The 288,358-nt window shown below is 40.9% G+C and overlaps 5 protein-coding genes across 19 annotated transcripts; 2 read left to right on the top strand and 3 right to left on the bottom strand.

Moving 5' to 3' along the window:
- Positions 1-83,102: 83,102 nt before the first annotated feature.
- Positions 83,103-94,645, bottom strand: SMIM19 (small integral membrane protein 19). 9 transcript variants are annotated; one of them, XM_087418589.1, is made up of 6 exons: positions 94,533-94,610; positions 93,291-93,373; positions 92,752-92,873; positions 90,699-90,836; positions 89,090-89,168; positions 83,103-84,986 (listed from the first exon to the last, which is right to left on the bottom strand). In XM_087418589.1, exons 4-6 carry the CDS (start codon positions 90,830-90,832, stop codon positions 84,861-84,863), a joined length of 339 nt encoding a protein of 112 aa, XP_087274715.1. In that variant the 5' UTR covers positions 90,833-90,836; positions 92,752-92,873; positions 93,291-93,373; positions 94,533-94,610; the 3' UTR covers positions 83,103-84,860. The 9 variants fall into 9 exon arrangements, with proteins under 9 accessions (XP_087274715.1, XP_087274717.1, XP_087274718.1 ...); XM_087418591.1 differs by lacking the exon at positions 93,291-93,373 and having other exon boundaries at positions 94,533-94,645; XM_087418592.1 differs by lacking the exon at positions 93,291-93,373 and having other exon boundaries at positions 92,752-92,870; positions 94,533-94,618.
- On the top strand, positions 94,590-201,873 carry SLC20A2 (solute carrier family 20 member 2). Of its 3 annotated transcripts, XM_087418586.1 has the most exons (12): positions 94,817-99,195; positions 100,584-100,741; positions 153,229-153,779; positions 158,171-158,311; positions 159,643-159,728; positions 162,503-162,599; positions 171,884-172,000; positions 176,856-177,059; positions 178,120-178,711; positions 189,926-190,111; positions 191,255-191,339; positions 200,364-201,873. In XM_087418586.1, exons 3-12 carry the CDS (start codon positions 153,491-153,493, stop codon positions 200,526-200,528), a joined length of 1,962 nt encoding a protein of 653 aa, XP_087274712.1. In that variant the 5' UTR covers positions 94,817-99,195; positions 100,584-100,741; positions 153,229-153,490; the 3' UTR covers positions 200,529-201,873. The 3 variants fall into 3 exon arrangements, with proteins under 3 accessions (XP_087274713.1, XP_087274712.1, XP_004441266.1); XM_087418587.1 differs by lacking the exons at positions 94,817-99,195; positions 100,584-100,741 and adding an exon at positions 94,590-94,694; XM_004441209.3 differs by lacking the exons at positions 94,817-99,195; positions 100,584-100,741 and adding an exon at positions 130,100-130,323.
- A 9,788-nt stretch (positions 201,874-211,661) lies between these two features.
- Positions 211,662-223,754, bottom strand: VDAC3 (voltage dependent anion channel 3). 2 transcript variants are annotated; one of them, XM_087418584.1, is made up of 9 exons: positions 223,621-223,754; positions 221,225-221,293; positions 220,381-220,430; positions 217,527-217,679; positions 216,626-216,678; positions 215,209-215,436; positions 213,551-213,701; positions 212,647-212,708; positions 211,662-212,187 (listed from the first exon to the last, which is right to left on the bottom strand). In XM_087418584.1, the coding sequence occupies exons 2-9, from the start codon at positions 221,289-221,291 to the stop codon at positions 212,109-212,111; spliced, it is 843 nt and encodes a 280-aa protein (XP_087274710.1). In that variant the 5' UTR covers positions 221,292-221,293; positions 223,621-223,754; the 3' UTR covers positions 211,662-212,108. The 2 variants fall into 2 exon arrangements, with proteins under 2 accessions (XP_087274710.1, XP_004441264.1); XM_004441207.3 differs by having other exon boundaries at positions 212,651-212,708; positions 223,621-223,753.
- Positions 223,755-236,924: 13,170 nt separating this feature from the next.
- On the top strand, positions 236,925-240,255 carry DKK4 (dickkopf Wnt signaling pathway inhibitor 4). The gene is made up of 4 exons (XM_087418667.1): positions 236,925-237,084; positions 238,144-238,294; positions 238,769-238,912; positions 239,760-240,255. The coding sequence occupies exons 1-4, from the start codon at positions 236,974-236,976 to the stop codon at positions 240,008-240,010; spliced, it is 657 nt and encodes a 218-aa protein (XP_087274793.1). The 5' UTR covers positions 236,925-236,973; the 3' UTR covers positions 240,011-240,255.
- A 1,402-nt stretch (positions 240,256-241,657) lies between these two features.
- On the bottom strand, positions 241,658-271,915 carry POLB (DNA polymerase beta). 4 transcript variants are annotated; one of them, XM_087418581.1, is made up of 14 exons: positions 271,688-271,915; positions 271,291-271,348; positions 268,929-268,995; positions 258,768-258,842; positions 258,101-258,177; positions 256,356-256,405; positions 254,387-254,438; positions 252,547-252,601; positions 252,377-252,449; positions 249,506-249,576; positions 248,744-248,830; positions 243,589-243,653; positions 242,937-243,076; positions 241,658-241,900 (listed from the first exon to the last, which is right to left on the bottom strand). In XM_087418581.1, exons 1-14 carry the CDS (start codon positions 271,746-271,748, stop codon positions 241,806-241,808), a joined length of 1,026 nt encoding a protein of 341 aa, XP_087274707.1. In that variant the 5' UTR covers positions 271,749-271,915; the 3' UTR covers positions 241,658-241,805. The 4 variants fall into 4 exon arrangements, with proteins under 4 accessions (XP_087274707.1, XP_004441260.1, XP_087274708.1 ...); XM_004441203.3 differs by having other exon boundaries at positions 258,101-258,159; XM_087418582.1 differs by lacking the exon at positions 271,688-271,915 and adding an exon at positions 261,983-262,065.
- Positions 271,916-288,358: the final 16,443 nt, after the last annotated feature.

Raw genomic sequence — 288,358 nt, 5'->3', positions numbered from 1 at the left:
CAACAAAGAATTATCCTGCCCAAAATTTCAGTGTGCTGAGGTTAAGTCCTGATGCTAATCCAACATATGGTAGGAGTCCAGTTCTCTGAAGGGTTAAGGATAGATGTGGGATAAAGTGGAAAGACTGCTCTAGATGTTGTAGGATGGCAAAGAGAAGGCACCCATGGACCTTCCTTCTTCAGCCTGAGGCCTAAGGACATCAGTGGCATTTAAATGAGGGTGGAAAAAGATGTCTTCAAAAACACTCCTGTTCTAACAAACTAGAGAGACATAGCAACAGCCTTGGACCAAACAATTCCCTTCAACAGTTCCAGGCTGAGCCTCCACCAGCCTGGAAAAACATCCCAGCTACCCTGCACCCCTTCTCTGGGTGGAAGGGCCTTGACCTGCCCTAGTCCCAGGCTGGCGAGGCTGGCTCTCAAAGAGAAACCCACTCTTCTCTGGTGGAAATGCTTGACAGTTTGATTTTTACGTTAAGCCTTGGTGAAATACCCCAATAATCATATATTTTGTGTGTTTTAAACTAACTTGACTCTAATTGTTAATGTTGCCAATTCCCATGAAAAGAAAATGTGAGATTATAAACCAGGTTTTATCACTGGAAAATTTCACCATGGGACACGAATCATCAGAACAGGACATATTTCAACAAGGAACAACACTGAGAAAAATACCACTTAGATATAATTATATTTCATCAAAGACAAAATAGAATTGGAGAGGAGGAGATGAGAGAGGCTTGTTCGGGGCCGGCCCCGTGGCTTGGTGGTTAAGTGTGCGCGCTCCGATGCTGGTGGCCCGGGTTCGGATCCTGGGTGCGCACCGAGGCACCACTTCTCCGTCCATCCTGAGGCCGAGTCCCACATACAGCAACTAGAAGGATGTGCAGCTATGACATACGACTATCTACTGGGGCTTTGGAGGGAAAAAATAAATAAATAAAATCTAAAAAAAAAAAAAAAAGAGAGAGAGGCTTGTTCTAATCATGAAGCCCAGAGGAGGACTGACCACAGAGAAAACATGCGTTTAGGAATGACATGTAAACTGTTTTATTGTGGACGTAATGTCCCATCCATCCATCCATCCATCCATCCATCCATCCATCCATCTGTTTATCCATTCATTCTGATTTTCTACTCTGTTCAGGAGAGGCATGGTGCTAAAGGCTCAAAGAATAAAACAATGGCCAGGATAATGAGTCCCCGCCCTCAAGGAATTTATGACTGCCCAGGAAGCCAGCTATGTGCTTGCCCTGAGAACTTCTATTTTCCTGTGTGGGAGTTCCAATCTCATGCTGTCATGTTCCTGATCCATAAATTGAGCCAAATTTCCCTCATTCATGTAGTGATTGGGGTAGATGGGAAATAAAAGGCTGAGAAATTCTATTTCAACTGGAATGTTAGATGTAGATCTATTTTGTGCTCCAGGGGGCACCATTACATAGAATACACTTAGATCTGTGACTCCTGGTGGTGTATAAGAACATGGCTTTTCTTGTGTCAGATATTCGGGGATCAGAGGATTTTAGAGAAATCTGCTGTCTTTTGGGATTCAGGAGGCAAGGTTCTTTGAGATTTTTTTTTTTATTAAAGTACAATATACATCAAGGGAAGTGTACAAATCTTAAATATACAACTTAATGAATTTTTGCATAGCTGTACGTTCAGGTAACCACCACCCAGATGAAGATATAGAATATCTCCAACCCCCTAGAAGGTTCCGCTACCCAGCACTGTTCCCAGACTATACCCCCTCCCATGACCATTATTCTGACTTTATCATAAGTTGGTTTTACCTGTCTTGAACTTCACAAAAATGGAACAATATAGTACGTACTCTTTTTTCTGTCTGCTCCTTTGACCCGTGCTTATGCCTGCGTGTCATCCGTATCTATGCACTCAGCAGCCCAATCTCTTTATTGCTACATAGCCTTCTATTGAAGGGACACGCTCCAATTTATTTATCCATTCTCTCAGTGATGGACATTTGGGTTATTTGCAATTTGAAGATTTTATGACTAAAGCTGCTATGAACGTTCTTGTCCATGGCTTGTGGTGGACGTGTGTGCTTATTGCTCTTGCTGTACATCTAGGAGTAGAATCTGATAGTATTTGTAGATTCTAAAAATGTTCCTAGATAAAATACACTAGTTTTATCTTTGAATGTGTGTACAGATATTTACTAAAGAGAGATCTGTCTGCAGCCCACAAAATATTTTTCACTGTGACTGGCCCCAGCCTGGAGAAGACACACTGTTCTAAAATCACACAGTGAACAACATTGACACTTAGGGCTGCGTCGTGAACAGAGGAGATGATGATGGGAGTTGGGTGTACTTTGCCCCCTAAAGTTAATTGGTTAAAATTAATTGGTTAGAAAAGAATACGTGTGTGTATGTATGGAGTTGGCTCTGGAAAGAACCTGTTTCTTTTGAGAATTACAGCTGAGTGCCTGTGGGACCACATGGTCAGAACCTTGGGGGCCCGCTGATCTATTATCCTGGAAAACACGAAGACGTTGTGAAGGTGGAACCTCAGGCTTGATGGCTGACTGGGCGAGCAGCATGAGGGAGAAGGTGGATAACCCTGAGGTTTCCCACCTGGATGAGAAGGAGAATGTTATACTATTAAGAGAAATGAGACGATCAAGAGAGAGTAGAGCAGCATCATGAATTGACTCACGCCTATGGCGATGTGTAAAGAAAATGTAATCTCTCTCTTTCTCTGTAACCAATCTGAATTTTCACCTTCCAAATTTTGCCTAAATTTACACCTTCTGGGTAACAGGAATGTACACTTAAACTTGAAGCTTGCCAAAGGGTGGCATCTCAGTCTCTCTTGGATGATTTGATCTCTTGAGCAAACGCTCAGTTTCCACCGCCTAGCCCCAGCTGCCTTTTCTCTAAGAGGTATCCAGGTATGGGCCGGCCCTTGGAATTGGCTGGAATGCCAGGGGTCTTGAAAATCCCTTGGAGGTATAGTTATAAAGTTTATAATCATATAAACTATAAAAAGAATGAGTTGTTTATTTAATAGAACATAAAAGCAAGAATAAATAGCCGGGAAGCCCCTGAAAAACAACAATAGAGGTAAGGGAAATAGGAAAATATTATAAAACTTCTATAACTAAATCAGTGTGGTATTGGCACATAAATAGATACACAGACCAAGGAACAGACTGGAAAATCTAGACAAAGATCCAATTGCATATGGAAACTTAGTCTATAAAAAGGAGGCATCTCAAATCATCGGGGGAAAGATAGACGTTTTAATAGCTTTTAGGATACCTGGACAGCCGTATGGAAAAAGGTGAAATTCGATCCATCTTCACATGGTACACTGAGATAAATTCCAAAAGTATCAGAGACTTAAATGTGAAAAGTTAAGCCCTACAACCACTAGAAGAAAACATGGGTGAATTCCTCTGTAAATTAAGCAACGAGAAAACTTTCCTAAGGTTTAAAATCCAGAAGCAATGAGAGAAAAGATTAATAAATCTGATTACATAAAAAAATTTGCATGGCAAAAAATACCATTAGCAAAGTATGACAAACTGGGAAAAAATATTATAGACAAAGGGTTTTTTATCCCTAATACATAAATATCTTCTAAATTACAGAAGAAAAAGGCCACAAATCTATAGAAACATGGACTAGAGCTATGAACAGACAAGTCACAGAAAATGAAATGCAAATGGCTGTTAACGATGTGAAAAGATTCTCAACATTGCCTATAATAAGAAAAATACCAATTAAAACTCATTGCAAGGGCCAGCCCGTGGTTTAGCGGTTAAGTACGCGCGCTCCACTACTGGCGGCCCGGGTCCAGATCCCGGGCGCACACCGACGGACCGCTTCTCCGGCCATGCTGAGGCGGTGTCCCACATACAGCAACTAGAAGGATGTGCAACTATGACATACAACTATCTACTGGGGCTTTGGGGGGAAAAAAAAAAAGGAGGAGGATTGGCAATGGATGTTAGCTCAGGGCTGATCTTCCTCACAAATAAATAAATAAATAAATAAAATAAAACTCATTGCAATACCTAGCAGACTGATAAAAGCCAAGATGTTTGACAACAAATTCTGTTGGCCCAGCCTGGGGGAAATGGGCATTCTTATACAGTGCTGGTGGGAATGCAAAATGGTATAATTCCTCTGGAGGGGAATTTGGCAATATGTAGCAATTACACATGCATTTATTCACTGAACTGGCTTTCCTGCTTTTAGGTATCTCTCCCAAAGAGTGTATGGCAAAAATATGAAAAGATGCATGCATAAAGCTATTCTTGCATACTACTTAACAAAAGAATGGCAAAAAATCAACTGTCAACCAATAGGGGTCTGGTTGAATTACTTACAGTTACAAAATGGAGAGGTATTCAACTGAAAAAAAGGAAAAAGAAATATATCTATGTGCTACTACTGCATAGTTATTTCCGGATTATATAAATAAGTGGAAAATGCAAGTGGAGAAATGTTAATATACCATTTATATGATAGAAAGGAGGGATGTGAACATACATATACATACATCCACACACATATATATTTTTCTATGAATATATCTAAACTTTTTTTTTTTTTTGCTGAGGAAGATTGGCCCCAAGCTAACATCTGTTACCAATCTTCCTTTATTTTGTATGTGGGTCACTGCCACAGCATGGCTTGACGAGTGGTGTAGGTCTGTACCCGGGAACTGAACCCAGGCCACCGAAGCGGAGCACACAGAACTTAACCACTAGGCCACGGGGCTGGCCCTAAACTTGTATTTTTTGAATGGAAAAATAAACCATGAAAAGGGGGAAAAGGTTACTGACAGGGAGAAAAAAGGGAATAGGGTTGAGAGAATAAGTATAGAAGCTGGACTTCTCTCACTGTACCTTGTCTGGTAGATTTGATTTTGAAATCAGGTAAATATTTTGTACAATTATTTTAAAAAATTAAATTTAAAAGGAAAAAAGAAATCCCTAAAAACTGAAAACAAATGAATCTAACTGTGTGTTGAGCTGGTGGCACAATGCACGGAGGTGAGATATTTCAAGGGGCTTTAATTCACAGTAATTTGACTATGTATTTGTATCAGATAGATGCTACGGACAAAGAGAAGTACCAAAAAGAAAAAAAAAAACCTGTTTTAGGCAATCATATTGTTGATGACACTGTTGGTATTATGATTTTGAGATTGTTGTACATGGATTGTGAGATGACGCAAACCAGTAATTACAGTGGTGTCATTGAGAACCAGGATTTGGGCTTGGGAAAGAGGAGTTATAGACGGAAGACTGATAAAAAACAATGTAGTCCTGGATTTAATGTGGATGTATCAATATAAATTCATCATGTATTTTATCTTTTTAAAAAGTATTTCTTAATTCTATCCATTGAAAAGACCTAGAAACAGTGATCATTCCCCTAAGATCGAGCACTCCCATCACCCAAGTGGTGGTATTTAAATACCATTTCCAACTAAAAGGAACCAGGGGGACAATTCATTTATCCAGACTTTCCTAATCAAATTGTACCTCATCATAAGCAGATAGTTGATAAGGGGAAGTTTCTCTTTAAAGAAGTAGTCTAGCTAATGAAAGAAGACGGATTGATAGAAGATCACAATTTTGCGACACCTGATTAATGGTTCTCAGCAGTGACCACCAACAGCTGCTAACATCACCAGAACAGAGTGCCTCCTTGCCAAAAAGTCCAACCTGAATCTGAACAAGCCGTGGATTTAACCACCAACTTACAGGAAATACAGAGCACAGAGGAACATGTCAAAGCACCCTTTAGAGGTATGATGAGCACAACCAGAAACTCCAGGTTTCTTCAACAAATACACCACAAGGGAAAAAAGGTGATGAGGGAGAATCGATAGAGTTTTAAAAATAGGAAACATATCAACCAATTAAGGTATGGACCTTAATTGGATCATGATTCATACAAACTGTAAAACATTAAGGACAATCAGGAAAATTTGAATACTGGTTGGATATTTAATGATTTTTTTGGAGGTGGTAGTAAGTGGGGTATAGATGAAACACGATTGATCACAGGTTGATAACTGTTGAAGCTGGGTGATGAGTACACGAGGAATCTTACACTCTTCTGTCTACTTTTGCATACGTTTGGAATTTCCCATAATAAACTATTGTTTTTGAAAGCCCACTCTGGATATCAAAAGCTGAATAGTACCCTCCTCCTCTTTGCATTCCTGCTACAACAATCCTAACTCTCTTGGAGGCAAAGGAATGGTCAGAAACCACACACATGGGATTGTAGAGAAAAGCAACTGACACATTTCCAAAAATATCATCTCCATTTCAGAGGACTTATTTTTGGTGGAAGATGATAAGTTCCACTTTACATGTGTTGAATTTGCGATTCCCAGTTTCAACAGGAGTTGAAAATGCAAGACTTCAGAAGGGAAGATATATCACGGCTGAAGCTGTGGAAATGGCTGACATCACCAGTAGAAAAAGTATAGGCAGAAAAGAAAAAGATGAGGACGTGGGATAGAGCCTCTTCCTTCCTTCCTCTACTCACTCATTCAAAAATATATGTGATAAGTACTCATAAGATCTCAGAACCTGGGGATGAAAAGGTGAAAGGTGGGGTTTACTCAGAAAGAAAGGCACTTAAACAAAGATATGAAAGCGTTAAGTTCTATAATCAAGGTACACAAGAGATACAGTGGATACACAGAAGACCTTTTAAGTTTGCCTGAAGAAATCAGAGAAATGCTCATGTTTAGGAGGCCAGAGAAAAAAGGGAAGCTGAGACCACTAGTTATGTCTCAGTTCTGGCTAATGAAACTATTGTAGGACTTCCATGAAGGTGTTTTTCTACCTGCTAAAGGGAAAGTCCTTTTCTGCCCACTTCCTTCCTTGCTGCTTCCTGCTTTTGAATGCAGTGTGAGGTGCAACTGCAGCCATCTTGTGACTAGTAGCCAACAAGCATGAGGACAAAAGTCAACATACTGAGAGTGTTCAAAAGTGCCTGGGTCCTTGATGACATTGCTGAACTGCTAAACAAGTCCTCAACAGCCTACCTCTGGACTTGTTCAGTAAACAATAAATGTTCTTGTACTGAAGACACTGTTAAGTTGAATACTCTATTACTTGGAATGAGATGAACTCCCAATTGATGTAGTGTCTCTTCCTTACCAAACCATGAATTACTTGGAGAAGCAATATAGCATAATGGATCCGACAGACCTGTGTTGATGTTAACGAGACTAGTAATGACAGCAGTGAAAGATTGGTGTGGGCAGAAGCCAGACTCTAAAGGAGTGAGTAGGTGGTAAATGTTAGCTTCTAGGATACCCCCTACCCACTGAGAAAGAGTATAAATAGGGGTCAGGGTCAAAGCCACACACGAGTGGAGTCGGAAGGTCAGGGTTAAGGGAGTGTTCTTGTCCTCTGGGTGTTCCCAGTCCCCTCTCCTGCTACACAGATGATGCCTCACTGCAGACCGGGGCTGCCTCCTGCTGACAGCAGCACAGGCACTGTTTGTCGAGAACAGGAGAGAAGGAATGGCATCCTGAGAGAGTAGCAGGATCATGGGAAGACTTGAGCATGTTTGCGCACTGAAGGGAGGGAGAAACTGAAGATGGAAGACAAGGAGATAATTGTTGGAGCAAGATGGAGGTGTTAGGAAGGATCAAAAGAAGTAGAGAGGAGGAGGTATTTCTTCTTGTGAAAAAAGGCAAAGAGAAGAGAATATACAGAGAAATGTTGACGCGAAGGAAATACAAGAATTTCCTAGCCGACTCAATCTCAGAAAGTAGTGTTGTAGTTTTGGAGAGATTAAACAGACTGGTCTCCAGTGGCCTCACAAACAGCATCTCCCTGTGGGCTCCTCAAGGTCAAGGGTGCAGACTTCAGCCCTCTGTTTTTAGAAATCAATTTGTCAGTGTGACCAGAATTGATGAGGCTGAGAGCGACTGTCGTACATCAATGTAGGAGGTCACTCCCCAGACTTAAGTTCTGTTTCTAGAGGTTGGGAAGCCACTCAACCTTTCTAGGCTTCAGTTTCCCTATTTTCAAATGATTTAGAAAGCGATACTTATCTCAAAAGGCTGCTATTATAATCAAACTGATAATTTGTGTAATACATTGAGCACAGTGCTCAATAAAATGTTAACTATTATAATTTATTTGTTCAACAGAATGAACAACTGCTGTGCACCAGGCACTGTGCTGGGTGTGAGGATATACACCATCAGATAAAACTAACATGGGATACTCGTCTTCATGAAGCTCTTGTTAGTGCTGCCAAGGGCATAATGAATGCAGTGGGTGGAAGTTCCCAGCTGAGGAACTCCAGGGATTTCTCTCCAGGGAATGCATGATTGTGGAGGCTTAGTAAAACACATCTATTGTACAAAGCTAAAATCATACTTTGTTTGTTTCAAGAATCATAACTACCGAGTGATAGATCAATGCGGTCAGCTCTACAAAACAAGATCAGAGCGTTGCTTGGTAAATGTGGAATCAGGGTAAATAGTGTCACCCAAAATTCATGTCTGCCCAGAACCTCAGAATGTGACCTTATTTGGAAACAGAGTCTTTGCAGATGTCATTAGTTAAAGTGAGGTCATACTGGATTGGATGGGCCCTAAATCCAGTACCTGTGTCTTTATACGAAGAGGAGAGGTTGCACACAGAGACAGAAGTGAAACAGACACAGAGAGAAGGCCATGTGAAGACGGGGGCAGAGATGGGTGTGACGCGGCCACAAGCCAAGGAGCGCGAGGAGCCACCAGAAGCTAGAAGAGGCAAGGAAGGATTCTCTGCTAGAGGCTTCAGGGGAAGCACAGCTCTGCCAACACTGTAATTTTGGACTTCTAGCCTTCAGAACCGTGAGAGAATAAATTTCTGTTGGTTTTAGCCCCCTTGTTTCTGATAGTTTGTTACAGCAGCATCAGGAAAACTAATACATGGGCAGGGCAAATCTGCTCAGTGCGACTGGCCTGTGGCTCCTGTTCTGGGAGCCCATCTAGTCGGCTTCAGGACGGGCTTCTACCCCCAAAGACACATACTGCTCCTGTTGGCTGATCGTGGCACCTTCTCCCTGCACAGAGCTGGGGCCTCACCCCCCTTTTTGTGGACTTCAGGCTGACCCATTCCTCCTGCTAACTCTCTCTTTCTTTCTTCAGTACAATTAACGTGCTTTCACTAAATCTCCACAGACATATATTCCCAGAATAGACTGTCTCTAGAGTGTCTCAGATGGGAACTTGCACCCATTGCATTTAGATTCTTCTTTATTTCACTCAGAACTGGGGAGTGTCCTGCCCGTATCCTTGTGTACTGGCCACAGGTGGTAGAAGCATACAATGGATGCTCTTCAGAAGAGGAAGGGTCCTGGAGAGGGAGTGGCTGTGGCGGTCAGGACAGGGTGACTGGAGAGTAAGGAGGCTGCCATCCCTCTTTCTTGCCTCTACTAGATGAACGTTGGTCAAGAGACTTAGCCAAACTCTTGTGGGAGGACAGTAACTCCATAAGTATCAATTCTTCACCTTTTGATCCCTCTTCCCACATTCTGTGTCATTTGGATTTAAAAATAAATTGTGTTCCAGAAATGTTGGGGCCACCTAACAATGATCTTCTCAGAATTACTTTAGCCTCCAGAAGTTTTTAATTTCGTCTTGTTGATAAGCTTGCAAAAGGCCTGTTTATAAGAATAGGAACTTGGCCTTCTATTTGTGAGACAACAGCAAGTGATCAAGTAAACACAAGGACAGCGTATTTGCACATGGCAGGACAGCAATAACTAGCTGAAGGCAGCATCAGCTCTCTCCTTCCCTGGCTGCTCCATCCTGTCAGAGCACACGCCTGCTGCCAACGCTGTTCTTGGCAAGAGCTGTGTACCTTGATGGACAGCTCTCCTCCTGGTCAACCCGGGGTTGGAGTGATTCGTGTTTGTGTTGGTCTGCCTTCTTTAGGTTCCAGCCACAGGGGTCAAAGACTACAGATATAAATATTTGTAGTCCCAGGACAGTGCTTTGCCCACAGCAAGCACTCAGTAAATGCCTTATGTTGAATGAGAGCTAATTCCATTGTACTTATTTTTTGGTATTTAGCTCTTAACACCACTACATTAAAACCTTTTGTTAACTGCTGACACATGGGATGTGCTCAAACCAGACTTGGTTTTCTCTCCCATTGTCCTTTTGAATGTCTTCATTGAAGGTAATTGTCCCCCACCTTGGATGGAAGATTGAGCAGACCTCTGACTTCTCTGCTCACTCTTAGATAACGGACAGCTCTGTGTCACTGCAGGTTCTCGGGAAGGAGAATGCTCAGCCGAACATATGAATCAAAAGCTTCAGCCTTCCCTCAGCGTTAAGACCCCTTCTTTCACTCCCAGCTCCAGGCTAAAGTAGATGGCAGGCTGCTTTTAGGGGAGGATGTGTGGTCTGCGATTTCGGTTACCGTCAGGGAAGAGAAGCAGGGGTGGAGGGGAGGTCAGGCTGTAGGGCTGTCCTTGGCGGGTCATGGCTTAGCTGGGTGCAGACCTGCGCTGCCGCAGGAGGGGGAGGCCAGGCAGCTGGAGCGAGGGGACAGAGCCGCTTGCTGCTGTGATCCGTCTGGCCTTGAGAAGGAAGCCCTCTGTCTTGCAGCATGTAATTCGGCTGAATCACAGTGCCAGGGCCACCCTGCTCCACCCCCGAAGCAGAGCAGATGGTGGCAGGGAGAGCAGCAGGGAGAGCCCCCTCCTCTCCCCTCCTGACTCCACCAGGTCGGCACAGAGTGCCGTCAGGACGCCCTCACTCCAGAGGCCGGGCAGGGGGAGGGGGAGAGGCACTCAGCTCGAGCACAAAATCTAAGGGGCCCCCAAAAACTCAGCAGTCAAATTAAATAATCTTTGAATGCAATATTTTAAAAAACCAAAATTAATGGAAAAAATCCACCATGAACAAAACGTTTTGCCTCAGGCTCCAATGTGGTTAGCAGAGCTTTTACTGATCTTGTCTTTATATAAAATTTTGATATTTTGCTCATCATGGATTTTTGTCATTAATTTTGGGCTTCAGAATTATTGCATTAAAATATTATTCATCTTGAATTGCATTCAAGTATACACGTAACCACACACACACAGCTTTTAAAGGAGACTAGTTAGCAAGAATGTTCTGATGTCAGTCAGTTCCTGGTTTCGATATTGTACTATACCTACATAAGATGTCCACACTGGGGGAAGTTGGGTATACCGTTGTTGCAACTTCCTGTGAGTTTATAATTATTTAAAAATTAAAAATTTTGAAAATAACTATTTGTATAAATGACTGAATTTTTTGGCACCCAGTTTAGTTTTGAGCCCAAGGTAAGTGCCTCACTTGCCTCCCCCAGTCCTGGCCCTGCTTGCTCGGCCAGGGCTACTGCTCAGATGATGGGGAACATCAACCAAAAATCTCATCTCACACAGTGAACCTGCAGAAGCTTTAGCTTTCCCTTCGGGCTGGCTGTAAAGACTGTGGCCCACCAACACGTCCACCTGACCAGACAGCCCTGCTAATTCTGTCCCCGAGCACACTCTCCTTCTCCCCCACCTGTGCCCTTGTCTTTCAATAAACATCCTACAATGTTCAATATGCAATGTTCGATCATGAGCAACATAAGTTTTTCTTTTTTGTTCTTTGACCAGTCCAGTTCAAGTTTAGTCAAGATTGCTCCTGGTGTAAACAAATCATGTCACATCCCATTTTTGATTTTAGTTATAAGTCAGGGCCTATAATTTAAACAAGTGCCCAAGTGATTCCAATGGGCCAGCTCAAGTAAAGAAACTTCTAAATCAGTATCACCTGGGAACTTGTTAAAAATGCCAGTTCTCAGGCTCCATCCCAGACCTACTGAATCAGAAACCCTAAGAGTGGCCAGCACCATGTGTGAAATGACACAGATGATTCTGAGGCATGCTGGAGTCTGAGGAGCACTGCTCTTCCTGGTGGGATACGTGGACCCACCCAGAGATTTCATGGACCTGAGTCAGGTCCTGGTACATTGAGAAAGTCCCTCAGGTAATTCCAGCGAGTACGGGATGTACAGCTGCTGGTCTAGGTTTGATGGGCTGCAGCTCTATTCCTCGTTCTCCAGCATTGTTTTTCTCTGCGGGCTTCAGAGAAAGCAAAGATCTTCCTGTAGCAATAGTCTAATGAGTTCAGAGGAAATAAACACTTTCATGACATTGCCGAAGCTTCCAGCGAGGCTCTTTGATTTTTATGGATTTTAGTTTGCATATTCTTTTTCTGTCTCTTCTGAGCTCCCACAGGATGACTAAAACCTCAAAAATGTAAAGAACAGTTGTTCCTAACCTGGTCTGGAAGAGGTATAATTCACATTGATATAATTCACATCTACTGGGAATAAAATGCTTAAGTAATTTTCTCATTAAATTTAGAAACATTAAGACGTATTCTGAGAAACCAGTGTTAAAAAGGAGATGACAGGCGCAAAATGGAGTCACTTTTGTGTTAGGCCCAGCAAACCAAGACTTAATACCTAATCAATGAGAGTTTCAACCTTCCCAGGAATGTGACCTTTGACCGGCCAACCTGGGATTTCTTGGTCAGCACTACAAGGTTGTCCCCTGATAGATCCCTTCCATTCCCCTTTGGAGGGCAACCTTGCCTAAAACAATGCATGCTTTGCTAATAATTTCCTTTTTTCTGCTCCTCCTCTACTTTTAAAAACTTCTCCTTTTCTGCCACTCAGTGGAGCTCCTTTCTATTTGCTAGACAGGATGCGGCCCGATTCATGAATTGTTCAATAAAGCCGATTTGATCCTTTAAATTACTCAGTTGAATGTTTTTGTTGTTTAACACCAGTCACCCACTTCACTGTCAGTCACACGTCTAGTGACAGTTAAACACTCTGTCAAACACTCTGACCTTTCTGAATCTGGCCTAACATCAATTATTTTAACATTTCCTTATCCAGTAACATAACCCTATACAATGTGAAGGTGGCTGCCAGACAGCTTCCCTCTTCCAGCAATATTATACCAAAACTTTTACATGTGTTCATTACTTACAGTTTGAAAGTTTTTAATACAAACTATAGAAACATTATATAGTCACTAAACACAATTTTATGCAATGCAAACAGTATAAAAGTATAAATAGTAGTAAATGATAATCCTCCACAGAATTCCGCTTCCCAAAGGTAACCAATTCTAGCGTGGTGTGTGTCCTTCTGGGCCATTTCCCATTCATTCATTCATTCATTCATTAATATCCGATGTTTATCCATCACCTATACTGTCTCAAGCTGAGTGCAGGGGAAACGACTGTGACGAGACAAACACGGTTCTTTACCTCATGGATCTTACATAAATATACATACAAACTCTCATACACAATTGGTTGAATTACTAATAAAGTAACTCCCATCTCGCTTTCTTTTCCTGCTGTGGATTCACCAAGGAGGGGTAAAGGAGGAAGGAAGGACAGATTTTGCCGCCCTCTCCCCCACTTTTCCACTCCACTGCCCCAGCCCACCCTTGCCAGCTTTGGTTTCAGACCCAATAGGTAGATTAAGGAGGACTGTCCCGGAGAAGGGTCCAAGGACTGGAGGAGCTCACAGCAGCCTGGCTGGGGGAGGGGGAAAGTGAGAAGGGAGATCCTCACCCTCAACCCTCAGAGGAGGGAGGGGTTTGGGGGCCCTGGAAGGCCCAGTGACCAAGCCCTCCCATGCGCAGCGCTCCAGGGGAGCCTGATTTCAAGCTGGCTGAGGAGGCAGAGTACGAGGTGTGTCCATCTGGGGGCCTGGTGCAAGGTCCTCCTGCCCCAGCCGGGGATCCAAGCCGGCAACCTTTGAAATGGACCACTAGAGGCTGGGCACTGGACACCCAGCTGGGACCAGGTGGATGCAAGGACAGAGCTACTTCCTCAAGTCCTCTGGGCTGATAATCACTGCAGGACTCTTGCGTGGCCCCGAGTAAAAACTGACTGCACGTCCCATCGCTCTAGTCTGTGGAGACCAGGAGCCGGATGTAATTTGATTTAGGAAAATAAAACCTAACATTTCCTGAATCCAAGTGATGTGCAGCAAATTTATTTATTTATTTATTTTTATTTTTAATTTTTTTTAAATTTTTTGTTTATTGCAGTAACATTGGTTTATAACATTGTAAAAATTTCAGGTGTACATCATTATACTTCTATTTCTGCATAGATTACATCATGTTCACCACCAAAATACTAATTACAACCCATCACCACACACATGTACCAAATTATCCCTTTCACCCTCCTCCCTCCCCCCTTCCCCTCTGGTAACCACCAACCCAATCTCTGTCCCTATGTGTTTGTTTATTGTTGTTATTATCTACTACTTAATGAAGGAAATAATACGGTATTTGACCTTCTCCCTCTGACTTATTTCACTTTGCATTATATCCTCAATGTCCATCCATGATGTCACAAATGGCTGGAATTCATCGTTTCTTATGGCTGAGTAGTATTCCATTGTGTATATATACCACAGCTTCTTTATCCATTCGTCCCTTGATGGGCACTTAGGTTGCTTCAAAGTCTTGGCTATTGTGAATAACGCTGCAATGAACACATGGGTGCATGTACCTTTACAAATTGGTGTTTTCAAGTTCTTTGGATAAATACCCAGCAGTGGGATAGCTGGATCATATGGTAGTTCTATCCTTGATTTTTTGAGGAATCTCCATACTGTTTTCCATAGTGGCTGCACCAGTTTGCACTCCCACCAGCAGTGTATGAGAGTTCCCTTCTCTCCACATCCTCTCCAACACATGTTGTTTCCTGTCTTGTTAATTATAGCCATTCTGACGGGCATCAGGTGATATCTCATTGTAGTTTTGATTTGCATTTCCCTGATAGTTAGTGATTTTGAACATCTTTTCATGTGTCTGTTGGCCATCTGTATATCTTCTTTGGAGAAATGTCTGTTCAGGTCTTTTGCCCATTTTTGAATTGGGTTGGTAGTTTTTTTGTTGGTAAGATGCATGAGTTCTTTATATATTTTGGAGATTAAGCCCTTATCAGAAGTATGGTTTGCAAATATCTTTTCCCAATTGTTAGGTTGTCTTTTCGTTTTGTTGATGGTTTCCTTTGCTGTGCAGAAGCTTTTTAGTTTGATGTAGTCCCATTTGTTTATTTTTTCTATTGTTTCTCTTGCCCGGTCAGACGTGGTGTTTGAAAGGATGTTGCTAAGACTGATGTCGAAGAGCGTACTGCCTATGTTTTCTTCTAGAAGTTTCACAGTTTCAGGTCTTACATTCAAGTCTTTAATCCATTTGGAGTTAATTTTTGTGTATGGTGTAAGGTAAGGGTCTACTTTCATTTTTTTGCATATGGCTATCCAGTTTTCCCAACACCATTTGTTGAAGAGACTTTCTTTTCCCCATTGTATGTTCTTGGCTCCTTTGTCAAAGATTAGCTGTCCATAGATATGTGGGTTTATTTCTGGGCTTTCAATTCTATTCCATTGATCTGTGTGTCTGTTTTTGTGCCAGTACCATGCTGTTTTGGTTACTACAGCTTTGTAGTATATTTTGAAATCAGGGAGTGTGATACCTCCAGCTTTGTTCTTTTTTCTCAGGATTCCTTTAGCTATTCGGGGTCTTTTGTTGTTCCATATAAATTTTAGGATTCTTTGTTCTATTTCTGTGAAAAATGTTGTTGGAACTTTGATAGGGATTGCATTGAATCTATAGATGGCTTTAGGAAGTATGGACATCTTAACTATGTTAATTCTGCCAATCCAAGAGCACGGAATATCTTTCCATTTTTTTGTGTCTTCTTCAATTTCTTTCAGAAATGTTTTATAGTTTTCGGTGTACAGATCTTTCACCTCTTTGGTTAAGTTTATTCCTAGGTATTTTATTCTTTTTGTTGCAATTGTAAATGGGGTGGTATTCTTAATTTCTCTTTCTGCTACTTCGTTGTTAGTGTACAGAAATGCAACTGATTTTTGTATGTTGATTTTGTATCCTGCAACTTGACCATATTCGTTTATTACTTCTAAAAGTTTTCTGGTGGATTCTTTAGGGTTTTCTATATATAAAATCATGTCATCTGCAAATAGTGACAGTTTCACTTCTTCCTTTCCAATTTGGGTCCCTTTTATTTCTTTCTCTTGCCTGATTGCTCTGGCTAGGACTTCCAGTACTATGTTAAATAGGAGTGGTGACAGTGGGCGTCCTTGTCTGGTTCCTGTTCTTAGAGGGATGGCTTTCAGTTTTTCACCATTGAGGATGATATTAGCTGTGGGTTTCTCATATATGGTCTTTATTATGTTGAGGTACTTTCCTTCTATACCCATTTTATTCAGAGTTTTTATCATAAATGGATGCTGTATCTTGTCAAATGCTTTCTCTGCATCTATTGAGATGATCATGTGATTTTTATTCTTCATTTTATTAATGTGGTGTATTACGTTGATTGATTTGCGAATGTTAAACCATCCCTGCATCCCTGGAATAAATCCCACTTGATCATGGTGTATAATCTTTTTAAGGTATTGTTGTATGTGATTTGCTAGTATTTTATTGAGGATATTTGCATCAATGTTCATCAGTGATATTGGCCTGTAATTTTCTTTTTTTGTGTTTCCTTGTCTGGTTTTGGTATCAGGGTAATGTCAGCTTCGTAGAATGAGTTAGGGAGCTTCCCCCCCTCCTCAATTTTTTTGGAAGAGTTTGAGAAGGATAGGTATTAAGTCTTCTTTGAATGTTTGGTAGAATTCACCAGGGAATCCGTCTGGTCCTGGACTTTTATTTTGGGGGAGGTTTGTGATTACTGTTTCGATCTCCTTACTGGTGATTGGTCTATTCAAATTCTCTACTTCTTCTTGATCCAGTTTTGGAAGGTTGTATGATTCTAAGAATTTATCCATTTCTTCCAGATTGTCAAATTGGTTGGCATATAGCTTTTCATAGTATTCTCTTATAATCTTTTGTATTTCTGAGGTGTCTGTTGTAACCTCTCCTCTTTCATTTCTGATTTTACTTATTTGTGCCTTCTCTTTTTTTCTTGGTGAGTCTAGCTAAAGGTTTGTCAATTTTGTTGATCTTTTCAAAGAACAAGCTCTTGGTTTTATTAATTTTTTCTATTGTTTTTTTGGTCTCTATTTCATTTATTTCTGCTCTGATTTTTATTATTTCCCTTCTTCTACTGATTTTGGGCTTTGTTTGTTCTTCTTTTTCCAGTTCCTTCAGGTGCATTGTTAGATTGTTTATTTGAGATTTTTCTTGTTTGTTGAGATAGGCCTGTATCGCTATAAACTTCCCTCTTAGAACTGCTTTTGCTGTATCCCATAAATTCTGGCATGTCGTATTTTCATTTTCATTTGTCTCCAGGTATTTTTTGATTTCTTCTTTGATTTCTTCGTTAACCCAGTCGTTGTTCAGTAGCATTTTGTTTAATCTCCACGTATTTGTGGCTTTTCTGATTTTCTTCCTATAGTTAATTTCTAGTTTCATACCATTGTGGTCAGAAAAGATGCTTGGTATTATTTCAATCTTCTTAAATTTATGGAGACTTGTTTTGTGGCCTAATATGTGATCAATCCTGGAGAATGTTCCATGTGCCTTTGAAAAGAACGTGTATTCTTCGGTTTTTGGATGGAATGCTCTGTATATATCTACTAGGTCCATCTGTTGTAGTGTGTCGTTTAAGGCCAATGTTTCCTTATTGATCTTCTGTTTGGATGATCTATCCGTTGGTGTAAGTGGAGTGTTAAAGTCCCCTACTATTATTGTGTTACTGTCTATTTCTGTTTTTATGTCTGTTAATAATTGCTTTATATATTTAGGTGCACCTACATTGGGTGTGTAGATATTTACAAGTGTTATATCATCTTGTTGGATTGTTCCCTTGATCATTATGTAATGCCCTTCTTTGTCTCTTTTTACAGTTTTTGTTTTAAAGTCTATTTTGTCTGATATGAGTACTGCTACCCCAGCTTTCTTTTCATTGCCATTTGTGTGGAGTATCTTTTTCCATCCCTTCACTTTCAGTTTGTGAGTGTCTTTAGGTCTGAAGTGTGTCTCTTGTATGCAGCATATATATGGGTCTTGTTTTTTTATCCAGTCAGCCACCCTATGCCTTTTAATTGGAGCATTTAGTCCATTGACGTTTAAAGTAGCTATTGATAAGTATGTACTTACTGCCATTTTTTAACTTTTTTTTTTCTCAGTGTTTTAGTAGTCCTTCTCTGTTCCTTTCTTCTTCTATACAGAATTGATGGTCACTTTAGTTTGACCTCTGTCTGAAAGCTGTACTCTTTAACTCCCCTCCTCCCTCATGTTTTTGATATCATATCTAACCTCTTTGTTGTGCATTTGTATCCATTACGTTCTAATCATGGAAATAGATAATTTTTCCTATTTGTGGTCTTCTCTTTTCCCCTTAAATCAGTCCCTTTAACATTTCTTGTAGCACTGGTTTCTTGGTGACAAACTCCTTTAATTTTTGCTTATCTGGGAAAATTTTGATCTCTCCTTCCATTTTGAATGATAACCTTGCTGGGTAGAGTATTCTTGGCTGTAAGTTTTTTCCTTTTAGCACTTTAAATATATCGTGCCATTCTCTTCTAGCCTGTAAGGTTTCTGCTGAGAAGTCAGCTGATAGCCTTATGGGGTTTCCTTTGTATGTAACTTGACATTCTCTTGCGGCTTTTAGGATTCTCTCTTTATCTTTAATTCTGGACATTTTTATTATGATGTGTCTTGGTGTGGGCCTCTTTGGGTTTATCTTGTTTGGGGATCTCTGTGCTTCCTGTACCTGGATGTCTGTTTCCTTCCTTAGCTTAGGGAAGTTTTCATCTATTATTTCTCGAAATAGATTCTCTGACCCCTTTTCTCGCTCTTCTCCTTCCGGGACACCTATAACATGGGATGTGAAGCAAATTTATACCCATTACACACACACCACACACACACATACACACTCATGCTCCTCAAATTCCTTAGTTTCATTTATTAACTACCAATTCTGCATTATCATTCTCTTTACAGTACAGAGAATAAAACTGGACCAGAAGCCTCCTTCTTGCCAATGACAGGGCTTGTCTCAGATTTCGTTGGAACTGTGCGGCCCTCAGTAAGAATGCTGAGTGGTTTACGCGAGAATGAACAGATCTTATGCCCTTTACAAAGCTTTGGCTGCCTGGGCAATATTTACAGCTGCGTGAGGCAGCTTGGTGTGGTCAGATGGCTTCCTGAAGAAGTGAATTTCCACAGAGCACTCCCAGGGGGCCTTTGGGGGTCAAAGGGTCACTGAGGGGGAGGGGAGGGACTGGGAATCCCTTCCTCAATTAGAGCAGCTCTGCTTTAAACAAACAAAACAAAACAAACAAAAACCAACCAATGTTATTGAGGTATAATTTACACACAATAAATTGTACCCATTTTAAGTGTGAAGTTCAATGAGTTTTGACAAATACGTACATCACCACCACAATCAACATACAGACCCATTTCCATTACCCCCAAAATGGACCAAAGTTCCCTCAGCCACTTTGCTGCAAGCATTCTGGCCCCTGCCCCAGGCAACCACTGATTTGCTTTCTGTCACCATAGATTGGTTCTGCCTTTTCTAAATTTCCGTGTAGGTGGAATTGTACACCATGTATTCTTTTGTATCTGCCTTCTTTCACGCAGCATAATTACTGTGAGATTCATCCATGGTCTGTGTCTATTAGTGCTTCATTCCTTTTTATTGCTCAGTTGGAGTCTATTGTGTGGCTGGACCAGTTTGCTTATTCATTCACCTGCTGATGATCATTTGGTGTGTTTCCAGGTTTTGTTAATTGTGAATAAAGCAAAGCAGCTCAGCTCTTATATGTTTTATATATTCAGGTTTGTGTATCATTTCAGTTGAAAAAAGCATTTGGCTTCTAAAAAAAGAAAGAAAAAAGGAAGGAAGAAAAGGGAAGGGGGGGGAAGGGAGGAGGGAGTATAGAGGAGGATGGAAGTGGGGGGGGGGGAAGGAAGGAAGGAGGGAAGGAACCCACTGGTAACATAGAAAAAGCTTAGTCTTTGGAGCCAGAGACAGAGCCGGCTCTGCTTCTAGTTTTGTCAGCCTGAGTAAGTGACTACACTTTTTATTGTGTCAGTTCTCTTATTGTAAAATGAGAACACTACCACCAGGTTATTGAGAGGAACAAATTCAATGAGATCACGTAAGTTAAGTGCATAGCTATGCTCAAAAGCGTTCTTTGTTTCCCACCTCCCCGCCTGGGGGAGAGCAGGGCCAGCTGGAATAGCCTCTGGCCTGTTTAGCTCAGCAGAGCAGATGTGCGTGAGTAATTCCCCACCCGTGTCACTCGGAGGCCGTCTGTGAGTTTAGATTGGGCCCAAGTGCACATTGTCTGATTCAAATTGTATTCCGTGGACTTTTGGTCATTTCTAATCATGCTCTAAATAACTCTTTTTGAATTGATTAACTATTCAAAACCCTAACATATCCTGGGTTATCTTTAGCTTTGTAGGGGATGTTGGAGAAAATGAAGAGAATTTGAGTTTGCTGTTTGGTTAGAATGGAAAGTTCCTACCAGCTAATTGCTAGGAAGTTTCTAGAGAAGCAGGCTCACCGGGCACTGGGGCAGAGTTGCTGAGCTTCACGGTCCGGCAGACTGCTCTGGGAAAGGCAGCAGTGTTGCGTAAGCGCTGAGCCACAGATTCTACAGACCTGTATCGTCAAACCTCACCCTGTGGGAGCCAGAGAAAAAGAGTTGCTGGAACATGTAGTTACTTGAAAAGTAATCACCTGAAGCACCTGGAGAAACAGAAGAGCTTAGGAAGGTCACGTCAAATCTAATGAGGAGAGAGACCTAGGCCAAGAGCGAGAAGATGGGAGTCTTGTGATGGTTCTGCCTCTAGTTCTTGCAAATCCCTTTGGCGGTTTGGTTTCTTCATCTGTAGTGAAGGGGTTGGGCTAAGGTTGAAACTGGCAAACAGTTAGCCATTGATGATTAGGCAGCTAGTAACTATGGGGGATCAGAATTGGCCCCCACCCCTACTAACCAACCAAAGGAGTTTGGGATGGGAGGCCTGCCCCCAGAACAGGCCATTATCATAGACCTCTCCGGTATCTGGGTGGATCTGTGCTAAATCCATTCTTAGTTCTGGTTACCCTCTATAAGAGACGTTTACACTTGTAAAGGAAATCTCCACCTGTAAATGTATCTTCTTCCCTGTACCAGGAAGAAGGGGGGGATGGCCTTACCTAGAAACTTATCAGAACAGAAGGTGAGGACTTAAATCTGTGTGATAAATTTATCAATTGTTAACTGTGCTGTTTAGGCAATATGCTATCTGACTCCCACTAGGTGCCTATAGGGAACATCCCCCTGGAGCTGGGGTCACCATGGTAATGGGTGTTTGAGCTATTTTTTTCAGGAACTGAACCCGTTGTCCACCTCCGGCCAGATTGAGACCACCAACCCATCAACTGGGCCCATGCAGACATGTGTCCGATAAGCAACCTTTTGATGGGGAGAGGTTGGAACTCCACCCTCAAGTCATGCTAATGCCTCCATTCTGTGAACATGTGTCCTGTGAAGAGGCATGAAGCCTGACTACGCTTGTGCAGATCATCAATTACCTCATCTCTCCTCACCTCCAATCATTTCAGACCACCTTGCCCCTTACCCCCTAAATATCCCTGAGTCCTTATTTTCAGGAAAGCGGATTTGAGATTCATTCTCCCGTTTCCTCACTTGGCTGCCTTGTGATTAAACCCCCTCTCTGCTGCAATCTTGTCATCTCTGTGTTTGGCGTTCTGGGCAGCGGGCAAAAATGGACCTAGTGCGGTAACAAGGTCACTTCCAGCTCTGACATCCTAACATTTTGTGATCCTGATTAATCCATGGATGCTAGGTGCTGGGAACTTGGCTACCCAATCAAGTTTTGATGCTCGTTCAGCCCCATATGAAGTAACTCTTACAGAAGTACAAGCTGGGAGGATTTATGAGGCAAAAAGACGAAAGTAATGCAGCTGGGGGTGGGCAGTGAGGGGACTCGCTAGTCCAGTTTTTGGCCTGCCGTGTTTCAGGTAAAGGTATGACATTACCATGTACATTCTTGGAGGCAACTGGAGTACAAACCTGGAGTTTAGATGCTGGGGAAGTAGAGTGGGGATCATTGGTAAATCAGTTTCAACAGGTATTTGTTGAGCCCCTAGTGGTGCAAGCATTCATCCATGTAATCAACAAGCGTTTATTTAGCATCTATTATGTCAAGTATCACACTATGTACTGTGGAAAAATCAAAATGAAAGGAGACACAGACTTGTTTTCATGAATTTGTAATACAAGTAGTATTTGGATAAGACAACAAGAGTTATGCTACAGGATAAAATAAGATGAATTGTATAAGAGAAATACAGTGATCTGAGCTTAGTCTTATCATAGGACTTACCTGGCTGTGCTGGGCAGGACAGGTGGAGTTTGAGACAAGAGCCAGGTGAACTTCCACGTCTAAGTTCTAAGATAGGATGAGCCCAGAGGGAGTAAAGACTGAGGCAGAGACGAGGGAGAGAATGAAGGTCTGGGATTGATCTTCAGAGACATTCAGAGTGCCAGGGCCAAGGTGGAAGGCAAAGCAGCTAGAAGCTGGAGAAGTCCAATTAACCATTCTCAGGCCCAGAAACAAACAATTGAGGTGAGAGGCAGATGGGAACCTTTGTGCTCTGCAAATCCTAAATTTCACATGCCCCATCAAATTCAGCAGAACATGGAGCTACAGTCCAGTGGAAAGAGCTGTGGATTCAGGGATCTGGCTCATCTCTAAGACCTCAGTTTATCATCTGTAAAATGGAGAGTTTATTAGGAAGATCAATAAGTTAAAGTATATAAACATAGTATGTGCTTAATTTCTACCAGCTGAGCCAGAATTATAACAGTCTTCACCAATGCATAGAGTCTGTTCTACACAAAATCAAGTCATGTTTTCAACGACATCATCAGGCTATCAAAACACAGTGAGCCTGCCCTCCCCCCAGATAGTTGCACCATACTGAAATGTCACCAAGAAAGCAGCCAGGTGGTTGGAATCTAAAAGAAGAGAATATTTTGATTTAGAACCCAAGTGAATTTTATTGTGAAACCAGGAGTTTAGGCTTCCTGACCTTCCCCATCTTTTATCCTCCTACTTTACATTCCCAGTGCTATTTTTCCCATTCCACAAAACATCGTGCCCTTTCAACAGTCTCCTTGCCATGACATGGTGAGAAAAGGGAGAGATGCGGTCATGATGAGCTGATGTTTGCGAAGAGCTTTGCAAGTCGGCTGGAACACGCTACACAAACACAGGATATTGCTTCTAAGCTGCTGCTTAAAGAAGGGAGAGACACGGAGGAGCCATCTCCTAGAGTCCTGGGGCAGCCGCAAGAGGCAGGTCGAGGAAACAGGAAATGACCAGCAACTTCTCAGAGCTCTGGAGAGAGCAGAGCAGGGGGGTGCTGAGCCATCTCGGTGAAGGAGGCTGCCCACATTTTCCAGAGGGTAGTGGAGGAAAGCAAAGCCTCCTTGGCAATTCAGTTATAAAGATGAAGACATTTTTGCAAACAAATCATTGGTTAGAGGCTTGCAGGAGGTGAGCAGGGAGCCTAGCAGTGCATGCTCTCCTGCTGGGACTCCTGTGTCTGCAAACTTCCTGAAGAGAATTTCTGACTCCACCTTGACAGGCAGCTTAGGGAGAGCCAGACCTTCCATCTCCGTGCCCACACTGATTTAGACACGGAAGGTCACGAGCCACTGCCAGAACCAGACTCTGCTGCCTTTGCTGTGCAAAGCGAAAGGCCAGGCAAGGGGTCACCTCCCAGGACCCTGACTCGAGTGCAAACTAAAGCAGCGCAGCCCCTTCATGTTGTTAACCGCTCTCTTGGGGCAGGGGAAAGACCCGCCTCCTCATAAACCCACCCCTGCCCCCCAGGTTATGTGTCCTATGCCTCCATAGCCCTCTATTGGTAGAAGTTTGAGGTTTAGAAATAGGAAAAAAAAAAGAGATTTATCTAAATTAAGGACTGCCAATGAAGTCTTCTCTTTCACCAGCTCTTGTGGGAGTTACTTTTGAAAAAGATTCAAAATGGATTTCCTCCAATTCCACCAACACTTCTAAGTATCTACTGCATGTAAAACACCACGCCAAGCATCATGAGGGACACAGAAAGATGATTTCGGTGAACTTCTAACCTAGTAAAGGAGACAATAAATCACACGCATGAGGCAGACAGCAGTCATACAAGAACATGGAGGCTACAAAGGGACTTTTCCTCCTAGAGGATTAGGAGAGGGAGTTTGACACATGTTGGTATTGACATGACCCTTAGAGGAAGGGTAGGACCTCAGCAAGTGACCATGGGTGTGGGAGAGGCATTCCATCTGGAGCCAAGATCCAAGGAGGGGAAACGAAGGAATCGTGACTATTAGGTGTGGCTGGAGCAGTCCTCAGGTGAAGGGTGTGGAGGGAGGTAAGAAAGAACGAGAGCTTTGGCTAACAGGCTGAGGAGTTTGGACTTAGTTCTCTGTGAAAGAAGGAGAGTTGAATGTTTTTTAAAATGGGAGCAGTACTATTAGAATGGAGTCAGCACGGAGCAGGGAGGCCAGCTAGGAGGCTGCTACAAGAGTCCAGGAGAGAGGAGATGAGGCCCTGAACCATGGGGACGGAATTCCTAGGGTTCCTAAGCATTTCTCATTCTTCCCAGGTGGCTCTCAGGGAGCCCAAAGTATTAAGGTGGAGATTCAACAGCTCTATCCATACCAAGAATACTGGGCCCAAGCACCATCCAAGGGACACAACGTATGTGGTGACTGTGACAGCTGTCACCCATACACATTCCTCTGGATTTGTGCTACAACCTGGGTCTGCAGTCTCAACCCATTCTACTAGATGCTTCAGTGAAAGGGGAGAGAAAGACCAGAAAATGAAGCCAGACCAGTGTGGGGTAGGGTAAGTCATCAACACACCACAAGCCCAGCTGAATGGTGATGTGGGATGAGCCTTTTAGATTTAATGAACGTTTATCACGTACTGTGCGAGTTATTTCCTATTTGCCAACCGCATCTCAGATCTGCCCTGTTCTGTGCCTTGGGGCTAATGATCTACAAAATGTATCACCGGCTCACTTGCTCTCTGGTTTAGAGTTGGGCTTGACCTCCTTCTAAGGAACTGGACCTCAGACACTATCCCTTAATGGTTCCCTTAACCCTGCCCACCCCTCTGTGCATAGTCCCATCACCCGTTGTCTTCTGGAAACAGTAAGTTCTTGTCAGTGTGCCGTATGTTTCCTGCCAGGACCCCGACAGAGGTACTAGCAATTCTCTATGTGTACTGTTAATCCTCATGACATCCCTAGGAAGTATTATTTCCATTTTGTGGGTAAGGAAAATGAGGCACAGAGAGGCTAAGAGACTTGCCGTGGCAGAAACAGTAATGCTCATTGGTTATAAGGCCCCCTCCGTTCCCATCCCAGTGCCCAGCAATAGGAAAGGCGGTGAAGTTCTGGCCTTGGGCTGCTGGAAGCGGCACTGTAGGGCACTCAGGAGAGGGGTGGGCTCTCAGGCACCCTCTTCCTCTGCTAGGGAGACTGGGAGACTTCACGTTGGGAGGGACGAGACGGGCACAGCAGGTACTGCCTAGCCACTGCAGACAAGACAGCTTCCTGGAACCCACGGCCAACCTTGCATGAGTGAAAAACAAACTTTTACATGTCAAGCCCAGAGATGTGTTACTTTATGACCCATTCTAAGCGTTATGCTTTTCTAAGGTCACTTAACTAGTAAAGGGCAGGACCAGGATATAAGCAGGAAACAGGACAGCTCAATATCCTGTGCTATGGATGAGGAATTAACTAGAAGGAAGAAAAAAACACCCAGTGCTAGGTCAGGTGAAACCAGAGCTCGAGGCATCTTCTCTTGCTCACTTTTTCCACAGCTGTTCTGCCCTTACTCACACTACCACCATAAGATTAGGAGCTTACATTTCTCAAGCGCTGAACGTGTGCCAAGAAATGTGTGAAAGGATTTGCCTTATCTTATTCAGTCCTCACATGAGATATGCACTATTATTATCCATGTTTTCATTTGAGGGAGCTGAGCTCAGAGAGGTTAAGTAATTTTCTAAGTTCACATAGATGGTAAGTGTCAGCCCTGGGATTTTAACTTACACTGTGTGACATCAAAGCCCAACTATTACTTTCTACTGCCTCCCAAGACTATTGCCAAGCCAAAAGAGGGAAGGTGTGAAAATGGCAAATACACACACAGACACAAACACACATACGTTGAATCACTCAGGATTGAAAGGAGCAGATCCAATGAACCGTGAATGTTGAACACATTCCTCCACAGCCCTGAGACAGCATCTAAGCCAATGCTCTCACAGCCTAGATACAGAAGTTTTCCTTCAGATAACTTAGCGCTCTTCAAAAGAACCCCATTGCTGCTCCTACACTTGAAGCAGTTTCTGTTTTGCAAGGTCAGTGGGCCAGGTTTGGGGAACTAGCTGTTTAAGAATATGCGTGCTGTGGAAATTGGGAGGTGTGCTCACTAGGCTAGCTATCTATGCCCAGGCAACCACAGGGTCTTAGTTGTAGTGGGACAGTCAATGGCAATTGCAGTGCCACCATGCACATCATTCTTCTAGGTGACAACTAAATTTGGCTGAGTAGGTCTGACTTGGTTAGCATCCAGTATCGAGGTTCCTATTCCCCACATACAGTGACATTAAACATACCAGAGGTTTCTGAGCCACCCAACACAATTCATTCTCTTACTTAGCAATATCCTTTTTCCTGTATGATCTTGCATATTTCTTAACCAGTCTTCCCTTTGGCTTGTATAATTACATTAATGCTAGAAAGAAATGCATGTTAGGGAGACAAGGTATATAATTTAAATGAAATGATATGAGATGAAGTTGCCTAACTAGAGTGCAGCCTAGTTTAGGTGTTCCCCTGTCACCATGTCTGGGTTTGTAGCCCAATCCAAGATGTAAGCAACCTTCAGATGTCTAGGCACATTGACTTCTAGGCTTTTTTTTTTTTTTTTTTTTGGTTATGGTAATATTTCTTTTTCTATGAAAGATATTTTTCTAAGGGAAAAGTGATTTTGAATATGGGAGGAAAATTCCTTTTCTAGCAATATGATGGGGTAAATATCTATGAAAACAATGCTAAATAACACAACTAAAAATATTGGATGTGGTAATTTTAAAAGCTGGGGTTTTTTTGTATATACGTGACTGTGCTTTCAAGAAAGCAGGGGAAATTCTCAGCAATCAAAAATGAAGAGAGACCAGAAAACCACAGTGGTATTCTGATTCTGGCAGCTTCTATTCAGAGACACCCATGAAGGAGTTTACCAACCTCAGTTTCCAAGAGCAGTGGGTTTTAATAGCCTCATGGAATAAGGAGACAAGGCTGTGGGTCCATACAGTTCGGGAAGTTGGAAATAAGACCCCTCACATATATAGCCACCCTTAGTGTAAAGGTGAATCTGAAAAACTCTGCACACCAGCAAAGACATGACAAAGAAACTTATCTGCTTAGACCTTGACTCTAGATGTGGGAAAAAATCGCCTGAAAATGTATAACCTTGGCCTTCCCTCACATGGGTTTGGGGAATGAATTTAAATCACCTGGGCTGTCCAGAAATCCCAGAGCTGAGAACTTGAACCTAGAGCCATGTTGGGTAGAGGGCACCTGGCAGAATTCAAGGTAAAACCTTTTTGGATGTTTGCACACTCAACCAAAGCTTCCCAAGAATCCACAAACATGGCCTGATAAGTAGGACTTGAGCTCACAACCCCCATCACAAATCACATAAGTGAACAAGCTACCATGAGCAAGAGTCACAGAAACAGCACTGGCAGAGTGACATCCCCCAAGGACATCAGATATTGGAATTATCCCCTATAGATTCTAAAATGAGCATTTTTACAAGACTTCAAGAAATAAAAGAGGGAATCAAAACAGAAGTAAGATACTATCAAAAAGACCAGGCAGATTTGAAAAAAGTAACATAGCACTTCTAAAAATAAAATAAAATAAAAATAATGATGGAACAGCTAATATCATCCTCAATGGTGAAAAACTGAAAGCTATCCCTCTAAGAACAGGAACCAGACAAGGATGCCCACTGTCACCACTCCTATTTAACATAGTACTGGAAGTCCTAGCCAGAGCAATCAGGCAGGAAAAAGAAATAAAAGGGATCCAAATTGGAAAAGAAGAAGTGAAGCTGTCACTATTTGCAGATGACATGATTTTATATATAGAAAACCCTAAAGAATCCACCAGAAAACTTTTAGAAGTAATAAACGAATATGGTCAAGTTGCAGGATACAAAATCAACATACAAAAATCAGTTGCATTTCTATACACTAACAACGAAGTAGCAGAAAGAGAAATTAAGAATACCACCCCATTTACAATTGCAACAAAAAGAATAAAATACCTAGGAATAAACTTAACCAAAGAGGTGAAAGAGCTGTACACGGAAAACTATAAAACATTTCTGAAAGAAATTGAAGAAGACACAAAGAAATGGAAAGATATTCCGTGCTCTTGGATTGGAAGAATTAACATAGTTAAGATGTCCATACTTCCTAAAGCAATCTATAGATTCAGTGCAATCCCTATCAAAGTTCCAACAACATTTTTCATAGAAATAGAACAAAGAATCCTAAAATTTATATGGAACAACAAAAGACCCCAAATAGCTAAAGGAATCCTGAGAAAAAAGAACAAAGCTGGAGGTATCACACTCCCTGATTTCAAAATATACTACAAAGCTGTAGTAACCAAAACAGCATGGTACTGGCACAAAAATAGACACACAGATCAATGGAATAGAATCGAAAGCCCAGAAATAAACCCACACATCTATGGACAGCTAATCTTTGACAAAGGAGCCAAGAACATACAATGGAGAAAAGAAAGTCTCTTCAACAAATGGTGTTGGGAAAACTGGACAGCCACATGCAAAAAAGTGAAAGTAGACCCTTACCTTACACCATACACAAAAATTAACTCCAAATGGATTAAAGACTTGAATGTAAGACCTGAAACTATGAAAATTCTAGAAGAAAACATAGGCAGTACACTCTTCGACATCGCTCTTAGCAACATATTTTCAAGCACCACATCTGCCCGGGCAAGAGAAACAATAGAAAAAATAAACAAATGGGACTACATCAAACTAAAAAGCTTCTGCACAGCAAAGGAAACCATCAACAGAACGAAAAGACAACCTAACAATTGGGAAAAGATATTTGCAAACCATACATCTGATAAGGGCTTAATCTCCAAAATATATAAAGAACTCATGCATCTCAACAACAAAAAAACTACCAACCCAATTAAAAAATGGGCAAAAGACCTGAACAGACATTTCTCCAAAGAAGATATACAGATGGCTAACAGACACATGAAAAGATGTTCAAAATCATTAACTATCAGGGAAATGCAAATCAAAACTACAATGAGATATCACCTCACACCCGTCAGAATGGCTATAATTAACAAGACAGGAAACAACACGTGTTGGAGAGGATGTGGGGAGAAGGGAACTCTCATACACTGCTGGTGGGAGTGCAAACTGGTGCAGCCACTATGGAAAACAGTATGGAGATTCCTCAAAAAATCAAGGATAGAACTACCATATGATCCAGCTATTCCACTGCTGGGTATTTATCCAAAGAACTTGAAAACACCAATGCGTAAAGATACATGCACCCCTGTGTTCATTGCAGCATTATTCACAATAGCCAAGACTTGGAAGCAACCTAAGTGCCCATCAAGGGACGAATGGATAAAGAAGCTGTGGTATAGATACACAATGGAATACTACTCAGCCATAAGAAACGATGAAATCCAGCCATTTGTGACAAGATGGATGGACATTGAGGGTATTATGCAAAGTGAAATAAGTCGGAGGGAGAAGGTCAAATACCGTATTATTTCCTTCATTAAGTAGTAGATAATAACAACAATAAACAAACACATAGAGACAGAGATTGGATTGGTGGTTACCAGAGGGGAAGGGGTAGGGTGGAGGGCAAAAGGAATAATTCGGCACATGTGTGTGGTGATGGGTTGTAATTAGTATTTGGGTGGTGAACATGATGTAATCTATGCAGAAATAGAAGTATAATGATGTACACCTGAAATTTATACAATGTTATAAACCAATGTTACTGCAATAAACAAACAAACAAACAAAAAAATAATGATGGAAATTAAAACTCAGTGGGTAGGTTAAAAGGCAGATTAGGCACGGCTGAAAGACTTGGAAGAGACAATCATTTCCTGGACCTAGAAAATTCAGTTTTCCATCTTTGCGTCTGTTCAGACCGTAAGCATCCCACTTGCTCCGTCTCCTCTTGGAGCTGGGGTACCGGAGCCGCGCTGTGTGTCACGGGGGACAAAAGGGACATGCAACCCTTATGTCGAGTAGGACAGAAAGAATCAATCCCAGCCCTAGAGTTTCCACTGGCTAGTACAAATTCTACTCAATGTCTATAGATTGCAGCAGAGTGAAGAAGGAAGTGTCAGACTTCTAAATGAAGAGTTTCCTTTTGTAAAGCTACTTAGAAGGAAGCTTTCCAGAAGCCATCCACACAATTTTCTACTTAGACAGGAGATGATATTTATCCTCAAACTGCACAAAATCATTCTGGTACATCTTTTGGAATTTACCTTATTAATAAATAAACATCTGAAACTTGATGTGTGCAACTGTTTAATGCTGAAATCTGCTCAAGCATATGAGTGTGTGAAATTTTAAATAAGACTTTACTGCACTTTAATAGAATACTTAATTTTGTTGTAAACATAAGAGACAAGAAGAATTATGAACAGAAAAATACTCAAAGATCTTACCCAAAATGCAGCAGAGACAAAGAAATGAAAAATGTGAAGAGAAAGAAAGAGACATGATGATGAACAGAATGAGAAAATTTAAAGCATAGTGAATTGGAATTCCATAAAAAAAAAAAGAATTATCAAACATTAAAAAGGAAGAAATTTTCCAGAGTTGACGAGAGATACAAATCCTCAGGTTTAGGAATTAAATGAATCCCAAGCTAAATAACAGGAAATAAACCCCAAGCCACATCATTGTGAAACTGCAGATCACCACAAGACAAAGAGAAGATCTTAGAAACAGCCAGGGAGAAAAGACAGTTTATGTATGAAGGAATAACATTTATACTGTCAGCAGACTTCTTATTTGCAATAATGGGGCAGAGGAACAATATTTTTTAAGTGTGAAAAAATAACTGTCGACCCAGATAAGCTAGACATCCTTTCATTCAAAAACAAGGGCAAAAAAGATATTTTCAGTTAGAAAAAAAAAGCAATTTTACCCTAACTCAAATTAAAGCATTCCAAGTCCTTGGAGTTAATACTCTGGAGAAGCATAATGTGAGACTGCTCACCGTCCCCCAGCATGTGTCCTCGCCTTCTTTCCAGTATCAGAATCCCCCACCTCACACTTTAACTGGGCACATGGGCACCCACCTGGAGACTACCTTTTCCATCGCCCGACTGGAGCAGGTTAAGGAGAGAATAGGAAGTGACTACAGACGAACCATCAAGAAGAAATAGCAGACAACAGCTGGAGGCCTGGAGTCAAGGGACAGTTTTGATTTTTTTAAAGGTGAGAGATATGAGAGCATGTTTGTTTGTTTATGTACATGCTCCAATAGAGGCAGAGAATATGATGCTGCAAAATAGAGAGGGGCAACTGCAAGAGTGAAAATTTTGAGAAGACAAGAAGGATCAGAGCACATGTGGCAGGAGGAGTTGGCCTTAGATAGAGCAGGGACACAGCCAGTTATATAACCAGGCAATGGTTTCCCGGCATCAATGTCATCTCATTATATTTTAATAATTCAGTTAAACACCCTGATTTTTAATTTCTCTTCCTAAAAGGAGCAGTTCTGTACCCTTTCAGAGTAGATATCACAGATCTGTTGATGGGACTTGGAATTCCCACTTGAAAGGTGGTGACTCTAGTTGAAGATGTAAATCAGAGAGATCCCATGCATCAGGCAAATGCTGAAGGATAGGATTTGATGGTAATCCCCAAAACTGTATGTTAAAGCATTTAAGCAAACAAATCTGGGTTCATTGCTCATTATTTTTTCTTGCTTTTCTATGATGTAGAAGTGAGAGTGGGTTCTCTGGAGGTCACACAAAGGACTCAGGGAAGCAGGGGGTTGAGGAGGTAATAGCACAGAGAGGTGGCTGAAGATTCCTCATGTGTGGGACCCCAGGAAACACAGGGTCTAACAGAGCCAAATGTATGTTCACCTAGAGCTGATAGAATGAGGCGAGGGGTGGGGTGAGAGGGAATTATTGCAGTACTATAATTTAGGAAGAGTTTTCTGGAACTCCAGTGCTAGTGAGATTAAGCAGTTATGGCCTAGTGGCAAGTTCATGGGAAAGAGCCAGAGGGAAAACTAACTTGTATTTGACATGAAACACATACTCTGTGGGTATTCATCAGAGTAAATTATATGCAGTGGGGACGTTTAAAAGCACTTCCTTTTTCTCCCTTAATGAATACGTACTGTTGGATCACATTGGACTGCCCTCTTGGTTTTTAGTAAACAATCAACAACTTCTGATGCCTATAATCTAGTGTTTAACTGTCTCTACTTATGATTAAATTGAGGATGAATACACATTACCATAATCCTTAAGAATTGCAAAATATTTCCCACCAACACTTAGTTCCTTGCTCCCACAATGCAGGATCCCAGCCAGGCTGGCGGGCAATGCCGTGGGAGAGCCTGTGCTTGGGAAGAAGGTTTGACCTTTTGGGGAGCCTGGAAGACCATGTGAACCAGCCCAGCTGCCCAGAGTCAAATGGAAGCGCCGAGCTGCCTGGGAAGGTGCAGGGGTGCTGAGCGGGAAATTCCCAGGATGGGCATTACTCCACCTTGCTCTGCCTCCCTGAGAACACAGGATGTTGGCTGCTAACAGTCAGCATCTATGAAGTGCTAAGTCTCCAGGGGGATCTGGAGGAACCATGACTTGAAGGAGAAGCCTGCAAACGGGAGGTGATCAGGCCAGAGGGGAGTGCAGAGGTGCAGCCTAGCCTGTGGCCTGCCTCCCTTTCCTACCGAGCCCACCTTGACACTTTCCTCCGGCCATTCTTGTGATAAGGATGCAGAACACATGAAGGTGAGGGGCTCCGTTTACAAGATGAAAAGAGCCAGACAGTTCTATGAGGTCTTTTCAATGAGGGGGAGGGAGGACTACCATATGCTCAGGCTCATCTTCCCAGCAAACCTGGGAGGCAGGTAAAGCAGGTGCAATTATCCACACTTTAGAAAAGGGACTAGAGAGGTGAAGTGACTTACTGAAGGTCAGTGGCAAAGCAAGGATCAGGTTCCAAGTCTTCTGACTCTTAGTCAAGGATTCATTCCATCAAGACTTAGAATTATAAGCATCTTAATTAGCACATGTGATTTAATGAATATTTGAAGGCAGGGATCTGACATTAACTGCTATCCCCTTGATTTATGCTTTGGTGAGCCCAGTATTCAAGAATGACTGTCTAATACAACCAGTTATAGAAAAGAGTCATTTTAATGCCCGTATCTTGACTAGTTTAGTCTTAAAGCTCTAACCCAGTGGTTTCTGAAAGCATTTCCCATTCGGTGTTTACAGACTTGGAAAGTGGGTAGGGGTCCTGAAAATTTTATATATTCTGCTGATGCAAGAGTATCTGACAGCAACCGGTGTTACCAGTACCATCACAAATGTAGGAGCATTATACGTTATAACCACGAAAATCCCCCGTTGTTGCAGTCCTCAGTCTTACCGTAAGCAGACATGAGTAATAACTCGAACATCAGCTTGGAAAGATAAGAATGGGATGAAGAGCAGAAAGGAGGGGGAGATACCACAAATCCTTTTCCCATCAGTTGGTTCTGCTACCACTTCTCCCTGTCCACATACACGTTTGGCTTCCATTTCAGCTAGAAATTCGGAAAGAAGGCAAAAAGAGCAAAGCCCCAGCCACTTCCCATGGGACTGCGAAAGAACTCCAGGAAAGTGTTCCTCGGTCAACTGCCCACCTTAGCCAGGTAGGAAGGAAAGGAGCCTTCCAAGTTTTGGTGGCGCAAACCTCTTCCCCCTTTTGCAATACCATCTCCTCCTACCCAGTCTGAAGTTCCTATCAGAGTTACTAAAATATGGTACGGTTGCCAGGGGAAGAGGGATGTGCAGTGAAAAGGAATGATTAAGAGTAAACTTGATAGGGACAGAGTCTGCTCATTAGCTAATTATCTCCTTTGAAGGTGGACATCAATCAGATAAGGTTTTAATGAAATTCTGCTATAGACTCAGTGGTGAGGTGGGCACTGAGGGGCCACAGAAACCCCTGGAAGAGCCTGCAATCCAGTTGGGGATATGACTATGGTTACAGGCACCTTCAATGGATAAGACCAAACCATATATAACTAAGCACTAGGTTGTACAGTAGAAACCACAAAAACTATGGAATTATAGAGAAAGGGATCGAAGAGTGCTTCCCAGTATCCTGGAAAGGCTTCATGGAAACGTTTCCAAGATGAAGAGGGAAAGTGGCCACTAAAGTGTCATATCCTCCACTAGACTGGAGGGCAGGAACCAATGTGACAATAGACAGTTCACTGGGAGTAGGTGGGATATTACACAGTTGATGACAGCATGATTTTGTCCAGGATCAACCTTGCCTACCTCTACCTAAATCAGTTAGGACACTGGAATATGGCAGTTTGGACAAATTTGCCTAGGTGAATCCTGAACAGGTAAGTACCCTAAACTTTTTACCTTAACCACACACAAATACACGTACACACACACACAAGTTCAAACTCTCTTTGGTGTCCAGTGATGGTGATCTTTCCTAGTGTCTGCAGAAGACACAGGTGTGTTTGCTTATCTGTTCTGTATGGAACCGCTGTCCCTGAGCCGTGGGCCCGTTGGTCAATTAGGATGCAAAGGTGAAGGGCTAAAGCTCTAGGCGGGATTCTCCACTTCAGCACTGACATTTGGTGCCAGGTAATTCTCTGCTGTGGGGGCTGTCCTGTGCATTGTAGGATGGTTAGCAGCATCCCTGGCTTCTGCCTACCACATGCTAGTAGCACCCCTCTCCCCCACCCCCCAGTCAGAACAACCAAAAGTGTCTCTAGCGTTGCCAAATGTTTCCCACTGCTCTAGAGAATGGGAATGCACAGCAGGGTGTCACAGTAGGGTGTCCACAGCACATGTGTCTGTCTCTTTCTCATCATTCATCCCTTTTTAATCCCTGGGCAAAGCCACTTTGTTTCAGCTGATGACATTTCTTGAAATCTGAAGGGAATTTAGGGTTGACCTAAGTCAAGGCTCTCCTTTAGAGATTAAGAGCTAGAAGGGAACCCAGTTTGTAGGACCAGTAAATCAAGATTACAATCCCATTTCTTGAGTCCTTCCCGATCTTTATTACAATGTCTTTCATATCTCGCTATTGTTTACCATGTTGCAAGTAGTAGAGCTTTGAGCTCACCTCCCCATAAGGAGTGCCCAACAGGCCCCTTGTTGGGGATGGGTATATCATATTGTAGATATCTGTTTTGCAAATAGTTCCCTGAGATCCAGAAAAGTGAATTTAGATCATTTATTCATTCATTCAGTAAACGTTTTTAAGGGCTTTTGTTGAATACTGAGGATACAAAGGCTCTGCTCATTATGGAGCTCACAGATGAGTGCATGAGACATAAAGTGACCATTATAAAACAAGGACACACATGAACTAGTAGAGGCATATTGTGGGTGCTAAGGTTTTGCAGAGGGGCCACACCCAACCCCACAAGGGAAGGTGAGGACCACATCCAGGAAGAGTGAACCCCTGAACTACATCTGAGAGCATGAGTTAGCAGTTAGCCAGACAAAGTAAGGAAGTGAGGCTGACAGGGCGTTTAGGTATAAGAGGAAGCACGAAAGAAGCGTGGGCCTAGAAACAATGCAGTAAGTGCATAGAACACCAACACTCTGGTGTGAGTCGAATGTAAGAGTGGAGGAGAGGTAAAACCAGACCCAAAGGCCTTCGCGGCTGTCCTGAAGAACTTGAATTTATTCCTGTGGGCAATGAGGAGCCACTGGAGGATGGAGTCGAGGAGCACAAGTTCAAGGCAGGAACACCACATTGGGATAGTGCATCAGTGTGGGAAGAGAGGATGTAACACAGCCGTGCTGAGGCCGGAGAAGAGGGGAGAGCCAACAAACATTTATGAGGATGTCAGGAAGAGTCAAGAATGGCTCTCAGGTGTCTAGTGGTGCCTTCCAACGAGACAACAAGTGCAGAAGAAGGAGCAGGCATGGGGCTGGGGAGCTGCTGAGCTCCATCTGGGACATGTTGAGGCTGAGGTGCCTGGGGGACTCCAGGTGGAGCTCTCCAATATATGTGTGTATGAGAAGGTGTGGGTTGGATATGAACCATGAAATATGAACAAGGAGTGGAATTGCCCAGGCAGCTTATAACGTTTGTTTCCCAATTGCCCAGACAGTTTACAGACTTGTATTTCCCACCACCAGACTCTCCCAAAGGCACCAGAATGCTATCTGGCACCCTGGCCCAAGATCCAGGATCCTTCTAATGAACTGTGAACCTAACATTTGTGGAAAGCATTGTGCAACTTCTAAGGTTTGTGGTCAGATGTGTTCATCCACAACTTAATCGTAAGTGTAGACTCTTAAGAACTAGATTACAGCTTACAGAAGTTGTGGGCTCTTTATTGAAAACCAAAGGATAGTTCACTTGGGCCATACATTTGCAGTTCTGTATGTCTGCAGTAGAGGGAATGAGGTTTTCTTTGAACAGCCCTCTCTGCATGTAATTTCCTCTGATGAATACCTATAGTGTCTGTGTTTCACATTAAACATAATGACTTTTCCCATGAACTTGACCCTCTTACTAAGCTAGAGACAATAGTACTTGCTCAAATCCTTCACAAATTCTTCTCAACTCCTTAGACATTTCATCCTTTTGGCAGTAATCACATCTTTCAGTCATTCTGCTATTTAACCCTGGAATCAGATTCCTGTCCCTTGGGGAAAATGATATTTGAATAACGAGCATTTCCTAAAACATTTTGCATTTTCTTTCATACTCCTATTTTCAAAGTGCTTTCATGTATAGTAATTGTTGCTTCTTTCCTTAAACTTTATATTATCTCTTTTTACTGATGAAAAATTAACGTGCAGGGCTGGAGGCAGAACTTAGAGCCTAGAAGGTGCCTTCAGGTGGGTCCAGGTATGGGCGTGGCCCCAGGTCATGGCCCCTGGCCCTGCCCAGCCTCAGGTGTTACTGACAAGAGAAGGATTTAGTAGTCGCTGCAGTACAAGAACAAAGCAATTTTTTTCCTGTTTAGGAATGAAATGCTTCATAGCAGAATGAAGTCTCAGCTCCTTCATGCTTGCTGGACTCTTTACTATGCCTGTGATGTGTTTGGGGTATGCAAGCTGGTATCTTCTCAAAGGCCAGCTTAATAGTGTTCTGGAAACACAGGTCTGTTCTGATATCCTGACCCATTTCTTACGGCAGAATATAACCCTGTGAGAATTGTAGGATTCTAAAGCCTACAGTTCAGTCAGTATGGTGCAGGGTCTGGGCAAGGAGACTGAGGCTCTAATCTGCATTCTCCACTAATTAGCCCAGTGATTTTCCCATAAGTCGTTTGTGCTCTCTGGGCCTCAATTTTCCTATCTATAAAATAAAGGGTTGAAGTAGATCAATGCTTCTCACCCTGCGGGGTATACACATATCCTTGGGAGCTGTGAGTTCTCTATGAGAATTTATTTTTTTCCCAACTTTCTAATTAAAAAAATTTCAAACCTACAGAGAAGTCGGAAGAATAAGACAAGAACATCCACACGTTCTTCACTTCGACTCACTAATTATTTGCCTTTTATCTTCTATTAGTTTTTCATGTTGATGAAGACTCATATGAACTTTTATCTGAATCTTCCAGCTTTCCCCCTTATAACCAAGGGCTGCTGCCCACCAGCAGAGCCTGGGTGTCTGTTCGTGTTTATCTTCCCTTCGGTGTCAGGCAGGACTGCTTTTATTTCAGTGGGATACCCAGAAAAGAAGTGAAGAGGTCTCAACAACGTTCACATCGAGTGAAGGCCGAAAGATATCATGACACCCCTTACAAATGAAGGCTATCCAGTAATTTTCACAAAGGAAAGAGAAAAAAACCTTCTCCAAAGAAGTCAAACAGAAAAAAACCTTCTCCAAAGAAGTCATTATCATATTCATATTACCAGTAGCAATTTAGGTTGAGCAAAACAACATCATCTGGCAAATTAAATTAATGTTATTAAGTTAAACTTTATTGGTTTGGCAGTAATGTTTTTATGGAATTTGTAAATCTGTGTTGTTATAGTTGTTCAAGAGCTATGAGCATAAGGAATTTATATCTATAATAATGTTTGTGCAGACATGAGTAGCACTACAATAAAAATAAAACTGGGGCATGCAAGAATATGTTGCTGGAAGGATGTACATTAACCGTGTTTATAAACAATGAGCTGGAACACTCAAGTTAGGAGCTGTGCCTCCAGGGGTGCCCTGGAAAGAAGAGAGGGAAGGAGAAGAAGGCAGGCAGTTGAAATAAGTGGGTTCCTTTACCCCATTTTGGTATATTGGAATTCTGTTTAAGATTTTGTTTGGAAAAAAGGAGCTTGAACACAACGGTTCTAGACTACTTGTAAGAAGCCTTTCAGCTTTAGCAACTAAAACCCATTTATTTTCACTGACAACGGAAAGTATTGGTAGCCGTGGACCCTCTCCCAGCCTCACTCCCTCTCCTTGACATCTGTCTTGAGTGTGCGTTACATGAGGTTTTGTGAGTGTACATGTGTATTAGCCAGGGTTCTCCAGAGAAACAGAACCAACAGAGAGAGAGATTTATTTCGAGGAATTGGCCCACACAATTGTAGAGGTACAAGTCCCAAATTTGCAGGATAGGCCAGCAGGCTGGAAACTCCGGATAGAGCCGGTGCTGCAGTTCAAGTCTGAAGGCTGTCTGCTGGCAGAATTCCTTCTTGCTCAAGGGAGGTCAGTCTCTGTCCCATTAAGACCTTCAAGCGATTGGATGAGGCCCACCCACATTATGAGGAGCAATCTACTTTACTCAAAGTCCACTGATTTAAATGTTAATCTCATCCCACAACACCTTCACAGAAACATCCAGAATAATGTTTGACCAAATATCTGGGCACCATGGCCCAGCCAAGTTCACACACAAAATTGACCATCACAACATGTATCAGCTGGTTTCACCTAGAAATAAGTTAGAATGGAGAAAAGAATTTCTTGTCAACGTCAAAATTCTTCTGAGTTCTTAGGTGCAGGCCAGGTAGAATGTTTACAAGAACAGCAATGCCCATTTCGGGAATGCCTCCAAGATGGCAGGGGCTGTATCTGTTTTGTTTACTATGGTGTCCTAGTATCTGAGCAGTGCCTGGTGTATACAATTTGTGCTCAATCTGTGTCTGTGGACTGCTGGAATGAGAAGGCATACCAGACCCTTTTGTAACATGTACTACAGCTGGGAGAAATAAGCTTTATCCAAATAACATTCTGTTAAGTCAGGAAGGAGGACTAATTACCTGGTTTTATTCATTCTTAGAAGCTGAATTTTGACAGGAGAAGTCACACCCTTCAACAGCACCCGGCCAGATTCTTTAGCGTGAGATTGTCTTCAAGTAACAGAAGTATTTGCTGAGAGTGAACTTACACTCTGAATCTAGTGAACTACATGTGCTTTCCTGTACACAACTCAGGTATTCCTATATGCAAGATAAAAAGACCACATCAGGAAGCTCTGCCACAGCCCTGCAGGCTCCCCGCGGAGCAAACGCTGGGAGCCTTGGTCATTAGGCGAGGAGCCCTGGTTCCCATGTGGTCTGGTTCTCAGCTTCCTGCATTGTCCATCAGCCGCTGATACAGCCCGAGTGCCTCCTTTACTGCCTGTCCTGGAACGGCTTCTCCTCCCTGCAGGTCAGCAGCACAGCAGGGGCTGTTGAACCTTCTTTGGGATGAGGGACTAACTTGCTGATTGAGAAGTGCAAGCTGAAAACGGTGCCCTCCCGTCACGCCACTTCTGTACTTACCTTGGACCTGGTCGGAGTTCAACACATTATAGTCTCATTCTGTGCCACGCTGTTAAATGTTTTTATTCTGCTCCTCAAATGACTCTGTACATGGAGTTCGGGCCCTCCAGTATCATCTCTCTATAAAGCACAGGGCCCCCGTCCAAACAGCTCTCCACATGGCTCCTCTCTCACAGCGCCTATGTATAAACAATTGCTCAACACCGGCTTTAAAAAGATTTTTTCCTATCAGAAAAGAAAAATATGCTCATTAGAAGATATGTGAGAAATACATAAAAGGAGAAAAAAGGTATCGCCACTAATATCCCCACTGGTAACAAATGAAGTACTGTATTAAGTTGAAAGATTCAGAAAAACAGAGTAATTAAATCACCTCACCAAATACCATGTTAATATTTCGTCATAAAAGGTTTGCAGAGACCTTTAATTTTATAAAAGAAATAGGAGATTGCAAATAACGTCCAGGTTGCCATTTTTCCTTCCGCACTCCTGCTCCCTCCTCTCGCCAGAGGTAACTACGATCAGGATCACGGGGCACGTGGGGAGGACGTAGGAGCGCCGGAGGAGCTAGGTAAGCACAGGAGCCCTAAACAGCCAGCCAGCAAGAAAGCCCAGCTTGGCGCAGCCTCGCCGCAGGCCGCTCAGCCCACGACTGCCCCAAAGGAGCTGAGGGACCTTGACGCTGGGCTTAGGGTGCCAGGCCCGAAGGCCAGGCTTTGAGTCAAAATGTGGGGGCCCCACAGACCTCATGCTCGTTTCTTTAGCATTGCTTATATTAGTTTCCCAGAGCTTGGGGAAAAGCCATCTGGGAAACAAAAGGGAGGTCTGGGTTGGGACTCGGAGCACCAGGGAGCCCCTGAGGCGGCTCGGCCCCTGGCGCAAGCGCAGCTCACATGGCGGCCTGGCTCCAGGACTCCGCCGGGCGCTGTCCGTGGGCGTGAATAGGCCCACATCAGAAGTCCAGGGCACAGGCGCGCGCCCCCAGCAGAAAGCGCCTCTCTGAGCAGAGGGTGAACCCCTGAGCATGCACGTCTCTTCACGCATCCGCAGCCCACTCAGAACCTCGTCCTTAACCCCCTTCACCTCCGGGTTCGCTCGGCGGGCGAGCGGCCACGCCTGGGAGCGGGGGCGCGCTCCCTCGTCAGCATCGAGGGGGAGGGGCGTTGCCCCTGGAAACCTGGGAGCCCCCGTCCCCTCCCGAGAGGGCGCGGACTGTGAGGGGATGTGAGGCCGCCGCACGCCTTGTCCGGCCCCCTTGTCTCGCCCCGCTTTGTGACACTTCCGCTTGTGAACCCGGGCGGAGTGGTGGCGGGGACGCTCGGCGCTCGGCCCGCGCTGAGCGTGCCGCTGAGGGGCCCAGCACAGCGTTTGCCAAATTCTTGGTGTTGTGAAAAAATCAAGTTCATTTTAGCTGGCGGCTGGTATGTTATTACCCCATGGGGAAGATGTCAAAGGCCACATTTCTTACTGTGGAATTATCCTCTAATCTAAATGTAAACCAATGCAGTGAAAAAGACACCTAAATTATCAGACTCTCAAAAGCTTAAGAAAATGTTTTATTCCAATCCGTGAGACCCACCTAGGATCGTGAGAGGAATAAAATGCACGTCTATCCTGCTGCCAATTAATTCCTTTACATTCTGGTCTTTTCAAGTGAAAAACTGAAATGTCAAATATATTGCTATTGAAATGTATCTTTTTCATGGATAACGCACTAAAGACTGCTTATATGACAAACAATTTTTATAATAATAGTTGGACAGCACTTGACTGCTTTCAAATCATATACACAGTCTCATTTGCTTGTTTTGATTTTCGGCTCTTGTTGCCTGCTTGTAAGTCTGTGCAGAAGTCGACTGCGTGGCGGCCTCCGTTTAATTTCCAACGTCCTGTGTTTTGTGGAGCTGGTCCAGGAGCTGCCCTTCTTTTCTGAAAGAAAGAAAGCTTTCTTTCACAGCTCTGAAGCACGACTTCCAGGGGCAGTGGATGGAGCCACGTGAAATTGCTGTTCCTGTAAGTCAGAAATGTTGAGTTACTGGTAACTTCATATAGCCCAACCTAGTATTTTGGTCTAAGCAAAGTTTGTGAGCAAAGATGCCATTCACTGCAAGTTCCTCTTGTCTGAATCCTCCTTTTCTGCGTTGTGAGAAGGTGGAAAAAGTTCCAAATGCTTTGAATGTATTATCTCCTTCAATCCTCACTATAACCTCATGAAGTTTAGTCCTCTTAGTAGCCACCTTTCACAAATGAGAAAACCAGGGATCAGCAGATTCAATAATTTGCCCTCTGGCCAGCTAGGATGTGACCGAACCCAGCTGTGGGCCTGGGCCATCTGGGTCTAAAGACTGTGCTTCTCACTCTGCTACACTGTCTTCTCACCCAAGGAAACCAGAGAATGGAGAGTCAGATGGAAGTGAGTGGAGGCAAGAAAAAGTGATTTGTATGAATGTCAGGAGGGTTTTAGATATTTTCAGCTGAAAGTAAAGGTAAACCCTCACTAAAATGGCATAAGCCATAATCAGCTACCTAATAAGAAATCTAGAGATCGGGTAGTGGCAGGGTTAGTTTTATAGAACAAAACAGTGTCATCAAGGGCCAGTTTGCCTCTATCTCTATGTTCTGCCGTCCTCCACATATTGGCTTGTTCACTAGGCTGGTTCTCCAAATGGCTGTAGTGGTTCCAGGCTTCATATGCCAACAACAAGACCCAGGTAGAAAGAGGGAATCAACCCTTTCTTATGTCCCATTTTAAGATTGAGGAAAACCTTCCCAGGCTCCTCAACAGATTTCTCATGGGTCAGAAATTGGTTTAAGCATGGTCTCACAACCTTATTTAAACCAATGACCTGGCAAAGGGAATGAGATCACCATGATCGGGTTAGACAAAACCAAGATTCCATGTTGGGGCTGGAAGGGCACTAGACTGCTCTGAAGGTTAATGCCATTCAGAGGAGGGGGAAACAAAAGTGGGGTTCTGTTAGCAGGGAAGAAGGTGGGAAATGGTTGCCACAGGTAAGTTCAGAGGTAGGCTATAGAAATGGAGCCCAAAGTTTGGAACTGGCCAGAGGTGGATCCAGAATGAGAGCTAGTGTGAATAAATGAGGAAAGCTTTGGCAATTCAAACAGCCTTGAATATTCATGAGTTGATTTTGTTGGCTTGGTAGGTATATGATAAGTGGTGTGCAGAGGAATAGATTAGCACAATAGTTCTCAGATGTTTGGTATGTATTTATTCACTTAAAAATAACAATAATAAACCCATTACCTGCTAACACAAATGACGTTCCTTAAACTGTATTTTAAACTATAGTTTCCAAAACAAAAGATAATTTAGTTAGAAGAGTAGCCTTGTTTTACATTTTTATGAATCTCTTTAATGTCTGAGCTAATAAAAGACAGCTCTCTTATCTTGCTTCTGCATTCAATCTGTTGTGATATGTTATTTTGGTTGAAGAGTATGAAGAAAATCCAGGCTTACACAGACAGATACTTGGGAAAGGGAGGAGTATTTTAAAAACTTTTTCAGATGATTGTGGATGTTCTTTGATATTACATCAAAACTCAACAAGAGATAGAATTTAATAGTTGCACTGTGGAATCAGAAACCATAATAGTGAACTATTCATATTTTAAAATCCATTGGTCTATTTGACACTTTGAATGGATATTTTACTCTTGGATGTTTCAATAACCTCACATATTTTGCATTTGAAAAATATTGGTTTACTGAGTTATGCAAACCTTCTAAATGTTGATGAACTATTACAATACAAAAGAATTCATTAACATCACCACCTATCCTATAAGGAAACTATTGGAAGCTGTCAAACTCATGGTAATTAATTCAAGTTTTATAGTATTCTAATTTTCCCCTGAAAGTTCAGTTTTATCATTGGCAACAAAAACTGTCAATTGTTTTCCTTAAAGGTTCACTTTGTTCATTTTCAATACGTCTGCCAAATACCCAAGTCTGAATAATCATAATTTGTCTGTCTGCTGTTCTTTCAAGTAAAAATGGTATTCCATGACAAAAGTAGCTTGTTTAGCCCACAACTGAAACAGTTGCGCAGGTGTTTTTCTTTGAGACAACCATCATACTTCAGGACGCAGCATAAGCGCTTCCCAGGTTGTCACACAGAAATATTAAAAAGATGTGTTTTCAAGGAGTTGAGTTTTAATGAAATTAACAAATTTTATAGCTTCAGCAAGGACATTCCAAAGTGAAACTGGTTTTTGTTTTGTTTTGTTTTTTAACTGCGTAGTGAAGAATACAAAGTCTGCTGGTACAATTTAAGGCCACTGCCTTGATTCTTGCTAAGGTGCCAGCAGTTTTACTCGCTTTGGCTTTTGTATCATCCATGCAATGTCAACAGACTTGTTCCGGGATAAACCATGAGATTCGAAAAAGTTACTCAACACTCTGTATTTCTTGCCAAGCAACAAGTTTGTTGTCAAAAAAGTTATTCAACTCTTTGTGTTTGTTGCCAGGTGTTCCCATAGAAGATCTTCGATAATTATTGGCTGGAGCTGATAAAGGATGAACACATGCAAAACAGCAAAGCGCAGCCACATCTATGATTTGTCGCGTTGGAAAGCAAAAGCACAATTTCCGCAGATGAGACATCAACTCAGTTATCATATTGGTAGCCAGATCTTTAATGCAACAAGTGACTGTGTCCTTGGAAAGTGGCTCTACCGTGACTTCCTTCACTGACCTTTCATCCAGCAGGCACTCACGTCAGTTCTATAGGCTTTGCAAGTCTTTCAACTACTGGGTGCACTTCTCCAACCAATGCAGTAAGATAACTTATTCTGTAAGGTACTTTGGAGGTTTTCTCATTTCTAGTATGAAAAACTGTAATAATTTTTAGCTTTTAAAAGTTCATCACATCTACATTTAAAATATTTAACTCCTTTTTCTTTAAACACTGAGTGACTGGTCTCCAAGTAATACCACAACTTAATTGACATCATAATACTTTCTTTTTTTAATTAATAAACTTTATTTTTAGAGCAGTTTTAAGTTCAGCAAAATTGAGCAGAAAGTACAGAGTTCCAGTATAGCCCCAGTACCCCAAATACACACAACCTCCCCACTATTTACATCTTGCACCACGGTGGTACATGCATTGCAATCAGTAAACCTACACTGACACATCATTATCACCCAAAGTCCACAGTTGGGTTCACTCTTGGTGTTGTATACTCTATGGGTTTGGACAAATGTATAATGACATGTATCCACTATTATAGAATCATTCAGAATAGTTTCACTGCCCTAAAAATCCTCTGTGCTCCAATTATTCATCCCTCTATCCCAATCCCACCCTGGCAACCACTAATCTTTTTACTATCTCCATAGTTTTGCCTTTTCCAGAATGTCATGTAGTTGGAATCATACAGTATGTAGGCTTTTCAGATTGATTTCTTTCACATAGTAATATGCATCTAAGTTTCCTGCATGTCTTTTCACGGCTTGATAGCTCGTTCCTTTTAGTACTGAATAATATTCCATTCTCAGGATGTATCACAGTTTATCTATCCATTCACCTACTAAAGGAGATCTTGGTTGCTTCCAAGTTTTGGCAATTATGAATAAAGCTGCTATAAACATCCGCATGCAGGTTTTTGTATGGATGTAAGTTTTCAATTCGTTGGATAAATACCGAGGAGAGCCACTGCTGGATTATGTGGTAGTAGTATGTTTAGTTTTGTAGGAAACTGCCAAACTGTCTTCCAAAGTGGCTGTACCATTTTGCATTTTCACCAGCAATGAATGAGAGTCCCTATTGCTCCATATCTCTGCCAGCATTTGGTGTTTTCAGTCTTTTTGATTTTGGCCATTCTAATAGGTGTATACTGGTATCTCATTGTTTTAATCTGCAATTCTTTAATGACATGTGATGTTGTGTTGAGCATCTTTTCATATGCTTACTTGCCATCTGTATGTTTTCTTTGATGAGGTGTATGTTCAGGTCTTTTGCCCATTTTTTAATCGGGTTGTTCATTTTCTTATTGTTGAGTTTTAAGAGTTCTTTGTATATTTTAGAGAACAAACCTTTATCAGATGTTTCTTTTACAAATATTTTCTCTCAGTTTGTGGCTTATGTTCTCATTCTCTTGACACTATCTTTCACAGAGCAGAAGTTTTTAACTTTAGTGAAGTCCAGCTTATCAATTATTTCTTTCATGGATTGTGCCTTTTATTGTGTATCTAAAAAGTCATCACCATACCCAAGGTCATCTAGGTTTTATCCTATGTTATCTACTAGGAGTTTTATAGTTTTATAATATACATTTAGGCCTATGATCCATTTTGAGTTAATTTTTGCAAAAGGTGTAAGATCTGGGTCTGGATTTTTTTTTTTTTTTTTTTTTTGCATGTGGATGTCCAGTATCATGTGTTGAGAACATTATCTTTTCTTCATTATATTGCCTTTGCTTTGATATCTTTCATCAGAGTTTTGTAGTTTTCATCATAGAGATCTTGTGTATATTTTGTTAGATTTGTACCTAAGTATTTCATTTTTGGGGTGCTAATGTAAATGGTATTGTGTTTTTGGTTTCAAATTCCACTTGTTCATTGCTGGTATGTAGGAAAGCAATTGACTTTTGTACATTAACCTTGTATCCTGCAACCTTGCTGTACCTGTAATTGCTTATTAGTTCCAGGAGTTTTTTGTTGTTGTTGATTCTTTCACATTTTCTACATAGATAATCTTGTTGTCTCCAAACACAGTTTTATTTCCTTATTCCCAATCTGTATACCTTTTATTTCTTTTTTTGTCTTATTGCATTAGCTAGGATTTCCAGTACAATGTTAAAAAGCAGTGGTGACAGAGGGTGTCTTTGCCTTGTTCCTGATCATAGTGGGAAAGCTTTGAGTTTCTCACCCTTAAGTATTATGTTAGCTATAGGTTTTTTGTAGATATTCTTTATCAAGTTGAGGAAGTTCCCCTCTATTCCTAGTTTACTTAGAGTTTTTATCATTAATGGGTATAGGATTTTATTAAATGCTTTTTCTGCACCTCTTGAGCCTTGAATACCTGGGATGAATCCCACTTAGTCATGGCATATAATTCTTTTCATACATTGTTGAATTTGATTTGCTAACGTTTTGTTGAGGATTTTTGCGTCTATGTTCATGAGAGATATTGGTCTATAGTTTTCTTTTTTCTAATTTGTATGTCTGGTTTTGGTTTTCAGATAATTCTAGACTCATAGAACGAGTTAGGAAGTATTCCCTCTGCTTCTATCCTCTGAAAGAGATTATAGAGAAATGGTATAATTTCTTCCATAAATGTTTGGTAGAATTTACCAGTGAACCCATCTAGGCCTGATGTTTTCTGTTTGGGAAGGTTATTAATTATTGATTCAATTTCTTAAATAGATATAGTCCATTCAGATTATCTGTTTCTTCTTGTGTGAGTTTTGGCAGATTGTGTCTTTCAAGGAATTGGTCCATTTCACCTAGGTTATCAAATTTGTGGGCATAGAGTTATTCATAGTATTCCTTTATTATCCTTTTAATGTCCATGAGATCTGTAGTGATGTTCTCTCTTTAATTTCCGGTATAGTAATTTGTGTCTTCTTTTTCTTGGTTAGCCTGGTTAGAGGCTTATCAATTTTATATACCTTTTCAAAGAACCAGCTTTAGGTTTCTTTGATGTTCTCTATTGATTTCGTTTTTTCAGTTTCATTGATTTCTGCTCTAATTTTTATCATTTCTTTTCTTCTGCTTACTTTGGATTTAATTTGCTCTTCTTTTTCGAGGTTCCTAAGGGAAAAGCTTAGATGATTGATTTTAGATTTTTCTTCTTTTGTATCATATGCATTCATATATTCTCTCTATTAATTTCCCTCAAGCACTGCTTTCACTTTACCTTACAAATTTTAATAAGTTGCATTTTCAGTTTCATTTAGTTCAAACTTTTTAAATTTCTCTTTAGATTTCTTCTTTGACCCATGTGTTATTTAGAAGTATGTTGTTTAATCTCCAAATATTTGGGATTTTCCAGCTATCTTTCTGTTATTGATTTCTAGTTTAATTCCATTGTGGTCTGAGAGCAGACATTGTATGATTTCTGTTCTTTCAAATGTGTTAAGGTATGTTTTATGGCCCAGAATGTGATCTATCTTGCTGAATGTTCCATGTGAGCTTGAGAAGGATATGTAATCTGCTGTTGTTTGATGAAGTAGTCTATAGATGTCGATTATATCCAGTTGATGGATGGTGCTGTGGAGTTCAGCTATGTTCTTACTGATTTTCTGCCTGCTATAGCTGTCCATTTCTGATAGAGGAGTGTTATATTATATATATAAGCATACATAAGCAAATACATTGGTATTATCATTTTGAAAAAAACTGTTATCTGTTAGATCAATTAAGAAAAATAAATTTTTTATTTTACCTTCACTTATTCGTTTTCTGATGCTCTCCCTTTCTTTATATAGATCTAAGTTTCTGACCTATATCATTTTCCTTCTCTGTTAAGAATTTCTTTTAACATTTCTTGCAAGGCAGGTCTACTGGCAACAGATTCCTCCAATTTTTGTTTATCTGAGAAAGTCTTTCTCTTTTTTTTTTTTTTTTTTTTTTATAATTTTATTTATTTATGTTTCCCCCAAAGCCCCAGTAGATAGTTGTATGTCATAGTTGCACATCCTTCTAGTTGCTGTATGTGGGACGCGGCCTCAGCATGGCCGGAGAAGCGGTGCGTCGGTGCGCGCCCGGGATCCGAACCCGGGCCGCCAGCAGCGGAGCGCGCGCACTTAACCGCTAAGCCACGGGGCCGGCCCAGTCTTTCTCTTTTGAAGGATAATTTCACAGGGGACGTTATTCTGGGTTGGTGGGGTTTTTTCTCTTGACACTTGAAATATTTCACTCCATTCTCTTCTTGCTTGCATGGTTTCTGAGAATAAGTCAGATGTAATTCTTATCTTTGTTCTTCTATAGGTAAGGATTTGTTCCCTCCATCTTCTTTCAAGATATTTTTCTTTATCTTTGATTTTCTGCAGTTTGAATATGATATGCATAGGTGTAGTTTTTTTGGCATTTATTATGCTTGGTGCTCTCAGAGCTTCTGGATCTTTGTTTTTGTGTCTGACATTAATTTGGAGTAATTCTCAGTTATTATTACTTCAAATATTGCTTCTGTCCCTTTCTCTCTTTCTTCTCCTTCTGGTATTCTCATTACACATGTTACATCTTTTGTAGTTGTCTCACAGTTCTTGGATATTTTGTTCTGGGTTTTTTTTTCAGTCTTTTTTCTCTTTGTTTTTCATTTTTGGGAGTTTCTATTGTAATATTCTCAGCCATAGAGATTGTTTCTACAGCTGTGTCTAGTCTACAAATGAGCCTATCAATGGCATTCTTCATTTGTGTTACAGTGTTTTTGATCTCTAACATTTTTGAGTATTTCTTAGAATTCCCATTCCTCTTTTTACGTGATTCATCCATTCTTGCATGTTGTCTGCTTTTTCCATTAAAGCCCCTAACATTTTAATCATAGTTTTTTAAAATTCCTGGCCTGATGGTTCCAGCCTTCTTGCCATATCTGACTCTGGTTCTGAAGCTTGTTCAGTCTCTTCAAAATGTGTTTTTTTGCTTTTTAGTATGCCTTATTTTATGTTGAAAGGTGGACATGATGTACTAAGTAAAAGGAAGTGTGGTAAACAGGCCTTTAGTAATGTAGTGGTCAAGTGTGGGGATAGGGGTAGTGTTCTCTAGTTCTATGATTAGGGCTCAGTCTTTTGAGCCTGTACTACTAGACTGTGAACTTCCCCAGTGTTTCTCAGTTCCCTTCCCCTTATTGGTGGGACAGGATGGCTAGAGGGGGCTAGAGTTGGATGTTTCTCTTCCCCCATGTAGAAAGCTAGAGGGGGCTGGAGTTCGGCATTTCCCTTCCCCAAAGTAAGTTAAACTCTGATAAAACCCCAGCAGGACGGGCTCTGGGTAAATTGTTTTTTTCTGAGGGCAGTCCTTGTTAAGAAGAACAGACTTCTCTGGGAATGTCAAAATGGTTACTTTTTCCCTCCCCTGCTGGATGTACAAGGGAATTTTTATCTCCAGTATTCACTGTGAAGACCTGGTAGAGCTCCTGGAGGAGAAACTCACAAAACTGCAGAGACTCCCCTATGATTGGGTCCCCCTGGAGGTTTACGTCTCAGATTGTCCCCTTTGGGCCTCCAGCACTTCTTCAGTTACAGCTCAGGTTTCCCTACCCTGGTACTGGTTCCCATGGAGTTTTCTGCTTGAGGATTTCAGGTCTGGTAACTCATCGTTGTCTCCGTCCACCTGTCTTTCCCTCTTTTTTTAGACAGCAGTTTGCCCGTGACTTCACTTCTCTGATGACAGATCTAAGAAGAGCTGTTAATTTTTCAGTGTGTTCAGCTTTTTACTTTTTGTTAGAATGGAGTGGTGACTTGTAAGCTCCTTAAATGCTGGACCAGAAACTGGAAGTCACCTATGATAATACTTTTAGAAATAATAATAAAGGAAATTATTAATAAGTATACAGCCAAGGAAAAGATAACATTTGCTATATTTTCATTTCTTATTCACAGTTTCACCATGTTTCTTCAAGGGTTCCTCCCTTCTGAGTCAGAGAAACATCTTTATACATACATAGTGAAGCTGTGGGCTGAGAAAGCTAATTCACCCTTAAAAATAAGAAAGTTATATTAGAAATAATTTTTTTATTTTAGAAGCAAATATCATTAAATTTTAAAATAGTAAGTTTTAAATAAAGTTTTAAATTTTAGAAAAGTTTTTAAAAATATGATTGCAAACCAAAACAACAAACTGTGCTTACTATATGAGTTTCTATGTAGGTTTGGGGCAAACTTCAGGACTTCAAAAAAACAATTTATTGGACAATAATGAGTTTAAAGAGAATATAGCAAGTAAAACTGAAGGTGTAAGAGCTCAGTAAAAGTACTGAGAACAAATTTAGTTAATCTCAGAAAATGCATATATTTATATCCTAAACCTACTTTCTTGGAAAATTCTAGAAAATATTCCTGAGCAAATGAAAGTACAAAAGGCAAATAATGTTTTTGTCTGTTTGTTTGTTTAGTTTTTTTTTTTTTTTTGGTAAGGGAGATTGGCCATGAGCTAACATCCATTGCCAATCTTCCTCTTTTTGCTGAGGAAGGTTGATCCTGAGCTAACATCCGTCCCTGTCTTCCTCTAATTTTTGTATATGGGATGCTGCCACAGCATGGCTTGATGAGTAACGCGTAGGTCTGCGCCTGGGATCTGAACCCACGAACCTCAGGCTGCCAGAGTAGAACGCATGAACTTTACTACACCACCAGGCCGGCCCCAATTATGTTTTAATATTATTATAAAAATAGTTTTAACCTTGCAAACTTCCTGAAAGGTTCTTATAATCTCACAGGGGTCCCAAGACCACATTTTGAGAACTGCTAGATTAGCAAAAAGGTCCAGAAATAGAAAAACAGAAGTCAAACACAGCCACTTGGCCTGACTTATCAATGAGTACATTTTGTGGTTGACCAAGTGTTTTCACTTGTTCTTGCAATGGAAAACAATGACTGTTGTAGAAGGTTCCTTTGAAATGTTGAGACATTTTAAGTTAAAGGAGGAAGGACAGTCTAAGTTAGAAGAGAGAACACCACTCTGGCATCCAAAGTCTTCGGTTTTAATTCATCACTTTGTAACTACTATCTCCATGGCCTTCGTCATCCATAAAATGAAAGCTTTGTGATTTTAAAAATCCCTTGCTATTCTAACCATTTCTAATTATTCAATGTGACGAAAGCATCGTGATTTTTATACTCTCAGTACTACAAAGTTGTGTCAGCTCATGAGAGGGTATGAAAATATGGCCTTAGTAATTTCTACAGACTTGCAGAATTACCCACACCAAGGGAGTCCTCAGAACAGATAACAGCACTGCTGGTCAGCATCCTGAGGGCTCAGTTTGGAGACTTGATGAGATCAAACTCCAATTTTAACCAAATATATCTCCAGTATTTGGCCTGCAGGAAAAAAGCAAAAACAAAAACTTTGATTTGACTAAAATACCAGCAGAGAGGGACAACATCTGTGACCTTGCTAAGGAATTTTGAAACTGAGTGGCTAAGAGAGAAATTTGCAAGTGAGTTGCAGTATTTAATTTACTTTTTTAAGACTGCCTAGGAAACTTACTGAGAACAACAAAAAAAAAGCAACAATAACTGATTTCCAGTAGTCCAGGTGTGGCCCACTTAAGAACCCAATAGAAAAAGAAAGTATTAATTATAGCCAATTAAAACATATAATGGAAGAAAACACATATTTCAATTGTCCCACAAAAGGATAAAATAGCTAGAAATAAACTTACTAATAAACATGAAGTTTCTACAAAGAAAATATTTTTCCAGTTTTATTGAGAAATAATTGACATATATCACCATGTAAGTTTAAGGTATACAGCATGATGGTTTGATTTATATATGTTGTGAAATATTAACCACAGTAGGTTTAGTTAATATCTATCATCTCATAAAGATGCAATAAATACAAAAAAAATTTTAATTTACTTTTGGACACAAAAGAAAAACTAATCAAGTGGAAAGTGTACTGTGTTCTTAGCTAGTAAGACTCAATACCAAAAGATATCAAGTCTCCCTAAGTTGATCTATAAATTTAATTTAATTCCAATAAAATTTTTAAATAGATTTTTAAATTAGAGAAGTTGAGTGTAAACTTTGTATAAAAAAATTATCAAGTAAGACTTGCCAGTAAAATTCTGAGAAAGAAGAGTAATTGAGGGGATTGGAGCAACCAGATATTTTTAAATATTATCAATTTAATAATAAAATAATGTTACACACAAATCAATAGAAAGGATGAGAAAGTCCAGAAATAGACCCAAATACGTAGAGAAATGTATAGTATGATGAAGATGACATTAAAATCAATGGGGGAAAAATAGAGTGTTAGATAAATGTTCTTAGAACTACTGGGTAAACACGTGGACAAATTCCAAAGGGGCTACATATTTAAATACAGAAAAGTGAGTTGTAAGAGCATACAAGCAGCCACAGCAGAATTTTTTCTAAGCTTAGAGTGGGTACAGCCTGCTGCTGCACTCCAAGGAGATGAGCCAGCAAATAAGCAACAACTCTTGTGAGTTACAAAAGCACCTGGTGATCCTGCCCCACCCTTCTAAGGTAAAAACAATACGGCCGCATCTTCACCTCTGCCCTCCAACCTCAAGTGACAAAAATGTCTCTTTGGCCCACCCTAACAGAAAACATACAGGGAAGGGAAATGTGAGGCCCGTGGTTCAGCCTAATCAAGTTGACACATTTCAATACCACCACCATGAAATGACACACAATCAAAGTTTTCTATTCCAGCATTGTTAGTAAAGCAAAATATTGTAAATAACCTATATAGCTTTCACAAAGGGTCTGGTTAAACAAATTATGGTAATCTATAAATTGAAATGCTATACAGTCAAAAAGAATGAAAAAGCTATTTACTGACCTGACACAATCTCTAAAATATTGTGTTGATTGAAAAAGGGAGTTGAAACCAGAGGGTTTTTAAAAAGAAAGACAGTATATATTTTTTTATAGTTGTCTTAATAGTTTATAACATTGTGAAATTTTGGTTGTACATTTTTGTTTGTCAATCACCATATACATGTCTCCCTTACCCCTTGTGCCCACCCTCCAACCCCCTAGCCCCTGGTAACCACTATACAGTTTCTGTCCGTGTGTTGGTTTATATTCCACATATGAGTGAGATCATGTGGTGTTTGTCTTTCTCTCTCTAGCTTATTTCACTTAACATAATACCCTCCAGGTTTGTCCATGTTGTTGCAAATGTGACGATTTTGTCTTTTTTATGGCTGAGTAGTATTCCATTGTATATATACCAAATCTGCTTGATCCAATCATAAGTTGAGGGACACTTGGGTTGCTTCCACTTCTTGGCCCTAGTGAATAATGCTGCAATGAACATAGGGGTGCATAAGCCTGTTTGGATTGTTGATTTCAGGTTCATTGGATAGATTCCCAGTAGTGGGATAGCTGGATCATAGGGAATTTCTATTTTTAATTTTTTGAGGAATCTCCATACTGTTTTTCATAGAGGCTGCACCAGTTTGCATTCCCACCAGCTGTGTCTGAAGGTTCCCGTTTTCTCCACATCCTCTCCAACATTTGTTGTTTTTTGTCCTGGTGATTATAGCCATTCTAACGCGTGTGAGGTGATATCTTAGTGTTGTTTTGATTTGCATTTCCCTGATAATTAGTGATGTTGAACATCTTTTCATATGCCTATTGGCCATCTGTTTATCTTCTTTGGAGAAGTGCCTGTTCATTTCCTCTGCCCATTTTTTAATTGGGTTGTTCATTTTTCTGTTGTTCAGTTGTGTGAGTTCTTTATATATTATGGAGATTACCCCCTTGGAAAGACAGTATATTCTTATTTGCTTGCATATGCATAAAATATTTCTGAAAGGATACACAAGAAAGTGTTGATATTCATTAATTCCAGGGAGGGAAAATAGTGGCTGAGGAACTGGGGTACCAAGAAAATATCCTTTCACATCTATTGAATTTTGAATCATATGAATTGACCTATTTTCAAATTAAATTTAGGAAACAAATGGAAACAATCCAAAGGGTGTATATTGAACATCCAATATATACCCAGCACAGTGCTAGATATTATCTAGACCACAAAGATAAATCAGATGTGGGATGTCTCCTGCCCTGAAGGGACTAGGAGTCTGCTCGGGTTTTTCTTCCTCTATGTTCCTTAAATGTCAGCATTCTGCACGGTTCTGGAGACCATTCCTCCTCTCATTCCTGGATAATCCCATACACACTAATAGATTTCACTATCATCTATATGCTGAATTGTCCCAAATGTATGTCTCTAACATTGTGGTCACCCCTCGGTTTTAGACAGGTGTATCTGTTTCTAGTTCATTTTGACAGAACAGTTCCCACAAGTACCAACATATCCAAAATCAAATCACTCATCTTCCACACTCCCAGAGATGGACCTGGAATCCCCAAACCTGATCTTCCTCTCAAATTTACTATCTTAATGGATTTTTCATACTGTGCTTTATCGTTATTTACTATTATTAAAACAGAAAAGTTAATGTTGACAAGTCTGTATTTTTTGTTTGCTCATTTTCTGCTTTTTGCTTGAATGCTAAGAAAGGCTTTTCCTACTCCTAAATCAGAAAAAAAACTTATCTATATTTTCTTCTATTTCTTTTATGGTTTAATTAAATCTTTTATCTTTCTGAAATTTGTTTTGGTGTGACGTAGGGATCTAAAGTCCCAACACTACTTACTGAAAAAAAAAAATTCATCTTTTCTCTTATTTGTTTGAATAAGTTTTCAGCTGATTCTCTGGGGTTTTCTTTCTTTGAGGAAGAATGGCCCTGAGCTAACATCTGTTGCCAATCTTTCTCTTTTTCTTTTTTCTCCCCAAAGCTTCAGGACATAGTTGTATATCCTAGTTGCAGCTCCTTCTAGTTCTTGTATGTGGGACACCACCTCAGCATGGCTTGATGAGTGGTAAGTAGGTCCATGCCCAGGATCCAAACCTTCGAACCCCAGGCCACCGAAGCAGAACACACAAACTTATCTGCTATGATGCGAGGCCGGCCCCTCTCTGGGGTTTTCCAGGTAGCTGATATAACTAGTAAAAATTTTACTCTTCTTTCCAATATTTATACCACTTATATTAGTCAGAATGTTTTGATTGCCCACAACAGAAATCCAACTTAAACTGTCTTAAGCAAGAAATGAAAGTACCAGAAGGGACAAAAGTTGCTTCCATCTTGGCTGAATTCAGGAATTCATACGATGCCTTGAACAATTTCTCTCTGTCCCTTGGCTCTGCTTCTTTCTGTGTGGTTCTCCTTCTCAGATAGGTACACTATACAGAGAGGCCAGATGCTAAGTCAACCTCCGGCTCTCACTTAACAGACTTTTTTTGTTCTGGTAACATAACTCCATGGAGCGTTAGTAGGCTGCCTGACAATGTTATTTTTAGTCACTTTATTTGCCAAAACCCAATACAGCGGTTATCATCTTGTCATGCTGGGCCAGGCAGTTCTGTGAATAACTTTACCAGTTAGCTAAACGTTGGAGTTGGACCACACCTTCTTGTCTAGTTTTGTTGACAGAAAGAGTAGGCTAAGCTCTGCTTCCCACTAAAACTTCTTAGTCTCAGATTATGGATAGGAAAAATGGACTAGGGAGGTTGCAGAAGGGGTCTTTCCTTTGCATAAACATCCTCTTATGCTGCTTTTCAACCCTATCATCCAAAGAGGTTTCCTCATGGAGACCTCCACATTTGTTCAGCAGCCGTGCATGGAGAGAAAAGCCCAGCCAGGCCTAGGCATTTGGGTTTTCTAGTGGTTCAGGTTCCCTACCATAGCCAATGCCCTCCCACACCCCGAACCGCGCCACCCCCCCCTTGCAATTGCCAGACTCCAACTCTTAGGGCTTAAACCTTAGCAATAGAAGTGGGAGCAAAGCACAGAATTTAGTTAATGCAATTTGGCATGATTATTAGGCTAGATCTCAGCATTTTCAAATATTTGGCTTTCTCTTTTTTGTTTCCAGCCAAGCCACCTTGGTGTGGAATCTGTCACTTTGCTGGTACATTTTACTCAAGTTTTGAGTCTGATTTAAGCCTTAACTTCAGACCCTTAACTTGAGGCCCAAGGGTCTCCTTTGCTGACTTAAGGTAGATTACCAGCTTCCCTTCGTGGGGTGAGGAAATCCTTAATAGCCCCCAATGCCACATTTTCCCTGAAGGTCTTTTACATATAAACCAACTCTCTGTATCAATTTCCACCTTTGTTAAAACCTTTATATTTGAAAGCCTAGTGGAGTGTTTGTGCCTACTGTACCACCTCAAAATTCTCCCATGGGCTTAGCTCTCTGCCCTTCCCCACCCCACTCCCAACTACACTCCATGTGAGGGTTTTCCCTCTCACTACCTCACTGGGTGTCTGAGTGGTCTTTGGTTTTACCGTTGTTGGAGGGAGTGGGGGTGAGGGAGCATTCCTAGAAGTTGTTACAGTGAAGCCAAACGGCAGCAGAGCAGACACTGGTACCAGGGCCCAGGCATCTCTCTCACCTGGTGGTCAACTGGTGAGGGTGTCTGTGGCAGAGAGAGTCAAGTTTCCACTCGTGTGAACACTGGGCAGTTGACTGGCACAGGCTCTGGGTGCAGGCAATTTGAATTTTCTAACCACATGGAAAATGAGAGACCATGGAAAAAAATAACAGCAAGATCAGATTGGGAGAGGACATTTACAGTATCTTAGACCAAACATGGTCTAATATCTAGAGTATACAAGGAAAGAAAAAAAAGACAGAAATCCAATTCAAAAAAGAGGGGGATGGCAAACCCAAACAACAACAACAGTAACAACAAAACAGGCAATTCAAGAAGCCCAAAAGGCCAATGAGTATGTGAAGATATGCGCAATCTCAGTAGTAATGATAGAAATGAGATAAAACAAGAATGTGTCTCTTTATCCTTGCTAGATTGGCATAAATAGAAAGCTGATAATGTTTCGAGTCAATGGAAGTGTAGTTTCTGCAATGGAAGTATGGATGGTGCAGCCATTCTAGAGAGCCAGCTGGTGGTACTTATTCAAATCAGGTAGTCTCTTAGCCTGTACCCAGCAGTCCCCTCTAGAAGAGCAGTTCTCACACTGGTCCACAGGGGGACGTGTAAAAAGGTGTTCATTGCAGCATTGGTTGTTATTGTGGGGATTTGGAGACAACGTGGGTGTCCATCACAGAGGGAATGGATAAGAAAAATGTAGTAGATGTACACTATAGGATACTCTGCAGCAGTGAGAAGCAATGAACCAGATGTGTATGCAGCATGGATGGACTTAAAAAAACGGATGTTAACAAAAATAGTAAGAAACAGAATGAAAATACAGAACAATACCTTTATGTAAATTAATAATACATGCACAATAGTGGTAATGGTTGCACAACATAGTGAACATACTAAAAACCACTGAATTGTACATGCTAAAAGGGTGAATTATATGACACGTGAATTATATCTCAATAAAAAAATATATGCATGGAAAACAACAGTAAATGTTTTCATAAGAACAAATAAAAGAACATTTAACATCTCAGACACATTAGAATGCTTGTCAAGGGAGGTTGGGAAAAGGGGAGTGAAAACGAGAGCGACAATACATGCAAGAATAAAGCTTGGTACAGGCCAACCATTACAAACACGGGTTGTTGGTCAGTGAGGACTCGAGCCAACAGCTCACGACACCCTACTTCCCACCCAGGTCCTTCTCGTGCCCACTCACCTGGCGCTTCCTGGAAAATGGCCCCATCAGCTTCTCTCCTAACCTCCTCTGCTGTTGAGCGCAAGCTCTCTTCCACACCAAAAAGCCCTATTCTCTTCTTTTCTTTCATAATAGCCCTTGATTCTAGATTAGGAAAAGCCCTGATTGCCAAGAAAAAATTGAGCAGCTTTCCTTTCTCATGGACACAGGGGGCTCATTATTTAGATATCACACTTCTCTGATCTCCACTGCCTGGAAGGGAGGGCAAACATTTACTTCTCTGGGGGAACTTGCTCTCCCCCACAGAGTGGGACAAACCACTGCTAACGGAAGAAGGGAAAACTGAGTTCAGTTTTACATCCAAACAGCATGAACCTTCATACCTTGAATAGGTAATAGAAATCTATTCAAACTAGCTTAAGCCAAGAAAAGGAGTTCCCTATAGCATATGGGAGTATCTCTTGGAGCTCAGAGGTTGAAATATAGTCAGACTTCAGTAAGAAAATAAAACAGGAAGCTGGAAGCTGGAAAGTTGCCAAAAGCCAGTAATTCAGTCTCCTGCCTCTCTCTCTCTGTCTCTGTCAACCTTCTTTTCCACGCACAAGGTAGAATATGGGTTCCCCTACAGTTGGAAGAGCCAACAGAGATCCCTATCATCACTGAACCTCAATTACCAATTCCTGGGCGAAAAAACTTAATTGGCTCAACTTGGGTCATGCTGATTTCGCTGTTGGGGATGTGGGACAGGTGTGGCGTGGGAGTGGAAAACAAGGTCACATACTGCAAACCCCCCTGGGAAAGAGAGGACAATCAATATATGCCATAATCTGGGCCATAAAACAAAGTTTAACAAATTTTTAAAAATTTAAATCATATTAAATATGTTCCTTGACCATAACAAAATAAAACGAAAGTCAGTAAAAGAAAGATACCTGAAAAATATCAAAATATTAAACAACACATACAACCCATGGGTCAAAGAGGAAGTCTAAAAGATAATTAGAAAATATTTCGAACTGAATGAAAATAAAAAGTCAACTTACCAGATTTGTAGAATGCACCTAAAGCATCTAAGGGGAAATTTATAGCACTCAATGCTTATATTAGAAAAGAAGAAAGGTCTCACACTATCTTGGTCAGTTTGGGCTGCTATAACAAATTACCATGACTGGGTGCCTTCAACAGCAAACATTTATTCCTCACCATTCTGGACGCTGGAAGCCTGAGATCAGGGTGCCAGCATGGTCAGGTTCTTAGCAACAACTCTCAGAGAGAGACTCCATGTCTCCTCCTTTTCTTATAAGGGCACTAATCCCATCATGAGGCCTCACCCTCATGACCTCATCTAACCCTAATCACCTCCCAAAAGCCCTACCTCCTAATACCATCACATTGGGGGTTAGAGTTTCAGCATATGAATGTGGGAGGGGACACAAACATTCAGTCCACAGTGCATGATAATGTAAACTTCCACCTGTCTTGACATGAGTACAGCCATGTTTGGCCACTCCATTGACCTACAGCCACCAGCACAAAAAGAAATATAAAAGCTGCTTTCTGCGTGGTGGGAACTGGCCCTTCTCCCATGGAGATAGTTGCAATGTGTAAAAGTTTCAAGGCCTTTCGGGCACTGCAGCCTGGGGCAGACTGGCCATCTGTGCCGGGCTGGAACAATAAGCAGGGTAAACAATGCACGTACACAACTACTGGGCTGGGAGGACAGCCGGGGCGGGGGCTCAGTGCACATACGCCACTGATAACCATTTGTGCTTGGGAACACTGAATGCTTGCTCTGTAAACTCTGTAACTGCTTATATAAACTGCTGGAGACTGAGCCGGTGTGAGAGTTCCACCTGTGGAAGGGAAGCCCTGCCCAGGACATGTGATCCTTGCCCAGCCGTGTCGATTGACAGGACTCTCCCGGCAGTGGGGCGTGGATGTTGTGAGTAATTGATTTATTGGGAAGTAATTTATCTGATGTGTTCTCTTTTCCATCAACCTGGTGTTTCTCTTTCCGGTTGATTTGTGTCATTTCCCTTCAGTCGATCTGGTGTTTCCCTTTCTGATTGATCTGATGTTTTTCCCTCTCGTTATATGACCTATTCGGATCTGCTGCTATCTCAGCCGATGTGGATGTTTTCTCTTTCCAGTCGAGCTGGTGTTTTTTCCCTCTTATTATTTGACCTATTTGGATCTGTTTGCGGACTATCGCCTTTACTATCCTCTATATGATAAAATATACTTTCAGTCCATTTGTTTGGAGTGGAAAGTTTCTTTTACGTCTTTACTTTCTCTAAATTCTGGGATGCTTTCTCAAGTTTGTGCTATCAGTTAGCTACTGCTATGTAACAAACCATCTGAAAATGTAATGGCTCGAAGCAATAACCAGGTATTATTTCTCAAGAGTCTACAGGTCAGGGAGGTGGTTTTGCCCATCTGAGCTGGACTCGGCTCATAGCTTGGCTTGCTCGTGTGTCTGTGGTCAGCTGGAGGGTTGACTACTGATTGGCTGTCTGGGGTATCTTTTGCTGGAGTGATTCGGTTCTGCTGCATGTGGTCACTCCTCCTCCTGCAGGCTAGCCCAGGCCTGATGTCATGACAGAAGCAGAGGAGCCGGTGAAGAGCTGCAATGCTCCAGCACTTCTTCACGCCTCCGTGTGGGTCAAGTTTGCTTCTGTCCCTTTGGCAAGTCATATGGCTGAGCCCAAAGTCAAAGTGGAGAGAGCTTCAAAATTACAGGGCAAGGGGCATGGATAGAGGGAGACTATAAATGATGGCATTAATGGGATCAGTCTACCACATTTTTCCTTCATGTTACTTCTTTGATTTTCTGCAGAATCAATTCTGGTCTATAGATTATATTTTGCTATTTTTTTTTTTTTTTCAGTTTCCACGTTGTCCTTTTTTTATTTTACCCACAACCCTTTATTTCATTCTGATGTCTTTTCATCTTACTCTGTTTATTCTTTGTGACTTTTCTGTTGTATTTCATGTTGACTATATCTTCTTGCATTCTATTAAGGACAGCACAGTTTCTGAAAGTTTCTTCTGGTTTTGGAGGTCTCCTCAAAGCCTTCAGTATGCTGTTCCCTTCTCTTTGTTGCGATGTATTTTTATAGGCCTCATTTGATTTCTTTTGAATGAATGATAAGACCATATTTTTCAATATATAGGGTACATGGGTTGCCTTTGGCCTCACTCTGTGTCTATTTGAGGGACAGTTAAAATCTCGTCACAGATCCCCCAGTGGAGAGGAGGTGGGTGAGTCCAGCTCCCAGCCCAAACCTGCGTTGCTAGCCAGTGCTTCTGCTCTGCTGAAATGACATAATCTCCTGTTCCCTCTGCCGAATTCTGTAATAGTCTAAACCAAGAAAATACAATGTGGGCATGTACAGCTTCCCGGATTCTTCCTTTCTGCTCCTGCCAGCGTTCTTTACTTGTGAGGAATATTCTGCACCACCTCCAGTTCACCTAGGAGTTCCTGTCACCTAACGTAGGTAGACAGAGGACAAAGGGGTGTGGGTGGGCTGGAGGTTGGGGTGGTGGCAACTGTGCTCTGGCATTCTCAAAAAACAACGACAGCAACAGTCCAGCTTGGTGGAGACTGCTCCCCCAGTTTTCCGGCCAGGCTCTAGTTGCATGGTGGCCATGCCCATGACCGTCTTGCACACAGTCTTGGCCCCAGCACTGGGACAGTATCTCACACAATACTTGAGCACTTAATGTTTCATGAGAATGAATGAATAAGTGGACCCTACACCTCTGAGCTGTGAGTAGGGTGTAGGTTTTAAAGCACTTTCCGCCATTATGAAGATATTCTCTGTTTTGTAAACTAAAGGTGGCATGCCTGAGATGAAAGTTGGGTCTGTGTTTTTTTGTTTTTTTTTTTTAATAATTTTATTTATTTATTTTTTCCCCCAAAGCCCCAGTAGATAGTTGTATGTCATAGCTGCACATCCTTCTAGTTGCTGTATGTGGGACGCCGCCTCAGCATGGCCGGAGAAGCAGTGCATTGGTGTGCACCGGGGATCTGAACCCGGGCTGCCAGCAGCGGAGCATGCGCACTTAACCGCTAAGCCACGGGGCTGGCCCTGTGTCCGTGTTTTCAACTTGCCTTCATTTGACTTATAATTAGGAATGAGTCCTCCCAGAATCTTATTTATTGTTGTCTATCAGTCTTAGTTTTTGGTGATTGTATGAACTTTTATATTTATGGATATTTTAATAAAAGCTTGGGAGAGACTGCATTTAAGAGCTGCTTGCTAAACATTATTTTAAACCAGATTTTGATAAGTAGAATTTTATTTTGAATAAGTAAAAGAATGCACATGATACAAAATAAAAAGGTAAAAAGGGGGGGCTGGCCTGGTGGCATGGTGGTTAAGTTCGTGCACTCCATTTTGGTGGCCTGGGTTCACAGGTTTGGATCCCAGGCGTGGACCTACAAACCACTTATCAAGCTCTGCTGTGGCAGGCGTCCCATATATAAAGTAGAGGAAGATGGGCACATATGTTAGCCCAGGGCCAATCTTCTTCAGCAAAAAAAAAAAAGAGGAGGATTGGCAACAAATATTAGCTCAGGGCTAATCTTCCTCACCAAAAAAAAAAAAGATTAAAAAAAGATAAAAATGATATGCCATGAAAAGTCACAGTCCTAGCCCAGTCCTCTAACTATCCCGTTTCCCTTCCCAGAGTCAACCACACCTGTGAAATGATTTTACATCTTCCCAGAAATATTCTATACATATATGAGCATTGTATACACATATATACACACACAAACGCACATACCAACCACTGCTTTCCTTTGTGATTGTTATCTCTTAACAAATCTAAGAGATATTTCCCTATATCACTACATAAAGAGACTTCTTTATCTTCCAGCCTTTCTACTCAGATCTTTAAGCATATTTTTAATGTTAATCAAATATAGTTATACCTAGTTTAAAAAATCAAATAGCATATAAGGATTATTACAAAAAACAATACCCCGCCTTGCCACTAATTCCTAATCTTCCTAGAGAAACCATGTTCAACTCTTTTAGTTATTTCTTCACATATTTCTATTTCTCATATTTCTAAATAGTATACAAAATATTAAAATTCTTGGGTTTTTTTTCTGTTTTAAACATTGTCCATTAACTTTTTACAACTCTCACATTTAGATGGCATTAAAGGGGGCCGGCCCCGTGGCTTAGTGGTTAAGTGCATGCGCTCCACTGCTGGTGGCCCAGGTTCGGATCCCGGGTGCGCACCGATGCACCACTTGTCCGGCCATGCTGAGGCCACGTCCCACATACAGCAACTAGAAGGATGTGCAGCTATGACATACAACTATCTACTGGGGCTTTGGGGGAAAAATAAATAAATAAAATTAGATAGCATTAAAGGAACTAGTGAATGAGATGGAGGAGGTCAGTAGAAGGAGAATCGAGAGAGTAATATTGGAAAAGCCAAGAGAAGTTTGAGTTTCAAGAAAGGGAGTAGGCAGTGGTGTCAGTGCTTTAAAGCTGGTAAGGACGGAAGGACCGAAGAGCATCCACTTCATTTGTATCCTTAGTTGTTGACTTGCACTACCAGCTTCAGGAGGGCTAGCGGATTGTTGTGAAACCAACAGAACTGTTTGAAAGTGGCGGAGGGTACTAATTCTGGGTTGTCTGGACAATGAGCCAGCTGGGATGGGGAGAGGGGAGGGTACAGGTGGGACCTGAGACAGAATGCCTGTGCCTTTGCTCAGCTTTCCATGGGACAGGTAGCTTCCTTTCCCTGGCAAGGGGAATTGCAATAGTATATGAGCCACAAAGTCTCCCTAGGCTGGGCCTCTGGAGTTCCCAGATAACTCCTTAAACAGCAGGCACCCAAATCCTTCAAACGAGACAGTTTTCCCTCATTAGCCCTCAAAAGGAAGACCGATGGAGGGAGAGGCCCTTAGCTGAGATGCAGACTCCACTGCACCTCTCTGTGGCATGATGGAAGGATCAGGAGACCCATGACTCATCTTCTCTTAATTAGCTGTGGCCTATGTAAGTTTTCCCAACGAAGCATATTTTTAAAATTTCTGCTATGTGATGTACCAGATATTATCCTGAGCTCTGGTACCTGACTGAAAAAGACCAGCGTGCACCCCGCCAGTGTGACGGGACTTTTGAGGAGGAAGGACGAGAAGTCAGATTTCAGGAGGTTGAGGAGGAGTTAGGGAGTAAGAAAGTAGTGAGAGGAAGCGAACACTAGTCATTCAAGAAGTTGTTGGATAGTAAGAGGAGAGAATGGGAACAACTGGAAGAGGAAGATCCTGGAGGACGCAAGAGAGAGTGAAATAAAAATACAGATTCATTTGTCAGATTGCCTCAATATCTAATGGGAAAAATGTTTCGTGTGCTTTTTTTAACAGTTCAAACCAAAACCCCAGCTCATTCAGGTTTAAGAACGGACTACACTGTCAGCCTCAGGAGAAAGGACCTGGACAACCTGGATCCTGAATGCAATTTGAAAAAGTTCTTTAAATCAGAAATCATAAGACGCGCACTCACAGCCAGCCTTAGAAACGCGGGCCATGCTGAGGCAACAAAGAAACTGCGGGAAAAAGAGGAGGAAGCTGTTAAGAGGAGGATGGTGGAAAAATTGAAATTCAGACAAGAGGTATTTCTTTTTTTTTAAACAGTGGTTCTGTTAGGACTGGCTGTTTTTTCTATCCATTAAAAAATTTGTGCGAATGAAAAAAAGAGACCTCATTAATATTAAACAGGGCAATATATTGTGTGCTTCCTTGAAGAAAATTAGAGATTGGGGCAAGACAGCTGTGCTGAGGCCATATTGACTTAGTCACAAAGAGGAAGTTCAAGACCCAAGACCTGGGGGTTCTAACGATACGTGGGCATGCGTATGTGGGGGTGCATACGGTGCTAGAAGCAGGCTGGAGACCACCTCAGAGCTAAATTAATGGGTTTATATAGGTCATTTTTCTAGAAATTCTGTAATCCACATTGAGAACTCTCTTTAGAAATTCATCTCATCACAGATATTGCCTTCTTTAAAACAGTCCCATAAATACTCAGCTTCATTCATTTCTTCTGACTCCGTGATGTGTAACCTTCCACTCTTCAGAGCTGTGGAGAAGAACCCTGCACTCTTCCTAGCGCTATTCCTGCTCGTAGGTAAATTTGCATCCTTCGTCTGAACATTGGACAATCAGGCTGAAAAATCATTTGAATGATGATATCATGTCATGAATAAGAGCTCCTTTTGCCTGGGCTGCAATTTTGGTTCTGCTCTTATGAGCTGTGCAGCATGGAATGGTTCATGTAACACCTCTAAGCCTTAGTGCCCTATCTAGAAAATGGGAATAATAATAGTTCTTACCTCAGTGCTCACCATGTCAAAATGGAAGCATGTGAAAAGTTTTAACATAATATGCAATGTGTTCTAGACTTTAATTAATTTAAACTAAAAAAAAAATTAGAATTTTTATCAGATGAAAAAAAAGAAATTGTAAAGGGATTAAATGAAAGCAAACAGTCCCTGCCCCACTCCTCTCTGCTTCCTCTCCTCCCACCACAGTCACCACTTTTAGTCTCATTCTATTTTCCTTTATTCTAGAAGTTAGCTCCATATCTGTAAATTATGTATTTACACCACCGTGTATTTATACCACTATCGATTTATCAAGTTGAAATGTTATGTATCTACTTCCCGCTATGTCAGCTAAGGACTCAGTCTCTGACCCATTGCAGCCCTTGCAGGACACTTAAACCTCCCTTTCTTGTTCCATTATAACGGGCTGTTTCCCCCATTTCCCATGTTGTGTTATGAATGTCAGCAGCCTGGCTCTTTCACTCCATCTCAACCTTTGTCAGCTGAGCCTTTGTTTTAAAATATCAAAGCCGGGGGGCCGGCCAGGTGGGATAGCAGTTAAGTTCCTTCGCTCCACTTCGGTGGCCCGGGGTTCGAAGGTTTGGATCCCGCTGGGCACAGACCTGCACACCCTTGTCAAGCCATGCTGTGGCAGCATCCCATATAAAGTAGAGGAAGAGGGGCATGGATATTAGCCCAGGGCCAGTCTTCCTCAGCAAAAAGAGGAGGATTGGCATAGGATGTTAGCTCAGGGCTGATCTTCCTAAATAAATAAATAAATAATAAAATAAAATATCAAAGCTGGTTACATTCATAGCCTGCTTTGCAACCATAATGAACTTTTCTGCTCTTTGTCTATAAGTTGATTCTAAATATTAAAAATGATTCACAGCATTCACATTATTATGTCTGTAGACATTGTTCACCGAATAGTCCAATAGCATCTATAAACACGATGCTTTCTCCTGAGCACTTGTGCCACTTGAATATGAATGGTCCTACATGAAATTCAAGTATGTTACATTCCAGTTTGTCTTATATTTGGAAAATGTCTTTCTTAGACTTTTTCTTTGGAGTTTCTAATCACTCTTTTGTTGGTGTTGTGAGAAGGAACATATGTGTTATCATATGTCTTCTTGACATTCTCACCACCGTCTTCCAGGCTTTTATTCACGTTATCCATTGCTTGGAAACTATTCCATTTTTCTTTTTGAAACTCCAGTTTTTTTCACCTTTAGACTGTGGGTTTTTTGTTTTGTTTTTTTTTGTGAGAAAGACCAGTCCTGAGCTAACATCCGATGACAATCCTCCTTTTTTTTGCTGAGGAAGACTGGCCCTGGGCTAACATCCGTGCCCATCTTCCTCCACTTTATATGGACGCCGCCACAGCATGGCCTGACAAGCACTGCGTCACTGCACGCTGGGGTCCGAACCAGAGAACCCCGGGCTGCCGCAGCAGAGCTCACGCACTTAACCGCTTGCGCCACCGGGCCGGCCCCCTAGACTGTGGATTTTTTAATACAGCTTTTTATTTTTCCTGGAGTTTCTGGTTACCTTCTTGGACCCAAAGCCTTTATTATACCTTCATTTATTTTTTCTGAGTGCACAATCATTCTGTTTGGTCTAAATAAATGATCATACTATTTTGCCCCCAGGGACCTCTCTTCCAGGGACCCAAGGTCTGATCTGGACCTGGTCGTTTTCTAGAACTGCTATGCAGCTGTAGCTACACACATCCTTCATTACTCCCTGCCTCGCATCCACTGTATCCTAGATCCTCCTCCTCATTTTACCAGAAAACCTTCCCAAGTGTTTCCAGTAAAGGGGTGGGTAGGAAGTAAATCTTCTGCGGACTTGCCCATCTGAAAGTGTCTTTATCCTGCCATCATTCTGGCAGAATGAGTGTCTCGGAGACTTCTTCCTTCCTGTTTTGCTCTCTGGAGGCTTTCAGAATTTTTTTTAATCTCTAGGGTTCTCAAATTTCACAGTGAAATTTATAAGTGAAAAGATAAGTGGCTCTTTTTACTTATCTTTCTGGATATCCTGTAGTCTCTTTCCCTACAACTTCTAGAACTGAAGTTATTTTTTGGATAAACTCGTCCTTTCTGTTTTCCTTGTTCTCTGTTTCTGGAATTCTTATGAGCTGTATGTTGGGCTTCCTAGATTAAATCTCCATGTCTCTTATTTTTAATTCAGTTTTCTGTATGTTTGCCATTTTTGTTTAATTTCTGAAAAATTCCTTTGATTTTATCTGCCTACCCTTCTGTTGAATTTATAATTTCAGTAATTTTTTCTTTCCCTTTTTTTAATTTCCAAGAGTTCTTTCTAATTTTCATACTATTTCTTTTCCACAGCATTCCGTCCTTGTTTCATGGATATGCTGTTTATTCATATCTCCGTGGTGGTACTAATTATATTATTTAAAGTGTTATCTTCTGTTTCATTCATTAGTTCCATCTCTTTTAGGGACAGTTTTTCCCTTTGTTTCCTTGTTCTTTCTCTTCTATTTTGCAGGTTTGACTCAAACGTCTGATGATTTTGGGTGTCTGTTTATATCTTAAAATGAGGAAATTCAAAGACTGACTGAGAGCACTGGGTCCAGAGGTGGGAGTTTTCATCTGGACGTGCTTTGCTGTGGACCAGGAAGTCAGGCTGGGCGGAGGCCATTGGGATGCAGAATGCTGAGAAGAGGAGGGTCTTACTTGGATCACCAACACCACACTGGTGACTTTAGTTCTCCCTGGAGAGTTCTTTTGATTTCTTTAGAAAAGATGTTTTTTCTTTGCTTAGGAGTTAAACGCCTGGCTACAAGATGCCCTGCATAGGGCAGTGGGGGAGAATTATGGGGGAAGATTGATTTTAATGTATAGATCTGTAACAAATCCCTGTGCTCAGTCCCACTTCGTTCAATGCCTACAGTACAGTTCCACTCGGTAATCTAGGCTTTTTAGAGTCTATTTCATCAGTCAAGTCCCTTCTATGCACTTTTTGTTTTAATGAAATTTGTTGAACTCCCTTGCTTGTTGATGACACCTCCTTTATTCTCTTTATTGTTGGGGTTTTCAAAATGTTGTTTATTAACATTTTAATGCAGAGTTTATAAATTTATGTACTCAGTCTGCCATCTGAGACTGAAAATCTTCCATTTCCTTTAGTCATCAAGAAATAATTCCATTGTTGCTTCTTGGAAAGGAACAGGAAGGGTGTTTTGGAGGCAATTTTGATGGCTAGAATGACTGGAGTGGAGGAAATTCATGGAAGATGAGAGTGTTTCCCTTCTCCTGGTCCCCAAAACGCCCTCTTCAGGGATCAGGACAGGCAGAACTATTGACTTTCCGTGGGCCACTTTAGATGTATTTGGTTTCTTTTCCCCCACATCTAAGTGGGCCTGAATTAACACTAATATTTTCTTTAATGAATGCCCTTTATATACCGTGTATAATACACACATCATTTTATTTAATCTTAGCCACCCTACAAATTAAATGTCATTATCTTTATTTATAGTTAAAAGGAGACTCAGTGAGGTTAAGTATTATATCCAAGCTCACATAGCTTATAAGAGGCAGATCTAGTATTTCAGCCCAGACTGTTTCCCATACCCTTCCACTTCCCACTGTAGTGGGAAAAAGCACATTAATATATAAGTATTCATCTCCTCTTTCCCTCCCTCTTCTCCTCCCCACACCCAAAGTCTGAGGTGTGTGGTATCATAGAAAATGTACTGGTTTAGGAGTCAGAAAGTCTGGATTTTAGTTTTGCCTCTGCCACCTTTGGTGATGTTGCCTTGGATCAATGGCTTTTCTGACTTTTCTGATCCTTGGTTTCCTCGTCTATATACAAAGTACAATAAAATCAGCTCTATCTCAACCACAGGTCACAGGAGGCTCACAGAAGAACATGTATATTAAAAGGCTCTGCAAATGATTGTGGCAACAGCTCACACCTGTGTAGTACTTTATAATTTGCAAAGTGCAATAACATTGTGAAATAGTTTCTGTTTTACAGATGAAAGCTGTGGCTGAGAGCGTTTTGATATAATGCAGCTCATACTTCGCAGAATCAGAACTGAAACCTAGCTCTTACTACCCCAAATTCCATTATATCCCTACTTGATAACGCTGCCACTGTATTCACCAGAGCATTTTTTAATTATTAAGTAATTAACAATAAAATTTCTTCATGGAGCTTAGTAATTTAAAATTCTATTCTTAGGGCCATCCCAGTGGCGTAATGGTTAAGTTTGTGTGCTCTGCTTTGGCTTCCCAGGGTTCGTGGGTTCAGATGCCAGGAGTGGACCTACATATCGCTCATCAAGCCATGCTGTGGTGGCATCCCACATACAAAATAGAGGAAGACTGGCAACAGATGTTAGCGCAGGGCCTTTTTTGTTTTTAAGATTCTAGCAAGTAACATAACATTACATGGTTCTTTGACTTTAGAATACATCACTGCCGAATGAGCATACGTCTTCCAACCTCATCCCTATGAAGTCCTATTGGTAAAGACATTCTCCCCAGAGAGTCCGTTTGTCTAGGTTGTGTCTAGGCCTCAGTGTCGTCTTCTCACGGATTAATAGAAAGCAAGCCATAAAGCCTACGACATGGGGCACAAAAGGAAACACAATACACTGGGGCTGAGAAAAAACAGAGAGAGGCAGAGGGAGAAAGCGGAGTTAGTTTAGGAAACTAGAAGCAAATGAGAAAAAGGACTTCACGTGTTCTCGGCATGGGCATCGCCCTGAGATGGGAAGATGTACAGGAAAGAGAAAAGGGTGCTAATTGCTATTCAGGTTACAGAAGCCAAAATGAACAGTCTTTGAGAGTAGACGTAATTAAATCTCTGCACATACGAAAGGAAAGCTAATGAGCACTTATTGACTGTCTAATTCATTGGGCTGGTGAACTTCATGCCTTTAAGATCACAAGTTCTCTGTGAATTTCATCACTGGGTAGACTCAGCGGGTGTCTGGGCCTGACTTTCCCACACTCCTCAGGGCAACCGGTGCTTTGCCCACTGGCTGAGGCAGCAGTGACATCATCTACTCACTGGACCAACCAATTAATTTCACAAGAGAAACTAGGTTCAGCTTAAAGGTTTACAATTCCATTGCACCTCCACCTAAAACAAACCCTAAATTCATCTAAATTATAAATCAGAATTTAGTTGGAAAAATGGTAAGTTATAGGAGTACAACCTCATTGTAAAAACCATAGAAAATATAAAACATACTTTGAAAAATCATCCATAATCCCACAGACTCAGAGTAGTTATATTCTTTAAAGAGTAATTTATGTATAACTAGGCTCTAAATTTTCATAATAGTCATATAAAAAAGAACTGTCTGAAACCACCAAAGGCTGCTAAGACTTCACATGCCAGACAGGATCAAAGGTCATGACTCTATTCTTAAATCTCTATGTACCTTTCTTTTTTTTTTAAGTAATGCTTTTAATATTTAGATTCCAGAATTCTAAACAATATTTTTTACAATAAAAAAATCATAAACAAGCTGCTGCATTGGAAAAAAGAAACCTATAAATGTTAAATAGGATATGCTTAATTCCAAACTCACTTCTGACCTTGTTAAATGTACTCTGCCATTCTTATATTCTTAAAAATGATATACTTAATTCCAGATTCGCTTCTGTTTTTATTAAACGTATTCTGCCATTCTTAGACACACAAGTAACGTCTGTCTGCATACTATTTTGCACTCTGCTTTACTCCCTGTATGTCATTTTATATATACATGCCCCTAACTCATCATCTAAGCTGCCATCTGCCCCTCACTCTGTGTTTAACTCCACACAGCCGTCTGTTTTGTTCTGGCCATGTCACTGGCCTACTTAGAATCTTCTCTTGGTTTTCCATTGTCTTTAGAATCAAAACCAAACTTGTGACACAGAAAACCCTCCTGAGCTGGCCTCTCCACTTTGTCCCCTTCCTTCTGCACTGGATGCAGAGTGTTAACACAGACTTTGATAAGCACTGCTAGAGTGCTCTGAGGATGGAGGCACTCACTGATCAATACTCCCATCCCAGATCCTACGCCCCACAGCCCCTGCCCACACTTGGCACTATCCCACTTGCTGATTTTGCTGGTCAACCTGGTGTAAAATGATTATGGATGAGTGCTGCACGATGCTTTTGGTTTTCTCCTCTGGTGATCGCTTGTTCACAAGGTTTGCTCATCTTCTGTTGGAGCACCCATCATTTTTTCTTACTGATTTGCATTAGATCCTTGTCAGTTTTAGATATTGCAAAAATCTTCTCTTGGACCTGTCAAGACTTTATCCGTAGTGTCCTTCACGGAAGAGAAATTCTCAACTCTGATGTAAGTAAATGAACACATTTTTTTCCCTGAGTGTGCTTTCTGAGTTTTAATATTCATTCTTCAAGGTTGTTCTACTATAATCTTCTCTGTGAAATTAGTCATCGCCTCCTCTAGGACCCTGAAAAACTTTATTCATACTTCTCTTATGTTATCCTCTTTTAAGAATTTCTTTAGGGCCGGCTCCGTGGCTTGGCGGTTAAGTGCGCGCGCTCTGATGCTGGCGGCCCGGGTTCGGATCCCGGGCTCGCCCCGGGGCACCACTTCTCCGTCCAACGTGAGGCCGAGTCCCACATACAGCAACTAGAAGGATGTGAACCTATGACATACAACTATCTACTGGGGCTTTGGGGGGAAAAACTGAATAAATAAAATCTTAAAAAAAAAAAAAAAAAAAAGAATTTCTTTAGATATTCTGTCTTATTTTCTGAAGTCTGACCTCCTCAAGGGTAGGAACCAGGCATTATTCATCCTTGAATCCCAAGCAGTCTGACTCATGGTAGGTCGGCGTTGGTGGAATGAGTGAGTGACTCACTTTGGTAGCCATGTCATTATCTATGTTGAATTCTAGTAAGTCACTTCCTCTCACTCCCACAATGCCTTAGCAGAGAACCTTCCGCTCCCACGGTGTCTTTTGCCCACAGTTATTTGGAATTGGGGCTCAGACAGAATGAGTCCTTTACCGCAGACACTCGCCCCAAGAGATCTGGAAGCGTAGGGCAGCAATTCCGGGGGACTATGCTGATCATGAAGGAGTGGGAGGTGGTCTACAGAGAAGAGGGCATGAGCCGGTGGCAGCAAGGGGAGAGAGACTGGGTTTTCCCTGTTCTTGACAGGTTTTCTGCTTCTGATCCCTCATGAAGCTTTGGGTGTCGTGAAACACCTCCATATTCCTTTACCTGGAGAAAGCTTGAGTAGGTTCCTCTTCCTTACCAGCAAAACATCCCGAAGATACCTATTCATATGTTTTCTACATAGTAACAAAATAATTGCAATTTTCACATTCTCCATTAGAAATAATAGTAATTTGTTCAATAAATACTTATTATAGCTAAGGCATATTTTCACTCTTTTAATAACCACACAAAAGTGGACTCACATTCAACTTGTCATCCACTGACCTCTTTTTAACCACCTACACTTTTTATTCTTTAGGTGGGTGCTACCATGCTTGCCTCGACTGAAATCATGAGAGTTCATTACAATTTGATTCGTCTTTTCGAAATACCAATGTTGATTATGGGCATTGTCAAGTGAACTCTCTTACTGTCTACTATGACATTAATCCTGCATTGTTTTTGCAGTTGTTGGCATTCAAAATGTTTCACATGAAAATGGAAAACTCAGATAGCAATTTGGTTCTTTCGTGGAAGGAAGGACACAATAAAGAGGGAGGAATCAAGATCACTCATCTATCTGTATGTTAATTGTATTTCATGTGTTTTAAAAACATAATAAAACCTCACTAAATCAATCCTCTATGGTTTCTCCTTCGCAATAGTTCATACAGTAAGTGTGTTGAATTTTTTTTATTTAAAAATTTTTTACTGTATAATGATACACAGACACCAAAACCCACACAAAACAAATATATAGCTTAATGAGTAATTATAAGGCAGACACATCCTTGCAATTACCACCCAGGTCAAGAAATAGCACTTTGCCACTCACCCCAGAAGCCACTCCAGGTACCCCATCACAATTACAACCCCCTTGAAGTTAACTTTTAATTATATAAATGACAAAAGGATTAGGCGGTAAACAATAGAGCAAATAACTTCAAAGAGAATGTTTACATATGTCAGACTAATTTTTAGCACTTAATTTAAAAATTCTTCCTTCAGTAGAAATTTATTATAATGTTGGAATAATCGCTACTCTATATAGTTTATTGTGTGCTCTTTATAGATAGATAGATGATGATAGATCACAGACATGTATATGATCTTAATATATTATCCTAGATAGATAGACAGACATAGACATAGTTTTAATATAGTCATGGGCTGCATAACGACATTTTGGTCAACAACAAACTGCATATACAATCGTGGTTCCATAAGATTAGTACCATATAGCCTAGGTGTGCAGTAGGCTATACCATCTAGGTTTGTGTAAGTGCACTCTATGATGTTCACACAATGACAAAATCGCCTAACAATGCATTTCTCAGAACTCATCCCCGTTAAGTAACACCTGACTGTGTATCCTCACTACTCCCCTGAAACGTGTTAATTTAACAAATGAGGAAGCCAAAGATCAAAGATAAAGAAATTTGCTCAAGGGACAAAGCTAGAATTGAAATCAAGCAGATCTGTCTAACACCCCTTTCCAGTATATCCTGCTATGATAATTCTAAGTGGTTCTTATTTGTTCATTAAAACAGATTTGCCACAATTTATCCATGTAGTCCTGTTACTGTATGCTATTGAAAGTAAGAAACTTCATTGTTTTTTAAATTATATAATACAAATATTTCATTCCTGAGAACGGTCTTTTTTCTTGATTCATCCTAGTAATCCTTTATTTTTAGCATAAATTGTATAGACTGGCTCAAAGCAAATATACAACAATAACAGCTCTTATGGAATACATATTCTGTCAGACACTACATTGAGCAGTTAACATTGGGAATTTCATTTAACCCTGAAAATAGTTCTCTATAGTCCATTTTATAGATGAGGGCACAGAGCACTGCTGGTAAGAAAAAGAGCTGGTGGTCTTCCTCAGCAAAAAGAGGAAGATTAGCACGGATGTTAGCTCAAGGCTGATTTTCCTCACAAAAAAAAAAAAAAGAAAGAAAAAGAGCTGGGATGTAAGCTCAGGTCTTTCTCTGGCCACAGCTCACATTGCTAGCCCCTCCAATGCATGCCCAGAGAACACGCCTCCTGACCTCTGTGCTCACTGTCAGTGACGGCACCTGAGCTGCAAGAGGCTTTTTTTTTTTTTAACTTTGATATTCTTGAGTCACCAAACTGAAACTGTAGCAAAAAGAGACACTAGACGAAGCCGAGGAACAAACCCCAAGTCCTACATGTGTTCCTAAGGCTATGCTCTTGGCTTTCTTTCTCTGATTTACAACGTGTCAGGATAAGTGCTTTGGAGGAAAAGCTAGACTTCATCCAATTGTCAACAGAAAGCCCGGGTGGCTGCAGTTTCTGTGGCTTAGAAAAAGGAAACACAGGAAAGGAGGTACTGAAACCTTCATGTCATACCTATTAATTACTGTGGATATTTTTTAAAATATCAAAGTGTTATGGCAGAATGGCAATGAAAGAATAACCTGTTCAATATGAACTAAAGTTATTTTGAATTAGTTTGTGCAGCAATTTACATAAACCTATCACTGTAAAATGGCTTGTCTTCTTTTGTTTTCAAAGTCATAACTTAAATGACAACCAAATATGTTAAGTGGCTTTGAGAACTCCCTACAATCTTTGCGTGCCCAGACTTGTCTGGTACAAAGTGTACAAAACAGACACGCGATTTATAAACTATGGGGTACTCAAATGAATACAAAGGAAAAAAAGAATCCTCTGTATTTGAGTGGGAGTGATACTTTAGAAATATTGTAAGGAAAACTTGCTTGCCAGCATTTGCTTGACTTTTCTTTGATCTCAAAGGGACTTGAACAAGGCTGATAAATTAGGCATGCTACATTATTCCCCAGCAATAACATCTGCGTTATTTTCTACTGGAAACAATGCTTGAACCTCCAAACCATTCTGTTTCTATTATGAGAACCATAGAAACAGAGAGTGGAAAGAATCTCCAGAGATAACATGTTTGATTTTTAGCATTGGGCCTCTCCCCTAATTTCTCTGTGCCCATATTTCCATCCAAGAAATGGAGATATTATCATTACTTGAAGGATGACACAGAAGACCGAAGGTTGTTACAATGTAGTCAAAGTGAGTGCTACCCAGCTGTGTGCTCACAGATGGCAGTTTTGTGTAGGGACTGGATCTGTGTACCTTGTAAGTTTTCATTAGCTAGCTGCTTCTGCCGGGACTGCAGCTGAAGGATACACAGTCTAGTGGCCTGGAGGCTGCCAGGACTTCATCCATGTCTAATTTTGCTCTTTCAAACTCTTAAATATATAAATTGGTTACACAGTAAAAGAATATTGAACAACGACCACATCACCAAGGGTCACTACATTGCCTTCCAAGGGGCTCAGGTGGTATATTATTTAGAATCTGACCATCCCTGGGGTAAAGGCTGTCTTATACCCATTTAACCGATAAACAAATTGAGGCCTAGTCAGGTTATGATATGTTCAAATTCAAACAGATGCAGCACAGATCGAAATCAGCTGGAACTTAGGTTTCAAATTCTGTGTTCTGTTAACAAACAAAACTGTTACCTAGTTCATTTTCTATCTTACTGGTGCTTTCAAAATTGTACTGAAACATACAGAAATGTAGTTGTCTTTGATTTTGTTAAATGTGACTTTATACAAACTAAATCAAATTCAAATTTTAACTTCTTAGGAAAAAGATGAGCTAGAGTCCTTTTTTTTTTTTTTTGGTGAGGAAGATTAGCCCTGAGGCACCATCTGTTGCCAATCCTCCTCTTTTTGCTGAGGAAGACTGGCCCTGCGCTAACATCCGTGCCCATCTTCCTCTACTTTATATGGGATGCGGCTACAGCACAGCTTGATAAGCAGTGTGTAAGTCTGCACCTGGGATCCAAACCTGCAAACCCCGGGCTGCCAAAGCAGAGTGTGCAAACTTAACCACTACGCCACCAGACCGGCCCCTGACCTACAGTCTTTTTTTGTGTGTGTGAGGACGACCAGCCCTGAGCTAACATCCAATGCCAATCCTCTTCTTTTTTGCTGAGGAAGACTGGCCCCAGGCTACCATCCATGCCATCTTCCTCTACTCCACATGGGACGCCGCCACAACATGGCTTAACAAGCGGTGCGTCGGAGCGCACCCAGGATCCGGGCCAGCGAACTCCGAGCCACCGCAGTGGAGCGCCCACACTTAACCGCTTGCGCCACTGGGCCGGCCCCTGAACTACCGTCTTTTGATGGGCCAAAAATGACATGTTATAATAGAGTTCGAAAGGAAAAAGATTATTTGGACCGTGAAGTGACTTCCCTGGATTCAGAATTGTTTCAAGCTAAATTTACTCTCAAACAGCTTGAAAAAGCAAATGTCAAGCTTCAGTCAAAACTGTCAGCTAGCGGAACAGTGTCTGTTTGTAATATGTTGGTTAATACATTCAGTTTAAATTTCTCCACAGCTATAATTAAGAACTAGCATTTCTAAAAATTTTATAATCCTTTTGAATCATACTAGATTTGCCAGTCTTTTTTTTTGTAAACAAAGAAAGGGTATATTTTACAAGTATTAAGTTAGCATAAGTAAGAATTATTTATTCTGTTTCACCATGGCAACGGGCCACAGGCCATTAAGAAAGGCACCTAAGAAAGAGCCAAAAACATCCAGAACCTTAAGTAAAGTTAGAATGCAACTAAATAAGCAAATTTTGAGTGATTAAGTTTCCAACCACTTTTATTCATTTATAATTTGTAGATAAATGATAGTCTGTCCTTGGAACTGGTGTTTCTAAACTCCAATCTCTAATCCTCTGCAGAAAACATCGCAGGTCCTGAAGGTGAAAAGAGAAAGCTAACTCTGATGATCAAAAGTCTCAAGGAAGAAAGGGAGCAACTCCTTTCCCAGAAAGATTTGCTGATAAAAGCCTTAACAGCCCAAAAAGGGTGCATAAAGTTAGTCTGCAATTAGCCAGGCCAGTGTCCCCTCCTGTGTTCTGGACTGTTGACATATTTCCTCAGTGGTCATTGGTTTCCAATCAACACTATCTTCTTCATTGATGTTTTCTGGTATACAAGGCAGTAACGGCACGCAGTAACGGCACCTTAGACTTTGCTTAAGAACTATAAATTGTGGAAGATGGTGACTTAAGTAACTTCAAAACGTGACACTGTGGTAATTTGCTAAATCTGAATACTGTATAACAATGGAGAAAGTAATTTGTAAAAACAATCACCTGTACCACGACTACTCTTTTAAAAAATGGAATTGGGGCCAGCCCCGTGTCTTAGCGGTTAAGTTTGTGCACTCTGCTACCGGTAGCCAGGGTTCGGATCCCGGGTGCACACCAACCCACCACTTGTCCAGCCGTGCTGAGGCGTGTCCCACATACAGGAACTAGCAGGATGTGCAACTATGACATACAACTATCTTTGGGGAGAAAAAGGGGAAAAAAAAAGGAGGAGGATTGGCAATAGATGTTAGCTCAGGGCCAGTCTTCCTCAGCAAAAAGAGGAGGATTGGCATGGATGTTAGCTCAGGGCTGATCTTCCTCACAAAAAAAAAAAAAAAAAAGGAATTGGCCCACTCAAGATCATCTGAATATCAACCCGTGAATTTGTAGATTACCTGTGACCCCTTCACAGCCCCAGGCCAGTTTCCCTCCCTTCGGAATTCAAATAGCTTTGCATTTGCTGACCATTATCATTAGGTGTAATGAGTTTAAGAAATTGCAAACCAATGAAAATAATACTGGCATAGCAAAACTAATTTGGAAAGACAAACGCAGAACAATAAAAAATTGGGGGCTTGCTTTTTTGGATTTTCCACGTGACCACTTTCATTGGTATGATGAATTGAGATTTAATTGCTAAAAATTTTTTGAAGAATAATTATATATTTAAAAAAATTGTAACACCTTAAAAATATATAGTATACTATGCTCTGGAATAATTTGAGGAAAAAAATCCATCCTCCTCTTTTTGCTTTTTGGAGGGTTTAAGTATGGTACAGGGCACGTGGCAAGGAGCTGAGGTGTCCTGCCAACAGCCAGAGGAGGGCGCCATCTTGGAAGCAGCTCCTCCAGCCTTCAGCTGAATGCAGCCCCAGCTGGTGGCTCACGTGCTCACTGTAACCTCTGGAGAGACCCGGAACCACCCAGCTACACTGCTCTTAAATTCTTCAACCGTGAGATAAATGTATGTTGTTTTAAGCTATTAAAAAACATAAATTGAATAAAATATGATGTGTTGTCGAGATTTAACTACTTTCACAAAGTATACTGGACTGCCACCAGGAGCTGCAAGAATGGTTGAGTCATTGTTGCTCCCTGTTGCACTGGGGAAAAAAATAAAAAGCTATTAGAATAGGGTTATTCCATAGGCCTGACTGCTTTCTGGGACAGCACAACACTGGATTCAACCTGATTTAATTAAGTGAATATCTGTTAAACACCTAGTATTTGAAAGATATTACAGTGGGTAAAGAAAAAACTTGACACCAAACTATATGTTCATCAGAAACTGCCTCTTTATATACCTGCTTCCGTGCCTCTCCCTGTTTGCCCCTGGAGACATTTCTTCCCATCTAATCTTCACATTTCTCAACATTGCGAAAGTTCAGGACTAGAAGACACATTCACATTGTTCACTTTTACTCATTTGTAAAATGGTAACCAAAAGATCATTATCTGTTATTGTCTATCATCCTATCTCACAGAGATAAGACAATAAAGCAGAATTGACTGTGCTGTGTTTTAACAGATACAAAACTGTAGAATCACTCTTTTTTTTAGGAGTTCCACTGCATTTAATAGTTTCAATGGGGAAGAGGTGAGCTTCTGATTGCTAATGTTTAAATTAAGATGATGGAGGAGGGCAGAATTGGAAGTGGTAGCCAAACAAATAGGTGGAGTTTAGTTAATTGCTTACATGATATGATTTCAGAGGCCATAAAGGCTCTCTTATCCCTAAAAATTACCACTACTCTGTAATGTCTGAAAACTTCATATCTTTCCAGTTGAAGGCTTTCTCTGTTAAAATGCAGAACAAACACCCTGTGAGAAATAACAATTTAACTGTTACCAGTCATTTATGCTTTTGTGGACGTGTTTTAGATTCTTTCTTGGAAGTAGATTTTGATAGAGAACAGAAGGATATTGGATACTGTGGGATGAAGTAGAGAAGAAAGAAGCATAATGTTGTTCAAGACACCTTCAGACACCCTGCCTGTTTTTCATTTTTGCCAATGATTGGTATGACAAAAAATAGAATCTGGTTTACTAAGAAATTGATTTACAAATATTTCTTCTATAACTTCAAAAAAATAATTTCAAGCTTATAGATATGTTATAATAGCACAAGAAACTCCTCTATACTCTATCCCCACTTGGTTAAAGCCTGTACTTGCTCTACCACTGTCTCTCCCCAACTGGTCATTCATTATGCCTAGAATTTGCTTAGATTTGAGTTTCCATCTGCTATCACTTCTCTTTTGCCCAAAGAACTTCCTTTAGTATTTCTTGTACAGCAGACGTGTTGCTGATAAAGCTTTTTAATTATCATATATCTGAAAGTATTTCATTTATCAAAACATGTTTGTAATAGCTACTTTAAAGTCCTTGTCCACTAACTCAACATCTGGGTCATCTAGGAGTCAGTATATATCGACTGTTTTTTCTCTTGACTGTGGACCACATTATCCCATTTCTTCTCTTGACTGTGGATCTCATTTTCCTGTTCTTCTCATTCTTGTAATTTTTGATTGTATATTGGACATTGTGGATGATATGGTATAGAGATTCTAGATTCTGTTATCTTCCTCTGAAAAGTGTTGGTTTTTGTTCTAGCAGACAATTAATTTGACAGGACTCAAACTGTATCTCCTATGGTGGGAAGCAGCCGAAAACTCTGCTTAGTACTTTCAGCCTTCTAGCTGTTTGTTTTCTGCCAGGCTCCTTAGAGTCTCTTGTGCAGATTCGTAATTCAGGGATCAGCCAAGGACTTGGCAGAATTTATATGCAGATTTTGATGTTCCCACTTCTGTGGTTTACTTCTTTCTGTGAGGTTCCTCCTCATTCTTCAGTCTCTCTAGAAGCCCGAAACTCTGTCCTAGTTCTCAAACCAATTTCACTGCAGTTTTCTCCTTGAGTTCTAGCTACTTTAGACTGGTGGATTGGGAAATAGCCTCAGGCAAAAACCATATAAACACAAATCTCAACCAGTGCAGTACCCTTCTTTCAAGGATCATCTTCCTTCTGGTTTGTCTGCTTGTGGTTACCTTCAAATAGTTGTTTTTTATGTTTTGTTCTGAACTCATAATCATTATTTGTAAGAGAGTCTGACACAATTACTCTTCCATTTCCAGAAGCAGAATCTACAAACACTTTTTAAAAACACAAAAAATAAAAACATCAATTCTATAGATTGTTATAAGTAAATTAATTAATTCAACAAGTTATTACCAAGCATTTACTTTGGGCTAGTTACTATGCTAATACTAGGTGCTAGAAAGCATTTCAGATATTAGAATTATATTAGAGGGCCGGCCCCGTGGCTTAGCGGTTAAGTGCTCGCGCTCCGCTGCTGGCGGCCCGGGTTTGGATCCTGGGCGCGCACCAACGCACTGCCTCTCCGGCCATGCTAAGGCCGCGTCCCACATACAGCAACTAGAGGGATGTGCAGCTATGACATACAGCTATCTACTGGAGCTTTGGGGAAAAAATGAATAAATAAATAAATAAATAAATAAAATTATATAGAATTATATTAGATTGTAGTCAACTTGAATGGGCCTGGTTTTTTAAACCTCAAAATAAATGTTATTTAGAGACACCTGCAATCCCGTCCAAAAAAAATCAATATAATAAACATACATTTACTTGTTCTGTCTTAAATACATTTATGTGGTGCATTTTTTCAAGAAATTCAGATTTCTGAAGCCGAAAGTATTTGCAGTTAGGTTTAACACCACCAACAGTTGGTTGCAGTTAAAAATCCTCAACTTGCTTTAGTTAGTTTGAAATTTGTCAAAATATTTTTTCATAAAAATCCCTGGGGTGGAGTCACTCTTTCATAACAGTGAGACCTGTCATTTCTGTATTTGGAAGAGAAAAAGGAAACTCTGCAACTAGAAACATCAATAATAAAAGAAGTGATAATACTTCTTTTAGTATTATCTCACCTTAGGTGACTTATCTCACCTTCCTACCTAGAATGTGGAATGTTACTCATCTCCATAAACAGCTTCAGCTTTTTACTATATCTAAATAAAATAAAGGTAGAGAATACACCAGTATAGAATCCAGTGCTCAATGCCACTCATTTATTTTGGGGCGAGAGGTCAAGGATAGGAGAAAGATGACCTGATGCTAGGGTTTACCACCTTAGTTCTCAGCTTAATTCCTCATCCTTACTCTTAAAACCTCATTCAAGGCCTGTCTCACCCATACACTTACAGGAGGCAGAAGAGGAACAAGAAGACAGGTGGGAAATTTTTCTTGCTTTATAGTTATGTGTAGATCTGGCTCTTACTTTATTAGGGAGTCAAGTGGGAAATAGATTAAGACTAAGCTCCAGTCCCTATTCTACGATGTCCACTATTTTGCATACAGGTGGGGGGTAAGCCAAATGCCCTTTTTATTTCCATTTAGTTTCCCAGCACCTATTCCTAGTCTAGTTCTGTAATTAGAATTGAACAGCCTATAGAAATTCACATATGGCCAGCACAGGGTATACACTCCCTGTTTGTTGAATTTACTTGCCATAGAGCCATTACTTGGCTCTATATAATATACTTGTGCCCCTTCTCTAATTATCTTTTCTAAGATACATTTAATCTTAATGTCTGAAATTATTTTGATTGTCACTATTTCATGTCTTATTTCTGCCTAATACTTAAAATAATTCTGACATTACAGCAATTTTACCATAAACTCTGTATCTCATTTTCTGGTGAATCATATAAATAACTCCACCTGAAACAGTGTGAGGTCAATAGCAAACACCTGTGCCCTTTGGAGGCACATTCTTCCCTTAGTGCAGCTGGCTGGCATCGTTAAACATCCAGTGATTTAACGCACTCATGCTGTGCACCAACAGAGGTGGACCAGTGCTTCCTGCTGAGTATCTTGTGCATTAAAGAAAAGAAATGAGGAAAAGGAGCACACCAGTGTTAGTTACCAGTTTATTAGTCATTCCAATTTTCTTCCAAAGAAAACAGTTCCATCGAATCCTTGGTGGATTTAGGGGCAGAAGGACAATCAGCTGGTGTGGCTTTGAAGCGTGGCTGCAGGGCTTCCCCCCCTTTCCCAGCTCAGCTGTTGCAGCAGAGGAAACTTCAAAGGCAGACTTGCTGTTGTTCCTGCCAGCGGGGGGTGTGATTCCCATCAGTTAGTTTCAGAGAAAAAGGGAGGAGGAATTCATCCTCTCTCACTTCCCAAGGTTTGATGCTCACCAAGGATCTACCAGTTTTCAGTTATGACTGTCTCTATCCAGTGGATGCAAATAAAAACAATCACAATTTCATCTGGATTTGTATCTATTTATGTACACTATTTTTACAAATCATCTGAGATAGCCAGTTTCTGTGATTTATCCACAGTGTGCCACACCACTGACACAAGCAGCCACTCCCGCTCCAGATTATACTCTCTGCTCAGGGAAATACAGAGTGGCTCTCCTAAGAGCAAACCAAGGCTTAAGAAGATTGTCCCCTTGCTGTTCTGCTGCCCTCAGCCCAGAATTGTAACTGTTTACAATCCTTTAGTCAGTTTTTCATTCTGTGTATAGGCGGTGCATTCAAGCTCAATTGTAAGTTAACAAAAAATTATTCCATTTGGTCAACAATTCACGTTTACAACATATACATTTTTGAATGATATAACTAAATTTCAAAAGTAAATGCAATTTCCCTGAATGATGTTATTTGGTCTAAACCGTTTCATTTAAAATTCATATTTTTTACTTCATAATTATAAAAGGAAAAGGAAATAATGCTTGAAATATTAACTCTAACTCTTAAAATTAAGAATAGCTTTAATTCAAAAACTAATTCTTGGACAGTGACATGGACAGTTAAACTTCCCTGCCACGACCTCCAACCAGCTTTTATTTAAATATGAAAAATTAGGTAAAAACATTTCATTGTACAATACAAAATGGTACAAGATACGAGAATCTTCAGGGAGACGACTTATACTAAAAAAGCATAAGTAACTAGATAGTTACATTCAACACTGATAGTCATACCGAAAAGCAAGTTGCTAACACTGTTATAGAGGTGCCTATTTATTCAGTAGCATGGCCCCAGTATGGCCTAAGGAAGACTCTTCTGTTAGAAATGAAACTGTGGAATTAAGAAAAAGGAAACAAACTCCTGGGAACACAATTAAGGGGAACAATTCCAGTCACAGAAAGCTTCCACAGTTAGGAGATGGGTACGCTTCCTGACGTGGAAGAGACAGTCTGCTGTGCAGGCGCTGAAGCAAGATAGCTGCCTCAGTTACGGAGTGGTGACAACAGCAACAAGAACACCAGTCAGTCCATCACCCATACTACATCTATCACAGAATACAACCTAAGGGGAAGTTATTCCAACGACTGGATTTTAATTTTTTAAGTGTGCAGAAATGTTGAAATCCAAGTGGCACAAGCTCCAGATTCTCCCTTCCAGAGACGTGTTTATATCCCTGACCACGGTATCCTGCAGAAATCCGCGTCTTCACAGGTAAAACCCCATGTCTGGTTACAGTCTGTCTTCCTAGGTATGTGCAGACAATTTGTGTTCAGCCTTTTTGAGCCATTTTTTATTTGTGTAACAAATGACATGGAGATGCAACAAAACACAAAAAAATTGGGAAAAAGTCACAAGTAAAATGATTTTATGGAGAGAGAAGTTTTAAAAAAATGCTGTTCATGATTTAGTGGAATTAGGAGCCTGCTCCCACAGTGTTGGACAACAACTGCTTACGTGGCTCTTCTTCCAAGCTTTCATTCCAAGGAGAGCTGCACACTGTCAGCTGGGCTCTGCGGCTGCTGACACTCATACTTCCTCGCTATTGGAAAACAAACAAACCAAAAACAGGAAAAAAGAGATAAAATTAATAAAATAGCAAAATAATTACTAGGTAACACCACTAAATCACAGTTAAGTCATGATTTTCAGTAAAGAATTAGCTTAGAATTAAACTTTTTTTCACTAGAGGAACTTATACTTCATGATTCTCTCAACAGTGCTTATATTCATTTTTATATGTTTATTATTATTTTTTGTATATCAGGATTATTCAGAGCTTTAAAATATAAAGTAGACATTATGCTATTAAAATTAAATTAATATTTTGTAATTTCCTTCTTTCTTATCTCCCATTTCCACCTTAAGTCAATAACAATGCTTTTGTCTACATCATAAGGAATGAGACTACATTTTAACTTATATGCCTAAGAGACTTATTATTGAACACTGTCATTAATATAAAGTAGAAGAAAAAACAGATATGCAATTCTGTATTTTTTGTACTTATGAGAAATGTTTATTGAAGAAGAATGGTCCTAACCTGAAACTACAGAAAGTACAGGGCTAAAATCCTTGTGAATGTTGTTCACTGCTTAGCTTTAAAACTTTCATTCTCTTCATTAAGTTTTTACTGGCCAAGAAAGAGATACTATTTTTTATGCTACTCAAGGTGAATCCAGATATTTGTGGCCTAAAGCTTATACAACTCTGAGGGTCTTCTTTAAGAAAAAGAATTTTGGGGGCCGGCCCGGTGGCGTAGTGGTTAAGTGCGCGTGCTCCAGTGCAGCGGCCCAGGGTTTGCAGGTTTGGACCCTGGGCATGCACCGATACACCGCTGGTCAAGCCATGCTGTGGCGGCATCCCACATAAAGGAGTGGAAGATGGGCACAGATGTTAGCCCAGGGCCAGTCTTCCTCAGCAAAAAGAGGAGGATTAGCATTGGACGTTAGCTCAGGGCTAATCTTCCTCACAAAAAAAAAAGAAAAAGAATTTTGTTTGAGATTTCCTCTTGAACTGTCAGACTTTGTCAGGACTAGACGTCACAAACACTAAGAATGATCCAATGTGATGGGATTCATTAAACGTGCAAATCCACACATATACTCACTGTTTATAAGAATAATGGCTTCCAAAGATGGCCACAACTTAATCCCCATAATCTGTGAATATGTTACCTTACAGGGCAAAAGGGACTTTGAAGGTGTGATTAAGGTAACGACCTTGAGATGGAGACATTACCCTAGATTACCTAGCCCAACCTAATCACATGGGCCCGTAAAATCAGAGAACCTTTCCTGGCTGAGTTTAGAGAGAGAGGGAGATATAAAAACGGAAGAAGGATCAGAAAGATGCAATGCTGCTGGCTTTGAAGATGGAGGAGTGGGCCCACAAACCAAGGAATGTGGGTGGCCTCTAAAAGCTGGAAAAGGCAAAGAAACAGAGTCTCCTCTGGAGGCTCCAGAAAGAAATGGAACCCTGCTGGCACCTTGATTTTAGCCCAGTGAGACTGCTGTAGGACTTGTAACCAACAAAACTGTAAGATAATACACTTGCGTTGTTTTAAGCCACTGAATTTGTGGTCATTTCTTACAGCAGCAATAGAAAACTAACACACCTCACAGACACAGGAATTCTGATAAATTTTTATTTTATGCAACTCCCATCAAAGAAGAAAAAATACTGTATACTGGATTTATAATTGTATATGCTATACTATTGAATATATTACCGATAGGAGATAACTTCTGTTTTGACCAGGTGTCAATGAAAACAATTCTTTACTTCTAATTTTCCATACAGAGCTTCCGGCTCTGTATCTTTTTTTTTTTTTAATACTTAACTTTTCTTAAGGAATTTTTTTGTGTGTGTGTGAGGAAGATTGGCCCTGAGCTAACACCTGTGCCAATCTTCCTCTAATTTATATGGGACACCACCACAGCATGGCTTCACGAGCGGCGTGTAGGTCCACACCTGGGATCCGAACCTGTGAACTCTGGGCCACTGAAGGAGACCACACAGACTTAACCACTATACCACTGGGCTGGCCCCTTAAGGATTTTTTTTTATTGTGGTAAAACATACATAAAATTTGCCATTTTAACCATTTTTAAGTGTACAGCTCAGGGGCATTAACTACAGTCACACTGTTGTGCAACCATCACCACCATCCATCCACAGAACTCTTTCGATCATCCCACATTGAACTCTCTACCCATTAAACAATAACTCCCCATTCTCTCCTCCCCTGGCCCCTGGCAAGCACCATTCTACTTCTATCTCTATGAATTTGCCTCATATAAGTGAAATCATACAATATTTGTTCTTTTGTGACTGGCTTATTTCACTTCATAATAAGAATTATGAAGCATAATGTCTTCAAGGTTCAGCCGTATTATAACATGTGTCAGAATCTCCTTCCTCTTAAGGAATGAATTACATTCTATTGTAGTTATACACCGAATTTTGTGTATCCATTCATCTGTCAAGGACACTGGGGTTGTTTCCACCTTTTGGCTATTGTGAATAATGCTGCTATGTTAAACTGTTTTATTTCTTATTTTGAACTGGTATCACACGCATATGGTACAAAATGCAAAAGGAACAGAAGAGGAAACAGTGAAGTGTCTCTTTCTCCTACCTCATCAGTCTTGCAGCTACCCACCCAGTTCCTTTCCCCAAAGAAACTGGTGACTGCTGTTACCAGTTCTTAGCATAAAATTCATGCTGAAGAACTTTTTAGAGGTTCTACTTGCATAAGATATATACGTACACATATTTTTTTCTACTTTTCACCTGAAATTCCACTCCACCCGAGACATGTACTAGTAACATCTTGCTGATCATTCTTTCTTGCTTCTTTCTATGCACACACACACACACACTTAGGTTTTTACTATAAACATCTTTCTTTAAAAAAGGTCCAGTCTTTTTTCCTTAAAGCTCACAATGTCCCTATCAAGATAATGAATGTCAATAATCTGAGGCCTATCTTTCCAAGCTTTCCTCCATGCTTGCATAATTACACAGAACATTTATATTACATGTAGATAATATAAGGGATGTTTTGGTCATCTGATTTTACAAGAGTGGCATCCTAGTATATCTTGCTTTTCTCACTTAATGATACACCATGGAAACCACATCTCATTCTTTTAAATGGTGGCATAAAAGGCAGTGGCTTAGATGTACAATTCATTCTGCCTCTGTACATTTTAAACTTTGCTTCTTCTCTACTACCTCATACTCCCAGCGTTCAGTATTACAGAACATACTACTATTGAGACATGAATTCTGGCCTGGCACACTGATGTCATATGCCATATTCCTGGAAGCCATTCCTATACTGCTTTGGCTTACAATAATATAATTATAATAGAAGTGACTGCAAACTCCATAAATACAAAATTCAAGCCCAAACTAAAAGTAGCTGCAACTTGATTTTCCCTTAGCCAGATTCCCAAATGCTCTTGGCCACTTCAATGCCACCACACGAGGGGAAGTGCAAAGGAGGGCAAATGTGAATAGCAAGAAATAGCAATTTTAACTGATTGTTAAAATATCTGAATTTTTTTTTTTTGGTGAGGAAGATTGGCCCTGAGCTAACATCTGTTGCCAATCTTCCTCTTTTTTTTTTTTGCTTGAGGAAGATTGTCCCTGAGCTAACATGTGTGCCAATCTTCCTCCACTTTGTATGTGGGACACCACCACAGCATGGCTTGATGAGTGGTGTGTAGGTCCGTGCCTGGGATTGAACCCATGAACCCTGGGCCGCCGAAGCAGAGCATGTGAACTCAACCACTACGCCACCAGGCCAGCCCCTAAAATATCTAATTTTTGCAAAATTTACAGAAATATGATCACTTAAACATGTTGCTAGGGCTCTTCTCAGGGTCTTGGAAGGGTTCTAGACAAGTAAAGGATCCTGAAGTATTAACTTCGTGCAAATCTGTCTTTGCTAATACTGTGTTGAGCATCTAAAAAAGGCACTAAGTTTTCATTATCAACTATTTCTGATAACCTTTTGCTAACTAGACTCAATTCCAAAAAATCTATTTTACACATGCTTATGTATATAGTTAAGCACAGAACATACTTACAAATGGAATACATTTCCAGTTGCTGTCTTAAACGAATTTTGCTTACTGTGTCATAAAAGTTGGGCTCTGAAAAAGTTTCCACTGTAGATGGCACACTGAATATCCTCATAATTTTCCTTTTATTCCTAAAACACAAAAGCAATGCAGAAGAGAGATTTGTATTAATATCTACAGGAGTATAATACTCTCATGATCATAGTAATCAGAAGCTACATTAAAAGGACTTAAATGACAGTAAGTCCATCTTCTATTTTGTCTCTGTGAGATGCTTCCTTGGCTCAAGTATTCTTTTTTTCACTAAAAAGTAGGAAGCTGTACATGTACAGCCACAGGGCTTTAAGGAAGCAAAGAAAGTAGCTGAATGCATCCACTTAATACAACAAAGTAACATACTTCCATTGTGTTTCCACTCTCTCTCCCACAAAAAGCCAAATATTGTATGGAAATACGCACAAACAAGAAAACATCTGATTTTTTCCCTCCCTCTCATGTTATCCAAATAAAGCTAAATTACTGGGTTAGAGAATAAACAGAATGTGAGTAGACCTTAATTTTAGAAAATAATGAATAAACATATTTCTTAAATACAATAGTATGGCCTTAGTGGGGCCATCTATTTAAATGAACAACAGTGTGTCTCTGCTGTTAAAGCAGCAGGGTGGGAGGAGGCGGCAGCTATTTTTAGAGGAAAGCTGTTACCTGAAGAGACCAGTGGTGATCTGTGGAGCCTTCTCCCTCCCACTCACCCCCTAGAGTCCAGGTGGCCCATGGGCCAGCTGCTCCAGGGGTCAAGCAGCCAGGAAGTGGGAGTCTGAGAGCAAGTGCCGGCTCTGAAGTACTCCCCTGGCCAAACATCAATAGTTTGGGTTACTCATTATTTTGATCTAACGCCTTTTTCACGTGGTAGAGGACAGCAGGAAGCACGAGGCTACATGCAGAAGCACCTCAGTCCAGCTAAATACTGCTTTTCTTCTTCAAAGCACCCCCCACTTTTTTTTTGTTTTTTACTGTACTTAAAGGAAAGGAGCCAGGGAGTGTGGAAAAGAACAGTTAAATTATGCTACAACATCTGGAATTACAGCAGGAAATATTTATTGAGGATTTACACTACATGGCGTACCAGGGACACAAAAGTTAAAGGTCCTTGTTCTCAAGGGACTGGAGTTTTTGTAGAACAGACAGACAAGTAATCAGATAACACTAATACTGTTCAATAAGTGCTATGATACAGTCAAGCACAAGAACCAGAAGGAAAAACTTGAAATGTGTGAAGAGAGAATTGTTGAACACATAGGAGTTAGTGTTTCTACATTTCAGGGACATGGGCCAAAAAATGTGCTCATCCAAGGATGACAGTGAACTCAGGCTGGATGATAAAATTGAGCTATATAAGAAATGACAGAATGGGAGGATCAAGCAGCTGGTCTGGGTGGGTGCTGAAAGTTGCACTTAAATCTCCATTTCTTAAAGCAACAGGGTTTTCAAAGTCAAACTTTGGTGTCCAGGGCTCAAGGACAGACCCAAGTAGACAGTGCTTTCATAGCAGAACAAAAATGCTGATGAAATTTTTGTGCATTTAATTCAGATAAAACAAATAACCTGCAAAACTTTTAAATGCCCAGTTTCTTATCTACTTTGAGATACTCAAAAATTACCTCTTGGCATACATGAAGAGACCAAAGCTAACCAGGATCACTACCAAGTAAACGTTGGTGGCTTCGTTCCAGGCCTCGTGAACGCTGTAATCGATAGAGCCGTCGTCACCCATCACTCCGTAACCTCCAGGCATGGGGCTGTAAGAGAGAAACAGTGCAGGACGACTTCTAGTTAGTGAAGGTACGACCATCTGGAGAAGGGCTGGGAACATATGGCCTGCTGGCCAACTCCAGCCTGAGGCCTGTTTCTGTACAGCCCAGGAGCCAAGAATGGTTTTACATTTCTAAATGGATACATTTTAAATGGTTATAAGGACCTACAAAATATGCTCGATTTTTGCTTCACAGTCTTCCAAGGCCTAAAATATTTACCATCCGGCCTCTTAAGAAAAAGTTTGCCAAACCCTGGTCTAGATAACTAAGGCATATATTTCCCCTTATTTTAGACTTTGAAACATTACATCTCCTACATAAAGGTTAAAATTTGGGATTAAAAATGTCATTACTAAAAGGATGTAGGTGGAAATGTCACTGCTGTTTCCACCCTGTAGCTCACCCAGAGGAAAGCAACCGAGTACTTTAAAACACGGACCAGACAACTGGCTGTGATGCTAAGAGAACAGTGCTGCTCTAGTAACAGTGGCTGAGAAAGGCTGCAGGAGCCATGACAATGCGTCCACAGGCCTCCCCACGCAACTGGATCTAGTTTTGGCCTCCTGGCCAAACTGGTTGAAAGAAGCTGAGATAAAAAGTTACTTTTTGCTATTTACACAGCTGTGACTTCTATTCAAGGAAATGCATTCCTTGGACATTCCCACAGAAAATAAGAGTGTTAATAGCAAGTGTATCAAATAGTAAGTAAGTAAAGAGAAATGGGTTTCTGATTTGTGTTTGAAAAGTTAATTGAATTTTTCCTTAAAGATACAGTTCTTCCCTTGGGTTGGACTTACAGGCAAGTTTAAGTAAAATGACCTAATATGTGAAAGAAATCCAGAAGCATTTAGACTTTCTAGAAAAAGAAGGAAAACTGCACAAATGATAGGTGATAACCGTGCTGTAGTTTCTAAGAATAAGACAGTCATTTTCTCATACCAAGAAAAAGAGTATCTGGAATGTCCAAGGAACTGTTTTGCAATTTTTTCTAGAGATCCTACAGCAATGAAGGCACTGCAAAAAGTCTTCCACTAAAGTATCCTGCATTCTGTCCCGTAAGCTTCCAAATGTTCTTTAATGTGGATTTGGCTCAGTAAGTTAGTAAGTGTGTATCAAGGGCAGAATCTGTTTTCTTTCTTAGCTTGCCTTCTTAGGGGTCTGCTCCTAAGCGAAGGGGGCATGTTTGCCCCTTTCTGACATGTGAAGTCTTTGTCACACGTTTGGGGACATATTGTATTCATGTACAATAAAGTGAGTATCGTGAATGGCCACTTAAACTCTAGACATTGAGGGCAAGAATAATTTCTCTAAAACATCTATTGGTATCTGATGAACATAAAGATTGGTCTTATAAAAATTAGCCAGGGAATAACAAAAACAGAACTTACTGTAAATTATAAAAACTTATAGATACAAGATCTAAATATTATTTAAATATTAAACCATACCCAATTCCTAGATATCAAAGACTGGCTATGGGTTTTTTTTTAAGAGAGTGGAAGGCACAGGGGAATTTGGCATATTCACAGTTTCAATTCTTATTCCTTAAAACTGAACTCCAGAGTTTCTCTGAATGTAACATTATAATTTATAGTAAGTAACCAGCCTACTTCAGAAATAGAAACTTTTGGAAAACCAGAGACTATAATTGTCTTTACGATTTATGGAATCTAAAATTTTGTTGGTGCCAAAATTAACAACAGTGACTGTGTTTTTGGCAAAAAGAGATGAGTTTAGATGTCTGATCTGAGATGCTGCAGAAAGTCCAGGCTGTAAGGGTGGTAGGTTTCAGGACTGAGAGTTATTAACAAATTGGGGAAGAACAGGGAACATATAGCAATGGCCACTAGAACATTCTGCAAATGCCCTGTATCTGAAAAATTATGAAAGTGTTTCCTACCTGTTTTCTAATGCCTGAATGGATCTGAGCCAAGTTAATTTCTTGCTTCAATTTTTCTCAAAAATTCTGTTCATGTGCCACTCAATAAAAGGCATATTCCCACAGAGCTTGTCTTCCTCCTGCTACAAATATGCCAGTCTTTAATTACATTTACAGAAGGATTTTGAATTACTGCTGACCCAGAATGGTAAAATTAGGATTTTGAATTACTGCTGACACAGAATGGTAAAATTTTAACATGAATTATACAACATATATTATACAACATCATTGGTATGCAATGACACTACTGTTCCACAGTTCCAGGGACATGCACCTGAGTTATTTTTAGCAGTGCAGTTGTGAAAGATTTGCACCCAGGGTAGGCCTTTTCTGCCCAGTCCTCCATCATGACCAATGGCAGGAATTTGTAAGACTGCCAGGAATAGGCAATGGCCTTGTCCAGAGTCGCAGTACAAGACCCATGGCCCACATGTGGCCTGAACTCTGACCGTCCCCACCCAGCATGCCACAGTCTAACCAAGTATCCACACACACACCTGCTGAGCAGTTACTGCAGACCACAACAGCCTTCCTCTTGAATCTAAAGCAACATGCTCTGGGGCATTACAACGGTTCATTCCTGCTAAGTGAATGTTCAAGATCACCAATGTAGCCAGCTGGCCATGTGCATGGATCATCATTCAGGGCTCTTTTGAGAAAACTGAACTTTTTTCACATATTTTCCCTGTACAGTAATGCTTGAACGATTTCAGTAAGGAAATGCTAGGACGAGCTGAATTAAGTCCCAGGTAAACATTAGTATGGAGAGAGAAAGTTGCCAAAATATGACAAGTAGGGCTTGGTTTTAGTTTGATAAACTTTTAGGTCTAGAACTAGGAGAACTTTTCCAGCGATCAAGTGACAGTAAGTTTTAAAGTTAGTTTGCTGATTTTGGGTTCTAGGTGGTTCTAAAATTGAGTATCACTTGTCATCATGCCTTGAATGTTATCATTTTTGTCTCTCACTTAGAGCTCTGTTATTTCGATACAAATTCAGATTAGAATCACATACACAGTTCCAAGAGTTCCTTACAACACAATCCCCTGCATAAATGTGATTTTTTCTCTCAGTCCTCTGAAACACTAAAGGTTTGGGTTTCTGAAGCAGAAGCGTACAAGGTAATAGTCCTTCACCCAACAGGAAGCAGACAATTAACATCTGCGGGGTTCTGTGCTGCGTAGTCCACATACTCATTTCAGTTTTCCAACCACCCTGCTGGGAGGCACCAAAGCTCCCTTTTAGCAAGTGGGACGGTGGTGCTGTAACTTGCCCAAAGTCACACAGGCCAGGGAGCGGAGGGTCAGGGCTGTCACCTGTACCCGCCGCTCAAACCTGAACTCTTCCAGCCCTGACCCGAATCTAGCGAGACCCGCTCCTCCCGGAAAGAAATCCAGTCGGGCGGGTAGAAAACAGAATCCTGTCCCAGGAAGCGGCCCGAAACTCGGCGCGCCCGCCGCCGCAGGCTGCGCGGTTCCGTCTCCACACGCCCAGCCCGGGCCCGCCCGCCTGACAGTGCACGCGCGGCTGCTTCAGCCTCTCGGCCCGCGGTTCTGGAGCGCGCAGCCTCACGCCCCCGGGCAAGAGCGAGGCCGGACAAGGAGCCTCACCGCGGGGGCCGGGGCCGGGCCCGGGCCCGGGGGCGCGGCCACCCCCCCTCCCCTCCCCCGCGAGTCCGGGGCGGGGCGGGGCGGGGCCGCTGACGCCGGGCCCGGGAGGCGCGGGGCCGCGGGTCCACTCACGCTGCTCGCTGCGGAGGCGGCGCGCGGCCGGCTGCTCGGCTCCGGGCTCTTTCCCCGGCGTCGGGGCCGCACGCGCGGGCACCGGTGAGCGACGGACCTGGACCACCTCTGCCTTCGTCACTTCCTGCCGGCCGTCGGCTTCCGGAGGGAACGAGGAGCCAGGTCTTTCCCCCCCACCCCCCTTTCAGTTCTGAACGGGAGAGACGCTGCGACGGCCCCGCTGCCGCCCCCGGGCGCGTGAGTGGAGCCGGGCTCCCTTCCCCTCCCCGCGGCGGGGCGCGTCCCCGCCGGCCCGCCCCCGGCGCCCGCCGGCCGCGCGGCCCTCCGGCAGCCCGGCCCCGCGCCGGCTTCCCGCGCGCTCCTGGGGGCGGGGGGCCCGCCGCGCCGGGCCGCGCACGCGGATGGAGCCGCCCGTGCTCGAGCGGGCGCGGAGTGGCGGGGATGCTCGTGCCCCGCGAGTGCCGTGCCTCCTCCCGGCCCGCTCGGCGCGCCCGGGGCGTGACTCTTGGCGTGGGAGGGGGAATGTGCAGCGTCCCACGAATCGAGATTAAGCTCGGAAACACGATTTTCTGAGTTATTGAGGGCATAGGGTTGCTCTTAATATTTGCTTTAATATTTAGTTAAGCGTATGTTCTCCAAACTGCCTTTCCATTTTCCTTATCGTAATAAATGATGCGTGGCTGAGACTGTGGAAGTGTTTTAAAAACTAGAGGTGCCCAGGATGCTGTAATATTGTCAGTTTAAGTGACTTTTGGGTATTTTTAAACAATTTTGTTTAGGGTCTTGAAAAATGTATTTTCTAGCAAGATACAGAGAATGAATTTATGTAGGATTTCAGCATCAGTGTTGCAGTAATCAGATTTCAGTGGTTGGTGCAGCCTTGCAAATAAATGGCTACTTATCCATGTGCTTGAGGGCTTAACTATTCCTTTTGAGCTAGTTCTCTAGGATCAGCTGACTGCTCATTATAGTTCACAGTAGCCCGTGTAGAGGTTGTATTCTTAATTGATAAGCAGAGATAAGAGCTAACATTTAACACTACCCCTTAGCAAGTTTTCTCCACTTGTTTGTGGATCATTCTGGTACAATTAAACTCACCTTTGTCTAGATGAAGAGCATTACTTGGTACAATAACATACTAGCTTTATTTCTACTATTAGTATATATTAGCTTATATATTATATATGCATAATCATATATAATTTTATAACCACTTAGTTTGACTCTAAAGTTGGAAAGTTACGAACAATAATAGTAGGCAATGTTGAATGCTGTTTGCCAGGCCTATGCCGAATGGTCTACATGCTTTATCTCATTTCATCTTCCCGGATAATTTCTTGCATAACCATAGATTGCTCAAAAATCTTTGAATACACGAGTTTGATTTGAATGTGTCCAAATGTGAAATATGTATATTAATTACTTCTGTTTCCCCTTTTGTGAAATAAGGGTGTTGGCAATATAAAATGACTCCTGGATTAAATTAATGCATTTTTCAAGTTGGAAGAGGGCTTTAAAATTGCATAGAACCACAGTTAGTCCCTTTATTTGGGTATTCAGTAGTTCCCAAAGCCCAGTGTCTCGTGTATCCAAGTTCCCATTACATGTCATTGTCACCCAGTGAACAGGCTATGCATGGACAGGGAGAAATGTAAATATTGGGAAAGCCTTAATGGCCATTTCTGAAAGATTCCCGTCTTTCCATATTTAGCTTCTAAGTGACATTCCTAATTAAGGGTAAACAAGTGACAATGAAACAGGAAGAGTAATCTTCCAATACCAAACCAAGGAAATAGAAAAACCGTGGGTTGCCTGTTACTTTGTTGATGAGTCAAACGTTCATGGGTATACAAACGTTAAGAATGTTAGATTATCTACGTTGTTGGGGTTCTACCTCATTTTTCAGTTTGCCTTTAAATATCTTACACATGTAATTCAGTTTCAAGTCCAGCACTTTGTGCATTAAGAAGTTAAGTTTTTAATTGGATTTAATTAAGTAGTTTTGACTTCCTTAATTGAAAAGTTTATTTTGACTGTGTTTCCAAGATACAATTGAATGATTTCTGTAGGTATAACAATGGTGAGAATGACAGTGGGATCTAACAGTTTTCATCTTGTGGGAGTAGAAGTAGTTGAAAGGACGGAAGGATGAGGGAAGTGCTTGGAAACGTGTCTTAGTTGTGATTAGAGCCTACTGGACTTCACCTGTTTTCAGATTCTAGTGGTCCATCGTTAGAGAGGAGGAGATGGAGAATGAATGCTTTGCCAATCAGCATTTTCCTTGACCTAAAGGCATTCTCTCTGGAGAGGGGATGAGTGGAGAGTTGACATCAATGGAAGGATGTAAGAACTAAAAAATGCACTTGTTTTCTTTGGAGTTAATCCTTCCACCCATCATGACTAACTGATTCTTGCCACCACTTGCATCTTGAGGCACTTTCCTAGGAGATATTTGATATGTACGGCAAGTCCTAGTAGATGAAGCAAGGAAGGGAAAGAAAGGGGAGGAGACAAAGCACAAAGGGTGTGCAGCACCGCAGTGATAGGCTTTCATTCAGGCAGGGTAGGCCCTGAGCCTCAGCGGCCTCTACTGTGAAAACCATTCCAATAATATTAACTGTGTGTCTGTGTAAATCTCTTGCATGTTATTTGGATCCAGAAATATGGAGCGTATCCCTTTAATATGCTGTAGAAACAATGGAACGTATTTAGAATACAGTCAAGTTATTGACTTTTTCATGACAGCCCTTTCTGTGTGCTTGTCATTGTTGGAAAACCAGAGTGACCGTAAAGCCAGCATTGGCTCCTGTTTGTAAGGCATTTAAGTGATGTCATGTTTCATTGGACTGGAAGACAAGCCCTTCTCATTCCTTACCGCAAAACTTGGCTCTCACGTGGAGTGCCCTTTAAGCCCCCAGAGTGCAGGGACCTTTTCTGTGTCACTCATTGCCATGTCCCCAGAGCCTCGAACAGAACCTGGCATATGGAAGGTGCTCAGTAAATATTTGTGGAGTGAACAAAAATACATTGGAATCCTCTTCTCTCTTCGTTCCACTAGTGGAGATCCCACTTACCTTTCCAGGCAGGGCCATTCCAGCCTTACCATCTCCACCGAGTCTGCAGCCCATGATAAGCCCCTTTGAACGTTACCTGTTTATACCACATGCTTTGGCATTTAATTTTTTTATGGCTTTATATTGTTACATAAGTGTTTCCTGTGTTTTGTTTCCCCACCCAAAATATAGGCTACTCGAGGGCAGGGAATATCGATGTTTGAGAACTTCCTTCTTCAGCTGGTATAATAAGATATACAGAGTAGGTTTAAATTTACCTATTGGGGGAATATTGGATATCATGGGGGAAACATAAGAGATACTCAAAATGTGGTCCCAATCCTCAAGTAGGTAGTATTTTAGTTGGGCAAACATTGTGTACACACGTGAAGCAGTATGAGGATTTGGAGCTAAAGAAGACAAAGTAATAGCAGCTAACATTTACGTGCTTAAAACGTGCCAGACGCTGTCCCAGGTGCCTTTACATGTTAATTTATTTGAATCTCACAACAATCCTTTGAAGTAGATACAATTAAAGTCCCATTTTTCAAATGAGGAAACTGAGGCACAGCAAGGTAATTAACTTACTTGCCCAAGATCACAACACAAGTAGTAAGTAGGGAGACAGGATATGAACCCAGGCAGTCTGGCTCTTGAGTCAGTGTGCTTTCTCTGGGGGGTTTTACTTTATGGAAGGCAGAAGAGAGATCTAAAAGTTGACACTACTTTCTCAGCTATAAAAGGTGCTCTTTTTCAAGTTTCAAAGTCGCATGAAAGATTGCAGTGACTCTGAGCATCAGAAAGAGTGGTGGGTTTTCTAGATAGAAGAGGTTGGTAATGAAATGGTTGAGGGCACACTGTATTTTGAAATGACTAAAGGTGAGGGGAGAAAAACTGAGTTTTGAATCTCAAAGCTGAGTGAGGATTATAACTCTTCGTAGGTATTGCATTCTAGGACAGTGATTCACCAGGACATGGGACAATGATTGTTTTAAGTTATTAATTTAGTGTCAAAAAACTTATTGTGAAATAAAATGATATCAAATGACACTTGATATCTTACTGCTTTTGTTTTTTAAGCACTTAACTAAATTTAAACCTCTAGTGGTAGTAATTCACTGGAATGTGTTACTGAAGGTTTCCTGTGCACTTCTATCCATTTGCTTTGTCCTTATGTGCAATCTTGATCCACTTTTTCAGCTTGTCTGGGGCAGTAGAGACCACTGTTGGGGCCAGGAGGCCTCTTCAAACCAAGTAATATTTCTTTGGTGGAAAAAACATGTAAAATTAAGCTGTTGATTTGGTGACAGACCTGGAGTGAAGTCATTTTGAAGTTGTGTGGCATTAGATGAGGGCCTACAAACAAAATCCAGCAAGAAGAAGAAAAACAATATTCTCTGAAAGCCCAGTTTTGCATCCCTTTGTCAGGAGCTGACAATATTATTTTCAGGGTGTTGGGCATCAACAGAGTCACTGAATCTCAGTGACTCCACAGTAGGGGTGTACATACATCACCACACCCACTGTCCAGGATCAGAGGAGGAAGTGCCCTTGAATGAAGCACGGGCCACAAGCCTGGTTAGCAGCCAGGGAGGACACACGCTCTGCAGGTAAAGTATCCTGTGCTACAGACCCTTTCTGCTGGGTAGGAGGTCATGTCGTTTGTCTTGGGGTAGCTTTATAATTTGAGTCGGTGAAGCAATGACATATGCTGCTGTAATTTTCACATCAGCACATGTTTTGGGATGGCCTGTCATAGAAGCAACTTGTAACTATGAATATTGTCCCACGGTTCTGCTCTATTTAAGCAGGTGAGGAAATGATTTGGAAAATTTGAGTTAACCTATATTGAAGTGTTTATCCAATTGGCATGTTAGCCTTAATCTTAATTTCAGGCTCTTCTCGCAATGGGAGGTTTTTAGGGAAAGACAAAATGATACATTGATTCGTTTGTTTTAAACCTATCAAGCTGGGATAATTTAATGAAATCTCTGCTGCTCCATTGGATGAATTTCAGGGTTGTTGAGCTGGATCCTGAACATGATCCACTGTGGTGGTTCTTTAAGTAGGAGTGTACATCAGAATGACCCAGAGTTTATTATAAAAGTAACAGATGTCTTAGCCTAACCCCAGAGATTCAGATTTTTTAGAGCTGGAGCTGGGCCTGGACATCTGCATTTTATAATTTTTTATTTATTTATTTTTCCCCCAAAGCCCCAGTAGATAGTTGTATGTCATAGTTGCACATCCTTCTAGTTGCTGTATGTGGGACGTGGCCTCAGCATGGTGGGAGAAGCTGTGCTTCGGTGCGCGCCCGGGATCCAAACCCGGGCCTCCAGCAGCAGAGCGCGCGCACTTAACCGCTAAGCCACGGGGCCGGCCCCATGGACATCTGCATTTTAAACCAGCCTCAAGTGATCCTAGTGCCCACCTCCCCCTGTGAGAAGAACCAGCCCAGTATTTTATAGATAAGAAAATTGGGGCAAAGTCAAATGACTTGCCTGCAGCTGGTTTAGTGATGCCAAGAAGATTTTAATCACCAGATAATATGTAGTTTCAGAATTTTATGGCTGGAAGAAATTTTCCGGGTCATCAATTCACTAGCTCATTTTACAGCTAAATATAAACCGTGCTTGTTTATACCATTTCCAAGTAAGATATGAATGCAGAGAAATAGTGTTTTCTCAAAGCCTGTCTTCTATCCTGGCCACAGTAAAGATCAAAACATCAATCACCAGAATTTCTTTACAATTTTAACTGATGTTTTTTGTTAATTTTAGGAATTGTCAATTATTTGCAGCATTTTTATTGTATACCCTGTGATGACCTTTTAAATTTTTTTTGAAAATATATTTAAAGCTGAAGTGAAAGATTAAAATTATTTGAATTATTTATTTTTCAGTCTTAGCTAAAATGTAATACTGTGTGAGAATTTGCACTGCTTTGTTAGAGTTTTGTGTTTTTAAAATCTGGTTGATTTTTAACTTTTTTTTTCAAGGCATCCTACCTTGGAAACAGCACAATTTGGCTTCCATGTCACCTTTGAGTATGAGAGAAGAATCCTAGTTTCAGCATGTCCTCAATAGAAACCAAAGAACCAGGTTCGTTCCTTCAAGAAGTCGCCTAAAGCCTGTGGAGCAGCAGCCATTTCCAGAAGTAAATAATGGGGCAGATTCCTGTGAATGGACTATATGGCAAAGTGACTCATTAAGATATTCATGGAAGGATGGTAAAAAGCTGAAGAAAAGGCACATTTCAAGAAGCAACCCAATGCCATTTAGGATTTTTGAGCAGCTGAAAGAAGATGGTTCTGAAAATACGAGAGCAAGACTCGAGCGTATTTCCTTACATGTTTCTTACATTATCTTTGTTAACGCGTCTGCTTTTGTGTATAATATTTGAGTTATTTTCCTCTACTGCAATAGCTGGTAATCTACTTATGATCAGGGTTTTATTCTCTGTGGATAGGGAAATAGTAGCTATAGTAGGAAAAATAGGAACAGTTCGTTGGGATGTCAGCCCCCAGAAACTGAATAGTTACTGACGATTTGGGATGTTGATGCATTGCTCCTTCATAGTGATGTGCTGCTGCTTGTCCGCTGTCTCTGCGACTTGAGATCCATCTTCCTTTATCTACTCTTAGCCTCTGTAAGTGCTTACTTTTTTCTTGCACAGTTTTTTGGACTGAAGATCTGATGACCATATTTTTTCAGTTTAAAGATAGAATTATGTCTTCATAAATAGACCTTTGGTATGGCTGCTCTTCTACCCTCGATCAAGAAGAGAATCATTTCTGTTCTCTTCCAGAGTTGCTCTTTACTATTTGTATGTTCTTGTTCAGTGTTTTGTTTTCCTCTACTGGTTCTAGATGGAAATGAAGGATGATGTCTGTGTTCTGTTTTCACTTGGCTAGGAAACCAGAAAAACATGGGTTGTAGAAGTTTATAGAAAATTTACAACATCTTTTAACCATTTTGATTTTAACCCTTCATCACACTTCTTTTTAGCAATATTGATTTCAGTGTTACCTTCTTACACTGCCCATTCCTTTTTGGGGGAGGCAATAAGAAGCAGAGATTTCTCCAAATGCTGATAAGTACAGAGAGAGAGAAGATGACAGAGAGAGAAAGCTTTTGTAATTAACAAATGAAGCAGTTGGTCATTAAGGTCATTAATATGTATGCACACATTGTCAGTATGAAAATTAGTTTGTGGGTTAGAGCTAAGATAATTAACATAAGTAAATTTTAGTATTTTCAGCTCTTTTTGTGACTCAGTGGACCTCATAATTTTTTCCTCTGTAAATTGAGGAAACTTTTGTTCTTATGAATTGAGTTTTGTGCAACAGAGACAAATATAAGCAAAAGAACAGATTTAAAATTTTAATTTAATCTAATAAAGTGAAATTCCAGAACCCATTTTTTAAAAAATTATTTCCTTCTCTGGTAGGCCTGTTTTATGTCCTCTTTTTTCCCTCTCTGCCCTATCTCCTAATCACCTGGTCTCACTTTTACATTTTTTTCTTATCTGTCCAGAATTTCTTGTTTGGTGTCTTTGTGTTTGGCCTACTTCCTGCCGTTTCTGTGATTCAGCCTCCCATTGAAGATGGTTTTTGTTCTCTTTGTCCTCTGTTTCCTGGGGCATGCCTCTTCCTAGTCCGCCACCTCATCTTTAGTTGTTCTCTCTTGGAATTCAGCTGCTGTCATAGCTCCTGCCTGTTTCAGCCCTCCCTTGTGTCCACTCCACTTCTTGTCCACTGCGTTCCACTATTGTCTCCGGCACTGGCGATCTCTTCTCTTCCACCACCTCGCTTTGCTTCTGTCTGAGCAGTTACTGATCGCTCATGTTTCATCCAGCTCTCATCCTGTCTCATCTCTAAATTTGGGTTTTTTTCTTCCTGTACTTTTTAGTCATTGTGCGTTTGCTCCGTGGGCTCTGTTTCTATTTTCCTTGTCCCTGGGTGGTAGGTATTACTAGATGGATTTGTTGTCAGTATTTGCATAGAACACAGATCCTTGCTGTGTATTTCCTGGGTAGCCAGGAGGAATCAATTATTATTAACTTCTCTTGGAACGTCGAGCTTCCTGTGTTTTTTGCTTCTAAGAATTAGATCGGTATTCTAGAAGACTAATATTACTTTAAAGAGAGGATAGACATATGATGCTGTCATTTTAACTCTTACTCAAGAGTTCATGACATTTGAATTCACTCCCTTATCTTGAAAGATTAAAGACATCCGAAGCAGCCTTGAGGATGAGGGTGGGTGGAAGAGAAAGGAAAATACTAGAAAAGGACTTATAGTCAATTTCTTTTTTTTAAAGTTTATTTATTTATTTATCCCCCCAAAGCCCCAGTAGATAGTTGTACGTCATAGTTGCACACCCTTCTAGTTGCTGTATGTGGAACTCGGCCTCAGCATGGCTGGAGAAGTGGTGCGTCCGTGCGCGCCTGGGATCCGAACCCAGGCCGCCAGCATCAGAGCGCGTGCACTTAACCGCTAAGCCACGGGGCCGGCCCCTTATAGTCAATTTCTAGAACTAGAAAGAAAACTGAAACCACAGACTACATGCTTTTTTTAATTTTTTTTGGTGAGGAAGATCAGCCCTGAGCTAACATGCATGCCAATCCTCCTCTTTTTGCTGAGGAAGACCAGCCCTGAGCTAACATCTATTGCCAGTCCTCCTCTTTTCCCCTTTTTCTCCCCAAAGCCCCAGTAGATAGTTGTATGTCATAGTTGCACATCCTTCTAGTTGCTGTATGTTGGACGCTGCCTCAGCATGGCTGGACAAGTGGTGCGTCGGTGTGCGCCCGGGATCCGAACCCGGGCCGCCAGCAGCGGAGTGCATGCACTCAACTGCTAAGCCACAGGGCTGGTCCCACAAACCACAGGCTTTAACATTTTTTAGGTAAAAGGTCTCCTAAAAGAATGAAAAGTATCAGTAATTCTGTTAACTAGTTTTAGTACTAAGTCACCTGTATTTTTACATTTCCCTTTAAGTTCCAAGACTTTTATTTAATGTTTAACAAAACAGAAACTTAATCTTGTAAATATTCATTTTATTTTGAGAGACTTGATGTCTCCTTAAATATTAATCTGTGATTTTGTAATTACACTGCAACATTCTCAACATGCCGTTTACAGCCGACCCTGTTAGTTTCTTGTGTGGGAGAGCACATACAGTCACTTCTTGCTTAGCGACGGGAATACGTTCTGAGAAATGTGTCATTAGGCAGTTTCATTATTGTGCAAACATCATAGAGTGTACTTACGCATACCTAGATGGCATAGCCTGCTGCACATCTAGGCCACAGGGTACTAATCTTATGGGACCACTGTCATATATTCGGTCCGTCGTTGACTGAAATGTCATTATGCGACGTGTGACTTGTATGGTCTTGCCCCTCTGGACTCTGTAGTGTTGTAACGAAAAGGTAGCTTTTTGGCAAAATTTTATTTTATACTGTTGATGATTTACATTGTCTTATATTTTTCTTTTATACGTGTATATACTGTGAATGTATTGTGACCCTGTAATTTAGTTTTCCATGATGTATGTGAACTACTGGAGGTAGAACTAATGTGAGTGCAGATGTAGCTTTATTAAACTTAAAAAAAGAAAAACCCTATATGTCACACAATGTAGTGTTTAAATAAGATTTTAAGGCTAACCCTACAAATTGAGGTTGATCTTATTGACTGTTCTTTCTGCCTGAGCCTTCCCTAATTGTGATGGTGGTGGTTGGGTGTCTTGAAGCTAAAGAAATGGCTAATGGTCCAGTTATGGTACTGTAATATTCACCACCCATGAACAACTAGTAGAAATAACATCAGAAGCACAGTTAAGCTACTAATGAGAAATTTATATAGATGTGCTATGTACAAGACTATTCTGGGATTACAGAGATGAACAAGGTCTGGTCCATTCTCTAGAAGCTCATAACTGAGTATGGAATATTGATAAGTGAATGATTGCAATACAGTGTGGCAAATGATAAAATATACATAGGTAGCAGCTATTATAGCAACAGACTAACTGGGAGAGTCAGAAAGTATAGGTCAGAAACCTAAAAACATCAGATATAATATGTATATAACTGATGTGTGTGCAGTTCTGACTATGAAGTAGTTGCTGGTCTGTCTTTGCTGTGTGTATTGGGCAAGTTACTTAAAGCACTCAGACTCGCTATCTTCACCTTGAATGGTGATAATTACCTAGTAATGTTATATGTATTAAATGAGATAATATATGTGAGGTCCCTTAATTATTGTTTAGAATTTGGAGAACTAAACAACTAGTAGAGAACATGGTTTAGAAATAATACTCTTATTATATAGATAATGTTGCTGCTCAAAATGCTTGGAATTCCTGTTTTAAATTTGCTTTTATAATTTTTAAGAAATCTAGCCTTATTAAAAACCTTATAGTCAGTCCCTTCTTTTTTAACCAAAAGAAGTTTATTTAGCTTGATCTGTTTGCCAGATGTAGTCATCGATGAAAATTGTCTCTTCCCATAAATCAAATCCATTCTCAGAGCATTTAAAATATACTACAATTAAGCATATTTTACAAAAATGTGCCATAAGCTTCTCAAGTGTTCAGCAAGAATGACAACATCATTGGAATAGGTCTCCGTAATGGCTGCTTTCAGGAGAGTTGGAGTAAGACTTATTGGATACCGAAGCTTTGGAGTATGGTTTAAAATCAGTCTTTGTATAGTTGTAATCTCAACACTGGGTTGTGTATACTAACCTGAATATAGTTCCTGGATTATATCTATGTTTTTGTTATTTTAAAAGGTTTAAATTAACTTCCTTTAACAGAACCTGGCTGAACAGTCTGCATTTTCTAATGTAATAGAAAAAGTTGGCACAGTGATTTAATATTATTTTGTTTATGGTTGATTAATTTCTTCCTAAATTAGCAGTTTTAAAAATATAGGTCTAGTCCTAGACCATATGATAAATCAGGTCAGGTAAACTTTTCACTTGAAACAAACTTTCACTGGATTGTTCAGCCTTGTTATAAAAGTCCACTAATTCATGGCATGATTAGACTTGTCTATTATGTTATGATTTTGTGTATTATAAGGGTTGTATTTGGGGTAATTAAAAAAAATCAGTTTTGAGATAGAATTACCAGCCCAGAATTTTGATAAAGATCAAAATATGTCTTGTCTAAAGCCTCTTTATTAAAGTTCATTATTTACAATCAAGAGATTTAAATAAGTTTAGTTTGTATTCAATGGCTGGTGTTAATTAATATTGACATTACGTTCACATATAGGGAAACTGTATTTCCGTAGAGAGGGAGATTCAGTGTATTAATATTCCAAAGCTTAATTTAAGCTGGTTATGATTAGAAAAGGGCTTCCACTCGTGTTGTCTGGAAGGTTCCCAGTAGTCCTGTGGGCATGTTAACTGCGTGTTTTAACTACTGTAATAAAATCCAGTTAGTGGGAGGCCAGCTCGGTGGCACAAGCGGTTAAGTGCTTGTGCTCCGCTGTGGCAGCCTGGGGTTCGCGGGTTCGGATCCCGGGCACGCACCGTTGCACTGCTTGGTAAGCCATGCTGTGGCGGCGTCCCATATAAAGTAGAGGAAGATGGGCACGGATGTTAGTCCAGGGCTAGTCTTCCTCAGCAAAAAAAAAAAAAGGAGGATTGGGCATGGATGTTAGCTCAGGGCTGGTCCTCCTCCTCAAAAAAAAAAACAAAAACAGCAGAGATGTTTGGGGAGTTGGTGCAGGTGAGGTAGAATGAGCTGAGGTACTGGGTTTTGTCTTTCGCTGCTCCGTTATATTCTTTGAGAAACTAAATTTTTTTCTGATAGTGTTTTATTTTTTCTTGGATTTTTGTTTATTGTTGTTACTGATAACAATAACAGTTATCATTATGGGGCCTCGGTAGGGCCAGGCTCTTGACAAACGTTGAACTCTATGCTATTGCTTATGTAATTTTCTAATAAAATTTGATGTTATGGAATATATTTTATATAATATATATTCATATGTAGTATACAATGTGTTTATGTTGATAAATAAGTAAATAAACGCTAGAGCAGTTCTGCAGATCAATAGGTTGTTGTATTACATTGTTCCCACTATAAAAATGAGGAAATTGAGGGAGGTTATTGAACTGCCTGAGATCACACGGACAGTAAATAGTGAAACCAGGATTTTAGCTAGGTCTGATCACTTTTCTAAACTGCCTTTTAAAATATTTTCCCTTGAAAAAGTAAAATTTAGCTGTTTTATAAATGCATATTATTTTGAGCTAAGGAATACTCTGTTAATCCTATGCTGTACACCTGGTTTTTTCCAAAATAAAATAACTTTGTTCCTGATTATAGAAGTAATGGGGCTCAGTGTTAAAAGTAATCAGTGCTTGGTGGAAAAACAAAACCAGATAATACACAGAAAAGTATAAAGGGGGTGGTAAAAATCACTAGTAATTCTACCATACAGAGGTTAACATTTTGATGTATAGTCTCCAGACTTTTTGGTGTAAATACATATATGTATACTTTTAAAACAAAGATAGGTTCACAACATGCCTGTTGTCTAGTAACTCTTCTTACTCATGTATTATGTATTGGCCATCACTCCACATCATTAAAAGTTTCTATCTTCATTTTAAATTTTCCTTTTCATTTTTTAGAAATAACCTTTTTACTTTGGAACGGTGTTGGGTTTATGGAGAAATTGCAGAGATAGTAGAGAGAGTTCCCAGTTTCCCCTGCCCTTTATATCTTACATTAGGTTGGTACGTTTGTCACAATTAATGACCCAATATTGATACATTATCAACTCAAGTCCATCCTTATTTGGATTTCCTTAGTATTTGCCTCATGTCTTTTTCTTTTCCAGGACCTCGTCCAGGATTCCACACTACATTTAGTCGCCATGTCTCCGTAGGTTCTTATTGGCCGAGACAGTTTCTCAGACTTTCCTTGTTTTTTATGACTTGACAATTGTGAGGAGTGCTGGTCAGATATTGTAGAATGCCTCTCGATTGGGATTTGTCTGATGTTTTCTCATAGTTAGACTGGGGTGATATGTTTTGGGGAGGGAGACCACGGAGGCAAAATGCCGTTTTCATCATATCATGTCAAGAGTGCATACTATCTGCATGACCTGTCACTCTTGGTGGTGCCCTTGGCATCCTGACTGAGGTAGGGTTTGTCAGGTGTCTCTACCGTAGTTACTCTTTTTTCTCCCCTTCCTTCTTGTGCTCTTGGGAAGGAAGGCAGCCCACACTGAAGGAGTGGGAAGTTACGTTCCACCTCCTAGAGGGCAGAGACAGAGTATCTGCATACGTTATTGGGGATTCTTCTGCACGGGAGATTTATCTGTCCTCCCCATTTATTTATTTGTTCAATCGTTCATTTATATCTGTGTAGACTAATGGTATTTATACTTTGGGTTATAATCCAGCACAACTTTATTGCTCTGATTGTTGTGGCTCTGACCGTTGGGAGCTCTTTCAGTTGGTTCCTGTGTCCCTTTGCTATACCCCATCATTGTGGGTTAATATCTTCATTTTTTACATAGCTGCGTGGTAGTCCATTATAAGAATATACTATAATATATTTAATGCCTTATTGATGGCAATTTAGGTATCAGATTTCTCACTGTTATAAACAATAATGTGATGAGCAGTCTCTAAAAATATATATTTATGAAAATATTGTTTGATAGTTCAGGAAAAATTGCTGTATTAAAAGGACTGCCCATCTTTACATTCTTTTGTGTGATATGTGAGTCTTTCTTAAACATATCTTCAGCAGGTTTCTGAGGAGTGAGCATTTTCACCTTTCCTAGGGAAGACAGTGGTGTGTTTATCACTGTAGCTGCCTCCCTTTTTCTTTTTTTCATGTGATCAGAGCTGATGGCAGGGGTAGCGCCAGTGGTCCTAAAGAGCTGCTTGGAAATCATTTCTTGTCTTGAGACACCTGTGCCTTCTCAGTATAGAATCAGTTACTGTAGACAATTAACAAGATGAATTTAAACTCAGTTCAGAAAAACAAAACAGCAGTCTCAAAGAGCAGAAACTTGAGACCTGGAAGAGACCATGGAAATCATATTCCATCCCTGCATTTTAGAAATAGGAAACTGTACTGTTGGGTGAGATGATTTGCCTGGGATTATGCAGTAAGTAGCAGAAGCATTCAACAATCTGGATTTCTGCATAAGTCTCAGAATTCCTTGGTACATGGGTATATTTTATATCCCATGCAAAGATATACAAAACTTCTTAAGTTGGAAAATTTCAAACATGTACCAAAGAAGACAAAGGAGTGTAATTAATCTCCATGTCCCTATCACCCCAGCTTTATCTGTTAATTTGTGGCCAGTCTTGTTTAAAACTCCCACCCACACGCCCACCACCATATTATTTCTAAGTGTATCCCAGATATTAAATCATTTCATCTGTAAATATTTCAATATACTCAAAAATAAAAACTTTTTTTCAAAACACAACCACAATACCATTATCACACCTTGAAGACCTTTCTATGCAAGGAAATTTAGTTATAAAAACTTTCCAAGTTTGTATTCACCATTGGTTAGAATCTGGCGTTACTGAAAATACACTGGGTATAATTCCCCCAGTGGTACCAGATTCCTTAGTATAAGCCCACAGGGATTATAGAGACATTCTAATGTGTATCTGTCCACCATACACAATGGCCTAGGTTATGGCTTTTGTCATACATAAATCTCATGTATTAGGATCTTACCCGGAAAAAATAAATCAACCTCTCGTGATTTCTTCAGAGGCAGAGAAATTCATAGAGTGTATGACAGAACCTCCTGACTGTATGTGTTTTTCGGCCCTTCTTAAGTCTTTATCAACGCAGGAGGAGGAAATTCCAAGGACATAGCAACAAGAATTCTTTTTCAGATTTTATCTTATTAACAGAAGCCACCGACGGGAATTTGGTGTATGGCCGTTCCACTCCAAATCTTCTGCAGAGAGATTTTTGAATGTCAAGTAAAATTCCTGCATGTTACTTCCTGAATTGGGAGTTTACAAAGCTTCTAAGAAAACCAACATGTTGATATCATTGCTGCATTTGCTTTTAGGAAGATAATTTAAGAGAAGAGAATACCTTTGATATCAGAGGTGATCCTAAGGGCAGAACCAATTGTAATTACTCTATTTTCCTCAAGCAGCACATTAAGTGGATTACTTGACTGTCTACAACTTAAAAGGGTGATTAATACTCTCAGTGTTTTAAATACTGTCTTTTCCTGGGGTTTCACTGGATCTTTAAAATTAAAATTAAAGGAGATGCTATTTCTCTAGAAAAACAGTCCTCTCTCAGAGGGTTTACAGCCCGAATAAGAAACTTTCAGTGTTTTAAATACTGTCTTTTCCTGGGGTTTCACTGGATCTTTAAAATTAAAATTAAAGGAGATGCTATTTCTCTAGAAAAACAGTCCTCTCTCAGAGGGTTTACAGCCCGAATAAGAAACTTACTTTTAAATACTCATTTACTTGCATTGAATTTATCCCAGAATTGTCTCTGTTTTTTGACATGCTGTTAAAATATGCGTTTGGAGATGGAGTGAAAAAGAAGGGCAGAAATTTTTCTTTTGCTTTTTCTAAGTCAGACTGAAACCAATCTTAACTGCATGATTCTATTTAAAATGATTTTATTGCAAATAAATATTCACCTTGCCAGCCCATATTGTTCATTATATGCATATTCATGTTTTATTCTAACCTCATTTGGACTTCTCTGCCTTGCATTTGCAGGATTGCAGCCTTTCCTTTTAGTTTCGTGAATGGGCTTTGTTCTAGTCAATCAGCTTCATTTTCCTCCCATTTTGAGAGCCCTATCTGTATTATTTCTGGATTTTGGCTCACTTTTACCTACTTATTTCCGTTCAGCAAACACCTTTTAAAGAGGAGAAATCAGTGTTACTTTTTTTCTCATTTCTAAGCAAAAGATGAAAGATTAATAAAAAACAACCACAGTGTCAAATACGTCTCTGGTCAGGTGTATTCAGTTCTCTTAGGCCAATGTGTGTGTGGATTTTAAGTTCTTAGAAGATATAGCATTGAGCTGGTGGGCTGTGATTTTCCTCTGTAGCATTTCACCCACTCTGCCTATTTTAAGCTACTTTAAAAACCCTTCTTGATAGAATAATCATAGTTTTTTCTTCAAATTCTCTTTGCTTTGAAGTTGTCTTTGCTTTGACATCTTGCTACTTGACAGCTGTGTGACTGTGATTGAATTTCTTATTTTCTGTCTTTCAGTTTCCTCATCTGAAAAGTGAGGATATTAATTAGCAGCCGCTCATTGGATTGTTTGTTGAGTCAGATAAGCTATAGTGCCTGGCACAGAATAAATGCTCCATAACTGCTCAAGCTATCTTTTTCTCTCCAGCCATCTATTACATCTTTCCCCTTTACTTGTTTATACTTCCACTTAGACTAAGAAAAATGGTTGACGTATCTTAAATAAGTGACCACCCTCACATTTTCCTCAAACTTTTTAAAAACTTTCTTTTTTGAAATGATTGCAGATTAATGGGAAATTGCAAAAATACAGAGAGGTCCCATGTATTCTTTACCCCAGTTTCCCCCAAAGGTAACTGTAGTACAAGATCAATACCAGAAAATTGACCCTGGTACACTCCCCAGAGCTCATTCAGATTTCTCCAGTTACGTACACCCGTGTGTGTGTGGCACACATAGTTCTGTGCAGTTTGATCATGTGTACATTTGTGTAACCACCACCACAATCTGGATACAGAACTGACCCATCGACCCAAAGCTTCCTCTTGCTACCCCTTCATAAAACTCCCCCAACCCTTGATAACCACTAATTTGTTCTCCAGCTTTATAATTTTGTCATTTTGAGAATATTATGTAAATGGAGTTATGCAGAAGCATCCATTTCTTTTGAGATTAACTTCTTTTACTCTGCATACTGTGTGAGATCCATTCAAGTTGTTGCCGGTAGAAAGGTTGTTCCTTTTTTTTTTTTTTTTTTTTTGTGAGGGAGATCAGCCCTGAGCTAACATCCGATGCCAATCCTCCTCTTTTTGCCAAGGAAGACTGTCCCTGGGCTAACATCCGTGCCCATCTTTCTCTACTTTATATGGGACGCCGCCACAGCATGGCTTGACAAACGGTGTGTCAGTCCGTGCCTGGAATCCGAACCTGCGAACCCCGGGCCAGCGCAGCAGAGCGTGCGCACTTAACCGCTACGACACCGGGCTGGCCCGGAAATTTTATTCCTTTTTATTGCTGAGTTCCATTCCGTGGTGTGGATGGACCACAGTTTGACCATTTGTCCATTGGCAGGACATGTGGTTGTTCCAGGTTTTGGCTATTACCGATAAAGCTGCTCTGAACATTTGTGAACAGGTGTTTTGTGTGGATCTAAGTTTTCATTTCACTAGGATAAATTCTTTGGAGTACAATTCCTGGATCAAAACTTTCTAATGGATCATTGTAGGTTTCTTTGAAAATACATGCTAATACCATCCACACCTGTAGATATATAAAGGCAATTATTTCTTAATGCCAGCCATTATACATAATATACATTGTCCTTTGTTTTAAAATATCTTTCTGTATAATTTGCAGCATGAGTCCAAAGTATAGAATCCTGTTGTCTTTTTTGTAATGTAATATAACATGTAATAAATATTTCATTTTGTTAATAAATCCCCTTTCATATTTCATTGACATTTTTCCTGAGGGGTATATTACTGTTCTCAGATAGTGAATTTGAATGGGGGAGATACTTCAAGTAATGGTTTTTCTTTTTATCATTCTTTGCAATGTAGTAGATGTTGAATTTTTTAAATACTTATAAAGATTAGCACAAAAAATGAGGAAGTCCATTAATTGATTAATGTCCAGGAACATTTCAAATAGTCAGTAGAGCAGTGTTGACACTTTTGTGTTCCAGCATAATGGTTGGGGTCCTAAGATGTTTTATAGAATCATTGTCTCCAAGGTTAAGAAGAAATAATAAGTCATTAAGGTGAAGCTACAAATACTCTTGATATGTGAAGGGCTCCTTCTTATGACAGCCATAAATTTAAGTCACTTTAAGTCTGACATCAAAGTCAACATAAGGACAATATAAATTATGGGTAGTGGATCCGTTTTGGCTTTCCCAAATATATCTACTAGCCTTAAAATAACTGATAAAGGAAAAGCTCTGTAAAAAATTGGAAGAAGGGAAGGAAAAGGATAAAATGTAAAAAGCAGTGGTTCTTAACTCTGACTGCCCATTTGAATAATCTAGATAGCTTTTTTTTTTGTGAGGAAGATCAGCCCTGAGCTAACATCCGTGCTAACCCTCCTCTTTTTTTTTTTTTTTTTTTTGCTGAGGAAGAACGGCTCTGAGCTAACATCTATTGCCAATCCTCCTCCCTTTTGTCCCCCAAAGCCCCAGTAGATAGCTGCACGTCGTAGTTGCACATCCTTCTAGTTGCTGTATGTGGGACACGGCCTCAGCATGGCCGGAGAAGCGGTGCATCGGTGCGTGCCCGGGATCCGAACCCGGGCCGCCAGCAGCGGAGCGCGCGCACTTAACCGCTAAGCCACGGGGCCGGTCCTCTAGATAGCTTTTAAAACGAAACAAGCACCCATGCCCAGGCCAGTTAAGTTAGAATCTCTGGGAGTGGCACCCAGGCGTTGGTCTTTTCTGAAATGCTTCCAGGTAATTCTAAATGATCAGCCAAGGTTGAGAATTACTGAACCAACAAGGAATGGCCTCTATGCTCATATTCCTTCACTGTAGAATTTGTTAGTATTTGCACTGCATGCATCCATCTCCTATGTAGTGGACTAATGTGGGTTCCCCATACTTTTTTTTTTTTTTTTTTAAAGATTTTATTTATTTATTTTTTCCCCCCAAAGCCCCAGTAGATAGTTGTGTGTCACAGCTGCACATCCTTCTAGTTGCTGTATGTGGGACGCGGCCTCAGCGTGGCCAGAGAAGCAGCGCGTCGGTGCGAGCCCGGGATCCGAACCCGGGTCGCCAGCAGTGGAGCGCGCTCACTTAACCACCAAGCCACGGGGCCGGCCCCCCCCATACTTTTTATTTATGGCTCTGTTGAGATGCATAGTCTCCTGAAGGGGGAAAAGTCACACTTGTGAATTGTGAACACATTTAAACTATAAAACACAGCTTTAATATGAATAATGGAAGAGTGCCTATGAAGTAAAATCAGTTTACCCCAAACAGTGAGAAACTCAGAATCATTGAAAAGTCCAAAAGGAAATTAGGTTTCATCCAGGACATACTATGGGTGGGAAACTTTTGGAGAAATTAGGCATTTAGAAAACCTGCATGGAGTGAGGAGTGAGAGATCTGAGTCTTTATTGATAGATCCTATTGTCAGCCTATTTAGTTTTTCTTTTCTTTTTTTATTTAAACTTTTACTTTGCAAAAGCAATATTTACTTGTAACAAGTGAAAGTATGCAAGGATGAATAAAGAAAAATCCCTCACCCACTTTCAGAGCCTGACGTAAATGCTTCCACACTTTTTTCTATTTTCATAAAAGTATGTTTAATGACATAAGGTTTGTCAGTTTTTTGTTGTTTAAATAAGGGCATACTTTATAGATTATTCTGAAGCTTGCTTTTCCTCCTTAATATATCATGGCTATTTCTCCAGGTCATTAGATGTAGATCTAACTCTTGTTTTCAAAAAATGAAAAATTTTCAAAATGCCATAATTTATTCAACCACTTCCCCATACGTGGACATTCAGGATTTTTTTTTTTTTTTTTTGCCGCAAGCAATGGTGCAACATATATCTTTGTTACCTTAGGTACTTGTGCTTTTGTTTCTAAAGTATTCTTACAATCCATGGTTTGGTTTTGGTCAGATTTCTTAGTTTCTCGATGCCTTGTCTGATAGTGAGAATTAGTGAGTTAATGTCAGTCGATTTCCAGTTAATTGGCCCCTTCTGGGTATCAAGTTGGGCATTGGATAGGAGAATCAGTTATTGTAGAAATGGATATTAATAAATCCTAGTGACCAGGACTGTTTTCTGTAGGTCCTAGAATCCGTCAGGTAAGGCACCTTAACAGGAGGATAACGGATGGGCTTCGTGGGGGTCCATGAACCATCTGATATTGATTACAGAATTGTGTACAAATGTACCTTTAATGGCTTTCTTCTGATTTTCAAAGGGGCTGTTGCCCCCTAAAATGGTTAAAAGTTGATAATATATGTGTCAGAGAGTAGTGCTTATCTGGAGAACCTGTAAAGTACTTTGAGTTCCCACTGGTAGCACATTTTTAATCACAACGTCCTCTTTCTGTAAATATCTGGATTGAAATGAATTTAATTTTCAGATGACGTAAGCCTAGGAGAGATAACTAATAGCAAAGATAGCGGACTCTAGATTCAGAATAATCTGAATAGGTTGTAATAATGTCCTAAAATCAGCAAGATGAAACACACTAAGGATAAACCATGTGCGGGGACTGAGGAAGCGTGGGGGTGGAGGACAAGGTCAGATGCACCTGTGATGAAAAAGAGGTAGGAGTTTATTTGACTGTAAGCTTACATGAGCCATCTCTGTGATGTGGCTGCTAAAAATATGACCTAGTTAGACCACGTTTGATGAACTGTGTTGATGTCCGTGAACCACATTTTAGGTGAGACATTAGCAAAGGCGAGAGACAAGGATAGTGATGGGCTGAGAAATGACATCACGTGAGGAACCACTCTAAAGGAGTTTGGTTGTTGGATCTGAGGGAGCGGGTATAAAGAACGATGGCAGCAACCCTGTAGATGAGGGAATAGGAAGACAAGAAGGGGTGTGGAGAACTTGTGCATTGTGCGACACATAGGTGCTCGGTAAGTGTTTGAAAGAATGAATGAGTGAAAATTACAGCCAAAGGATTTTAACTTGATCTAAACTCTGGTAAGAGCTGTCCAGTAATGGGGTGGCTGCCCTGGAAAGGAATGACTTCCAGTCAGTGGAGCCCTTCAATGAGCAGAACGATGGGTCACTGCGATAGGGGCTGTAGGAGTTCCTGCTCTGAGTGCAAGGTTGTACAGCAGGACTTAAAAACTCTTTTAATTGGAATTTTATATTTATTCTCTCAGGTACTTTAATTCTAAAATAGGAGAGAATTCTAGGATAATACTGTAGGCTCTTTAAAACTTTAAAAGTACTTTTGTAGGAGGAATGCTTTCGAGTCAAAGGCTACGTGAGGGTCTGTTATTTCAAAGGTGCTGAAACATTGAAATATAACAGGTTTTTATCTGAAACTGCGGTGCATGAGATATTCTGCTGTTAAACCTCAAGTAACTAGCCTAGACTTGTAGAGTGTGACTTAAGATTTTATTTTTGTTACATTAGAGAGGAGAAAGACTACATTCTTTTCAAGCTACAAAAAGAGAGTAAAAAGGAAATTTCACCACTTGCTGGCTTCTTGGTGGCCTAGGAAGCAGGCACACTATCTCCATTAGACTAACTGTTCTGAATTCTGACTCAGATAATAATAACACAGTATGGAATTCTTGTCATGCTTTATCATTTACAGAGGTTTGCACCCAAGCTTGCGTACTGACCTGTGAAAATATATCTTTAAGTTGGTTGAAACAAAATATCCCTGATTACCCTTCAAATAATTGAAACAATGTAAAAATCTCTTAGGTTATGGAAATGAATAAATATTGTCAAAATTTTTTTATATAAAGCTTTAAAAGACAAAAGCTGTATCTCTCACACTAACAGTCTTAGAACAGGTTGGGGGTTGCTGCCACTTATGCCTCCATGGTTTCCTCTCCTAACAGTGCCGGAGAGGTGTAGGTTAGGGGTTAGGAAGTTGGGCCCCTCTGCTGACTGCTGTGTGAGCCTGTCTCCTGTGTCTGCTTCCTCGCTGGGGGAGGGAAGATAATGGTAGCACTTACACCACTGTGAGACAGCACTCAGGCTAGTGCTGGGCGCATGGAGAGGACTCAGTAAACGTTCTAGTACTGTATCTTCTGCTCTCACCTCTTGAGCTCCTTTCTATTTTTTTCTGTTTTAACAGGTACTGTCATCTATATGTCTTGCACTATCTTTTTTTTTTAATTAATTAATTTATTTTTTCCCCCAAAGCCCATGTAGATAGTTGTATGTCATAGCTGCACATCCCTCTAGTTGCTGTATGTGGGACGTGGCCTCAGCATGGCCGGGGAAGCGGTGTGTCGGTGCGCGCCCATGATCGAACCCGGGCCGCCAGCAGCGGAGCGCGAGCACTTAACCGCTAAGCCACGGGGCCAGCCCTGTCTTGCACTATCTTGAACATGGCATGTCAAAGACTAATTTTTTTATATCCCCACCCCCACCCCGGCCTCCCCTCATCCGAAACCTACTCCTGCTCTATCCTCCTGTCTCCTCTTTTTAATAAATGGATATTGCTCACCAGAGGTGGTAGGGGAAGAGGTTAACGCCGCAAGTTCTGGAGTCATACTGTCTGGAATTAAATTCCTGTCTCACCACTTATCGCCATGTGATCTTGAACAAACTACTTAATATCTCTAAATCTGTTTCTTCAATTATGAAATAGATATGATAGCAATCTGTCTTATAGAATTGGGAAAATTCCGTGAGATAAATACATGTTAAGTGCTTAGTATGGTTCCTGACACTTAAGTAAGTGCACAACACATGCTTGTTATAACTCTCAAGCTAGAAATGGGGGGGTCATCCTTAATACCTCGTCTTTCCCCTCACCTGAAAGTCATCAGTGCTATTGATTCTACCTCAGAAGTCTCTCTCTTCTTATCACTGCCTTTAGTTTAGGGCTTCTTAACTGAATCCATTTCTCAAAGAGGTTCATGTCTGTACATTTTTTGACAGGATGTGCGTTTTTCCTAAGGAAAGCGTTTTTAGCCTTTATCATTGACTTTCACACAGGTCAATGACCCGTAAAATGTTAATAACTTGGCTTAGACGCATCTCTCACCTGCATTCAGTAGCCTATAAACTGACATTCCTCCCCCAGTCTCTGTGCCTCTAATCTACTCTTCACGCTGTTGCCCAGTTAACTTGTTTTTTAGAAAACATTTTTACATCGCCATCCTACTTATACAGTTGTGTTGCCTCCCTGTTGCCTACAGCAGTGGTTCTCACCCCCAACCACATTCTAGAATCGCATGGGAAGCCTTTTTAAAAATGCTGATGGGGGCCGGACCCCTGGTGTAGCGGTCAAGTGCGTGCGCTCCGCTGCTGGTGGCCCGGGTTGGGATCCCGGGCGCGCACCGATGCACCGCTTGTCAGGCCATACTGTGGCGGCGTCCCATGTAAAGTGGAGGAAGGTGGGCACAGATGTTACCTCAGGGCTGGTCTTCCTCAGCAGAAAGAGGAGGATTGGCATGGATGTTAGCTCAGGGCTGATAGTCCTCAAAAAAAAATGCTGGTGCTCAGGCCCCATCCTAGACCAATTAATTGGTACTAACAAATACCAGACATCAGTATTTTGTTTTAAAGCTTCCCAGGAGATTTTAACGTGTAGCCAGAGTCGAGAGCCTCGGGGCTACAGGGTAATGGACTAACTTGTTGGCACGGCACCTAAGGACCTCAGCGACCTAGTGCTCATCTAATCTCCTACCTCCTCTCCCATTCATGGCCCGTCACTCACACTCTGGACACAGACTTTTTGCTATTCCCAGAACATGCTGTGTTGTTTCCTGCCTCTGAGCTTTCGCCTGTACTGATTGCTCTGTCTGAAGTGCCTTTCACCCTTTTTATGCCTGGTCATTTCCATCGCAAAACCTTCCCCCAAGCCTCAAAGAGAATTGCAACCCTTACTTTTGTACAAACTTCTGTTATAGGCCTTACACTATATATAATTACTTGCGTATCTATCCCCACACTACACTGGACCCCTAGAAGGTAGGATCCTTTTCATTTCTGTAGTGCCTGGCACCAGGTTAAGAAGCTTCCTGAGAATCTGATGAATACGTAAATGAGAATGAACAAATCTCTGGGGAATCAGGAAGTCCATGGGGCTGGGCAATGTAAGTAAATATGGTACACTAGATGTGGGGAGGAGGGCTCTGCAAGTTTTATCCTCTACTGTTGCTTTTTCATACTTTTATGAAAACGAAAGATCAAAGTATATGAAGTTTCTCAACTGGGTCTAGGAAAGGCGAGACCAGCTTTGAAAATACCTCCAAACATTGTTGAACATTATTGAACATAATAGCATAGAGTCGTGTCATCTTCGTCTGCTGAGACCCTGCAGAGATTTCTGAATGAGAGGTGGAGCATCAGCCAGTGTGACGATGGCAGCTGTTTATTGTGCCCAGTGGATCATCCTAACTTAGTTACTGATTTAAAGATAGCCTTACAGGGCCGGCCCCGTGGCTTAGCGGTTAAGTGCGCGCGCTCCGCTGCTGGCGGCCAGGGTTCGGATCCCGGGCGCGCACCGACGCACCACTTCTCCCACTATGCTGAGGCCGCGTCCCACATACAGCAACTAGAAGGATGTGCAACTATGACATACAACTATCTACTGGGGCTTTGGGGGGAAAATAAATAAATAAATAAATAAATAAATAAAAAAAAAAAAATAAAATAAAGATAGCCTTACATGGACAGTTCTCCAGACCATATGTTTCTAATTCTGATCTCACCCCTGGCCTTTGTGTTTTAGCTGCTGCCTAGTCCTTTTCTTGGCTATTTTTAGTATTTTTTTTTCTCAGTATGTCTCAGAATTGTCCAGCACATTCTAAAGAATCATAACTCAAATGTGATTTACTCTTCCTGTTTCTTCAGTGCCCAGGATTTTTTTTTTTTTTTTGGTGAGGAAGATCGGCCCTGAGCGAACATCTGGCAATCCTCCTCTTTTTGCTGAGAAAGACTGGCCCTGGGCTAACATCCATGCCCATCTTCCTCCACTGTATATGAGACTCCGCCACAGCATGGCTTGCCAAGTGGTGCGTTGGTGCGTACCCGGGATCCGAACCGGCGAACCCCAGGCCACCGCAGCGGAGCGCACGCACTTAACCGCCTGTGCCACCGGGCCGGCCCCTGTGCCCAGGATTAATTTAAGTTAAGGGTGATTTTGAAAGAGACTCCTTTAGTACACGATCTCAGAAAGATTCTTCTGGATATTGTCTGGGGGAAGTTTTGAGTTGTTTATTTGCCCTTTATCTTAGTTATTTTTCCGAATGCTGACCTACCACTACACTCTCATGAGAAGGGAGGTTTATTGAACACTTGCACAAAAACAGCAAGGGCGAGTCTGCTGTTGTGATTTGGGTGTACGTCATTCTGTTATACTGTGTATGAACAACTAAAATACCCTTTGTCTCACTGGCTGCTTGTTATTTTATAATCTTATATCTTATAAGCTTGAATAAGACGGACAAGATTTTTCTTATTCAAAATCAAAATGTTAGTTGGAATTTATTAATATGCTCCCCTTTTACGCTTCCACTTTTTTTGAGGGGGGAGGAGATCAGCCCTGTGCTAACATCTGCTAATCCTCTTTTTTTGCTGAGGAAGACTGGCCCTGGCCTAACATCTGTGCCCATCTTCCTCCACTTTATATGGGACGCCGCCATAGCATGGCTTGCCAAGCGGTGCGTCAGTGCGCGCCCGGGATCCGAACTGGCAAGCCCCGGGCTGCCGCAGCGGAGCGCGTGTACCCAAAAGGTTACGCCACCAGGCTGGCCCCAACCCTTCCATCATCTTATTTAAAAAGTTTTTAAAAAAAGCCTTAAAGAAATCTGGATCTGTCAAGGGCTCCTCCTTTAAATGTGGTTTACATGGAAGGATCTCAATTTACAAAACTAAAAAGAATAATTTTTAGTCATTTTTTAAGAGTATTTTTTGGGCCGGCTCCGTGGCTTGGCGGTTAAGTGCGCGCGCTCTGATGCTGGCGGCCCGGGTTCGGATCCCGGGCGTGCCCCGAGGCACCACTTCTCCGTCCAGCGCGGGACCGAGTCCCACGTACAGCAACTGGAAGGATGTGAACCTATGACATACAGCTGTTTACTGGGGCTTTGGGGGGAAAAAAATGAATAAATAAAATCTTTAAAAAAAAAAAAAAAGAGTATTTTTTAAAACAGATCTGAGTTGAAGAACTGGGAAATGCACCCTCTCCTGGCTAGCGAAGAGACAGGAATATATTGTGAAGAAAAAGAAGAGACCAACTCTTAGGATGAAAACAGTAAAGTCTAAGTGGATAATTGTCGATTATGTCACAGTCTACAGTCAACCACAGATACCCCGGTGCTGTTTGTCCTCTTTTCTTCTTCTTGTGAGCCAGGAGTCTGTCAGGAGCTGGTCTCTGGTTTGTCTGAGAATGGCCTCTTGGATTATTATAATTACTGGGCGATTATAGTTCTTAGAGCTGAGTCATTAATCCTGGTTTTTTGTTTATCGCTGCTACCTTGAAAAACGAGCACTCATTGGGGCACTTTTTTAAATGAAATACTTAGCACTTAAGAGATACAATTGTGTACATTCATCATCAGGAGACTAGGCTGTGCCCCCCTGAAGAAACTAGGCACCTACTGGATTCTTGTAGCCAAGAGAAATTAGAATCGGTTATGGATATTTCATCTCTTCCTGTCCGAGGCTGATGTTGAACTGCTTACCCTAAAAATGACCACTTGTCAGTTAATCTCGGGGGGAACAGACCCCATCCATTTACAGCAAAACTGTTAAAGATTAGAGAATAAATTCTTGATTTCCCAATTCTTTCGGTAAATTGGTACCAAGTATTGTGTTCTACCACACACTTGGGCACCTACCCTTCAAACAAATCTTACAAGTACTTGGGGACTTGAGTGGAATAGCCATGAGAACATATTTGAAATTATTAATAGCAAAACTGGTGGCTCTGGGCTGTTATGAGGGTCCTTTCAGTCTTACCCTGCAAGCTCCCTGTCCCCCTGACATAAGATGGAGAGAGAACCTAAAAACCCAGGACCCAAAGTAGATTCTCTCACTACCATGTACAGGTGGTTCAACCAGGAATTCCCCTTCGTTGTTATTTTATATGGCTAGAAAATATGTATTTAAAAAAATCTGTCCAAGTACTGTTCTGAGTGCTCTATGTGCATTAACTCATTTTTGCAACATCCTAGGAGGTAGGTTCTTTTTTTTTTTTTTTTTTTGTTTATTTATTGTTCCCCCAAAGCCCCAGTAGACAGTTGTAGGTCATAGCTGCACATCCTCCTAGTTGCTGTATGTGGGACTCGGCCTCAGCATGGCCAGAGAAGCAGTGTGTCGGTGCACGCCCGGGATCTGAACCCCGGGCCGCCAGTAGCGGAGCGCGCACACCTAACCGCTAAGCCACGGGGCCGGCCCAGGAGGTAGGTTCTTATCCTCATTTTACAGATGGGCAGAGAGAATTCTGTTAAATAACTTGCCTGTGGTCGCAGAGCTGGGAAGCTTTGAATTGAATGATCCCAGCAGTATGGCTCTATTCAAGTACCCCCCTACAGGCCTCTTTTCCTCAGAAAGTCTTACATTTCAAGTTAGAAAGTAGGGTAGCCCTTTCAAACCTGTGGATTGAAATAACAAAAATTAATATTTGGTGCTAATGTACCAAAAGATTTTGGAAGTCAGTAGCTTGTTGCCTGATTCTTAATAGTTTTCATAGAAGTGCATGGAGTAAACTGAGAAGTAGGTATTTATGATTAGCAGTTCAGTACAACTCGGTAATTCAGATTCTGTCCACCACCGCAGAGTTGGCAGTAAGGTTTGATTTGTTATGGGTAAAATTTACCTTTGCGTTATCTGTGAAAAAGAGCTTTCTAAACAAATAAATATCACAAGATTGCAGGAAATCTTCACTTATTTCAACAGCAGAATATTTTCAAATACTCTTGGCAGTATATGTATATTTTTAGTATCATCTGTTAACTGTCTTTAATGCTTTCGTCTTAAAAACAGAGAAAACTCAGTCTAGCATTTTGTTAATATAGTCAAGTCATAAAACTGCATTTAAAACTATTTTCAGTGTGGATATATAACTACCTGGAGCCAAATTGGACTGGAATTAATAAAATTTTGTTAACCTACCTTTTGTGGCTTTAAATATAATGGTTTTTCTAAAATCTCAAATTACAATACCTTTAAGGTTTCTTGTTTTAGATTAGCCTGAATACTAATAAATTATAGGGGTTCAGATTGTACTTAACAAGCCTATGCTTATCTTTCCATTGAAAGTGTATTTATTACATAAATACTAGTGTTCCTGTGTTTGAATCTGGCAGCTGGGCTGTGTCTGTCTAGCAGTTTCAAGTGTAGCCTCTTATATCAGCAAATGCAGAATTGTTGCCCCAAGAGAAAGGAGGAAACCCCTAGTTTCAAAGTAGGGGAGGGACAGTCTCTGTTCTTTTAATTGAGTGAAGGCTAACGGTGGGGCAAATGAAAACATGACTGACCCTTGTGCTCTAGGGAAATTCTCTACGAACTCCAAAGGGAAAAAATTAAAAATATATTTATCACCTCCTGCATACCAGGTACTGTTCTTGGTGATATAGCTATATTTAGACATATCTATCTTGCATAAACGTGAGTTTATTTAACAAAATGTTTATGTTTTAAGCACCACTCACTGTTCTACATGCTTTATAAATATAAATTCATTTAATCTTCATAATATCTAGTGAAGTCTGTATATTCTTATCCCCATTTTAAATATGATGAAACCGAGGCACAGAGAGTAATTGCTCAAGGTCAACAACTACTAAATGATAAAGCTAGAATTTGAACCCAGGCAATCTTGCCGTAGACTCTACACTCTCATTGGATACTTTATAGCATAGACTTGGAGAAATTAAGGAACTTCATCAGTAGTCAAAACAGCTATTAATTGATAGAGCTAGATTCTGAATCCAGGCCGTTCCCTGACATATACTTTCCCTTTTTCTGTCTTTGCTTATGTCATTGGTCCTATATAACGTTCTTTCCACTCCTTTAGCTGTTGAAAGCTCATCAGCATGCAGAGGCTCAATTCAAATGTCACATCTTCCAAGATGCCTTTCTTGATTGACCCAAGTGGAAACCTTTTCTTTTTTCCTTAGATTCCTAATGGAATGAAATTTTACCCTTTGGGAAACTTACTGATTACTCTCGTCTATGGTAGAAAGTTTATATACATTGTCATGTTTCTTATCAGTTTATAAGCCTCGTAAAGGCAGAACTGTCGTTCACACTATTTTCTCTTCTAGTCATGGGCATCCTGCCGTTCATACAAATCTTGCAAATGCTTGGGAGTTTCATAATGGCGGGAACCAACTGTTTTTTTGTTTGTTTGTGGTGAGGAATAGTGGCCCTGAGCTAACATCTGTGACAGTCTTCCTCTATTTTGTATGTGGGTCATCGCCACAGCGTGGCTAGATGAGTGGTGTGGTTCTGAACCTGTGAACCCCAGGCCGCTGAAGCAGAGTGCCAGAACTTAACCACTACGCCACTGGGCTGGCCCTAGAAACCAACTGTTTAATAAATTCCACTACTAGGAATGTATAGCAAGGGTAAAATTTCCCAGTATTATTCTAAGATACTTTAAAAAATCAATGATGTTAAAATAAGTATTTAAACAACAGCAGTAATAATACTGCCTTTACATTCACAGTCCTGGTGTAAATTGTTATAAATGTAATGTAAATATAAAATAGCTGAATTAGCTATTTATCGAAATTTTAAAAAGAACTGTCTCTGAGAGTTTGTTACTACGTATATCTTTTTTTCTTAGCTTACAAAAAATGAATGCTAAAGAAAAAATGGCTTATTCTTTTTAGAGTTAGATTTCTCTGCTCATGTGTGTGTGTAAATTGGTACTCTGATCCATTTCTGAAGTATTAAGTCAGACTGAATAGCTGTGAACTATGCCGGTGTAATCACTGTGAAGGCTAGGATGGAGAAATTGTTTCTTTAGCATATGTAGTTGTAGCGTTAAAGGCCATATATATTTGTTACAAATTATAGGATGAAATAGAGCACTTACCATTTTAGCAATTTTATAATCAGACCGTATCACTGTTTCATTTTTGTTTAATTAATATCGTAGTTGATATGACAGATAAAGTAAATATAGTAATCAGAACTGTGAATTTTAAGAATAAGATACACGTCGATTAATCTTAAAAGGTTTCATTTGGAGATAAGTGGATGGAATATTATAGACTTTTTGAAGATATATATACATTCATGCATCGCTTAATGATGAGGATATGTTCTGAGAAACGTGCTATTGGGCGATTTTGTCATTGTGTGAACATCGTAGAGTGTACTTACACAAACCTAGATGGTATTGCCTACTACACACCTAGGCTGTATGATACATATCTTATGGGACCGTTGTTGTGAATGTGATCCCTCGTTGACCGACACCTCATTTTGTGGCACATGACTGTGTTAGTGAGCTTTTGCTGTATAATAAACCACCTAATACTCGTGGCTTAGAAAAGCAAACATTTATGTCTCACAATTCTGTAGGTCACCTAGGTGGTTCTTCTACTTTGAGCTAGCCTGGCTGGTGTCTGCAGTTGGCTGGCAGCTTGGCTGGGCCACATGATCAAGGATGGCCTCACTCACATGTCAGGCAGTCATCATGGTGGCTGGTGTAGAGGCCTCAGCAGCAGATGGCGCATCTTTGCTCCATGTAGTCTTCTCATCCTCAGTAGGCTAGCCAGGGCTTCTTCATGTGATGCTCTAAGGGTTCCAAGTGCAGCAAGAGAGGGCAAGCCCCGATGGGTCAGCACTTTTCACGTGTCTGGTTTGCTGTTGTCCTGCTGTCAACCCAGAGTCAATGTGGGAAGGGACTACCAAAGGGTATGGATACAGGGAAGCAGGAACAAATAGGGGGTCATTACTGCGACAATCTACCAAGATATGGAATTTGTATGTACTATTTTGTCAGTGTCCCTAAATTCTGATTCAACCTTAGGTTAGCAACATGAGGTGATATAATAGAGAAGAACTGAGCAGGCTGTCAAAGCTACAGAGTTTTCAAAGAGACAGTTTATAGACCCTGGGTTTCCCTGAAATACTTAACAATCATTTGAAACCCTGTTCAACTTTTAGTTTTTCAAACTTTGAGCTCTAAAAGTAGGGAGCCTTTAATCCTCACTCAGTAAATGTCCCAAATTGATCTTCAGCAAGCACTGCACTAAAGGGAGAAGGGGTGTGATCATAATGGCCACAGCTGTTTATGGAGAGCTCCTCTGTGCTGATGCCGCCCGCCACCTCGGGGTTCTGACGCTGCCCCTTGATGTTGGCAGTAACCGGATTTTACAGGTGAGGACGGGGACTCACAGGCTAGCTAAGTTGCCTGAGGTCATGTAGCTGGTAGTAGGGGCTACGCTTTGAACTCAGGTCTTTCTGACTCTACCGCTACAGTCCAAAGAAGAGTTTCCTCCCTAATGGGCTGATAATGTTTTTTTCCAGCATTGAAGGCCTTGAGTATTTTATGTCGTCCTCTGAAGAACCAGGAACCATGGTGAAACGTGAATTTGTTTTCTCTTTCTATGCGTTCCCTGCTCGACCACCTTCACTAGTTGGACCAAATAACCAGGTTTTAATCTGAAGATGATAAATAGCTCAGAATGGAAACTTTATTCCGGGTTCTCGATGTAATTTTTAAATATTTTGGAATAATTGATCGCTCCATGGTTTATCCATGCCTCTTCTAAAGTTCCAAAATAAAATTCAGAATCCTGAGATATCCCAAAACATATATTTAAAATTTCATTAGAAAATAACCTTCATTTAAAAAACAAGCTGTGCTCCCCTTATATGCTTCCGTATCTGTGTCTTCATCCTTCACAGAGTGTTGTATTTCCCCGGGGGGTCTGTCCCTCTCGTAAAATGTGAGCTCCCTGAATACAGGGCCCTGGTCTTTCCTCTCTGTATCCCCTGCACCTAGCCCCGGAACAGGAACATTCTAACTTTTGTTACATGATTTTATAACTGAATTCTATGCTTAGGGAGAAGTGCTTTTCTTCTCCCTCCTTTTGGTGTATTTGGCCTCATTTTAGTCCTTTCTTTCTCCTTTCTAAATCATTTTTCCTCCTCTTTCATTCTGTCTCAGTTCTTCAGCTTTCCATTTCTCCCCATATCTCATTAGTAATTTTTATATTCTTACATGTTGAAATAATAGTATCTTGGATATATTAAGTTAAATAAAATATTAAAATTAATTTTGCCGTTTATTTTTACTTCTTTACTGTGACTACTAGAAAATTTTAAATTACATATGTAGCTGCTCTAGAGGGTTGATATCCAGGTTAATTCATTAATGCGAGTTCATAAAAACAGTCTTTTTTTTGTTTTTGTTTAATTTCATGGATCTGTTGGACTAAAGAACCCTTCGATCACCACCCTCCACTTGCCTGTCCCTCCTCCCCACCATCACCACCCTCCACTTGCCTGTCCCTCCTCCCCACCATCACCACCCTCCACTTGCCTGTCCCTCCTCCCCACCATCACCACCCTCCACTTGCCTGTCCCTCCTCCCCACCATCACCACCCTCCACTTGCCTGTCCCTCCTCCCCACCATCACCACCCTCCACTTGCCTGTCCCTCCTCCCCACCATCACCACCCTCCACTTGCCTGTGCCTCCTCCCCACCATCACCACCCTCCACTTGCCTGTCCCTCCTCCCCACCATCACCACCCTCCACTTGCCTGTGCCTCCTCCCCACCATCACCACCCTCCACTTGCCTGTGCCTCCTCCCCACCATCACCACCCTCCACTTGCCTGTCCCTCCTCCCCACCATCACCACCCTCCACTTGCCTGTCCCTCCTCCCCACCATCACCACCCTCCACTTGCCTGTCCCTCCTCCCCACCATCACCACCCTCCACTTGCCTGTCCCTCCTCCCCACCATCACCACCCTCCACTTGCCTGTGCCTCCTCCCCACCATCACCACCCTCCACTTGCCTGTCCCTCCTCCCCACCATCACCACCCTCCACTTGCCTATCCCTCCTCCCCCACCATCAAAAATTCATGGCAACAAATGGGAAGAATTTACCTTGCTTTTAATGATGCACATAGATTTTTCTCTAAGTCTTAAGTATGCCTAGAACAGAAGTACAGTTGACTCTTAAATTATTTTCGCTAATAAAAATGAAGCAACAGAGTGACTAATGTAATTGGAGGATACACTATTTTCTTTGGAATGTTTTGGTTCTTGCATTTTGAAACAGGTATGGCTGCTGTTGAAAGAAACAGTGGAGTCATACTCAGCATATTTGACATATGAGGAACTGGAAAACTGCTCAGTGTCCCCTGCCTTCAGTATAATAGATGTAGGATCCACTATCTTGTTCCTCTCTGATGCAAAATCTGGTGCATAAATAAACTTGGCATATTTGCTTTTTCTTACTGTCTGGTTTAGGAAAGAAATAATGTTTTGGCTTAGAAACTCCTCTACTGAACTATGACATAATAGGATAAGGATAATTGTGTCAAAAATAGCCTCACAGTGTCTTCTTTTGGCATTAAGAATTGAAGAGTAAGTTTGCTGTGGATCAGAGGGAATTAATTACATTAATCAGAGGTCAGCTATCTTTGATAAGTGTGTAACTTCTTCCTTTTGGCTCTGAGTGGGATGCCCACCTCCAGTGACTGGGTTGGGGTGGTGGTGAGTGTGCGCCAGCTACCATCTTGTGGAGGTGGAGCAAGTGCTGGCTACAGCTGCCAGTTGGGCAGTGGGGGTGGAATCCCAGACTAGCAACCAGCAGTTTTTGTAAACAATCGGGGGGGCGGGGCAGGGGGAGGCATTGTGCTTGTGGTTACCAGCTCATGCCAATGAAAATCAACCCATTTGCCATTCTGGGTATGGGTGCCACGGGTGGACAATCTTCCTAAGGACATGATCATATCTTAAGGATCCATGGTTACAGGATACCTGCCTGCAATAGAGAGTCAAAGAGTAAATCCCTGAGTAAATTTGGGAGTTGAGTAGAATAAATCTCTTGAAGTCTAAATTGACAAACAACATTTTTAAATTAGGAAAACAAACAGCACTGAAAAGATCTATAGGATTATAGCTAAATGGTTAATATGGAAGGCATGTCATAGAGAGGGTTGGAGGGGATGGAGTAATTCAGTGTGGATTCAGAGAGAAGCCTTGGACAGGTCATTGAATTTCCCCGTTTACCCATCTGTTTAAAAAAAATGGAAAAACGATTAACTCCCAGAGATGTTTGGAGGTTTAATTGATTTTTTTTTCTTTTTTCACTGAGGAAGATTCTCCCTGAGCTAACATCTGTGCCAGTCTTCCTCTATTTTGTATGTGGGACACCGCCACAGCATGGCCGCCAATGAGTGGTGTAGGTCCGCGCGCAGGAACTGAACCTGGGCCGCCGAAGCAGAGCATGCTGAACTTAATCACTAGGCCATGGGGCTGGCCCTGATTGATGTTTTGATATCTTTCATAAAGCATCCAGTAAGAGCAAAAGATGTCATCAGAACTTAAACGTCTAGGGGCCAGCCCCGTGGCGCAAGCAGTTAAGTGCGCGTGCTCCACTGTGGCGGCCCGGGGTTCGCTGGTTCAGATCCCGGGTGCGCACCGATGCACTGCTTGTCAGGCCATGCTGTGGCAGGCGTCCCATGTGGAATGGAGGAAGATGGGCATGGATGTTAGCCCAGGGCCAGTCTTACTCAGCAAAAAGAGGAGGATTGGCAGATGTTAGCTCAGGGCCGATCTTCCTCCCCCCCCAAAAAAAAAGAACTTAAACGTCTAAAACAAACTAGTCTGAACCATCTTGAGTAGATATTAAGCAATTCTGTGTCTTTGATGTACATTGTATTTATTAAGGGAGTTTCTATTTTTTAAGCAAAGTTCCATGTTACTTGTAATTTTTTAAAAAATACCACCTGTATACTTGGGGTCTTTAACTTGAGCTTCAACATGCTTTATAGATGGTCAGTAACCTATAGAGGACCACTTACCAGTTCCAGCCAGCCAGGCAGTTAAATGCACTTCAAAATGCTTTTTGCCAAGGATGATGCCTTTTGCAAATATTTGAGATGTTCGTTCTCGGTTGTAATTTATTAGTGAACCTATGTCCTCATGGCAACTCTTTGGGAGGTGCAGAAGACAAAGCCAGAAAGCAAGTAAACAAAATTAGTTCATTATATATCAAGAAAAAAGCTTTCATTTAAGGCTACTTGTTGATAGACTTATTGGTATGTGTATTTGATGCCTATTTAGTTTCACATAGTCTCGCATCTACTCATACTGTTTAAATAATCTGATGGTGTCCTTTCACTTGGCTTTTCCTTGTGAAGAGCATACAGCACTGCCACCTTGTTGCCAAAGTTTTGTCTGATTTGAAAGCTTAAAAATCAAGTGAATGCCTGTTGTGAAAAAGAGCTTACTCTTTCTCTTTGTCAGTACTTGCAAAAACAACTTAAAAGAAGTTAGTATTATTGGACTGAAGTCAATAATTAGCATAATCATGATGCTATGTATTGTTCACAGAGCACGCCCCTTGGCCAGATTTCCCATTAAGAGGACACCGACGTTGTCCTAGTGAATAAATCCCCGCACACATGATGCATAGCAGCGAGTTCCTGCCTGCTGCGCCGGGGCAGTTAATTTTAGCCAGGATTTGTTCTATGAGTTGTAAAACTGTTTACCCAAGTAGAAGTTAGTAAGCTGAAATGTGACTTCTCGGCCTAGTGTGATGGGATATCTATTTTAGACTTCAGATTGTGTTTATGATCCGGAGAGCAGTCTTCTGAAGAATTGCTGCTCAGATTTCCTTTGAAAGTACTTGTAAGTACTGGGTGAACTTTTAAGATTTCTCTTTGTTCTTTTCTTCTTAAATCTTCCTAACATTGCCATCATAGTAATTTTTTATCTCTTAGGAAAACTGGAAACTTTGGAGTGGGTACTTTAGAGGATCCTAAGGATGGTGGCAAAAGGTTTTTCTTTAAATGTGTCTTACTGCAAGAAACCTGCCTTATTCAATTTTCCCAAGAGAAAGTATTTCATTCTTACTATTTTTGTCTTTGCAAAAGCAGTCTGTAGATTATTACTTATTTTATCTGTTAAAATATTTGATTAATGGAAATAGTTGTATCATTGAGCTTTATTTTCTATAGTAATCTAATTCTTATTAGAAAATAATGTTGAAAGCGGCTTCCTGTTATAACATACCCACCCTGAGCTACAAGTTTATGCTCCAGAAATAATGAGTGTCAAGTGTAATTTTGTAAAATGTATAGATGGACAGTTTTTATTTTTTTAAGGAGGATTTTGTTCTTCTAAAGAGGATTTTATTTTGCTTAAAAATAGACGCATGTACTCCTAAAGAGAAGCACTTAAAAAAATAAAATAAATTTAGGAGGAATGCTTTAGAAAGTAATTGAAAGCATCCTCTGGAAGATTGAGTTTGTTGTCAAAATTAACCAAAGGCCATGAAATTCTCTAATTTTAACTACTCTTAACAAGTCATTGCCAACTTAAATTTGGACTGAAGAAAACTAAGGATTTTAATATTGAACATTTTAAATTAAATCTGAATCACTCTGCTTAAAGTATTTTAATTCAGAGTACACTGACTTCATGCCAAACAACTTGCTATAACACACAACCAGGCAGGAATTTCTTTATCAATTAACGCATAAATTATATCCCCTCCAGAAATGTTGATTTTAATGAAACAGTTCTAATAGGTGGTGTAGTAGCTGCTTGCCAGGCATCCACATATCTATTCTCTCTATGAGCAAGGAGAGAAGCATGCCCTCAAGTGCCATTTTCCCATTTTGAAAAGCTTTATTTAAAGACTTCTTTGTTATTATGCATTGTCTGATTTTAAATCCAAATGACCTAAGGTGTCAACAATGAAAGGAAATGTTTCAGTGGTACATTTAGTAGGAAAAGAATGTAAGAAGGGAAAATAGAACTGAGTTCTTAGGCTATTTTTAGAAAGAAACTTTTTTTAAAACTTAAGTTTTTTATTGAGCAGAAGAGAAATTTGCAGTCCAGATTAACTGTAATTGTAACAGACAAGTCAGTAATGTTATCCTCAGTGGTAAAAGGGACTTTGTTTCAGTATGTGCTTTATAATATATACTTTTATCCAAAGAAAGTAACCTTTCTTATTCTTACTTTTAATTGTTCATAAGACACCATCAGAATCTCAGTGGAGTGTTTTTAAAGGTATAGTGTAGTTAGATATTAGATAGTTTTCAAGCTGTTATTCATAAATCAATTGTAGTTTAGTCTTGCAAAAAAGAAAAGCTGTTTAAAATGTATCCATTTTTCAATTTAACAGAAAGAAGTTTCCATAGGTGTTTTTATTACTAGGAAGCATGTGTTCCTTTAGGAGGAATTGCTAAAATGCTCATAAACACTTTCAGAGTGTTTCTTCTAATGATTTATGTGCTGTGAGAGAGTGATACAGGTGAATGAAAGAGGAGATCATTTTGATTATGTGTCAGTGTCGGAATTTCTCATGCTCGCTGGTGCCGTGGTTCTCTTCACTGCTTCTTGCCCTGTGTGCCTGATGAAGTGATACCGGTCATGGCTCCCTCCTGAGTAGAGGCTCTCTTGACTAGTCATGACCTTGGGCATGACAGATCACAATGAGCTCAGCTCAGAGTCGCACAGTGGGGGTCCAGATGCCGAGAAACATGGGCAGCTCTGTGGCCTGTAGCAATGTCCAGCAGCCCAGGGCTCCATCCACGTGCTGTGCACACCTGCACCTTCAATCGCCATCGCCTTTACCTGCAGGTAACTTTCTGCCTATCTGTCCTCCAGTCCCGTTGAAGCCACTCTCACTGGTGGCCCACCCTCTCATCTTAGTCTTCTACCTCTTACAGTAGTTAGAGACCCAGAGCTCCTGGCTGCACTAGATGTATTTTACTGTGACTTTACTCCTCGAGAATAGCCTTCTGCCCTGAAGCTTTGAGGGATTTTTCAGGGAAACAGAAAGGAATCTTTTCTCTGGGTCCTGTTCATCCACATGAGGTTTTTAATAGGTAACTTGTCTGCCTGGCTATATGGGAACTACATTATCCAACAGCTTACCTTTTGGTTTGGAGCTGAATGCAGGTGCTCGGTGATACATCCCTAGAATGTTCTCTTTCAAAAGGAAATGTTATGGGAATAGGCTTTGTTATATTGAGTTTCAACCATTTTATCTAAAATGAGCAGTGAGCAGAGGGACACCTTCAGCTTTGCCTGTTTCGTCCGCAAGTGTATGGTGATAGGATCCAACTCTCGGCAGGAATGTGGATTTCTCCGGGAAATACTGGGACTGCTGTTATTATCTAGCATGTGTTAAGCATCCCCAGAGCACATACGATGCACAAAGAAAGCATAGTTCCTACTCTCAAAGAACTCACGTGCTGAATTAGGCAGTACACAGAGACTGGGCCCCCAACATACACACTGAGTAAACTGGCAGAAAAAAGAATATGAACACAAAGAAAAGGAAAACAGGAAGGAGTGGGGTGGGTCGAGGGCAGCTCATGGGTTAGCTTTCAGTTCATTTGTGTCTTTTGCCAAATGGATTAGGAGAGACTGCAGTGCCACCAGGGTGCTGCTTCCCCCTCTCTTCTAGCAGCTGGGGAAGTGATGGAGATGAGTGCAAGACCGACCCCAGAAGCCTTATCCTTAATTCCACTTCTCTGTTACAGTTCCCCCACAAAGGGAAGGAGATTCGGTAGTTTCACCTGCACCTGGAACTACTATTATTCTCTACAGGAGGTAAACTTGGTATCTCATCAAGTCCAATAAATTTAAGAAGCATCTGTCTGCATATAATGATATTTGGATAGAAATCTGAATTTGGGTTCCAGATTTTCTCTCCCCTCCAAACTGATATGCAGTTGAACAAGTTGCTTAACCCTACACTCGTTTAGGATGTTGAGTCACTGTTAAATTAGTTAGAGAAGTCTTTGAGCTTCTCAGAAGAAAGGCCTTGGGAAGGTCAGCTAGGCATTACTGCAGCTCATAAAGGAGTCAGAAGAGCATGATTCACAAGGGAACTAATAAGGCAGGTTTGGGTATTGGAGATTAATAGGAGGATGCTGTATGAATTGTGAGTCATTTTTCCCTTTATACTCAACCTCATCCAGTCTGACTAAGGTTCTGGGGCTAGTTCATGGCTCCACAACTAAGAGAGACTTGGAGAGGGCTCAACAGAGAACCTCAAAAAATGATTAAAGGGTTGAAAAGTGATACCTATGATAAGATGTTAGGGAACTTCTATTATTTAGTCTGGAGGGAGAAAAAATGACGAGGACTCTTGAACTGTTATTTAAGTATATGTATGCCTCAGTACCAAGGAGTGATGACCAACTGGTATCTATTTCCATTGAGAATATAAGGGTTCAGTCCAGCAAGGGTTAGGTTAGAACCGTGGTCCTCACAGTGTGGTCTCGGTACCCTCAAGCATCAGCACCACCTGGGAACTTGTGAGAAATGCACATTCTCAGGCCCCACCTACGACCTATTGATTCAGAAACTGTGGAGGTGGGGTCCAGCAATCTATGTTTTAACAGGCCCCCCCAAAAGATTCTAATGCACATGAAAGTTTGAGGACCACTAGAGGAGATATAAAGAAGAAGGGTATTATAAAATGGAGAATTTGGATACTAGAAAAATGTAAACTTTTTTCCTGAAGTCATCTAAAAATAGGTTTATATTTGTTTGCGATGTTTGCAATATTCTCTCTGAAATCAGGAGATAAATGACCTCTCCAAGTCCCTTCCAGCCCTGACTTTGCTCTGGATTTCTTCTGTCCCTTAGGAAGATTAATAATTAACCAGGAAAATTTTGCAATTACTTTCCTGAACTCGGTAGTTAAGACAATGCCCGTTTACAAATGAGGATCAGATAGTAATGTTGATCAAATAGAATCAAGTAGTAATGTTGTGTTATCAGATATATCCTACTTTAATTCATCACAATGTTATTAAATAGACTCTCTCCTCCCCATGTGACTTTTTACAGCCACCTGAAGGGAAATTTGGGCAAGGTCAAAATGAGGAGGCCCTCGATGTTAGCCTGTGATCATTTCACAGACTGCTGGCTGGATCAGTTGCTCTCTTCACGAAGCCCATTTCAGAAGACAGGTGGCTGTAGGGAAAGTTCGACTCTACCCCATTTTCCCAACTCAGTCACTTTCACAGGAGGAGAAATCGGTCAGTGAGCTGTTGTACCACCTGCAGGAATGCCATTCCCCATCCCTGCCATGGGGAATTCCATCTGACATCCTGGCAGTAGGGGCAAAGTGGGAGGACCTACAGAGGACGCAAGTCCAGGATCCTGTGCTATCAGCTCAGTGGGTCTCCAGTCGAGGTGGAGGATGGTGACCTATTTCATCTTGACGTTTCTGTATCTGCAGCAAATAGGCAATGATACACATCATGGGCACTTAATAGAAATAAATGGTTAATTATCCAGTTGAAATGTCCAAGGTCACAGGTGTCCTGCCCTCTCCCACGCACTTAGTTAACTAGAGTCAGGAAGTTGGCAGTGCTTGCCCTTCCCAGTCCGAATAGTTACTGCTAAGAGTCCCTGTACTCACCCCTCTTTTTGCGCATAAAATAAATGCATCTTGATTTAGTTATGTCATTGCTTTTGTATATTTTTCCTTTGTGCCTTGGCTTGATGGAATTGTCTTGGGTTGAAAACACCAACTACTGAGGGTGTCTATTTGTTATACTTTGTACAGCGTTTAGTACAATAAAAGCTCTTTGTGATCTTAATGAAGAAAGGTTCTCTGAGGACGTGTGTTGCCATTGCTGCTTAAAAAGTGTCACACAAGCGGCACACTGCCATCTCCAGGGACGACATGCTCTCCTGTGGCCAGGGCGGTGTGGCCCTGTTATTTTAGCACTGAAAAATGTGGTAGATAGAATCCTTGGCTTTTCTAGTTGTGGTTAATTACAGATTTGCAGAGTGTTAAAAACTCCTTGAAGTGCGAAAAGATAAGGGAGGGCGGTTTGTCTCAGACTCTAGTTCTGCCTGGTCCTGGGAGCCAGAGGGATGAGGTGGCAAGTGCTTATACTGATGTTGTTACGCAGTCTTTGGACCTCGTTATGTTTGAAAAAACTGACCTCTCGGACATTAAGTGCATTAAACAGTGCAGACGCTGTTGTTTTCTATGTCTGTGTCTGTTTACAGAGTATGTGAGGCCCAGTGAGTGTGGTGGTTGCACACTGATAAGGTAGACGTGTCTCTCCATGCAGGGGCAGAGAGAGCTGATTTTTAACACCCTGAATTAGTCTCTGAGTGTAAAATATTTTCTTTAAAACCTGTGCACTCTCAATAACTATAAATCCAATAGGGAAAATTCCAAATGGCTGGTTGACCTGGTTCTTAACGATAGAAGGCAAAAGGCTATTTTCATTTCTATACAAAGAGAAATTACTAAATAGCCATTCTTTTTGGTATTTCACCCTGGCAAAAATAATTTTGTTTCTAAAATCAATCTTATGTCTAGCCACCTATGTATCATTAAAAATGAAAGTGGTTAAGTGGTTTGGGATAAACGTTGTCTCATTATAGTTGTTCAGTCAAAAAAATTAAACTTGAAGAGAAAGGAGGAAAAAAACTTTGCTTATTATTAGATTACACAAGAATAACTGACCTAATAATTCAGTAAAATATGCCCAGAAACAACCCAATAAAGTACTAGTTAAATAATTTATGGTGTTGCCTTATATAGAATGCAACACTGTACAGCCACTTAAAATGATGACATTAGATCTACAGTGAGTAAAACTAGCAGGTTACAAAATACAGATGTATGACCCCATTTTTTTTAATGGAAGGCATTTTTTTTAATGGCTTAATGGCTTGAATTCCTTTTTTAAAAGGAAGGCACATATATTTACATGAAAAAAGAATGCTATGTACCAAATGTAAACAATGGTTATCTCTAGGAGATGAGCTGACATGTGATGTTTTTCTCCTTACTTTTTGGTTTACCTGTATTTTAGATTTTTTTTTCTTCATTGAGCATACATTACTTATGCAATAATGAAAAACTTTCTTTTTAAAAAAAGAACTATTTTAATTCATTTTTATTTTGACTTTTATATTTTATTTAATTTGGCAGTGGCCTCTTAATGACTTACATAAGTAATGCTTACCCGAGCAGATAAAACTAGTACACCAAAATGTGCACAAAAACAATGGTTATTTTGCATTGGTGGGCTAGGAGCATTTTTCCTCATTTTGCTTTCTACTTTTCTGTATTTACCAAATATTTTATACAAGTGCATATTTTTAAAATGGAAAAATTTGACTTGATCTTGGCTCTTGGGAAGAGACCCACACAAACTGATATATGTAGCAGTTATTGGTAAAGGTTAATTCTGTTAATTCTGCAGTATAAAAGGTCATCAGCAAGGGTTTGCTTTCACTACTTACTGCTCTGGATGTTCAGTGAACTCTAATATGATCTCAAGTTGGCCAAGATCTCAGATTCAGTATTATTTGGAGATCAAAGGGAGCAAAGGGGAATCCAGCATATTTTTAAGTCATTAAAAAAATACTTCTGGTGTTAGGATTATCCATTTAAATTTTGTAAGGGACCGACCATCATTCTAGATCTTAGATGTCAAGTAGTGAATGATGGAACCATATGCCGTAGACCTCAGATAATATTTTGAGTGACAGTGATGAGGGATGATGGAAAGAATAAGTCACCTAGTATTTCCAAAGCACTTATCTTTGTAGTATCAAAGTGTATCTCACTAGTGTTTACTAAAAGTGGTAGCACTTAAGAGAGTACTGACTCCCTCAATTATTTTTGCCAAATGCTGCTAGGGTGTCCTTGTGGTCTTAATCAGAAGGGTATTTTGGGTAACTGTTTTGGTACTTGTGGCCATTGATTTAAGAAAATCTTGAGCAAAAACAGTAAGCCTTCCTTTCAACCCACTTTATATGGTGACACATGAGAATAAATACTTTTGATGGTTATTTAAAGGGTCTCTCTTTGAAGTATGTTTGCAAGCCTGGGCCTAAATATATGGAATCTGGTACTGGGTTTACCTGGGGACAGAGGTTTTGATTGAGACTGAATTGAATCCACTTTCAACAAGACTGGTACCTTAAACTTAATTTAAAGCCAAAGTGCCTTGAGAAACCAAAGGAATCTAGTGTCATGTGCTACCATGTTTTGGCCTGGCTTTTGGTTCAGAACCTTTGTTACTCATAGAAGAGTATTTCCTGGAACACTTGGAACTCAGAAAGCTGGTTTGTCAAGTTTCCTTCTTACCATTTTTCATCCTTACAAGGAGTGCTCTTCTTTTCACCCTCTCCTTTCTTTCTTTATCATCTTGTTTCTTTCTCTTGCAGTTATGTATTAGGAATAATCATGTAATTCCGCTGTGCACTGTTGCCTCCTCAAGGAAGTAAAGACACATCCCACGTGTCTTTTTCTCTGGGCTGGGGAGGGAGAAAGAGATGTGGGTGAACAATTTAACCTGAATAGTCAGATATTCCGTGGATAGAGTACTATCCCCAGTGAGAACTGTGGTAGCCGAATTGGCGTGTCCTAGCTGCCAAGCGATTTCAACTCAGGAGAGTCACAGAGCTCTCCTGCACACAGCGTGAGCACGGAGATGTGAAGACCACCTGCCGTGTCAAGATGGAATAAACAGGCAGTTCCGCTTTGATTCCTAGAATGCTTTGTAAGTTGAGTGGTTCAAAGGAAGAAAGAGAACATCTTTTTAAAAGGGATAGAGCAGATAAAAATATTTCCTGACACTATAGACTAAGTTAGAAAATGTCGGAAAACTGTCTGGTGGCCGTCAAGGGAAAGGGTGGCTTTGTAGGAGCAAGAGGAGAATGGATCTCAGCTCTAAGATGTGGACTGAGTTGATTTTCTTCCTTTTTGTTTCTTGTTTCATTCCTTTTTTATTTTGTTTGTTTCTGCCTGTACTCTGAAGACTAAAACCAAAGTGAGCGGCTATGAATGCACTCAACTCAGTGGGGTGGTTGGGAGTTATAAATGAGCTCATCTGTTATTAGAAAGGTTTTAAACAGAAAGAGTGACTGCTTTAGACTTGACTTGAAATTAAAGTGGCGGCTGGAGCAGGAAGAGAGAATCGCAGGGAAGTTCTGTCACTTTCTGCCTCAGCTGCTGTGCCGAGTTAGGTATCCCTAGGGACTGCGAGGGTAGGGCGTCCAGCTGCGCACCCCTTTGTGTCAGGCCGATTTTTGCCATCTCTACTTTTGTTTACATTTGTTTGGTTTTTCCGTGATCTTTAAGTCATACTGTCTTCAGGCTCTGTGAGACTTGTCAGTAATAATTAAGTAAATCCAGAATTTTTCCTTGAAGAAAAATGACTTGAATCCTAATCCAGAAGAAACTTCTTTTGATCAGGTATAAAATCTTGACATTATGATGCTAACTGTTAATATTAGAATGATGCATTTTTTTAATGTTTAATTTTTATTGTGTTCTGAGAGGAAATGACCCTCAGTAGGAAATAGTATGAGAAAGATTTTGTTTTCCATCTCCTCATTAAATAGTAAGTAGTGAACTTCTAAGAACTCAAGTGATCAAATTGGATCCAACTATGTAAGAGCAATACAGGTGTAGAAGTATCTTTTTTTAAAAGGCAAATCGTGGTCACTTTTAAAAAAATTTGCATACAGTAAAATTCACTTTTTCTGGTGAAACTGTAGTTCTGTGAGTTTTTACATATGCTCAGGGTTTTATGACCACCAGCACAGACAGGATACATAATAATTCCAACTCCTCAAAGATTACCCTTGTGCTGCCCGTTTGTGTTCAGACTTTCCCTCCATCCCTTACTTCCTGAACTGGGAAAGTTGTCTCCAAGCCCCACACACATCCATGTAAAGAGTGGAAATCTAACTGGCAGGGGGCTTCAGCACAGCCACTTTGACAGTAAGTGGCTTATGCTGCCCCATGGGTGATCCTTAGCAAGCCAGACTAAAATATAGAAACACGGGGAAAAATCTGAGCAGGGATGTCAACAGCTGCTCACTGTGGGGAAAGTGACTTCACAGAATTAGTGTAGCCAAATAAACAAACAACCAAATAGCAACAAACTCTGGGGGGTGGGGGTATCAGTAGCCAGTGTTACTACAATATATTATCTAGAATGTTAAGTTTTCCACAAAAAATTATGAGAGGTGTAAAGAAACTGGAAATTGTGACGCAGACACAGGAGAAATAAAGCAGACCGTAGAGATTGCTTTTGAGGGGCCCATATATTGAACTCAGCAGACAAAGACTTCAAAGCAGCTATTATAAACATGTTCAAAGACTAAAGGAAACCATTCTTACAGAATTAAAGGAAAGTATGGTGGCATTGACTCATCAAATAGGGACTGTCCTTAAAGAGACAGAAATGATAAAAAAGAACCAAATACAGACCTGACACCAAAAGCACAAACAACAAAAGTAAAAATAGATAAATTGGACTACATCAAAATTAAAAGCTTCTGCACATCAAAGGGTGTAATTAATAGAGTGAAAAGGCAACCTACAGAATGGGAGAAAATATTTGCAAATCATATATCTGATAAGGGGTTAGTATCCAGAATATCTAAAGAACTCCTACGACTCAACAGCACAAAAACAAACAACCCGATAAAAAATGGGCAAAGAACTTGAATAGATATTTCTCTAAAGAAGAATACAAATGGCCAACAAGCACATGAAGAGATGCTCAACATCACTAATAATTAGGGAAATGCAAGTCAAAACCATAATGAGATATGACCTCATGTTCATTAGGATGGCTACTAGTAAAAAACAAAACAAAACAGAAAATAACAAGTGTTGACAAGGATGTAGAGAAATTGGAACCTTTGTGCACCGTTGGTGGGAACGTAAAATGGTGTAGCCAATAAGGAAAACAGTATGGTGGTTTCTCAAAAAAATTAAAAACAGAATTACCATATGACCCAGCAATTCCACTTCTGGATATATACCCAAAAGAATTGAAAGCAGGGACTTGAAGAGATATTTGTACTCTCATTTTAATAGCATTATTCACGATAGCCAATAAGTGGAAGCAACCCAAATGTCTATCGATGGATGAATGGATGAACAAAATGTGGTATATGATACAATGGAATATTATTCAGCTTTAAAAGGAAGGAAATTCTGACACATGCTATAACATGGATGAACTTTGAAGACATTATGCTAAATGAAATAAGACAGTCACAGGGGCCAGCCCCGTGGCCTAGTGGTTAAGTTCGGTGCACTCCGCTTCTGCAGCCCAGGTTCGGTTACCAGGTGCAGACCTACACCACTCGTCAGTGGCCATGCTATGGCAGTGACCCACATACAAAATGGAGGAAGATGGGCACAGATGTTAACTCAGGGCTAATCTTCCTCAAGCAAAAACAGGAAGAGTGGCAACAGATGTTAGCTCAGGGCCAATCTTCCTCAGCAAAAAAAAAAAAAAAAGTCACAAAAAGACAACTAGAGTATGATCTTACTTATATATTGTACCTAGAGCAGTCAAATTCATAGAGACAGAAAGTAAAATGGTGGTTTCCAGGGATTTGGGTGAGGTGGAATGGGAAATTATTGTTTAGTGAGTGGAGTTTCAGTTTTGTAGAATGAAGAGTTCTGTAGATGGATAGTGGTGGTTTGTATTTAATGTGACTATATTTAATGCCACTGAACTGTACTCTTAAAAATGGTTAAATGGTAAATTTTATGTTTATTTTATTACAACTAAAAATTAAAAAAAAAAAAGGAAATTCTGGAGTTTAAAAGCATAATAACAAAATGAAAACTCACTGGAGGGTCCCAACAATAGATCTGAGTTGTCAGAAGGAAGAATCGGTGAACTTGAAGATAGAGCAGTAGGATTATGCAGTCTGAAGAACAGGAAGAAAAAATAATGAAGAAAAATGAACAGAACCTCAGAAAAATACAGGCCACCATTAAGTGTACTGGCGGTAGTAGCAGAAGTAGGAGAGAGAGAGAAAGGGGCAGAAAAAAATATTCAAAGAAGTTAATGGGTGACAACTTCTCAAATTTGATTAAAAACACTAATCTACATCCAAGATGCTTAGCGAACTTTAATTAGGATAAACACAAAGAGATCCACACCCAGACATATTATAGTTAAAATTTTGAAAGACAAAGAGAAAATCTGGAAAGCAGCAAGAGAGAAGTGACTCATCAAGTATAAGGGAACCCCAATAAGATTAACAGCTGACTTCTTGTCAGAAACAGTGGAGGCCAGAAGGCAATGGGATGACATATTCAAGTGCTGAAAGAATCCTATATCCTGCAAAGCTGTCTTTCAAAAATGAAGACAAAATAAAAACATTCCCAAGTAATAAAAACTGTTAAAATCCATTGTTAGCAGATCTGCCTTACAAGAAATACTAGAAGAAGTTCATTAGGCTGAAAGGAAGTGATACGAGACAGTAATTTGAATACAGACACACAGACACGCACACACACACGAGCTCCAGTAAGGGTAATTAAGTAGGTAATGATAAAAGAGTGTAATTACATATTTCTTCTTCTTTCTTAACTGATTTCAAACATCACTAAAGAGCAGCTTATATCTTGTTGCTTTCTAGTTATTATAAGAAAGCTCTTTGTATTTGCATCCAAGCACCCTCCCTTGCTCCAAGTTTTCTAAAGGGAAAACTGAGGCCAAGAGAATGAGTGACTTGCCCAAGAAAGTTTATCTTAATCATCCATAAGGAATTAAGTGCCAGGAGCACTCTCAGAATTAGGAGATAATTTTCGAAAAAATCTTATAAACAGTCTTATCTCTCTCATATTTTTTAACTTCTATTTCCATGGTTCTTTGAAGGTGATCTCAAGCAAGTGCTTATGGTTTCTTAGTTTAGTAAAAATTTTAATTTCAGAAGTCTCAGTGGATGATATGAAGAACTACTAAATTCTGACCTGGCTTACCAATCAGATGAACAGTTTTGTGGACTATTGCCTTGTTTAGACTGTTTATACTGCTAATTTTGGAAGTTATTGATGGACTTGAATCAAGTTTGCAGACTTCTGACAAAGCACTTCAGAGATTTGAACAGACTTGCGTACGTTACGGAGAGGAAAAGTCTGACTAAATTAATTAATAATTATTTGTTCCCTCTTGCTTTTTCTGCTGCCTACAAACTATTGCTTAAGAGCCTCTGGAAGAGGAAGAACCTCTGGAAGAAATATGGGGCTATAAGTTGAGCATGGAAAATAGTTAAGATAATAATCTTCATCTATCAAGTCTTCTATTTATATTAATGTTCCATTAATAGAAAGAATATGTAGAATCAATGTTTTTATAAGTATCATTCATATTTTTATTGAGCTTCCACTATAATCAGAACAAAATTAGCAAATAAATACGTGAGAACCAAGATATCTATTTACATACATAGTTCCATTTTAAACTGTGGCTGGAGGGAAAGTATTTCCCTAATATAGCTCTTGGAACTTAGCCAAACAGTTCCACACTTCAGGGCACAGAATTGGAACAGGACTCCTCGGTTTGCCATTCGACAGAGGTGATGTTAAGTGATTTGCTCATGAAAACTAATCTATTTTGGTTGTGCGTGAAGAAAAAACAATTACCTGGAATATCTGAGGGAAATCCATCTATAGTGCACATAGAAAGGGAAAAATGTTTAGAAGCCATTTCTATTTTCGAGTGGGAATAAATGTATAAAGGTCAGCTTTTCTTGTCCCTTGCTTTCAAGCCGTGTGGTACCCAAAACACTCTAGCAAGGTGGTAATAATCTTTGTAAAAAAATTTCTGTGCAGGTGATCCCACGTTTCCAGTGGGAGCTCATTTCAGTGTGCGACGACCCATTCAGTTATAAATCCAAGTGTGGTCGTTCTTAATACGATGAAAGACTGCTATGTCTTCAAATTAGATAAAAAGTGGCTTATGTATTTCCTTATAGTAACATTTTCATGGAATTACTGAATTGTAAATTTAAAATGGAAACAATAGATAAAAACTTTCTTAGAATCCCCTGTCACCGTCATTCAGATTCCACCAGAACATCTCTGAGGAAAGGGCCCTTACACCTCCTGAGACAGCATTTCAGTTTTTAAAAACTATTTTTCATCTAAGTCATGTAGGACCTTCTAAATCTTCTCTTCTTCAGGCCAAGTCATCCTAACTCCTTTAGCTTTATCTCATTTTAATTATTTTTGCTGTTTATTTCTTTATCCTTTTAAAAGTACATTTTCTTAATAGATTTATATAATGCCTTCCCAGAGAGCAAAAGGCTGTGTGGAAAACATCTAAATAACACAAATCCTTTATGAACCAACAGGAAATTTAAATGTCAGAGTAACAAAAATGCAAGAGGGAGAGTGAGTATAGCAGGGATGAGTCCTGGAGAAGAAAAGGGGTACAGAAGGGCTGAACCCACAGGGTCTGCAGTGGAAGCTTGAGATGGAGGCCCCAAACAAGTTTGTTCATGTTTCATAAATTCGTGAAGACCGTTGATTGCACTGCTCAAGAAAGGGTCAGGAATTTCCACTCCCTCTCCCCACAGCACAATCCTGTGGTTCATAGTTCCAGGCTAAACCGCCTCGTCTTGGTCCTGTGGTCTCTGGTTGGTGCAGAATAACAGAGTTGGACAGGACTTGAAGTATCATCTGATCTTGAATATTTCCAAGGATGAAGGCTCTGCAGCATTCCTAGTAATCCATTCTCTGTATCACCCTCTTCTCTTTTGCCATTGCCTCTGCCTTCCATCCCCAGCTTAGGCCAGGACCCCATGGAATCTCAACTCCCAAAATAGGAGCTATTATCATTAAGAAGGCCTGACAAATGTCAAGCAGGGGCATCACTTGCTAGTGTCTTTACATTCCTTTCATTTGAGTACCTCCTACATAGTAAGTAGATAATGCATTTAGGGAACGATTATCTAACTTACACTTTCAGTTATGATAGTCACATCTTCAAAATGACCAAGATTGGACTAGATGACTTCTAAGTCCCTTCAAACTCTAATGTTCTATGATTCTCTAATTCTGTGACCCAAAATAGAAATAAAAGAGTAATCATAGGTTGTTTCAGTAAAAAAGGCCTGCAAAGTACTTGGCACCACCAGGACATTTTCTTATTCTTTGGGTAAAGTTCAGTCCTGATGGCCACCCCTCAAGAAAAGCATAAGGAAGATGAAGGAAGAATCCTAAAGAAAGACAAAGTGACTGAGGATGGACCTTTAGAATCCTGCAAATGGGAATAGAATAGAAAGCTCTAAAAGGCTCCTGCAGAGACCCTTCACCAAATACTCAGATACCAGAACAAAGGGATATGCTTGAAAGTGAAAAACAAAGATAAGATAAATAAAAAGAACAGAAGATGTATTTTACGTCTTAAATTGTAGGTAATAAGCTTGAAGAAAGAATTGTCTGAGAGGCCTACACTGAAAACACACAGACTCATGGTAAATTCATTTTGTTTATTAGAAAAACTGAGCATATTTTGATGGTACATTCCCAACTTTTAAAAAAGTGTCCTTTCCTTTGTAGTGTTTTGAAGAGTTTTTCCAATGATAAAAGTAGTACTTGCTCGTGGTAGGAAGTTTTGGATAATATCAAACATGTAACGAGCACCTGCAGAGAGCCACTCTGAACCTGGGGCACGCTCCCTTCAAGTCGTATGGCCAGTGCGTTCTTGCACGTGGCTGGGATCATATGGCACATGCCATTTTGTATACTGATTTTTCACTGGGCATTACCATGTTCCAATGTCATAAAAAACTCGCAAGTTACATCGTTTTAGTGGCCACATGATATTTCATTTTGAGAAGTCGCCAGTATTTCCTCAGCCGTTCTCCTGCCTGGGGACGGTTAGATGGTTTCCTCTTTTTCATGATCATAATAAATGACACTGCGATAAACCTCTTTGTACGTAAGTATTTGTTCACATTTCAAATTACTTGCTTATTTTCTTGAACTTTTGAGATTCTTGTCATAAAGAATACCCATACCCTACCTGAGGGCTCCTCATTTGAGATAAGAGTCCTGGGATTGCTGTGCGTCTGAGCCCGCCCGGCAAGTGTACAAGCACCATTTCCCATATGAAAATAAACACTGTTTCTTAGAACTGTCTAAATCATTTCTGACTGTACTTATAGGAGGTACCATTACAGAACTGAGTTAGAGCTGGTGTTGGGGTTGCAGACAAGGTGATGCTGATTGTTGCTTGGTCACAATCTCATTTACTTTAATTGACTCCTTGAAGCTTTTGGTGTATGAAGTGTCCACAAGTCCAGACTTAAAGTATCTTCATTTTCTGGTCCTCCATAGGACTGGTTGTCAGCTGAAATGTTTGTGTTTGCCCTAAACTTGAATGCTAATGAATAGGCTTCTGCCTTTTGGATCCTGTAGAACCACAGGAAGGCCCGGCTCTCCTTTTCTGTGGAAGTATTGAGGGCCTGTTTGAAGAGAGGTGAGTAGTCCGTCCCAGCAGCAGGCCTCCTCGGAACAGCGTGTCTGAGTCCATCTCTGCGGACTTTCTATTTGCAGTGCTAAGTCAGCCACCTCCTCTAATTGATCTGTATTGGCTCTTGGCTTCTTGATGCCACTGCTTTAAACAAGGTGTGACAGCCTGTCCCTGAACCTTGCTCCATTGGTTGAACTGCCTGGTTTTACTGTGTCTGAGCGGAATGTTCCTTCTTTCACTGAATAAGGGAGCTACTCTTTCTTTCTTTTTTTAACTATTTAACTTTTATAACTTATCCTAGGAGACTTGGGGGCGGGGGGAGACAATGCTGGCAATATAGGAAAGGAAAAATATCAAAAGTGAATATTACCTTTTGTGACTGGTATTTTTTTTTCTCAAATTTAATGAGGTATAATTGACAAATAAAATTGCAAGATATTTAAAGTGTACACTGGGATGATTTGAAATATGTATACATTGAAAGAATTTCTCCCATCTAGTTAATTAACACATCCATCACCTCGCATATTGATATATGCCAGTATTATTTTCTAATGAGTTTTATTGGGCTATAATTTATATACAACAAAGTTCGCTAGTTGCAAGGGTACAGTTTTGTGAGTTTTGACACAACACACAGTAGTGTCACCACCACCATACTCAAGGTACAGAACAAAAAGTTTTCCTGTGTAGACGTATGTTTTTATTTCTCTGGGGTAAATGTACCTTGGAATGAGATTGCTGGCTTGTGTGGTAAGTGTAGGCTTTACTTTATAAGAAACTGCCCAACTGTTTTCCAGAGGGGCTTTACCATTTCATGTGATTTTTTTTCTTAGCACCTTTTAGAGTTTAATTTCTCTACCTCGTCACCTCCCTCCACCCCTCAAAAAAGTTCCTATTCCTTACAATCTACATCAGTCTTTAACCAAAGACAAGGCCAGAGTTTGTACGTCAGGAAAAAGAGCAGGGGTAGGAGGAGGTGGACTGGGTATCTCCACATGACTACTAGAGGAGGTGGGGTGCATAAGAATGAGAAAGATCCTTCTAGAAGGATTATGGAAACTCAAGTTGTTATTCTTCCTGTGACTACAGTGATACCAATAAATTCAAGTTGCTTGAGGCTAACCACAGCTTACAGAACACTTTTGCATACATTAGATTTGATCTTGAAAATAATTCTGTAAAGTACATGTATTCTTACTATCCGCATTTTACAGATGATGAAATGGGATTCAGAAAGTGTACGTGACTTACCCAAGGCCACACTGCTAGTCAGTAGCAGAGCCAGGATTAGGCCTCAGATGTTCTGTCCATTGCTCTAGAGCTTTATCTGCTAATAATAATGGTTCTCATGTATTGATGCTGGCGCTGAGCTGGGGCCTCTACACAACCAACGCATTATGTACCATTATTCCCGTTTTTCAGATGAGTTGTTTAAGTGGCTTGCCTGGGCTTGTGTAGCCAGTCCGAGGACCCAGGGCCTCTGACCGCGGGTCCTGTACTCTTTCCCCATCTCCATGCAGGAGAAACAAATGTTCCTCATTTAACAGCAGAGAGAAGAGGAGAAGGCAAAGGACGCACAGTCCTGGGCAGGAGCCATGATGTGTTAGCAGACTGTCCTTGCCATTGCTTTTCCAGTTTACACTGGGTTTAAGTCTGCGGCTTGTCTACTGTGGATGTCTTACATCTTTATCGTCAGGCTTTACATTCATGCTCCGTGTCCCCAGTGAGTAAACCTGCTTCTTCCTGCTTCTGTTATCTGTGTCATTTTTCCTCTGCATCCCTTGTGTTCCGAGCCAGGTCTAACATTTGGCTTGCCTGTCTTGCCCTTCCTTCTGACATCATTTTCTTCCCCCTTCTCTCGCTCTCTTTCTTTCCCCTTCTCATCCTCTCAACCCCTCCTTTCCTTTGTTGCTTTCTTCTGCCTCAATCAAGAAAGTGTCTGCCTTTCTCCAGGCTCCTGTGCTCCCATGGACTGCTTTGCGTATTTGTAAATATGCCATTTAAATGTAGTTAAGGCAAGTTTCAGAGCTGTTCTAGTAATGTTTCAATTTTTTATCGTTAGTGTGAAAATGCAAAACTTAGTATTTTCTATCATAAGTATACTATTACTTATTAAATTATTTTTTGTAGCTTAAGTGTGTAAATTAGCTTCGTAAGCTATTTAAGAATGATGTTGTTAATAGAAACTCCTTATGACAAGATCTACATCTTGAATGTTGAAAGAAAAACGTTTCTGCTGTACTATTCTGCAAATAATAAGATTCCAAATATGAGTCTTGCGTTTTATTTAAATACTATCAGGAAAAGCTAGTCATTTTTATGTCTGAGTAGTCAGGCTCAACTACATGTAGCAGAGTCGTTAGATTTTACATCGTACCATTGAAGAGACATCTGTGTCTTCATATTTCTACCTAAGTGTCAGAATTTAAGATTCAACCCTTGCTTCCAGGAAAGTAAGCTTTGCATTTTTAAAGGGTGAGTGTGAGGCACTTTGGGCTCTAGGGGAGCTATTGGAAAATTGCTTCAGAGCACCAGGGTCCTCTGTGTGGGGGCCCTGGCTCCTTCCCTTCGTCGTTGGAGGGAGAGCTTGGCATCGTGCAGTCCATGAAATCTCGGGGAAAAGCTCCTCATAGGCCAGAAGCAAACTGATGGAAAGGAGGTTGGCTATGGGCCGATCCTTTAAAACTGCAAGGTCCCTGAGGAGGAGTCATAGCTTAAGCCACAGTCCACCACAGACCTTGTTGTCTGGGATGGGTAGCGCCGACTGAGGAGAGGGTCAGACCCTAGGGCTGAGAGAGGAGAGGAGTGCTGACAGGAGGACTGGAACAGACCTCTCAGCACCTTTGTGTGGAGAGGTCATGGATCATCTGGATGTTACCGTTGATGGCATTTCAGAGCAGGGACCCTCCCACCCAAACTTCTTTTTGCATAAATGTCTATTAAGTGCTACAACTCAGTAACATTCCTGTTTTTAAACCGTGTACAAATCTATCTAGAAATACTCTGAGAGTATTTGTTTTCACTTTTTCTTTAACATTCAGATTGCTAGTATGGATAAGAGGATCTTAGGGAGAGTTGAAGCAGATGCTCATAGAGAATATTACAGAGAGAGAATCTATGAGCGTTTAACTCAGGAGTCCTGCCAGGGTGCTCACTGGGCCTGGTGAGAGAAGGAGAGCTGGTTCAGAGGTCAAGGAACAGAAGGGATGGCAGGCAGAACTGACAGTTGAGAAGTTTGTTCAGAAGGCATTGAGGGTGCTGAGAAAAGAAGGTGAGGGTCTTGTTAACATTGCAAGTTTGGGAGACAGAACTTATGAAAGCCCTCAGTACCTCTTGCAATAATTCAAAACACTCTAAGGTCTCTGTTCCTCAAATGCAAGAAGTTGGTGGCATTTAAAAATTGAAGAATATCCTGTAAGCTTCAGTCCTGCGAATCTCAGCCATAGAGGGGCTTTCATCCTAGGGGAAGGAGAGAGAGAGAGTTAAGAAGCTTGTTCTAACCCTCCTTCATGTTCTGACCTTCTTCAGAAAGGCCGTTGAGGAGAGTTAGAAAGAACCAAGCATTAGCTGGAAATTCTCAATAGCATTGCACCCTTGTTGAGAATCATTGCTGAGGAAGAGAAGAGGCTCTCTTCTCTATGTGATGCTGCCACACTTCAGACCTCTCTGTCTCCCAGCTACATGACTTCTATGAACTCAAATGTGTTGATTCCTTTTATTAACTGCCTTCCGTGTCGTGTCTAGGCTTCCTTGTCCCAATATTAAGTAAATATTTACCTATGTTTTTTCTTATTCTCTTTAGGTTTCAATTTTTACATTTAAATCAACTTTAAATTAAAATTTTGGTGTGAGGTAGGGATCTAATTTTTTTTCCCCCTTCCAGATAGTTGCAGTTAGCAAGTTGTCCCAGCATCATTTATTGAGTAAGTCAGTCTTGCCCCACTGATTTGATCGCCCACCTTCAAACAGCCAGCACTCTCAGATGTCATACCTGGTCAGACCTCAGGCACTGAATTTGAGCTTTCTATGTTCTTGACAAATTGCCATCTTGGTCTTCTGCATGATGGTCCTCTGGCCTGCCAATGGCCTGATTTCAGCAGCATCACCATCTTTTTCTATGCAGCAGATTGTGTAGTTATTTAAGCACTTTGTTTTATTTTGCTCATGTTGGATAAAAATTAATGGAAAAGGGAGAAAATCAAGGTGTTGGTACTTGCAATAAAAAACAGGCCTTATAAATATAATGCAAGATAGAAATCATTTGGTCTCAAAAAAGTGACAAGCTTTGCTTCACCAGTTGCTTCTTAGACTTAAGCTGGTTAGCTGAGGGTATGAACGTGAAGGAAAAAAAACAAATTAAAGAACATAGACACGATTGTGGAAATTAGTTATCTAAGATTATCTCAGTAGGAGGGAATTCCTGGTCTGAAATGATACCTTTGGCACCATAAAGACAATAAAAACTTTCCTGAGGAAAACTGGGCTGAGGACATACCTGCTTTGGTGCCTCAACCAGCTAGTTGTCTCTTCTGTGCTGCTGTCATTTACCTCTATGTGCAGTGTGTCCACAGGTGGACCTGTGGTCGAACCCCACCCTTCCGCCTAAAAACAAAACTGAATATAATGCAAAAGAGAACAAAAACCCTACTCAGTTATTTTTCAGTCCAGTTCCACAAGTCAGTAACTATCTATCCTCTGTCAACCTCCACATGGAAACCATCACCAAGAGCTGTTGACTTTAGTCACTGAAATACCTCTGTAAATCATTTCTCCTCCCTTGGTCGTCACTACCGTCCTGGGTCCAGGATGCCTCATCTTATGCCTGCACCATGCGGTAGCCTGGTAATTCCTCTCTCCACGTTCACTCTTGTCTTCGATCCAGTCGATTCTCCACAGTCAGAATGATCTGAAAGTCTGATCATGTCAGCATCCCTTTGATGAAACCCTTTAACAGTACCCCATTGTTGGCATGGTGGCCACAGTCTTTAGTATGGTGCAGCTCAACCTTCATCATGGTTTCCTCACCCTGCCTGCCTCCAGGAGACTGGAGGTCTCCTGTCCTCATTCTGCTCCTTCCCACCTGGAAAATGCCTGGAATGCCTCCTCCAGTCCCAGAGTCCACTCCCACCATCCTTAGATTGCAGGTGAGCCTGTCCTGTGCTCTCAGACCAGTCGTGCCCCCGACCTATACTCTCATGTTGCTGTGTGACATGTGCCTCCTGCCTTTGTAGCACTGTTCACAGTTTATAGTCATACATTCATGTGTCTATTTGATTAGTGTCTATTTCCCTCTCTGGACTCTAAGCCCCATATATGCCAGGACCACATCCATTTTCAGTCATCATTATATTCCTAGCAACTGGCTCAGAGCTGGTTCTTGATGGATATTTGTTGAATGTTGTTCTTGTTTGCCCTATTGGCAACCTAACCTGACAAAACTTCATTAGTAATTCTAGATAACATTGGTCCAAATATTTTTATTTTGTATTTTCATTTATAGATTTAATGTGCCAATAATATTAATAAAATACTCTTTCAGTGGAATATTGTCTTTTGCCTTTCAAGTGGGCTTTTCCTTTGTCTCACTTGGATCTGAATCTGCAGAATTGCGTAGACTACAAATCTTAGAAAATGATCAGATCTATCAATGTACATTTTCTATTTCATTTTTTGCCTATAGTATTGTGTACATAGATGGTTCTCTATATATGTTTATTGATTATTATATATTATTTTAATGTGAAAAGCACATAACCACAGTATATAGTTTTAGAAGAAAGGAAAAAAATCATCTGTAGTACTACCACTAAAACTCAACCACAGTTACAATTTTAGTATATTACCCTTTAGTCTTTTTATATGTGTTTTTAACATTGCCATAATCACAATGCACATAAAATTTTGTATCTGATTTTTTCCCTTAAATAACCTTAATGTTGATGGATCCTTATATTGTATATGAGTCCTAATTTATTCAGTTCAATTCAATAAGCATTTATTAAGAGTCACACAGTGCTAGGTACCATTCTGTATGCCTAATCCCTTTCAAAGAAAATACACAGGTTTTATATTTTGACTATATAATAATAGAATACCATAGTTCTGAAGCTTTTAGCGGCATTTTTACTTCATGGAAATATTAATTTTGTGACATCTCCTCTTCATCCCAGAAGGAGGATTATGTAAGACTTTTCTCCATTTGTTTCATAGCTTCTTTCTTCATTTATTCAACAAATTTATTAGGGCTTACTGCCTGCTAGGCACCATTCTATGTACTGGAGATATAGCAGTGAGTCCAGCAAAGTCCCTGGGTCCTAGTGAGAGGAGACAGACAAGAATGAATGAATGAATGAATGAGTGCGGTGATAGCAGAAAAGAAAAACAGCAGGATGAGAGGGGTGGGTAATGGCCTGGGCGCAGGGCTGCTCTTTCACAAGGTCAGGGAAGGCCTCTCTGATGGTGACATTTGAGCAGAGACCTAAATAGAGTGAGGAGTGAGCTGTGCAGCTGTCAGGGAGATTTTTCCTGGCAGAGGGATCAGCAGGTACAAAGGCCCTGAGGTGAGAGAGCTTGGTGTTTTCAAAGAATAGCAGAGCCAGTGAGGGAGGGGCTGGACAGGAGCTGAGGTTGGTGACAAGACAGTGACAGGCGCTGGCTCGGGCTGTGACAGGATCCTTTTGTTCCCAGCCTTCTCTGTTCCTTCTTGAAGGAGGCCTCCTTTTTGAGGCCCTTCAGTTCCCACCTTTGTCGCCTCTGGATGAGTCACTCTGTCCCAGAACCCGTGACCTTTCTGTCAGACACACAGGATGGATCATCAAGTGCGCATTCCTTATGTGGAAGCGTGCAGGTGGACAATTAGCCACACCCCGTGGTGTCACAGAATCTCATTTGGTAATCGCTGTTCCAAGAAATTAGGCATATTTGAAAAACTCTGACTAAATTTCTCATTTCTTTATCGTTTGCTCACTTGAGGCAATTTTTTCTTTCTGAAAATAGCGACCAAATATATTTTTCAAATTGCGTAAAAATGTATCCTATTAAGGCTTACTATCAGTCTGTAATTATAAAGCATGCTTCAACCTCTGACATTCTAGAAACCAGCTTTTTTTACGGGGAGGGGCAGTTAACCTAATTGTAATCTTCCTAGAGTTGCTTTATGGTTAGATTTGTCACATGCCAAAATCAGATCCCAGTAGTAGGCTTAAAACCTTTATTTCTGAAAGGACAGACTGTTACAGGTAGCTCAGGGTAATTGATTTCTTTTGTTTTCTTTCTGTTACAGGAGGAGACATCACAGCTTTCCCAGATTGGGAGGAAAAATATGGAATGTGTTTTACTGCTGACTGAACACAACCAAATGAACTGTACTGACAGGAGTTTGAAAACCAGCAGTTAGCAGTTTGTTTAGGCTCTGACATTGTCCAGCACTTTCCAGAGCAAACTCAGTTTACAAGAACCCTCGGCCTTACGACGTTTATAACCTCAAGCTTCATTTATTTAAAATATTTCTGCAAAAGAAAAGTACCTGGAGCCCACTTTCCAACATGGCCATGGATGAGTATTTGTGGATGGTCATTTTGGGTTTTATCATAGCTTTTATCTTGGCATTTTCTGTTGGTGCAAATGATGTTGCCAATTCATTTGGTACTGCTGTGGGCTCTGGCGTGGTGACCTTGAGACAGGCGTGCATTTTGGCTTCAATATTTGAAACCACCGGCTCAGTGTTGTTGGGAGCCAAAGTAGGAGAGACCATTCGAAAAGGTATCATTGATGTGAACCTGTACAACGAGACAGTAGAAACACTAATGGCTGGGGAAGTTAGTGCAATGGTTGGTAAGTAGCGTTCTTCTTTATCCCCGTGAGAAATGTGCCCCCTGATTACTTCCTACAGTACTTTTGTCACACCCATAAATGTGATTTTTCCTTTAATTTTTCAAAAACTGGTTTGATGCTTCGTATTTACTATATCATATTTTTTATTTCTGCATTTTCATTTGATTATGATTTTTTTTAGTCTTCAAATGTCAAGCAAACATTTATTTTCTCATTTTTAGCAAACTTGATTGTTAAAATAGGTTTTGGCTAACTGAGTACTTTTCATAAAGTACAGAGAAGGATATTTGTAGAATAGCTCTTTGTCATTTTAAAGTTGTTTGAAAGTTATTAAAGAAATAACATGTCTAAGTGAATGTGTGTGAAAGGTTTACTTATGAGAGTTCCCTGAAGGTTTATTTCTATTTTTTCATAGATTTTTAATCAGTTATGATGCAATGTTTGGAAAACTTGGATGCCAAAAAACAGTATTTATTAACTTAACTTTGTATTCTGAGTTTAAGATCTAGAGCAGTTACCAAATGAATCTTAAGTTTCAAGAAATTCTGGTCTTCTGTGTTATCTGGAATCCTTTTGTTGGCTTTTGTTTTGATTTTCTGATTCTACCTCTGAGAGCTCCATTTGTTTTGTTTTCTGGCCAAAAATCATTTGTATGTTACCTGTGTACAGTATGACCTTTTATTGGTCGTTTCCAGTTGTCCAGATGAAGGAGAAGTGTTGAGGGCAGTGAACTATGTTAATACGCAGATTGACTGGTCAGACAGTGTGATTTCTCCACGGCCCACGGTGGCCTTGAAGCCTGTGGGACGCTTCCTGACTGTCTTTGCTACAGCTGAAAAGAAGATTCAGGCAGGAATGCCTTAAGTGCAGCTAACAGGACTCGTTTTCTGTGTGCCTCTAGGTAGAGATGACGGCACAGCACACAGCTGATCTGTATGGGTAATTTGGTTAGGGAGAAAAGGATTACAGGGAATTCCACCACCTTCTGCTTTCAGTAGGACATATCCTTTTGTAGGAATAGTGCTGCAGTAGCAGGTAAGATGCTGGTGTCCCGAGAACACAGCTACATTCCACAGGCCCCTTGGTATCTGTTATCTCCAGCATCTCTTAAGCACCCAGAATGTGGAGAGTATTTGTCAAATTTCAGATGGCCTGTCATCTTTTTGTTACAGCAAGTTAGTTTAAGAAGTTGTTGAGGCATTTGATCTAAAGCAGACCGATTTATAAGGTATTAAATATGACTCAGCACGGCAGGCTGGTAACATATGCTAAGGAGTTCCTATTTCTCAACTTAACGTCTTGTGTTTTAAAGATGTAAGGTTCACGATTGCTTTCTTCCAGCAGCTATGGTAATGACTGAATTGTACTCACGTTCACTGATCATATCTTTCTCATCATAGTCAGATAGAATCGAAATTTCCCTTAGAAAAATAACAGTTAGCTGTAAAATCACCCTTGATAGTCGTGATAGATACCTGAGACATAATCATATCAAAACTAAGATTTTTCCAGTTGGCATGATGCAGGCAAGATATGTTGAAAGTAGGGGAGATTAAGAAAGACATTGGTGACATTAAATCGTAATGGCGCTTTCTCCTTTCGTTGCGCGGCCCTCTGAGGAGTGCTGGTGCTCTTTAGGGAGCTGCGACTGCCGCTGCCCTGAGGCCCTCGTTAGACAGAAGGCCTGGGGAGCTGAGCCTCACTCGCTGCTGGCTTCGTGTGGACAGTATCGCTTGTCCAGGTTTTCCGTTTTCCTGCCCCTGGTCTTTGGCTCTTTACTAAAGGAATGAAGAACACTTACCTCAACTAGAATTTAGGTTAACCGAAGCAATTTGGGGTTTTGCTTGAATAACTTGATTTTGTTTGCTTTGGTTTATTTATTTTTTTTGGTGTATGGTTAGAGGAATCTCAAAGCTTATTTTGTTGGGAATTTGTGTGAGTTACCTAGATTTTTTAACTTGGGTTCCTTGTAAATGGGAGCTATGTAAATTTAAAATGCTGGTGTAATTATTATTGGCCAAAACCGAAGCTGATTCTGTTCAGATGCCTGAATTCTCCCCATCTTCCTCTTCTAATTTCAACATCCACCTCTTCTCTCCGTCTCTCTCTCTGTTTTTAAATTTTATTCTATTTTATTTTGTCTCTTTTTCTTTAGAAGCGTCTCCGCAGGCCCTCAGGTCTGTGTGCTCTCTGGTGGAATTGTGGTAGCGTTGAGCTGGTTGGGTAGAAGACATTGTCTGCGTTAGCTTAGCTTCCTGAACAGGTTCTCTTCTGGGCCTCTAGCTCAGCCCTAAAGCAATAGTCAGTCCACTTAGCATGAAACCACCAGTGGTTCCAAAAACCTGTGGGAATTCAAAACTCACCATCTTCTCAGGGAAGTACCCACAACAGCATGAACAAGCCATCTCCTTGAACCACCCCAGGCAGTGCACAGTCCCCTTGCAGCTTCCTCTGCACTCACGACTGCTGAGCCTTCTCCCCACCCTCAGTCACACCTGTCTGTCTGCCTCCCTTGCAACCTTGAACCCTTGCCCTGCCATCCTTCCATCTTCCCAGGAACCTGTAGCCTCAGAGATACACATCTTTCTCCCCACTTTCCCTAGGTTTTGTCTTATACCCTTATTCTGTACTTAATCCCATTCCTCCTCGTAAGATATCATTATCTCAGGTTAAAATGATCTTTCTTTTTCCCACTGTTTTTCTAAACATTAATGTAATCCCACTTGCCTTCAGAAATTCCTGAGGGTAAGGAGGCCTGTCACCTACTGTCCCTCTGCTAGGCCCCCTGCAAAGACCTGCCTCCTTCTTCCCGTCCATTGGCCTGCTCCTCGCCACCCCGCTTCCTCACCCCTTCCCTCTCTCAGGCAGCCCCGTCCTCCCTACCTTTCCTTACAAACCCTCTTGCTGCAGGACATATGTTATAAGTCAGCCAGAGAAAGGACAGCAGCTTTCAGGAAGGAAAACCTCATAGTTGGAATTCATTTGGGTGAGTTTATACCATTCTCTTAACATGAGTAGATTATTTCAATTTTTGTAAGAATATAAAGCATAAAGTTTGTCTTTTAAGTTATGGTTCTATGCCATGAAACATACTCCAAATTCTGGCTTTATTTTTAAAACAACTAATCCCTGAGGAGCCCAGGGCTTAGATGTGAAGGCTTTAGGAATTGTCCCCAGGGAGGCCTGGGTGCCATGGAGCCTGTCACCAGTTTGGCTGGCCCCTCTCCTCCCAGCACACACTTCAGGGGTAGCACAGGGCACAGCCTGCTTGGGCTCAAGAGTCAGCATGCCTGGCGCTCGTGGAGCAGCTGTCGGCATGGCTTCACACACCGGGACCTGTACCACCCGTGGTGATCCTCTGTCACGCAGATATTTTTGAAGAAAATGCCAGGGGTCTGCTTAAAGGTGCTGCTGCTGCTAGGCAACCAGATTTCCAGAATTAACATTTGGGATTAATAACGTGCCCTGCCTATCAGCCAAACCCTTTGCTCCCTTACAGTTAGCTCTCCATGAGCTTTGCAACAACTGTTTCTGAAAGTGATCTCTCCCAGCTGATGCTTTTAATACTCTCTGCAAAATCCGATCTGCTTATGAAGAGATCTGAAGTGGACCGTAGCCTAGAAAAACGTTAAGCCTGGAAAAACATGGTGAAATTGAGGTAAAAGGACACAAAGCAGCCAAAACAAAGGGATCCTCTTAACTCCTACGAGTTAGAAGGCTTAAGGGAGCATGCAAAGAAAAGGCCGAGCCCTGGGGGCAGGGGCTGAGAGCAGAGGCCCAGTTTTGGGTTAAATATCATAGTTACTTCTCATGTGAGAGGCAGAAATACAAAAGGCAACATGGGATTACACTCTATTTTTTTTATTCAGGTATAATTGACGTAAATGTTATGTTAGTTGATAGTTGTATGTTGCATCTCTCTTGTACAGACTAATATGACATAGCGAGTATCTAGCCCTCCTCATTATGTGACCATCAGGCACAACTACAACCAAATCTTTTCCAACATGCAATCTTCTTTGTTTCTCTTGTTCATCAGCGTCGTTAGTCTCTGGCTTGCTCTTGGCCGCAGTTCACATCAGCACAAGTTCATTGTTAGCACCGTAACCTAAGTGTGACAAAGGCAGTTACCAACTGCCATCAGGAGACTTTTCCTTAAATACTTTTATGTAAGTTATCATTATTTCTTCACTGTTGGAGAATGTTCCTTTGACTAGAGTTAATTGAATGATTTTCGTCAGGACTTGAGCACTTTGTGAAGAAGCAATCCGTAGCCAGTCAACCCCAGGGAGATGTTGGTATGGAGAATGATAACGTAGATTTCTCCCTTGTGTGGCTGTTTGAGACGCTGTACTCTGTGTATCTGACTTTTTTTATCTTTCAACCTACAGGTTCAGCTGTTTGGCAGCTGATTGCGTCCTTCCTGAGACTCCCGATCTCGGGAACTCACTGCATCGTTGGCTCCACTATAGGGTTCTCACTTGTTGCCATCGGTACAAACGGCGTGCAGTGGATGGAGCTTGTCAAGATTGGTAATTGCCATTTTCTGTTACCTATAAGGAGGAAAGTTTACATTCTCTGGAGGAAGCTTTATTAAAAGTTACCATTGTGATATATTTTTTCCTTCAAATGTTAAGGTTTAGAAGACCTACATGGGTAATATATTTTCCCTCAAAATTTCTGTTAATGAGGATTGTCAACTATTACATGTTAGACAATGTTTTCACTCCAGACACTCTTTTCAAATGTTACACAGTCATCCAGCTTTGAAAATCAATATCTATCTGTTGTTCCCAGCCAGAAAAGAAATTTGTCTGATTGAAATCAGTCTAGTCAGAAAAACTAGGCCGTAGTGAGGAAAATGCCTTCAGTGTCCAGGAGTCAGAGTTCATGGCCACGGGGAAGCCTGGAAGTGAGCCCGTGGTGTTTACCTCACTGTATTCAGGAGGTCACTGTCTGCCCCACAAGCACTCCAGCTTCCTTCTGGGTTGTAGACTGCCCAGCAGGGGCGGCTCTGAGAGGTCTGACAGCCTTCCTCCTGGCTTTGGCCTTTAGCAAGAGAGAAATCCATTCAGCCCCAGAAGTGCCAACGCGTCAGTTGTGAAAAATACTCTCTCGCCCCATCTCCATTCTCTGGGTTGCTCATTGTTTTAAGAATCACAGTGGCCTCAGGAGCTCTAGGTTGAACGGATCCCTGACCTGCCAAGCAGGGACACAGATGGCCAGGAAAATCACCTTAGATCCCAGGCTTCTAGAACAGTGGTTCTCAACTCTGGCTGCATTTTAGAATTACCTAGGGGAGCAATTTAGAAATATTAATGCCCAGACCCCATTCCAAACCTTTTAAATCAGAATTCTGGGGGTGGAGCCAAAGCATACCTAGTTTTTGAAAACTCCCTAGAATGTGTCCAATGTTCATCCAGAGTTGAGAACTACTAGGCTAGAGGCTAAAAGTGTCAGGGTGACAGTACCAGGCTGGACTAGGACAATGCAGTGGAAGGTAGCCCACCACTTAAATAACCCTTCCTGTTGGAACAAGGACCGGGTCTCCCTAGGGACGGATAAGAAGAGCGGGCAGAAGGGTCTCAGAGGGGATCAGAATCTGTCCTCTGAGGCCAGAGCTTCCTGGACTGGATGCTAGAAGTGTGCTCAGTTACGTGGGGCTGTGTATCTGTGTCAAAGATCTGCGTGTGAGGGTCAGCTCTGCGGAGGCAGTAGGGTGTGTTAGGTTCTGAGGTGAGGTGAATAATTCCAGGGATGTTTATTAATGTATGTACTTATGTTGGTTATCATTGTATTATATAAATATGACCTGAACTATGTGGAATTTTAACATTCATTAGATTTCTTTTTAATTATTCAGTTGCTTCTTGGTTTATATCTCCACTGTTGTCTGGTTTCATGTCTGGCGTGCTGTTTGTACTGATCAGAATTTTCATCTTAAATAAGGTAAGTGAGGCTGTTATTTTTTAATTATGTTTTAGAACTAATTTTGGTTATATTCAATCAAAATCTATAGTGAGGGGGTCAGAGAAATAATTATATTTTTACGTTGTTTGGGCACAGCACCCTGGAGTCACAATCAGACTTTATTATAAAGTAAGCAGAAAGAGTCAAGGTAGAGTACCCAGGGGTCCCCAGAAACTAGCCTCGTAAATAGTATTTCTTGCCTTATGGATTAGTTCATTAGTCAACTTGTCTCTCAGGCATCATGCTCAGACCTCAAAAAGGAAAGGTAAGTATTTCCTGAATGTTAAACAGAAAAGAGTGAGAGATAGTGTTAAGATTTTGAAATTGACCATCACTAAAAACAGTTGGAGAATTTCTTTATCCAAATGTAAGGTGTTTTCTATTTTTTAATGGAGAAAGCAAGCTTGAGACACTGCCTTTTTTCTATCCTTGAGGAAAGGATAAAAAGCAGGAAATACAGCTGTTGGGGGTGCATTTTATCAAAAATAAAATGAGATTAAAATGAAAACTTACTGAGATTAGTATTCTAGAAAAAAAAGTTGATTGTATTTTTTTGACTGTGAAGGGTTGTTGCAATATTTTGTAAGCCATGGAGCGTGCCTTTGGTCACTGTTGTGCACACAGCACCTGAGCGCTGTGCCTGTCTTCCGCTGTCCCGTTACTGGAAGATGCGGCCATTTTTTCGGAGCACTGCCTGGTAGTCTATTGAAGGGCTCATTCTCTTGGATCAGTACAAACTCACCACTCCTTCTCCTGGGCTCCTGCCATGCTAGCATTTGTTTACATCTTGGAAGGTGCCACCATCTCTTGCCTGCTAGTCTTCACTCCTTTTATTTCCTCTGCCTGGAATCCATCCTTGCCTGGCAACGTTCTGCTCCTACTGAGCCTTCAGGTGTCACTTCCTAGGAAGCCGTTCCTCTCCCACCCCAAGTGGTGGTTAGTTACCTCTTTTTTATACTCCCACAACACTCTGTATTTTCCCGTCATTGCTCGATTGTGTTTTACAGGGTTTTATTTCTTGCTTAGTGGCCTGTTCACTATCTGACTGTAAGATCTGTGCGAGTAGAAACCACTTCTATATTCCAGCACCTAGCACTGTGCTTAGCACTTCAGAGACACTCGTTGAATATTTGTTAAGAGAGAATGATGAATGCTTAGATGGGTGGCAGATGACGGACAGATCGATGGATGAATGATGGAAGGAAGGAAAGGAGGGAGGGAGAGGGACAGGAGGGAGGAAAGGAGACAGGTCTCAATGAGACAGTTGTCATTTGAGTTATAAGACTAGGTTATTTGAGAAGATGTAAGATGGTTCTATTGAAAAACTTAAACTCAGGATATATAGACCTTCAGAAGTTATTGGTTGAAAGTCTGTCTTGAGCAACTGTTGTCCCAGAGAAAACGACATTTTGGAAACCAGAGGAAGTAGGCATTTGAGCGTCCCGACGTTTGGTTCGGTTCAGTTCGGCCTGAGGTCTTTCTCTTGGTCCATGGCGGGTGAGAGGAGTCCCTGCCTCTCGTCCCTGGCTCCTCCCATCACTGCTTCGCGTCTGCTCTTCACCTCCCCTGCCTGGTCTGGCGGTGACTCGCGTGCACTTGAATCGCTTTCTGGCCCTGCTCTTCCTGTGCCTCACTCCTCACTGCATCCGCCTCAAGCCTCTTGACAAGTGCTCATGGCTCCTTGAGACATTCCAGAAGAGGCTCTTGCTGAGTTTACTGTTGTGCAAACATACTTGATTTGCATACATGTTTGCATTTGACAGTAGGAGACTTGGAGATAGTCTCTACTTATCCTTACTCTTGGAGCTCACATCAATGTTTAGACCTGTTTTTCCATTGATCATGAGTAAGTAACAAATTCATATAAATGTACAAGAGTGTCTCGTATGGTTATTGGAAATTAGTCCTTTTTTGAATTATTTAAGCAACATCTATGTGCCGTTGCTGCATTGAGGAGTTCCCAATCCATCTTTTTGCTTCAAAATCCTCTGTAGATCTGCGTAAAACTCTAAATTTCTAGTATTCTCCAAATGTTCTTTAGCCTAAAACATGTGCAATACCATTTTTGTTGAAGTATTAGATTTAGGGAATGTCGTACCAGGGGCCTAAAGTTGCAAATTAATGTTTTATTTGACAAAGAACCTGCAGTTCTTTTTAACTTTTAATAGCTGAAGGTTAAATACTATGTCTTATGAAAATATTTTGAGAATCATAACACATGGTAATGTATTTGCTTTATATCTTTTAATGGAGCTGAAATGTACTGTGTAAAGAGTGATGTGAAATCTAGTAGTAATGCAGTGGTGTGTAAGTGATTTGACTGTCTTGGGGCATCCTCAGAGAGTCGAGTCTCAAAATATTTGTTGAAAGTAGATTTTTAGGGCCCAACCTGAACTTAGCCACAGATATTGAAGTAGATGCTGAGCTCTGGGCTTCAGTCCCCAGGAACTGACCTAACAGTTCTCTGTTTCTAAATCTGACATCAGCTCATGTGATTCCAGTGCATTAACGGGTCTGCTGGGCACAACAGTGGGCTCTTTGAAACAGCGTTTGTGTGGGGGAGACGGCCCAGGCCACTGCTAGTTCTGTAGTTGTGCAGCAGATCACGTGGCAGTGACGCTGTCAGCCGTTTCGGCCCACGCCAGTGTTTGGGAAGATTTTCTGGTGGCAGTGTTTTCTCTCATTTTGCCTGTGTTGGCTCCAGAAGATGCTCCTGCAATCCTGACCTTCCACTTTATCTCATTATCATGCAGGAGGACCCTGTTCCCAATGGCCTCCGGGCACTTCCAGTGTTCTATGCTGCTACAATAGCAATAAATGTATTTTCCATCATGTACACAGGAGCACCAGGTAAGAATTCCTTGGACGCTTATATCCGTAGGCAAGGTGTATTACAGCCTAATGGTGTTAGTGTATTTGGGCTGGCACTGTTGTTGGCTGACAGCAAAAAGCATTACTCATGGTCTTTATGGAGTAGTAAAAAGAGCCGTAAATGCATTTACTTGTTTTAAATACCCAAGAGATACGTGAAATAAAAAGGCAACAGACTTTCAGTCTTAAACAAAGAGACTTGAAATGCCCGTTCTGCTGTTTACCCTGCTGTGTTACTTGACAGCTTCCTCGTGCTCTCTGAGTCTCGGCACACGATCTGACGCCACAAACCTCACTGAGTTGGGAGGGGCCGGGGAGGCTGCGGAGCACCTGGGAGCTGTAGCAGTCCACACATGGGTGACACCCTGGGGGATCCCTGCCGTGGTCAGTAGCACAGATATGGAACTCCCTGGAACTTGTCGGACCGATGAATCCAGTGATTAGAAGCTACCGTTTTTTTTTTAGCTACTGAAGCCAATGGTGATTTCATTTTCAGAATTACTCCCTTCCCATTCTGTTGGCTTTTGTTCTTTTTTACAGGGGTGTGGGTTTTTTTATGGGGCAGGGTTAAAAGTTCTTTTATTTTGCATTTTCAATGGGTAAAGAAAAACTTATATACAGTATTCTTATTTGCGCACATTGCAAAGTTGATGAACTGGTAACATTCGAAAATTCAGTATTTCTGTGTGTGTTGGTAGAGGATCCCTCCTGTCTCTCTTTGGGAGGTGCGCCTCCTACAGCCAGCTCCTGAGTGCACCATTATGGCGGGTGTCAGCATCTGCAGTCAGCAGACGTTAGGCGGTGGTGGTGTTTTCTTCTTGTTAATGTCCTTTATGAAGTAAGATTCAGTTATTGGCCATACCTTACAAAAATCTCTCTCTCTCTGTTCAAAAGAAAAAATTTCTGCTAAGTGGCATGTCATATTACAGTTGAAAAGTGCCCTCTTCCAAACTGGGGGGAAACCCTCATTATTTCCTCAAATTAGGTTTTCTTAAGGCAGTTTTGCTCAGATTTTATTTTATCAGACATATCTAATTATACGTTTGTGTACTTCAGTACTGAAAATAAAAAACTGTCTCTGAAGGATTCTTAACATCATATAACCTACTTCGGCATCTCTCAGCATTCCAATAACCTTAAAGGTTGGAATATTTGTGCTCAGGACGTCCAGACTCGGGGTGACTGCCGGGGGTGAAGCCTCTCAGCTGCTTTAAGTTATAGGAAGAGCACGAGGCGGCAGGCCCTAGAGATGCGGAGAGCTGGGGAGAGATGAGGCCCTAGCCGCAGAGAAGAGCGGCTCATGGACCCCAGGTTTTATAATTCACGGACTATGGAGTGTGTTTGTCACAGACTGTTTTCATGGTATATAAAAAAATCAGAGGCAGAGAAAAACAGTTCCATACCACAAAGTTAACCCCACCACCAAGTCTGTGAATCTCAGAGCTTTCCACAGGGCTGGGCAGGCCATGGAGCACCAAGGTGGGAGTGAGCTGTCGCAGCTTCTTTGTCCACTGTCTTCTTGCTCGTGAGTCCTTGTGCTTAATTTTATACAGGCACCTAGAGCTCAGGTTAGACGACCAAAAGCCAAGCAAACCGCCAACAGCCAGACAGCTCCCGGCTCAGATTCAAGAGACGGAGCTAACCAAGGCTGGGGACGCCTTAGTAGTGCTGAGTCCTGGAAATGGGAATTGGTACAAATAAGGGTGATTTACTTGTTGTTTCTGCGTTTTATTTTTTTCTGCCCTCTATTCTTCTTGCTCCCTGGTTCTTCTTCCAAATGGTAAAAGAAGTGAACTGTGTGATTTTTATTAAAAGTTGACTTTTTCTATACTTGGCCTATTATTTTCCATCTCTTCTTTTTCTTTTCCTCATCTTTTGCTAGTTTTACTGCCAATTTGCTAAAAGAATCATCTTACTGGGAGAGTAAATTATTCTAGAGAAAATTAAACTATGTAATGGATGAGACACTAAGGATAATATAAATACTTCATAGAGAGGTTGTGAGAAATAAATAATATAAATGCTAACTTTTAATGAATTGAGTTTTACATGAATTAATCCTCTTAGTCCTCTGAGCTCCTCTAGGAAACTGGTAAAATTGCTAACTCCACTTTACAGATGGGATACTGAGGCACAGCAATGCTGAATACCCAAGGTCATATAAATCATAAGGTGCAGAACCAAAATTTGAAGCAGGCAGTCCAGTCCCGGGCCCCAGGCTCTTAGTTATGACATTACACTGCTACATGATATGGCCTGGGTAGGGCACCTAGTGCATAGTACCTGGTACCTAATGTCACCGTTAATGACAGTCAACATACGTCGACCTTAATACATTCTTTCCTTTCCCTTCACTCTCTTTAAAAATGGCTTCCAATATACTTGGAAACCTGGCTGTATGTTTTTTGTATATATTTAATATACAGGTTTTGTGAGGAGGGTGGGTGCCTCTTTAATTAGGAATATTAAAAAATCTGTCCAAGAATCTTGAAGATCATTACGCAGTTGAAAGCACAGGCATATTCCCAGTGCTCGAGTTAATGTTAAGGGCTTTGGTTGGGCGACTGCTGTCAGGAACATCACATCTCCTCACCTCCTTGAGCCTCTGTTCGTCATCATAGAGGACAGTGGCAAGACTTCCAGGACAGGGACGCCGTGTTACGTGAGATGATGTGGGTAGGGCGCTCAGCACAGTGCCTGCACATGGTAACTCTTAATACCTGGTAGGGGCTGTTTCGTTACCGTCAACCATAAGAAGCCTCATCTTTTTAGCCGTAAGTTGCCAGCATATCCTGAGTCATCCTATCTTTCTATTTTTTGCACACATATTGATATGGAAAATTTCTTACTTGAAGTTTTCTGGGGGGAGCTTGCCTAGAGGAGAAGGAAGGAGAAAGTCATGCCTCTGACGGACCCACCATTTTGTTCCTCCACTTAAGTCAGAAAAGGACTTTGCTAATATTTTGGTTCCTGGGGAATGTTTCTAGAATATCCAATAGGTGAGTCCAAATCTTATTTGTATTTAAACATTGAAAGTTAACTTTGGCCCTTCAGACTAGACTTTAATTACATACCATTTCCTCATGTGGGGCCTCTCTGCCTGTCCAGCGGTATCATAAATAGCCGTGGTGTCATACTTGGTGATGAGGCTAAGCTGAGAAGAGTCACTTCAACAATGACTCGGGCAATCTGCTCCTTTTGGAATATGTCTGTCTTTCTGCCAGCTTGGAATTTATTCTTCCGCATTCCCTTTCTTCTGTAGAACATTTCCATTCATCATAAGGGCCTCAGAGATAAAAGGAAAGAATGAAATTCCCTAACAAAATTGAGTGGCAGCATTAATCTTACCCAGTGTCAACTGTAAGAGGTTTTGATAACTAGCATTTTTCTGCATGGAGATGAATTCAGTGACGATCCGCTGGATGTTGAGTTGTGGTGTTTTGTTTTGATTTCCTCTGTTCCTCCATTCTAAAGTATTTTGAAGTTGTTTATATCTTAGGCTTAATTTGATTTGTTTTACTTTGCATTTGACATGACTTTTCTCAAAAGTCATTTTTATACTTCAAAGACTGAGTGAGCACTTTAAAAAATCATCTTTGCATTTTTGTCCTTAAAAAAATAATTTGCAAGAAGCAAAAATAACTCTAGGAAATAAAGTGCTCACTTGGGTTGGATACAAGCCTAAAGTTTATTTTTTTATTTATTTATTTTTTTGTGAGGAGATCAGCCCTGTGCTAACATCTGCCAACCCTCCTCTTTTTTTGCCGAGGAAGACGGCCCTGGGCTAACATCCGTGCCCATCCTCCTCCACTTTATATGGGACGCCGCCACAGCATGCCTTGCCAAGGCAGTGCGTCGGTGCACACCCGGGATCCGAACCAGCGAACCCTGGGCTGCCGCAGCGGAGCGCGCGCACCCAACCGCTTGCGCCACCGGGCCGGCCCCCTAAAGTTTATTTTTAATGAAAGAGCCTTTGGTTGTGTGGGACCTGGTTTGTGTTCAGCGTTTAAAGAATGAATCAGCTGAAATTCATTGCGTGGCTCTTTAAGTAGCCAGAGCAGGTCACCTAATTAAGCCTCTGGTCGTTGTATATAACTTGCAAGTCAGAGTGTGGTTCCCTAGACCAGCAGCATCAGCATCACATGGTAACTTGTCAACATGCAGACTCTCGGGCCCAGCCCTAGACCCACTACATCAGAAATACTGCTGCCTGGCCATCTGGGTTTTACCAGGCAGTCCTGTGGGTGATTTTGATGCATGATCCATCTGGAGAGCCACTGCTCTGATCACCGCTTTACCAGAACCTTTCACCACAAACACTGCTACCTTATTACGGTTCTTATGTAAAGGGGGTGTTCTTCAAAAGTTCTAACCAGCAACCCTACATCACTCTTTTTTATCAGCAAATGAATTCTCCGACTTAACCAGGCCTGGTTTCTGGCTTCCCTAGAGCAGTCTGTACCTGAGACAGGGCTGACACTGCCTCTCCTCCCCCCCCCCCCCCCCCCCCCGCCATCCTCTTCCTCCTCCTCCCCCCACCTCCTCTCCCCATCCTCTTCCTCCTCCTCTTCCTCCTCCCCCCTCCCCTCCCCATCCTCTTCCTCCTCCTCCTCTTCCTTCTCCAGTTGCAGCTCTTCCGATCCAGTCCCCAGGAAATCAGAGCATCAGCACCCTCTCCGGCCCCTGCTGGCTTTGTGAGAAGGACCTTTGTTCCCAGAGGATCTCTGTATCGTGTTATCACTTTAAGGTTCTGAGCTGTGGAGCAGCCGCAGTGACCCCTAGCCCTGGGCTGGGGAAGCCCTGGGAGGAGAGTCTACAGTTGTCACCAACACCTGGATTACAAACAGGGGGGTTTAAATTCACTTCCTTTTCAGAATTATTATAAATGAACCCTGATTTGAGAAAGCTGGTACCATATGCAAAAAATAATCCCAATTATAGGACAAGTTAGGAAATAGCATTTTTTAATTTCAAAAGAATGCTTTATTTTCTTATAGAAGCTGCTCCAGGATTCCTTTTATGCTTTTTATTTATTTATTTATTATTTTTTTGTGAGGAGGACTAGCCCTGAGCTAACATCCGATTCCAATCCTCCCCTTTTTTCTTGAGGAAGATTGGCCCTGGGCTAAAATCCATGCTCATCTTCCTCCACTTTATATGGGACACCGCCACAGCATGGCTTGCCAAGCGGTGCGTCAGTGCACGACCGGGATCCGAACCGGCGAACCCCAGGCCGCCGAAGCAGAGCGTGTGTGCCCAACTGCTTGCGCCACCTGGCCGGCCCCCCTTTTGTGTTTTTTATGCTGCTTCTAATGCTTTGAACATGTTGATCTAAAACAAAACAAAACAAGAGCTAATAACCTAGTTTATTAGGTAAGGGAGGACTAGTAAAAAGTGATTCTGCAAATGAAGTCAATGTGTGTGTGTGTTATTGTGGAAAGATGTCCGCAATATGTTGTTATGTGAGAAATGAAGGCACAGAACAGTACATACAGAATGACTCTACATCTGTTAAGTTAAAAACAAAGGAAAAAAGAAATTCTGGCAAACACTACACTATGTTTGCTTGTATCTAGAAAATGCCTGGAAAGATACACACCAAATAGTTAACAGTGTTTTTCTGGGAAGTGGGTTCAAGAGGGGAGGGTGATGAGGAATTTTCGTATTTGTACATCATACAATTTTATACTGCTGGTGTTTTTATAATAAGCCTATATTATTTACAAAATTAAAACAGAGAGAAGAAGGAAGGTTGTAGGGAGAGGCTGATGGGTAGGGGCATCAGGAAACTAACATGGGCTCCAGCCTTACTGGTTTATAGAAGTTTTATTTATTGTATACATTCTGATGATGATTGTTATATATGAAAAGCAAGAGGTGTAACAAAGTCATGACTGGAAGACTGTGTTTCTAAAAAGTTCTATTTACTTTTTCCCTGAGTCACTTAAATATTCTAATCTTTGGGGAATTTGGAATAGAATTGTAAAGATGCTTGAGGTTAGACCCAAATCACTATTCATTGTATCTTTGCTGTTCAGAAAGGAGGAGCTTGAGATGAAAGGCTGCCGAGTGGCTGGAGTGGAGGGCTGGATTCAGAGCACCCAGCCTTGGTTCCTGGCAGCCGCTTTTGGCTGAGGGAACTGGAGCAAGTCAAGCCGTGTCCTACTTTGCCTGTCCATGGGGTGAAGTGGCGCACCAGGCCTTATTGCCCTCTTAAGGTGTAATTATTAGAAAACGTTTAGATCCTCGCAGGAAGACAATTCAATACAAAATTTCTTGGTCGAAAAATTTTATTTATTTATGTTTTGGTGAGGAAGATTGGCCCTGAGCTAACATCTGTGCCATTCTTCCTCTATTTTGTATATGGGACGCTGCCACAGCATGGCTGATGAATGGTGTCTGGGTCCATACCTGGGATCCGAACCCACAAACCCCGGGCCACTGAAATGGAGTGTGCGAACTTAACCACTACGCCACTGGGCCAGCCCCGAAAATTTTGTTATGTATAAGTCAACCTTAAATTTTCAGAAGAAAAAAGTTTTCCCTTGGATATACATTGATTCAAGTGCTTTTCCATGCTGAATTTTTGTATTTAATTATTTCTTTATCTGTGGAACTTGATTTTATATATTTAGTACAATTAGATCTGTATAACACAAGTTTGCATTTCTTATATGCAGGCTTTCAAAGTAAATTCTCATGTTCTTTTGATGCTCTATTAAGTTCCTGAACTGCTGCAGTAATTTGGTAAGATCTAAATTTAGTCCCCATGTGGTCCCGCCCTCCTCTCTCATCGCTGTGCACGACTGTCGCCCTTTTCCTGCACTCCTCCGCTCTTTCCTCCGCCTGGATTTGTTACTGTGTCCCCCTCTTCCACCCTCAGTGGGCTGTTTCTCCCTGCTCTCCCTTCCAGTTTCTTGTGACTAGGAGGGTGACTGCAGGGCTTTCTGGCCCCTTCCCAGGCCAGACCAATGGCAAAGGTGCTTGCGATGGTAAAGGTTCAAGGGGCAGGTGACTTTGTGGCTTACTGTCTAAGCCAAGGATCAAAAGTCTTGTAACCGTCCTCAGTTTCTCCTTTTCGGATGTTGGTCCTGACACCCTCTGGAATCCCACGTGACCCCAGGGGAGAGCGTGGAGATGGGCTTGGAAGGAGCACATAAAGCAGCCTTGCCTGCTTGTGTTGTGTGTCTGCTCAGCATGGATGGGAAGAAATAGGGCCTGAGAGCAAAAATGTTCACTTATTGAAAAAAAAAAAAAACATATCTATATATATATAAAAAACTTCCAAATCTCTCCCCACTGTATCCAGAGATCAAGTTAGATCAAGTTAACACGATGAAGCCAAAAGTAGCACAAGTCACAATTTTACCATCAACTAAACCAGGAAACAGGGGAAACCTCTTCAAAAATCAAATAGTTTTAAGCTGTAAGTGATATCAGTTTGATGTTGGTAATTAACAGTTACCCCTCAGTTTGGCAAGCAACAGCTCTGGAGTGATCCTTTATCACGTGTATGGGGACACTGACATGGAGATACAGAGCAGAAGCCCGGCAGCCAGGGCCCACTGACCCTATGAGGTCAGCCTGAGTGGTTTACAGGCAGCTCCAAGCCTCGGATTTGGGGCAGAGCCGGGCTGGAGCTGGCTGCCAGCTAACGGTGCAGCCCCGAGTGAGTCCGCCACTTTTCTGATGTAACGAGGAGTTTGGGAGTGGAACAGTCTAGCCCCTAAGAGTCTGTACCCACCGGTGAGCCCTTAGCTATAATTAAGCTAGGTGATTCTGATTTTTTGTTTTTCATAGTTATATATGCTAATTCTGACTCGCCATTTATAGAATTAACTCCCTATTCTACCTCTTACAATTACCAAAATGTTTAATAATACCTTAATTGAATAACTTTGAGTTGGTTTGTATGTATAAAATGGCTGACCATGTAACAAAGTCTGCGTCATTAAAGATTTATTTAATCTAACAGCAAAGAGCAAAGTTTTAAATAGTTCACTCCTTTAAAGCTTTTAAAAAACTTAATTCACATAAGTGACATGCTTATTACATATTTTACAGTTTAACAGCACAAAAGCATGTGTAGTAAGAACTGACAGCTCCCTCCACTTTCCCATCTCTCCACCGGAGCAACCATTATGTCTTTTCAGAACTTTTTCTATAAATTCCTGCATATGATAGGGTGTAAATGTGGGGCTGTTTCCTTTTTTAAACATAAATTGGATCATGCTACGCATACAATTATCTTGCTAACCTTTCCTACTTAACTAGATCTGGGGCCTCTTTCCTTATCAGTGCACATGGACAGATCAACCTCATTTTTATGACTGGGAGCTAGAATTATTTCACATTTCCATAATCATGCTTATATTAGTTGTCTTGCAAGTTCTTACTATTACAAATAATGCTACAGTACGTTTTCTTGTATATATATCATTGTGTTCCTACACAAGCATGCGTGTTTAAGTTATACACCTGTGGATGTGTGTGAAATGAGCCTATTGCTACCAGTGATAGAAGATGTACAAAATTCAGAGTGATGAGCGCTGGAGACATTACAGTGTTAGGAAAATATGATGTTCCTAAACCGTGTGCCCTTCTACGCTTTTGTTGCCTAATGTAATTGCAATTTAGTATGCATTATTGGATTTTAATGAAAAGTTTTTCTATGTCATAATTCCATGAGTGGAGACTTCAAAGAAGAGTTAAGTTTGAAGGTCAATATCCTTTTAAAAAATGTTTAATTCTAAGCTGATTTTAAGAAAGGTTTGTGGATGTGGTCAGAGAGCCATGTCCAGTTAAAGCAGGGCCGCTGACAGCTGAAAAACCGAGAGGCCGCAATCAGCAGCTCTGCGCAGCATTTCAGATCTCAGCTTCCTACGGCCTGGGGAGTGGGCTGCCATCACGACAGGAGACGGTGGGCTCTTTTCTTAGCCATTTTGTCCACTTGGGAATTTAGATATTGAGATAACACATAAATGGTTTTATTCCTAACTTATTATGTTGTTTGTGCCAAATTGGTAAAATTTTAATAATTATCCTAATAACCAGTTTAATCACATATTCACAAGGCATAGTGTGTCTTAAACAGACAGCTTTCTACCACAAAAAGTATAGCACATTTTTTTGGTTGAGAGTTCTATTAAATACAGAATCCAGGAGATTCGTTTTAGGTTTGGGGAGTGGAGCATATGTTGACATGAGCCTTGACCTTTCAGAAACTGTCTGCTGACAACCCTGCTGTCCTTTTTATTTCCCAGTGCTCGGTCTGGTCCTTCCCATGTGGGCCATAGCGCTCATCTCCTTTGGGGTTGCGCTGCTGTTCGCCCTCTTTGTGTGGCTCTTTGTGTGTCCGTGGATGCGGAGGAAAATAGCAGGTGAGGGCTTTTTTATTCTTCTGATTTACAACAATGCTCCTGATTCCTCAGACTTCAGATGTAATCCACAATCCTTACTAACAGAGGGAAGTTGAAGCATGGATAACTCTAGAACATACACTGAGATACATGCCTCGTCCTTGTCTCTTGGCTCCTGACTGCTTTCTGGCTGAAACTTTCTCTTCATCTTGTGGCCTAAGTGAGCTGTAAGGTTCTAGATGCCATGCAGACTGGAAGTTAACTATGCAGTCAAGTTCTACCAGCCTGATGAAAAACATGAGTCCTTAGGGAAATGCAGATTAACACCATAATATATCACTTCACACCCGCAAGAACCGCCAAAAGTAAAAGACTAGCGATTCCAAGTGTTGATGAAGAAGTGGGTTAACTGGAATTCTCATGTCTTCATGGTGAAATGTAAAATGGTACAACTGCTTTGGAAATTAGTTTAGCAGTTTCCTGTAAAGTTAAGCACTTACCATGACCCAGTAATTCCACTCCTAGGCATTTATCCAAGAGGAATGAAAATACACGTTCATAAAAATACTTGTACACAAATCATTTAGTCATAATAGCCAAAAACTGGAAACAACCCAAATGTTCATTAACAAGTGAATGGATAAACAAATCATGGTATATTTATATAATTTCATATCAATTCCTATAACAAGACTACTTAGCAATAAAGAGAATGAACTACCTGTAAATAAATTTCACAGGTGTTACGTCGAGCAAAAGAAGCCAGATACAAAAGAGTACATACTGTAAGATTCCAGAGAAAATTGATCTGTAGCGATAGAAATCTCTGGTTCCTGGGGCGGCAGGGGGTTTAGGAGACTGACTGTAAAGGGTCAGGAGAGAACTTCTCAGGGTCGTGGAAATGTGCTCTGCCTTAACGGGGGAGTGGTTATGGGGTGTCCTCATGTGTCATGGGTCATCTACCTGCACATTTAAAATGTATGAATTTTATTGTATGTAAATTATACCTCAATAAAAACAATTTTTGAAAAAACAAGAAGAATATGGCTTAGAAAGCTGTTGGAGCTATTTTCCTGTCACTAGCAACGTAATTGAATTCCAAGCCTTGAGGCCACATGCTTTTACAGGGCTCTCAAAAGAATTATTTACTTTTGACCTCAGAGTGTGCCACACAATCATGTTTCAGTGTGGACATATCTGAATTTGAAAACCCATATTTCAAAGAAGACCAAAACAAATGAGACATACCATGCTCATGAATTGGAAGACTCAATATAGTATAGATGTCAGTTTTTCTCAAATTGCTCTACAGATTTAACACAATTTAAATAAAAATCCTAGTAGGAGATTTTTGTAGATTTAGACAAGCTACTTTTACAATTTATATGGAGGGGCCGGCCTGGTGGCGTAGTGGTTAAGTTCACCCTCTCTGCTTAGGCAGCCCAGGGTTTTCGGGTTTGGATCCTGTATGCGGACCTACACGTTGCTCATCAAGCCATGCTGTGGCGGCATCCCATATACAAAATAGAGGGAGACTGGCACAGATGTTAGCTCAGGGACAATCTTCCTCAAGCAAAAAGAGGAAGATTAGCAATGGATGTTGGCTCAGCGCCATGCTCCCTCACCAAAAAAAAAAAAAAAAAGATTATGGGGAAAGGCACAGGAACTAGAATAGCCAAAACAATTTTGAAAAAGAACAAAGTTGGAGGATTCATACTACTTAACTTGAAGACTTCCTTTAAAGCTGCAAGACAATGTGGTATTAGTGAAGAAATAGACACCTAGATTAATAGAACAGAATAGAGTCCAGAAATAGACCCACACAAATATGGCAAATTGATTTTCAACAAAGTACAAAGGCAGTTCAATGAAGAAAGAATAGTCTTTACAACAAATGGTATTGGACTAATTAGACATCCATATGCCAAAAAAAGAATCTTGATGTAAGCCTTATGCCTTGTAAAAAAAAATAACTCAAAATGCGTCATAGACCTAAATGTAAAATAGAAAATAATAAGACTTTTAGGAAAAAAAATAAGGGAAAATTTTTGTGACCTTGGATTAAACAAAGAGTTTTTTAATATGACACCAAAAACACAACTCATAAAAAAAAGAAGTTGATAAAATGTACTTCATCAGAATTAAGAACTATTGCTCTGTGAGAAACACTGTTAAGGGAAGGCAAAGACAAGCCACAGACTGGGAGAAATGTTTGCAGGTCCCCTGTCTGACAGAAGACTTGTTTTCAGAATACATAAAGAAATCCCAGAAAACAACGCAGAGGAAAAATGAGCAGAAAATATGAACAGACACTTCATCGATAAAGATATGTGAATGGCAAATAAATCTATGAAAGGTGCTCAGCATCACTAGCCATCAGGGAAATGCAAATGATAGCTGCAATGAGACACCACTACACACCAATTTGAACAGCTTTCAAAAAAACAGACAATGCTAAGTGCTGATGAGGATGAGGAGCAGCTGGAACTGCTGATGGGAACGAAAAATGGTACAGTCACCCAGAGAAGCAGCTTGGCAGCTTCTTATCAGGTTAAGTATACGCTTACCCACTCCTAGGTATTTACCCAAGAGAAATGAAAATTTAAAATCACACAAAAATCTGTACATGAATGTTTATAGCAGCTTTGTGATCACCAAAAACTGGAAACAACCTGGATTATCCACAGAATGAATAAATAAACTATGGTGCATCCATATACTGGAACACTACCTAGCAGTTAAGAAGAATGAACTATTGATACATGTAACAACTTGGATGAATCTCTAAGGCATTATGCTGAGTAAAAGAAGCCAGTCTCAAAAAATTACATATGGTTTCATTTCTACGGCATTCTGAAAAAGACAGACTGTAGGGACAGAAAGCAGATAATGGTTGTCAGGGGTTAGGGCTGGGCCGAGGGTCTGACTACGAGGGGAGCTTTGGGGGATGATGGAACCTTTCTGTATCCTGATTGTGGTGGCGGTTACACGAATCTAGACGTGTTAGAATCAGGACACACACACATGCAGATGCAATTTACTGCATGTAAATTTAAAAACTGATAATAAAAAAAATCCACATTATGTACTTCATCAGAATTAAGAACTATTGCTCTGTGAGAAACACTGTTAAGGGAAGGCAAAGACAAGCCACAGACTGGGAGAAATGTTTGCAGGTCCCCTGTACATACAGGGGACCTGTATGTACATACATTGTCAAACATTTGCAATTAATTAATTGCATACAATGTCAAACTAAATAGTGAAGCCGCATTGAACATGGATTGATAACCTCCTGCTTCCTCCCCTCGCGTGTAGGTGCTCCCTGCTCTCTCCTGAATGTAAATACCACCTCCTCCAGGCATACAGAGTACTAGCCTAAGATGAGCCCCTTAACCTACTGCTTGGCTGATTTAACCCCAGGGGAATGATAAACTATACTCACATGCTTTGATTTTTTTTAAAGGCTTTTCCTAATAGCTGAACTTGCATGTCAAATGGAGCATAAAGTCTTTGCTTTCCAGCTGTAGGCTATAATGTCATAGCAGGAAGCTGACATTGCTCCCCATTCTGGCTTCCCAGGAGATTTTTTGTCAATGCGACATATTTTGATATTTCAACATATAGTTCTTGTTCTGTTATTTTAAGTACACACTAGTGATTAAGGGCATGTGACCCTGGGCAAATGGTTTAATCACCCTGTGCCTCAGTTTGCTCACTAATAAAATGCAGAAAATAATAACCTGTCTTGTGTGTTAACAATTTTTGTTTTAATTATTATTATAATCTTTATAAATATTATCTTTTCTCATCTAGATTATAAGCAATTTGAGGTCCGAGATCTGAATATACATTTTTTTTGTTCCCTGTAGTACATAATAGAAACTTAGTATTAAAAAACCTATCTGGGGCCGGCTCCGTGGCTTAGCGGTTAAGTGTGCGCGCTCTGATGCTGGCGGCCCGGGTTCGGATCCCGGGAGCGCCCCGAGGCACCACTTCTCCGTCCAACGTGAGGCCGAGTCCCACGTACAGCAACTAGAAGGATGTGAACCTATGACATACAACTATCTACTGGGGCTTTGGGGGGAAAAAACTGAATAAATAAAATCTTAAAAAAAAAAAAAAAAAAAACCTATCTGTATATCTGACTGTCTCGGTGCATAAAGAGAGTTGATAAAGATAGGGATGATGAATGAGTGTATCCAGCAGAGGGGAGTATTTCCACTTCAGTCCTGGAGGTGAGAGCTTCCAGCTTTGCTCAGGAAGAGGAGTAAATCAGCAGCACCAGGTGTCAGATGTGACTAAAAAGAAGGCTGCAGAGCTTTGAAACTGCTTCTTTACAATCCCTTGTTTCTTTTGAAAGTAAAGGATTTTTAAAAGTAAGCGGGATCTCTCTGTTCCTTTTTGGAAAATGGTTTACTTTTTTCCTAAGATTTGGTGACCAGAAGAAATCTGAGACCAATAATTTATTGAACAGAAGAAAACCAAACACTATAACAATATCTTTGAAGACAAAAAGGATAAACATTTCAGTGATTCTGAGGTTAGTTTAAGAAAATAGAAGGCCGGTCTGGAGGGTTGTAGAGTGACAGAATGTTAGCCCTGGGAGGGACTTTGGGGATGGGAAGCAGGCCTGTCTTTTTTGTTGGTTTTGGATGAAGTGGCTCAGGCTAAGCCCGCATCTTCTCCTCAGTAGCTGAATTTTCTGCCTTGCGTTTCCCAGATAATTGATTGAACTCTCCACTTTATTTTCTCTATGTAGCTATAACTTTTCTTTCGTTCCCACAGTATAAAGATAAACGTTTTTTATATTCATTTTTCAATAACAAGAATTCTCTTTCGAAATTTTCAGTTATGACTACTATATTTTCTTTAGGCAAATTACAAAAAGAAGGTGCTTTATCGCGAGTCTCTGATGAAAGCCTCAATAAAATTGAGGAAGTGGAGTCCCCAGTGTTTAAAGAGCTACCAGGTGCCAAGACCAGTGACGACAGCACAGTCCCTCTCACGGGGCCGGCGGGGGACACGGCTGGGGCCTCGGAGGGCGTCTCGGCGGGAAACCACCCCCGGGCCTCCTACGGTAAGCCCCACGTGGAGGGGTGGGGTGTGCACGGCGCTAGAGAGGGGTCCGGGGGTACCCGGCCGGGCCTGCGTGGGGGCGCTTAGGTTTTAATGCAGGAAAGTGTCCCCCAATTGTATGTTTTGAGAAAACCCAGGGGCTGAAGAGGCCTGGGGAAGCCTCTCAGTCAGCAGGGCAGGCCTACTGTTGCCCTGGACGTGCAGTGCGGCCGGCGGTGCCCGGCCCGCGCGCTGAGCCTCGGGGCAGCGCTCCCAGCGGCGCGTGCGCATCTCCCATGTGCGGAGTTGCTGCCGCTGCAGGCTGGTTGTGCAGTTTACGAAGAACGCCTTCCCGGGGGAAGACGCGCACAGAAAGCTGAAATTGCAACCAAGGAGGTCGTCCTACTGTAGAAGCACACAAGCCTCAGAAAAGCTCAAGACTGCCCTGGGGGTGTCCTTTTGTCTCATAACATTTGTGGACAATGCTGGGCGAGCACCAGCCTCTGCCAAGCCTGTCCGGGCAGCTTCCCGCCTCCCTGCAAGGTGGGCCCTGGCACCCGCTTTCCGTGGGTGCCGTCTCAGACTCGGCGCAAAGAGCGCAAGGTAATTTTGCCCCACCGACCTGACGGATACTGCCTGTGACAGTCATGGTTGGCCTGTTAAGGAGCACCTAGAGTAACTGTCTCATGGGGAACTGGGTGTTGTCCTTCATGTGTCAGGTTTTCCTAAAATAAGTTCTTTGTAAGGATTCTCCCTTCATTGGTTACTAGAAACAGGAAAGAGTACTGTAGTAATTTCTGGAGACACTTTTCAGGAGAACTTAAATAACATCATTTTTTAAATACCATGTTATTAGTTATACCCTTTTGTTGTATATTCCCACGTTTCCTTTTTTATTTTAGCCATATTACATGTCCTTTATGGTCAATTTAGAAAAGAAAGCGTGTGCAAAAAAATTGAAATCGCCCATAATCCAACCTTCCAGAGATAACCACCATATAAGGAGCGGGCAGTATTTCCTTCCAGACACACTTAATGTTCAGAAGGCTGGAAAAGAAGACTCTTTCTTTAACCCTTTTCAGGAAGGGCGCTTTCCATGACTCACGGCTCTGTGAAATCGCCCGTCTCCAATGGCACGTTCGGCTTTGACGGCCACACGAGGAGCGACGGTCACGTGTATCACACCGTGCACAAAGACTCGGGGCTCTACAAAGACTTGCTGCACAAGATCCACACAGACAGGGGCCCCGAGGAGAAGCCGGCACAGGAGAACAGCTATCGGCTGCTGCGACGGAACAACAGCTACACTTGCTACACCGCAGCCATCTGTGGGCTGCCGGTACACGCGACTTTCAAAGCTGCTGACCCGCCGTCCGCGCCAGAGGACAGCGAGAAGCTGGTGGGGGACACTGTGTCCTACTCTAAAAAGAGACTTCGCTACGACAGCTACTCGAGCTACTGCAACGCGGTGGCAGAGGCTGAGATCGAGGCGGAAGAGGGAGGTGTGGAGATGAAGCTGGCGTCGGAGCGGGCAGACCCTGAGCAGCCTCCAGAGGACGCTGCGGAAGAGGAGCGGGAGGAGAAGGACACAGCCGAGGTCCACCTCCTGTTCCACTTTCTGCAGGTCCTCACTGCGTGCTTTGGATCCTTTGCTCATGGGGGCAATGACGTGAGGTGAGTACGTTCGTTCATTCAACAAGTACGTCTGGAGGGTCTGCCGTGTGCCCGGCACTGTCCTGGGCGCCGCCATACAGCAGCGAACAACACGCCCAAAAATCCCTACCGGAAAGGAGGGCGGGGGGGGCGCAGACAGTAAACAGATAGATAAGTAACTCGTTTAGGGTGCTAGACGGTGATCAGTGTTAACGGGAAAAATAAAGTGGGGGGAGGGGCGCATCGGGGGGATTGCCATGCTGGATAAGCTGTCGAGGTGAGGGCTCGCTGAGTGAGATCTGAAGGGTGTGAGGGAGCCAGGATGTGCGCATCCCGGAAGGGGGGACGCAGGAGCAAAGGGCTGAGGCAGGAGTGTGCCGTGTGTCTTCTAGGAAGAAGAAGGAAGCCACAGAGGGAGAGTGTAGACTGTAAGGTCAGCAGGTCATAGAGGCCAGGAATGTGTAGGGAATCCCGGGAATATGTAGAAAGTCTCTTCTCTCACCTCACTAGCTGGGTAGCACTGAGTAGACAAGTCACTTGATTTCCCAAAGCCTCAGTGTCCCAATCTAATTTACGGGTAAAACTAGTACCAAGCTCATGGGGTTTCCATGAGGATTAAGTGAGATGCTTTATATAATGTGCGTAGGAGATTGTTCCTCACATAATCGGTATCTATATGTTTTCACTATTACTCTCATTATAATTTTCATGCAGGGCTAATCTTTTCATCCAAATCAGGAAAATGTGCTATTGTTGCATTTTTTATCGCCCAGTTACATGACTCTCCGTTTTACAGTGGGTTTCCATACACTGTCCACCCACATGCAACTGCATTTCTGTTCTTTTTAAAAGAAGTCTTCCCGCCAGACAGAAGGCCAGACGTCGTCTGTTCTGCTCAGTGTCACACATGTGTTGCCTGTGATTTTATTTGAGGCACCGTGTTCTCCTATCTTCTTAATTTCTTGATTGCCCCTCCTAGCACCACCTAACTTCCTCCTCCTTATCGAGAATTCTTTGTTGAAGGCCTGGTGCTGGCAACGGGTCATGCATTGGGTCCCTGTCCTTTAGGAGTTTAAGCTCCAGTTAGGGAGATAAGAAAAGCATGTACGTGGGAAAGTAATAAACCACGCAAAACCAGTATTTCAAGGCCTAAGGAAGAGCTTAGGCAGCCACTGCTACAGGTGACCAGAGTTCAGAGCAATTGCTTGCAGTTTAGGGCTGGTTTTGAGGCTTTTGGGGAGGGATATGGTCTGATAAAAGCAAGGTTCTAGAAATAATAATGTGACAGTGAAGAGGGGGCTTCTGTCCACTCCACAGAGGTTACTAAGTTTGCATCAGGCCTCGGTGCTGAATCATTTATAACCTACTCTAATCCTCCTCAAAACAGCCCTTTGAGGTCCTAAGTAGTATCCTTCAAAGTTAGGGGATCTGGAGCTCAGAAATGTGACATTTCGTGCCCAGGATCACACAGCTAGAGAGAAGCAGACATGGGAGCCCGTTCTTCGTAACCCTCACTGTCTACACAGAGTGTAGAGTGAGCTGGGAGGAGGAGACTAGAGCTACAGAAGCTGCTGAGAGCCTGTGTGTGGTTCTGCATGTAAGGAGCTTGGAAGTTGTCACTCTGTCCTAACAATGAGTAAGAAACTGAACAGACTGAAAAATCAACAACCCTTCTTGGATCCATAAGAGAGAGGAGGACACAGGGCAAAGCGCTGTCCCCACGACTGGAGAGACACACAAGGACAGGGAGTTGTGGAGGAGACTCACGAGTGGAAACTGCCGTGGGAACCAGTGCCGGGTGGGAAAACCTGAACTGTAGTGATGAATCCCGGGGGCTCCGTGCAGACAAGTCAGAGAGCTGAAGATTCCAGGGCACCCAGTGATGGGGAACCCCACCATGTTGTGAGTCTTACCTCTAGAAACTCTACCAGGCTCTCACAGTGAATATTGGAGAAAAAAATCCCCTCCTGCTTCTGTCAGAGGCAGGGGGAAAGTAACTATTTTGACATACCCAGAGCACTCTGTTTTTTGTTTTTTTGGTGAGGAAGATTAGCCCTGAGCTAACATTTGTTGCCAATCCTCCACTTTTTGCTAAGGAAAATTGGCCCTGAGCTAACATCTGTGCCCATCTTCCTCTACTTTATATGTGGGATGCCTGCCACAGCATGGCTTGATAAGTGGTGTGTAGGTCTGCACCTGGGATGCGAACCTGCAAACCCCAGGCCGCCGAAGCAGAGCACACAAACTGAATCAACTATACCACCAGGCCAGCCCCAAGAGTACTGTTTTAACAAGGCCTGCCCTCAGGGGAAGCTAGTTAACCAGATCCTAACCTGCTAGGGTATTATCAGAGCCCAACTCACCTGAGGAAAGGGAAATACCCAACTGCAGCCCAGTGGAGCCATCCTGTTCTACATAAGGGGGAGAAAAAAGACCGAGAGACACTTGTGAAGTTCACAGTCCAGAGGCACAGGCTCACTAAAAGACTGAGACCTGATCATAGGACTATAGAGCGCTTTCCCTCCCCACACACGTCACCACCACATCACTAAAGGCCTATTTACAGCAGTTCCTTTTACCCAGTACATCATGTCTGGCTATCAAGAAAAAATTACAAGACATACCAAAAGGCAAAAACACAATTTGAAGAGACAGAGCAAGCATTAGAACCAGGCATGGCAGGGATGTTGGAAATATCAGACTGGGAATTTGAAACAACTATAATTAATATACTGAGGGCTCTAATGTAAGCAGAGAGATGGAAATCCTAAGGAAGAACCACAAGGAAATACTAGAGATAAAAAACATTATAATAGAAATGAAGAATGCCTTTGATGGGCTTGTTAGTAGACTGGACATGGCTGAGGAAAGAATCTCTGAGCCAGGGGATATCTTAATAGAATCTTCAAAAACCAAAAAGCAAAGAGAACAAAGATTGAAAAAATACAGAAAATAATACCCAAGGACTATGTAACAATTACGAAAGGTGTAACATACACATAATGGGAATACTGGAAGGAGAAGAAAGAGAGCAAGGGACAGATGAAATATTTGAAACAATAATGACTGAGAATTTCCCTAAATTAATGCCAGACACCAACCCACAGATCCAGGAAGCTCAGAGAACACCAAGCAGGATAAATGCCAAAACCCCCTACACCTAGGCATATCATTTTTGAGCTACAGAAAATCAAAGAAAAAATCTTGGAAGAAGCCAGAAGGAAAAAACACCTTACCTATAAAGGAACAAAGATAAGAATTACATCCACCTTCTCCTCAGAAACCATGCAGTCAGAAGAGAGTGGAGTGAAATATTTGTAGTGTTGAAAGAAAAAAACCATCAACCCTGTGAAATTATCCTTCAAAAGGGAAGGAGAAATAAAAACTTTCTCAGACAAACAAAAATTGAGGGAATTTGTTGTCAGTAGACCTGCCTTGCAAGAAATGTTAAAAGAAATTCTATAGAGAGAAGGAAAATAATATAGGTCAGAAACTCAGATCTACAGAAAGCAAGGGAGAGCATCAAAGAAGGAATAGGTGAAGGTAAAAAAAAAACTATTTTTTTATTCTTAATCTAACAGGTAACAGTTGATTCAAAATAATAATTATGTATGCTTATGTATATACTACATATAGATGTATATAATTATATATATATATACACATCTATCTGTAGTTTACTATATAAACATATCTGAACAAATTTGAAAGAACAGAAATAATACAATGTCTGCTCTCAGACCACAGTCGAATTAAACTATATATATGTATACATGTATATATATTTTATATATAAAATATATTTATTATATATAAATATATATAAATATATTTTTTTATATACACACATACACACATATGCTTAGTATGCATATATTGAGTGAAATGAATGAAAGCAATGATACAAGGGACAGGAGGGAGGAATTAGGATTATTCTTTTTATTTTAAGGACCCACACTACCTGTGAAGTGGTATAGTAGTATTTGAAAGTGCACTTAGATTAGCTGTAAGTATATATTGCAAGCTCTAGGGCAACTGCTAAAAAAAGTAAAAAACAAAAAAAAAAGCATAACTAATATGCTAAGAAAGGAGAGAAAATGGAATCACATAAAATGTTCAATTAAAACACCAAAGGCCAAAAAAAGTGGAAGAGAAAAGCAGTAACAAAGAATAAGGGCAACAAATAGAAAACAGTAACAAATATGGTAGATATTAATCCAACTATATCAGTAATCACTTTGAGTGTCAGTGGTCTAAATGCACCAATTAAAGGACACAGATTGTCAGAGTGGATCAAAAAACAAACCCAACTATGTGTTGTCTACATGAAACCTACTTTAAATATAAAGACACATATGGATTAAAAGGTAAATGGAAGGAGGAAAGTACACCTTGCTAACACTGATGGAAACAGAGCAGGAGTAGCCATATTAATTTCAAACAGAGCAGACATGGACAGATCCAGTAGGCAGAAAATCAGTAAGGACATAGTTGGACTCAACAATACCATCAATCCACTGGATATAATTTACATCGATAGACCTCGCCATCCAACAACAGCAGAATTTACATTCTTCTCAAGCTCACATGGAACATCAAGCTCAGCAAGATAGGACACATTCTGCGTCATAAAACACACCTTAACACATTTAAAAGAATAGAATGGGGGTGGGTGGTGGGGGGTGGAAGAAATGAGTGAAAGGGGTATAAAAAAGTTATAAAACAAGTTTGGGGCTGGCCCTATGGCCTAGTGGTTGAGTTTGGCACGCTCTGCTTCAGTGGCCCGGGTTCAATTCCCGGTGCGGACCTCCACCACTCATGGGTGGCCATGCTGTGGCGGCGATCCACATACAAAATAAAGATTGGCACAGATGTTATTAGCTCTGGGCGAATCTTCCTCAGCAAAAGAAACAAGTTATAAAACAATTTCAATTAAGGTAAAGTTAAAACCCTATAATATTAGCAAATTCATTTAATCAATTTTCAGTTCACACACACACACACACACACACACCTTGCATCATTGGCCTATTCTAACAGTGAAATGAAACGTTGGTTTCACATTAGAAAATATATTAATGCAAGGTAGCGTGTTAATAAGTTGAAAGAGAAAATTATCACATGAGTAAATGCATCACGGATCTTAAAAGTCTTTAATACATTCAAAATCCACTTTATGAAAATAACTGAGCAAATTGGGGGTGGAAGTGCATCTGTAAAAATAAAACAACCAAAAAGGTAAAAAAAGGGGGAAGAAAAAAACACATCCAACAAATAGTTGTAAAAAAAAAAGCACAAGGGTGGAGAATCCTGGGGTAGCTGATGTGACTCTATTCTGACTTCCTCTCCTGCATCTTGATGAGGTTTGTTGGGCTTTTAATAAATTGATACAGCTTTTCAATAAGAAACAAACAAATATCCAAATCTTTCCAAGTTTTCCAGCTTAAAAATCTGATTTTGGTCTCAACTGCTATTCCTAATTTTTTAGGGATTGGTGAGATTTTTTTTTACCAGCCGTATTTCAAAATATACCCTGAGCTACATTTGTCTCTATTCCTTTTAAGCCAGTGTAAAAGGCTCTCAAGAAAAGGCCTTGGTGCAGAGGACCTACTCATACACCAGCCATGATATTGGTTTATTTCCATATAACCTAAATAAATAAATAACACTGAAACACCATTTGGTAAACACTACAGGTAATAATTGTCATGGGTAGGATCAACCAATAGATGCTAAAATTAGTGGGCAAAAGTTCTAGGAGAAATAGGATATTTGCATAGTCAAAGTATCTCTCCTAAGATATATACTAATTATGAAGGGAAAAATAATAACTTTATAGTGGGGAAACCTGGCAGACACTATCTTAACCAGGTGATCAAGGTTAACATCATTAGTAATAAGACATATCAACATTAAGTACCCCCTGACGTGATGCTCTGAAAAACAAAGAAAAGAACTAATACAATGTCTGCTTTCAGACCACAATGAAATTAAATTAGAAATCAGTAACCGAAAGATAACTGGAAAATCCCAAATATATGGAAATTAAACAGCACACTTTGAAATAACCACATGGATCAAAGAAGAAATATCACAAGAAATTTTAGAATATTTTGAACTAAATGAAAATGAAAACATCAAAATTTATGAGATGCAGTGGAAACAGTGCTTAGGTGGAAATTTATAGCATTGAATGCATAGATTAGAAAAGAAGAAAGATATAAAATCAATAATTTAAGTTTCCACCCTAGAAAGCTAGAAAAAGAAGAGCAAATTAAATCCAAAGTAAGCAGAAGAAAAGAAATGATAAGAATTAGAGTAGAAATCAATGAAATTGAAGTCAGAAAATCAATAGAGGAAATTGATGAAACCAAAAGCAGGTTTTTGAAAACATCAATAAAGTTGATAAGCTTCTAGCTAGGCTAACTAAGAAGAAAAGAGAGGACACAAATTACTAGTATCAGAAATGAAAGAGAAGACATCACCATAGATCCTGTGGACATTAAAAAGATAATAAAGCAATACTATGAACAACTCTGTGCCATCAAATTTGATAACCTGCATGAAATGGACCAATTCCTTGAAAGACACAATTGGCCAAAACTCATGCAAGAAAAAATAGACTATCTGATAGGCCTAACTCTATTAAAGAAATTGAATCAATAATTAATAACCTTCCAAAACAGAAAGCATTGGGCCCAGATGGGTTCACTGGTGAATTCTACCAAACATTTAAGGAAGAAATTATACCAATACTCTGTAATCTCTTTCAGAGGATAGAAGCAGAGGGAATGCTTCCTGACTCATTCTATGAGGCCAGAATTACCCTATTACCAAAACCAGAGAAAGACATTAAAGAAAACTACAGACCATAGTGAACATAGGTGCAAAAGTCCTCAACAAAATATTAACAGATTGAATCCGACAATGTATGAAAAGAATTATACACCATGACCAAGTGAGATTTATCACAGGTATGCAAGGCTGATGTAATGTTCAAAAATCAGTTAATGTAATCCATCACATCAACAGGCTAAAAAAGAAAAATCACATGATCACATCAATAGACGCAGAAAAAGCATTTAAAATATACCACCTATTCATGATAAAAACTCTCAGTAAACTAGGAATAGAGGAGAACTTCCTCAACTTAATAAAGAATATCTACAAAAAACCTACAGCTAACATCAAACTTAATGGTGAGAAACTCAAAGCTAAGATCAGGAGCAAGGCAAAGATGTCCCCTTTCACCATTCCTTTTAACACCGCACTGGAAGTTGAAAGTATATGGTTTGGGGGCCAGCTCAGTGGCTTAGCAGTTAAGTGCACGCGCTCCACTACTGGCGGCCCGGGTTCGGACCCCGGGCGCCCACCAACGCACTGCTTCTCCGGCCATGCTGAGGCCGCATCCCACTTACAGCAACTAGAAGGATGTGCAACTATGACATACAACTGTCTACTGGCGCTTTGGGGAAGAAAAAAGGAGGAGGACTGGCAATAGATGTTAGCTCAGAGCCGGTCTTCCTCAGCAAAAAGAGGAGGAGTAGCACGGATGTTAGCTCAGGGCTGATGTCCCTCACAAAAAAAAAAAAAAAAAGAAAGTCTATGTATTGGGAAGGAGGACATAAAGCTGTCTTTCTTTGTAGATGACGTGATCGTCTATGTAGAAAATCTGAAAGAATCAATACAAAAACTCCTGGAACTAATAAGCAATTATGGCAGAGTTGCAGGATAAAAGATTAACGTACAAAAGCCAATTGATTTCCTTACATACCAGCAAAGAACAAGTGGAATTTAAAATTAAAAACAATGCCATTTACATTAGCACCCCCAAAAATGAAATACTTGGGTATAAATCTAACAAAATATGTACAAGATCTATATGCAGAAAACTACAAAACTGATGAATGAAATCAAAGAAGAACTAAATAAATGGAGAGATTTTCCATGTTCAAGGCAGGAAGACTCAATATTGTAAAGATGTCAGTTCTTCCCATCTTTATCTATAGATTCAATGCAATCCCAACCAAAATCCCAGCAAGTTATTTTGTGGATATCAACAAACTGATTCTAAAGTTTATGTGGAGAGGCAAAAGACCCAGAATAGCCAACCCAGTATTGAAGGAGAAGAACAAAGTTGGAAGACTGACACTACCCATCTTCAAACCTTACTATAAAGCTGCAGTAATGAAGATAGTGTGGTATAGGTGAAAAGAATAGACAAATCAATGAAACAGAATAGAGAGCCCAGAACCAGACTCACATAAATATATCAACTGATCTTTGACAAAGGAGCAAAGATAATACAAAGGAGCAAAGAGTCTTTTCAACAAATGGTTCTGAACAACTGGACGTCTACAGGCAAAGAAATGAATCTGGATACAGACCTTACACCTTCCACAAAAATCAACTCAAAATGGATCACAAACCTAAATGTAAAATGCAAAACTGTAAAACTCCTGTAGATAACATGGGAGGAAACATAGATGACCTTGGGTATGGTGATGACTTTTTAGATACAACACCAAAGATACAATTCATGAAAGAAATAATAGATAAACTAGACTTCATTAAAATTGAAAACTTCTGCACAGTGCAAGACAATGTCAAGAGAATGAGATATGAGAATATAAGCCACAAACTTAGAGAAAATATTTGCAAAAGACACATCTGATAAAGGATTATTGTACAAAGAACTCTTAAAACTCAACAATAAGAAAACAAACAACCGGGGCCGGCCTGGGGGCGCAAGCGGTTAAGTGCTCGCACTCCGCTGCGGCGGCCCAGGGTTCGCCGGTTCGGATCCCGGGTGCGCACTGACGCACTGCTTGGCAAGCCATGCTGTGGCAGTGTCCCATATAAAGTGGAGGAAGATGGGCACGGATGTTAGCCCAGGGCCAGTCTTCCTCAGCAAAAAAAAGAGGAAGATTGGCAGATGTTAGCACAGGGCTGATCTCACAAAAAAAAAAAAAAGAAAGAAAACAAACAACCCAATTAAAAAATGAGCCAAAGACCTTACCAGACACCTCACCAAAGAAAACATACAGATGGCGAATAAGCACATGAAAAGATGCTCTGTGTTATATGTCATCAGGGAAATGCAAATTAAAACGAGATAACTATTACACAATTGTTAGAATGGCCAAAATCTAGAACACTGACAACACCAAATGCGGATGAGGATGTGCAGCAGGAACTCGCATTCATTGCTGGTGGGAATGCAAATGGTACAGCCACTTTGGAAGACAGTTTGGCAGTTTATTACAAAACTAAACATAGTCTTACCATGTGATCCAGCAATCACGCTCCTCGGTATTTACCCAAAGAAGTTAAAAACTTATGTCCACACAAAAACCTGCACGTGCATATATATAGAAGCTTTATTCATAATTGCCAAAACTTGGAAGCAACCAAGATGTCCTTTAGAAGGTGAATGGATAGACTGTAGTACATCCAGACAATGGAGTATTATTCAGCACTAAAAAGAAATGAGCTGTCAAGCCATGAAAAGACATAAAGAAAACTTAAATGCCTATTACTATGTGAAAGCAGCCAATCTGAGAATACTGTATGATTCCAACTGTATGACATTCTGGAAAAGGCAAAGCTATGGAGACAGTAAAAAGATCAGTGGGTTGGGTGGGGGGAGGGATGAATAGGTGGAGCACAGAGGTCTTTTTAGGGCAGTGAAACTATTCTGCATGATGCTGTAATGATGGATACATGTTATTATACATTTGTCCAAACCAGGAGAATGAACACCAAGAGTGAACCCTAATGCAAACTGTGGACTTGGGACAAATCTGATGTGTCATTGTAGGTTCATCAGTTGTAATAAATGTACCACTCTGGTGGGAGATGTTGATTGTGGGAGAGGCTGTGCATGTGTTGGGCAGAGGGCATATGGGAAATCTCTGTACTTCTCCTTAGTTTCGCTGTGAACCTTAAACTGCTCTAAAGAAATAAAGTCTTAAAAAAAATTTTTTTTGAAAGCTGTGGCATCCAAAAAAAGTGTGTGGCTGCCAAGGACCTGAGTGATGATGGCAGGTCTAGGGAGAAAGGTGTGAGCACCCGACTGAGTCCTGAGCTTACGTCCCAAGCCTGCCTCCTGCTAGGGACATGACTTTGGCATCGATTTCCTCATCAACAAAATGAGAGCTGCAATACCTAGTTTGCAGGGTGGGTGTGAGAACTAATGATTAGCAGTAATGTTTGTGATCCCATTGTGTGGAACCTGACATGGCTGCCCAAAACTGGTAGCTAATATTAGTAGCAGTGCTGGCAGTGAAAATGGAAAGAAATAGAGGAAAAAGAGAAGAGAAAAAGAACGTTTTTTGTGTCCACTTCTTGTGGTTTTTCAGTACTTCAAAAAAAATTAGTAAATCACTCATTAAGATGGCTACTATAAAAAAACAACAGAAAATAATAACAAGTGTTGGCAAGGATGTGGAGAAATTGGAACCCTTGTGCACTGTTGATAGGAATGTAAAATAGTACAACCGCTATGGAACACAGTCTGGAGGTTCCTCAAAACATTCACAATAGAACTACAGTGTGATCCAGCACTCCCACTTGTGGGTATACATATATCCAAAAGAAGTGAAAGCAGGGTCTTGAAGAAATAATTGCACATTCATATTTGTAGCAGCAATATTCACAATAGCCAAGAGGTGGAAGCAACCCACATGTCCATCAACGGATGAATGGATAAAGGAAATGTGGTACAGTGGAATATTCAGCCTTAAAAAGGAAGGAAATTCTGACTTATGCTACAACATGGATGAATCTTGAGGACATTATGCTAATTGAAATAAGCCAGTCACAAAAGACAAATACTGTATGATCCCACTTATATGAGGGACCTAGAGTAGTCAAACTCAGACAGACAGAAAGTGAAACGGTGGTTACTGAGGGCAGGGGGCAAAGGCAGTTACTGTTGAAGGGTATAGAGTTTCAGATGTGCAAGGTGAAAAAGTTCTGGAGGTCTGTTTCACAACAATGTGAATATATTTAACACTACTGAACTGTACACTTAAAAATGGTTAAAGTGGTAAATTTTCTGTTATCTTTTTTTACCACAACAAAAAATATTAGATCATTTTTATCACCACTAGATTGTATAGGCGGGCCACAGCAAATGGGCTGTTCTCAAGGCTGAGAAGGCACCGCTCGTGTGTACAGCACCGCTCGTGTGTACACACCATGTTTGTCTAATTAATCTTTGTTTCCTCCCAGTAATGCCATCGGTCCCCTGGTAGCTTTGTGGCTGATTTACCAACAAGGCGCAGTCCTGCAGGAAGCGGTTACCCCCGTCTGGCTGCTGTTTTACGGAGGAGTTGGAATTTGTACAGGTCTCTGGATTTGGGGGAGAAGAGTGATCCAGACCATGGGGAAAGACCTCACTCCCATCACACCGTCAAGGTGAGCCAGAGGGTCAGGCTGGATCGGCAGGCTTGTCCGAGGAGGCCTGCCGCAGAGACTGGCTTGATGTGTCTGAAAGCCCCCGCATGCTCTCCTGCCTCGACCCCCTCAGCACAGCCACTGCACAGCAGGGGTCACAGTGAGGAGGGCGCAGAGGATAGAATGCCCCCCACCTGTGCTGCACCCGTCACCGCCCTCCTGGGTGCACTGCTCGGCCCCCAGCCACAGTGGCACTGAGACGAGGGAGAGAAAGCGAGAGGGATGGGAAGGTGGAGGCAGGAGGAGCTGAAGCAGAGCAGGAGGGAAGAGAAGAGGAAGAGCCCACTCTGCAGCCCACAGTCTACGCGGCTGGTGGTCTTAGCCCCATGTGAGGCCCAGAGAGCACGTGGGGATGGGAGGGATGCACACCGCGCCCCGGGCCCAGGGTCTGCCTTTCTCGAAAATTCTCTGCCACGCCGGCCCACGCACTGGAGGGAAGCACCTCTCACCTGCCACCCCACTGAGGTTACCTTGTGCATCCTTCCTGGAGCTCAGCCAGGCGGGAGGGGGCCCTGCAGGTGTGAGTGGCATCTGGAGACTTCTCCCACGTGATTTTCCATGTAGTCCTTCTGTTGTGGATCCTTTAGATAAATTAGGGGTTAATAAACTTAGCAGGGAACTTTCAGAATATATCTAAAACTTGGAACACCTATTGTAAGAAATCTTTTCCACCTTGAAAGTTTTCCCCCCTGAAATTCATCTTAATGAAAGTTTCTTTTATAACATTGACTTGAAGAAAAATTAGTAATCTGAGAAAAAAGTCACTCTTGGTAATAAGTGCACCTTTTAAATACGAGAGTATCGTTTTTCCTACGCCACTTCAGCAATGACTAAGTTACTATTTTTTGCACAGCAAGAATTTCTGACCCAGTTACTGCAGTGCGTGGTTTTTGAAAACATCTCAGAAAAACAAGGCTGTTTGGGGCTGTAGACAGCATAGTGCCAAGTCCCAGTGTGAACTGGGGCCCGTGTGCGGCAGTGCGTGTTCTGTTCACGTCCGGCCCCGTCAGCAGTGCAGTCGCCCGGGAGAGTGTCCAGGTGGGACGGCACCGGGGTGTCCGTGGGCGGCGCGGAGCGCCCGTGACGTGTCTGTTCTCCCCGCAGCGGCTTCACCATTGAGCTGGCCTCGGCATTCACCGTGGTGATCGCCTCCAACGTCGGGCTTCCCGTCAGCACCACGCACTGCAAGGTAGGCGCCGCCTGCCGGGCTCGGGCCGCCGCGCTCCGTGCGGTCGCCGCCGAGCCAGCCCGGGCTGGGCTGGCTCCGCCAGAGCGGGCTTGCATGTGGCGTGGGCCTCGCTCCCCGGCCCGCTGACCCTTCCTGCTCGGCAGTGACACCCTCTGTGGTGCAGACTCGGCGCTCTCGGCGCGGGCGTGGGGCAGCGTTCCCGCCTTCCCGTGGCTCCGCGCGCGCCGGCTGTCCTGCGTCTCCCTCGTGGGCTCCACAGTGGGCTCTGCGTGGAAGTCGTGAGTGCGCTCACCACATTGGTAGGCTCAAGCGGGGGCCTGCCACTCCGTTCCAGCCCACTGCGGGGGCTGGGAGTTGACAGTGGAACTAGAGATGAGCAGAAGTCATCTCAGTGGGATTGTAAGACAGTTGTTTCCGTTCTGTTTCCTGATATGATGGTCACAGTGGCTAGATTGCCTTGGAGTGAGTTCTGAATGAGGGGTATTGCTCGATATGGACCACTGCCAACAACTCAGGGCTGTGCAGGAGGCACTCCTTGTCGTGGTGTGGGGCTGGTGGAGCTGTAAGGAACCTCAGAGATTCATGAAGAGGAAACAGGATCTGGAAAGGAAACAGGGAGTTATCCGAGGTCACCCAGGGTGGAGCCAGGACTAGAACCCAGGTCTGCCCAGTATCTGGAGAGAATTCTAAAGCATCTTCAGTGGGCCTCCTAGCTACAAAAATATTCACTAACTTCAACAAAGCAAAAGGCACTTCCAGATTTTTCCTAGGTTCATTTGTTCGTATCATTCAAGAAAAACTCATTTGTTCCTCCTGTGTGTGAGGTACTGTTCTCCGCTCCTGGGGAACCGCAGCGACGGCGACAGAGATGGCATCTACATTGACACACAATTAAACACCCCAACCGGTGTGTTATAAACAAACACCACTAATGTGAATGGCCTAGTGCCTGGCGTGCTAAGGCCAGGGAGCGTTCGTGAGTATGCTGAGTGGGCCAGCTGATGAGCTGGAGCTCTACAGCACGCGGGGTCAGCCTCAGGGGAAAGAGGTGTTTTTGTTTTTGCCTTTTTTGCTGCAGTAGAAAGACGGTACAGTATAGAAAAACCTCAGTTTCCACAAATTTTCGTTATAAAAATCACTTCCACTTCCACTGAGTATATACAGAGTGCCAGGCACTGTTTTCAGTTCTTTATACATGCACAGTATGTCATTTAACCCCCACAGCTACCCTGTGAAATTGGTGCTGCAATTCCCAATTTACAGATGAGAAAAATGAGGCTTCCAGAGTTAGGTCACTTCCCCAAGATCACACGTGAAGCATGTGATAGAAGCAGGGTACAGACCTTCACTGCGTGCCCTATTCCTCATAGTGGTAGTCCTCATAATGGTCCTCATGGTCCCAACCACGGCGAGGTGTGTGGGGCAGGTGCTCTTTGCTGGGCGCTGTTCTCAGTGTCCTGTGAATATTAACTCACTTCATCCTCCAGGAACCTTTGGAGGTGAGTGCTAACGTTACCCGGTTTTTCCCATGAGGAAACTGAAGCCTGGAAAGGTTGAGTCCCTTGCTCAAGATCACGCAGCTAGGGAGTGGCCAGACTGAGGGGCCAGCATGGCAGTGCTTCCTGGAGGCGGCTCCCCAGCATTCTGCCCCCCAGCCCCTGAGTACAAAGGGGGAGGGCAGGGAAGGTGCCAGGGCACCTGCTGGTCGTTCACGGTTATGCTTCTAACTTCGTTTGTTTAAAAATTAAGGGAGAAGCACATGTTCATTAAAATATTTCAAACAATACAAAACTCCGTGGACTAGGAAATCATCTTCCCCATACTCCCCCTCAACTCCAGTCCGCTGCGATGTGAGGAGCTTAGAGGAAATGCACGTCACTAAGTATATTGCTTCCCCAGGAGATAGGCTTTGAAATTTTCTGTAGGCATAAGTGGTCTTTTGGGCTGTTTTTAAATAAATGTTACACCATCCTTTATAATGATTAACCTTGCACATAAGCAAGCCTAGTGAAGGCACACTCTTTCACACCAGTTGAAAGGTCTCTGGAGAAAACAAGACAGGTTTGCTTTTTCTAGGTTGTTATTGTACTTACCCAGCTATATTAGCAATCTAACCTATACTAACTTAGAACTGACGATACTAATGTTGCTAATAATGCCAACCTCTATGATAAAACTTAGAGAAATAGGTGAAAAGTATAAATGCCTGTAAAAAACTACACTGTTATATTTTTATCTTTAAATGTCATTTCCCCAACATTTATATTTATACTATAATAAGGAGGTGCTACTATGGGATTTATATCCAGTTCATACAGGACCTTAGTGAATAAATGTGTATGTTATCTTCATCCTAAAATATCTATACAGGTTATATGATGGGTTCTGTTTCCTTAGAGCTGATGATAAGTGTGTTAGGGTAGTGCATTGGCACTTAAAACAAGTCTCCTTATCGTGGGACCACAGTGGCTGTCATCTATCAGATAGACCTGAGACAGAGCTCAACTTGGATTCTAGGCAGTTTGTCCAGTATCACTGACCATGGACTTCTGGGCAGAGCCCGGAGTTGGTCACTGCAGTAGCGGAAGGACAGAGGCCTGGCTCTCCAGAACTGGCAGCAGACAGGAGAGCAAAGGTCGGATCCCAGGAATGCTGAGCAGGGTTCAGAGTGGCCATCGCCCCATAACCCTTACTGTCTTGTACCACGTATTTCTTCTCCTGTGACAGTCCCCAAATGGCAAATGTGGGATGAAATATGAGACACATGGGATGGCATTAAGAATGAGGCCCTGTGTGACCAAAGCCATGAATCTGGAAGCATTCAAAGGGTGTTGATGTCCACATGAAATCATAACTGAAGCCCATCGTATTTTAGGGAATAATCATACCCTGCGTTTGACTTTTCCAGCTTTCTGCTTGCTCTCCCATCCATGTGTTAGGTTGCTTGCTTAGATTAGAGCCACCTCCATCAGAAGGTGGGCAAAAGTTAGGAACTTGGCAGGAAAAAAGATGGAAACTATTGTTGAAAATGAGCTTTTGAATTTATCTGGGTAGCTTTCATTTATTCATGCTTCCTTCTAAGTATACATAGCTAAGTGCATAGTTTTAAATTTTATTGTATCCTATTTAAAACATTTATAAAACTCCATTATGTTGAGTGCTATAAATGTTAGCTGAAGGTATAATTTGGAAAAGAATAATTGGAAAAATCATGTTGTCACATTTTATACCAGAAGACATGCATAACACAGTCTCCTTTGATTATAAGTTTCACTTTCTCTAAGCATTTCAGTGTTATACATTTTTGTATTTCATATCAGAGGGCTCAGTCTGTTAAATATTTTCCTGGGATAATATCTCTGGTTAAAGTCAAAAGCCTTGAATTAAAGAAATAGAAACGAGTCTTGAAAATAAAATAAAATAAAAATGTATTTTTTATTTTCCAGACTCAGATGTATGTTTCAGTAATTTGTGAATTGCTCTTCCCCCCGTGAACCTTGATCCAGGCTGGCCTTCAGCCCTAGCATACCCCAGACAGGGGCCGCTACTGAACACACACACTTGTCCGTGAGCTCTTCGGTAGGACTTCAGAGTGGGGTTCTCCAGAATGTTTTAATTCCATGTTGAGGTGGTTTGGGATCATTCTTTTTTGTGAGTTGCCCACATTGTTCATCTCCATTGATGACATAGATGATTACTCAACTAGCCTTTGGATCTGGAACTTCTTCTAGGAAATACTACTGATGTAAAAATTCAGGATTATAATTCTAATTTAATTTTCTGGTTCCTGCTCTTTGGATTCCCTGCTGTTCAACAACTCTACTGCTGTCAGTGCCCGATGGCGGCCTTCAGCTGGAGACATGCTCAGCCTATGAAGAGGGAGGTTAGAGCACAGCAAAGAATACCATTTATATCAACAAAACACAGAATCATTAGTGAAGACATAGCACTCCGGGTCCTTTGTGATCCAAATAACATAGCAACGAAAAAAGAGGCAAAAGCTCTTAGAACTCAGAAATTAATATGTCTAAGTCTATGACAAATGAAGAAGACAAAAAGTACTTAGGAATATCAAGTATTTGAACAATAGATTTAGAGCAGTATAATTAATAAAGGTATATCAAAGTTTTACCCTACTGATCATATGCCTTCTTGTCAAGTGTCGTGAAACACTTAGAAAAATTAATCATAAATTCAGAAGGCCACAATAAAAATCACTATAAAATTTATAAAATAAGAACAGAAGTTGTGCTAAACACTCTCTAGTCACAAGGAAATTAAACTAGAAATTTATTATATGTTGAAAAAAGGAAGTATGTCCCCTTGGACATTTTTAAATGCTCTTTTTATGTAACAGTTGAATCAAGGAGTTTAAAAATTACAATGATAGCTTTCTTGGGGGAAAAAAAAACCCATATTTGTGTGTGTGTGTGTGTGTGTGTGTGGGTACATACCAAAAGCTATGGCAGCCAGAGTTATTCTCAGATGAAACTTCATATCTTTGAATTTTTTTTTTTTTGTGAGGAAGATCAGCCCTGAGCTAACATCCATGCTAATCCTCCTCTTTTTGCTGAGGAAGACTGGCTCTGAGCTAACATCTATTGCCAGTCCTCCTCCTTTTTTTTTCCCCCAAAGCCCCAGTAGATAGTTGTGTGTCATAGTTGCACATCCTTCTAGTTGCTGTATGTGGGACGCGGCCTCAGCATGGCCAGAGAAGCGGCGCATCGGTGCATGCCCAGGATCTGAACCCAGGCCGCCAGTATCGGAGCACGCGCACTTAACTGCCAAGCCACGGGGCCGGCCCTCTTTAAAAGGTTTAATTGAGCAAAGGGAAAATAAAAGAGCCAGACATTAAAATTAGGATTTTATAAAAAGTGCAGAACAATAAAAATTCTGAGGAAACGATAAGAGGGATGTAATAAGTATAAAAGCAAAATAAATTTAAAAAACCAAAAATAGTGAAGGGGAACAAGAGAAGAAAGTAGTTACTAATAAAATAATATCAAATCACATTACGAAAAAGAAGGGAGGAGAATTAAGTAGAAGGAGAAAGATATCATAACAACAGATATAAAGGAGAATTTTTAAATTATAAAAGAGACCATACGGCTATATGCTAAGGATTTGAAAACCTCTGTGAAATGAGTTATTTTCTGCAAAAATATACATGACAAATAAATACTGACAGAAAAAGTGGATACCCTGACCAGAGGAATGGGAAGAAATTAAGGAAGTTCTCCGAAAACAATTCTTCTCACCTGAAAAAGCAAAAAGGAAGGGGATAGTGCTGACTCTAGTTCTAGATGGATTCATTAGTTCATCTTTTCCATCTTAAAAGAACAGATGATTGTCATGTTGCATAAACTTGCCACAATGTAGGAGAAAAAATAAAACAGGAAACTCTCCAATTTGTTTTATAAAGCATATACTAAGTAACCCTAATACCGAAACTTGATTTAAACCATCACAATGAAAGCTATATTTACATATGAATATTGATATAAAACTTTAAGTAAGATGCTAGTAAATGACATCAACAATATTATAAAAGAACATTTCAGCAGGACCAAATTGATCCTCTGGATTACCAGAAAGCAGGCTCTGAACAGGGCAGGGCTTGTCATCCGCCACCAGCACCTACAGAGGGCTGGCTCCTTACAGGCTCTCAGCAGGTACTGAGTGAATCCCAAGAAGGTATACAGACATCTTCAATATAATATGGCTTAGCAATCCATTACAAAACAACAACAAATGAACATCTATTGAGATATATGCCGAAAAGACATTTGACAAAATTCAGCAGGTGTTTCTAAAACACTACTAGATTTCAGTAAAAATGACTAAGTCCACGATAAAAATACAAAAATCGAGAGCTTGTCTGTCAGCAATAGCCAGTAAGAAAATGTAATAAAAACAAGAACACCTCCAGAATTGCAGCAAAAATAGAAGGTATTTAAGAATAATCCTAATAAGTGTGAGTGATATATTTGAAAAAAGCACAAAACTTTGCTCAGAGGTAAAAGAAAACCTGAATATAAGACATACTGTGTTATTGGATGGGAAAACTCGATTTTCTAAATCGAGTCAGTTTTCTTCAAATACAACCCCAACCAAATTTTTCTCATAACTTTACAAGATGAGACTCAAGTTAATCTGGTAGGTTAAATTAGCAAAACATGAAATGATCTAAAAAGAAAAGTGATGAGGAGGGACTGGCCTTCCCAGATAGAAAGTACGTTATAAGGAAACAAGAGTTGAAAATAGATTGGGGTGGGGGTGGGGGTGGGGGGGCGACCCCATGGCGTAGCAGTTAAGTGTGAGCGCTCCGCTGCTGGCTGCCTGGGTTCGGATCCTGGGCGCACACCGACGCACCGCTTCTCTGGCCATGCTGAGGTGGTGTCTCTCATAAAGTGGAGGAAGATGGGCACGGATGTTAGCTCAGAGCCAGTCTTCCTCAGCAAAAAGAGGAGGATTAGCATGGATGTTAGCTCAGGGCTGATCTTCCTCACCAAAAAAAAAAGAAAGAAAGAAAATAGATGAGGGGGGGTGAGGGATGGGGAATTAGTGTTAACAGGTACTGAATTTCAGTTTGGGATGATGAAAAAGTTCTGGAGATGGATGGTGATGATGGTTGCAAAACAATGTGCACGTACTTTAATGTCACTAAATTAGTACTCTTAAAAATGGCTAAAATGATAAATTTTATGTATATTTTGCCACAATAATTTAAAAAATTAGATACAGGCATGCTCTGCATAATAACATTTTGGTCAATGACAGATGGTCGTCCCATAAGATGAGTACCGTATAGCCTAGGTGCGTAGTAGGCTGTACCATCTAAGTTTGTGTAAGTACTAGGGGAGGACCCTACCCTTCTGGATCCAAGTAGGAGGGACTCTACCTTTCTAGGTTCTTATGGCTGATCTAAGAATTAAGTTGACATGAGACAGATTAACAGGAGAAAATCAAACAAAAGTTTGATAACATGTATACATGGGAGAAACTCAGGAGGACAACTGAGTGACTCACCAAAATGGCTGAAGCCCTCACCTTAAATACCATCCTCAAAGAAGATGTTGGGGGTGTGGAGAGTCAGGGACTTCAAAGGGAAGGAAGGCAATTCACAGGTAGGTGAAAAGGAGCAAACGTTTGGAAAACAAGTGTTTGGCTACGCAGAAACAGAACACAGAGGAGCCCAACAAACAGGCTTTTCTATATCCCTTCCTGTCCACCACCTAGTTCATGTGATGCTAAGGTGAGAGCTCGCTTCCCGAGACAGGTTTTTTTATCTGAATTCTTTTAGGCAGTTAACGGGGGCGGGGGGGGGGGCGGTAACAAGAAAAACTTTCTGAGTCTTCTGTTTCTTAAAAATAATCAGCCTAAAATAACCCTCATGTTCAAGAAACACATTTTCGGGTGGCAAATTTGTTTCCCTTCAGTGTACTCTGTGACGTGCGCGCAAGAATGGAATCCCCTCACGATGCATTTCTCAGAACATAGCCCTGTCGTTAAGTGACGCATGACTGTACTTGCATAAAAACAGTAGATAGGCCAGAGATAGAACCTATTATGTCTGAGCATCTAGTTGGAGGAAGGGAAAATTTAACCAGTAAGTGATGTTGGATAGTTGACTATCAATCTAGAAAAACAAAATCAGACCTACAACTCTCACAATATATGAACATATATCTGATGGCTTAAGTAGTATTTTTTAAATATTTTAAAATTTAGAATAAAATAGGATTTTATTTTAGAAAATTTAGAATAAAATAGAATTGAATATTTACCAAATATTCAAGCTAAAGATAAATCAGAAGAAAAGTGCAGCTTATTTTATTGCATGAAATTAGAAACTTGAAAGTGAAACAGCAAAATACTGGATTGAGAAAATATTTGCATTAAATATCAGAGTTGAATATCATTATTCAATAAAGGCCACACATAAATAAGAGACACATTTAGCCTCCAATATGAGCAAATGGACAAAATGGGCAAAATGCCCTTCCAATGGGCAAAACACACAGAGTCAATTGTGTGTAAAGACTAGAGGGAGTAAAATTGGTTAAATTAATAAAAGAAAGTTCAGCCTTAGTAGTAATTAAAGATATGCAAATTAAAGCCACCATGACTTGTTTTTGTTGGTTGGTTAGCAAAAAAGAACAATTTACAGGATTATTGCAGTGTGCTTCAGCTTTCATTTTTAGGATACTTAAAGTTGTGTTTTTTTCCTTTTTAAACTTTCAACAAACCATAAAATGAACTGTGAGTGTTTAGGAAAATATTTACATCAGTGTTAATATTCTGATTTTTAAGTATCTCTGTCATTTCGTGAGGCATGATTGACAGTTTAGATCCCATAATATTTATGTTCCATTTTATTTTATTTTTTCAATTAGCTAAAGTACAAGGACTGCAAGGCAGTTTGAGATGGTGGGGAAAACCAGTTTAAAATGAAGAGGCCTGAGTTCTAGTTCTCAGTCCGCCGTGACTTACAGTATCTTCTCGGGCCCCTGAGCCCTCTGGGGTCCGGTTTATCCTCTGTGAAATGAGTGATGATGTGGATTAGATATTCTCAGAGATCTTCTCCACTCCAACATTTCATAATGCTGTTGTTCTAGGAGAAGGATCCATTATTGCCATTTCCAGATGTAATCGCAGCGGGTTCACTGTTGTAGTAAGCGATATCCTACATGGGGAATATTTAAAACAAGGGCATTCATAGTTAGTTTATAAGGTGTAGAGAGAATAGAAAATGTTCAGTTAGTTCAAGTTCCACACAAATAAGCAAAGTACAGGTGGAAAAGTGCATCAGAACTGTACACTGAATAGAATAATCCTAAAATAATTATACCTAGAATATAACCTATTTTTAAAACTTTTAGCAAATTTAGGAGAAAGAACTGGTAATTTTATAATGTAGTTTGTTTCTGAGATTGGCCAGTTTACACTGGTTGAATGTACACCTTGTACCTCACCTTTAAATCTGTGGGCCTCCATTTTTACATTATGCTTGTGCTCCTCCAGGTGGGCTCGGTGGTGGCCGTGGGCTGGATCCGCTCCCGGAAGGCCGTGGACTGGCGCCTCTTCCGGAACATCTTTGTGGCCTGGTTTGTGACTGTCCCTGTGGCTGGGTTGTTCAGTGCTGCTATCATGGCGCTCCTCATGTACGGGATCCTTCCATATGTGTGATTTGTCTTCTTCCCGCCGGTAAACAGGGGTAGTCTGCTGTGGGTCTGTGTGAGAGGCGTGTACCCACACTTCACCCCCGTACGTGCGTCCTGCCCACACACAGGCTGTCTCCCAGCCAGCTTCTCCGTGTCCCTTTCAGGTGGTTCCAAACCACACTGTTCACCTAGGCTGTAGAGGGTCATCCTTCAGAGCTAACTTAACTACTGTACATACTAATGTGTGTTAAACTGGTGTCGTGGTGATATAACGTGGTGCAGTTACTTATATATTAAATATATATTGTATACTTAGAATAGGTAGCATTATTTGAGACATATTCAAAATGGGAGTGGAGATAATTGCCTAGAATTCAATATTCAAAAATCTTTGAACATAATGATTTCAGTGGCAAATTTTAAGAACCTTTTAAAAGGAAAGTGTAGATTGGAAAATGATATTTTTCCCATTTAATATACTGTAAGATAAGTGAGATACAGGATGGATGAAACAAATTTGGGAAGGTGTACGTACGTCAGCGTGCTATTGAATAATACTGGAGCAGGAGTTCACAAGTGCTTTCACTGAAGAATTCGTTCCTATACTGTGTATTGATTATGTAATATATCATAATTGCTTCTGTAAATACTTAAAACTGTAATTTTTTAATGGTGTGCTTCCCTTATACTTTTTTGATCAGAGGATTTTGGAAAGTACCAAAGAAGCAGGGGAATAGTTTGCCAGTATTATATCTTCATATTGTCTGTCTCCCCTTCTCATTAATCCTACCCTTAACCTGGGATGTGGCAACACCCTGCTCTGACCTGCCCCGGAGCAGTGTGGATGGTGAGGCACCAGCCCCCACTGTGTGCACGTCCCACTGTGGATTCCCCACCCCACCCCCCACAGCTGCCACATCCCAGAGGCTGGCTGGCCTTGCATCGGCCCTTCGTCGTCGTCCGTGTGTAGAATGTACAGATGTAAGGGCGTGTGGTCAAGCACTACATTTCAAGTCCAGTGCACATTGTCACCCCCATTCTCCCCTGCAGCCTGAGGAACACGATTCTCGTCTCAAACACTGAGGTGAGAGCTTTGAGATTTTAGAAACTCGTGGGGCGGGGAGTTCAAATATTAGACAATACACTGGATTTGAGGATTTCCTTGAGGCCTTTACTAAGCTGAACATTGATGCTCTGCTGTAGTCCCAGCAGAGTCGTCTTTTTTGATAGCGGGAGGGAAGAAGTACGACTAATGTTAGAGCCTGAAACTATGGAAATGCTGCTAAAATTTTTATATTGACAAACATTTTCTTGGTACTTCATTGTGATTTTTCATTAATCAACCATATTAAATTTATAATAAAAAATGCCCCTCAAAAGTTTGTTTCTGGAGTCTTTTTCTAAATATCTATATAATGTTTTTTGTTCAGAGTTTGGACAAAAACTATAATTTGGTTACTTCTACTTTTCAAATACCTTTTTTTTTCTTGTTTTATTACTATTACATGTTTGTGCAGAAAATACACGAGTAAGGAAACGGAAGAATGACTGACACAGTGCAGCATCCAGAAATTCCGTGTTAACACACACGCACGGATCCTTCATTAACGGACTGTCTGGCGAGGGCTTGTCCTGGAAGGGGTTTTTGTAAAGGGAGGACCACTTCTGTGCTCAGCCTCTCCCACTTCACTCTTGACTTAGCCAGACTCCGGAGTGGGGCGGTTCCCATGTTCGGGGGTAAGGACCTAGCAGGAGAATGCACAGCCTTTCTTCTTGGCTCACGCAGCCAAAAAACAAAAAACAAAACACACCTACTTGGAGCTTCAGGAGCTTCAGAAGGAAACTCCTCCAGTCTCTGCAGCTCCGTCTCCTTCCGGAGCCAGGAAGGTAACGAGATGAGGAAGACGGGCCAGGTGTAAAAAGTTCTTCATCTCCACAAAGAAATTTGCCCTCTCCAATTTTTAAGATGGCATAATAGGCCTTTCGTTTCCCTACTTTTGATAAAACCATAGATTCAAGAAGAGTTCGATTTCCTCAAGTTATTTATAAGAACAATAATGGCACGACATAGTGCCAGTTTGCAAGCCGTGTCCTGTGAGAAGGGTGGCCATCTCGGCCCACACAGCCCCAGCAGCCAGGAAGCGAGGTGGGACAAAGGTCACACCCACACTGAGCCTTTGATTGACTGAGCACCCAGCCGTGTCACCAGCCCTGTGCAGAGAGAGGCCTTGGCCACCGCCCCTGCCCAGCCTCTCTGTTTCCTGGCAGAGATGGCCTCCCCTTCCCCTCCCCGTGACGGCACGCAGGTGAGCTCAGGCAGAGGATGGGTCACCTCGGAGGGGGCACGCTGGTGGAGGGCCCAGGCCCCTGCCTGGGCCACCTGAGAGTCTTTCCTCTGAGTTAATCAGCTTCTTCCTCTAAAAGGCAAGTGCTCCTCGGACAAGGACATCTGCGTCCCCGGCATATACTGTGATTTTTGTCACGCTCACTCCTCTGTAGAAGAGAGCTGCGTGGAGCTGAGGCGCCCCTGGGGCCTGTGGCCTTCCCGCGCTCCGGGCTCCTCCAGCACGGAGCACAGGCTGTCAGAGGAGCACAGGCTGTCAGAGGAGCCGAGCTCAGGAGACAAGGTTCTCTTACCTCGTTTTCTGCCTTTCCGAAAGGACCGACCTTTTGAGCAAGTATGTAAACACATTTATTCATTTTCGACAAGGTAATTTTTTAAATAAATCCTGTCGCCTCAGAATAACTCGCAAGATACAAATTAAAAACCATTCCATTGGGGGCCGGCCCGTGGCTGGGCGGTTGAGTGCGCGCTCCGCTGCTGGTGGCCTGGGTTCAGACCCCGGGCGCGCACCGAAGCACCACTTCTCCGGCCATGCTGGGGCCGCGTCCTAGACGCAGCGGCTGGAAGGATGTGCAACTATGACACAACTATCTATTGGGGCTTTGGGGGAGAAAAAAAGGAGGAGGACTGGCAATAGATGTTTGCTCAGAGCCGGTCTTCCTCAGCAAAAAGAGGAGGATTAGCACAAATGTTGGCTCAGGGCTGATCTTCCTCACAAAAAAAAAAAACATTCCATTGGGCCAGCCCTTTGGCATAGTGGTTAAGTTTGGCGTGCTCCTCTTCTGTGGCCTGGGTTTGCACATTTGGATCCCGGGCGCAGACCCACTCCACAAACAAAATAGAGGAAGACTGGCACGGATGTTAGCTCACGCCAAATATTCCTCAGCAAGAAAAAAACCATTCCATTGTTCAGAAAAGGCTGCAATGTAAAGATCTATGGCATCAGTGAGCTGATCCAGTTACAAAACGAGGCAGGAACAAAGGCGCTGGAAGGGGATTAAACGTGTGTTTTGTTGAGTCCTCAAAGGAGGCTGCATCCAGACTCTGCTCCCTGTGGGAGCCCACATTTGCCCACTGCCTTGAAGTGCTGCGGAGGGCGTGACTCCCGGGTGAGGCGGAACTGGGCTCCACGTTCAGCAACTTCATTAACCTTCAGCTCAGTCCTTAGCTCGTGAAGCCACCACGGGGCTGTAAGGACTTGTGGGGGACAGTGTAGTGAAAGGGACCACTCCAGGCCTGGGCCAGAATAGGGCTCCATAAACAAGAGTTTATTTACCTTCCCTTGCAGATGAATCGGTATTCACTACCTCACTTTTTATGTGATGATTCCCATCAGGAGGACTGCTCAGAGGAGAGCATTAAATTAGACGATGGAGAAAAGGAATAGAAAATAAACCAGTTAGGTGAACGAGACAAAACAGCTAGAGATTAAAAGAACCTGAAGAACGGGTCCTCTGCATGCTTAGTGGGGAGAAAAAAGATTGGTGAGACGTGTAGAATATGGTTAAATTCTCATACCAGGGAAATGTAGCCCTGTTCTTGGGTCAATTGTCACTCTCTTAAATATTTTTATAGCACATCATCGTTTATTATTGAAAAGACAGTGAAACAACCCTGAAGTATATTATGAAAAAAAGGAAAGCCACCTGTACTCCATCATCCCACCACCATCTGTTTTTGAAACATTGGTCTTTGAAGCACCTGGAGCTGCTCAGGCACTGGGGAAACTAAGGCACAGAGTGAGGCCAGGTTTAGGCAGCCACATGGTAACAGGGCCAGAGTAGGCCCCAGGCTTCCTGACGTCATCTAGTCTCTTCCTGTTCAGCAGCTGTCGGACTGTGTCCACAACGGTGGTCTCCAGAGAAAGGACTGTGCCACAGGCCTGGGAGGAAGGTTCAGAGGAGGAACATTGATAGGTGATTAAGAACTTGGAAGGGAAGCCTGGGACGAAAAGGTGCGAGGTTGATTCTGCCTGTGTTTATAAAGGAAATGTGAGGAATTAAATCTGGTTTTAAGTAAGAAATTTCAGACTCCACAAGGGTGATCAACTGTTCTCCATCTCCACCAGCTAGATCAAAAGGAAACCTTAAACAGAGCCACAGGGATTGGGGCCAGGGTAGGATGGGGAATTTCCTTGCCTTTCCCCAAGGCTTGACAGTCAGAGGTTGAACCAAACCCTGAATGTTGAGATTCCAAACTGTGAGTCGTAGGCGTTGGAGAGCAGGGCGAGGAGGTCAAAAGGAAGGAGACAGACTGACCGCAAGGGCTATCATCTTCCATTGGCAGCAACACAGCGGCACCAAGTGGGATCAAGTGTAATTGCAATTATGACCATCTTTCCAGAACCTGTTTACATTGCAGCAATGAAGTCACCTCACAGAATGTTAATTATATATCAAGCGTTGCTAGAAATGCCAGGAATTACCTGTGCTGCTTTGATGGGCACCGGGAACTATGAGTACTTGCCAGAGGAGAACCTCAGTCCGTATGCAGAAATCTCCATGACTTGGAAGCCAAACCAGGCCCACCTGCCTGATGGCTTATTTTCATTCATTCAGCAAACATCCATTGGGTGCCTCTCATGTGCCAAGTGCTGGCCTGGCCACTGGAGATAGGAAGACAGAAAGGCCTCTAGAAGTTCACAGGCAGGAGGGGAGATGGGTGAGCAAAATTGCAACAGTGTGATTGCTGCCATCATGACGATGTTTCCACCAAGTGGTAGGAGCCCTGGGGAAGTGCTGCTGTGTGGCTTCAGGAGGCCACGGAAGTTTTCACAGAAGAGGCAGAAATTTGGCTGAGACTCCAAGTGCAAAGTGGACAGTGAAAGCATTGGTTCAGTTTGGGAAACAGGGAGTTTTAGATACCTGCAGAATATCCAGGGAGAAGCGTCTGACAGGCAGCTTGCAGGAAAGGTTTGGAGGTCAGGAGAGCCTTCTTAGACGGAGACAAGCTTTGGGAGTAGTTAGCTTTAGGAGGCGGCTGTCCAGGATGGGAGCAGTGGTGTTCAAAGGCTAAGCAGAGTGGGTGTGAGAGAATCACCAGAGAGATGTGTCGAAGCATATACTCCACTCACCCCATGTACTCCCAACACCTCAAGGTTTGGATACATTTCCCAGGTGGACACCAAATCTCAGGGAGGAGGTAGGCATTGGCTATGGCTTAAAAGCGCACACACTATGAAAGCTGTGGCCTGTTCTTAACGTCTCCTTCCATGTGACTGGACCACCTTTAGTTAGCATCACACTCCTGCCTCTCTCTACCCTTACAATCCCCCACCAGAGGGAAGGAGTGCATCTGATGGGTCCATTTGGGAAGAATGAACTGGACATGTTGGAGTCAGTTCCTCCTGTCTTCCTCTTGGGAAGGAGACTGACCTCAGAGCACAAGAACTCCCCTCTCCTCCCACCACCCATCTGGGTAGGAGGGAAGGTCTGCCCTGGCCCAACAAAGCTATCACTCTCACCCTAAGCAAGAGGATCAACTAGCCTTCATCAGTGGTAAAGATGAAGCTTCTGGCCTCTGACCACTGACACCCTGTCGTAATTTACAATTTGTTTAATACCTGAGTGAGGAAGACTGGTGTTGTTATCAGACCACCCTTACTCTGATAAGGCCCCTGAGACATATCAGAATCTCTGAAGACAGGCAGATGTAACTGGAAAAAGCTCCTCATGCAAACATAACGCCAGGGTGTAGTTCGAGAAGGTTGAGGACAGTGTTCAAGTGGAGGGCAAAAGAAAGGGAGATTTGTTTCTAAAGGGAAACAGGCGAAGGGAACTGAATCAAAGAGTGCACAATGCATGCATGATCAGAGGCTACAGTCTTAAAGGGAAGGATGGTCTTCACGCATGTGTACGTAGATAACACTGTAGGACGGCCCAGAAATGGCTCTGGCTCTTTCTTAGAGATCCTCTTATCCAAGGTTCTAGAACCTGAGGCTTGGCCAAGTTGATAGTGAGCTTCCAAGGACAGATGTTTAGTAACAAAATGAAACTTTGGGACATTTATTATCCTCTGTCCTTTGAGCAGTGATGCTGAGTATGATGGATTAGCAATGCATCATGTCATCTTCCTGGTCTCTTTCAGAAGTAATTACAATTTAAAATATGATGTGTGAACTTTAATCTGCTACAACAAAATTTAATAAAAACCTCATGCCTGTTAGTTGCTAATCACAAGCAACACCAACACTTTGATCCATCTCTCTTTGGGTAACTTTCCTAAGGGTGGTACGTAAGAACCACTGCTGTTTCTTGCCTTGGCCAAGCCTTGGGACTCACTGCTCCCCTGGACTAGGGGGCACGTCATCTGCTGAGCCACAGACACACTCACCACCCAGACATGCTGCCTGCTGTGCTGCCGCGAGGGGCCCTTGCCTTTTTCAAACAATAATATTAATCAGAAGAGTTTTTCCCTATTTACAGAAAGAAGAAATTCACTTTAGAAAAACGAGAAAATTATAGTCAAGTATAAAATAAAAAATTACTTATGATTCCACCTTCTCAAGATAATGAATATTAATATTTTGGAGTATTTTCATACTCCAAAAAAAAGTATATTTGCATACACTTTTTAAAAAAATTAAATTGGGATTAGTTGTTTACCTTGCTCTTTCTATTTAACATATTGTGAACAATCCTCAATGGTTATTATTCTTCAAAAACATGAATTTTAGGGGGCCGGCCTGGTGGTGTAGTGGTTAAGTTCACGTACTCCACTTTAGCGGCCCGGGTTTCACAGGTTTGGATCCCGGGTGCAGACCTACACACTGCTCATTAAGCCATGCTGTGGCAGGCGTCCCACAAATAAAGCAGAGGAAGGCAGGCACGGATGTTAGGCCAGGGCCCATCTTCCTTAGCAAAGAGAGGAGGATTGGCAACAGATGTTAGTTCAAGGCTAATCTTCCTCACCAAAAAATAAAAAATAAATAAAAACGTGAATTTTAGTGGCTGAATAATATTCCATTTAATGAATCTACATACCATCATTTACTTGACCATTCCCCATTGTTGCATATTTGAATGGTTAGCAGTTTTTCTCTATTATAAAGAAGACTGCAACGAGACACCCTGTACATAAATCTTTGTGCATCTCTGACAATTAAGGCAAATTCCTAGGAATAGAGTCACTGAATCAAAGAATCCACTGACATTCAATACACATATACTAGAATGTTAGTTCTCTGCTCCCAGGTGCAAAGCTCATAGGCTGTGGTAAAGACCAAAGTAAGTTATCTTGAAAGGAAGGCTCAAAGGCAGGACTGAGGATCCTAGCGATGTCCTGAATGAATCAAGTTAAAAAATTAAATAAAATCAAATAAAAGAAATGGCCATAGGAGGCTAAGTGGGGAGAAAAGGAAGGGGGACTAGGGAAGATAAGGAGAAAGCTGGGGGAGTGGAGGGGAGAGAGGTGCCTGTGTGCATTTTATGGGGAGAGAAGGGAGCTATTGAGAATTTCCACTGAGAAACCACAACGAACTGCTCCATCTCAGGATACCTCTCATGGCTTTCTTTCCCGGACTACTGGACTCCAAGATGTTTGCAGTTATTGCTATGAGGATTAAACAGATTATGTCTTATAAGGTGACCAGCACAGTGCCTGGCACAGAAGCTCAAGAAATGTGCTTTCCTTTCTGCTACAACTTAATAACTCCCATAATGATGAGGGTACTTAGAACACAGCCTCACCAGCCATATGATTCAATAAAACTACAGTCATGTGTCACAATGACGAGGACACGTTCTGCGAAGTGCATCGTTAGGCAATTTCGTCATTTGTGAACATCATAGAGCATACTTACACAAACCTAGATGGTATAGCCTACTGCACACCTAGGCTACACGGTACTAATCTTAGGGGACCACTGCTGTATATGTGGTCCATCCTTGACCGAAATGTCACTATGCAGTGCATGACTATACTGAAGAAAGGCTGAATTTAAACTGCCTATGTTCATATCTGGATTATGCTATCAACACACAAAATTTGGCTCTTTAGCTCTGCAATAACAAATAATTGAAAAGGGATAGCACGAAAAAGGAAAAATACCACAAATCAATAGCAATCTCCTCATGTTTCTGGCCATAAATTCAACTAACCTCATCAGAAAACAATAAGAAATTAATTAGGGGTGTATCTCATCAGTGTTCCCTTGTATTTTCTTATGCCCCCTTGCCGACTAAGGGACTTGAGCATCTGAGGAAGTCCTAGAGGCAATCCCCCGCAGATATCGAGGGAGGACTGTCCAGGGTTAACCACACACACGTGTCAACAAGACAGAACGAATCTGTTGTTTCCTCCCTCTCACTCCCTTCTCCTTTCCTGTTACACTTTATCTCCTGTAATGGTGGTTCAACCCACAAAGATAATGAGAAAATAAAACTATACCATGCGGTTGGTATCACAGATATTTTCCAACATAATAAGTGGTGGTTAGAATATGGCTTCTAATAAAGTAAAGATAATCTTTGGTGGTGGTAAGGGGCACTATCTTACAGCACTGAAATTTTTAAAAAAAGCTACCGTGTGTAGTTGTTTTTAAGATGACTCACTTGGAAACTGAGCAAGGAAATCTGAACAGGCAAATCAGAGAATTATAAATGATCAGTAACATATGAAAATAGCTCCATCTCACGGGCAGTTAGGGAAATGCAAATTAAAACAAGATACCGTTTTTCATCTGAAACCAGTAAAAATTTTGAAGTTTGATAACATTCAGTGTTATTGAGGATGTGGGGAAATGGGCACTGTTAACGACTATTGGTAGAAATACAAATTGGTACAAAACTTCTGAAGGGCAATTTTGTACTACTTATCAAATGTACATGCCCTGTGACTCAAGAGTCTCACTTCTAGAAACCTCTCCTACAGAAGTGCACTAATACAACAGCCACGAGCCACATGTGGCTATTTAAATTTAAACTAATTAAAATGAAACAGAGGGCCGGCCCCGTGGCTTGGTGGTTAAGTGAGCGCGCTCCAGTGCTGGCGACCCGGGTTCGGATCCCGGGCTCGCACCGACGTGCTGCTTCTCCGGCCATGCTGAGACCGCGTCCCACATACAGCAACTAGAAGGATGTGCAGCTATGACATACAACTATCTACTGGGGCTTTGGGGGAAAAAATAAATAAATAAAATCTAAAAAAAAAAAAAAAAAAAAATGAAACAGAATTAAAAATTGAGTTCTTCCATTAACCTGTTACATTTCAAGGGCTTAACAGCCACATGTGGCTAGTGGCTACCATATGGGACACCGCAGACGCAGAGCATCTTCATCATCACAGAAAGTTCTACTGGGTGAGCTGCTATGGAAATACGGAGTGGAGAAAGATATTCAATGCAGCATTGTTGGTAAGCAAAAAACTGAGTAAGAGCAAAAAGGGTACGAAAGTACAAAATAATAAAAAATGAGGCAGATCTGTATGAACAAACAGAAAGACGACTATGATATGTTAAATTTAAAAGTATGTTGCAAAACAAGATGTACTGTTAACATTTTATATATATAAATAGATACGTAATCTTGAAAGATGCTGAAAAATATCTGCAAGGATATATATCAAACTATTAGTGGTACTGGAAGAAAGAGGGATTAGAGAGAGGAATGAGAATTTTCTTTTTTTTTTTGGTGAGGAAGATTGGCCCTGAGCTAACATCTGTTGCCAATCTTCCTCTTTTTGCTTGAGGGAGATTGTCCCTGAGCTAACAGCTGTGCCCATCTTCCTCTATTTTTTGGTTGTGGGATGCCGCCACAGCATGGCTTGATGAGCTGTGTGTAGGTCCGCGCCTGGGATCTGAACCCATGAACCCCAGGCCACCAAAGCAGAGCACACAAACTTAACCGCTACACCACGGGGCCAGCCCCTTATTTACATCTAAACTGACTGAATTTGTTGCAACCAGTATATATACTATGTGGAAAAAAAAAGATTTTCAAAAGGAGTTCTACTTGCAGAAAGAAATATGATTTACTAGTAAGCCCTGAAGATAATATAGTCTACTCCTTTCTTTTCTAAACTAGCATTTCCATCCTTTGGTTATCATTTTTCTTTTTTTTTTGTTTTTTTTTGTGAGGAAGATCAGCCCTGAGCTAACATCCATGCCAATACTCCTTTTTTTTTTGCTGAGGAAGACTGGCTCTGAGCTAACATCTACTGCCAATCCTCCTCCTTTTTTTTTTTCTCTAAAGCCCCAGTAGATAGTTGTGTTATAGTTGCACATCCTTCTAGTTGCTGTATGTGGGACGCCGCCTCAGCATGGCCGGGCGAGCGGTGCATCGGTGCGCGCCCAGGATCCGAACCCCGGGCCGCCAGTAGCGGAGTGCGCACACTTAACCACTAAGCCACGGGGCCGGCCCCTATCATTTTTCTTGATGTAGTCATCACACACATTGGCCCTGGGAGCAGCCACAGATATGTCCTCATCCACGTGGCCTCCTCCAACAAATCTCTTCCCGACAGTATTTCCCTCAACTGTACTCTTCCCTTTGCCCATCTTTTCGCCGACTCACACCCTCACTCATTCTCAGTACTGTACAAAACTACCCTATGACACTGCTCTACCACATCGCAAGAGGAAGCAAGTGCCTTGACAGATGTGCTTCTGCCCAGCAGGACAAAACGCACTGTCTCACTCCTCGGCCTGACTGAGGAGCAGCAAGGAGGGGGAGACAAACAAGAGTGGAGGGACCGGCAACAGCACACATACTTCAGATATCCCACTTCAGACACAAACCCCACCCCTGAGAGCACTTTTCAAAACAAAATCAAGCACATGAATATAAGAAAACCACCATCAGCAAGTCGGATGAGCGATTATGTTCCAAATGTGATGGGCTTATTTTATTTTACTCTGATGCAAAACCAAAAATTCCACTACAGCACAGAGACCAATATATTAAAAGGTCATGAAAAAGTGGTGTGGGACATGCAGGACGTGATGTACAAACTGGAGGATTGGGTCATTTCCTTTATAACATGAGACTACATTGTTGCTGAGGAACACATTTAAAATAACACTGTGGAACTGAACTGAAACGTGGCACAACATGACAACTTCCAGGCATGCCTTCAAGCACCTCCCTTAGGATGGCTTCGATCTCTAGACTTCAGTGTGGGAGGATTATAATTCTTTGGAAGAATAAAAAGTTCACACTTGAAATTTCACAGAAGAATTTTAAGGCCAAAACATAGTGGGTTCATTTCTCTTCATCTCCAGGGTCAAATCTGATGCTTTACTCAAAACCACATTAAGCTTCTAGTTCAAATCCCAACCCAACCTTGTGACCTCCTGCATTGAAGTTCTTTCCATCGATTAACGCTGATAGGGTCAGTTTGACTCCTAGGAAGAAGAAAACACCACAGTCATTTATAACAAGTATTACAATCAGATCTGCATTTTCTAGAAACAATAGATGGAGTCAATGGCATGGATTACAGCTGGGTATAAGAGTTACAAGCGTACTAACTCAACACAGAGTTATACATAATCATCCGACCTGTAATGAGTGAAGCATAATCATGGCAAACTTTATTTGGAGTTCAGGGTTAGAAGTAATGAGTGATCAACCAAACTCACAAGCTAAGGTGACCAAGTTATAAGTAGAAACAAATAAATATTAAAAATATATAAATAATAAAATATTTTTTAAGCAAAAGTACTTGATCCGTTTCTTTGTATGAACCAAATGTTACAAAATGTTCTAAATCAACCTACAGTGATTGTAGGCTGTTTTGTAGGTGATTTTCCTTATTCCTCTATCACCCTCTAGCCCAGTCACATTGCTATTAATTCCTCTACTTACCTGGTCGAAGGGTCTGGGTATAACCCAGTCCAATCAGGCTGGCATTATTTACTTTAGCCTAAGATTAGGAGACAAAATAGAAACAGTTAAAAAACAATCAATTTCACAATATGTAAATCCAGTACAAGCATCATTTCATTCATCAGACTTCCAAAGCTAAAGCACCTTAGGGCCAATCTAGAATTACTGAAACTGGAAATTTAATTAATAAAAAGATAAATCTTTTAAGAAATTAATAGGTCTGGTAGGGACAATAGGGACCTTGAGAGTACAAGCTTAAAAAAGCCTCAAATTTTTTAAAACACTGTGCAACAAAACATCCCTGTGTACTGAATTCTCTGAGACGCCGGTTTACAACCTCTGATGCTGGTCAGAGCATGGACTCTGGTGAGAGACAGATCTGGATTCAAATCTTGGCACTCCACTTACTGTGTGACCTTGGACAAGTTACCTGACCTCTCCAAGCCTCAGTTCCCTCATCTGTAAAATGGGGATGAGGATACTACTCACCACATGGAGTAGCTGTGAGGATTAAAAGAGATAATACACGTAAAGCCCTTAGCACACTACCTGAAATTTAAGAGCTCAATTAGTGTTATTATTAATAGGAATTACTAATAGCAACAGGAGTAGTAATCAAATCCCATGAATTTACAGATAGGAAAATTTTGAGGCCAAAGAGATAAAATGACTTGAGAAGGTCAGACAACAGCCAAATACAGGAGGAAACAGGACTGGAACCCACATTTCTTGACTTTAGGTATAATCCTCTTCCTCACGACACAATAACTAGCTCATTAAAGTTAATAAAGAACATGCAAACTATGACCACATCACAATATTCATTTACAACTCAGATGACCCCCTAAGAGCAGACCCAATCTGATAGCACATTCTTACAGACAGAGAAGTTCTACAATCCAGCTTGTATTTAGCAGCAATGCCAAAACGGGTGTTGTTACTGCCAGCCGTCCAAGCAAGGTTTATTGATGTTTCAATCTTCTCATTAACCTTCTGGTAGATAGACCCTCCAAATTCAGTGCCATCATTTCTGTTTTCATGGTATAAGGAAAAGTCATCAATATCTAGTTTGTACCATTGTTATGATATGGAAACACATTCTAAGACTATCTAGACAAGGATTTCATTTTGCAACTACAGATCTCAGCCGACTTCTAGCATAATGACTACCCAACCAAACAAGGAACTAAATCCAGTTATGTCAGTTTTAACCACCTAATTAAAATGTAGTTAACACTTGAATCATTTACTTGGCTCCTCCTCACGATGTAAATTTCTTAGACACAACTTAATTATGCACAAAGGCAGACACCTCAGGTAAATATGATCTATAGGTCTCTGAGATGTTCACAGAATTTAGAAACTTAAAAGTAGAGTTCAATAAAGATTCTGCAAAAAAAATATAGCGATACAAATACAGTCACGTGCCACATAATGACATTTCGGTCAATGATGGACTGCACATATCACGTTGGTCCCATAAAATTAGTACCATATGGCCTAAGTGTGTAGTAGGCTACACCATGTAGGTTCATTAAGTACACTCTGTGACGTTTGACAATGATGAAATCGCCTAACAACTCATTTCTCAGAACGTACCCCATCGTTAAGTGATACATAGCGGTACAGGAATAAAGCCAATTCTGGATTTCATTTGAAACACAATCCTAGAGTTAGAAAGCACCCTCCCTACAATACCTAGGGTGCGCTGCTCTAGAGAAGTACCTAAATTGTTGCTTCAAAGCATCCCAGAAGTTAGTCCCTGAGTTTTCATGGTGTTCCTGATAATACTGTTTCATCAATTTTAATGCCACTGTCTGTACCCACTGCTTGACTTTATTTTAGTCATCATAAGTGAATTTGAATGCCTGGTGGACAGCAATCTGCAACTCTTCAAAAAACACATAGCTCATCCTTTTCTTTTTCTTCCTGGTGTAGTAGCACTGCCCAGTAGGCCAAGACATAAAATGCAATTTAAAAGTTCAAATTCATTTAACCAATAGGGTGCAGCCTACAGAACTGAATCCAGGATTTCTTTGAGGACTTCTGCTACTTCTGAATGCAATAGGGGTGGCTGGGTTCTGACCAAGGGTACCTGAAAACCTCCAGAGAATTACTGGGGATGCTCTCCAGGATGCTGGATCTATTAGGTGGCTGTTCTTCATGATTCAAACAGACCTGCTTCCAGATAATGCCAAGTTGAGTAGGACAGCAGAGTTAGCAGGAACATCTCCAAAGGATCCCTTGTATCAGGAGGTGACCTATGCCTTACACTCTCTCCAGATTCTAGAGCTTCCTAAAGTTTAGGGTACAGGCTGAGAGGCCAATAACTACCAGCAGCACAGCACAATGTACCAAGTGCACTAACATCTGGCAATGTTTTGCTGACTAAGAAAACAGTACAGCGAGGTTGGATGCCCACCAAGGCATATTAAATGCAAGTACAAGCACTTCTAATCTTCTCAACATGCTAATGGCTACCATCTTTTTGGGTGACTGCACTGGCACTAAAGGAGGAATAAACTATAAACACTCACACATGAGTGTGCAGCTGGAAGTCTGCAGCCTTGTAACCCAGGGCGAAATTATTCTGTGACAGTTTGGATTTGGCTGTGTCAAAACTCATCTGATAGCCAGCAAGCCAACCTTCAAAGGCTAACACAGCCCAGCCATAGATGGTTGGTCCAGAAAAATCTATATCAACATTACTGCCAAGACTGAAACAATCTCGTTTATAGGAGGCCTTCAATTTCCCACTCTTCTTTCTGTAAAAAACGAAAACAACATGAGTTTTTACTACTGTCCAGGAATCTTTAGAGTAAGATCCTGTCTCTCCCACAATGTAAATATTATTTTGGTAGATGGCATACATATAGTAAAAATGATTCAAATGACTTAGCTCTACAAATATAATTTTGTTAGGATTAGAAATATATATACTATTTTGACCTATTCCTCACTATAAGCTCAAATGATAGGGTATTTCATGATTAATTTCATGTGAAGGCATGAACAAAAGTATAAAAAGGAATAAGGTATTTCAGTACCAAATTAATAATCTGAATATGTAGGTAGACAGACATACAAGAAGCCAAATTTCTTTAAATGTTCCCAAATGTCCAAATGCTACAAAAGGTAATACCCAACACACTTCACATCTAAATTACTATCCTATCAGTACAGAGAAATGTACTATTTTTTAAAAGGGTTCAGCCTTTTGGTAAGCATATTTATTTTCTTCAGGGTCAGTGTTTTCTCCCTGGACAATGCCAAATGGATCGAAGTATACATTTTTGAAGGACAATACTGAATACATGAAATTAGTTCTTAATAAACCTCGTCTTATTCCAATCAGGCCTCTTATGAGCATATCTGTCCTGAAGATAACTGAAGTGTGTGGCAGGAAGCACACACCTGTTGTCTTTGCCTTTATCTAGCATCTTTGTCCTTTAGACAGCACTGGCCCATGTTAGGCAGATAGGAAACATCACAATCCCCATTTTTTAGATAAAGAAATTGAGGTGGAAAAGTTAGGGGATTTATAAAGGCTAAGAAAGCAAGTTGGTAGCAGAATTACCAATTCCACAGCCAGGAGATTATACTGTTTTCTTGAGAAAGTAACTTCTCAGCAAAATACCACATCCATGAATCTTTAGAATAGCTTGAGAAATATCTACTCTCAAACGCTTCTAGCTTCTAAACTTTTTCTACTATGTGCCTCTTTGGACTAGATTTATATTTTTGTTCATCTGCGTAATTTTCAAATCAAAATTGGACTCTGCCTCAAGGGAGAGTTCCCTTCTCTTTGCTGCATACACAAGGTCTCTAGGATTCCTAACAACAACATCCTAAGCTCTTCCTGCACTGAAACTTCTCATTGCAACTCCCTCTTCTAAACTTCTCTATCCTTAAGGGCTACAAAAACATTCCAGAAAATGAGGTTTGGATAATTACCCTGTGTTCGGTACAAATATGGTATCAAGAGTCAGTTTCAACCCTTCAGCCAACTGAAAAATAAAGATTTAAAATTAACAATTAGTAATTTTTAATTCTTTTTTTGACTCAAGAAACCAATTCTAAAGTTTTTTCTAACTTCCTAACAAAAAAAGGAAGCCATTAAAGAAAGCCAAATATTAAATTATTTAGTAAGTTACCTCTTTATCCTTCCCTGTCTCCTTACCCCTCTCCCCTCACCCCTAGACTTTATCATGATTCTCTCATCAAAAAACAGGTTAAAATGTGTAGGTCAAATTCTATTATAGTCAATAACATAAATTACAGAAGAAAAACAACAAAATTCCAGTACAACAAAATAATCTTGATACTCTCCTGAAATTATTGTAATGAGATAACCTGACATTTAACAAGCCAACCTAAGTAATTTATTCAGCTATACATATATATTTTTTATATATAGTAATATGCACGTAGACATACCTCAAAAAACAGTGCCCTGTACCCAGCAGGCACTTGACAAATATCCGCTGATAATTTTCTCTCTTTGAAAACATTAAAGATTTTAGAAACATTTTTCTGTGGAGCCAATTTTGCAACGATTACAAAACAAAATTAAACTAAATCATTGCAAATAGTGTGGTCTACCCAGGAGAGACATCTATGTAACAGAATAAGTAGAAGTGGTCAGAACAAAGATGTAAGATGATAATTATGTACTCACAAACAAAGCCTTACTTTCTAGAAACATAAGACATACCACAGAAGGCCACGTGCAGAGAAAAAATATGGCTACTAGATAGGTTATAAGATCTCATTCAGATTACATTTGGGGTTTGTTCATCATTTTATCTGCAAGATAAATTTTAACCTACAAATAACTTGTAATGTTTTCTCTTACCTTATTCTCCCAAGAGATTTCTGTTCCAAGAGTATTGTCTGTGTTCCATTTTTGGGTGAAGGTAAGTCCATAGTTACAGATCTTATATTTGGTCTCGAGGTTGCCTGACGCTTTTCCTGTATCAGTGTAAGCATGACCAGAAGTAGAAAATTCCTGATAAGCAAGAAAAAATGATTACTTTAAAATCAGCCCATCAAATAGAAAATATTCATTTCAGAAAGTAATAGTCAACACATCAGAAACCAATACAATTTATTTTTTACCATGGCCCTACTGTACAGCAACTTATTTCCTGCTTGCTTTCTTTCTTTCTAATCTCTAAATATTCTCACCAGTTTTAGATCTTTCCATTATTCCACCTCTCTTATTGAAACATTTTGCATATACTCTCTTATTAAGTGGAAATCTTAAATTCTCTCCTTTAAAAGAGAAATATCTTTACTGAAAATAAATGCCTTTACTAAAAAGACAAAAATATTGAATCTTAAACATTTTAGTTTCATGACCCGAAAAAGATGATCCATTCTCTATCATACCTTTCAGACTATTAGTTGAAGTCCTTAAAAATCCCAAGATATTAGGAAGCACCACCCTCCCCCCCTTTAACAGGGTCAGAAATTTGTTGCACTTCAAAATTTTTTAATTTTTATTGTAGTAGAATACACTTAACATAAAATTTACCATTTTTAAGTATACAGTTCAGTGGCATTAAGTACATTCACACTGTTATGAAAATTTTATTGCTTTTATCCACAAAGCAGTCTGTAAAACCGTCAGCATAAACAATTTTAATATTTGAAAGTATTTACCCATATTTCACAACAAAATGGAATAATTTATCCCTCTTTCTCCCTTCTCCCCCTGTCTACCTTTTAAAGTGCTTTCTATTAAATAGTTACAATGAATGTCTTCAAATATATCCTCTCCGCAGTTAGGTGTCCTTTCCGTCATATGACAATAAGCAATCAGAAACAGATCTCCTTCTGGGGAGAAGCAAACAGCCAACACCTGTCACTGACAATCTATAAACCGTCAAGAAAACAACATCCTGAGTGGCCCTGTTTTTAAAGAACATTTCTGAAATACTGCCAACAGTAATGAAATGCTTCCACCCCTGCCAGTTCTGTCTCACTGTCTGCAACATGAATCCTCCTTTCCCAAATACCCTGCTTGAGAAGGCTAGCTCCACAGGCTGATGAAACAACGGGGCAACTATGCTCTGTTTATCAAGACCACACAGCAAGTGTTCAAAGAGAATATCATGCTGCACATTCAGGGCAGGGCCTTAGTCAAAAATGATAAAATGCTGGTCATATTTAACAGTTCACACATTATTTAATGTGACCATCTCTTTTTTTTAGTAGATCCACTGTTTTACTTTTTACATTTACCTTTCATAAACTTGAAAGTATAGCAAACATAAATCTTAATTTTGGAGTTAGAACAACTTTATGCACAAAATTAAGGTAAAAGAGTATTTAGTCTACATTTCTTTCTTGTTTTCACCACCATTTCTTAGTTTGAAGCTCTGTCAAAAGTCTAAAATACCAGAGGTACAAATCTCCAAAAGAGGCTATAGAGTTTTTCTAAGTTGAAAAATGAGAAGTGGCTCGCAATTGCTTCAGTTTTTGTCTAATTTCATAGTTAGATCAAACAGTGCAAAATACATTTATACCATGCATATAACATCTATAACTCTACATTAAATGCTAGTAAGCAACAAAACAATCATAAAAATGCTACTGTTAAATAGATGGCATATGATAAAAATATCAAGATACAATCTAAGAAATTTGGGCAATGGATGAAATTTATCCTAAATCAAGACCAGAGACCAAAAGCAGCCAAAAAAACAAACACACAAATATGCTCTGTTTTTCTTACCATCTGAATGAATATTTCCACACCACAGCAGCATGAAAGGGAGATAAAATTTTCAGTTGATGATTTTTGCAACACAAACCTAACTTGAGCAAATTCTGAAACCCTACTCAAAATGAGTATACTTTTTCTACTTTAACAGAACCATATAATAATATGCCCATCCTAGTAGGGTAGTTGCCTATATATTTATTTACCACTAGAAAACTCAGAGAAGGAATGAGAGTGACAGGATTAAACGGAGTAGAAACAAAGTATCATAAGAATTTCACATGCCTCTAGCCCTTCTATTAAATCTTTATATCCAGAAATAAAATTTGCAATGGTTTGAATAGGTAAATACCGAAAAAAGATGTGGTCAATGAGGAGAAATGAGAGAATGAGGTGAATGTAAAGTTAATCTATTTGCTGAGATTTACTGAATAAAAGCTCTGGTTAATGATACTTTGAAAATATGCCCATATATCCTTTACTATATTCTTAACTTCCAGTAAGAAAGACTTTATGAACATCAATAAAAACTGTAGACTAATCTACGTGCATTTTATTTCTACATTTGTTTCAACTAATCATGAAGGGACAGAGACTAAAATTAATTTGTTTTGTAAAAGGGCAATAAAACTTCCATAACGAAAGTAAAGCTTTTAGTGTCCACATACATATTCATGAAAGTATAAATATGACATGGGTCAAAAAAATATATATATGTTTTATATCTTTTAAAAGTAAGACTCAGAATACTCTTTTTATGACAAACACAAAAGGTCCCTCCAAAACTTCCATCTGCTCGTCTCTGGGCTTCAGTGGCTGAGTGAGGATGTTCCCTGAAACCTGAGAGCAGGACAGTGCTGCAGGGAAGATAACATAGTGCCAGAAGTATGCTGTTTCACATAACTAGACTGAACAATGAACTTTAAACAAGTGCCTTTAAGTTAATTATGTTACATCTATTAAAAATATATTAGGTACTTACCACTCCACTACATGACTTGGTTTTCAGATCTATTTTGACCATGCCAAACCCTAGACACACACACAAAAACACAGTAATGTACAAAATGTGACATTCACTCCAGTTTTTGCAACTTAGAAATTATGAAAATAGTCCATAGTACCTTCCATATGGAAAATACACAGTATTCTCATTAAGTGAGAGTTCCATGAGAAACTGAATTATAACAAAATAACTAAAGTATAATTTTTAAGCCCCTCAAAATAATAAAGACCTATTTAAAAAATATAAGTTAAAGAACAAATGAATAAAAGCAATAACTACTATTCTAAGCACCAAAATTAGAAAATATTATGCTGATATAAATACAGGCTTATACAATTAACATTACTAGTTAATAAGAAAAAATCAATGTATACAGCATAAAAAATTAAAAATTTAAAGATTAAATTTTAAAAACTAAAAATACATGTCTATTTGGGATCAAAGAATATATGTTTCTCCAAAGAAGTCAAAAGTTTTGTCTTCACTGGCATTAGTTGGAAGAGGAAAAATGTACCCCCACCTTAATTGTCCCCAGGACTAGCCAGAGGAGGCATAAACATTACAGATTTATTTATATTACTTCATCTTACACATAATATTAATTATGCATATGTATGTGTATATGTACATAACTGCTTTCAATGCTTGCAAAGCACTCCACCTCTAAAGAATGAAGCCTAATAACCTGTTAACAGGTATCCCCTTATATCTTGTGAAGTAGATTAAGCTGACTTAACCTCATTTTACTAGCACAGTATCTTGCATATAGTAGGCATTCAATACTAACCCTCACCCAAGATATTTACACTAACATACTTACCATATCCTTTGTTGAAGACATCCTTAGCAGCCTTTCCTAGGTCACAGTAAGTCGGTGTGTTACACATATCTTATAAAGAAAAATGGGGACAAAGGAATAAAAATAACCATTTAGTATTTATTCACCCACAGTCCTACTGTTTAGTCCTGTGAGAAGGGGTATACAGTTTTCCTTTGCAACATTAATGCTTATACCCTAAAGCAAGCAAACTTAAGAGAAGACATTCTGCTCCTTTAAAAAGAGTTTTCTAGAACACTGGAGAATAAAAGGGTTTTCCATGAGATTCACAGAGGTCTTCTTTCTGACTGCATTTCAAAGAAAAGAAATTCCTCACAGGCTGAAGAAGATGCTTTGTTAAAAGAGACTTTTTACTTAAAAATATATATACATATGCAAAACTTACATTAGAAAAACATTTCTTGGGCTGTTATAAAGCCAAAGAGCTGTACAAGGTGACAAGATAAATTTTTTAAGGAACTGTAAGAATAGATGTGTTAAAAATCTTTAGGGTTAAATTAACGCTTTTGCCACTCTGAAATTCAGCTCTTAAAATAAGAATTATCATACTAATTGAAATATATTCATCCCGAATATGCCCTGTCTCAGAGCTCTTAAAATAAAGTGCTATAATCTTATCCATTAACCAGAAATAGGATAGATTCTACCTGCAGTAATCTGCTCACTAAAAATTGGTGTACACTCTATAAAGTTGGAGCCTTCAAAAACCCGAGATGCCTTGACTTTTCATCTTGTCTACTTAGAATTCACCCAGCTTTTCTACTGCCAATATGACTTTCACATCAAAATTCTCAGAAGCTCTATCAACACTGCTGAACATACCATTCCTTTGCCCTCTCTGTATAATGGGAAATCTTTTTCTGCAGCAGCAGCCTCAAAAGCCACATCCAACCAATTGTAGAACCACCACAAGCAACCCCATTAGCCCGATTACTATACCAGAAAAATCCAGAGCACCAGCTAGCCCTTGCAATTACTATGCCTGAACTATCTACACATTCAGACTAATATTTATTTATAATTAACCTCGCTCTTAATCTGGCCTTCTGCTAAGTTTCTGCCTATATCATCATACCTGAACATAACATACACCTATGATGCACTTCTTAACTGTGAATTCATTTAAAATTTGTTCTTAACCTAAACCTGTCAAATATGACAGACATTATGATATGTTAAGAAGACAGAGTATAGTATGAGACTATATATAAAGTTAAGAGAAAAGAGTATGGTAAAGATGAGTCAGGATAAATGCACTGACTCATACCATAATAAAACTTTGTTCTAAGCCACAGGGTTTCATAGGTCACTTCCAGAGCAATTACTTGACAATTCAATCCCTTGTATTCAAATGATCAATTCTAGACTTTTTACACATTGCCAATTGCAATTTGATATTACTCTTTATAATAACAAGTGACGCTGGCATCTGTTGAAATTTTGCCAGAAATCTATAATTTGGGGAGGTAAGTATAGGAAAACTGGCACTATATATTCAAATAGAAATGTTAAGGCTTTACAGTATGGTTTTTCATCTACTGACAAGATAAAAGATACACTTAAATGTTTACAAACATCCATTTAGGGACTAATTGCAATCTTTTAGCATTCCGCTTATTTTTCAAAACCACTGTCACTTTGCAAAAGTCGTGTGGCTGGTTGAGTTGACTAACTCATCTCAATTCTGCCTAGTTCAAACTTACTTTTTTCAGGCCCATGATTCTGATGGGAAATGCAGTGGTGGTATGATCAAGCAAAAAACTGAGCCTTCCCGTTACCTGAGAGTAAAGCTATCATCACACGTATCTATTAGCCCTCCAAAACGCACTTGTGGTTCGCAGACATGCACAACGTACCCAGGGTGCATTAGAGGCAGACGAGGGGAAAGGCGATAACTAGGTAACACAGCTTTAGACAATTACTAACTTGACGGTCAGGAAACGGGCCCTCATTGCTCGTTTCGCCCTTCTAAGCTGCACATATGGCATCCTCCCTTCGGCGGTAAGGAGTGGAAGAGCTCCCCTGACGCTGGACGACAACTCCAGAAAGGAAGCGGCGGGCGCGGGGTGGGTTACGGGTTCGAGGATCCACCTCCCCAGAAACCAACCTCCCTTCTGACCCGACGTCCGGAAAGGGAGCCGTGCGGCACAGCCGGCGGAGGGAAGGTCGCGGCCCGGCGCTCCGAGCGCCGCCTCCCCATCACCTGAGGAGGCCGGGGGAGCAAGGTCCCCTCTGCCCTCCGCGGCCCGGCCGGGCCCGCGCCCCGCTAGGCTGCTCTCTCCCTCCCCGCCCTCCGTCAAGCCCGCCTCCCGCCGGGCCCCCACTCGGTGGCGGCCCACCGACCCCCCCGGGCCGGCCCCAGCCTCGACTCTCCTCACCTCCACCCAGGGGCCCCTTCACCGCTCCGCTCCGGCAGCGTAACGCTGAAGGTCTTCTTCAAACCACCGCCGTCTGCGCCTGCGCGGCCTCACTGCCCCCGCCGCGCCTGCGCGCCCCTACCTCCCCCCGTGGCCTCCCCCGCGCCGCGATTGCGCCGTCGTGTCGCGCCGGGGTCGCGCGCCGCGGGTCTGAGTGCGCACGGGAACAGCTGGGGCGAGTCCACACCACCAACTGTCTGGTTCGGTGCGCGCGCGCGTGCGCGGAAGGGCCAAGCGCGCAGGTGGCTAGGCGGGGCTTGACGTGGGGCGGAGAGGCCTGGGGGACCGCACCATTGTCCCCAAGGGGCTCGCTCTCGCGGGAACGCCCAGAGGCTACTAGTTACTGTTGCCATGGGAGGGGCTGCGGGGAAGGCGGACGTGGAAGACGTGGGACTCGTCTGCTGATGGATGGGCGCTGTGGCCTGGTACTTCAGACCCAGACCGGTTCATTTTCTGGCGGGTGCCTTGCAGATCTTTCTGGGAATTTCATCTCTGACTGACTAAAATTCAAGAATGTGACCCTTAGGTCATCTCATCTTAAGGATGAGAAAACACAGGTCCTCAGGGGGTAAGTGACATGTCTTGATTCAAGATTACATAGGTAGCCGTGGATTATAATTCAAAGGGAGAGAGGAGATGGAGGAGGGAAAGCTGTTCTTTAGAGAAGAACACCAACCAATAAATGTAGAAGAAGTTATAGAACTAGAAAACCACCACTTTGAAACCACCAGTAAGTGATTCCAGCAAAAATTATCAATAGATGCTGGACGGTTGAGAATATTCATACAGTTCCAAAGTATCACCCCACAGATGACTTACTGAAGAGAAAAGGGTACCTTCACATCAAAGAAATGACCCTTAACCAAGTGATCAAGCTTAACACCACCAGAAGTGGTACAAACTGGCATCACAGCTCCCTTACTTGATGCTCAGAGGACACAAGGGTACTATTCTTGCTAAAGGTGTGTCATTTTGTCTCTATTCATGAGGAAACAACCCGACAAATCCAAACTGAGGGGCATTCTGCAAAACAACTGCCTGGTCTCTTCTAAAATGTAAATTTCATGAAAGATGAAGAAAAAAGCTAGTGAACTGTTCTAGATTAAAGGAGAAAAAAGAAAAATATGACACTAAAAGCAACGTGATCCTAAATTGGACCTTGGATCAAAAAACAAACAAAAAAAACTTCAGCTATCAAGAAACATTATTCAGACATTTGAGCAAATTTGAATGCAGACCATATTAGTATTTCAACAATGTAAAATTTTCTGAGGTGATAATTATATCTCGGTTATGTGACAGGGCCTTGTTTTTAGGATGTATATGCTAAAGTATTTAGGAGTTACATGTGTCTGCAACTAAAATGCTCAAGAAAAAAGAGAAAAAACTAAATGTACAAAATGTTAACAGTTGGTGAATCTGGGTAGAGGATATAAGGATATAAGGGTGTTCATTGCATTATTCTTGAAACTTTGCTGTAAGTTTTAATTTTTTCAAAATGAAAATTTGGGGAGAAAAAACCTGCACAAAGTCTTTGATGTTCAGTCCAGAGTACCAGGTTCCTGCTTGAATCAGTAGGCGAATATCACTATTGGCCTGCTGTGTGTAAGGCATTTCAGGCTAATATAAATAAGTAAGTTAAATGCTCCCAAAGGACTCATAATGTAGGACTTGGACAAATACCTGCCAAATGAGGCAAAATACGATAAATTTCATAAGCAAAGCAGTATAATTTAGTAGGCTAAATACAATGAGTTTTGGAGTCAAAAGAGGCTGGGTTTGTATCTCAGATCTGCCAACTCTGTGGTCTTAGGCAAGCAACTTAACCTCTCTGTGCCTCAGTTTCTACATCTGTGAAACAACTAAATAAGATCTACTTCAGGGGATTGTAGTGGATATTAAATGAAATAATGTATCCATGCACAGAACAATCTACCTGGCGTGTGGAAAATGTTCATTAGTTAATAACACAGATGGAAATTAATATGCTGTAAGAGTTTAAAGGCTATATAGGCAAAACCTAGATTTATTCATGTATTTATATGAATATTAGAGCCACAACCTCAGCCCGGGCTTTGGCACACACCTGGCCTTTGTCGGGTACAGCATGCCATTAAAGGCTGAAAAAAAAGCACTTTGGGAATTTGGCAACATTTCTGCCTTTGGCTTCCGTTGTCCAAAGATCTTTCTTCTGAAAAGACGGACAACACTGGTCCCAGGTCATGCAGAGAGACTCCCTCGCTCTCCCAACACCTGATGCAGGAAGATGATGAAACTGTTAAGGAAACAGCTGCTGCCGAGGGAGTCTTTCCTTTGCTTCCTGTCCTGGCCCGGTCACCTTCGCTGGATCCAGGTTATTGCTCACCGTCCATATCAAGACTCAGGCCTTGGCCACCTTGAAATACAGCCCGTTCTCGTTCTCCCCTCCGCTGGGATCTCAACTCTTGGGAAGAGTGGAGAGGACTTTCTCAGTCCGAATCCTAATAACATGGCATTCTTCTCCTGTAAAATCTCTCCAGTCAGAATTTTAGAGCAGGGCAGACTGTAGACTCCTGCAATGGTGAGCCATTTGCTGAATGCTTACCACGTACTGGGCACCGTGCTCAGAGCTGATGGACGAGGAAACAGCCCCATGTGTCAGTGCTGTGTGGGTCCAGAGGCCCAGGGAGACGCTGTCACCTGTCAGCAGGTTCCCAATACAGATCACCTGCTTCAGTCAAGGTAACCTGCTGATCTGCCTATGTTGCCTTTTTGAGAGAAAAATCTCAGGAGGTCCGTATAGTTTTACCCTCAGAAATGAAAAAAACAACTGAGAACAGAAGCCCCACTGTGAAGATTTGGCAGCTCAACTACACTAAGAAAAATTAAAATTCTGAAGCCAGCGGTGTTATTTAATTCTCTCTTTCTTTAAAGAAAAAAGGGCCCACTTGTTTGTTTTCAAGGACTGCAACATTCTGCTGTGGGATGAGGATCCCTAGTTACTGAACAGCCAAAGGCATCTTTGAAGAGAAGGAGGTACAAGCCACGTCCCTGGGCCTTCTACAAGGAGGCAGCAGAGCACAGGGGCCCAGCGGTGGAAGCTCCGGACTGTGCCCAGGAGACTGACGGCTTCTCTGAGGAAGTGACATCTCAGAATGGCTCAGGTGGACAAGAGGGGAATGGCTTCCAGCACAGAGGGACAAAGTGATCAAAGACTTGAATATAGCATACCCTGAAAGTCCGTGTCCAAGGACTCGTCTAGAGGAAATAACGATAGATTTGTGCAAAGATTTATCTTGAATACCTTGAATGATTTAGAGAAGCAAAAAATTAAAAACAACCTAAATGGCCAACATTTAGAGGATTAAATAAACTGTGATACACCCATACCCTGGGTTATGGTACAACCATGTGTTCTAATAATATTTGATGATCTTGGAGAAATGCTCAGTGGGAAAAAAAAAGAGGAAACAAAAGTATAAGTACAGTGTAATCCCGTGTGTGTGTGTGTGTGTGTGTGTGTTGCAATTTTACTTTAAGAATAAGCAAGGGAATGATAACCATCAACATCAGGGTATACCTCTGATGGGGAGGCAGACAGAGGGACTGGGTAGAGGAACACATGTGAGTAGCTGTTGGCATTAGTGATGGCTAGTTCTGGAGCTAGGATAGATTGGTTCTATTGTATATTAAATAAATAAATGCTATATATATATATGTGTATATATGCACCTGCATAGAAGAAAAACTGAGAAAATTTTACCAAAATTTGACAGAGACGATTTCTGCTGGGTCAGAGTATATGTGATTTTTATTTTCTTCTTCACACTTTTCTGTATTTTCCAAAATTTGGAAACGTATTTCTGTTATAATTAGAAAAGGCGAGCTCACTTTCATAAGGTGGGAAAGTACGTAGGTTTATAAGAAGGGGAGTGCTGTTCCATGGGGGAATTTCCACCAAGAATTGGGAAATGCTTCTGGAATCAAGTCTCTGGAATTTACGTCGGGCCTTCTGAGGGCTCACTTCACTTGTGACCACAAGGGGGCGCAAGGAGACAAGGTAAAAGAAAAGCTAACCCCTCAGGTGGGCCCTGGGCTTGGGATGGAGCCAGAGTTGTGACCTCTGCCCTCCCCTTGCTCCCCCTAGCCTCATCCGAGTTCTTCATAAGATTGTGAACACAGTTATGAATCCTACAGGATTGGACGGTGTGTCTGGGGCTTCCCCACCAAAGTTAAAGTTGACTGTCAGAGGGGCAGCAAATATTTAAAGTTGTTTTTATGAGGAAACCAATTTTGTCAATGTACCACAGGTAGACTGGGGTACAGCCTGGCTGACACAACTTGCAAATTATTTCATCTTAACCACTTGCTTGTGAAGCGCTATAATTATATTTACATAAAGGATAATTTAAGAAAAAAGGTGACATACTCCTACAGTTGTATCTAATCCGAAAATAGCAACAGGCAGTGTTCCCTATGATTTTATTTCTTAGTGAATATATAGTTATGTTTCAAGCAAGTTGATATGTTTGGGAATGGACTTCAGTTAGTGACCTGTATAGTGTAGTAGAAAAAATAAACTTTGGAACCAAGTTTAAATCCTATGTTCAAATCCTAGGTCTGCAACTCACTAGCCCTGTGACCTTGGGCAAATTACTTGACCTCTCTGAGCTTCAGTGTTTTCATTTTTCAAATGGAGATCCCCAGAAGAAAACTCCTGGTCAAATGGGACCGACCCAGAGGGCTCTAGCCACAGTTAGCTTTATTTGGCCAAAGTTCTGAGGAGGCTTGGACCACACGCAGGGTAGGAGCCAGGGCCAGAGAAGGTCAAGTCATACCCAGTGAGTCAGGTACATCACAACACCCAGGAAGACGGGCTCACCCGATGAAGACTCAGCCTGGTAGGGAGGGGAGGGCATAGAGAACTAGGCGGCCCCTGGAGAACGCCCCCAGGGAAGTTCAAGGACCACAGCCTCTCCCTCTCTGGAGGATTCCAGAGCTCCTGGGTGCAGAGCTCAGGGGTAGCCATTCTTTTTTTCTAGCTTTCTTGATATATAATTCACGTATAACATCGTGTCAGTTTGAAGCATACAATGTGATGATTTAATACGTGTATACAGTTAACACATCCGTTACCTCACAATATTACCATTCTGTTGTTGTGCTTTATTATGGTGAGAACGTTAAAGCTCTACTCTCACAGCAACTCTGAGGTACACAATACAGTCCTGTTAACCAGAGTCTCCACAGCCATTCATTTTCAAAAATGTCCTTCTTCAGAATTGGGACTCCAGGCGGGTTTGGGTTCTCCTAATGCAATGGGATTCACCCCCTACTTTTGAGGAAAAAGAATCAGACCCCCAGGGTTAGGGTCCAGATGAAAAGATGGTGGAGCCTGTGTTGTTCCAGGGAAGAGTCTGCAGGCTCTTCCCTTCTGCTTGCTCCTTCCCTAAAACAGGCTTCCTGGAGTATGCGGATCACCCACTCATGGCCACCCTCCGCCCCTAAAGTCATACACAGTATCACAGTGCAGTCTTTGTTCCTTGCCCTTCCTCCACAGCCCTTCCAGCCTCCCACTTACTAGACACCACAGAAAGGCCCTGGACTGGTTCCAGGAGACATTCGAGATGACAAACCTGCATGTCAAGGCCACTGCCCCAACTTAGGTAGCTACCACAGAGCGACAGAGGCAGGCCTGACCATCAGCTTACCGTGCCCTTCAGGCTCTGAGTGCCACTGGAACACCATGACATTTGACAGGACGTATGATTAAGGGAAAAGGGAAAGAATAAGTGGGGTTAGTTATGGGGATGCAAAGGGAAGAGAAAATAATGAAGACAATGAAGAGAAATGAGGCAAAAGAGAAAGACACATGATGAAAAAGAATATGGGAGATAAAGGTGTAAATGGAAGACAATGAATTTAATGGAAAAGAAGAATGGAGATAGGGTTCCACTCCATTTTCTAGGTTTCTGTCCTCCTCCTCATGCCCTCCACCTCCCCACACTGTATTTACAGTTAAATTACAGTCAGTAAAGAGAATAGAACAAAGTGAACTCTATGAAAATACCCTGCTTTCCAAGGTGTTGCTTCATGTGACAGAGTCTCATGGAACCGGAAGGCTGAAAGAGTCTCAAGGGGTCAGTCATAAACTACTCTAGAAACATAAATATAATTTGGTTTTTAAAAAAACACCAAAACTTTACATATGTGATCAGTAGAATGCTGCTGGGACACACGGTGGCATCGATGAAAGGACATCACAGTCAGAGGGTCAGAGCAATACTGACACGGTCCACTCAGATACACACACGTCCTCTTCTCACTCCCTGACCCGGCGTTGACCAGTGAAGAGCACTGTGGTTTTCCAACCAACCAGTGTGTCCTGAGGCACAGCCACCTTCCTGTTTACCCTTCCTTGCCTTTCGCAGCAGCATCTGCTGTCACGCTCCCTCTCGCCCCGTGGCCCGTGTTTTCTGTAACATAAGTGTGTCAGCAGTTGCATGGCACAGAGGAAGAAGGGCTTTGCCATGGTCTGAATGTCTGTGTGTCCCCACTCCCCATTCATGTGTTGAAATCCTAATCCCAATGTGATAGTATGAGGAGGTGGAGCCTTTGGGGGTGCTTAGGTCATGAGGGTGGGGGCCGCATGAATGGGATCAGTGCCCTTACACAAGAGACCCCTCAGAGCTCCCTCGCCCCTTCACCGGGGAGGAGACAGCGAGAAGACCGCGGTTTATGAACCAGGAAGCCCGCCTTCACCAGACACAGGACTTGACGTGCGGGCCCCTGATCGCGGACCCCCAGCCTCCAAGACTGTGCGAAATACCTTTCTATTGCGTACAAGCCGCTCGGTCTGTGGTCTTTTTGTTGCAGCAGCCAGACAGGACTAAGACAAGTACTGAGAGTGGCCAGGAGTAGGGTAGGTGGACAAGGCATTTAGGACTTATGAAGTCGCACACAACATCATGGAATTTTTTAAGCAAAAAGAAGGCAGAGCATGTCCTTGACGAGGGAAGGCCCAGGGACTGGCGGCGCTGTTCCCAGCTCGCCGCCTGCTGTGGCGTCGGGGGCACTCCGCGGCTGTCGCTGCGGGGAGAGGGAGGCCGCCGGCACCAGCGCGCGGAGCGCGGCGAACGGTCTTGCGCGGCGCCTCGGGGGCTGCGCCACGTGGGGCCGGGGCGACCCCGCCGTAAACCCCCAGACAACCGGTCTGTGCGAGGCCCTGAGGAGCGAGGCCGGGAGCTGCCGTGACCTCGCGGGGGCCGCGCCGCCCGTGAAGGGGCTGGCGTTGTTTCCGCCCCGCGCCGTCTCCGGATGCGCGCGCAAGCCGAGCCGCGCGCCGGCTGACGGGGCGCTCCCGCGCGGGCGCCCGCGGGGCTCGCGTCACCGCTGACCTCAGGGCCCTGAACGGTGGTTCACGTCGGCTCTGTGATTGTGCCCCGCCGACTCTCCTCCCGTCAACATGCCCCTTCTCATCTGTTCTTTTATTGAGCGTTTCTGTGAGATTCTGCCAAAGACCTGCTTGTTTCAGTTCCTTTGATTTTTTTTACGAAAAGCAAAATTTATGGAAATCAAACTGGTTTCGACACCGGAGCCATAACAAATAAAACTTTCCTTTCCGAAGTGACTATAAATCAGGGCTCTGACGGCCGGCCTTTGCCCTGAACCGCGGCTGTCACTCGGCAGGTACAGCTGTGGCGCCGGCTCCCGGGCGCGAGGCCCCCGAGAGCGGCGTCAGACCTCCTGCGCTGAAGCCGGGGCCCCGGAGCTTCCTTCTGGGAATTTTCGCTTCCTCTGAGCGCCGGCAATACTGCTCGACTTGAGTGTTCGTTTGGGCCAGGTGCTCCCTGCGGAACTAAGAGGATCTGGCCGAGATTTGCAGTTAACGCATAATCCCCGCCAGCGGGCGTCCGAGGGGCAGCGTCTTGGCCAGAACTGCAGGCGAGGGCTTCCTTTGTTCTGTGACTGGGGGGGCCCTCGGGTCTCTTTTCCAGAGACAGCCCACAGCTCCCGGGGCTGCCAGGGGGCGTGTCGAGTGGGCTCTGCAGTGCTTCGCTGCTGCAGTCCGCGTTGTGGACTTTGATGCCCTGACCTGAGAGCAGAGAAAATGCCTTTTAAGCAGGAACAATTTTTTTTTTAATTGATGTTTTAATAGTTTTTAACATTGTGAAATTTTGGGTTGTACATTTTTGTTGTCCATCACCATATATATGACTCCCTTCACCCCTTGTGCCCACCCCCCACCCCCATAGCCCCTGGTAACCACAATACAGTTTTCTCTGTTCATGTGTTGGTTTATATTCCACATATGAGTGAGATCATACAGTGTTTGTCTTTCTCCTTCTGGCTTATTTCACTTAACATAATACCCTCCAGGCCCATCCATGTTGTTGCAAATGGGACGATTTTGTCTTTTTTTATGGCTGAGTAGTATTCCATTGTATATACATATATATACCACATTTTCTTAATCCAATCGTCAGCTGAGGGACACTTAGGTTGCTTCCACTTCTTGGCTATGGTGAATAATGCTGCAGTAAACATAGGGGTGCATAAGCCTCTTTGGATTGTTGATTTCAGGTTCGTTGGATAGATTCCCAGTAGTGGGATAGCTGGGTCATAGGGCATCTCTGTTTTTAATTCTTTGAGGACTCTCCATACCGTTTTCCATAAAGGCTGCACCAGTTTGCATTCCCACCAGCTGTGTGTGAGGGTTCCTGTTTCTCCACATCCTCTCCAACATTTATTGTTTTTTGTCTCAGTGATTATAGCCCTTCTAATCCGTGTAAGGTGGTATCTTAGTGTAGTTTTGATTTGCATTTCCGTGATGATTAGTGATGTTGAGCATCTTTTCATGTGCCTGTTGGCCATCTGTATATCTTCTTTGGAGGAGTGTCTGTTCATTTCCTCTGCCCATTTTTTGATCGGGTTGTTTGTTTTTTTGTTGTTCAGTTGTGTGAGTTCTTTATATATTATGGAGATCAACCCCTTGTCAGATGTATGTTTTGCAAATATTCTCTCCCAGCTGGTGGGTTGTCTGTTCATCTTGATTCTGGTTTCGTTTGTCTTATAGAAGCTCTTTAATCTGATAAAGTCCCACTTGTTTATTTTTTCTTTAGTTTCCCTAGTCTGGGTAGGCATGTCATCCGAAAAGATTCATTTATGACCAATGTCAAATAGTGTGTTGCCTATATTTTCTTCTATGACTTTTATGATTTCAGGTCTCACCCTCAGGTCTTTGATCCATTTTGAGTTAATTTTTGTGAATGGCGATAGCAGATGGTCCACTTTCATTCTTTTGCATGTGGCTGTCCAGTTTTCCCAGCACCAGTTATGGAAGAGACTTTCCTTTCTCCATTGTATGTTCTTAGCACCTTTGTCGAAAATTAGCTGTCCGTATATGTGAGGTTTTATTTCTGGGCTTTCAGTTCTGTTCCATTGATCTGTGTGTCTGTTTTTGTACCAGTACCATGCTGTTTTGATTACTATTGCTTTGTAGTATGTTTTGAAGTCAGGGATTGTGATGCCTCCTGCTCTGTTCTTTTTTCTTGGGATAAGCAGGAACATTTTTAAAGCCTTCCTCTCTCCCTTACGTCTCCCTGTCATCCTCCTCCCACTGCCCCATCATCTCTAATCCCCAAATAATTGAGATGCAGCCTCACGGTGGTAAACTCTGCGGCAGGGGCATCTCATTTCCGTGGCTGGCATCCCAGCTGAGGAATACTGTGGTTATTAACAGGTGAGCAGCCTTGGCAGATTTGAAAAGACAACGAAAGTCCTTTTCCAGGGAGACTTCACATACTTACTTTCCTCAAAATTACTCCGGCTTTTTAGGAGACATAGAAATAGTAGCCTTATTGCAAAATGAGGCCTCATGTTGGGGGAGATTTGTCTTTGATGAATTGGATTGAACAAACATCTATTGAGAGCCTGCCATGGAAGGGCATGCGTTATGCTAGGCACTGAAGTTTATGCGATGAACTGGCCTGGAAAATGGGTGAGAGACATTTGTTTAGAGTTTTATGAGTGTCCGTTACTGTACCGGGCCCTACACATGCATTCATACATTGAACCCCCAAAATATAGTTGTGGAGGAGGTAGTGCCAGCTTTACGGTTGAGGACACTGAAGCCTAGAAAGGTGACATAACTTGCCCAGGGTCACAAAGTTACTATAAATCCATTTATTTGTGCATTCATCCATCCGTGACATAACAAATATGTGGAGCTTCTGTGGTGTGTCAGGCACGCAGCAGGAAGACAGAGAAGAATTAGCTGTGGCCCTGCCCTCACGGAGCTTATCATCTAGTTGAAGAGACAAATACGTAGACAATTAGAAGAGAGTTTTATAAGTGTCATGACGGGCAGGTGTACGCACGGGGGAGGGGGGACATCGGGTATATAGGAGAGGCCAGCCCTGTGATCAAATCAGGTTGGCCTGACTCGGAATCCTGTACAACAGAGACAGGGACAGAGACAGAGACAGAGACAGGGACAGGGCAGTCTGCTTTCCGGTCTTGTTCCGTGCCCTGCTCGTAAGCCTCTGGTGTTTGCACCCTTTCCTCTCTTCTGTCTGTAGGGGGCCGAATGGAGAGTGTCAGTGCTGGAAGCCATGGCGGTTCATCTTCTATCTTGACATTAGATGTCCAGCAAAGCCCTGAGGATCTGGACAGCTTTTCTCATGGCCAGCTCTCCTCCTGCCTCCCCTCACCTGCTTTCCATCCTGAATCCTCTGTGTTCAGTGCCATCACCATCCACCCAGTGTGCGAAACTAGACATGTCCGAGTTATCTCAGCTCCTCCCTCTCACTCACTCCCCACCCCCACATCAAATAATAGAATCAGAATCCCATTCTTTGCTTGGTTCTCGTTGTCACTGTGTCACTGCCTTACACCAGCCTCTTCCTCATAATGGGGGCAATTGCAGCTGCGACCTAAGTGATGGTGCAACATCGCGTTCACCCGCCACAACCCTGGCTCTGTAATGCCACAAGCACCACTGTCCCAAAAAGCAAATGAGATCGTGCTACTTTCTAGCTCAAATATCTCTGCACATAAGTCAGATCTCAAATTTCCACTGCATCTAAAGTAAAATCCACTTTTCTTTGTTTGGTATATCAGGTTGTTCACAGTCTAGCCTCATCTCATCTCTCCACCATCTGCCCCAGCCACACAGAATCTCCCCTTAGAAGCAAAATGCACCTCCCTGCCCCTGCACAGGCTTCACCCTCTGAGCTTGGGGTAAGACCATCCTCTGCTTCTCAACCTAGGAAACTCCTACTCATCCCACAAAACCCAGCTCAAATATTACCTCCTCTGTAGATGCATTCCTTTATTTCTCCAGAAAGTCTAATCATGCCCTCCTCTGCGATCCTTCAGCCCTGAATTTATACCTTTATCTTAGTGCTTGTCATAAGATATCAAAATCATCTCTTTCTCTATATATCTTCTGACTGGACATTAGCTCCTCAGGGGCAAGGTTTCCTGTGCTTTATCTTTTATTCCCAACATCTAAGCACAGGGCCTGCGACATACGAAGTACTCAGTGCATGTTTGTGCTGTGTGACAGGATTTCCCATCAGTCCTTTTGTCTGTGTAGCTTGCCACAGGCCTTTGGTGCCCTGCTATTCTCTCTCCAGTTAGGTAACAGGGAGCAGAGAACCCCAGCAGAGGAGGAATCCTGGGGCTCTCTCCTTTGTCCTTGGTCATAACTGTCCAACTTGAAATAAATTCTGTAACACACCAGTCACCAGGCGTGTCATACTATCATAGGGTGTTTGCTGTTGTCGGTTTAAGTGAAAAAAAGTAGTACTTGCAGGAGGAGCAGCTCCCAGTCCATCATTAGTGGCAGACAAGCAGCACAAAGCAAGGAAGAGAGTCGAGGAAGGGAAGCCTCAGAGCAGCTGCATCGGCTGCTGAATGGCCCCGGGCGCTCCTCAAGATCGAGAACGTTCCCATTTACAGAATGTCAATGGACTGACGTGAGGCTGTTCTGGAGGAAGACCCAGTAATACTAAGATTGCCATTGATGGCATAGAAAAGACACATTTTTAGATTTTAACCAGCACCTCATACCTGAGGTACTAGGAGGAGTCTGCACTAAGAACAATGAAAACAGTGAAGGGAGAAAAAAAGGAACTTTTTGACCCAGATCTAGATTGGTCTACCCTAAAGTACTTAGGCATGGTAAGCACATATCTAAATTACTTGACTTCTCTAACAGTCTGGCTGAAAAAAAAATCAGACAAAAAAGGAGGAAGCAGAAGTTTTTAAAAGTTCAAATTAGGGAAATTGAAAATGCGCGAAATTCCGTCTGAAATCAGCTAGAGACTTGGAGACCTGTTCTGCTTAAGTCAATTTAACATAATGCAATACAAATGAAATACGTTGCTCATAAAATGGATCCAAAGCTTCCTATTGAATTGTATAAATCTGAATAAAATGGGCTTTCTGTAATTGTCCCCATCATCAAAAAAAGAGATTTTTATACTTCTCATTATTTTCCTGATTAAATAACTCTAACTTCAAACAGTTCAATTTTCATTTTAAGGAGAATCATTTTCCAATTGATATTTAGTTGGAACAGGTGCTATTATGTTCATGGCTGTTAAGCTCTTGGGACTTTTACATCTGGATGCCAGAGCTGTCAGAAGGCATCTTCTTTCTTCTCTACCTGTCTTCACGGCCTGAAGCACAGTTTAAAGCTCCTCAGCGTATCTTGTAACTGGTTAGTTTTTGGCATCCTGTGAGGCATATTGGCCAATATGATTCATTCTTTCTTTGAGCACAATTAGCTATGAAAACAGATCTTAGAACAGACTCCCTCCACCCCCAAAGCATTATTGAAGGTAGGAAATGCCGGTGATTATCAGAGTTTGCCTTTGATACAGACATCCTGCTCTTCTGCTAGCCCTTTGAACTGACTTTGATATGCAGTAATTAAGAGGGGTTCAACCCCTGGAGGAGACGCCGATGTGGCCCTGCCTCTTCTCTCCCTCTGTTGAGCCCTTGTTTTGAACTATTGATCAAACAGATTTGAAGGGATTTGTTGAAGCCTGTGTGGGGTAAGAAGGAAGGAAACGGAGGAGGAGGGGGGAAGAGAGAAATGAGGGGCACATCTGGCTATAAATAGTTTCAGAAGTCACCTACTGGTCACACCTCCCTTATCCTATTTCACACACCTTACTTAGACAAAGATTTGCTTCTCTTTCAGAAAAAGCAGCTACAGACGACTTGCGAAGTTTCCATTTTGGCCAAAGCTCTACTGAGGTTTAGAGCAGCCTGGCTTCGGAGGACGTGGAGTGCTGGGAGGGTCGAGGAGACCTGGGACTGAGGATGGTGGTGGTGTTCTTGCTGGGGCTCAGCTGGTTCTGCGCTCCCCTGGGGGCTCTGGTTCTGGACTTCAACGACATCAAGAGCCCTGCCAACGTACCAGGGGCTCAGAAGGTAAAGTGCAGCTAGAGAGGAGGGGACGCTGTGTGCTCGTGGGTCGGGGGTGCTGGGTTGGGGTTTAAGGGAGTCACTCAGATTAATGTCTGAAATATCTTAACTAGAAGGCAACTTGGATTGGTTTAGGAATTGGGAAGGCACCCTGGTAGAATCGAATGGCCATAGCATTAACATTTTAAGTAAGCAAATTGGCTTTTCAAAGCATTCAGCTACACATTTGCCTGTAAATCAGGGAGTAAACTAACATTTAGAAAGCTCTACCATGTGCCAGGCTTTTTATACATAATAGCTCATTTAATCTTCCTCACAACCTCCTTGTTATAGATGATGAAAATGAGACTCGAGACATTGAGGAATTTAACCAAGGCCACACTGCCAGGAAATATGGGAGTTAGATTTTAAACACTCAGGGCCAAGGTGCATTGCCTTGTCACCGGCTCACTTCACAGAACCGTTTTAGGGATCCTTTTCATATATATATACGCAAAAGCGTCAACTATAGATGAGAAAAATTGGTCTTTGGTATCTATTTCTCTGCAAACAAGGCATCGCCCAAAATCAAAGTACAGCTCACCCAGAGAGGCTTGCCGGGGTGCTGCTGGGCAAATGGGTGCAGTGATGAATGGGATTCACCGGAGTGAAAAACCAAATAGGAATGCCACACACACCAGCAGTAGTGTATCGAATGAAACTGTAGCACAGCTTCTAGAGTTGATAGATACATATCAAAAATCTCATAATCACCTGTAAGACACACATGGGAAAACTTTTTCTTCCATTTTCACAAAGAGCAGAAGAATATCAAATTCTGAGTTTTAAAAGTGGGACAATTTTTCAAACATGAGCAACCTTTGCAGCACATAGGTGTCTTCGTGGGTGATTTGATCTCCCCTTTGTGAGAGAAAACCAATTATACTGAAAAATTAAGATGCCACTTAAGGTTTGTCACAGCAAAGTGCCACTGTGATTTGGCCTCCTCCACCTCCCATCTTGAGTTAGAGTCATCTCACGTCTTGCTGGGCTCCCTCGCCCTGTAACAACGGATTCTCTTCCCAGGGTTCACAGTGCTTGTCTGACAAGGACTGCAGCACCAGAAGATTCTGCCTCAAGCCCCAAGAGGAGCCGTCATTCTGCACGGCGTGTCGTGGGTTACGGAAGAGGTGCCAGCGCGATGCCATGTGCTGCCCAGGAGCGCTCTGCATGAACGGTGAGCTCTCAGAATCCCTCGAAGGACTGCTTTACTGCAATCAACAGTGGCTTTTAAATAGTGAAGAAAGCGTCTGAATCTCATAGACTAGAATACTGCAAGACAGGCACTCTCTAAGGTTTCCTGGATTGGTTCTTGAAGTAAATTTATGCAGCTCCCTTTTCTTGATGCAACAAGATAGTTTATTTCCCAGCAACAACTCTTGCCAGCAATTTGGAGATAATAATTTTAAAGGAAGGGTTCAAGTTGGAATCTTTCAAAGTCTCCCGTTCTCATTGGATTCTATTAATTACTTAACTGCCTTCTTTGCCATATGTGAGCATGTAAATATTTAGTGCATATGTCCCAGAAATGTAGAAATTTACATATAAATTGAAGGCAGAGGTACTGCCAAACTATATAACAGTATGATAATTAGCATGTCTGTGGTTCTAATCCCTGAACTTGGTAACTATACACCCGCTTGTCTCTCAGGTATTTGTACTGCAATGGAAGATGCAACCCCGGTATTGGAAAGGCAGATGGCTGACCAAGATGACATAGATACAAAAGGACCAACTGAGCATCCAATTCAGGAAAACAAACCCAAAAGGAAGCCAAATTTTAAGAAATCACAAGGTACTAAAGGAAAGAGCAGCATTCTGAGTACATTTTTTTTTAAGAAAAACATTTTCTCCCTTAGGCTAAGGATAGGCTGAAACTGACTTGATTCCTCTCCACCCCAGGAACACACAGGGGGCACGTTCTGTTTCTAATCTCTCTCTGTAAGCAGCTGTGGAGATCATGCAGGGAGGAGGGTAAGGTAGTCATCAGGCCAAGAGCACAGGGGAATAGCCATAACAATAGACTGGTTAGCAAGAAAACCTCTAATTGTTTAAGTGAATTTTTACACACACACACATCTTTTTACAGTCTGTAATTCAGCAAATGGCAGTTTCTCTTTCTAGATCCTCAGGATACAAAATAAAAGAGAGATGAATGTAGATGTATTAACTTTTCATTCTAAGACAAACTACAAACTTCACTAAGATGCTTTTTACAAAATTGTAGTCTCAAATTCCGATCTTTGACATAAAATAGCTAGAATGTTTGAAGGTGGTGAGGCGGCCATTCTTGTTTGTGTCTTCAGGTTAACTGGCCACTTTGTAAGTAATGATCTTTGTGTCAGTATAAATCCCATTTAATAAAACATTGATGAGTGATACTTATTTCATTTCTTAAGACTGGAAATCCCATCTTTCTTTAATAAATGCTTTAACTCTATAAAACAATAAATTCTATTAGGTAGGGCTGAAATTTCCATTTCATTATTGCTTTTAGCATAAGATCTAGCGCTAGGAGACCTGCATGCTCTATTTTTCCTTTGTGGTCTTCAGTCCTATATCCCACGCCTTTATCCCAATAGCAATCCCCGACGTGCCACTTTCCCCATTTCTTGCTAAAGCCCATATTAATGTTGTTACAGGACAAGAGGGAGAAAGCTGTCTTAGAACTTTTGACTGCGGACCTGGGCTTTGCTGTGCTCGTCATTTTTGGACTAAAATTTGTAAACCAGTCCTATTGGAGGGACAGGTCTGCTCTAGGAGAGGGGATAAAGACACTGCTCAAGCTCCAGAAATCTTCCAGCGCTGTGACTGTGGTCCTGGACTATTATGTCGAAATCAAGTGACCGGCAGTCAACAACACGCACGGTTAAGAGTATGCCAAAAAATCTAAAAAGCTGCAAGTATTTCAAAATAAAGATGACTCTTTATTATATTCAAGCAGAAATATCAGGCATTAATTTTAAGATTTTATTTATTTTATTTTTTTCCCCCCAAAGCCCCAGTGGATAGTTGTATGTCGTAGCTGCACATCCTTCTAGTTGCTGCATGCGGGACTCGGCCTCAGGATGAACGGAGAAGTGGTGCCTCGATGCGCACCCGGGATCCGAACCCGGGCCGCCAGCATCGCAGCGCACGCACTTAACCACCAAGCCACAGGGCCGGCCCAAATTTTAAAATCTTTCCATATAAATATCTCTTCAAATCTTGTGGCAACTGAAATAGACTGAGCTAGAGAACTGTAAGATGCTGCCTTGTGATGAACAGAAACCATCTTTAGCTTTTTGTTTATTTCTGCAGAAAAGTGATGTGATTCTATAACAAAAAAAAATTTAATTTTGATCTAGTGATTCGATTAGTTAAAATAAATCTTTAAGTAATTTCTGGTGAAGTTCTGGTAGCTGACAGTAGCTTGGGGGTGGGGGGAAGTGATAGTATCTGTAGTTAAATTAATTCTTGTATCTTACCAGTGAAAATTATCATAGTAAATACTATATTTTTCCTTAAAAATGCCATTGTTTATTTCCCTTCATCTTTTGAAAGGGAAATGCCATTTCAGTACAAAATAATTTGGTTAATAAAGAAATAAGATTCAAAAGGTAATAATATCTTACATTTGTATAGACCTTTGCAAGTTACAAAGCATTTTTTAATATTTTGTTAATAGCTTTACTTACTTTGGTAACTTTTTACATTTTGTATTTACATAATTTTTATATTTCAAAGGTAGGGCTTTCAAGGAGTGTTGTTACTTATATATTTTGACTTTTGAACTTAGACGTTATGTTGGAGGAAAACTAGGGTAAAAAGATGAAATTTTTGTTTAAGTTTAGCAGGCCATATTTTGTATATATGGGTGCTTATTAGAAGTGGTTTTGCTTAGGGAAGCTCTTTCTGATGGATTAAAACCAATTGCTACAGATTTCATTTAAGAGATAAACCACACACCTGCTCTTCTATTTAAGTTATAAGTATATATTACAAAATTGAATATGGGCAACCAAAGAAAAGAATTAAATTTATGAAGGTCCCTAGTTTCTAAAAAAATATTGAACCATCTTCCAGAGGCTAGCTCCTGGGTGCACCTTAACTGACTAATTTGTAATCAGTAAATAGGAGGAAAGGTAGTGGGTAATGTGGTTGACAGCATAAGGGCAGAAAACAAGAAAATAAAAATTCCCATTAAAGATTTGCTATCATCTCATCTCTTAATTCTATCTACTAAACCCTTAGTAAAGTGTGATCATGACCATAATATGTAAATTTAAACATATTTGCTGGGGCCGGCCCCGTGGCTTAGCGGTTAAGTGCGCATGCTCCGCTGCTGGCGGCCCAGGGTTCGGATCCCGGGCGCGCACCAACGCATTGCTTCTCTGGCCATGCTGAGGCCACGTCCCACATACAGCAACTAGAAGGATGTGCAGCTATGACATACAACTATCTACTGGGGCTTTGGGGGAAAAAATAAATAAATAAAATTAAAAAAATAAAAAATAAAAATAAACATATTTGCTAATAAAATAAGAACAAGATCATCTGATAACAGTGTAAGAGGCTTTATTGACTATAGTGCAAGCTAAGCACGAAGAAAAAACAATCACTTAAAAACACCAAAGACCCTTACATAGCAAAGGTTAAGAAATAAATTAAGACTCCTGTGGGGCTGGGCCTGGGAGGAAGGAGAGGCCTTATTCACTTCGATCCTTGGGTTCTCGGTATTTCCACTGGATGTAGTCAAAGATGTCTTTCTCACTATCCACTGGCAGGGGCTCTCCAGCGACTCCTGCAAGTAAAGAAGGAAAAGGAACGTACTTATGACCCCGTTTTGGAATTTAGTTACAGAGGGTTCAGGACTGAGAGCTGTATGGGACTCACTTTCAGAAGAAAAAGAAAAGAGTTACCAAGCCACTAAAAATAAGATATTGAGTGCCCCTGTCTTCCCACATGAGCTTGTGTTTGAGCTTTGTCATGTAATTACCAGTGCTACTAAAGGAACCTGAGGATCCCAACTGTGGCTGTGTGAAGTGACCCTAATTCATGATTCTCCTCTCTGCTGAATCTCTATTGTAGCCACCATGTATTACATAAAATACTCGAGTCAGTTCCTTTGCAACTCAAAATGGGGTCCCTGGATTAGCAGTACTGGCATCACCTGGAAGCTTACCAGACATGCAGAAGCCCTCTCCAAACCCACTGAGTTAAAATCTGCATTTAATGAAGCCCCACGTGGTTGGTACACACACTGATGTGTGAGAAGCAATGCCCTAGTCTACCAAGGATGAGAGTCCTATTTTATACTTTCAGGACAAAATGACAAAATTTTCATTTTCCTAGCAGAGAATAGTAAACCACATGGTATACAGTGAAATGTTAACAAGATCCATATAAAGCAGAGTTAAGAAATTCTTACTCTTTAATCTTTAAAAGCATAGGGCTAAAGCTACCAAGTATGGCCTGGCACTGAAAGCAATGACACCTGGGTTCTTCAGAAGTCTTGGAGGTACATTTAAAAAAATAAAAACACTTCAGATCAATAAGATGTTTTATTGATCATCAGGGGTAGAAAGGATTTAATCATGTTTTAATACAGCTAGATATCTCTTGCCATCACGGGCCATCAACTGAGGGCCTGGGAGCACCATATGGATTAAAGCCCCTTTTGTTGCCTGAGGGACTAACGATACAAAGAAACTACAATTAACTGGCATAGTGACTTAAAGGCTTTTTAGAGAAATCAAAGTTGCTAAACCAAAATATCTTTGAAAATAACTTTCTCTCCAGATGATGGCATTGTCTCTAATGCAGACACAAATACGCACCTGTGACTCCCAGGGGACGGATTGTGTACTCATTGATCGTGAAGCCCTTTTCTAGGGCGTGAGCTCTCATATTCTTATTGAAAATATCACTCCCAGTGAAATAGAGAACACCACAGTAATATTGATCCTTGGGTATTAATCTAAAAAAAAAAAACAACTGATAAATCATTCACTACACATTTCAAATTTAGCAAAAAATAAGACTCTTAAAATCAATAAGGCACAAAACACCTAAAATAAGTCTCTGTGGTCTAATAACCTGAAGAGGAGACTATCTTTAGGTAGACCATTGACCAGTTACCTCAATATTGCAGTTAGTTTAGGTTTCAGTAAGCTGTGTTCTGCAAGAGGCGTGGAGAAATAAAAAACAGTATCACTTATTACAACTAACTTTCCCCAGGCAGGAAACTACTTTTGAGCTATGGAAGGCATCGTGGTGAGATGCAAATCTAGAGAAAATAAATTAGATTCTGTAGGCAGTCATTATTCTTGACATATTTTCAGGCTAAACACTGCATATAGCAGGAACATATGGCACTTCAGAATGAAAAGGAGTTCTAGATATTTATGCGAATTCCTAGATATACAGAGGGAAAGGGAAAAACGGGAGAAAAGAAGGGAAAATAGGCCAGCAAGAAATTTTGAGTAATACCTTATATCAATCCTCCTGTGTGGATATTCCTTTTCATCATTTTTACTGGGAAGCTGGCAAACACCCTAAAATGGATATTTAGAACAATGTTTAAAGGTTTTTTAAACTTAAGGCTTAATTTTAATCCAGTGTTGTTAACTGTGAGGTTATTTTTGCTGTAAATGGAGGCAGTTTTAGAATTCGGAGCACTTTGCACTTAGCAGCTTTTCCATGCACTGTGTATTATCACCGCCTTCCTACTCCACTTCCTGATAATCAAAGAATTACAGGAAACAGCAGGGACTCTGGTTGTGAGGACTCGGCCTTTGTGTGATTCTAAACAAGAAGCGGATCACGGAAAGCATCAGACATGAGAGAGAGACCAAAACAAACAGAAAAAGGCAACTTGGAAGAAACAGTGATTATTCAGGGAAAAGAAAACAAACAAAAAGAGCTATCAGTAATATTCTCCAATAAAAGAAGAGATTCCATCCATGAAGAAGGGCAGAATACTACAGAAAAAGAACACTCAAGGAAAAGGTTTAAGTCAAAATAAAACATATGATAGCCGAAGTAGAAGAATTTGAAATTGAGGAAATATCCCAGAAATCAGAAAAGACAGGAGATGAAAAATAAGAAAAATTTAAAAGATAAGAAAAATAGAGGATCACTGTCTTCCTTCTCTACAGGTGAGTTTTCATTAAACTCCTGCAGTTTGCAAACAAAAATTATTAAGGCCTGTTTTGTTATCTTTTCCTTTTCCAGAAAAATGGGGAAAAATTCTGGACTGGGCAGCCACCCATAAATATGTAAAAAGAGCTACAAACATCACCAAATTTCAAATTAAAAGTTTCAAATGCCACATTCTAAGAAAAATACACAAGTCACAGGCTTCTGGTCCTAAAGAGCAGTCAAGTTGGTACACATGTCAATAAAAGCCATACTTTTTCACTAAGCAACACAGAAAAATTAAAATCTAAAACTTAAAATAGGTATTTTCTTTAGCTGTTCCTATGGCTGAAAGATTAATGAAACCTGTTTATCTTCAAAATATGAAACCTACCTTCTTAGGCACTAACAAGTTCCAACTCAACCTTCAAATGGATGAGAAATGATTTTCACCTGGAATTACCATGCAGTATTACCTTTCGGATATGGATGTCTGAACGCCACAGGCAACGATCTTGCTGTTTGTCACATCAGTAATAGGATTTCATCTAATCGCTTTGTTCCTTTCCTCAAGGCTAATTTTATTTCCTGCACTTTTTCTGAAGTGCTAATGTTAAATAATTTCTCTGTATTATTGTAAATTCTTTATTAGACTGAGTGGATTAGTTTTGTTTGGTGTTTCAATTAGGTAGCTTCATGCTGAGTGTCTGAAATAAAGCCTCTTCATTTTCTCAGTGTAGTCAAGGTATCTTCTATTGTCCATTGAATCCTTACTGTAGATGTTTCAGAGAAAATCATCCAAGGCCAAACTTGCACAAAATGCTAAAATTTGAATGGTACACATCATATATAAGGCAAATAGGCATCTAAATGCAGAGGAAATTATTTTTTTCTTCCAAATGCTATTATATTCATAGGAAGAATAGCTCAATTAACTAAAGACCATGATTTTACAAGAAGATCTGGCATAACCCTGGCTTTCCTAAGGTTTGATTACTATTAGTGTAAAGGAATTCATGTTCTGAAGACTGCTTGAAAAACACAAAGATGATCGTATCTTTAAAACTACTTAGTCACTGGTTATAGCAACAAGAGGTTTTGAAATCAAGTAGATATGGAGTGAAAATGGTTTATTCCACTTTATAAGTTGAATTCATTTTGCAGCCAATTTCCTTGCAGAAACCTAGGGAACTTAACTTCTTTGGCTATCTCTGCTAATGTTCATGCACTTAGGGTCACTGCTCTGACTCCTGCCTGGCTCTCTCTTCCCCCAGGTTTCTGCCTGGCTAACTCCCTTACCTCAAGTCTTTCCCCAAGTCTCATCTTCTCAAAGAGGCTGCCTCTGACCGTCCTATTTAATACTGTCTCCTGCACTCCCATCTCCCCATACCTTGCTCTCCCTTTTTTTTTTTTTAAAAAAGTACTTATTAACTTAACCTAACATGCAATTTCCCTATTTATTATGTTCATTGTTAACTCCCAGTCCCTTCCCACACCTCCCAAATAGAAGTTCTACTTAAATTCACTGATACATCCCAAGCTCCCAGAACAGTGCCTGGAATGTAGTAGATGCTTAATACGTATTTGCTGAATTGACAGAACACACCTTCTCATCCCATTGGCACTCATTCTCCCCATGTTGCTCTTTCATATCACCATCCTCTCTCACGTTCTACCCTTCTTTTGTTCCCCAATTTAATCCTTACCAGGTCGCCTTCCTCTACTGATCTATTCCCAAACAGAAATATTATATTTCTCTTATTGTTTTGTTTTGTTTTTGTGAGGAAGATCAGCCCTGAGCTAACATCCGTTGTTAATCCTTCTGTTTTTGCTGAGGAAGACTGGCCCTGGGCTAATATCTGTGCTCACCTTCCTCTACTTTATATGGGAAGCTGCCACAGCATGGCTTGATAAGCGGTGTGTTGGTGCACAGCCAGGATCCGAACCTGCGAACCTGGGACCACCAAAGCGGAGTGCACTAACTTAACCACTATGCCACCAGGCCAGCCCCAGAAATATTATATTATTTTTATATTATTATATATTATATTAGTACAGCACTCTGTACAACTCTTTGAAGATTCAATATTTTCAAGACATTTGTACAAAACCTTCAGTTTCCAGGTATATTACTTAATTTGATCTGCACAATAGTCGTTCAACATAGGATAAGTATATCATTTTACAGATAAAAAAATTAAGGCCTTTAGAAGCAACATCCCTAATGTCACACAGGGAATTACTAAAGGAGCAGAGTAATCTTTGCTATAGATATAAGTAATAACCCTATATCTTCTGTATCCAAATCTACGCTTCTACTGTGCAACATACCAACACCCTCACCCTGTGCAACACCCTGATACAAATCACCTCTTATTGCCTCCATAATAAATTGATTTGAAAATTGACCTGGGGTTCTTCTCATCCTAACAAATACTAATTATAAATGTCAAAACAGCAGGCTCAAACACGGCATTTTCTAAGTTTCAGGGAAGACATGAACCACACGTATAGTATCCAAACTTTACACACAAACCATCCACTAAGATGGATTCCCATGTCACAAGAGAAAGGTCTTAGTTCCTTGCTCTTATTGTCATCTAAGTCTTCTACACTTTAAAAACAAAAAACCTGCTTTCTTATTTTTTAACCTGTTTTCTTTTGGAAATAGATTTGGAGGATTCCCTTTCTGGAAATACTGGTACATGCGCTGCCAGGTATATGACTGAGAGAATGGGAAGGCAGGATAGAGTAGCGTTTCCACAACTCCAGCCCTACCGTAGGATGGGTGAGTGCCTTTGTCTTTCACATATCATAGGCACAGTAAGGCCTGAACCGCCTACTCTGTAACAGGCCCTGGGATCTGGCTGGCATGCCCTTTCTAGACAAAGGTCTTCTCTTCTTCTTCTTCTTCTTTTTTTTTTTGTGAGGAAGACTGGCTCTGAGCTAATCTCCATTGCCAATCCTCCTCTTTTTGCGGAGGAAGATTAGCTCTGAGCTAACACCTGTGCCCATCTTCCCCCATTTTGTATATGGGATGCTGCCACAGCATGGCTCAATGAGTGGTGCATTGGTCCGTGTCCGGGATCTGAAACCGAGAACCCTGGGCCGCCGAAGCGGAGCATGTGAACCTAACCACTATGCCACCGGGCCGACCCCTAAGTCTTCTCTTCTTTGATTGAGCAGCTACTAGGATAACCCATTCTACCACTATCAGCAACTCTTTATGTTCACATATACCTGGCTACCCACCTTTCCTTTTCAGGTTACACCCAGCCCACCAGCTTGTAATTTTTCCCTGTATTCTTGCTAGCTGGGTTACTACAGCTGCTGTTGGTTTTTCTCTGGATCTCTCTGAGCATAGCAGAATACTGTTCAGACTGTAAAAAAAAGCTTCTGCTTTTGTACTGCGTAAACACCTTCCTGGTTGCTAACTCTGAAAACAGTTGGTGCATTTCCCAGCAGAAAGTCCCAGTGCCTTTCACAGAGATGACTACTGGAGGAAGAGAGTTAGGCTAGAACGGGTCCCCAGAACATGCCCAGGCATACCAAAACACTTTGCTACTACAAAAAAAAATCCAACTTGTCTACCACATATTCTTTGTAGGATTTTATCTGACTGAATGTTCCTTAAATGTAAGATTTATGCACATTCATTTTGAGTGAATTAAAATCAATCTAAATTTAAAAAGGATGTTCATGGAGTATATAAAACCCTATAATGAATAACATTTCATGTGTGTATATATTTTGGGGCATAGAGTAAGAGCTCAAAATCTAACAGATTTGGGAGAACAGATTTTAGATTTAATTCTCAAAGACTGAGTAGAATTTTTATTTTCACCTTTCCCAAATTTCTTTTGAAAACATTGATAAAGTGTGACCAACATAGGCAATACACTTTCATAGCCCATTAAAATCACCATGCTGAATTTAATGACATGATTTTTTGGTGTGTGATTAAATATAAATAACATAAAATTTACCATTTTATCCATTTTTAAGTGTGCAGTTCTGCAGCATTAAGTAGATTCACATTGTTGTGCAACCATCACCACCATCCATCTCCAGAACTATTTCATCTTCCCCAACTAAAATTCTGTTCCCATTAAACACTAACTCCCCAATGCCCCCTAAAAGATTAATACTCTTCAGACAATTCTAATCTCACTTATTAAAGAATTCTGAGTCAGAGAATATGAGAACATTTGCTATTTTAGGGAAAAACTTACTATGTGTCAAAGTCTTTATGGATATTTTAAAAATAGCAGATTACGCCTAATTATCTATTCCAATGGCACAGATTATTTACAAGTAGGGATTTTAAAACAAAATTCTTTACCAAAATATTCTGAGATTATCATCCTGCTAAGTCGCCTTCTCTAAGGTCTCAGATGTCCTATTTATTGATTGTAATACTAAGCTACAGTGAAGTCACACACTCAGAATAGTTACTGGACGGACTCCAAGGTTTTTTTCAGATGTGTGAACACAAACGAGTACTTACCATGAACTTTGTTTCACCTTTTGACAGAGTATCTGTAATAAAATGGATCTTTTGTAACTGCTCCACAACACGATGCAACAGTTTTGGCTGTAGAATCATAATTAGGGAATAAGCAAAAGAGCAATTACTCTGTTATGGCAAGAAAACATTTTAACATGAGTTTTCTGATTATCTATGGAGAAATGCCTAGTTTTCCTATGTTCTGAGTATTTTTTCTTCTAACAGAAAATTCATCTTATCAAATAAAACATATTTTTAGAAACCACTGTTTTTCACCAATATCATGATACCCCCAAATAAACATCATTTGTGTTTATCTGTTTCATTAAATCAAAAATCTTTAAAAGGCATATATTCCAAAATCAAAAAATGTTTTGCCTTCATGGGTTTTCTAATAGAGGTCAAGTTTCTTAATACAATAATTTTTAATAGAAAAATATTCCTTTAATGCAAACCTAAATATTACACTGGGTATTTCTAAAATATCTAGGATAGACAATAAAATAATTCTGAAATATTTTGCTAAATTTCAGCTCTTTCAAATGTTACACTGTCCTCTCAATTCCTTGTGGAAAAACAATGTGTATCCTTTTCAATAACTTTCTTTGCCTTTCACAGAATCCAATCAGTACAAAACACTTCAACTGACTTTTTAGAAAGATTAAAACAAAAATGCCTTCTGAAAATATCCAACTATCATTTAGAAAATGATATTCACTCCTGTGTACATTTGATCACATTTAATTATAAATTCTGAGGTACCTGTTTGGTTGAGTCAGAGGTAAAGCTCGGATGAGTCAGAAGAACATCCATGTCACCACTGGACTCTGCACCTATGAGAACAAAGAATGTGTATGGAATTCTCCAGGTACACTTACCAGTTAGGCAAACAGAGAACCAAGGTGACGACACACATAGAAGAGCCTTACTTCTTAGAGCCTAACTTTCTATTTCACTGTGCTTCATATTCAGAATTAGTTACAAGATTTCACTTTTCTGTCCAACTATTCAAGTATATTGATGTAAACAGCAGAATCTGGGATAACAACAGTAACTGGCATTAGACATACAGTGCATACAGTTGGTTAATTTATTAAAAATGCACCCAAGTAACTTCTCAATAATGAATAAAAAGAACATTTAAAATTAGCTTAAATTACATCTATGAACACTATATATCTAAAAATTCCAAATTAAACAATATGCTCCAGCTCTGTAAAGGTTCATCAGAAAACACACTTTACTTCTTATGACTAAACTCATTACATGAATATTGGTGAAAATCACATTCACAGAACCATGGATGAGAACACAGCACTTTATGATGACTTAAGCTTTCGTTTTTGCTCTCCACTCAACAACCACACGACTTCAGGCAGGTTATACACAGTTGTTTAAACCTTTCTTTTACTATAATACTATGAAGTTTTGTCTCCATTTAGGTGGATTTTTTTTTGACTTTAAATGTCTTTTTTTTTCGATATTGCAAATGAGGATTGCATATTCCTCTAGACTTCAGTTTCCTTATCTACAAATCACTAAAAACTACTTTATAGGTCACTGTGCAACTAAATAAGAACATATGTTGAAGCATCTAGAATAGTGCCTGGCACACAGTTGGCATAAAATAATCCTGTTTATCTCCTTTCTTTGCATTTTTATAAGTATAATATATGTAAAATATACTTTTGGTCACTAAAAATCTGGCAGTGTCTCTGAATCATCAATAATCAATAATCTTTAATCAGATATTTAAACATAAAGAAGACTAGATCGAATGTGTGCTGATCCCAGGACATTCATGGAGCTATTTTAACAAAGAAAATTTTATTGTCTTCTTTTTTCTCATTTCTTTCTACTAAAAGCTGCATGTCTTTCACCATTCACCTACCACCAAAAATGTATTACTCTATCCATTTAGAAAACAAAAACAAACTACGTGAGTAATAAAATGGAAACAACTCAAGGGTCCATTAACAGAGGACCAGATAAATAAAGCATGGAACATCCACACAATGAATGTTATGCAGATATAAAAAGAACAAGGAGGCTCTCTATATACCGGTGTGGAAAGTTCTCCAAGATGTATTTTTAAGTGAAAAAAGTAAGGTACAGTACTGTGTATATATCATGTTACCTTTGTAAAAGAACGGTAGGGAGAGGAGGAAAGCGAGAATGTATATTCAGATTTATTTATATTTACATGCAGAAACACTGAAAGAATACACAAGAAAGTGGTTATTAATGGGACAGTGGTGGGAGGGAGTGGAGAGAGTGAACACGGACAGGGTAGAAGAGAGACTTCTCAGTTTATATTAAAGCACGTAACCATATAATCTACTCAACAAAAGTAAAAATAAAATAGAAATATATAAATCAAAAAGGTTGTCATTGGGGCCGGCCCTCTGGCATAGTGGTTAAGTGCATGCGCTCCGCTGTTGGCGGCCCGGGTTCAGATCCCGGGCACGCACTGACGCACCACTTGTCAGGCCATGCTGTGGCGGTGTCCCATATAAAGTAGAGGAAGATGGGCACGGATGTTAGCTCAGGGCCAGTCTTCCTCAGTAAAAAGAGGAGGATTGGCATGGATGTTAGCTCAGAGCTGGTCTTCCTCACAAAAAAGAAAAAAAAAAGGTTGTCATAGTCAACCGAGCTTGCATTTGGCTTGCTGTGCATCAAAATCTGTTTTGAAAATATGGATTCCAAAGCCCCGCCTAAAAAGATTCTTATGTAGTGGTTTGTAACAGGGTACAGTAATGTGTATACATTTTTTAAAACTTCCTAGGTATTTCTGGTGCACAGACAGACTTGAACAACTGGTTAACTTTAATCCTCTCATTTTGCAAATATGGAAAACAGGATATGGAGAGACAGACTTACTTAAAATCACATAGTGATAGTAGATTTGGCCTCAGAACCTAAGTCTTTTGGCCCGGATTCAATGTTCTTTCTACGTATCAGCAATCATGGATTTAGTCCTTTTCCCTCCCCAACTCTAGATTCTTACCACAGCTACCCAGAGGATTTCTCATAGCCCAACACCACTTCCTAGGCAAAACTCCAGAGATGGCCAGAGACTGTCAGATATCTACTCCAAAGTTTTTCTGTTCAAATTTTTAAAGTTAATATTTTTAAATTTATATTACCCTTCCAAAATTTTCCAGATAAGAGACCAGGATAGTGTAGTTCTCACTTTGCTTATAGTCACGGAGTAAATCAAGATATTCTGAAGAAACTGGTTGTTGTGAGAATTGGTTTTGAATTGGTTCTACTGAGACATTATTTTTAGATCCATTACAGAAAACTTAGAAAATGAAAAAATAAATACTAACCACAGCTTCTCTAGCATCTAGCCAGACAACCGCTACTAGGATTTTACTACATATAAAATTATTTTATAAATTTTATTAAAACTAGTCATTAAAATATCATACTATAATAAAATCAAGATGAATCTCCTCTAATTTTTAATACATACTCCCATCTATAAACAAATAAACTTAGCTAATACTTCTGGGTCTTAGTAAATCTATGAAGTAACACAAATTACACCTTTTTAATCCATGTTTTTCGTACACATTACACAATTTTAACATCAAGGCACGAATAACCTAAGATTAGGAAGTATTTTACCTCTTCTGAAACTGCCACAGACTGTAGCAATGTATTGAGAATCCACCTTTTTAACTTCATTTAGTACAATATCCTAATAGAAGAAAAATTAAGTCAGTATTCTAAAAATGGCTTTTCACCAAGTGACATTCTCAATTCTCATCAAAGAATACAATTTAGCACACTCTTACTTGCATTCGTAACATCTCCTCACGAGGAATTCTTTTCTCAAAGTCCTCAAAATATCTATAAAGACAGAATAAGTAGACAAAAGATTTTTGTGAAATTTAAATCTTCTTAAAAATTAAATTGCCTACCATATCAAGTGTCCTTATACCAGCAGATCATTCAAAAATCACAACTAAAACTCATTAAGAAGACAACAATAAAACTGGGGAGTGGGGAGAGATTTACTCCCTAACTTGGATCAAAATCCTTATGTCATCCTTTGTGATATTCCAGGTACTCCATCTAAACGTCTTTTGTCTTTTTTTCGCTTGAGGAAGATTAGCCCTGAGCTAACATCTGTGCCAGTCTTCCACTATTTTGTATGTGGGACGCCACCACAGCATGGCTTGATGAATGGTGCAGGTCCAGGCCCAGGATCCGAACCCACAAACCTGGGCTGCAGAAGCGGAGCATGTGGAACTTTAACCACTTGGCGATGGGGCCAGTCCCTAAACTTATTTTAAATAAATTCATATTCACATTCCAAGAGTAAAGTAATAAATTTGTTAGTATGTTTCCAAGTTAGACTGCTCTCTAATGGCAAGTCAAGGGATTACATTTTATTGCTATTAAATCCTGCAAAATTATCGTATTTTACGGATGAGCCCAGACAACATCAAGCTAAGTGAAAGAAGTCAGTCAGAAAAGATCACGTATTGTATGATTTCGTTTATATGAAATATCCAGAACAGGCAAATCTATAGAGACAGAAAGTAGATTAGTGGTTGCCAGGGGCTAGAGAGAGGGACGGATGGTTGGAGAGAAATGGAGAGTGACTGCTAATGGGTTCAGGCTCTTTTTGGGATAACAAAAATGTTCTAAAATTGACTATAGTGATGGTTGCACAACTCTGTGAATATATTAAAAACCATTAAATTATATACTTTAAATTCCTTAAATGGGTGACTTGTATGGTATATGAATTATATTTCAATAAGACTGTTATAAAAATATTATCTCAGTATGAAATAATATCTAAGAATGATAACGTACCTGTTCAAAACCAATTCTCACAACAACCAAGTTTTTCAGAAGCTCTCTATTTACTATGTAAATACAAGGAAAGTGAGAACTACACCATCCTGGTCTCTCACTGGCTATAAGTTTTGGAAGGGCAGTATAAGTTTAAAACTATTATGGTAAGGAAGGCATCAGTAGGCAAGTTCAGAAGGTTATTAGGACTGAATCACCAACAAGACTATATAAGACCGGAGGATGCATGCACATAGCTTATGCACTATGTATTGTAAATAATCAATTAGAAAAAGGGGGTTCCAGATCATATCTGGCACACAATGTAATTACTGATGCTGATACACAACATGCCTACTAGTTACTCCTTTACTGTTATTTAGGTGTTTGGGGTTTTTTTTCTTTTCTTTTGTTTTTAAATTTAGTGGTTCATGTTCATGTCCCATCTTCTCAGGAAGACTCTAAACTTCTTAAGAGCTACACTGAACCTCTTTACATCCTTACTCCAGACCTACAGTGCTTTCTACAATGTAAGCACACAATAAACATCGCTGAATGATTGATGCACTCTGTTCTATGCATTTTAAGAATTTTCCTGTGAAAGTCAAGAGAATGAAGAAAATACTCAAAACAAGCAAACAAACTAGAAAGCAACAACAAAATGTGTGAATATAGGCATATCCTCTACTGGAGTCTGTAACAATAGCATTTCTGAATAGAAAAATGGTTGTGTTTAGCTAAGTTTGAATATTTATTATGGTGTATGGAAGAACAGCTATAAAAAATTTTACTTTTACATCTCAAGTGTCAAAAGAAAATCTGCTATCTTACTTCAGCCCAATTCGCTGATGATGGTTCAATTTGTCTTCATTTTTTCTGAGATCTGTATAGAAGATAAATAAAGTTGAGGTGATAATTTAAACATTATTGGGGAAAAAAAGTTAAATTCAAAGATCCTTTTTACAGAGAACTACCTGGAAAATACACTGAAATGACCTTGAAAAGACAAAAAATATAATTTCAGATGTTAAGAACCAGATAAAAGTGACTCTTCAAATCAATGTAGTAAAACCTAACAGTTGATTCCATGATCATTTTTATTTACTGAATCAAAATTTCAATTATAGTTACATAGAATAGCAGATAAAACATACCAGGATCACACCAAATTTCAAAAGGCTGCAAAAAACAGCCTTATAAGAACCTATATTGCTTAATTTATGGTTAATAGCGGTAGTACCCATAACCTCTGAATGGATTATGATTAACTAAGTTCATTCATTCTGTTCATTCACTCCTTCATTCAATTAGTATTTCCTGAGTAACCAACTTGTGCAGGCACTGCAGTAAAAATCCTGTTGAAAGGAGAGGTATTATCTTCATTTCTTAATTAAAATAACTGTCATAACACCATATCTTTAATCTAAAAGTGACTTAGTTCCATCTGAGCGTTCCTTTACTGGGTGTGAGTACAGGAGTGAGCCTTGTTAAAGAAAAAGCAAGATAAGTATGTCAAAAGCAATTCCAATAGTCACTCTTATATTCACAAACATAAATTCTCCCTGGAGATGCAAAATGGAGAAAAATAAGCATCTTTATGATACATGGAGCACATAATATTTCTCATAGTTGTGTGTACACAGAGAACACTAAAGTATGTGACTGAAAATGAAACAGAAATATTGAGTTTGTCAGATAGATAGATATATAGACAGTTATTATATTACATATCTGTGAACTGTGAAATAATGTAAGAACCATTGCAGTAGATCCTGGATACTCCCAAGGGATGCCACTGAATACCTTTGAAAAACAAACTCTTGATATCTTTAACCAATGTTTCATTCAGATAAACTATATATGCCACAAGCAGAAAAGCACAAACCCTTTCTGAGATGCAGATGTAGCACAGTTCATTCTCTAGCTATATGACTCACATAAATTATTAACTTAGTAATATTACTAATTAATCATGCCTCTTAAGAGTCAGTTACTATTTTTAAGTACTTACTAGGTACCACCAAGCACTCTGCTAAGTGCTTTACACACATTATTGCATGAAATCATATGAGGCAGAAATTGTGATACCATTTAGTAGCTGAGAAACTGAACCACCACAGTCATTCATTCTAATAAAGTGTTGGAAACTGGATTCAAACCCAGGTCAGTCTCTAAAACCTGTCCACCTGACCATTTGGGTTACTTCCAAATAGTTGAACTCACAAGTATTAATCCCCAAATGCCACAGATGTACTGTAATGAATCCATACATATAGTCTACACCCTTGAAAAGTATGAAGAGAGAAATTATATTTAAAGGATTGCTATATTAGGTTTAAGGAAAATGTTTTATACTTACTTGACTTAGGCTCTATTTTTATCACTTCTTTGAATGCAAAAATTCCTTCAATAAGCATTGTAAGCCCCTTATAGAATCTTTCTCAATATATATAACTTGGGTTTTAGGCTGAATGTGTAAGACTTTGTTGTCTAAAATTTTATTAAAGAAAGAAAGGCAATTTAAATCATCTAAAAATCTGCAAATGAAATCATTGTCTTTAAACCAAGAAGCCACTTCTTGCTCTTCTTGATTTTCTTCTGAATTACAAACCTAAACATGCTAAAATGAGAACATAAACTATACTTTCTATCTATTCTCTACTGTACAGTTAAAAAGAAAATCTTATCATTTGTATCCACCAATTGAGAGAAGGTTTTTCAAGTTCTAGTTTGTTAGAGCATTAATGGTCCTTCAGGACTGCAGTTGACCTGGAATTAGTGACCTGTTGTACGTACTCACCTTCTAAAGTTTTAATTCCTTCATCTACAAACTTCCTTGCAGCAGATGGACTACAAAGAAAGAAAAGCAGTATGTCAGTATCAAGTGAAACTCAGGATCCTTGTAAGAAATAACCAGTTATGTCTTCTCTTGTCAAACATAAAGAGTCACTACTATTGAGCTAAACAAAACCTGTTAAATGCTGCATGGTTACTTTGATAATGTTCAATTTTATCCAAAGAGAAGAATTCTTGAAGACTCAATCTAGGAAGATAACCATGAACTTGGACATGAAAAAGACATCTAAGCAGCTAGGTGTCATAATACCCATGTACCTAATCATAAAACAGACATACAGGCACCGGAAAACTATTGATTCATTCAAATGAGATTTACTGAGGGGCTACTATGTGTCAGATACTCTTCTAGGTGCTGAAAATATAGCAAGAATAAGGAAAATAAGAGCTCTGGTCTTACCTATTTACATTCCAGTGGGTAGAGAGAGACAATCAATAGATATGTAAACAAGAAAAATATCAGGTAGATGAATTAAAATAGGGTAATATGACAGAGTGGCTGGGTCCTATTTTAGATTGGGTTGTGAGGGAAGGCCTCAGAGATGATATTTAAACTGAGATTTTAATGACGTAGAGCCTTCATACAGAAACTGTGTGGTACAGAAACTGATATTCATATCAGGAAGGCAATGCAGTATAGAAGCAATAGAACTGAACTGGGAGTCAGGTGACATGGGTTCTAATTCTGGCTCTGCCATAGCTATCTCACTTTCTGTATTCAGTTTTCTTGCCTGGAAAAAGAGGATAAGATAACAGATGCTCTCTAAAACAACTGCTAACATTTTATAATGTCCTTGGGTCCCCAACGAGTCATGCTCATTTTCAGTATACTAGGTTTAAGAATTTAATATATTTTAGAATAACTTTCATCAAAATGTTGCCATTTAAAGGAACAATCATCATACATCTAAAAGAATGCCTCATTCCATAAAGATGAGAATTAAGTAAAGCATTACAGCCTTAATATTTCAATGTTAATCTTGACTTTGTCCAATGTCAAAGAAGCCTCCTTTGGTGCTAGCTCAAATTTTAAGATAAAGATTCTTTCATTAAAAAATATTTGGGTGCTTGGGGCTGGCCTGGTGGCGTAGTGGTTAAGTTTGTGCACTCTGCTTCGGCAGCCCGGGGTTTGCGCGCGGGTTTGGATCCCTGGTGCAGACCTATGCACTGCTCATCAAGCCATGCTGTGGCGGCATCCCATATACAAAGTTGAGGAAGACTGGCACAGATATTAGCTGAGGGCCAATCTTCCTCACCAAAAACAAAGAAAAAAAATGTTTGAGTGCTTGTTCCAAATTCACATGCTAGGTGCTATGGAAAAAAAGCTTAAATGCTTAAGATAAATATCACGCTCAGAGAGGCAAAAAAGGTAGAATCTGGAAGGATTGATAAAATGTACACAGAACAAGTGTTAGTCAAGTTAGAGCAAGGAGCGATTACTTCTGGCTGGGGAATCAAACTGGTGTCATGAAGGAGGTAACATCTGCCTTGCATTGGGCTTTTAAAGTAGAGGCAGCATCTGAAGAACCAGCCTCAGACACATAAGATATGGAAGAGTGAACTGCATGGGCAAAGGCACAGAGGCGGAAAGGTACAAGTTTTGAAGAGAAACAGCATGTACTTTTGTTTGGCTGACATAAAAAAATAAAACTACCCTACTACTGTGTCTGCTTAAAAAATAGTTCTTACCCAATGCCACTAACTCGAGTCAGGAAATTGATGGATGAACTCGTATCATCCTGCCGAATCTTTAAGAAAAAAAAGGTCTAACAATGATTTAGGAATGCTTTGAAGACTCAAATGATCTTATTGGAAATAATACCAGTTTGCTAAGAGATCTGAAGAGCCATTTACATTTGCCTAGATAACTTGTACAGAAGTATTCATATATAACTTCCATAGTTATAGGTGAATAAAAGCAGATGAAGATGTCTCATCCCTAATTTACCAAACACTTAAAAGGCTTATTCATAAAAGACCAAAAATTATATAATTACTATCATCAGGGTGAAATAAAACCATAGAAATGCTTGGGAGAGTTTAAGCATTAAAATTCTAAAAGATAATCTTCTAGTCAAAGTTTATAATCTCCCTTCTGAATAGTACTGAAAATAAGGAGCAAATTCCATCATAGGTGCTAATAGTCTCTTAAATGCCACATAAAATGAGTAAATATTTTATAGGAACAGGATGCAAATTTTTAAAAATAGAACTTAAAGCCAAAAACTCCACTCTCTCTCTTCCTACTGTCTCACTAGGGTGAGTGACATCAATCACCCTGCAATGGTGCTACATGATAGCTGCCATAAAGGCAACACTATAATCAAATAAGCAAACAAATAAGTTAAAATTTTACCTTTTCCAGTTTACGTAATTTTCCAGTCGCTAAAAACTCATCAATCTTTTCAGCAATTTTTGTTCCTACTCCAGGCTACATAGAAAATTAAAAACATAAAAGTCATATAAATATACTGCTTACAAATCACTAAAAGATAAAGTAAAAAATGGGAAATGAAAAACAAACGATTGTCACATGACCAGTTTTGAAACAAAGGACACAGAAAATTGAGCCCCAGTAAAAATATATTCTCCCAAAGATAAAATTTTAAGTGACTGACAAAAGAGAAGCCCTAATAAAACAATTCTAAATGACTCTTGCTTTTTTAAAATTAAGTTTTGTTGTAGAAAAATTAGCAAACATATAGTTGCTGAAGAAAAATACTAAAATTACTTGTTAACTTCATGACCCTGACAATTAAAATAACCTGTAACCTCATCATGTAACATCTGCTATATATTGACTTCTGTTTATATATAAGCAGAGTTACAGATATTGTGGAAATTAATAAACAGAAACTTCATTAAGTTGTGGTTGGGAGGCCAAAGGGGAGCTCTAATGCCCTTCATCAATAGCAGAGCCCAATAGGAAGAAAGACTTCCCCTTCTCGACCAGCAAGAAGCTCAGCCAATGAGACTGTCACAACTCAGCCAATGAGAAGCCACTACACCTGGAATTCTTTGCTTACAATAGCCCCCTCCACTTCCTCTTCCCCTCATAGAGTTTCTCCTCCCTTGCTGCTCCGGAACTTTCCCGTGCTCACCATGGTTGCAGACCCCGAATTGCAATTCTTTGCTGATCCCCAATAAATCCTTTTCGCTGGAGAAATAATTGGCTGTCTACTTGTTTAAGGTCAGCATTTTGGTGGCCTGTACAGGGATCCAGAGAAGACCCCCGACGACTCCAAGGCTGGTGAGTGAACAGGTGCGGTAGCCACAACAGAGCCCACTGAGCTGGCTGCTTTTCTCGCTGATCCAGGAGTTTCAGGGTAAGTCTTTCTCCTGGATCTGAGCTTCTGCCCTCTTTGTTTTTGAGACTCTCTACGCTTTATTTGAGATCTTTGTTTTTCCCTGTGAAATCATATTTCTATTTTTTTTTACCAGATACAATGTGGCATTTACTTTGTTATCCGAGATCTATTTCAAGGCCTTGTCCTTTTCTGGTCAAGGCCTTGTTTGTCTGCGAGTACTCAGGTGGCACTTCGGCCTGACTCTGAATCAGGCTGTTACCTGGAACCACACTAGCTTTCCGTCCAATTCCTTTTGGAACTGGACTGTTTCTACTGAAACCGTGCTAACCTTTGGTCCGACTTTCCGCTGTTTCATTGGAACTGTGCCAGTCCAGCCTTTGGCCTGACTCTCTTGGGAGCAGACTGTTCCTTGGAACTGCGCCGATCAACCATTAGTCTGATTCCATTTGGAATTGGATTGTTCTTTGGAATTGCGTTGATTCAACCTTCAGTCCACCTTACTGAAATCAGACTGTTCTGTTGGAACCGGCTGGTATTAAACCTGCAGACTATTTAAGCTGTTTGAGCTGTTCAGCTCTTTGATAACTATTTCTTTGCTCTAGAGTAAAACCTTCAAGAAATGGGATCCTAGTTATCTAAATATTTTGAGGGTGCCCCCCCACGGGAACCCCAGGATTCTGTTTAAAAACTTTGGTCATTCCTCATGCGCATTTCTAACTAAATGGACTGATTTAACCAAAAGTAACTTAGAATATCAATGGCCATTGTGGGGAACTTTTGAACTCCCCAAACTTACTTTTCTTAAAACTGACTGAACAACCCTAGCTCTGTAATTTCCAAAGCTGAATGGAACACCTATTTCCATTGGCATTTTGAGGCTTCCAGATGTTACCAGGAGTCTAAAATTGCCTCTTGGAAAAATAAAATTTTAAGATTAATTGAGGCAAACAAACGATTAAAGAAAGATAAAATGGCTTCTGAAGCCTCATATTCCTCCTACCCAGCTCCTTATGCTCAGGTTCCGCCTCCACCATCATCTTCCTCCTTCCCCTCTGAATCACCTACACCGCCTCTATATCCTCAGTTCCCCCATATTAACTCTCTCACTGAACTTCCCCTTTTCCCTGACCCTCTCCTCACTCCCTCTTCCTTGGAACCTATCAGAACCTGTCCCTTTAAAATTAAGCCTTCTGAGCATCCAAAGGCGAAACTCCTAACTTCTCAGGCTCCCTGGACTAAAGCTGAACCGCAAGCCATAGTCAAAGATTTTCCAAAGGAATTGAAGATCCTCACAGATCTGCAGAGGAATTTAATAGTCATTCAAACCTATCAACCCAGTTTCTCTGACATATCACCTAGTTCATATGCTTGTCAGTGAAGGCCAGGCCCAGCACCAGATGAAAACTGCTAATTGGAAAATCCTGAAAAGTCTCTAGAATTACAGCCAGGAGACCAATCTGCTGACCCGTCGCATGATCAGGCTCGGGCAATTGCTAGACAACTTCATCGGGCAATTCCTAGGGCTTTCCCAAAGCCTGTTGATTGGAACAAAATTCAGCCTTGTGCACAAAAACCTGATGAACCTGTTCATGACTATTACAATCCATTTCAGATTGTTTTTAAAGGAAATTCTGGTCTTCCTTCAGATGTTGGTTCCACACAGCTAGCGTTTAACTCCGTGTTTATTAATGGGCTGGACCGGGACCTTTCCCTTCTAGTAACAAGGACTAGGATGGAATGGGAGACTCTGTCCACTCCAGATTTGGTTAATCTGGCAAACCAACTCTCCTGCACTCTAGATGAGTCACCTAAAAGAAAGACTGCTAAAAATCTTAATCTTCAACTCCAGCAAACGAAGGCCCCTAAATGAACCCCAAAACCTCCCAGTTTCTGTTAATATTGCCAAGAGTCTGCACATTGGAAAAGAGACTGTTACAAATGTAAGTGCTTCAGACACCTTCAGCCCTCTAACCAGCCTTTCCAATGTCCTCCACATGCCCAAAGCTGGGGCTCCAAGGAACTACGGGGGCTCTTCCCAATCCTCCCTCTTAACTGGCTTGAAGAAACATTTCTTCAGACTGGAGATCAATCTCTTTCTGTCCTGACTCCCGAACCACACTCTCAGTGCTCAACTCCATTAAAATAAAGCAGCCCCTGCCTCGGAGTACTAAAACAGTTCAAATAGTGGGGATTTCTAATAAACCTCAACAGGTTCCTGTCCGAACCTATTCCCTTTTGTTTAGGCCCTTTGAGAGATACCCACCCTTTTCTCCTCAGTTCCTCCGCCCCTATCCATCTATTAGGCCAAGCCTTCTTGGAAAAGTATCATGCTGGAATTTCTTTCTCCTGAAAGGGAAAAATAATTCTAGAATTTGACAGTCATTATCAAAACAGCCAACAAGGTGAATTAAACAACTCTTTGACATCTTTCATTTGTTCCATCTCTGATGGTACTAGAGTTGATTCTGTAAACACAGATCATTTGTCCCTATTGTATCAGCTACCATCCTCCGTAGGGGCAAAATCTCCAACTGATACTGCTAAAATTCACAGCGCCCCTATCATCAAGATTCAAACAGATCTCTCAAAAACCTCTCACCCCCATAAGTAAAGAAGCCCTTCAAGATATAAAGCCCATAATAGAGGATTACAAGGCTCACGGCCTCATTATCCCTTGTACTAGTCCCTGCAATACTCCTATTTTACCTGTGAGAAAACCCAAGGACCAAGGATGAAGGTTTGTCCAGGATCTCGAAGCAATAAACCACATTGTTCCCCCTCGACACCCTCACTACTAACATCTGTTCCCACTAGAAGCAAATTCTTTACAGTAATTGATTTATGCAGTGCATTCTTTAGCATTCCAGTTGATGAAGGCAGTCAATACCTTTTTGCCTTCACTTGGGAAGGAAAACAATTCATCTGGACAGTAATGCCTCACATTTTTACTGAGAGCCCTTCTTGTTTTTCACAAATCCTAAAGGCTGATCTGGATGATATACAGTTTCCTAGGGGTTCTCCCTTGTTGCAATATGTGGAGGATTTGTTTCTTTGCTCTCCCTCCCAAGTCTCCTCACAGGAAGACACCATCTACTTGCTAAAGCTTTTAGCCTTAGAGGACATAAGGTCACCAAGGAGAAACTGCAGTTTTCCCAAATCCAAGTTCAATATTTAGGGCATCTGATATTAGAACAAGGGCTACACCTAGATCCAGATAGGCTTCATGGTACCCTGAGTTTCCCAAAACTCAAAACTAAGCGTCAGCTGTGAGGTTTTCTCGGGCTAGTTGGTTATTGCTAAAATTGGATTCCAAGTTTCTCTCTTATAGCCAAACCTCTGTTTTATTTTTTTTTTTTTTTTTTTTTTTTTAAAGATTTTATTTATTTATTTTTTCCCCCAAAGCCCCAGCGGATAGTTGTATGTCATAGCTGCACATCCTTCTAGTTGCTGTATGTGGGACACGGCCTCAGCATGGCCAGAGAAGCGGTGCGTCGGTGCACGCCCGGGATCCGAACCCGGGCCGCCAGCAGCGGAGCGCGTGCACTTAACCGCTAAGCCACCGGGCCGGCCAAACCTCTGTTTTATTAAAGAACAACAAACCCGACTCAATTTTATGGGAAGAACTGGACGACATAGCCTTTAGGAGAGTTGGATGAATCCACCTGCCCTTGGACATCCCAATTATCAGATTCCTTTTTTCCTTTTTGTATACGAAAAGGAAGGTACTCACCCAAAAACACAGGGACCACCATCAACTCATAGGCTATTAGAGCCAGCAACTGGCCCCTATGGCTCAGGGATACCCCCTTTGCCTTAGAGCCATTACTGCCACTGCCTTTTTGGTTAAGGCCAAGAAAATCGTTGCAGGATCCCCTTTAACCATTTTTGTAGTACTTCTCATGCAGGAGAAGCCCTCCTGAATTCTCATCACACTCAACATACTTCAGTCAGCCACCTCACCCCCTACAAAATCGTTTGTTAAGTGTTCCTCACGTAACTCATTCATGCTGTAATAACCTTAACCCTGCTACTCTTCTTCTCTCCATTACCAATGAAGTCCCTCACGACCACTTAATGCTGACGGATCACCTCCTAACTCATGATGATCTGCAGGAAACTGCTTTGGGTAATACCAACTTCTCATGGTTTACTGATGGTTCTTATTTAAAGAGTGACAGTGGCCAACACTGTGCTGGGTGTGGTATTGCAACTCCTTTTGATATCATTGAGGCAGCACCTCTACCTATGGCTACTTCGGCCCAACAGGCTGAATTATATGCTCTTACACAGCCTTGTACTTTAGCCAAGGGCAACACTGCCAACATTTATACTGATGGCAGATACGCTTTCAGAGTAGCTCGTGATGTTGGAATGTTGTGGAAGCAATGTGGCTTCCTTATTTCTAGCGGAAATAAAATTATAAAATGGCCCCTATGTTCTGGAATTATTAGATGCTATACTTACCTGCTGCTTTAGCTGTTATTAAGATCCTGGGACGTTCTAAACTTGACTCTCTAGAAGCTAAAGGAAATCACCTTGCTGACATTTCCACTAGGAATGCAGCCCTTAAAGGAAACAACAACAGCCAAACCTCCTTCTTGGTCAAAAGGGATATTTCCCCAAATGATAACTTGGAAAAACTAGCTAGAGAAGCCCAACAATTGGCTTTAGAAAAGGAAAAACAAGATTGGAAATTCAACAATTGTTGGTTTGATAAAAAGACAAAGCTCTGGTTTAGACCAGATAACGACCCAGTCCTACCAGAGACTCTAAAATGCCCACTCCTAACCACTGTACATACAATAAACCATTGGTCTACTGACAAAACGATAGCACTCATGAATCAATATTGGTCGGGAAACATTAACAAGGCTGCAAAAAGTGCCTATCTCACTTGTCCAAAATACAATCCAGAGAAGCCTGTTTGTACTACTCCCGGACATTTTAAACTGCCTAATGGACCATTTGAAGTTTGGCAAATGGATGTCATACAGCTTCCCCCATCTCATGGAGATAAATGTTTTAGTTATGGTTTATATGTTTTCCAACCGGACTGAAGCCTTCCCTTGCAGACAGGCTACTGTCTCTTCTACGGCTAAATTCCTTTTGGAAAAGATTATCCCTAACTGGGAAACTCCTTTTGAGCTTCATAGTGATCAAGGAACCCATTTTACTGGTCAGGTACTTCAACATGTCTGCACTGTTTGGCCGGTTTTACAACACTTTCACTGTACTTACCACTTTCAATCTTCCAGTTTAGTCAAACGCACCAACGGCATTATTAAGACTTAATTGGCAAAAGTGGTAGAGACCCTCCAAATACCTTGTCCAAAAGCATTGCCATTTGTCCTTCTAAATCTCAGATCCACCCCCTTTAGAACTCATAAACTCTCACCCTTTGAGATAGTCACAGGACACCCAATGCACCTGGCTCCTGCCTGTTTGGACCCACAGCTGATAAAAGGAGATATACTCCAGTATTGCAAAGGCCTAACTGCTTCTATTAAAAATAACCATGTTTTGGTAGAGCAATCTTTCACAGTGCACTCCGGGGAGATGAAGACCTTAAGCATCACACCTTGCAACCTGGAGATTTCGTCTATTGGAAAGACAGCTCCAGAAGGACTCTCTTCAACCTTGCTGGAAAGGCCCTGCCAACTAACCCTTGTGCCACCAAATTCCAGGGAACAGACTCTTGGATTCATGTGACACACCTAAAGAAAGCATCAAACCCTGACTGGACCTGCACATCATCTGGTGACTTAAAAGTAAAGATTTCCCAGAATTGAAGCACACAACATCTGATGACACAGCTTTCCCAAGACGACTGGACCAGGCCTGTTGGAAGTTTGTCTGCCAAACCTTTGATGATGACCTAATGCTTCAGATGATCTCCATCACCTATGATCTTGATAACATACGGACTTTAGAAAAGAAAAATGCCTGAGAGTTCTACCTTCTACCCTTCCTTGTAACTTGAATGTGACCTCAATAGGTTTCCAATCTGTGCACTTTCCCTCTGACATGGGCCAAGATACTCAGGAAAGGTCTTTCCTGGCATCAAGGGACAAAAGGCTGCTGAAACGGGAAAAACCTAACTTGATCAGTGATGAATTCAGAGAAAGATCTCTATCAAAAGGAGGAAATATGGAAATTAATAAACAGAAACCTCATTAAACTGGAGTCGAGTGGCCAAAAGGAGGAGCTCTCATGCCCTACACTGACAGCAGAGCTCAACAGGAAGAAGAAAGACTTCCTCTTCTTAACCAGCAAGACACTCAGCCAATGAGAGACTGTCACAACTCAGCCAATGAAAAGCCACTACAACTCAAACTCTTTGTTTACAATAGCCTTCCCAACTTCCTCCACCCCTGTATGAAAGAGTCTCTCCTCCCTTGCTGGTTGACTTTCGTGTGGCTCACCATGGTTGCAGACCCTGAATTGCAATTCTCTGCAGATCCTGAATAAACCCATTTTTGCTGGAAAAATAACTGGCTATTTGTTTAAGGTCAACAATATGTGTGTGTGTATATACACACATACAAAAAAAAAAAGAGTTTTTTCTTACAAAAACAGAATTGTACCGCTTTGTAAAGTGCTTTTTTTAACTTAAAAATATATCATGAACAAATTTCCATAACAATAAATACAACTACAATATCTTTCATGGCTGCATAGTATATCATTATATGAATGTATCATAATTTACTTAAATATCCTATAGGAGAACATTTAGATGGTTTCCAATTTTTGTCATTATAACAATGCGGTCATAAACTTCCTCTAGAACAGACATTCTCAAGCTTTTGCATACATCAGCATCACCAAGGGGACGTGTTGAAGTCCCACCCTCGAGTTTCTGATTCAATAGGCTGCATTTCTAACGAGCTCCCGGGTGATGCTGCTGCTGCTGGTCTAGGTACCACACTTTGAGAAGCACTGCTCTAACACTGCACAGTCCAGCATGGTAGCCACCAGCCACATGTGGCAATTTAAGTTTACATTAATTAAAACTAAAAATTCAATTCCTCAGTCACACTAGCCACATTTTAAGAGCTCACTAGCCATGGCTCACATTTACCGTACTGGACAGCGCTGCTCTAGACTATAAGCTCTAAGAGAACAGAGATCCTGTCTTCTCACTGCTTCATCCCTAGCACCTGGTGAATACCTGGCATAGAGGTGCTCAAAAATTATGAACTAAGAATCCTTGTATACATATATCTCTACTGGTTTCCTCAGGATAAATTCCTCAAAATGGAATTGCTGGGACAAAGGATACAAACATCTTGCCAATACTCTGTCACATTATCCTTCAGAAAGGCTGTAAACAACCAACACTTCGATCAGCAGTAAATGAGTGTCTTTTTTTCACATCTTTATCCACACTGCACATTATATTTGATAATTTGATAGGCTTTATATAGCATCTTGTTTTAACCTGCAACTCTGATAAGTACAGCTTTTTTTCATGTTTATAAGTCCTTTTTAGTTAACATAACAACATGTGTGCCAGTTATTTCCTACTGTCTGTTAGCCCCTAGTTCATCCCTCTATATTCTTGATTTATTTAATGTTTAAGAAGTGTCCCAAGACTACCGAATGCATATTTAAGTTTTGAAAATAGCAATTACCAGATAGAAATGAACAAAAGATTTAGAAAGCAGAATAGATTAGAAAAGGGAAACTGCTCAGGTTTTTCATTTCCTATATCAGAAGATACATTCTCACCTGAAGCAATGTAGGCCCAGGCTATTTTCCACCCCTAACATTAAGGAATAAAAGGCAAAACACTCATTCTGGAAATTCCAGATTTCTAGAATTATTGAAAAGCACTCATCACCAGAGAGTAGGTCTGTGATTCTTAAAATAATAGTGAAAAGGAATAATGAAAGATTTTTATATTAAGTCCAGTCTTCTGCAAAAGGAATTTTGGATACATTTGTGTTCTTTTTAGGGATATACCATAAGCTCAGATTTGGGATGAAATGCATCAGAACTTGTCAGAAGTTTGCCTCTAATAAATGAGCAGGCTATTTGCAATGAACATAAAAAAGGAAATTCAATAGCGATAAAAGGGGAAGAGAATGGAAGCAGAAACGGCTCCAGAGGTTAACACTGGGTCAGTTCACCAAGAAAGAAACTTAGAATTAAAGTCTAATGTATTCAGAACTTGCTTTGCTAGTCTATTTGAGGAGGATATACTGGTGTTGAGAACTGTTTATCGCACAAAGGACTTAAAACCTGTACACCAGAGCATAATTTGTAGTGAGCAATAAATTCAAGTGAAGATGTGGCACATAACTAATGTGGATAATCTGTCACTCAGTCATAAGATGTACAAGATTTATAGGAACGTTATGACTCTGAAAAGTGAAAATATAAGGACAGTTATGGTTCATACTCTTAAGGCTCTCATGAGAAAATTAAGGACATTCAAATATTAATATCTAAATTCTAGAGGACTTTTGTGAAACACAAATGGGTAAAGAATAGAAGAAGGTGATAACTGTCAGGACCTGGACTAATCAAAAGCCATGTTAGTTTAATATCTTTAACAAAAGATGAATACGATATGGTCCTTAATTCTGAGGAACTCAGAATCTTTTAGTGAGATTTAGAACAATCGGACTATCACTAGGTAGATTTTCCTAGCAAATTCTTAGCAATGTTAATACAAATTACCAAGAGATGTGACCCTCTAGAAATATAACACTACTAGCATACAGGGAAATTACAGAGAACAGGGCTAAATGCCATAATATACAAAGGAGCTTAATCACGTGCTTATTAGTAGGTATGATCTCTTTGGGAACACTAACTCTCACAAGTTCCTACACCTGGGCATCAGAAAAAAAACAGCTGGGGATCAGACGTGCTAGTACCACTCTGTCACCACACCCTTCTTGAGGACTAACACTGAAGCTGAAACTCAATGTGACAGTGAGTACAGTATATACAGCAAAGTAGAGGAAGAAAACTGTAAGTACGTATATCTAAAAAATTTCTAATCTATTCCCTCCCCCAATAAAGACACTGTGAGCTTGAAAAAGTATGCTTGAAACCGCATTAATATTATTTGAAGAAATCAGGAGCAGTGAAATCCTGTGTGGCTCAAGGCAGCTTCAGAGAGGCAAATTTAGTTTCTTGGAAACACACCAAATGTGTACGTGTGTGAACTCTTCAATTAACCTGCTCGCTACACTTACCAATTTCTTAGCTTCCGCTCCACTCTTTATTTTGTGTGGGTACTTTGCTATCACAGATGCTGCTTTTCTATAAGAAATAAAAACAAGGGAAAATCAATGAGAAATCCAGTGAGGTCTTAATTTGTCTTTAACTGGAATACACACATAAGCAAATATGCAGCTTACACTTTCACCAAGATAACTAATTTTCCACATCCACGTAAAATTTAAAAATTCAGATGAGCTTACAGACCACCTGCATCTCTAACTTTCAGAAGCATCTTGAAAATCCTCACATTTGAGGCTAATATGATTTTAATTGTATATGTAAAACTAGAGAGATTCAGGAAACCAGTAGCCTTCCTTTTTGGGATTAAGTGGAGAATATCATTAGGCCTTTTTTTTTTAACAGTAGTTTTTAGAAGCTGTTCATAACTCTCTTTCGTAAAAATGTGCCACCTAGTAGTATTCGACCCACTAGATGCCAAACTGGCTTATGGATGACTATTTTTAAATTCGTGGTTTAAAACTGCATTCCCCTGTGTCCTGAGGGGGTTCTTCTTTTTAGAACTGGTTCTCCCAGTTCTTCTTTCTTTTCATTGCTCTCATTTCAGTTCCGCATAAAGCAGCGACCTGTGATTCTTGCCCATCTTCACACATATCCAGCTCAGTAGTCTGGTGACAGACTGGGTACACCCCGGGAGCTCACTGGTGGGATCCTGTCTATAATTCCAATGCTAAATGTAGTTTAGCATTGATGCTGATAAAAAGCAGTAGCACGTCTAAGTCTAAAGCATAAATATTGGACAGTCTTTGGAGCCTTGGTTTTTCACTCTATTCTAGCACATATAAACCTGTAGATTTGGATTTCAACTTCTCTATTAGCGTATTACTGATGATGAGTCTGGAAAGGTAGGTTGAGGGCAGTCTGTGGAGGGCATTGTTTCAACAAAGGCAAGTAGTTCCAGATAACTGGCACTATGGGACAAAGCCTGAAAGGGAGAAGAATTAAATCATAAAAGGCCTTTTGTATGCCACGATGAATTTGGGCTGTATCAAGATAGAAAAGAAATATTTAATTATTTGATATGGAAGAATGACAAGATCAGATAACTATTTTCAAAAGAATATTTTGGCCACAATCAAGAGAAATATGTATCAGGGTAGGGAGGAGCATGCAGGGGTGTCAGGGCACCACCTGCTTTTCCAGACTTATTTCCCACTCAGACCATACCCCTTCAGCAAACTGAATTACTGACTTCCTAGAAAGTGTTATATCCCTTCATGTCACAGTGCCTTGCCACATTTTGTTTCCTTTCTCTAGATAGTTCTTCCTCTCACTTATTCCCTGATGGGCTCCTTTAAGACTAAACACCTCACCTCTGAAGCCTGCTGTGATCCTCAAATGTGTGGATGATAGTACAATTATTTTACACAGGAAGTCACAGGAGGTAAGGAAAGCAGGGAGTGTAACCAGTTTTGAATTATGTTGAATGGGAAAGGAAGCACGGAGCTGAGTTTAGTCTTGAAAGGGTAGAGATAAAGGTAATATAGGCCTAATTCTGGAGAAAAGTCCAATGAGATACAGATCTGGACTCACTGGAAGAGGTGAAAGAATAGAAGGTTGTGCATCACGAAGTCAACAGTAAGACTTGAAGGTAATGAGCCAGTGGTGAATGCCAGTGAGAGTCCAATAAAATGAAATGTAGGTGAGAGCATATTCAGAGGAATGGCAGGATGGAAATCATACTGCAATGAGCCAAGGAATGACCAGGGATGAAGAAATCCAGGCAAGGAACACAGATTATTCAAGAAGGATAACTGTAAAGTGGAGGAAAGACATAATGTGGCTAGAGGGTAGAGGGAACTTAATAAGATTGCTTCGTTTTGGTTTTAACAGCTGAGGGACTTGGGCATGTTTACAGGCTAAGGAGCAGGTGAATATGGCAATAATGGCTAGCATAAGGATCCTGGTGAGATGGACAACGGTGGGATCCAAAAAGGTGACAGGATCAGCCACAGACCAACCAGATGGAAAGATCTGATTTCTTGAGCCACATCTATTTCACAGCACAGACTTCATCCACTGTCTTTCATTATGGCTTAAAATCAAACTGCATTTTCAGTAATTCACTTCTGATGATGGGAAAAATACATACCAGCCTATTTTCAATCAGAATTGGGAACTGCTCAGGATTGATCCTACAGAGCTCAGCCCAAATTCTCCCAGAAACACTGCAGTAAGGTACCACCAGAGTCAATACCCTCAGTTCTTGCTCTTTCCTCCTCTTGCAGACGGTCCAAATATCCACTGAACCCTCAGCCCTGTTAACTGCCACACATCCCAGAACGCACGCTACCAGAGAATGCTGCACCGTCCCACCTGTAAGCATTGTACTTGTGGATAGCCTGGTTCACGTTCTTCTCAAAGTTGGCGAGTTCTGAAAAGGCAACAAGAGGCTCGGGTGAACAAGAACCACGAGTAAACAAACGAGAGCTGAGTTTCGCGGAAGGGGACGTAACAGCCTCTTAGGGGACAGTGACCCCCCGCTTCTACACGGGCCAGGCCACAGGCAGCCCAGGCGGTGACGCAAGAGTCCCCAGCAGGAGTGACAATCCGCCACCGGCCACGCGCGCCGAAGGAAGATCCGCACGGAAGACTCGCCGCTGCGAGGGGCCGAGCCCATCCCCCGGGCGGTCGGGACGTGAGAGAAGGAAGGGAAGGCGATGGGGTGGGAGGAAAGGAGGAGAAAGCCAGCGGCGCCCGGCCCGGGGCTGACCTGTGAGCATGTCGGTGATTCCCCCGTTGAGAGTCTCCTGTGGCGCCTTCCGTTTGCTCATGGCGGCCTGCAGCCGACGGCCGCGGAAGGCTCAGAGCCAGCGACTGGCCGCGGAAGGCTCAGAGCCAGCGACTAGCCCCGTCTCCCGGCTCTAATAAGGGGCCGGGACTTGGAGAGCGGGGCAGGACCAACCCAGCCCCGGCGAGGCCAGCCCGACCCGCGGAACAATGGCTGCCTCTGACAGGAGGCGCGGCGCGCGGCGAGCGTGGTGACGTCACGCGCCCGGGGCGGGGCCTGGGCGGGGCTAGGGCGGAGCTACCTCTGCGAGGGAGAAAAGCAAGCCTGGAAGGGTGGGACGGACCTGAAGAAGGAAGCTGGGCCAGAAGTTGGACTTGGCAGGGGGAGGTGGAAGCGTTAGAATCACACGCCAATGGGGTTCCTCTGGGAAGACCTGGATTCTTAGCCTGAGACATTACATCTGTTTTCCCGGTACGGTTCTCTGGAGTCCTCTCCCTAGAAGGGGAAACATAGGAGTCCGATTTTGACTCTAAAGTCAAAACTTCAGAGGGTGGAGTATATAAGATGGTGGGGTGGGGGATAGAATACTGAAGACTGCTCTTGTGCACGTACCAGAGCTGCAGAGTAATAGTTACTGAGTGCGGGACGTATTTTATATGTGATAAGAGGCAACGCCAGCGTCATACTTACTGTCAAAACTTTCTGTAAGAATATGGTGCAGTCCACACTGCAACGGAGTTCTCCTGTGCTAGGGTGCCGCAGGAGCCAGGAATGAGATATGCCAATAATAGGAAAGCCTCCCATACAAAACTTTTTAGCAGATATGCCAACCAATGTCAAAAGATATTTTATATTTTATTCCCCTCCTTTTTGCGGTAGAAGCCAAAGTGAAAAAACTACTAGAAAGGGAGAAGTGCTTAACCTAGATAATGAGCAATGAAACTGCCATTATAACATGACCTGTATCTGAGAAGTTTACAGTTCTGCTTGAGAAGTGGAAATGTGTCATCGGCAATATTTTATTTTACAAGCGTAACTCCTAGAGTTCGTACTGAATTGCTAATTCCAGGCAATTGCTTTGTGTGTAAATAAAATTAAAATCTTATTACAAAATGATACAAGGTTGCTGTTGAAAAATGTATAAAAGGAGAAAAGAAAATTAAAATCAATGATCATCTCACCATCCAGCTTAACCACTGTTAATTTGGGGGGACATATACTTCCAGTCTTCTAATCCCATCCTTTTAAAATTCCGGTTATTTTTCAATAATGGAATAAGTGCTTTAGATATGATTAGTTTCTTTGATTAGCAAGGTTGTGGTTGGTTGCTTTTTTTTTACAAAATCAGTGTATGTCTTTAAGTTATGCTTATTGGACATTTGTGAATTTCCTGTTTGTATCCTTTCTTTGTTTTTCTAATGGGCGTAGTTGTCTGTTATTTGTTAGATCTTTTATATATTACTACTAACCCTATTGTGTATATTGTATTTGTATATTTTTTGTAAATATTTGTATTTTCCCAACTTATCCCTTGCCCTTTAACTTTATTCTGCAGCTTCTTAATACTTTGATTCCCACCTTTGTTTAGATAATATGAGTCGTCTTAGTATTTTTCTCAGTTCGCCTTTTTTCCTATCCAATCTCTATACCAGGCTATGTTCATATTATTTTGTTTTGAAGAATGATCATCCCTTGTTAAATAAAAAAGTTTTTATTCACCTCTGAGTAATGAAAGTTACGTTAGAGAACTGTGGGATTATTTTTTGTATGAGTATTATGCCAACTTTTTAAAAATCAGTGCCAGAGAATCCAAGGAAAATGACCAATTCTCTGTCCTCATCTTCTTGGCCCAACCAGTAACATTTGGTCCACTTAACCACTCTTTTCTTGAAGTAATTTGTTTTCATTTGGCTTCTAAGATAGCACATGCTCAGGGTTTTCCTTCTTCCTTGCTAGCCACTCCTTCTCAAGTTTTTCTTTGGGGGGTGTGTGTGTGTGTGTGTGTGTGTGTGTGTGTGTGCGCGCGCGCTGGTTCCCAGCTCCTCCTCTGCTCTCCAGCCTTTATGGGAAAGTGCCTCAGGCCTTGCTCCTCTAACCAGCTTTTCCGCCTCGTCCAGGTTCACCTTTTAAAATGCCATATCTACCTTGAAGACTCTACCTGACCTCTCCCTTGAGCTCCAGTCTCATACAGCGCACTGCCTACTGGATATCTCTAGCTGTCCAAATAGTCATCTCAAAAATAAATGTCATAAAGAACTCTTGATTCTTGCCTTACTAGCTTCTCCTTCACATTTTCCCAACTTAGTTAATGACGTTTTAATCCACCTGCTATCAGCCCAAAACCCTAGGAAGTCATTCTTTTTTTTTTTTAATTGATGTTTTAATAGTTTATAACATTGTAAAATTTTGGGTTGTACATTTTTGTTTGTCCATCACCATATATATGTCTCCCTTTACCCTTGTGCCCACCCCCCACCCCCATTGCCCCTGGTAACTACAATACAGTTTTCTCTGTTCATGTGTTGGTTTTTTTATATTTTTTTTTAATAATTTTTTAATTTTATTTATTTTTCCCCCCAAAGCCCCAGTAGATAGTCGTATGTCATAGCTGCACATCCTTCTAGTTGCTGTATGTGGGATGCGGCCTCAGCATGGCCAGAGAAGCGGTGCGTCGGTGCACACCCGGGATCCGAACCTGGGCCGCCAGTAGCAGAGCGTGCACTTAACCGCTAAGCCATGGGGCCAGCCCCATGTGTTGGTTTATATTCCACATATGAGTGAGATCATATAGTGTTTGTCTTTCTCTTTCTGGCTTACTTCACTTAACATAATACCCTCCAGGTCCATCCATGTTGTTGCAAATGGGGTGATTTTGTCTTTTTTTATGGCTGAGTAGTGTTCCATTGTATATATATATATACCACATCTTCTTGATCCAATCATCAGTTGAGGGACACTTGGGTTGCTTCCACTTCTTGGCTATAGTGAATAATGCTGCAATGAACATATGGGTGCATAAGCCTCTTTGGATTGTTGATTTCAGGTTTATTGGATAGATTCCCAGTAGTGGGATAGCTGGATCATAGGGCATCTCTATTTTTAATTCTTTGAGGAATCTCCATACCATTTTCCATAGAGGCTGCACCAGTTTGCATTCCCACCAGCTGTGTATGAGGGTTCCTGTTTCTCCACATCCTCTCCAACATATGTTGTTTTTTGTCTTGGTGATTATAGCCATTCTAATGGGCATGAGGTGATATCTTAGTGTTGTTTTGATTTGCATTTCCTAGGAAGTCATTCTTAATTGCTCTTTGCACAGCTCACATCCAATCCATCAGCAAGTCTTGTCTGTTCTGTCCCCAGAATATATGTTCTCAGTTGGATTACCTCTCACCACCTCTGCTGCCACTGCCCTAGTCCAATCTACCATGATCTCACTCCCGATTACTGCCATGGTCTCCTCAGTGGGCTTCCTGCTTCTGCTCTTGTTCCCTGCAGGCCATCCTCCAAATAGGACGAGTGAGCTTTTTAAAATGTATATGAGAATATGTCATTCATTTGCTTAAACACCCTCTCGTTGCACTTGGAATAAAATTCAAATCCCTTTCCATGGCCTACAAGGCCTAATGTGATCTGTCTCCTGCCAACTCTCCTCCTTCAACTCTCCTACTTCCTACTACTTCGTTTCTTGCCACTTTTCCCTTTGTTTAGTACACACATGTCATTATTTAGTATACACATGTACCTGCTTTAGGGTTTTTCTCTCATTGTTCAGGCCTTTGCCTAACTGCCTTCTTCTCATCATTCAAGTCTCAGCCCAGTAGTCACAGTTTGTCACATTCCTGAACGACACCCAGGCACTCTCTATTTCATTAACTGTGGAATTACTGAAAGGATGGAGCTGCCATTTAAGGAAATGGGAAGACTATGAAGAGCATGTTTGGGAGGGAAAAACCAGTTGACTTTTGGAATGTGAGATGTCTATTATACATCCAGTCAACAGTGCTGAAGAGGCAGTTGGATATATTATTCTGGAGTTCAGGGGAGAGGTCTGAGCTGGAGGTATAAATTTGAAAGAATCAGCATGGTGTGGTATTTAAAGCCATGAGGCAGGATTAAATCACTTTGAAAGTAAGGATAGATTAGAGAAGAGAACTCCTGGCGGAGGAGACTCCAACTAGTTTACAAGTCAGGGAGATGTCATGGAATCAGTCAAGAAAACAGGAAGGGCCACCAATGAGGATGAGAAGGATTAAATTAGGGGAGGTGTGTGCGAAACCTTCAGCATGGTGTATATAGGGCAAATGGAGTCCTGCACAGAAGTTGCTGGGATATGAAGTTAGAAACCAAGATGAGGGTCATGTATGCCAGACTGTGGAGACTAGACTTTAGTCTTTGGGTGCTGTAGTGTCACCGGAAGTTTTCAGGTAGCTGAGTGACACAGTCTGGTTTTTGTTTAGTAAAATCACTCCAGCAGCACTGTAGCGGATAAATCTTTGTTAAGTCGGAGGTGTTAGAAAGTAATCTGAAAGCAGGCAGTTTATTTAAGAAACTAAGGCAAGAGAGCACGAGAGAGGAGATTTTTGTTTTTAATTAAGAGGTGAAAAATAGGTGGGAGTGGGGAAGATGCAAGGGTCCAGTATGATCGTCAATCTCTGGCTTATGGGACTCAGTGGACGGCAATGCCAATACCGGAAATAAAAAGTATGCAAGTAACAGGCTTAGGGGAGCAGACGTTAATAAAGTCAGTGTTTTTGAGGTATTTAGACATGTCCACTACTGGTAGGTATACAAATTTGGAGTTTAGGGATAAAAATGTAGATTTATGAGCTGTCAACATCAAGTATAAGCCCATTTCAGATATTAAATAAATGTAAAAATCTCAAATAAAATATTAGCTAAGTGAATTTTAAAATAAAAAATTATAGGGCAGTGAAACTACTCTGTATGTTACTATTATGGATACATGTCATTATAAATTTGTTCAGTCCCATAGAATGTATGACGCCAAGGGTGAACCCTAATGTAAACTAAGGACTTTGGATGATAATGGTGTGTCAGTGTAGGTTCATCAGTTGTAACAAATGTACCACTCTGGTGGGGGATGTTGATAATGAGGGAGGCTGTGCATATGTGGGGGCAGGAGGTATACGGGAACTCTCTGTACCTTTTGCCCAATTTTGCTGTGAACCTAAACTTACTTTAAAAACTAAAGTCTATTTAAAAAAATCGTGAGCAAGTTGAGTTTATCCTAGCAATGCAAGAACAGTTTAACATTAGAAAAATCTAACAATGCAATTCCTCACGATAATGGAATAGAGGAAAAAATACATCACATGACTATGTCAATATATAAATAAAAAGAATCTGATGAAATTCAAACCAATTTATAATTTTAAAGGACTCAGAAAACTGGAATAGCAGAAAATATCCTTCGCTTGATAAAGACTCTGTGCCAAAAGCCCACAGTAAACGTCCTTTTTGACAGAGATTTAGTCTCAGAAGAGGCAAGGGTGTCCACTATCATCACGACTGTAGAAACAGTCCTGGAGATCCTAGCCAATGCGGTAAGACAGGAGAAAGAAATAAAAGGCATCAGGCTTAGAAGGGAAAAGAGGAAACCATAGTTATTTGCAGCTGAAAGTAACTTTAATATAGATAACACAAGAGAGTCAAGATAAACTGTTAGAACTAATAATGTTCAGTAAGTTTCCCAGATACACAATTGACTTACAAACATTAATTCTTTTCCAACAGCAACAACCAATAAAAAAGAAGTTGTAGAAATAAAACATTGAAAAAATGACCTAAGTTACAATAGAATAAAACTGCAAAGTGTCTGGGAATTAATTTTTTTAATGCACAACATCTAGATGGGGAAAATATCTAAGTTATTTAAAAGCTTTACAGAAGACCTGAATAAATGGACAAACACAAAACATGAATGAATCTCAAAACCATCATGTTGAGGGAAAGAAGTCAGATGCAAAAGAGTATTTATATAAAGTTCAAACAGGTAAAATTAATCTATGGTGGTAGAGGTCAGACTACTAGCTCTCTTTGGTAATGAGGGTAATTGCCTGGAGGGAAGATCCACAAGGTATAAGTTGCATGAGCAGGTGGCTCAGACCCCTTCAACACTGACCTCGCTTCGCTTCCTCTCCAAAATCCGTGCCTATGGCCTCGTGGGGTGTTCTTTATGGCCTGTTGACTAAAGAAGAAAAAACTGTAACCTGGTTTATGGATGGCTCTGCATGACATGCTGATACCACTTGAAAGTAAATAGCTGCGGCACTACAGCCCCACTCGGGTAGCCGTGAAGCACAGCAGTGAAGGAAAATCCTCTCAGTGGGCAGAAGTATAAGCAGTACAATTTTTCTCCACTTTGTCTAGAATGGGCTGTTACTAATGGGTTGGCTGGATGATCAGGGACTTGGAAGAATCAGGACTGGAAGATTGGTGGCAAGGAAGTCTGGTGGAGAGGCATGTAGATGAACCTATCAGAATGGGCACAGACTGAAGATGTTTATGTTTCATGTAAATGCCCACCAAAGAACATCCACTGCACAGGAGGTTCTGACAAAATTACATGGTGAGTGGATGTCAGCCAGTCTCTTTGCCCAGTCACCCCATTGCTTGCTCAATAGGCCATGAACAAAGTGGCCATGGTGACAATGATGGAGGCAATGCACAGGCTCAACAATATGAACTTCCTCTTACCAAGGCTGACCTGGATAATAGCTGCTGTTAACCTGCCAACAGAGAGCAACACTGAGCCCCCAAAATGGCACAATTCTCCCAGGAGACAAGCCAGCCAAATAATGGCAGTTTGATTATACTGGAAGGGGCAGAGATTCGTCATTATCATCATTCCTCACTGGAACAGATACATATTCTGGATATGGATTTGACTTCCCTCTCTGCTTCTGCCAGCGCCACCATCTGTGAACTCACAAAACTGCATTCCCTATAGCATTGCTTCTGATCAAGGAACTCATTTCACAGCAAAGGAAATGCAGTCACATACCCTATCATCTAGAAGTGGCTGGGATAACTGAAATTGGAATGGTTTAATGAAGACACAGTTACAATACCAGTTGGGACACAACATCTTGAAAGGATAGGAGTCTGTTTTACAGGATGCAGTCTATGCATTGAATCAAAGATCATTATATGGTGCTATTTCCCCCATAGTGAGAACACATGGGTCTAGGATTCAAAGGGTGAAAGTAGGAATCACTTCTCTCATTTATATATACAAAAACCCACTTGCAAAATTTTTGCTTCCCACACTGGCAGTCTTGAGCTCTGCTGGTCTGGAGGTCTTAGTGCCCAAGGAGGGTGTACTTCAACCAGCAGCACAACAATGGTCCCATTGAATTGAAACACAAGACTGCCACCTGGCCATTTTGGATTCCTCATGCGACTGAACCAACGGGCCAAAAAAGAGTTTACTAACTAGAATGATTGATCCTGATTTCCAGGGAGAAATTGAGTTGCTGCAACACAATTGGGGCAGGAAGGACTATGTCTAGAATCCAGGGGATTCTCTGGGGCTTCTTTTGGCACTTTCTTGTGCAATAGTTAAGATTAATGTAAAATTACAGGAAAAAACCCCAAAAAAACAAAAAACGGTATATGACTTTGGACATGGATCCCTTAGGAACAAAGATCTGAATCACTACAACTGGCAAAGAATCCTGGCCAGCTGAGGTCGTGGCTGAGGGCAAGGGAAATGTGGAAAGGGTAGTGGGAAAAGAAAGCCATAGCTATCAATTACAACCTCTTGAAAGACATAGATATCGGTTACAGAAACAGGAGTGCAGTAGCTTTGCACATTTTCTCCTTGCTTGTTATGTATGTTATTTGTGTGTGCTATCCATTCTGTTGTTCTCTCCTTCTTCCCAGTATTATTTTATAGACAAGTTGTTGGAGATAAACTTTACAATTTAGTGTGACTGAATTTGGGCAGTAATTAATATAGCTAGTAATGGATACAGTGACTGTTGGATCTGTGCATCTCTTGATTTGGGGGAAAGGGTAAGAACTTTTTCATTTCTGTGAAGGGTAGTTGTATCTTGTTAAGTAGAAACATAGAGTTGTTTAGTTGTATGAAGTTTAAATGTATGTAGAGGGATGCATATGGAAGCTGAGTAGTCAAAGAGGAGGACTGCAGATTACCTATTGCCTCTTTTTTTTTTTTTTCCCCAAAGCCCCAGTAGATAGTTGTATGTCATAGCTGCACATCCTTCTAGTTGCTGTATGTGGGACGCCGCCTCAGCATGGCCAGAGAAGCTGTGCGTCGGTGCGCGCCCGGGTTCTGAACCCAGGCCGCCAGTAGCAGAGCGCACGCACTTAACCGCTAAGCCACGGGGTCGGCCCGACCTATTGCCTCTTAATTCCACATCCATCCTTCATTGGCTTGCTTTGATACTGGAACATCTCTCCCTTGCTAGCTGGTACAAGTTTAAGCTTTGTCATAGGAGACACGAAAGACACTGGAGGAAGAAGGGGCTCTTCTTCCTGGCTCTGGTGTGCTCCTATTGGCCACTCCTAGAGTGTGTGACAACCAGCAGGAAGACTCACCTGGCACTCCAAAGGGTGACTTCCCATCACACCACCCTTGACAGCAGTTTCTCAACGAGTTGCGTGGTGCAGCACCTCCCCATGGACAGCTTCCCCCAGCTCCCAGAGAGCAGCTTCGCAGTGAGGTCTGCTAGCACAGCACCTCTACAAACGTCTCCAACGTGCAGTGGTAAGCCACAGCCACACCTTCTCCAGTGAGGTCAGGATCTTAGCCTGGGGGGTGGGGTGGAGGCTTTTCCAGATTTGCTCCTTCCTCGAGTGCTCTGCCTCAGCCATAGTCGCTGCTCTCTCTTTCTGCCATTCCTATATTCTTTTTTTTTTTGTGAGGAAGATCAGCCCTGAGCTAACATCCATGCCAATCCTCCTCTTTTTGCTGAGGAAGACTGGCCCTGGGCTAACATCTGTGCCCATCTTCCTCCACTTTATATGGGACGCCGCCACAGCATGGCCTGACAAACGGTGCATCAGTGCGTGCCAGGGATCTGAACCCCAGGCCGCCAGCAGCAGAGTGCGTGCACTTAACCACTACGCCACGAGGCCGGCCCTATTCCTATATTGTTAGTTTTCTTTACCCCTTAGAAGCCAATTCCCTATTATATTAAACTTTCCTTGTTAAAATTACTGTGTACTTTCATTCTCTTGACTGGGCCCTGCAAGATAATGTTATTGATAATGGTATTGTAGTTATGTTGAAAAAGAAAAGAGGGCTAATCTTTTAGAGATGCATACTGAAATATGTATGGGTGAAACATTGTGATGTCTGGGATTTGCTTCATTAATAAAACAGGAGGTGAGGAAATAACATGATTGGCCAATTGAATTAGAATGAATAGAATATAGAAGTTCCCTATATTATTTTGTCTAATTTTGTCTATTTGTCAAATTCTCCCTAATAAAAAAGTTTTTAAAAAACTCTGAACATCCCGATGTTCTTGCACAGTAATTTGTGCAGGAGCACAACATCCCATAGGAACCATCATTCCAACAAACCAGGGGGTAGTTTGTGTTGGGAAAAATCTAACTTGTGCCCCACTCCCAAAGCCAACTCCTCCTGGAAAAAGAGAGTCGCTTTTGAAAGACTTCTTGGCCTTCTCAAGAAGGTCCAATTTCATTTAAGCTTATTAAAGTGCTCCATCTCGGGCCGGCCCTGTGGCTTGGTGGTTAAGTGAGCGCGCTCCGCTGCTGGTGACCCGGGTTCGGATCCCGGGCTCGCACCGACGCGCTGCTTCTCCGGCCATGCTGAGGCCGCGTCCCACATACAGCAACTAGAAGGATGTGCAGCTATGACACACAACTATCTACTGGGGCTTTGGGGGAAAAAATAAATAAATAAAATCTTTAAAGTGCTCCATCTCTCAGTTGCCTCATGGATAAAATGAGGGTAATGACAGCACTGACCTCATTAGAATTGTTGTGAGGACTATAGAAGGCTGTATTTTAACAATCGTAAACCCATTGAATTGTAAGAAACACCATTACTTTATGCTCCACTAAGAAGAAAATGCTATCAATTAAACTATGGCACAATGTCTTAACAACAATCCTGCATGACAAATAGATTAATCACAGCAGCTTCTTGTTGCTTAGAATTTTTTCAGCTATTGTGAGAGATTTGGCTGTTTCTCTTGCCTTCAGTTGCATGGCTTGGCATGTGTGATAGACAATCTTTTTGCTTATCTCAGTGACAGATAGCCTCACCTACTTGTAGGTATATTCCTTTCTTATGACCCATAAGAATTTGGTGGTTATTTTGAAAGAAAATATGGAATTATAGTCATATCTCCACAAGAAATATTTATTTGACCAACATCAGATTTATGCTCACTGCTCTGTTTCTATGTCTTTCTGTGTATACAATAAATTTCTGTTTCAAGTCAAATCAAAGGGTAAGATTCTGAAGAGATTTTAAAAGACAAACTCAACATGGGTACTACCAAATATACATAACTCAACTGAATGACAGCTATGACCAAGTTCACACACGCAAATGACAACTGTAGGACAACTACCATCTGATCTACTGTAACTGTAACATGCCATTGATTCAAAGACATATCCCACTGTGAAAAAAAATGTTGATGAAAAAAAATGTAGAGTTGATGAAACATGTTTCAGGCAAAGTTAGTTCAGTGTCTGGCATATATTAACCAATCTATACATGCTGGTCCTGCACCAAATACATCTTTTAAAGACAGGGTTTTTTTTTTTCCCCTAGAACTGTCCAATATTGTTGCCACTTGCTACATGTGGCTATTAACATTTAAAATGAAGTTAAAAAGTATATAAAATTAAAAATTCAGTTCCTCAGTTGTGGCTAGCCGCATTTCACATGTTCAACAGTCATATGTGGTTAGTACCTTATTGAACAGTGCAGATTACAACATTTTCATCATCACACAAAGTTCTATTTAACAGCACTTTTCTAGAAATTTCTATCAATGAGGACATCAAATTATATGCCATAATATCTTTGTTTTAAAATTTTTTGAATCTCACTGAAATTGGAGTCAAGATGACACAGGGGGTAAAGGAGTTGCTACCTAATGTTTATTAATTAGAATGGGTATAGAAGAAAAGGATAAACAAAGAAAACTGGCATTGCTGACTAGAAAATAGATTATTGTCAGTTTGTATTGAGCACTTATTATATATGTAGAATATATTACTAAATGTTCATGTCACTCACATTCCCCACATTCTTTCCATTTCCACTATTACTTTCTCTCTGCCCACACTCCCCCTACCTCCCAACCCCCCCAAAAAAACAATCCACAAAAGTAGGCTTCTACCCCAGGGATTTCTTGTTCTTGTATTTTTACTTTTAATTTTAAAATAATTATAGATTCACAGGAAGTTACACATAATTACGGATTTACAGCAAGTTGCAAATATACTACAGAGAGGTCCCATGTACCCTTCATCTAGTTTTTCTCAATGGTTACGTCTTATGTAACCTTACAATATCAAAACGAAGTAACTGACATTGGTTCAATGTGTGTGTATAGTTCTATGCCGATTTACTACATGTGCAGATTTCTGTAAGCACCACCAGAATCAAGATATAGAACTATTCTATCACCATAAAGACCTTCCTTGTGTTATCCCTTTCAACAGCTACCCTCTTCCCCTCCAACATTCCTAATTCCTGGAAATCAGTAATTTCCCTTTATTCTCCAACTCTATAATAGTGTCATTTTGAGAATGTTATATGAATGGAACCATCCAGTATGTGATCTTATGAGATTGGCTTTTTTCACTCAGCATAACATCCTTGACATCCATCCAAGTTGTGTGTATCAACAGTTCATGCCTTTTTATTGCTGAGTAGTACTCCATGCTGTGGATGTATCACAATTTGTTTAACCATTCACCTATTGTAGGAAATTTTGCTTTCAGTTTTTGGCTATTAAAAATAAAGTTGCAATGAACAGCTTTTTGTGTGAACATAAGATTTCATTTCTCTAGGATAAAAGCCAGGAGTGTGATTACTGAGTCACCCAGAGTACCACTATATATTCCTATGAGCAAAGTATGAGAAATTCTGTCTCTCCACAGGTTCACTAGCACTTGATATTGTCACTATTTTTTAATTTAGCTGTTTTGATAAGTGTATAGTGATATCTTATCACTAACTATTTTAATTTGCATTTCTCTAGTGGCCAATGATATTGAACATCTTTTTACATGCTTGCCGTGCACGCACCCTTTTTGATGAAATGTCTCTACACATCTTTTGTCTATTTTCTAATTGGATTGTTAGTTAAAAAACTGTTGAGTTTTGAGGATTCTTTATATATTCTAGATGAATCCTTTGTGAGATATGTGGTCTGCAAATATGTTCTCCAAGTCTGTACCTTGTTTTTTCACTCTTTTAATGGTATCTTTCACAGAGCAAAGTTTTTAATTTTGATGAAATCGACTTTATTTATTTTTAAAATTTTATCAACCATGCTTTTGATGTCATGTCTAAAAACTTTACCAAGCTCTACACCCTGAAGATCTTCTATGGTTTTTTTTCTAAAAGTTTTGTAGTTTTACATTTTACATTTAAATCTATGATCCATTTTAACTTAATTTTTGTATAAAGAATGAAACTTAGGTCAATTTTTTCTTGCTTATGGATAGCCAACCATTTGTTGAAAAGACTATCCTTCCTCCATTGAATTACTTTTGCACCTTTGTCAAAAATCAGTTGGTTGTACTCGTGTGGGACTATTTCTGGATTCTCCATTCTGTTCAATTGATCTATGTGTCTATTTCTCTAATATCACACAGTCTTGATTACTGTATCTATGTAATGTCTTGAAATCAGATAGTCATCACTTCCAGTTCATGCTTCTTTTTCAGAATGGTTTCAGCTGTTCTAGCTCTTTTGTCTTTCCATATAAATTTTAGAATAATCTTGCCTATATCCACAAAAAATATTGCTTGGATTTCGATAGAAATTGTGTTAAACCTGGTTACCAATTTGTGTAGAACTGACACTTTAAAAATGTTGAGTCTCCAATCCATGAACATGGTATTTCTCTCCATCTATTTAGTCTTTTGAATTCTTTCATTAGCATTTTGTAGTTTTCAGTGTACAAATCCTATACATGTTTTGTTAAGTTTACACCTAAATATTAATTTATTTTTGAGTATAACTGCTATTGTATTTTTAATTTTGGTTTTTATGTGCTCATCTAGTATACAATTTTGTATATTTATCTTGTATCCTGTGACCCTGCTGAACTCACTTTTTAGTTTTAGGAGTTTTTTTTGTAGAGTCTTTGGGATTTTTACATAAACCATCATGTCATCTGCAAATAAGGACAGTTTTATTTCTTCATTTCCAATCCCTATATCTTTTATTTCCATTTCTTGCTTTATTGTGCTGGCTAGAACCTCTAGTACTATGTTTAATAGCAGGGGTGAGATAGGACATCTCTGCTTTATCTGAAATGTAAGGGGGAAAGCATTCAGTCTTTTACCCTTAAGTGTTAGCTGTTAGTTTTTTGTAGATGCCCTTTATCGAGTTGAGGAAGTTTCCTTCTATTTCTATTTTTCTGAGAGCTTTTATCATGAAGGGGTGTTGAATTTTGTCTAGTGGTTTTCTGCATCAATTGATATGATCATGTGATGTTTCTTTATCCTCTTAATATGTGATTACACTGATTCCCAAATATTGAAACAGCCTTGCGTCCATGGTATAAACCACACATGGTCATGAATTATAACACTGATGATTTTTCATTAATATTTTGTTAAGGATTTTTGCATCTATATTCATGAGGAAATTGTGTCTAATTTTCTGTACTGTTTTTGTCTAATTTTGGTACCGTGGTAATACTGACTTCATAAAATGAATTGGGAAGTATTCGCTCCTATTCCATTTTCTGGAAGAGATAGTGTAGAATTAGTGTTAATTCTTCTTTCAATGTTTGGTCAAATTCTCCAGCGAGACCATTGGGGCCTGGAGATCTCTTTTTCAGGAAATTTAAAATTACAAATTAAATTTCCTTCATAGTTATAGGACTATTCAAAGTATTTCATATTTGATAAGTTGTGGTAGTTTGTACTTTTCAAGGAATTGGTTCATTTTATCTAGGTTGTCATATTTATGTGTATAGAGTTGTTCATAGCATTCCTTTATTATTTGTTTGATGTCTGCAGCATCAATAGTGCTATCCTGTTTTATTCCTGATACTAGTAATTTATGTCTTCTCTTTTTTTCTTTGTCAGCTTTGTTAGAGGTTTGTCCATTTTATTGATCTTATCAAAGTACCAGCTCATTGTTTTGTTGATTTTCTCTTGTTTTCAATTTCATTGATTTCTGCTCTTATCTTTATTGTGTTGTTCTTTCTGCTTGCTTTTGTTTATTTTGCTCTTCTTTTTTCTAAATCTTTGAGATGAGAGCTTAGATTATTTGTTTGAGACATCCCTTCTTTTCTGATGTACTCATTTAGCGTTATAAATTTCTGTCTCAGCACTGCTTCAGCCATGTCCCACAAATTTTGATATATTGTATTTTCATTTTCATTCAGTTCAACGTATACTTAAAATTTCCTTTGAGACTTTGTCTTTGACCCATTGATTATTTAGAAGTATGTTTTTTAGTTTGCAGATGTTTGGGATTTTCCTGTTATCTTTCTGTTATTAATTTCTAGTTTAATTCCATTGTGGTCAGAGCACACTCTCTATATGATATCAATTCTTATAAATTTGTTGAGGTTTGTTTTATGACCCAAGATTCAGTCTACCTTGGTATATGTTCCATGGGTCCTTGAAAGGAATGTTTATTCTGCTGTTGTTGGGGGAATGCTCTATAAATATTGATGAAATCCTGTTGATTCATGGTGTTTTTGAGTTCTTCTATATCGTTTATATGTTGCTGATTTTGTATCTAGTTGTTCTATGAATTGTTGAGAGAGGAGTATTGACATCCCCAACTATAATTATGGATTTGTCTATTTCACCTTACAGCTCTATCAGTTTTTGCTTCATATATTTTGCAGCTCTGTTGTTTGGTGCATATAGGTTTAGGATTGCTACGTCTCTTGGTGGATTGCTGCAATTTATTATTATATAATGTTCTCTCTGTCCCTGGTAATTTTCTTAGCTTTGAAGTATACTTTGTCTGATACTAATATAGTCACTCCTGCATTCTTTTGATTATGTTTGCATGGTACATCTTTTCCATCCTTTTACTTTCAACCTGCTTTCATCATTATAGTTGAAGAGATTGTAGGCAGCATATAGCTGGGTCTTTTTTTAATCCACTCTGCCAATATCCATCTTTTAATTGGTGCATTTTAGGCTCTTTACATTTAATATAATTATTTATGTGTTAAGGCTTAAGTCTGCCATTTTATGTTTTGTTTTCTGTTTATTATCTGTGTTTTTTGCTTCTGTTTTCTTTTTCTTGCTTTCCTGAAAGTTTCTTGAACATTTTTTAGAATTTCATTTTGATTTATCTGTAGTGTTTTTGAGTGTCTCTCTTTGTGTACCATTTTTAGTGGTTGCTCTAGGTATTATAATATATATGCATATCGTAAGACAGTTTATTTGATACCGGAGTCTAAAGTATCTTTATTAGTTCACTTTATGAGTTCAAGTGAAGCACAGAAACCTTGCTTCTCTTTACATTCTTTTACTCTCTCCTATTTACAATAAAATTCCCTTAAATATTTCCTTTACCTACATTGAGAACCATATCAAACCATGTTATAATTTTTGTTTTAACCTCCAAAAATAATTTACCAAACTCCAGAAAAGGAGAAGTCTATTGTATTTATCCATATTTTTACTCTTTCTTTTATTCTTCCTTCCCTCCTGAAGTTCCAAGAATCCTTCTTTTATTATTTCCTTTGTGTTTAGAGAGCTTCCTTGAGCCATTCTTTTAGGGTATGTCTACTGGCTACACATTCTCTAAGTTTTCTTTCATTTGAGAGTGTCATGATTTCCTCTTCCTTCAGAAGGCATTCCTGAATATGCCTCCAGTATATTTTAGCTAGAGGTAGAATTTTGGGTTGAGAGTTCTTTTCTTTCAGTACTTGAAAAAATGTGCCATTTCTTCTGGCTTCAGTGGTTTCTGATGAGAAATCTACTGTCATTCAAATAGCTCCCCTACCCCCCACAAGTGAGGTATATCTCTTGCAGCTTTACACATTTTTTCCTTTGTCTTTAGTTTTTCAGAGGTTTGACTGTATGTGTCTTTGTGTGGGTTTCTTTCTTTGTGTGGGTTTATTCTGCTTGCGGTTTGCTCAGCTTCTTGAATATATAGGTTTATATTATTTGCGAAATCTGGAGAATTTACAGCTATTGCTTCTTTCAATACTTTTCAGGTATACCCTCTTTCTTCTCTCTCGGGACTTAGATGACATAAATATTAGCTCTTTTGTTATAGTCCCACCGGCGCTTGAGGCTCTGTTGTTGTTTTCCCAAATCTGTTTTCTCTCTGTTGTTATGATTGGGAAATTTCTATTGTTCTATCTTCAAGTTCACTGATTTATTCCTCTTCATTATGCTGTTGAATCTATTAACATTTTACTTCAGTTATTATTTTTTAGTTTAAAATTTCCACTTGGT

Source organism: Ceratotherium simum, chromosome 28 (genome assembly GCF_057802395.1).
Source record: "Ceratotherium simum simum isolate JZ-2026a chromosome 28, ASM5780239v1, whole genome shotgun sequence".
Lineage (NCBI taxonomy): Eukaryota > Metazoa > Chordata > Mammalia > Perissodactyla > Rhinocerotidae > Ceratotherium > Ceratotherium simum.
The sequence above is the reverse complement of the archived record's forward strand: the minus strand, read 5'-3'. Positions and strand labels throughout refer to the sequence as shown.

Excerpts from the sequence above, each read along its gene's own strand:
- SMIM19 (XM_087418591.1), bottom strand. The coding sequence starts at position 90,832 with ATGCCTGGAGGTTACGGAGTGATGGGTGACGACGGCTCTATCGATTAC. Across the intron at positions 89,169-90,698 it reads CTCTTCATGTATGCCAAGAG|GAATAAAAGGAAAATTATGA; the intron begins GTAATTTTTGAG and ends TTTGTGTTTTAG. Across the intron at positions 84,987-89,089 it reads AGCCCAACTTTTATGACACA|CGAGGAAGTATGAGTGTCAG; the intron begins GTAAGCAAAATT and ends GTTTTCCAATAG.
- SLC20A2 (XM_087418587.1), top strand. The coding sequence starts at position 153,491 with ATGGCCATGGATGAGTATTTGTGGATGGTCATTTTGGGTTTTATCATA. Across the intron at positions 153,780-158,170 it reads GGAAGTTAGTGCAATGGTTG|GTTCAGCTGTTTGGCAGCTG; the intron begins GTAAGTAGCGTT and ends TTCAACCTACAG. Across the intron at positions 177,060-178,119 it reads CCACCCCCGGGCCTCCTACG|GAAGGGCGCTTTCCATGACT; the intron begins GTAAGCCCCACG and ends AACCCTTTTCAG.
- VDAC3 (XM_004441207.3), bottom strand. The coding sequence starts at position 221,291 with ATGTGTAACACACCGACTTACTGTGACCTAGGAAAGGCTGCTAAGGAT. Across the intron at positions 216,679-217,526 it reads AAATCTCTTGGGAGAATAAG|TTGGCTGAAGGGTTGAAACT; the intron begins GTAAGAGAAAAC and ends TTTATTTTTCAG. Across the intron at positions 212,188-212,650 it reads TACCCAGACCCTTCGACCAG|GAGTCAAACTGACCCTATCA; the intron begins GTAAGTAGAGGA and ends TCTTCTTCCTAG.
- DKK4 (XM_087418667.1), top strand. The coding sequence starts at position 236,974 with ATGGTGGTGGTGTTCTTGCTGGGGCTCAGCTGGTTCTGCGCTCCCCTG. Across the intron at positions 238,295-238,768 it reads AGGAGCGCTCTGCATGAACG|GTATTTGTACTGCAATGGAA; the intron begins GTGAGCTCTCAG and ends CTTGTCTCTCAG. Across the intron at positions 238,913-239,759 it reads AAATTTTAAGAAATCACAAG|GACAAGAGGGAGAAAGCTGT; the intron begins GTACTAAAGGAA and ends ATGTTGTTACAG.
- POLB (XM_087418581.1), bottom strand. The coding sequence starts at position 271,748 with ATGAGCAAACGGAAGGCGCCACAGGAGACTCTCAACGGGGGAATCACC. Across the intron at positions 248,831-249,505 it reads CCTCTGACTCAACCAAACAG|CCAAAACTGTTGCATCGTGT; the intron begins GTACCTCAGAAT and ends ATGATTCTACAG. Across the intron at positions 241,901-242,936 it reads CCGTCCCCTGGGAGTCACAG|GAGTCGCTGGAGAGCCCCTG; the intron begins GTGCGTATTTGT and ends CTTTACTTGCAG.